General features: G+C 42.4%; 10 protein-coding genes, 1 long non-coding RNA gene, 2 other non-coding genes and 1 pseudogene across 33 annotated transcripts in view; 7 read left to right on the top strand and 7 right to left on the bottom strand.

Annotated features, from left to right (window-relative positions):
• The window catches only part of pnp4b (purine nucleoside phosphorylase 4b), a 12,471-nt gene extending 5,377 nt beyond the window's left edge, over positions 1-7,094 (top strand). The window contains 5 exon segments of the mRNA XM_048260531.1: positions 1-23; positions 4,943-5,118; positions 5,541-5,731; positions 6,732-6,829; positions 6,831-7,094. The exon segment at positions 1-23 is cut by the window's left edge and continues 81 nt beyond it. Coding sequence (XP_048116488.1) covers positions 1-23; positions 4,943-5,118; positions 5,541-5,731; positions 6,732-6,829; positions 6,831-6,971 — 629 coding nt within the window. The 3' untranslated portion in view covers positions 6,972-7,094.
• Positions 7,095-19,235: 12,141 nt separating this feature from the next.
• On the top strand, positions 19,236-33,080 carry calb1 (calbindin 1). Its single transcript, XM_048260533.1, has 11 exons — positions 19,236-19,880; positions 20,305-20,381; positions 24,483-24,557; positions 26,624-26,704; positions 26,912-26,968; positions 28,086-28,163; positions 28,790-28,845; positions 28,951-28,990; positions 29,092-29,145; positions 31,312-31,383; positions 32,061-33,080. The coding sequence occupies exons 1-11, from the start codon at positions 19,802-19,804 to the stop codon at positions 32,172-32,174; spliced, it is 783 nt and encodes a 260-aa protein (XP_048116490.1). The 5' UTR covers positions 19,236-19,801; the 3' UTR covers positions 32,175-33,080.
• A 1,384-nt stretch (positions 33,081-34,464) lies between these two features.
• On the bottom strand, positions 34,465-42,748 carry decr1 (2,4-dienoyl CoA reductase 1, mitochondrial). Of its 2 annotated transcripts, XM_048260524.1 has the most exons (11): positions 42,428-42,748; positions 41,772-41,974; positions 41,424-41,481; positions 41,001-41,087; positions 40,466-40,613; positions 38,191-38,290; positions 36,405-36,477; positions 35,466-35,612; positions 34,960-35,022; positions 34,792-34,861; positions 34,465-34,726 (listed from the first exon to the last, which is right to left on the bottom strand). In XM_048260524.1, the coding sequence occupies exons 1-10, from the start codon at positions 42,509-42,511 to the stop codon at positions 34,802-34,804; spliced, it is 1,023 nt and encodes a 340-aa protein (XP_048116481.1). In that variant the 5' UTR covers positions 42,512-42,748; the 3' UTR covers positions 34,465-34,726; positions 34,792-34,801. The 2 variants fall into 2 exon arrangements, with proteins under 2 accessions (XP_048116481.1, XP_048116480.1); XM_048260523.1 differs by having other exon boundaries at positions 34,465-34,861; positions 42,428-42,747.
• A 606-nt stretch (positions 42,749-43,354) lies between these two features.
• On the top strand, positions 43,355-46,038 carry pmvk (phosphomevalonate kinase). The gene is made up of 5 exons (XM_048260538.1): positions 43,355-43,504; positions 43,822-43,885; positions 44,271-44,423; positions 44,783-44,912; positions 45,772-46,038. The coding sequence occupies exons 1-5, from the start codon at positions 43,416-43,418 to the stop codon at positions 45,939-45,941; spliced, it is 606 nt and encodes a 201-aa protein (XP_048116495.1). The 5' UTR covers positions 43,355-43,415; the 3' UTR covers positions 45,942-46,038.
• A 617-nt stretch (positions 46,039-46,655) lies between these two features.
• On the bottom strand, positions 46,656-74,518 carry LOC125305625 (tropomyosin alpha-3 chain-like). Of its 12 annotated transcripts, none has more exons than XM_048260497.1 (10): positions 74,245-74,518; positions 73,211-73,336; positions 65,788-65,921; positions 63,846-63,963; positions 63,241-63,311; positions 62,775-62,850; positions 58,200-58,262; positions 58,022-58,091; positions 57,776-57,854; positions 46,656-48,374 (listed from the first exon to the last, which is right to left on the bottom strand). In XM_048260497.1, the coding sequence occupies exons 1-10, from the start codon at positions 74,356-74,358 to the stop codon at positions 47,933-47,935; spliced, it is 1,293 nt and encodes a 430-aa protein (XP_048116454.1). In that variant the 5' UTR covers positions 74,359-74,518; the 3' UTR covers positions 46,656-47,932. The 12 variants fall into 12 exon arrangements, with proteins under 12 accessions (XP_048116454.1, XP_048116453.1, XP_048116456.1 ...); XM_048260496.1 differs by lacking the exon at positions 62,775-62,850 and adding an exon at positions 60,325-60,400 and having other exon boundaries at positions 74,245-74,516; XM_048260499.1 differs by lacking the exons at positions 73,211-73,336; positions 74,245-74,518 and adding exons at positions 69,136-69,344; positions 69,748-69,947.
• Positions 74,519-75,203: 685 nt separating this feature from the next.
• Positions 75,204-78,629, bottom strand: LOC125305654. The gene is made up of 3 exons (XR_007195453.1): positions 78,444-78,629; positions 76,815-76,899; positions 75,204-76,039 (listed from the first exon to the last, which is right to left on the bottom strand). It is a non-coding gene; the product is annotated as an uncharacterized LOC125305654 (long non-coding RNA).
• Positions 78,630-79,770: 1,141 nt separating this feature from the next.
• Positions 79,771-84,804, bottom strand: LOC125305635 (annexin A2-like). 3 transcript variants are annotated; one of them, XM_048260527.1, is made up of 13 exons: positions 84,674-84,804; positions 83,942-83,993; positions 83,719-83,815; positions 83,501-83,607; positions 83,243-83,356; positions 82,425-82,515; positions 82,095-82,174; positions 81,935-81,994; positions 81,727-81,817; positions 81,499-81,594; positions 81,312-81,370; positions 81,094-81,204; positions 79,771-79,916 (listed from the first exon to the last, which is right to left on the bottom strand). In XM_048260527.1, exons 2-13 carry the CDS (start codon positions 83,966-83,968, stop codon positions 79,854-79,856), a joined length of 996 nt encoding a protein of 331 aa, XP_048116484.1. In that variant the 5' UTR covers positions 83,969-83,993; positions 84,674-84,804; the 3' UTR covers positions 79,771-79,853. The 3 variants fall into 3 exon arrangements, with proteins under 3 accessions (XP_048116484.1, XP_048116486.1, XP_048116487.1); XM_048260529.1 differs by having other exon boundaries at positions 83,501-83,589; positions 84,674-84,802; XM_048260530.1 differs by lacking the exon at positions 83,942-83,993.
• Positions 84,805-85,120: 316 nt separating this feature from the next.
• On the bottom strand, positions 85,121-138,582 carry LOC125305613 (rho guanine nucleotide exchange factor 2-like). The gene is given in 29 exon segments (XM_048260464.1): positions 85,121-86,565; positions 87,489-87,660; positions 87,971-88,366; positions 88,766-88,816; positions 89,086-89,133; positions 89,250-89,305; positions 89,422-89,520; positions 90,069-90,257; positions 90,748-90,815; positions 91,104-91,276; positions 91,388-91,464; positions 92,094-92,274; positions 92,276-92,343; positions 92,923-93,040; positions 93,426-93,551; positions 94,034-94,281; positions 94,498-94,641; positions 95,124-95,233; positions 95,446-95,581; positions 96,175-96,238; positions 96,520-96,587; positions 106,383-106,545; positions 128,845-128,998; positions 129,433-129,472; positions 131,192-131,285; positions 132,055-132,226; positions 135,181-135,410; positions 135,883-135,996; positions 138,371-138,582. Coding segments are annotated over 28 exon segments (3,564 nt in total). The 5' UTR covers positions 135,919-135,996; positions 138,371-138,582; the 3' UTR covers positions 85,121-86,482.
• Positions 138,583-139,457: 875 nt separating this feature from the next.
• On the bottom strand, positions 139,458-154,736 carry LOC125305629 (death-associated protein kinase 2-like). 5 transcript variants are annotated; one of them, XM_048260513.1, is made up of 13 exons: positions 154,598-154,736; positions 153,996-154,089; positions 151,881-151,981; positions 150,809-151,030; positions 149,113-149,251; positions 148,374-148,503; positions 147,667-147,715; positions 147,142-147,168; positions 146,888-147,040; positions 143,458-143,503; positions 143,229-143,318; positions 142,843-142,929; positions 139,458-140,480 (listed from the first exon to the last, which is right to left on the bottom strand). In XM_048260513.1, exons 3-13 carry the CDS (start codon positions 151,940-151,942, stop codon positions 140,400-140,402), a joined length of 1,086 nt encoding a protein of 361 aa, XP_048116470.1. In that variant the 5' UTR covers positions 151,943-151,981; positions 153,996-154,089; positions 154,598-154,736; the 3' UTR covers positions 139,458-140,399. The 5 variants fall into 5 exon arrangements, with proteins under 5 accessions (XP_048116470.1, XP_048116469.1, XP_048116471.1 ...); XM_048260512.1 differs by having other exon boundaries at positions 154,603-154,736; XM_048260514.1 differs by lacking the exon at positions 154,598-154,736 and adding an exon at positions 154,452-154,591.
• A 14,026-nt stretch (positions 154,737-168,762) lies between these two features.
• On the top strand, positions 168,763-173,237 carry tmem79b (transmembrane protein 79b). Of its 3 annotated transcripts, none has more exons than XM_048260057.1 (5): positions 168,763-168,846; positions 169,598-170,434; positions 170,720-170,914; positions 171,156-171,378; positions 172,543-173,237. In XM_048260057.1, exons 2-5 carry the CDS (start codon positions 169,762-169,764, stop codon positions 172,742-172,744), a joined length of 1,293 nt encoding a protein of 430 aa, XP_048116014.1. In that variant the 5' UTR covers positions 168,763-168,846; positions 169,598-169,761; the 3' UTR covers positions 172,745-173,237. The 3 variants fall into 3 exon arrangements, with proteins under 3 accessions (XP_048116014.1, XP_048116016.1, XP_048116015.1); XM_048260059.1 differs by lacking the exon at positions 168,763-168,846 and adding an exon at positions 168,851-168,926; XM_048260058.1 differs by lacking the exon at positions 168,763-168,846 and adding an exon at positions 168,946-169,183.
• A 6,691-nt stretch (positions 173,238-179,928) lies between these two features.
• Positions 179,929-188,122, bottom strand: LOC125306571 (T-complex protein 1 subunit gamma). The gene is made up of 14 exons (XM_048262002.1): positions 188,007-188,122; positions 187,065-187,126; positions 186,903-186,953; positions 186,734-186,796; positions 186,302-186,398; positions 185,944-186,061; positions 185,499-185,685; positions 185,167-185,316; positions 184,437-184,569; positions 184,112-184,193; positions 183,599-183,779; positions 182,129-182,374; positions 181,452-181,583; positions 179,929-180,298 (listed from the first exon to the last, which is right to left on the bottom strand). The coding sequence occupies exons 1-14, from the start codon at positions 188,032-188,034 to the stop codon at positions 180,212-180,214; spliced, it is 1,617 nt and encodes a 538-aa protein (XP_048117959.1). The 5' UTR covers positions 188,035-188,122; the 3' UTR covers positions 179,929-180,211.
• Positions 188,123-197,374: 9,252 nt separating this feature from the next.
• Positions 197,375-197,538, top strand: LOC125306653. The gene has a single exon (XR_007195584.1). It is a non-coding gene; the product is annotated as a U1 spliceosomal RNA (small nuclear RNA).
• Positions 197,539-199,255: 1,717 nt separating this feature from the next.
• On the top strand, positions 199,256-199,446 carry LOC125306656. The gene has a single exon (XR_007195586.1). It is a non-coding gene; the product is annotated as a U2 spliceosomal RNA (small nuclear RNA).
• A 16,721-nt stretch (positions 199,447-216,167) lies between these two features.
• Positions 216,168-216,343, top strand: LOC125306654 (annotated as a pseudogene).
• Positions 216,344-255,000: the final 38,657 nt, after the last annotated feature.

Raw genomic sequence — 255,000 nt, 5'->3', positions numbered from 1 at the left:
ACGAGGGCTACTCGTTGTGTAAGGTGAGTCCAAACTACCACTGCAAGGGATGGACTGTTCTCTAGGTCGGCTGGAGTTCATTACCCAGAGTGCCTCACTTCTGAAATACTGTCAATGTTATCATATTACTGTTTAGAATACTCCCCAATCTGTGCAGATTTACCACACACACACACACAGACACACACACACACACACACACACACACACACACACACAGTCAAATATGTAAGTTTACTTTTCCTCCCCTTTCCTCCCCCTACCCTTCCTCCCAGTCACACACACACACACACACACACACACACACAGAGAGAGACAATATGTACGGTGTATTTACTTTTCCTCAACAATATGTTTTTAAATCAAGTCATTTATTCAGTGTACCATCAGTATATGGATGGATTACACTTCATCAGCCGGCTATATTCACTCAAGGCTCCGCTAATAACGTTTCCATCCCTTCCTGCAACTAGCACTATATCAACATGGCGCAGGCATCGAGTCGTACAGTGTGACACTCATTTAAAATCCTTAGACACGCAACGGAGTCTGGATGTTTGAGAAATTCACCTGGAGAGCTCACTTCACTTACAAAAGCAATCAGCAATTTACAGATAACAAAAAGCTGTATTCGGTAACAGTGAATAGTGCCACACCGTTGAAGCTTGCTTTCCCTTCTAGTCTCTCGCCCTCCTTTCTTTTGCTACAAGGACACGGGAAGTGGTGTGAAACGGCTCCTTTTTGTAAAGCAGAGAGGACCTGGATGCTCCGACATGCACCATTAGCCTGATCCATCACAGTTCAGGAGGGGAAAAAAGATGAAAGACAAAAAAAAAAACACACACACACACACACACACACACACACACACACACACACACACACACACACACACACACACACACACACACACAGGGACACATGCATAGGGACACATGCAGAGAGGGAAAGGGATCAGTGTTTCAACTTCTTCCCAGCCCATGGGGAAATCAAGTCCTTGCCCACTCTGCGGGCTTTGTGTTTCCAATTTGGAACAGCGCTTTGAGCAGACATATGCCAAATGAATGTTCATTCCCTGTGTTTGGCAGCATGGGGGCCACCATATACACAGTTTACAAGGAGTCCATCATGTGGGGCAACACCACAGCGCAATACAGAGTAAATAAAATGGTGCTTAGTGGACCACTGCATAAATTCATTCATAAACGACATTTAAGTTTCCAAAGCCTTACAGGACTTGTCAGTCAGAGTCCATAAATCCTGCTGTCGGCTGAAAGCTCTCGGTGGCATTTAGATGCGCCGCTCATCCACTCTCGTCTACCCTCTCAGCCCCTCAGCTGCCAGCGCTGTGGTGAAGACAGCATAAATTCCGGCTGCTCTTGGCCCACGTCACCCCTGCGGTCTGAGAGGTGGCGAGAACTCAAATTTACACGCCTCTGCCCCCAGGGGAATATTTATCTGCCACGCACTGTGCCAAGGATCCACTTTCTCCCAAATTGCTGAGGAATCTATATCTTCCCGTCGTGGCACTATCTCCCTCACTCACTCACTCACTCACTCACTCTTTCTCTCTGTGTTTGGGGTGGGGGGAGAGCAGCTGTCAGGGTAATCGTCACGCTGACAACATGACACAGCACATTACGGTCAGACGTTGCGGGCCTGACATCAGCACTAATGATGTCTCAGGGTGGAGGGGGTGTTGTTTTGAAGGGTGGAGGAGGTGGTGGTGGCGGAGGTATAAGTTTGCTAAAGATATTCCAGCTCTTTTGTCTCTGAGTTTTATCCTCAGACCCTTCATTCACCCACCCATTCATCCTTACTCCACCTGATCTTATCATTGCCAGAACAGACCTTGCGCATCGAGCATCCATAAATTAGACACCCACCTCAGGCCTCCAGAATCGCTCTGGGATCGCCTGGAATGACCTCAAAAGAACAGGGATAGCAAGGCCTGCTTTCTGCCTGAGTGTTTCGTTGTGTTATAGTAATATGAGACACTGGGGTTGTTAGGATACAGCAGCACTTAGGATCTCTCACTACTTGGCAAGGTCATGGAGCCATATTGGAGCATTGGTTTGGTCCAGATATAGAAGAAATGTGCTGAGGAAAAGGTCAGATGCTTTCACACTGATCATAACCTTGATGGGGCCAAAAGCATCGCTACCTTCTTCCCAGTGCAAACATCAAAGAACTCAAATCAATATGCAATAAATATGTCCTTGTGTGTTTGTAAGTCGATATAAGTTTAGGGCCTCGCTCCTCTTCTCTCTCTGTCTCTTTCCCTCAGACACAATCACAGACACACACACACACACACACACACACTCTCACTCACTCTCTCTCTCTCTCTCTCTCTCTCTCTCTCACACACACACACACACACACACACACAACACACACACACACAAACTTACTCATGCTGACATTTTAGTCCATGGCAGTATTGTTATGCCAGATAATTTGATTCATAAAATGCACCCCAACCTGCCATTCCTCAAAGGTTCACCCTTCATAATTCTTTTACGGCCCACCCAGTGAAGCAGAGCTGTGTAGAGCACTATGCGGCTCACTTCTCATTTCTAAGGGCTGCACAGATGTGCATGAACGAACCCTATCAGGCCACAATGTCATCTTCTCTCTTGGCGGTCACGCAGTAACACACGGCATATCTAGCCGCGGCGGCTGCTTTTGTGTGTGAGCGGTAGCTCATTTGTTATGAATGTTTTGTTAACATGGGGAGCGATATAGAGGTTAATTAGACAGTTTGCTTAGCTGGCCCCTATGTGACCTATGCTTTTGGTTATCCCTCCTCCATTTCTCATTTTCTCTCTTTTTTTCTCTACTCTCACTCTCTCTCTCTCTCTATCTATCTTGCTCTCTGTCTCTCTTCTCCTGTTTGAATGCAAAGCCAGGCATCCTAGCCAGGTGGGTCTTTATCAGACTGTTGGGTTCAATCTGATAGTCACCACAGCGCTAAAGAAAGAATTGCATCACAGCTTGGTTGCTCTCTCTCTCTCTCTCTCTCTCTCTCTCTGTCTCCTCCTACTCCATGGATAGAAGTGGTTGAGGGTACAGGAGGTGGGGGGTGGGGTTTGGGCGGAGTAGTGGCTAATGGAGGAGAGCTATAGGTCATGCTTGCCTGATTGCATTTTTAGGCTGGGCAGGTTTTCACCCACACTCCTCTCAGGACTTTGAGTTTGCTCCAGGTGCTTGTGTCACTCGCGCCTTCACAGGGTAAAAAAGCTGCTGCTGTGTGCCTGCCCTGCCGCTAAAGGGGCTGGCAATAAAAACTGAACTGCTTGACACAGGCCAGGTGCGAGCGAGAGGAGAGAGGCAGAGAGATGAGGGTGATCACTGAAGTGTGGATCAGCTCTTGTATTTTCAGAATCATGACCCTCCGTGTGCAATAAAGCCGCCAGGCCGAGGCATAAATCTTGGTCCCTCGGGTCACCTCACCAGCTTATGGAAGAAATTGATCACACGATGGATCCAGTAAAACAAAGCCCAGTTCATGAATTCAGTGATATGATTTTCCTCCTTGTGATATGCATCGGTGCACTGGGTTTCTCTTCACTGACACGCGTATTGCTGCCTTTAACAAACGCATGGCTGGCGACGAGGCTATCGTTTAGGTCAACAGTGGGACATACACTCCAAGAGGCATACTACTCCAAGGACTCGATTCCCTCCGACCTCCCCTACTCCTAGCTAGGGTCTACTGCCCTGCAAAAATGTCATATGGGGATTCGCCTCAAAACCAATTCTGCTTTTTATTTTTCAAGTCTTTTCTTTCTTCCACCATCCTTTTCCTGTTCGGAGCTGTGACCGCAGGTTGCGCTGGTGGCACCAACCATGGCAGAGGCTTTGCTGCCTTCTTCTCGGGTCCGTCAGAGAGAGCAAGGGAGCGATGAAGAGAGAGAGAGAGAGAGAAGGATTGAACGAGCACGTCTGACAGACTGTGACATCCCTATTGAGCTGTGCTATACTGAGCCTGCTAGTTCATTACTCATCTCCCCCTTCAGGGTGACACGGGCAGTAATGGGGCTTCTGTGCAATCCTATATTTATCTCATTTACAGAGCGCCGGACCACTCCATCACCTGCCCACAGCCACAGCTGCTCACCAGCAACACCAGCACAGGCCGAAAGAGCGGCACACGGCTGTGTCTGTGTGTGTGTGTGTGTGTGTGTGGCAATTGGAGGTATGGGGAGAAAAAAATTGACGTGTGTGTATGTGTGGGGAGTGGTGTAGGTGCAAGCATTGTATGTCTGTATGTTTAGGATGCTTGTTTCTGTACATGGCAATTTGTTTCTTGTGTGTGTGTCTGTGTGTGTACATAACTGCATTACTGTAGAAAATTGTTTGCGACTCTAGACATTTTCAGTGCTGAGATGTGCATTTTGATTGTTTGTGTGTGTGTGTGTGTGTGCCATCTATAGGCTGTGTATGTGCATTGCCCCTTACAAGCTTCCTGTGTGTGTCACCCTCCCATCAGAACATTACCATCTCATCCCCTCACTGCACACCTGCCTCCATTTCCCATCATGCCGTTGGCCTGCTCACGCTCAATAGCCCAGTCCCCTACTGATCGTCTTCCACTCGTTCCACTCATGTTCTCTCATTCTCTCTCTCTCTCTCTCTCTCCCACCCTCTCTCCTACCCTCCTCTCTCTCTCACCCTCTCTCCTACCCTCCTCTCTCTCTCCTACCCTCCTCTCTCTCTCCCCCCCCCTCTCCTCTCCTACCCTCCTCTCTCTCTCCTACCCTCCTCTCTCTCCTACCGTCTCTCCTACCCTACTCTCTCTCTCTCCTACCCTCCTCTCTCTCTCCTACCCTCTCTCCTACCCTACTCTCTCTCTCTTTCTCTCTCCTGCCCTCCTCTCTCTCTCTTACCCTACTCTCTCTCTCTCTCCTACCCTCCTCTCTCACCCTCTCTGCTGCAGGTCACTTTCCCGGTGCGGATCTTCAAGCTGATGGGAGTGGAGACCATCATTGTGACAAATGCCTCAGGAGGCCTGTGTGAGGACTTCAAAGTGGGAGACATTATGCTCATTAAGGACCACATTAACTTACCTGGCTTTGCTGGACAGCACCCACTGTGTGGCCCCAATGATGAACGGTATGGTGAGGACCAGGGATGAAGAGTGAGAGAAAGAACAGAAGTGTCATATGGAGAGAATGTGTGAGCGTGTGTGTGTGTGTGTGTGTGTGTGTGTGTGTGTGTGTGTGTGTGTGTATACACATGCATGTGTGTGAGCCTTCTGTGCATTGTGTGAGAGACGGAGTAAGGGAGAGAAATGCAAAAATAGTATAATACAAGTATGCTTGAACAAACAAAGAAGAGGATTTCCCAAGCTGGTTAAATGAAATAGAGAACTAGATACAGAATTTACGTAACATGAATTCGTCAGTGTTGAGATTGATTAATAATAGGCTACACTATGTAAAAAATGACAAACACGAGTATATTATGCATGTCTTTCATGGTCTGTAATAAAAACGAAAGTGTCTGGTTTTCTTAATTCCATCCTCATCTTTAAGGTTTGGGATTCGATTCCCATGTATGTCGGATGCCTACAGTAAAGACCTGCGGAAGCTGGCCATGTCGGTGAGTAGTGACCTGGGCTACTCTAACTTCATGCGGGAGGGCGTCTACTGCATGGTAAGCGGGCCCAACTTTGAGACCATCGCAGAGGCCCGCATGCTGCACGTCCTGGGAAGTGACTCAGTCGGTAAGACCCAAAATGGCCGTCAATACCCAAGCTAATTTTAATGCAAATGCCTGTGGTGATCATTACAGTGATGATTACTGGAATTTGTTTGTTTTTGACAACGCAATGGGTGATGTCCCACCTTCACCTGTTCCTCTGTTCTGAGGTGATTAACGATAGCTACTGTACAAACAAGAAGCTCTGTTCCTCGACTGTGTTAAGCAGACACAGTTTCATCTAAAGCAACATTTCTGACAGTCAGTCATAAGAACCCATGGCCTTTGGTGTTGTGAACATGAGCTGAGTAATGACAGAAGTTCAAACAGTCCTCTCTAATGAAGGGATGGATGACAGGGCTCTGGCTGATGTTTGTTCTGTGGTAAATGGCACCCTGACTACTGTTAGCTTAGCTTAGCACGTTGCTATACCTCATTAATAAATCACAGTGTTTCAACAGCATGCTCTGTTAATGAAAGTGACCCGTGCTAATTACAGACACATTAGAATTGCTCGAAGAGAGATTATCTGGTTTAAAACCAATAATTGCTTTAGATTAGATTACACAGAAACTCATTAGATATGAATGCGCAGTTGCCACATCTGAATTGTTTTTGCAACTAGTGGTAATCCAATTCAGAAACTAGAGCACCTTTGTCACTGTGGTGTTAAAAACCTGACAGTTAAACTGCTTGTGCCCATCCACAGCCAATGGGTGTGGTATGTGGGGAACATTGCCAGTCGCTGAGGGTCTGTGGCGTTTTCGTTTGTGCACGTCCACCACTCCCTGTTGGGTGGAGAGCGAGTCCTCCTCATTAAGTATTAACAATGAGAGTGGCAGCAGCAGCGTTCGCTTATTAATGATGCAGCACGGGCTCCTGCCGGCTTTTTCTTCACCACAGAGCTAATTGCCATTTAATTAAGAGCCCGTTTTTTTCTCCTACTCTCTCTTTCTTTCTCTCTATTTTTCTCTTCTCCAACACCCATCTTCTCCTGACAACCCCCACACACACACACACCCCAGGCATGAGCACGGTTCCCGAGGTGACGGTGGCCAAACACTGTGGCCTGCGAGCGCTCGGTATCTCGCTTATCACCAACAAGGTGTCGCTGGACTACAGTCCGCGAGGAGAAGGCCAACCATGAGGAGGTCCTGGAGACCGGGCGCATGCGGGCCGAGATGCTGCAGAAGCTGCTCCAGAACCTCATCACCCGCTACGACCAGCTCGACAGCAACCAGGTGGAGACACTCAATGGCCACTAGGGAAACCTGAGAGTCTCCCAGTCACTAAACCAGTGTTTTTCAACCTTTTTTGTGCAACGTCACACTTTTGACACTTAAATTGTCCCACGGCACACTAACATCCTGTGCGAAGAAAAAAATACACATACCATAGCCTAAAATTTCAAATAATACACAGATTATGGGCCTTATGGCTTCTATGCAAGACCTGCTCAATAAAACAAGCGCCCTCTGTTTCATTTGTACAGTAGGTGACTATATCTAATTTAATTGTTGTTATGAACTGGATATGTGATGATTCTGTGAATACTGGATATGGGGCCCCCGTTGTACATGCCTGCATACCACAAATAGTGCAATCATACAATCAATGAGAGCATGTGGTTATACATTTTTTGATGCAACAGTTGCTTTTCTGGACCAGTGAGTAACATTTGGGTAATTTTCTGCGGCACACCTGATGATCTCTCACGGCACACTAGTGGCCCCGGCACAGTGGTTGAAAAACACTGCACTAAACTCTCAAACAACTCGAGCAAAACAACACAATGTAGTTATCTTCTAAATAATAGCTTCAAACTCATTTTGATGATACACTGACTCTCATATCTGTCAGTACCAATGCATGCCCAGAATGCCTGGTATTGCACTATGTATCTTGTAGCTAGGTAGGAACATGACAATTTTCATCCGTTCTCCACGAATTGGGTACCCCCTCAGTAGGCTACTACATGGGTATCCAGTATGATGAAAATTTAGGAAAAGGGGGATTCCTACATTGTGTTACTTAAGCAATAAGCCCACTGATTTTAGAACAGCTAAGGGCCGTTGTTAGGCACGATGCGCAACCAATATTAGATTTATTTACCAACGATTTATTCATAGATAATCATTCTTCCACCAAGAAATATATTTCCTCTATCTGAATGGTTGCCAAGCAATGTCAAGATGCAGCTACTCTAAAAATGTATGAAAAGAGGAATTCCTACATTGTATTACTCATACTTTCCACCTTTGCTACACATTATAACAGGTGTTCCCAACCTTTTTTTGGCAGGTGACCCTATTTCGATGTGTTTTTTTTATGTTGGCAATCCTAATCATTCACAACATGTTGTGAGAGCATGCATCTCATCTCTGCTGGAACATCCAGTCGAGAGCGGTACTTTGATTTTCAAGCATGATTACATCAATCAAAGATCTCATGCGGGCTGTCTAAGTTTATTTTTTACATAACTAGATTGTAATGAGGAATCCATATTAGTTTCATGAGTTTTTTGATATTTGTTTTATTCAGTGTATATTCTTATGTAATGTACTGGTCAATTTTAAGATACCCAGTATCTCAGCCGACCCCATTTGAATTTCAGGCGACCCCAAGGTTGGGAAACAATGCATTGAAGGGTGTTGCAGAGCGACTTCCAACAAACTGCACTATACACCACTGAGTGAAATGAGATAGCCTCCCCATCTATGGATGTGAAATGAGATAGCCTCCCCATCTATGGATGTGAAAGGTTAATTAGAAGTGAGAATTGCATCACTATATATATATATATATATATACACTGCCAGAGTACACACAGGTAGGGTGTTCAGATACAGGGCTCCATGTTTGTATGTGACATGAAAAAAATGTATGTAAATAAGAAATAAAATCCTTACTCTTCAAATAATGGTTTGTTTGAGGACAAATATTTATTAAAGCTTTAATTAAGTCAAGATGTAAGGATTATAGATTTGACCAAGCTGTAACATACAATTCTGTCTGTGTACACAGCCAGATCCAGTTAGTTACTCACAATAGTGTTTGTGTGTGTGTGTGTGTGTGTGTGAGTCTGTGTTGGGGGGAGTGGTACAAAACAAAGCCTCGAGTACGGAGCCCTGCTTTTCTTTTTACTTCCTGATAGCCATGACCTCCCCTTGGCCCGCCGAGGTGACTACCATCCTTTTGAAACCGACTCTTGTCTGAAGGCTCCCTGCACGTCTTCCCTGGGAATTTTTATGCTGACTGAGTGGCTAATTAAGGGCCGCCTCAGAAGAGTACGCTTTGTCATTGCACCTCTGACCCCACCTCTGGCACCCTGTGGATGCCCCTGACCATTTAAATTGCACTGCACAACGGCGCTGACACGAGAGTGGCAAACTCCGCATACGGTGTTCAATTACTCAGATTCCAGTCTTTCGCCCTTCCCTTTTGCCGTTGTCGTGCCGATTACAATACAGTTCTATTTTAGTCAGTGCCACACAATAAAATCCATTGTTTATCGAATGCATGTCAGTTGACACCGCTGTGCAGGGGAAAGTGACAGAATGTGTTTCACACTCATTACGGTGGTGGTGTGTGTGGGGGCTTTAGGCAAAGCTTTGATCCACACACACACACACACACACACACACACACAGACTTTTTAGCCCACCACAAGTCCCCCTGCATGAGCCCTCAGGATTGAAATATAGCCTATGTGAAAATCAAGGTTTCAGGGACACGAGGAACATTTAAGGACCAAGGACTAACTTCTTCCTTCCTCTGCAAACACATTTCATATTAATCTGTCTGCTCCAGCTTGACATCATCATAATCTTATGTTGGTTTACGCTTTTATCTAATTCTGGTCTTTATTTGTTGCCAGTGATGGATGTTTTGAGTGATGGCTATGAGCCATAGCTGCCTTTCCTTCTTTCTCAGCATTTCCCTCAGTCACACCATCCATGGCTTTGGTGCTCACTCCTTCGCTGTCATTGACCTGCCAAGCCTCCATGCTTTTCTTTGTGACACAGTGTAAAGGAAGAAGGGGTGGTGGTGGAGGTGGTGGTAGTAGTGGTGTGTGTGTGTCTGTGCCTGAGTGATAGAGAGTTTTGTGCATTTGTGTGTGTGTGTGTGTGAGAGAGAGTTTTGTGCATTTGTGTGTGTGTGTGTGAGAGAGAGTTTTGTGCATTTGTGTGTGTGTGTGTGTGTGTGTGTGTGTGTGTGAGAGAGAGAGAGTGTTTGTGTGTGTGTGTGTGTGTGTCTGTGTGAAAAAGCAGCCACCCATCTCGCCATCACCCCACACACCTGCACCTGTTTTATACCACCACATCAATCACTGCTTCACCTGCTGCCTGCCGATTAGACCCATCTTCTGACTAAACTGGACAGTGGACACACACACACACAAACACACATTCAGTCACAGAGGTAGAGCTTTGCCTACTAATATATTTTAACCATATTTTGAGGCCCATATTTACGACCCTGCTTTAAGGGCTTGCTTGATTGATTCGGATTCTATTGAAGGGAACCGCTCGTCAAATTCCAGAGCTACACACTCTTTTTCTCCAAACTTTGATTCAAAAAGAATTCCCAGAGGTACAGTATATTCCTGACCTGATCATAGATATTACAAGCTATTTTCTTACATGAGTAATGTCAGGACACCACCATTTTTTTGATAAGGGAACAGAATGGCTATGAATCTCTGTAACTGTGCACCCTAATCTACACAACGGTGTAGAGAATAAACAGAATATCAACATTCACAAATCCTCACAGATGGAGGAGTCAACCATTTTCCAAACACACATACCCAGGAGGGAGATATATTCACAGTTTAATCAAGATGAGTGAACAGGCATCAATGAGAATATGTAATGACATGATCTCTTGATTAATGGATAATTGAGAGCTGATTGAATCTGATGATTACATAGTACATGGAGTGTCCATATAAAATACAAAGTCATGTGCACTGAAACCTGATTGTTTTCCCCTGACGGTATGGAAATGGAAATGAGAGGGAGGGGAGATGCTGTTTTTTTTTTGCCTGGGCATATCATTCCTGTGATCTATACATCTTCACTTTATGTCTGGGATATGAACACTTCAGGTGTTTTATGCTTTTTATCCAGTGAAATCTCCTACCCCGACCATAGCTGATTGCAAAACATCAAGAATGACGGCCTCAGTGATGAACCAACCGTCTGTTAACATGATGGAATGTTGATTACTTTCTAATTGCATTAATTCATGGTTATCTAAGCATTACACATCTCTCTGTGCTTTCTGACATTTATTTCCATTTCAGCACATTCAAAAAGCATTGCAACACAGACTGATAAGTCAATTACAATTGATCAAAATCATTTAATGGTTGGCAAACAGCTTTTCATTGTACTTTGTTATTGTTCTTCAGCGCATTAAAGCAAGATGGCAATAATTTCAGATTGTATTGTTTCATGGCAACATTAACAAGGATAATTAAAGGAAAAAGGACAATGGCACCCATGATGGGGTTTTAAAGCAGTTGAGAGGATGCTGAAATGAGAGAGTCTGTGAACATCTTTTTCTCAATTTCTTTCATCTATCTTAAAATTTAACTTAAAAGTTTGCCAAATATAACAATTTATGCATGTAAAATATTCATTGTGAAATATTCATACTACCATGAATGGTGGTTCTGTATCCCAATCAGACCATTACACTTCTGCCCTGTCCAATTTCAACACTGTCTATGCATTCATTTAAGGCTAATCACAGATTCAATTAGACAAGCAGAGAACTCTCCACAGTCTGATTTAACCCTCTGATTTTCTTAGACATAGAATGCATAGAACAAGAATACGTAGAATACAAACATAGAATGCCCCCCCCCTGTATAGAATATGCAACGGATGGCATCTTGCAACCTAACAGAGTCAGCATGAAAGAAACTGTCACATTCGGAAGTTCCAAGGACCTCCGGCACCTTCTCTCATCCTCAAAGTAAGACCTACCGTGGGCTAGAATAAATCCTTCATCGAAATGCCATCTGAACTTTGACCCCTTAAGCTGTGACAGCCCTGCTGGGATATATATGCTATAAAGAACCTTCAAAGGCTCCCTGTATCTTTTGTTGGGGTGCAAGCTTCTGAACCGCTGGGAGAAATAGAAAGAGGAATCATCAGCAACTGAGAAACTGTCATGAGTCAGTGTACCCAATCACTGGTTAAACTTCAATATGTCTGGTAAAGGCTGGAAAATGTTTTCTTATAAATGTAAAAGCTTTGTATTTTCACATCCACTGCTCCAACAACAACAAAAGAAAATATGATAAGCACAGTCTGGCAGTGGACAACAAGAGTACTCAAAGATGGTACAAGATAAGTAAACAGGGATCTCAGGTAGGAGATTGATTATGACTTCACTTCCTCTTATTGACAGACCAGTGGTTAAAACCAGTACGCCACTGCTGAATGAAGACTGAGAGTTCTTATCAGCCATGTTGTAAAGTGCAACATTCTGGTGCACTAGTGACTGAAAAAAAACCCATATGCAACAGATTTGTCTTGCATTCTGGAACAAACACACACACACACACACACACACACTGCTCTTGGAAAACTACGACTGCACAATGAGAGAAAGACTAACAGACACCAGTAAGGGTGAACAATTAGCCAGCGATTAAATGCCATAAATCACAAACACATTTTTTGCAGCACAAATATATCAGCCTGTGTTGTGCATTCACATTCAAACCATGTATTTGCTGGTGCCAGGGTGTAGAATTAATGGGGTGTCACTGCCTGATGTTTCTGGAAAATAGAGTCAGATCAGCACAATGCAAAAAAAAAACTTTTTTTTGTTCAAATTTCTGTAAACTAAGCAGAAAGGCCAGAAAGTCCAATGAGTTGTTTAACTCTTTGGGCCTTATATTGGCGATCTAAAACCCAGCGCGTATTCTTATCATGATGCAAAGCATACTGTATTCCTATCTTACACTCAAGTTTTTCGCCATGCCCTTCTCTTTTATTACACGATGCGCCCAGGGGTGTGGCAATTAACGACCTAAGGTGTGGTCTGGCGCATTATCTAAAAATCGCTATATGTTACACCATCTAAAAAGAAAAACTTGGTCTATAGCGAAAGACGCATATGAAGCACAACTGAAGACGCACTGTCTCGAGATGTAAGCAGCAACTCCTCTGCAGGACAAATGTCCTTAGGTTTTTTATTCAGTCACTCGAACATTATTGGGGTTAGTATTGCATTTTTCATGTTTTCAATGGTAACCCATTGTCAGTCAATAGTGAAAGTAATTAACTGTGTATAACTGTTAGTTTCACTTTTCCTATGAGTTCAAATAATAGACAAGTGCAGATGTGTGTAGGCTTTTAGTAAACCTGTTCCATATGGTCTTGCGTGCAAGCAGATTCCTTCAAATGCTCCACTGACTATCAAAATACTGATGCGCTGTTTGAAGTTGCACAGCTTGCTGTTAAAAGGAATGAACGTAGCCCGGTTGAAACCAGACACTTTTGCCGGAAGTACGTCTGGGTTTTCCCCAGGGGAAGTACGTCTGGGTTTTCCCCAGGCTAGATGTTACGCCCAAAACACACCCATGACTGATTAAGAAACATATTTTGCCAAACATTTTGTGCCAGGCGCCCGACTTTTGATAACAAAATCACCCCCAATGTGGACTGGACAAACCCCTACATTTATTTAAGCTATTCGCCAGTGACCATGTGTTTTAGATCGCTAAGATATGGCCCTTAATGTTGTTAATGATGATGTGGAAAAGCTTTCTCGTTCTGTGATTCTGCATGACCTTACACAGACAGATATCAGAAAACACTATTCCATTTGTAAGAATGGTGTCACTTGCGCTCAAGCCTCTTTCGATGCTCACAGTCCAGGACCAAAGGATCAGAGAAACTGGCACAATATTGTGCACCACAATAAAACAAGTTTTAAAGTTCTCTGAGTGCTCCGGTCATTCCTGGGTTTAGTCTCTTTGAAGTAGCCCAGCCAATTTCACTATTCCATTTGTGCTGCAAATTGAGTCTAAGAAGATGTTGATAATACTCGCTAATCCATTTGTTTACAAACACGATGCATCAGTTGTTTTGTTCATAAATGCCCCCAGCATAATGGATGGACCAGTGTGAGCTGATGACTTTACACTGTGGGTGTGTTTCATATTCTCTGACGGCTCTCCCCTTCCCTCCACCTGTGAACTCCACCACTCGTCTGCAGAGACAACAGGCTGTCACACTTGTTCACACCCTCAGTGTCAACCCTGTTTGTTTATCATCACTACAGAGGGGTCGGCTACAAAGGATCAGTGCCACACATACACAGTAAACAGGACACATAAGAGTCATACAGTACCCTCCAGAATTATTGCCACCTCTGCTAAAGTTGAATAAAAACAGGTATGAAAAATAATCTGTTGGTGATTTATTCTAATCTCACAATAAAAACAATGAGGAAAAATCTAACCATGAAGGGAAACACAATTATTTTAAGAAAAAGGAAAATCTCATAAAAAAATATATATATATTTTTAACAAAAACATGTCGCTCACAATTACTGACACCCCTGCTTGTAGGAATTTCAGACCATTCGTCTTTACAAAATCTTCCCAGATCGTCCAGATTGCTAGGTCCACACTTGTGCTTCTCCTCTTTCACCCACCCCACTGTTATTCTATGGAGTTTAGATCAGGAGACTGAGATGGCATAGGCTGAAGATTGATTTTGTGTTCATTAAACCATTTTTGCTTTGATCTGGACGTTTGTTTTGGTTCATTGATCTGATGAATGATCAAATCATGACCCACTTTTAGGTGTCTTGGCAGAGATTGACAGATTTGAAAATGTTCAGGTGTATCTTGGGGTTCATAATACCATGCACCTTAATAAGGTTCCCAAGGCCTTAATAAATAATAATAATAATAAGAAGAAGAATAAAACAGCTCCACAATATCACAGCTCTTCCACCATAATTCTCATTAGGCATGGGGTTCATTTTAGTATAGTCATTCTTCTATACTTGCATTCTTCTATCCTTGTATACGACAAACCCACCTAAAGTGTTTCTTGCCAAAGAGCTTCATTTTCATTTAATCTGACAATAGACCACATTTCCAGACAAAGTTACTGTATCATTCAGTAACTCCTGACATTTACATTTGTAATTAAATGACTGGAAAGGCTTTTACCTGACATGGCCTCTAAATAATCTGTTAGCGGTGAGGTCACTTTTGAAGATTTTTTGGGGGACTTGGTGACATCAAGATGATACCTTTTTCTGTAACTCTCCAACACTGGTTCTTATGGAATGTTTTTGCCTATCTTGCCATCCTCCATACTCTGTGTGGGGGCAAGATAACCATGGGTCTTTGTCAATGCATGTTTGTCACATTTCCAGTTGATTAGAACCTTTTAATTTTTGTTTTAACTGTAAATATAGGCATTTTCAAAAATTACCTAATTACAAATGTCAACACAGTTTCTTTTTATTTCAATTATTCAATTTAGTGCATTCTCTTGTCTTTCCGATGTTTCAAAATTACTTGGGGATTTAGCCTCTGTGTCACTTTGTTTTCATACATTAGTGAAAAAGGAAGTCATGAACTACTTCTGAAAGTTCACAAACTCTCTGATTAACTTAAAGAAGTTGAAATTAGATAGGAAAATGCTATGCTTATTTATTTATTATAACCACCACAACCAAAAAAGATTGTCTGCAAAGAATTGTTTTCTTGTCAATAGAGTTGTCTTGCACATATTTTGACTGCAACAATAATAATCTTTGCAGTCCAGACAAAAGTGTTAAAAATATAATCTACAAAAAGTGAAATCCACTCCAAAAACAATGTGAATAAGCATTTGGGTAATTCCATGGAAAATTGACTTTTTGTCACATCCATAACACCAGTGAAATGCCTTGGCATTTGTATGATGTGAATGATAACATTCGTTTTTCTCATGTATATTCTTCAGCCAAAAATAGCAAATGCTCAAATTTCATGTAATCATTCACATCATACCATACCATCACATTTTATTGGTGTTATGGATGTTACAAAAAAAGTAATTTTCCATGGAATTGCCCATTTACATTCCGCAGAGAAAATTTGATAGTCCATTTATCAAGCTGTCTTATGGCTACCTGATAAACTTCAAAGGCACATACTGAATGATTTAGCAGAAGAATGCTTATGCAGTGTTCCACAGCTTGTTAAGTAATGCATCTTTTATCAGCAATTCTGTTGAATAATTGCTAAAGTTACATATTACTCATAGTGGGACAAGCTTTGGCACAGGTCTCCAGTAACTGAAAATTATATTTATAACAAAACATTTCTGCAAAGAACATGTCCATAATGATTTCACTTTTGATTACTCAACATATCTGCATGTATATGGAAGTCCAGAACTAAAATTACAAACAAACAAAATGAAACTGGAAAACCAATAATCATTAATCCCATACTGCAGAGTGTCTGCCAGGATGTGCTATGTGTCATTCACAAACTGTCTAGACTTCAAAGGATTAAATAAACAAACAAACAACAAACAAACGACAAACAACAAAATACTTGCTATGAATCTTGGCAAAGGCACAGGTGTAAAGAGCCTGGACTGTACTGGGCGCTGTGATGATGGCAGACAGGCTCTAATGACATCACAGTAGCTGGCGGACTGGTGGCCGTCTGCCTGCCAGCCAGTTTACCTGTGGGGTGAGAGGGTGAGAGGCAGTGACACAGCCAAGCTCCATTTGTCATAGACAGATGATCATTAAAAACATATGGTCTGCCATCACCACCCAGACAAAACAACAACTTAGCGGTAGACAGCTACATGAGCCCGCAAGTCAAAATAAGTGGATGAAAAGACAACAAACTCATATTAAGATGACATAAAACAGCCTAACATAAACAGCTCACTTAAAAAATACATCTAAATTCACACAGTGAACCTATCATATTGTCTTGTATGACAGTGGATAGTGGAAGTGGAACTGGGATTGGTTGAACTCAAGCGTGCTTATAGTGGTCTTCTTTCATTTACATCACATTCTGCGCTTTTCTTCCCCGTCCTTTGTTTGTGGAAGCCTGAAGCAGAGTTCTTGTCACTCTATTACTCACAAGCCCCATCCGTAATGGGTTACCTGCATGGTGCCATAGGCCCCATTGAGTGATTCGTGGAGCCTCTTGTATGAAACATGCCCTTCGTGAAACGTCTGATTGCTTGATGGCTCTACTGCCAGTAGGCTCTTTTCCCCGACAGCCTTATAGAAGAGGTGATTCGGCCAAGACACATCTCCCAAGACAGGTTTGAGTCAAATCTTCATTTCTCAAGAAGACAAGAGAGAGAAAAGCCATGCTCTCATAGGCAGGGTCATCAACAAGAGAAACACTCTACCTCTCACATTCTCTTTTTGCAGAAAAAAAATACCTTTACAATAAAGGTAAGAAAAAGCATGATTCATGCTTAAGTATCCATGAGACCCTGCTTATCATACTGGATCCAATGTGACTAGCACTGCTCGCTATGTAGGAACTACAAAACACTGTGGACATGATCCATATTTGTGTTAGATGAAGGGAATAGCCTTACATAGCACTGCCACTGTTTTCACAGCAAAATATATTCTGTCTAATCTGAAATTAGGCTGAAAGCTTTGGGGTTTGGGCAGGAGTTCACAAGGTGACATAGAGGAAGTGACATAATATGTGATGCTAAGTGATGCTGAAGTAACAGCTATAGCTGCACTGAGAAGATCAGCATTGTAGTCATTAGGTGGACACATTTGCTGAAATCGGAACATGAAAGGGCATTGAATGCTAGTCTTGGAGGAAACGATTTTGTGTCTCCTCTAAGGTGTAATATGTCAACTGCCTATACGCTGTCACTGCCAGCCTAAATCTTGCAAACTCCGTTTTCCCTACAAGACCTTACATGACAAGCTGACTAAATCCATCTCCAGTGTAATTCTGGAGGAAGACTGTTATTGATGCCCCTGACCAAACCTTAGCGATTGGCTCCAGCACATCATAAAGAGGACATCATAAAGATTTGTGGAATTGCAAGGCCAGTGTGACCAGTCCAACCTTACTGTCATCCCTAAGATAATTCATTCTTGTAAATGGTTATGTCCACCAGCTTAATTACGGAATATTCTTTGTATGCTCAGCAATGTTGTGAGTATCCTCACTATCTTATTATCCTTATACAGTCACTGCAGAATACCACGCTTTTGTACTTATAGTGCAGCATACTTTTCCTAATACATTTTGACTCCAACTCATTGGCAGAGAATATATTCATTGTATTTTTTTGGGATAAATGTGAAAGAGATAAACCATCTTCTGCATAAATTTACCTGAAAAGGAGAGTGGTGACTCTACAGTATTGATTTATGTGTCTGCACAGGAACCAAAATTAAGTTTATTGAGTAGACGTCCGTTTCTTTTAAATTTATCTGCACACTTATTTTATCCTCTACAGACTGTCTGTGATGTCCATGTTGACAGGATAGAACAATTACCACGTCACCCAGCTTTCTGAGATTCAAGTGAAGGGGATTCAATGGGACACATAATGGTAAATGTAGCTACCAAAGTGTGTTTCAGAAACTCTAAATATGACTGATTCTCTTTGGGTCTAACAAACTTTGCAGAGACCTGAAAAACAACCACTAGAGGGTTCGACTGATTAGCTTTTAACCTTCTCATTTGGTCCACCCTTGAAAGTTTGACAAAGTTTCCCTTTTACATTCCAAGATTTTTTTAATCCACTTATGAGTTTTAGCTCTGAGAAGCTCCCGAGGGCCACAAATCTTCAGTGGTGAGGCTGTGAGTGGAGAGAGAGAGACGGAGAGGGAGAGAGAGAGAGAGAGAGAGAGAGAGAGAGAGAGAGACAGAGACAGAGACAGAGACAGAGACAGAGACAGAGACAGAGATATATATATATATATATATATATATATATATATATATATATATATATATATATATATATATAGAGAGAGAGAGAGAGAGAGAGAGAGAGAGAGAGAGAGAGAGAGTGAAAGAGAGAGAGAGAAAGAAAGAAAGAGAGAGAGACGGAGATAGAGTGGTGAGGCTGTGAGTGGAGAGAGAGAGAGAGACAGAGAGACGGAGACGGAGATATATATAGAGAGAGAGAGAGTGAAAGAGAAAGAAAGAAAGAAAGAAAGAAGGAGAGAGTGAGTGAGAGAGAGAGGGACTACATGAGAGCTTTTACTGGTACTGTAATGGGCATAAAGGGATTTCATTTAAAATCTGGAGAAAAATCACATAGCCTTATAACCTTGGTGTCAGTGTTGTTCTCAGGATGGAGGGAAAATATATGATTGCTTGAATGGCACACATTTAAACCTCTTCACCCCCTCCGTGTGTGTGTGTGTAAAGACAGAGAAAGTGAGAGAGATCTTATACTGCTTGAATTTAATATGATTGATTGATTTAAGGATACACACTGAATCGTCTCTCTCTCTCTCTCTCTCTCTCTCTCTGTGTGTGTGTGTGTGAAGAGAGAGACCTTACCAGTGCTTGAACAAACTTGAATGATATGATTGATTGAATGGTGCACACTGAATTAATATCTTACAGTTTAGCTCTGACAGTAGCAAATGTCTCTGGATGATTTGGCAGTTTTAGTACAACTCGTTCCTGAATACCTCATTCTTTAGGTTACAGTGAATGTCAAGATATGGTCCTGTTTTAGGTTTTAATATGCATAGAGAAAGAAAAAGGTTTCAAGTGAAATTTTGTTTTCTTGTCTTTGTTGACTAAATTTGGTCCCTTGAGACCTTGAGCTCATTCAAATGCCTGTCACGTCCCTGTGCACCCCAGCGAGTATTTACGTGAGCATGCACTACCTGCGGCACAAGGCGACGGAGGTAAGCTGCGCTCTTGGCTCCGCTTCCTTACACTAGGGAAGGGCGGTGCTGGGAGATCAGACCGATAGTGCACGGTTAAATACAGAGACCAACAGATCAAAGCGACTCAGTCACAACAGAACATCATCAAGTGCAGCTTCCAGCGACTACTTGCCTGTCAGTACGCACGTTGCTAACATGGCAAACGCATACCTGCAGGGAGTTGAGATCTCCGCTTCACAGTTCCTGGATATCTTTCATCATTATGACAACGACGGTAATTTTTTCCCATGTTGTTTTGGAGTTTCTCAAAAAGTGGAGATGAATGTTTGAAAAGGCTGTGAGGCTGATGAGGCTGATGTTCCCTCATCACCTGATGAGGGAACATGTTATTCCACCCGATCAGACCGATCCTAAAGTTTGTAAAGCAGCTGATAAATTATGTTTATCGTTTTTGTTAACATTCACTCGGCAATAGATGTCAAGTCCTACAAACAGTGACCCTTGAAGAAATCACAGAGTGAGCAGCGAAAGACACGGGGAAACGATGTAGAGAGCATCTGGACCAGTAATGGATTGATTGATGTTCCTGAAAATGACCCAGGCTAAATGAAGTTACCAGAGCCCACCTGTCTAAATTTAATCTAAAAAGAAATTATTATTACCTCCTGTGATTAATTTGGCGATTTACGTCTTTACAGGTAATGGATATATCGAAGGAAAGGAGTTGCAGAACTTTATTAAAGAACTTCAGCAAGCCCGGAAACAAGCGGGACTGGTAAGTAAAAGCATCCAGTTGTCTTCATATGATCTCATAGATTGTATTTAGCGTAATCTACATATTTATTGCAAAAATGCAGCCGTTTTGTCACTTGTGGTCTTGTGTAAATTTCTTTTTTGATTATCGACTGTCGCTCTGAATGAATTGTATGACCGTGCGTAATGGTATTTTCCATGTGGCCAGTAGAGTAATGCATATTCGCAGTATAATTCTATTGTTTGCACTTGAACAACGAAACGACAGACTTTCTTTGGAAGTTTGTCAAAGACTATGAGCTGCTGAAGTATGATCAGGATTTGATTACCTGAAATATGATAGATATGTTCATATCACTCTGTGGTGGTTGAAGGTCAGATCCTCTCGCGGGTAAAAGCATCCTGCAGACTGTGAACAATGTTTTACAATAGCTTTACACTTCAACATATGGTCACTGCTGGGGGAGAGAATTGCGCATTTTCCGGTCAGTGATTTCATATGCGCATTTATTTGATGAAATTTACGAGGGTTTTTGGCTAATGATGACTGATGATTCACCAAGGACCTGCGCTAAACGATTATTGTGGTCTTCTAGCCTACTGTTGATGTATGAATGACAGTAATTTGCAATAATTTCTATTTTCATTATCATTACATAACAGATGTGGCAATTGACGGCGAATGGAAAATCTAAAAAATCAACCATCTGAAACCAAGCCAGGATTAATTTGCATTGCATTATGATTGATACATTATGATTGATTAATGATATAATTAATACAAGACTGTGTGCATGCAAAATCTTGCAAAATGTCCTTTGGTTTAAAAGATAATTAATCTCCTACTGCATATCGAAACTCCCGACTGCATATCGACAGAGAATGGGAGATAGGTCAGGGAGGACGATACTTTCATCCTTTGCCATTTTATAATTTGGAAGCTGCACATTCTTTTCATCTCTGGCATTCTAGAGGCCGGTGTCCAGTTCACATCATTGCCGTCTGTCGTTCAAAACAGATGCTAACGAGAGCATTACCATTTTGTATTTGCCAAAGGTTAAATACTCGTTTGGTGCTTTGTGTAAAAGCAATTAACAAGGTTTTCTGAAGTTTGGCAGTAACGCTGTAATCTATAAACAGCACAAATGGAGAGTAATAGCACATCTGTCAAACTAAGATGAAAAAGACCCCCTAATTAACCTGATGTGGAGAAAACATATTGATATAATTGGAGAAAAGTGGGGTGTAGCCATTGATTAATAGCTACTGCTGCTTTAGTATTCAATATACAAACATCCCTACTCTTATGATGGGCTAAACCAGATGAACATCAATCTTTACGTGTATGCCAGTTTAACTCTTAGTGGTCAGGTAGGCTATACCACAAATCAGCTTTGGGGAGTTCTATAACATCTATGGCACAATAACTCAAACAGCTTTGTGTCTCATACAAAAGTGTCATTTTGCTCATCAATCAAGAGCCATTTAGGACAAAAGCCTCATTTCATTCCTCGCTGAACAATTCAGTGCCTCCCCAAGATATCGGTCGCATGACTTTCAGCTATTTTCTAAGAACTCATTTCAAAGGTTGTACATTTGTTCAAAGGCATCTGGTAAGCCAAGCTATTTAGCAGATACTAATGAAATTAAACAGTGCAGTGAACATTGCATTTTGTGAACACAATAACCACATTTCATAAAACATATCACACAAAGACAGTTTTAATAGGCAAAACTAGCAGTTAAACCAGTGGTCAGGATTTTGGCATCTGGATTGAAAGATGGTAGCCCTACGAAAATATTTGGAACCTATTCACCAAAACAAAAATGAAACTCCCTTTGGAGATTAACACAATAACATAATAATCTATTTCATAAAGAAAACAGAATGGGCAACTAGTTAATTCAGGGTAGAACAAATAGATACTGACCATTTGATTTTAGGTAAAGAAAGGGTAAAGGATTGTATATTAGCTGAGGCCCAGGCTACTTCACACTTGTTCACCCAACCTCTACAAAGCTTGTTCATAAGCTTTGCATTCATGCATCTGATCATGGGGATCTTGAGAGTTTTGGAGGCAAGGCTATCCATCAGCTTATAGGGATGGGGGGCTGGTTGCTGGCAGAATTGACACACAGGAGTAGGCTTGCTCCATACTTAGGTGCAGATGTAACTTCATCGTAAAACCTTTTTTCCCAAATCAACATTAAGCACATGCTTTATCTACAGCTTCCTGAAATGTCCTGTTTAATAGCCACTTGAATATCTACAGTTTATCCCAAAGCATTAAGACGTAATTGTCATTGTACACCAAACATATGCAGCTTAGTCCTCCTCACTCAGCCAGAGGAGAGTCAGGTGTCAAACTCCAGTGTAAACAATTGCATTGTTCCAGAGGAATGTCATGACCTAAGCAGAATCTGTCTATGTACATTATGATAATGTGTGAATTTGCTTATCTAAATCAAAATAAACAGGTGTTCAGTCTTGAGCTGATTTTAGATGGAAGGGTGTAATGAATGGATAATCCAAAGCCCATATATAAGGTACTGTACTATTATAATTAAGAAATAATTTTGACCTGTTGCAAATAAGCAACTTCATCAGCAGGGCCTCTGGATACTTGCAGGTGAAGGATTGGGTTTCCTGGAACACACCAGTAACTGATGGTGTCTTGTCACAGCTTGCGTTTATATAAAAAAAACTTTACTTGTCATTACAAACGGTTTCCCTTATTGTGGAAATGGTTGGAAATTAATTCTGGCATAACGGAGAGTCTTTCATGAGCCAGCACCCAGCCCAGCCTCTGAAAGATGGGCCAGGAGCTGCAGAGCAGCTGTGAGGCTGCTTCTGATGCGAACATTAATCAGCCTTAGGGCCGGCCCCACAGTGACTCAGCATACACAGACTCACGTGATCTCGATATACACAGCCGTATAGGGATGGTAACTAACTAAACATTACATATGCATTATACGATACATTATACAACAGTAACTAACTATACTACCAGACAGAAGTATTAGGTTTGATGCAAGAGGACAAGTGAAAGTCATAAAATGGTTTCTGTTAAAATGTTTTATGTAATTCTTAGTTTTGAGAGGGAAATTCAATTCATTTAGTCTGACATGACTGTCAGTGTTTGGTTCATATTGTCCATCCTGCTGTTCTCAAAAAACAAAGCAAGCTTCTCTGAACTGGACATACAGCTGTCCAGAACTACACAGGGAGTTGCAATAATCTTCTCCTCTGTACTGTTTGACAACACTGATAACTTCTTAATCAGCAACATGTCTGCACATGGCATATCTGTATAAGTTCACATCTCTTACTGTGATGTATTTGAGCACTCTTGACGTGCTGAGTGGCAGCATTAGTCCAGCATGTAGTATTTCTACATGTGACAAGGCATGACCGGTCAGAAGAGTGTCACAGTGCTTTACCCCACAGCGTCACAGATCCACTTTACATCACCTGTCACTTGACAGCCCTGCACGCATGCAGGATCCCATGTTGCCATCCATACACTCTTAAAACAAATGTGTTGAAACAACACAACTTGCGTTGTTTTTTTAACACATCTCTGTGTCCAGATAGGGACGACACGTTCGTTTTTAGTGTGTAGGCTACACATTTAGTGGTGATACAGACCGATTGGTCATCATTCAACGATGCATTTACCAAAAGCAGACACGATAACATGAGGAAAGTATTACAATTACAGTCTCTATCGCTACAATGGTAAGCTAGTTGCACAACAAATACCAACTTGTACAATTTGTAATGAGCAATGTTGTGTAGATGATTACTGCACACACAGGTTTCTAATTTGAATCAAACAACAGTTTTGTATTTTTACAGCTGGAATTTCAATTAGGGCTTATTTCAACGGTGCAGATGAAGAATTTCTCACCTTCATCGTCCACTTGTCTGTAATCTCAGAGTTTCCCCGCGGCTGTAATTGAGAGAAGCATCCGATAAATAGCAGCAAACTCTCAGGTGGCCAACGAGCCAAAGAATGCCTTTCAGACAACTTTCAAAACAGACTGCCGCAACTGGCCTGATAAGCCAGAGAATGGCTCTGCTTTGAGGAGTTATCTCTCGTCTGCTCTGCTTACACAGGAACTAACAGACCAGATGAAGGCTTTTGTGGAGGAGTATGAGAAAAACACTGATGGGAAGATAGGCATTGTTGAGGTAAGTGTTTTTCATTTACACTTCATACACAAACTCTTACCAAACATCTCAGCACACTTTCTTCAAGCAACGGTGACCAGCTGATTCTTCCATTTTGCATCCTATGACAGGATATAGAGATAGAGTCTGAGATGGGAGTTTGTTTTACTTTTGGAGTTACTTTTACAGCCTTGTTTTCATGATGTGTCTTTAAATGGGACCACAAAACAGCCTGTTGCATCTCTTTTCTGACATGGAGAGCTTGTTCTTGAGTTTGCTCACTGAGAATATAAAAATTGGTCCCAATGGTCCCAAATTCCCCCATTTAAAATTGCTTGTAGTAATTTGTAAGACAGCAGTTATGACAACTATCTAGTCTACAGTACATAACAAGGTCTTTGGAAAAGTAAAAAATGGCACCATATTAGTTATGAGAAGTTTAGTAACCATTTTGCGACAGGACACAAAAATATGTAAACTGTCAGATAAAAAAAAATGGTTCAAAAGTGACAAATGACTTTCCAAAGTCTGTGAAAACAAGTGTAATCCTTCTCAGTGCCATCACCACAACTCATTTGGGGTGCTGTTGGGGTGCTTAACATTTCCCACGTTCAAAAACATCAGCAAGAAAAAGCCGCCACATAATGACAGATTAGACCTACCTCCACAGGCGATCCATAACATGAATATGATAATGGCTGTTCAGCGCTGGCTTGGTTTTTAATCCTGATGCTGGAGAAACTGGCTTACATTTCACTCTGGCGGTGCTCCGGGCCTGCTGATTGAATGCCTTTGGGTTGAAAAATCAATTACTGCAGCTGTCGGGTGAGGGAGGCAGGGCAAGCCAGTCATCTCAGAACCTTAGAGATCTGCCATGTCAGAGAGGACATTTTGATATCCAATCTGGTTAAAACATTGCCTGACATTTCAAATGACAACCTTCATGCATTTTTTTATTATTATTATTATTATTATTATTATTTTGCCGAGATGGGTTTGAGAAGAGTAGTTTAAGGAAGTTGTTTCCTTAAACTGCCGAAGCTGTGCTTTACTCGTACAAAATTAGGACAGGCTAAATTGTCAGCTCTCTGTGTAGCTTATATTTATATATATATATATATATATATATATATATATATATATTTAAAAACCGTCCAGCTCATTATTTAGCCGAGATGGGTTTGACAAGAGTGGTTTTTAAGTGACATAAAATTATCCATAAATGGTTGCATTTTGGAAGAGGAGGGAGACTTTTATGACACTAGAAACACATCACAAGACATCCAAGTGACCTGTTGGATTACCTCATAGCTTGAGAAAGGCATGGATTTTGAGACTTAGGAAATGTAATCTACATTAAGAAATAACTTGAGGTGCCAAGAACGATAAAAATGGTGGAAGTTGTTTCCTTAAACTGCCGAAGCTGTGCTATACTTGTACGAAATTAGGACAGGCTAAATTGTCGACTGTTTTTTTAAACATCTCAAATACTGTGGATTTAAAGGGTGATGTTAAATATGCTTGTTAGCATGTGTGCATGTATGATGTATTTACAAACCTAAAGTAGAACTCTGCCTAAGCCAAAGCAAAATCAGATCACCTTTTCAGATTTAGTGAATGACTTCCTGTGCAAAAGTAAAATGAGTAAAATGAGTGCAACTCAAAAAAAAAATTGTCCTGAATCACTGGCCATGGAGGACGGACAGTAGACCAGCCCATGCATGTGTGAAATAATTAAAATTATTTACAAGATGTTGATGACTAGAGGGAATAGAATGCTGGTACATTAACTCCCAGTAATTGCAATGTCTTACGATGGCTGCCTCTGAATCCTTTCAGTGTAACAGCGGAGGAGATTACTCTGTAGCCTACGTTGCTATGACAAATTGTTTTGTTTACGGTAGAGGATCAGGAAAAAAAATTCATAGCAAATAGTAGTAATAACCCATGTCTTTGCAGGAATTTGCACAAGGGGACACAAAATTGCTTGAAACTAAGTATTTCATGGATAATTTGTGATCCTAAATGATTATTCCATCCCATATAATTGTTTTATTGCTTGTATTGTTTCCCTGTCTTTGCCACAGCTAGTTCAAATATTGCCCACAGAGGAGAACTTTTTACTATTTTTCCGGCAGCAGTTGAGATCCTGTACAGAATTTATGCAGGTATTTTCTTCTTATTGAATAAAAAATACTCTATTTCTGTGTGTACCCAAGTGTTGGGTATTCGGCCTATTGTGTTGGCAGTTAACTGAGGAAATGAATCATATTGTTGTGTTGGGCTGGACATAAACTTGATGATTGCACACTATATTATGTGGGGGATACAGCTCACCACAAATTGTAACATGATGTCCATTGTGTGACCCCCAGGCCTGGAGAAATTACGATGCTGACCACAGTGGCTATATCGAGGCTGATGAACTCAAGGTGGGCTAGATTTGTTCCACAACTCGCCTGGACGAGCAAAAACCTGGTGGCTTTTAGATGACTCATCATCAGCGAGTGGTTCTCAGAGTCCTTTGGTGTCCGCCGGTCGATTAGACTGTGGAGCAAAATTACATTTTCTCATATTGAAGTGTTGCTGCTGGAATAGTCATTTATGAGGGCAAAATATAAACGCAAACCTTTCTCTTGCCGTCACACTCCTCTGCTAGGTGTGTCACTTGTAACGTTTCTGAAGTGGGTATTGAGCGAGAGGAAAGAAATTAAGGTTGGAGTGCAAAGCCCCATGGGTAATTCAGGGGCTGGCCAAGGAAGAAGGCTTAACCATGATGTTCATGGGGCTAGACCAACTCCATCTCACTGCTGTAAAGGATTCAGTATGCCAGCTGGTTTGGAAATTATGTTTTTGTTAGTTTCCACCGAACTTTAAGTGCAGCAGGTAGTAAAAGTGGCCCTGAAGCCAGAGCAGTTGCTCCAGCACAATGACAGACATATGCACGCCTCACAGGGGCCAAAGGAAACACTGAGTAAGGAGACTAAAAATAACGCTGGCAATTTAAATTAACGACTCAAAATGAAGCTTTTGAGCAGCTGTCCGATTTTCACTCAGTGATTTGATAATGAAGGCAATCTGTCACAACCGGGCTTCCTCCTTGCATGAAGGACTGCACTGATGGGCTGTTTAAAAAGGTCACCAGCAAGTCGACCAAACAACCATTACAAGGGAGGAGACATGATTCGCTGCAGTGGCTCTATGAAGAATTTGGTCACGGTCACAATTGTTTGTAGTCACGGTCAGAGTTGCTTCAGTGTCACTCAAAATTGCTAAAAGAGTCTCTGAATAATATCAGGATCGCTTTTACCTGTAGGGCCACTGAATGTATGTTAGCAACTGGTAATGAATGGAAATACAAATTATGCTTTGATTTGATTGCAGAAAGTTTTGATAAGTTTCCTTTTGACTGTTAGGCTACTACACTCTAGTGAGTGACATGACCTGCATGAGCCTCATCACAAATCCCAACATAATCTCTTCAGTAACGATATGTATTTATGTGTGTGTGTGTGTGTGTGTGTGTGTGTGTGTGTCTTTTCTCTGTAGAACTTTTTAAAAGACCTGCTTCAGCGAGCTAAGAAGCCATATGATGAGAAGAAACTGGACGAGTACACAATAACCACAGTAAGGACGCGGCCCAGCTCAGCTCCCCAGGTCACTCTTTATATCCACCAACACGGCCCGATCAATTCCCCTCAATCCTCCGTCTGTCTGTCGCAGAGCTGCTACAGCTCACCGACGTGACAGACTGAGTGATTTCAAAGACCCATCATCAGAGCTACCTAAAGGCAGCCAGACAGGCCAACAAAAAGCCCTTTTCCATCACTGCTCTTGCTGGGGCTGGACAGCGCAGGGCACCGGCACCTCACACGCATGTGCTTCTCTTGTGTATTCAGGACACGGTTGTGGGCTGAAATTATTACAACAGACAGCCCTCAGGACTGAAAATACAGTTACAGGCTGTGCAGCTTCAAGGTTATCAGCCAAGCCGTTATTGCTGACTTGTCAGTTTGCTCCAAAATTAGGATTTGATGACAAAGTAAAAAGAGTGCATGCCTCTGTAATTTTACAGTTGTTAAATAGAACCTAAATGTTGACTTATCACACAACCCACACTACAGGCCTGTGGAATATGTGCTAAGTACATTTTTCATATAGGTCTTAAAAATGAAGGATCATTTGTATGATCACATGGTTTGCACCAGGTTTGACCGACAGAGATACTGTTTTTACTATGTTTGATATTTTAGCTGAAAATATTTGACTCCAACAACGATGGGAAGTTATGTCTCGCTGAAATGGCAAGGTTGGTCTGCAGTTTTGAAGCCTATTTCAGTAACCCATCTATATGTGAGAGCTTAGGCTCCACCAGCAGATAAATACTCATGGTGATTCTCTCATTTTGCAACAGACTGCTGCCAGATCAAGAGAACTTCTTACTCAAGTTTCAGGTAATTGAAGTGGCCGAAAAAACACTTCTGTCAATACACAAACAAGAAATGACCTTGACTGTTCAGCCTGCTGAAGATTCCGGTTTCTCTCGCCCCTACAGAACGTGAAGATGGACAGAAAAGAGTTCAACAAGATTTTCGAGTTATACGATAAGGTAATGTCTCGTTCCTCTTTTCCAGCCCTATTCAGACACACCAGAAGTTCAGCTCTCTTGCTTTTCACAGTACCTACCAATACATTTTGAAACCCTATCGATTGTAGCCTCTCTCAGAAGCCATAAACCAGACACTGAACCTTTAGAGATTTGTGAGGTGATTGCCCCCTCAACATCTCTATTTACCAAATGCTCAGGAGACTCAGACCCTCATTGGTATGCAGAGAGGACGCACCATCAATCGAGATATTACTGCGGCTGTACTGGAGCTTGTGGGGTTGCGGCTTGGCTGTAATATATCGGCGTGTCTATGACTGAGGGCAATTTCTTTGCCTCTAATAACAACGGCCCCTGATGCGTGCAAACAGGCAAGGGTTTGGGTCGCACAAACGTGAGCCTGGCGTGAGTGTCTCTGGCCTTCTATCAGGATATTCAGAGAGGCAATTTGCCAAGAGACAGAGTGATATGCTCATTAGCACAGCTAGAATGCAACGCAGGGAGGGAGTGAAATGGGCGACTGCCTAGTGCCTGATTTAACATGCATCTGGTTTTCTTTTGTGGTTGTTTTTTTCCAGTGGTGTTCACTGAAAGACCGGGGTACACGAAACTTGGTGGGCATGTAACCCCACATGGATAGCATGGAACCATCGTTTTTTGTTTTGATCTGTAGCCCCCCCGCTGTACTGGACCCCCCGAAAGGAGGGTAGGGCAGACACAGTTTTCTGAATATCTTGAGAACCGTAGGGCCCTAGGATGACCAATTTTTCCCGTATGTTTGCCTCCAGGGGTCATGTTAACCCATCCCATGTGCACACATGTGCATAAACTGATACACACGCACACACATACATTTACAGTAATCATACGTATGACACATACTCGCACAGTAGACATATGTACGCATGCATGCACAAACACACATACGCAGGCAAACACACAAGCACGCTCACACACACACACACACACACACACACACACACACACACACACACACAAACATAAACGCAGTACACATGCATGCACATGCATTCAAGAATTTCTCAGAATTATGAACAGGCAAGATGGGGGTGGGGTTGTATAAAATGAATTTTACATGTGAAATCTATGAACTAATCATGTTTTGGTACTTGTTGTCTAGCAGATACCAGTGAGAATTTAGTGTGGATAATGCATAAGACAGTTAGAATCATATAGGCCTTTCAGCGTGATTTATTTTTGTGGAAAAAATGTGCTGGACTGGGCAGCGGTCATATTTTGTACCGCTCTGCGGTACATCTAGTTTGTTTGAGTGGTTGTAGGCAAAAATAGCTGCAAATTACTTCTATCCCCTCTTACTGTGCTGTTTATGTGACAATCTATAGGTCAACCTATTAAGTCCACAATGAATCTGTAGAGCTCATCTGGACATTTTGTGATCATTTTGCATTGTGATCTGCTGACGTATAACGCTGGCAGGATGCATTTGTGGTTTGATTGGCTACTTGCGTTACAAATGAGCACCCTGAAATTCAGCATGTCATTGCTTTGACTCTGCATGCAGAACTGATCGTCAGGGCCTCTCTGCTTTGTCAAAACCCATAGAGAATGTCCCATTTCCAACAGGAGATTAGGGGAAAACAATTATGAAATAGAATATCATCTGGTTTCCTGTTTGTTTGACACACATCTGTGCTGTTAGCATACTGGTGGCTCACAATTGTCCCTTGATTTTTCAAGCTTTTGTTTTTTGATTCATTGAGTAAAGCATGTTATTCTCTGCACCAGCTAGGTTGTTTATGCAAGGCTTACAAAGATATCACAAGCAAAAAACTTGAGGAAAAACTTACAGAAATGGAATAAACTAAATCCTTGGGTAGGCATTTCCAATTTTCTTCAGATGCACTAGGAAAAGTTTTCACAGATGCACTCACTGAGCAGTGAGTGGCAAGAATTGGCTTCAGAAACAGAGACTCAAAGAAGGCTAGCACACAGCATGTGATACCCTGAGGGTCTGACTGAAGCAACCAAAGTAAGACTACAAGAGGCCAAGTGTAAAGTTACTGTGAGTAAACAAACATCAATGTCCAATTGAGATTTGCAGAACGGCTGTGCTCAGTGTTAGAGATCAGTCGAGAACATCAGATAGTCAGTACTAACTCCTTACCCTTTGAATTCTGCTGTTTCCAGGACAGAAATGGCTACATGGATGAAAATGAGCTTGACGCCTTGCTAAAAGACCTGTGTGAAAAAAATAAAAGGGTAAGTGTGGACCCCTACCCCCAAACAGGGAAAGAACTTGCCCACTTTAAACCCCCTACCCTCAAACGGGGAAATAACTTGCCCACTTTTAATCCATAACTCTTGAGCAAACAAATGGCACTGAATCATCACAGAAATGCCATGCAGTCCGAGTTAATGGGGTGGAAAACAAACATTAATTTCTCTGGAAGAAGCATGTGAACATCAGCCAGTCATCTAATATCTCCCCCACCCCACCCCCATCACACACTCGGATACACAGTATATATGGCCTACAGGTTTTACGTAAGCCTTTTGAAGACCAAAATCTGCCTAGTTCATTGGCAGTAGCATGCTTGTGAAGGCCATCTTTATGGGTCAAACTACAATGCAACAAAAAGAGTAAACATTTTTGTAAAATTTTGTAAAACAAAATTTATGTGAAAGTGTAATCAGTGAATCTATGTTTGTAACTGATATAACCAGATATATGTATGGATATTGACGTGATCATGCTGCATATAGTTGTGTAACTGAAGATCCAAATCATTTGTTGGTTTCCTTCTGAAAGCCTGAACAATCACTGCACCCATGTAATGACAAAGTCAAGTGTCCATTTGAAAAAGCAATATAACAGCTGTGGCTGTGATGGCACAGGGAAAAACAACAAGAAAAAAAATCTCTTCTCTGTCTGACAGGTGCTCGAAGTTAGCAAAATCCCCACGTATAAGACAGCCATCATGGCCCTGTCCGACGGAGGCAAGCTGTACAGAGAGGAGCTGGCGCTTGTCCTGTGCGCTGAAGAGGTCTGAGGCAGAGTCCCCGCCCCCTCCTACCCTACGCCCACCCCCACCATACCTCTCCGCAGCAAGCCCCCCCTCCATCTGCAGACCCCCCATACTACCCTCCCCGTTCCAGGCACCCCGCCGCCCCCCCACTCCGTTCACTCGTGATGTGCGTGACGGTAGCTACAGCTCTAAGGTGTTTATTTATTTTTGTTGTCTTTTATTTTCAAGGAAAACTGATGTAAATTTTACTGAGGCAAAGTGTACTGTACGTAGAGAGGCATCTGTTCAAAGACCGGTAGCAAAACTTTTCAACCTGTCGTTTCTATACTGTTTGTACAGCTTTTGTAATAAGATTGATACATTAAATCAAGGACCTACACCCTGCATTGCCACCCTGTAAACTCCACAACATGGGGTCACGGCACCCTGCTGAACTCGCCTGCGACAAACCAACTACCAAGCAGAACAACAACGACGATAACGATTACAGTAACAATGATAACGTTCCTACTGTAGCCAAAGCAATAACGTGTATTTGAGCGGATGAGCTTTGTTGAACGAACCTGTCAAGAACTAAATCAACTGGAATTCTTTAAGAGAAGATAATTATGTTTCTTTTGCAGTGCATATTGGTTGCTGCTGTTAAAAAGTCCATTAAGGTACTGGTGAAACTACAGTATAAGCACACGTCTATGACACGCATTTATCCCCCGTCCCCTTTAACCTGTTAGCCAAACCATGTCAGATCAAACTCTTTTGCACTGTAAAGAATGACATGCTCCTCTATGCTAAACACCTGACACTGTGTAAGAGGTCATTAAACGAAAAGGAAACACTACCTAGAGAAAAAACAAACAGTGGTGTATAGTTGTGTGTTTCTGTCTCCGTTCGACCTTACAAGTCACAACTAAATTAAATGCCTTCTCTGAACACCCTGGCTTGTGTTAATTGTTTTGGGTAACGGTCACATTCCTCACCATATCTACAGGAGATCACCACAGATCTCACACAGCTTTAATTGATAGCACCAAACAAGGCATTACGAAAACACCACTCGAGTTCAAATAAACCAATTTTGAAACTGTGGATGTCGGTTTAGTGCTACTTTGCCAGTGGCAGACAAACAGAGTTGAAAATGGAGCTGGGCTCTGCCAGACGAAGTGTTGTCAATGCAGCACGGATAGAGAGAGCACCACGATCTTTATCATATAATTGAGCAGCTGTAGACCCTAAAGTTTTAAAGCAACAGTTCAGCCTTATCTGGGACTCTCCAGGGCGGTGCATACTGCATGGAATTAGCTCTCAGTGTGTGTGTGTGTATGACAGAGAGAGAGAGAGAGAGAGAGAGAGAGAGAGAGAGAGAGGTGTGTGTATGAGAGAGAGAGAGAGAGAGAGAGAGAGAGAGAGAATAGGTGTGAATGCTGCATCTGCCGCATCTGACAAGAGAACACAACTCTTAGACATCACCCTTTAAATTATTGTGGAGGATGCACACTAATCCTGACACCTAAAACACACACAAAAAATAAAAAGGACTGCAGACAAGGTCAAAGTCAAGGCAGCAGCATTAGCCTGTCAGTTAGTCAACAGCTCTCTGTGTGGTTATTACACCCATGCAAAAAGCACTTGTGAAGGGGTATGTCGTATTCAACACACAAAGATGCTGCATAAATCAAAGCGGCTGCATTAGCCCGTCAGTTAGTCTACAGCTCTCTGTGTGGTTGTTATTGTATTGATGCAAACAGCACTTGTGAAGGAGGTATGTCGTATTCAACACACAAAGATGCAGCACAACTGGCCCAGTGAGTGAGTGCAACACAGATAGGTCACTGAACCAACACCAAGTCAGGAGGCTTTGTGTAGAGGTCAAAAGGATGCCTCCCCATCCTCCTCTTCCTTCTCCACCCTCGACAAAAGGCAGCACATCAATGGGACCTGCCGTCACACACACCATCAAGTGGCCCATGTTCAAAGGTGGTGGATGAAAAAACAGACAGGCTGAAGTGGATGGACAAGGCGATGGAGTGGAACAGCCCGAGGGACATCTCTCTGGGGTGATGAGAGAGCAGTGGGCCGAAAGGAGAAGAGGACGAGGCCAAAGAAAAGAGTACTTATGGATTTGGAAGAAAGAAAGTTAGAGAGAGGGTAAGTGTAAGGTCCAACACTGACGTACTGTAACAGGTCATGCACAAAGCACTACATATTTCTGTAAGAATGGATTCAGGGCAGTCACTAGAAGCCTTGACCATTGCACAATACATTAGAGAAATATTGTTACTTATTTCTGAATTCAAATATGGGGAATAGAATGGTATATTGCTGCAGAAAAGGTTTATTCTGTTTCAAGATATGAGGCAAATAATGTTTGTCATTTTTGTACAAAACATTAGTGACCACAGGCACTATCGTGCTTAGATTTAATCCCTACAAAGGTCACTATATTACAGTATGTTATGGCGTTGGGAATGATCTAAAGGCCACAGGCACTTAGCAAGGCAATCTCAGAAATACATGCAAATCTTACACACTGAGGTGGCATGTCTATTCTGATCATCAATTAGGGGATTCATAAAAAAAAATGAATAGAATAAAAACATCAACAAAAGGCTGTGATCACAAAGAGACAATACTGCCATTAACAGTCAAAGTCCTTAGGAGCCTTTTGTGCTTCGGATCATGGTCTCGAGCATAGACCACTGTTCCTGGGTGACCTGCAGGACAAGAAACAGTGCTGTAACACGTGTTGTGCCAAGCCATCCAATTTCACAACAAGAGCTGGTTGAAAAAAAGAAGCATGTCTAGTTCTTACCCTTCGGAGTTCATTGAACTCTCCGGCCATGGACACATATTCTCCTCCATCCATCCGAATGACCTGTGCAGTGAATGCATGAATAAGGACAAGTTAAGGTGGATGACAAAAGAGTGATATGAAATGCTCTGTTTGTAAGGCTGCCGTTGAGGAAATGTCCACACAACACTCAGCCCTGCACACGCCATTCGACGGGTCCATGGGTCATTCCACGTCAAATCAGATTATTTGCATGACCTAACCTATGTGCTAACATTAAATCATCAGAGGGCAAGAATGTTCAGCTGCTGGAGAGGAGAGGAGAGATGAGGAGAGGAGAGGAGAGGGGAAGCAGCACAGTCCTTGCACTCCCCTCCCTCTGAAACCGGAGCGCTCCTCTGGGGCAGCCACAGGGCCCTGGTCCCTGTGCCTACTCTCCCTGCCCTGGAGCAGAGCCCCACCGCTCCCAAGGTCAACACACACACACACACACACACACACACACACACACACACACAAAGACTCACCGCTCCTGAAATCCAGCTGGCATAGTCGCTGCAGAGGTAGGCGGCGAGGTTCGCAATCTCTCCTGGCGTTCCCAGACGGCCAGTCGGAATCCTGCCAATCATTGACTTCTCGAACATCCCGGTGGGATCCAAACGACTGAATGCACCCTTCAAAAGGACAGTCCACAGTTACGTGTCAGTGACAGAACACTGTTGTACACCCAAAGACTAAATGTAAGGATTGTATCTGCTAATGTCAACCTTTGATATATTTTATCCAGTGCAGTTTGTCAATAACAACAAAAACACTAACGTCCAAAAAGAAACATGCAGTGAATGACTGACTGCCAGCAACTGAATTATTAAATCTTAAATCATTATAATCATTAATTAAGCCTAGATTCTTGACAATATGACCTTCAAAATGAGTTCTTCTACAGTCCTTAAAAAAGGCTTAACAAAGGCAGGGGACCTAATGTTATGTCCTGGCATAGTATAGGACTGAGGAGGAAGAACAGCACATTGTTAATGGGAAACCAGACTGAAAACGATCCATACAGACTAACTGTTTCATGCCAAGACTATAGAGCCAAAAACACTCCCATATTTTAGCTCCTGCCATGGAGTGAGTCATCTAATTGCACCTCAAAGGTGGAATAAATACTTAAGTCCTCAATGCACATACTTCCTGTGCAATCTACACACTTCTGAGCAGTACAATCCGCCAATGCTGAGATTTGGGTCAAGAAATGTAAAAATGTAAGAAATGTAAAAAAGAGCTACAGTATATAATTCCTATGGTTTAGGACATAATGTTACATCACAAGAAGCAGATTTGTTTGTGTCACCAAAACCATTCGCAACCCCCCCCTCCTCCCACCCCAACACAGCATCAGTCCTCATTTGCCACAGAGGGGGAAGAGACAGGAGGAAGCAGGATGCTCTGGTGTGATGCGCTACCTTGGTCCTGATTGGTCCGGGTTGAATCACGTTGAACCTCATGCCGTAGCGTCCCCACTCGGCGGCCAGGGACCTGTGGTACAAACACACGCATCCTTCCTCAGACTGTGATAGCGAGCGACCGGATAAGCGGGCAGGCCGGCCAACGGGCAGCCCTGCGGCGAGCCCCGCTCGCCTCTTTCTCATTAAACTCTCCTGATGGGGTTAACGCTCAGGCTGCGGGTACAATTATCTCCAAGAGAGCGCCAGTGTTCTGGCCACTTGTTTTCATGCTGTTTATTCCAACAACACAAATAAAACCGAAAGCTGAACACAGAGAGGAAAGGAGGGAATAGCTGTGTGTGTCTGTGTGTGTCTGTGTGTGTCTGTGTGTGTCTGTGTGTGTCTGTGTGTGTCTGTGTGTGTCTGTGTGTGTCTGTGTGTGTCTCTTTCTTAGGGTCAATCCAAATCACTCAAAGAAAAAGATCAGTGGAAAGGCTTGGGTAGGGAGGGGGGACTGCAGATTGATTTGTTCCTAGTCAGCATCAAGGATCTAATGCATACTGAATGAGCAAAATATAGGTCCAAAAATAGACCTTGCCCAGAGAATTGGTGTGAGATTAAAAAAAAAAAAAAAAAAAATGGGGGTTTGGGGGTTTTGCTGCCTAGCCCCGATTTAGATGTAGCATTAACAGAGAGAACAGTGGGGTCAATGTTTCAGGTGAACAACCACACAGAAAAGAGTTCTATCAGTTGCAAATGAATAGAGGCAGATAGTGACCCCCTGACAAAAAGGTGTCTTGCACATAGAATACAAATGGACTAGTCAGTTTTACCTCAGCAAATATCTACTCTTCTTAAGGCACACAGTTATGAGGGTTAACCCTTTCTTTATACTGTACATGCACGTAACCCTTTCTTTATACATAGCTGATCTCATTTTCAAATCGGGTAACAACCACACGTGACCCCATGCCCCACATGCAATTTCGAGGTGGTCTCAGTGTGGTTTATGTCAGTGTCCGTGTCTGTATGTGTGTCTGTGTGTCTTTCTGAGTGTGTGTACGTTTCGCTAGCCCGGTTCTTTCCCCTCGTTAACCATCTGTCTGAGGGAAGAGGTAGGAGCACAATGACCCATTCATCACAGTAATGCCCTTTTCAGTGTGCCTGTAAAAAGGGAAATGGGGAGATGTGTCTTACAAGGGGAGAGGGAGCGAGCCACACCAGCGCACAGGGCAGTGTACTCATCACTGTTTTAACACATTTCATGCCATAGAAGACAACTGGACTGGCCCCTGCTATCCCATTTATGTATTTCAGGCCAAGGCCATAATATTGGAGGCCTGAGGCTGATATACTGTACATTAGATATTAATCTGATTTATCTGGTGAGCTAACGACGCCAATGAGAGTATATTTGCTGCAACATGTATACAGACATCTCTGAGGTATATTTGATTTGCTTTCTGAGTGAATGTTTCAGTGGGAATTCATGTTTTCTAATGAGTGGCCTGTCTACATCAAGGGAAAGGGGAAACTGCCCTGTCCACTGATGTATTCCTGCAGTTTCGATCCATCTTCATTGCGGGCAACTTTCCCAGGGAGATCAGGACGGGGGCTCCACATTTAGGATGTAAATTAAAAGTGCTGTCACACTCATTAATGCTAATAAATGCACCCCTTTAAAAATACATTAAGGTGGCGTGCCGATGGGTGGGACTTTTTCCCCCAAACGTTTACAAATGGGGGGGCTGCACAGAAGCAACTACCATTTGCGTGTTTCTATGAAGTGGTATGCTAGACGTACTTGCACATAGCTTCCACACCAGCCTTGGCAGAGGCACTGGGGACCACAAAGCCAGAGCCACTCTCTGCATAGATGGTGGTAATGGCCAAGAACGCAGCCCCTGGAAAAACAAATAAGCAGAGAAATCAATCAATAACTAATCAAAGCAAAGTGTGGGCCCAGCTCCTGGCTTCACTTGACCTGAGAAAAGAGACAACTCCTTCAGCCACTCAAAAATCAGTTTCAGTCTAAAGCTCAAGCGAATGAATGACAAACATACTCGCAATTAGGACTGCACCGGTCCACCTCCAAGCATGGGAATTAAAGGACATCATTAATTTAAACGCAGCGAGCTTCATAAAGTGCTGCCACCAATGGCTAGCGACGCAGCACAATCAATGAAACAAACATTAAAGAAAGGGTAGACTCTCTATGGAAGCCTCTTAATTGCTCAACGGTGTAAATGGCAAATTAGAGACATCGTCTCTGCGTTGTGACTGCGACGTTCCCTCACAATGGCCTGATTGCAATTTCATTAATAACTGTTTTCGGAGGAGGAGGGAAAAGGTCAGTACAATCAAAGGATGGGCAAGCCCTCCACAAGATCAACACAGACTGAGGAGGACAACGTTAGTGTTGGGGCATCAAGCAAAATCGTATGGTGGGTGGTCTTTAGGCATCCAGCTCTACAGTATGGTTCTGTGTAGGGCCCATGCCCTTTGAGTATGCATGGCTAGAGTAGGATGCAGCACACAACCCAAAGAGGACCTCAGGCACTGGACAGTAAGGACTGCATTACTACATGCAGTGTCTGCGCTGCCTTACGGTTGATGGGACAGTTAAAGGATGAATGATGTGTCAACTGAAAGGATAAACAATGTGCATATTTCTATAAGGCCGGGTGCACTTTAAGTAAAAAGTAGTGACTGATATTTAATAGAAAATCGTATCCAAAGTGACGCGGACTTACAATGCTGGGTTCAGGAATCATATCCAGGCCAACCAATTGTCAGGCAGCGACCCCACTGCTGCTCCGCCAAACCTTCTGTATAACTTCTATATGACTGGTAGGGATATGACTCCATTGCTTTGATGGCAATTTAATTTTCGTATGTAATTAGTTATTCCAACCAAAATCTCAGCCCAACACATCGTTGTAATTAGTGTAATGCTAATGTTTCCATCACATCACATACATTTAATAACACAGATGAACACAAATATTTACTTAATTAGTAATTACTGGGTACAACAGAGAATGTATCAAGGGCCGCCTGACAACTGGTCAACCTAGGCTCGATTCCCGAACCCACCTTTACGAGACCATATCACTTTGGATAAAAGTGTATGTTATACATCATTCAACTTTAAAACGAGTGAAAGGATTACAAGGTTAAATGGTGCAGCAGCATGCTTTGGGGAGCAGTTTTCAGTGGAATCGATTGACCAATAGGTATTACCCTCAGCAATGGAGGGGTGTGTCTGCCACCCTGTGGTCTTAGCAGAGCAATACAACCGAGTTTCCATTTGGAATCTGAAATGACTCTCAGTGCTCATTGGATAAAAAACAAGAAAACACTAAGTGGGCCAGTGGTAGTCTTAAAAGAGACAGTATGGGACAGTTTGATCATTTTGAACCCTGTTTTTATATGCAACTAGTAATCGCATCATTGTAAAATTTATTTTCATGGTATAGACCCTTTCAAGAGAGTTCCATTATCAGCATCATAGTTGGCCCCACAAGGCTTCCGTTTTAACATTCCATATGTTATCTTAATGCAGAGGAAGTAGATTGGGGCCCAAATAGAACGTTCAAGCATTGTTTTTGTTTTTATTGTTGGAAGGGTCCATATTGGCATGTGAGGTATACATGAACAAACCTGTTGTTCCAACTAGCTGCTTATTCTATGCGTGGTGCTATCCTTTTTCCACTGACTACAAAATATGCATTTTATATGTGCCGATATAACACCATGGGTCCGAGTTCGAAAGTGAAGTTGAATAAACCAATCACACACACAACCAGTGTTAAATTCTGATCTATCTATCTTTTATTAATTAACTACGGCCTGACGCTGCCCATGTTGTGCGTCTGACATCGCTCTGGCCACAGTGTGCATGTACTGTTGGCAAAATATTTTAGAATGAACCTATGATACCCACAGAAAACCTGCCAGCTGAATATGAAACACTTGGTTAAGATTGCAAAGTACCGTAAACATGGTTTAGATGGAAACATCAGGCAAGTCTATTCTTTGAATGTGGGATAGAGACAATGCATGCAAAATGTGCAAACCTTTTTCAGCTTTAATGAGGCGCTTCCCAATTTCCAGTGTTACAAAGGCCGTGCCGTTCAGCACAATGTCTGTGATGGTCCTCCAGGCATTCGCAGACAGCTTCTCTGAGGGGGAGACGAAATTACCTGCAGCATTGTTGATTACCACCTGTGGAATGGAAAAACCATCAGACAGACAGCTCGTCCCGGCCTTAGGAGGAATAATTATGCTGTTCTCCCAGCATGAACATATGTGGGGTTTCAGTGAAAAAATTAGCTGAAGTTCATGTTGATCAGATTTCTATTCTTTCCTAGTGCCTTAGAGTAAAGTAGTTCAACACTGATGTGCCAACTCAAAGCAATGCTGATGTTCTCCATATCAATACGCTATATAGCAACGGTTATTTGCACAAATGCACTTGTCATTCTCTCTATAGAAAGAAACATCTGCCAGACAACATGGCAGGCAAAAGAAACCTAAGAAAACAAGGTGAAGTGACAGATCTGTGATGAGGCCTTCACAGTGCAGGCAGTGTAGCGCAGAGTTTGTACCTACATCAGGGAGACCCACGTCACTGATCAGCTTCGTCACAGCAGCCTCTATAGACGCTGGGTCCCGCACATCACACTTCAAAGCATGGACCTGTTGGAGGAATACTGCCCGAGTGATTCAAAGGCTCAAAACACACCAAATATAGATTTCGGGACACCATTACGACACCTTGGGAAGCATAAGGTACAGGTGATCAGTCTCTACAGCAGGAGAAATGATGTGTTCCAGTAAAGTAAGCAACCACTAACAAAGTATTAAAATTAGGATCACTTACACATCATAAAGACATTTATTAAATATAACTTGCTATAAGTTGCTAATTTAACAAGTAAAAAGTGAATTGTAGGTGTCTGATGCAATCTTATGTTGACAGGCAATCACACAATCACATCCCCTACACAATCTCAGATACATATAGATTATTACCTTGTTTCCAGTCTGTTCTGAAATTTCTGCAGCAGTCTTTTCCAGAACATCAAGCTTTCTTAAAACAAAATAAGCATCTTAGCATTTGCCGCAAGATGTTCTTCTCCTACAATGAACTTGATATATTCTCCAGAATTGTTTGAGAATATTGCAAATGCAAACCCAAAGGAAATGTCTGTGATATTTCAGATTGAGATAGAGAACATTCAACTGAGCAAACAACTTGGTTTCTCTCTTATTCGTTGTGACTGTAATGATAACTACAATCAAGAAGTTATCTATGTGAATCACTACCTCAATGAAACAAAATGATAATTCACCATAAGCGATGAAAGCACTGATGCTGACCTGCTTGCAATGACGCACTCGGCACCTAAGCTTGACAGGGTAGTTGTCATTCCTCGGCCTAAACCAGTTCCCCCTCCTGTGATGAAAGCCACTTTATTTTTGAACGTCCCCGGGACCAGCATTGGCACTTCGGAAGGGGGAAAGAACACAGCTTGTGGAGGCGGAGAGTCCTTGCGCAGTGCATTAGTCCCATTACTGAAGGCCTGAAAGAACAAACGGAAGTTAAAACTCTTGCAATTAATATGAAATATGATTCTAGTGTCACAGATTACATAGTTAACCAGAGCAATAAAAAGACTGGAGTGAAAAATAAATGAATACAGATACGGCGAGTAGGTGAAAGGTTAGGTCAGCTTCCTACATGGACACACCTACCTTACCCTTTTCGTCTTTTTCGTTGCTGCGATCATGTACATTGAAATAATCACACAGAATAGTTAATCCACAAAACGGTGTGTTTGCAAATTATGCTAATAACGCTAACTAGCTGTATGGCATTTTCCCATGACCTCAATAATTCCAAGTGGCTAACAAGCTTCTCACAACTCTCAGTAACCACCAACACATGATGTTAAGGTGACATTACCAGTGACTGGTAGTCAACTTGTTCTTACTTAAACAAGAGTACTAAACTTTCAGATGCAAAGCAATCTTACCCGTAAAAGTGTGAATGTTTTGACTGGTAGACTTAGATCACGTTTGTACGCAGCTACTGCGTGCCCCAACAATGAACTTGCCATGTTTTCAAAGCTGAGCTGAGTGACCTTTCACCCAGTAAATTAAGAAACCTTAAACAAGGCAGACGAGTGGAACTACTGGACCATGATAATACAAAACATCAGAGACTAAATGAACATGTCACACTATTACTCTGCAACAGCACTGGACACAGCTAGTTCAATAGCAAAAGTTTCACCAAACATTAGGCTCATTCGACTTCATGCAACCCTGCGCGGACCTGGCCGAACGTGACATGCTGGACTTTTGCACGATAACTAGTTCATTTCGTTGAGCATGCATCACGTTCAACCATATCTGCGCAGCGCTGCATGAAATCGAATGAGCCTAATTGTTGCCACTGCGGCTTTAAAACGCCGCAACTATTACAAGATATGTACGGGGGAACATGGTTCGTAGGATTCATTATCCAACATATTTGTTTTAGTTTTATCAACTTGTACACTTCTTTTGATATCAGCCATTAATATACCATTCTAAAGAATTACTTGATCCTGGTTTATATGTGATTGCAGCAAAGTTGATTTTTTAGCACACTATCAACCACCCCCGTTTCATCAATCTGTGATCACGCACGCCGTGGTCCGACGCTCAGGCGATGATACCGTAAAAACATATATGCAAGGAACTCAAGATAATATTCAACGATTATCCGGGAGTTTCATACATTTATATAATCATCTGCTGCGAAAATGTTATGCTGAATTAAATATTCTATCAGTGTTAGAACAGATAGTGATGTAAATGAATCCCTTACTTTAAAAAGTGCGTAGTTTTACATATTTTGTTTTGCGCGGTCTTTTCGTAATTTAAGGTAAACATGACAGTGGTGTCATTCATCGTAGGCTGTGTCAGTGAACATGCGGAAAAATAGTGCAACGAACTCTGACTACCAAGCAAGTAGTGATGTCCACTACAAACCCCCCAATAATACTGATATTTAGTGGTAAACGCAAATCAGGGAAGGATTATGTAACCGACTTAATTCATAAAAGGTGAGTTCAGTTCTTATTTGTCCCCTAGCCTTGCTTGATCTTGTCAACCTGTCAGCTCAAATGACATTTTTCTGGACTAACGTTAACCATAGCTTTATTCTGCCAGAACAGTAAGATAATGTAATGTCTCAAATTGTTTCAAACGTTGTATGTTGAAGAAATGTAAAGTACAAATGCACTATATTTGAAACTAGGTAACGACAGACATTCATTCACAGCAGTTGAAGTTTCAGAAATCAACGGTTGTTGGCTTAAGCGTTTTGAGAACTACACAAGTTATTTCAAAGCTACGTTTAACTTAATTTCCTTTGAAACAGGCTGGGAGATGATACATGCTGCATCCTGCGTCTGTCTGGGCCCCTGAAAGAACAGTATGCAAAGGTGAGTTAAAAGATCACCTAATACAAGCCAAATTACTAGTTTCATCATTGAACAATGTTTATGTGAATTAAGGGGTGGCCATGATTCTGCTGTTGGTTCAAGTATTGTAGTCTTATTTTATGTTTGAAATGTTTTCATAACTGACCCTTTCAATGTGAAATGAAAATGACCCATTATGAATGTGGAGATTGGGAAGTAGGACATTGTATGTAAATGGGCATATAGCACAGATTGTCAGTCAGAGTATGTTCTAAAAAACACACTAGGAATTAGATCTAGTACACGAAGATAGTGCTCTATGGTTAGAAAAGTAGTAGTTCCTGGAGATTCCTGAGTCATGTAATTTTAGCTATTTGAGCCACTCTTTTGATTGTTCGTGTATTAGGAGCATGGTCTTGACTTCAGTAAGTTGCTGGGAGCGGGCCAGTATAAGGAGCGATACAGAGCAGACATGATCCAGTGGGGAGAGAGGATGAGGGAGCAGGATCCTGGGTTCTTCTGCCGGCTGGCCATCAGAGAGGCAAAACAGCCAGTTTGGGTAAAACGAGGAAGATGATTTTGTCTTTTCCTTCATCCCTACATGTACAGTATGATCTCATTTTTGTTGTTGGCAAAAATGTTCTCTACTTATGTTCAGTGTTTGTGAACCTCAATACTGCACTACTAATAAAACAACATAAATTATATAATGAGGCCTTGTTTTGTTATTAGAAGGGGCTTTAAGGTTGGTTTATTGTAGCTGAAAGTTGCTGTAAAACTTCAGTAACAGTGGGATTAAGAGAGTAATGTGAAACCTCTTTATGTTGTTGTGTTAAGACAATACTTTAGAAAAGAAAAAACATTCAAGAGATACTTGAAGAGTCTACCTTAATCACACCTGTCTGCTCCGCTCTCCAGATCATCAGTGATGCTCGGCGCATGTCGGACCTGCAGTGGTTCTGGAGGGAGTTTCCTCAGCAGTGTTGCTGTGTGCGCGTAGAGGCCTCGGAGCAGATCAGATTACAGAGAGGATGGAAGTTCACTCCAGGTGATCTAATCCCAACCAAGTGCATTTGAGATATCAATGGATATTGTTTCTTATATTGTATCTAAAGGGAGCGGTGGTGGTTCAGGCGGTAGAGGAGTCTTTCAGTAATTGGAAGGTTGCTGGTTTGAGCCCCACCTCTCCTGACCCTGTTGAGGTATATATACTCTTGATCCCGTGAGGGAAATTTGGTCTCTGCATTTATCCCAATCCGTGAATTAGTGAAACACACTCAGCACACAGTGAACACACAGTGAGGTGAATCACACACTGATCCCGGCGCAGTGAGCTGCCTGCAACAACAGCGGCGCTCGGGGAGCAGTGAGGGTTTAGGTGCCTTGCTCAAGGGCACTTCAGCCGTGCCTACTGGTTGGCGCTAACCAGTAGGCCACGACTGCCCCAAGGTGTCCTTGAGCAAGACACTGAACTCACAGAACTCACAGACTGCTCTGGATGTACTTGTTGGCACCTTGCATGGCAGCCTCTGCCATCGGTGTATGAATGTGTGAGTGGATGGGTGATGCATTGTCATTTAACAGACTAATGTGATGTATTAGGTGCCAGTCCTATTTCTAGCATGCACATGTTTACAACGTGGCTTGAGCCGCGCCTGAGACGTGCGTATCACACAGGCTGTGTGCACGCTCTAACCTGTTAACATGGGCACAGAAATGAAAATGGACAGGTAATACAGCTGACACACAGCTGTCATGCTTGCGATCTGAATAAGCCCTTACTAATGTCAGTCCATTTTTAAGTCAATATGGATAAAAATGCCAGCTGCCAGCACCAATGTGAATGTAATTTTTTTTGTTTAGCAACAGCACTGACCCCCCCACAATTATCCATTTTCTTTCCACAGGTATTGATGACGCAGAGTCAGAATGTGGTCTCGATCAGGGAGTGCAGTTTGACTGGATAATTAACAATAATGGAGATGCTGTACTTTTGGAAGAACAGCTGAAAGAACTGTTTGTGCTGGCGAAGGAAAAATCTGCACACAATAATGGACAACAAAGTATTAACAGTTAACCACAAATTCTTGAGTTTTACCATTTTGTTAACGGTCTAACATTGTAAATACCCCCAAAAAGTGTATTTGTACTAATAGAAAATGCAGTGAAATGTCTTTTAATCTTGATTTACTTAAAGCTTAATGTGCATAGTACAACTTAAGTCTTCTCAACTTCTTTACATTGCCCCCATTTATCGCAGCAAGATGGTCATGGAGACAGTGGATTGCCTGTCTTAAACTGCTTTTGCTGTAAATAAGGGAAGTTACAATTCCATGCTGCTAATTTATTAGTGACTGATGCAACTACAGTTGGAGGGAGGGATGTGTGGTCCAAATAAAACTACAACCAGGACTTCAAAGCCCCAATTATAGCATCCTCTCTTGACAACCTGCTGCTACTTCAGTCCACCATTGCACCATAGCGTACCTGTAATTACAGAAGAGTCCACTAGGTGTCCACTCAACCACCAGCTCTGGGCCCTTCATGTGGGATCTATTTGCGATATCAGGTTAAGGTTATCACACAGAAGGACCTTGTATAATCCATTACAAGGACAAAGAGCCACTTGTACTATTCTACAGAACAGGAGCAGCAGTTAACTTTGAGCAAAATGGGTTAAGGTGACATCAGACCGGCTTTGTCATGTCAGTATGTTAATGTTTCTATGACGTCACAGCAGTCCAAACTTGAAGCCTCAAGACACCTTAACACAAGAGGACAAGACTACTAGTCAAATTCAATCATGGTCCTTTATTTAAAAAAAAAAAAAAAAAAAAATTGTGTCCATGTTTTGAGTCATGATTGTTACAATGAAATACCGTTGATAACAAAATGTTTACATCTTGAAACCCCAGGATAAGTTCCAGTTAAAACATTGCTGATAAAGTTTATTTATTTCTCATTTAATTCATCTTAAAGGTTTGCAGTTCTGTTGACTTGCAAAGACACACACAAAAAACAAGAGTGGCATCATGAGATGTTTAGGTCGCCCTCTAAGTTTGTTCATCTTCCCGTTCCCACCAAGGTGGCATCACGGCTTCCATTTTGGCAGTGGAATGGGATTTGCTGATCACCCCTTATCTCCCACCCTCAAGTTATTTCACCCAAAAAAAACAAAAAAAAAAACATTTTAACAACTGAACCAATACAGCGGATGCTGAAGGCTGGTAAACGGAACACTGCAATTTACCACTCCTTGACCTCGCCAGATATAATGATATATATTTTCCAAAAATTAAGACTACAATGGAACCATGCACATTCTCCTGATCTTCCAAGCAGTTTGGAGACTATGATGAAACCGTTCGATGCGGCTTAGACGCTGCATAAGTGACCCTTGGTGGGACATTGCCCAATACTTAACAAAAGTTTAAACCCAAATAAGACTTCTCCCTTATACAAGAAATGATATATACCACCTCCAGTTCTATTTAAACACAACATTTAACTAAAGTAATACAATTATGGTCCCATTGTAATTGGCACAGTTAAGAAAATATTGGTAATAAAATGGTGCTCCTTTAAGTAGGGGTACATTAAATGTTTCTTTTTTTTTTTTTTAAAGGACAACAGGTGCAGGAACTTAAAGCAAAAGGAAAGTCAACGACAGGTTGCGTAATGAGATGATAAAGTGGAATGGGGGTGGGGGACAATATGGGTTGTGTTCCAAGATCCCAAAAGGTCCCGCTGAATAGCCTGTGTGGAGACCAGATAAGAGAAATGGGTCACTCACTTTCAGTTCACTCCTCGCTGCCTGCTCTGCAAGTCTCCCTTCCCAAAGGACTTGCTCTCTGTTCCAATTTTAGACTCAGACGCAGAAAAAGCCTCCAAACGCAATCTAAGACTAGGAAAAAAAAAAAAAAAAAAGAAGCCGTGGCTCTGGCAATATGAGAGATGATCCACTGTGTAACACCATAATCCTGATAGAATGCAAATTGCACGCTTCGGCTGGAATGTATCAAACTCAGAAATCTCACTGTTGTGACAGATGTTTAAGACACTGGTGCTTCAAGACATACGAATATATTGCCCTTTTTGGAAAGGGGAGAAGATGGGTATATTAATATGCAAGCGCACACATAAATATAAAGCTAGAGGCAACACAAAGCAAAAGAAAACTTCACATGCCTGAGGACTGTATCGAGATCTTAGAACACAAAAACATGTGGGCCCAGGTGAAGGGCCAGAGCAAGTGCTACTGCCACCAAAATACGATACCAGCCAGTTCTTGCAAACTCTAACGCAAGTCACCCAGGACAGAGAGAGATAGAGGGAGGGGAGAAGGGAGTTGTAGAGAGAAGGGCAAAGGTCATAAGCTCCAGTGGCGGCACCAAGGGTCAGAGGCTCCAGTGGCGGCACCAAGGGGCTTAGCAGCTGTTTAGGTCCTGCAGGGTCTGATCCAGGGTGGCATGGATCTTGACATTCTCCTCTTTGGCAGTGGCCAGCCGCTCTAAAAAAATAAAAATAAAAAAAGTCAGGACACAGATAAGACATTATTTCCATTTCAAAGGAACACAAAATAGAAAGGAAAAGAAACAAAAATAAAAAAACTTGTCAGAATAGAGCACCCACACAAAAAAAATATCAATGTATTCCAGTAAAAAACATAACTCTGCCACAAACTAACCAATCACAAGGATTTAAGCTCAGGGGAAGTTGAAAAATACCTCCCCAAAAATGAAAAAAAAAAAAAAAAAAAAAAAAAAAAAAAAAAAAAAAAAAAAAAAAAAAAAACACATTCTAAACATGGAAGCCACTTTTACTCCATGTTGCACTCCAGTGGTCAGATACTATACCAGGTATGTTTAAAGCTGCTGCATTTAATTTTCAAATCAACAGATAATAATAATAATAATAATAATAATAATAATATTATAAACAAATAAACAATCAAAAAATCCCACTTTGTATCAAGAGACAAGCCTGGTCATCCTGTAATTCACATCGAGCCCATTAACTGATGGAGGTTTGAGTGAGACAGGAATATGTATTTACAACTAAATAGCACATAGAGAAACAGAGATGCACAATATTGCATGTGCTGACATTTTCAAACTCATTTTGGCCCATTGCTGATGCCAATAGAAACACACTTGTATTTCCTTTAAAGCAACAAAACAGTTCCGTTTCATTAAAATATCAGGTTCAAATTAAATTAGATGCTACAATTACTTTTAAAATCTCTCATTGCCAATGTGTGCCCGAAACGCTTAATATCACACTATGGAATGTTGTTGATCGGGTAGGATGACCAGTGGGGTGTACTACGAATCTCGATTAGTGGGTTAGCGAGGTATGTTGCCCTCAAAGCTAGGGTATGCTGTGACACGAAAGTGGATTTGTTTTAGTGTCGCTATATCACCATGGCATCTTATGCTGTCAACCAAACCTGGTCGGGAGGTGGTTATGTGCTAAGTTATAGCTCAAATCGTGTAATCTACCGCACACTGACCAATCAATTGTCTTAAAAATGAAGTTCTCACGTGTAGGATTCGGTCATATATCTTACAGGTGGAGCTCCGCCTCTACTAACATTTTGGATCTCGAATGCGCTTTAGTAGTGTTTAATAGTGCTGTGCGTGCAAATATCCCACTATGGACGTGCATACCATACAACAACTGATGGCAATTGATTTATTTGATGTTCTAGGTTAGACACAAAAAATGACCGCAGTGTAGATAAAGCTATCGCTCATGAATGCGGAAGTAATTGTTTTTAAATACAGGCGGTCTTGTGCATCTCCACGTTACACGATTTTGCCAAAGTCATCAACACCTAGAACGCGCACAGATCTGAGCGGAAAGCCTAGTTTGACAAATATATCACATAACTGCTATCGTAGTATCACTTAACGTATACCCCGGAGTCAAGGCTTTGTCAAGCCTCGTGCTTCGTAGTATACCCCACTGATCAGGTAGGCATTACCTTTTATGCTACGTTTACACATGGCCAGCTATTTCACCGGCCGGACATCTCACCCGCTCTGTTTTCAAAAACAACATTGTGCACACCTGTCAGTTTTCAGAAAAGTTTTCCTTTACACTAACCCGGGTATATATGCCTTCAAGAGTATGCCAAACCTGTACATGGCAGTGTAAGGAGAAGCTCAATCCCATGTTAGCCAATCAGAATCCCGAAAATACCAACAGCAACAAATCACTTCCTCTTTTGAACTGACTAAAAATCTCTGCCTCGTCACATACATCTCGTTTGTACCTCTTTAGACGCAAACGAACAAACGGAGATTTCCCAAAAAACCGATCAACCCAGAGTTTTTAAAAACTCCGTTTGCGGGGGGATAAAACCTACGTCTAAATGACAGGGTCAAATGCAGAAAAACATCACCGGTTGAATCATCTTCGTTGTCGTCTAAACGGGGCCTTAGTTTTTGGTGAACTAGGTACCACACTAAATGACGTTGAATATTGACGCCAAGGGGCATAAATATCAATTCTTCCATGGTGTTGCTTTAAGGATCTGTCCTGCTCCTGTAGTAGTACTGTAACAGTCTTTATAATACCTTTTTTTACACTTAAAAGTTAAAATAAACAGACCTGTGAAGTTGGCCAACAAAAAGGACCCAAAAGCTGCCATCTTTGTCCACATAAGTACATTTGGGTACCATCTTTGCCCATATAAGTAGACTCGGGTATGGGCAAACATGGCAGCTTTGGATCCTTTTTGTAGGTGAACTTCAGAGATTCATTGGGGACCTTCTCCACAGCATCACAGAAGTGTAATGATATTTTGAGCCTAGTTAAATCACTGCATCTCAAATGATATACTTCTGTATGAAAACACCTAATTTGAGTGCATTCACACTGAATTTCAACGATGAGACCAAGTATCCAGATGGTGCGCAGTCAAAAACTTGTGGAACGATGGGCACTTTTTGCCCTCAATGGACAGCATCTGGGCCACATAGCAAAAGGAGAGGGAGCATTTTTAAACTTGTGATAATCGTGGTTGAGGAAGCTGGAGCTGGAGCAGCAGCAGCAGAACACACACTTTACTTTGATGTACAAGCAAGTTAAAATGTTCATGTATTGACCTCATACAACCATATCACTGTCAAATAGACTAGAGGACACAAGTAACATTATATTTACATGTTGCGATCATCATTTCCATTAAGTGCAAGGAGCTGATGTTGGATTTCAGATGACACCATCCTGTTGAAATACACTACGCATACAGTGCAATCACACAGTCTGACGGAAGTACGCCAATTGAGACGGAGCGAATGGCTTAAAAGAGTGATTTACTTTGACGTTGTGAAGGGCCCACAAATGTTTGCTATATGCCATTTAGTTGTAAATGTATATTCCGGTCTCACTGAAAATTGCACTGATTAACATGGTTTCTCTCTCGTCATCATCCAACAATACACCCCAGACTGTTGTTAGACCAGAGTTTCCCTTTAACAAATAACAATCACATGAAAGCTGCCACTACAGTCTGCATGGGGGTGGGTCTCCAGAGAGAGGGTTGTGCATTCATTCAGGCCTGCAGGCCACAATGGCATTTAGGACAAAGGAATTTATGACCAACTCTGCTACATTGTCAAGGCTGCCTCGAGTTCTACAAGGGCCTTAATCATTGACAGTCGCTATGAGCTGTTCTACAAATCCATGGATAGTACATTTAGAAGGCATGGATAAGAATCCATCAATGTACTTTGGTAAGTTTGTGGTTCATGACTTAAGTAGAACTGAATCTCTGCTGTATGAAAACATTGTGTTGATCTGTGCAAAGCAACCAGACTTTATGCTGGCCTTATATGCTTCCAAGAAGGAATCCAATAAAGGGTTAAAGAGTTACAGCAACCTTAATGTGGTCAATCTAATTTACATAATAAGATTCCAATGACTGATTTCCCTTTCAGAAACCTTGCTAGTGGTTTCTTGCAGTAAACAACCGCCAATCAAAATTCTTGTCTGAAAATAGACAGACAACCATGAATGGGCTATGTGCCATACAAATACCAGGACACTAAATACAACTGTCTAAAACCCAAGAACCCCAAAAAAAAAAAAATTTTATATATATATATATATATATATATATATATATATATATATATATATATATATATATATATATATATATATATATATATATATATATATATAGAAAAGACATGGCAACATTGTAGCATTTGACAGAGGTGGCTTTTAGCTAGATGGATGACAGCAGGCCAAGTAAAATGGCGATGTTTCAAAGCTAAAGCTCATCGGAATCTTGGGATACACCTGCTTGACAACGGGAGAGATAGAACTAACGACTGGCCTTTGGCCGTAGTAACCATTCATTTAGAACTAGTAACGGCAGTTTGTCCTGCAAGTTGAGAAATTAGTTGATGTGTTGAAAGAAAGTAGTTCTACAAAACAAGACAAGTTTTAACGATTAAAACGTTTCAATTCTAACGGGAAATGAGCACAACGCAAGTGGCAACAGTGGAATAAGCGGGATAATGGATTCCACGGTGGTCTGTTCACAGGAGTTATGCACTTATGAGGTTTAAACGGCCCTCCGCTTCACGTCGGGGCCGTTTTACAACCTCAACCGTGCATTAACTTCTGTGAACAGACCACCGTGTCGTCCATTATCCCTTACTTATTAAGGTTTTGCACCTACGTCAATGTCATGTGACCGTTTGTTTACAACTAGAGTGGTAGGCAAGAATGGTAGGCAAGGCACTGCAGAGAGTGGTAGGCAAGCCTACAACAGTCGGGTTGCATAGGCTACACATAGTTACAAATCTATGTTATCAAATTTTGACTGGGATGCCGACCACTTGTGTATGCCCTAACAGTTGGTTTTACAATAAGAAGCAAAAAGGCGACGAACGACCGTTTAGCCTACCTATCCTCGTGGTTGTGGAGGATGATCATTAGCAGTTGTGAAGTCTTTTATTCTCAAGATGGCCTAATGGTGTAACCTACTGTCTACGAAGACGTAGGCTAAAATACAACTATCTAGTCATCCAAAAATGAATTGCCAGAGATAGGCTATGAAGGGAAAAAGTGCAGCATTTTAAACATGGCAAGATTTTTTTTTTACAGTTTGTTCCAATTTGTCTCGTGAAATTCATGCTTGTGGACATCAAATCACCTATCTCCTGTCCTATTTCACGTTATCATGAGTGTCATTTGATTATATAAATCACAACAAATGCTAATAAATGAAAACAGAATAGGCTTATGTGCTATAGCCTACAGGTCAGTTAGGCCAACTCCCGTCTGTCAAAATAAACTGATTTGATCCTATGTTTAGCGATCACACAAAACTTAAACACAGCAACCTCAAACACCACTGTTGAACCTAGGCTACTGCTTCAGTCATGTAAGAAATAAGCAGTTTATGAATTCTCTTTACCTTTATCTTTATTATCTTTTATCGCTGTTATGTTATAATATGTTACAGGATTCATGACTTTAACAACATAATGTTACATGATGCTGACTGACGCTGCATGGCTATGTAGGCTACCGTTTTAACGTCTGCCGAGTCTACTGCCTACCAAAACCTGTCGCTGTTCAGTTCAAGTTAAATTATCAAATATTGTTTGATTTTGTGTCAAATTTCAGGAGGGAAGACATGTTCCTTTCTGGCCAAATTTCACAGCTTCTAAGAAAGTCTATCGTCTTCGTGTAAAGAGTTTTGAACAGAGAAAAAAAGTTAGGCTACCATAGGCTACATGCAGGTTCTCCCATAACGTTATCGATACAGATCAATGCACCAAATCAGGGCGATTTTAGCGAAATAACGTTCCTGACAGGCTAGCAAATATTGAACAATGGGATAACGTTTCATCATCACCTTTATTGATGCCTGAAATGTTGACATTGCTGAAATACAGAGATGTAGCCTACTGAGAGGCAGCTGCAGACAACGATGTTCAATGGGTTCAACTTGTCCCTTGCCTACCAGCTGGATGTAAACAAAGCTATAGAACCTAGAATACGTCACATGAAAAACGTTAATATGGCTGCTACAGAAAATTCCATTTACACGAATTGGCCTTCCCAACGTTTGGAGGTCTTCTGTTAAATCTGTATAATGACTGCTGCAAAACATATAATGGCCGCTGTCAATGTCAAAAGGTTTTGTGCTTCTGATTCACGCCTTTCACACCATTCCACCAGTAGTTGGTTCGCTTATCACAATGCAACTCCATTGAAAGTGAAAGTCAGCAAGGAATAAGTCACGTAACACCTGAAACTTTCAAGTTCAATGTGTGGCAAACACTTTGTTTTCCCTGTAGAAGCCACCAAATGGCCATTTTGGCAAGTAGCCGTATAATAAGGGGGATAATGTACTGTCTGCCGGTCATTATCGGAAAATCGCTTTGGGGTCCTGTTTGCCCTGTCGGGATTTATTTTCCGATAAGGTCCGGCAGACAATACATTGTCCCTTATATACACGAACGAGTGTTCAAGTGTGTATTGATTCTATTCTTACCCAAGTACAAATCCCAAAAAATAACCTATTTGTTGCGTGTGAATCTTTGCAGGTTTTAATAACAATTTCTTTATGATGAGTTGGTAAATGAGGACTCATATCTGCTGCTTTCTACTTAACTGAGAGTATTGTAAAACATTGGCCCTTAATATGCAAGTTACTTGCATTGCTAACAGTTGTACAAGTAATCACGCAAGCACTTGCAGATGATCGTCAAAGCAGGGACACTGATCGAAATCAAATTCATTCAAATTCTGATCAGCAGGAAAAGCCTTCATATTGCAGGAGTATGCAAGATAAGAGGTTGTTGAAAATTCAGTTACCTCTTCTCGTTAAAGGTATGCATATGCCAACATCTGACAGTGGCTGGAATAAGACTCAACAGCTTTCAACCAACCAATCAGCAACCCCGAATTTAATGTTCTTTCCTCTAGAATTTTGCAATCTTCACTTGCTAAACCGAAGTCATTTTCTAAATATTATGTCACTAAGAGAAACTTCTGTGGAGATTTAAAAAAAAAAAAAAAAAAAAAAAAAAAAAAAGGTAATGTACAACTCCTATATAGATTCTTATACTCCATCCTCTTATAGGTTATGTGAAATCAGTCTGGCAGTCTCCATGGCAACACTGTATGTAGAATGCATCTTCCAGTCAAAGTAGTGTCGACTACTTATGACACCCAACTGTAAGGCACTCCCCTGCCTCTGAAAGAACACCACATGCAACACAAGTAGGCCAATACAGGAATGTATGTTATGTGCTTGGAATGCTTGTGTTTCATAATATTCTGGTCAATCGTCAGACATATCAACTGAAAGAGCCCCACGCTTCCGAACACCTCATTCTGGTCAAGTTCAGGAGGACCCGTCAATTTGCATAGGTAGTTATGAAGACTACTGGCAGAATGCACACTACAATTTCCTCAACACCCATACAGGTCTTGGATCATGTATGGGTTCTGTCTATGTAGCGCTAGCCTTGACAAGTAAATATTGCAGAAGAGATCAAATTCTTCATGCAACATAAATAGCTATATGTAAGGTGAGGTTTAGGAGGACCTGAAGTTTGAATGACTCAAGTCATCTCTGCAGAGATCACAGGGCCATAGACATGAGGAGTTGCAATGCTGGTCCTCATACTTCATATAGTGAAAATAGCACTAACAGATACATTACTAGGCAGCCTTAAGGACACCATACCAAATGAAACATGATCTTTTTTTTCCCTGACCGATTGTTTCCAGACAGTTCATGTGAATTGTAAGGTTAAGTCAGATAAACTCGCTGGATTAGGACTTGTGCAGCATACCCAGGTGAATGAACTTGTGAACAGCAGGATGTAGCAATGGAGAGTGAACAGTGCGAGTGAATAATTGACACAATGTGAAGTGGAATGAGATGTTTTTGAAGAAAGGAAGACAAATGAGACAGTGAACACAATGACACAGCCCAAGCCTTCTTTCCCGTGCCCTTCATTAGATGATTCAGAGAGGCAGTCGTGGTTACACATCGTATGGAGTGGGGGGGCAGTGCAGAGCAACAACACAGACACAGGCAGCACAGACTAAAACGGGACAATGACAAGACGGTGACCCAGAAACTCCGCCAACCGGCTACCTCTGTGGCAGAGGTAGCTGATCAACAAGAGAGAGGGAGGGAGAGGGAGATGGAGACTGACTGATGAGAGAAAGTGGTTTGAAGAGATTCCATGAAGGTGAGGTGATAAGCAATGGTGATGAGGGGGCGGTGGAGAATTATTCTTCCTCTCTAGACATTTTGTTCAAGAATGAGGCGCTAACGAAAAAGAAACAATGAAAAAAAAAAAAAACAGGGAGCGAGGACAAGAACAGAGGGAGAGAAATTGAGGGCAAGATAATGAGCGAGAGGGAAAGAGAGAGCGAGAGAGGGACAGAAACTGCAGCAGAAGTGCAGGCCGTTCAAAATGGAAGTTTCATAGCCACAGCGCATACAGGGTTCCAAACACTTAAGTGCCAATTTATCTGAAATAGAGAAATAGAGATGCAGAACTCTTAGCATCAACATTAACATCCTATTGAAAATAATAATAGGATCACTATAATCATTATTAGCTTGCACATCCATACAAAACCAAAACCTGACATGCAGTTATAAGTTTCTGGTTAATGATGGACTAGTCAATTTGCTTTAACCCATGGAGCTGTCTTTTCAACAGGAAAAAACAAAAACATTTGTTTAATTTCACAGGTAATCAACCTTATGAGAGCTTTTCAAGAACTTGCAGTGGTTCTCAGCACATGCCTCTAGTCTTCATTTAAAGGCATGAATTCTGATTGAGGTTTCCCCTCAGGCTAGCTTCTTGAAAATATACATGGTACATCATCAATTTCTGCTTTCAGTGAAATACTCCCATACATTCTTCCACATTAAACCATCTATGGGGGTATGGGTTCTAAACAATTGACCTAACATTACGTAGAAATATAAGTGACCTCCTTGAATAAGTGGCATCCTTGCTAAATGCCTTTTCTAAATTAAATCAACCTGCTGCGCTTATTAATATGCCGACTGGGAGACATTTCAGATGCACATAAAATGCAGCACAAGCTGCCAGATTGACAGTTGATGTTGCCAATAAGGTTAACTGAGAACTTTTCACCTTGAAAAAAATGCCTCCACATCAAATCAACCTGCGTAATTTTTCAGCCTAAAAGGTAATGCAGGTTACCAGACTGCACAGGAGATAGAAAAGTAGCACATAACAACCATACAAATCACCATGGATATACTCCAGGATAGACAAAAAAATTGGTGTGTGGGAGTGCAGTGAACACTATTTTCACACACATGGAAAAAAGGAGGCAGAGTGGCTCCTCATGAGTTGTCGTGAGGGGCTGAGTGGGTGTGTACACGCACACAGCCTTCACTGAACGTGGACCCGTGTTACACGTTTGGTTGGCTCTCAGCGATCGTATCTGTGGCCAGTGCGCTCGTGTTGTTATGCACACGTTATGGAGTTGCCATGCCAACAGCCTGCCACCAACTTCTTTTCTTTTTTGCAGAAGTGTGCATGAAGATAACCCACTAGATATGGAGAACAGATAATCTGACACCATAAAACGTGTTACCCTTCTAATTAACATTTAAAGGACATGTAGTAATGTAAAAAGGAGTAGGAAATTATGACACACGCATGCAAACAAACCCACAACTTCAGGTGAATTAGAATGACAATACTACACCATGCAAAGGATCTGGGATGGTTTTGACTTTTTCAAACTATAAACAAACACTCAGTCATGGCTCAAAATTAATTAGGCCATCTCAAACCACAAGATTCAACCAAAACACTGCAATGTTCAGCACTGCACTACACACAAGAGATCACACTCCACTGGGGTATTTACATGGAGGTCATGTCATTCAGAGCATGGTCCAGCTCCTCGCTAACAGCCTTGTACTTCAGTTTCTGGGCATAGAGCTCGTCTGCAGGTGTACAAAGCATTAAGATCAGGAAGGAATGCACAGTGGGGTGGGGTAGGCAAGAGATGGATGGTGGGGAGAGGTCATCGACAACAGCTGATCTACCGTGACATCCCAATGAATGAGAGCGAGGGGAAAACACCTGGTTCAGGGGACAGAGAGGAACCTACCTTCCAGATCATCAATGGTCTTCTCCAGCTTGGCCACTGATCTTTCAGCAAACTCAGCACGAGTCTCAGCCTGTGCATGAAGGGCAGAGGGGGCGTTAGTGGAACAATTGGACACAGGTGGCGAAACAGGCAAGGGGGGGGGGGGGTTTGGGGAAAGGAGTGATTTGAGTATCCTCACCTCCTTAAGTTTGTCCGTCAGGATCTTAATCTCCTCCTCATACTTGTCCTCTTTCTGGGAGTACTGTTGGTGGGATTAGAAAGATACAGGCAAATTAGAGAAAGGCATGTTTCAATGCAAGCAGCAGCAACGACAGAACAAAAACATGTACAAGACAAGTCTAAAATATTGGTGTGAAATGGTGCAGTACTGTGGTAGCAGAAACCTGCAGGAGATTAGAGAAAGCTGGTCATTCGGCTGGTCTCTGGCTCGCGCCCACAGCTGGTTTGCAAGGCCCCAAACAGCCAGAACATTTTCCTCTTTATTCAATAACTGTGGGCCCAGCCCCTGCCACACACACCATGATTAACAGCACATGTGTGCCCAAAATGAGGAACAGAAACCCAGTCACAACAAGAGCGGACATGGGGAAGAGAGGGATGCAAAAAAAAATGAGGAAGGGCTAGCACTGTTCAAATACACAGCACTATGACCCAACAACCAGTTCCTGCTGATTCAAATAAGGATGAATGTGGTTCTAACAAAATCAAATAGTTGTGCAGGCTCCAACCAACCCACAGTCTGCCTGTACTTGGCATGTTTTTCCATGCATAAAGGAATGTGCGCAGTGATCTTTGGAAATAAAAAAGCCGAAGCTCCCTACACTTGCTGCGACCAAATGGTATGCACTAGTAAACAAGGCAGTAAATCGTAATCGGTTGGCTGTCAGAGATGCTGCCTGTTCTCCAGTGGGGAGTGGGGACGGCAGGGGGAAGAGGGGAGCTTCAGAATGCAAGAGGCTGGTGCTAGAGGGCCTGGGTGACATCAGTCGGCAGGCCTGAACGGGCCTCTTTCTCTCCGTGAGCAGAGAGGAGGGGAGCTGAGACGCACGCTGGGGCTGACGTCACTCGGGGCCTGCGCTCCCCTACAGCTGTGGAAAAGAATTCCCCTCACACACACACAGAACGAATAGAGACACCCGTTCCCCAGCTCACTCATAAGCGTATAACATTCTAGTGTGCGCACACACACACACGCTTGCGCTGAGCAGGCCATGCTACCGCACCCAAATGGGACAGGAGATAAGGCAGGGCCTTTTTGGGGAAGAGGGTGGGGCTCAGAGCGGAGCTCGCCCAAGCATGTTTTTCACGTGCCCCGAATTTGACTATACACAAAAAAGAAAAGAAAAAAAGGTTTCCATCACTGCCAGGTTGTCTGTTTAATATCCCCCACTACCCCAAAACACATGGAAGGTCAACTTCAGTTTAACAGTAGACTTTTGATCTGACCCCTATCAACACCTTCTCTTAAAACAGATGTTTTGTTTTTTTTTTGGGGCAGATGGGGACAGTCCAGGCACACTGTAAGAATGTTCCGGCATCAGGTGCAAATTCTGGTGCATGTTTTGACATTTAGCTCCATAAAAGGCAGTCAGAAGCTGCTGGGAGCCCTTCAAAGCATCAGAATGCCAATGGCTCGAGAGAATGGCATCTGAATATTGTGACACCACAGGGAGGCATTCCCAAGGCGGGCTACAGCAATACTTCACAGCTCCATTCATCAATCAGATTAGTTTTTTGTTTGCTCGGTCATTGTTGATTATTTTGTGGAACAAAAACTGTTTCCACCACTGCAGACTCTGCTGTCGCCAATTTAGAGGGCTTGAGGCAGTCAGTCATTCAACAGCTCCTATGGAAACAATCACACAGAGCAACAGAGACCAACTTCCCCTGAGCCTGTCTGGGGCCTACAGCAACCACGGATAAACATTTCCACAGAAAGGACACCATCAACACTTCAATAACAACTTGCATGCATATGAAGATAAAACTTAATTCAGTTCTTACCATTCAAGAGAGCATGCATTGACTCAAACACAGGATATACGGAACTACATCATACAAAATTCAGAGAGATTCTGGTAATCTAGAATGGCCAGTTCTAGGGAGACACAGGTCTGGGGTCATAGGTCATGTGACATACCACCAGGAGTTACCAAATGACTCAAAATCCACAGCATCACCATGTGCGGTTGAACAAGCTCCATATATAGCAGACATCCACCTGTGACTCCTTAGAACTGGCTGAAGCAGTCCTGAACCAAGCCCTCTACCAAAGGCATGCAGTTCACACCCCCCGGCGTTACCTTCTCAGCCTGGGCCTCCAGGGACTTTAAGTTATTGGTGACACTTCTCAGCTCCTCCTCCAACTCTGCACATTTGCTGTATTTGATTTTTTGCATTTTTTTTTTTTAATCATTTTTTGTTGTTATTTCAGCAGGATGGATGGGAAGGGGATTGATCATGGTAGTAGAGAAATGACGAGGGAAATTAAGAAAGCAATGGATAGAAAAGAAAGTGAGAGGAGAGTGGTGTGAAGTCAGATGTTGGTGTGTGTGTGGAAACAGGATCAGGGTAGAAAAGGGACAGGAGATATATGATTGAATTGAGGGGTGGGGAGAGTGGGGAAGGTGTGGAGGGGTTGGGGGTCAGGGAGGGAGACAAAAGAGACAGAAATTTACAATGAGAAAAACCAGGAGAGAAAGGCATAACCTTTGACCCTGTGCATTGTTGGAAAATGCTGGAAACCATCCACATTGGACACGAACATCAACATAAACACATAACGACTCAAATAAATATATAGAGATGCACCAATATGGAATTTTAGGGCCGATAACGATAACCGATATTTATTGGTTTGTTGTGGCCGATACCGATACGATAACCGATAATATTACTCTTGAAAAAAAAATTGTGAAAAGTGATTTGGGGAAAGCATTTAATAAGCATAATTTTATTGCAGTAATTTTACCTACCACCAAATGATGGACAGAACATATAATATTGATGGACAATAGTCCTCAATAGTACAGCAGTCAACATAACAGTAGCCTAGCCCTACAGTATGTGTGGCTCCTTTAAGTGAACCTGACGCCAGTGAATTGCGAGTGAGTGGCTAGAGAGTATGAATCGTTTTCATTTAGGACTAAACACTCATAAATGGCTCAGCTGGGAATAAGCTACAGTATAGCGACCAAATCAGAGTTTGTGAGGGAAACTTAGGTTTAGTTTCAACTGCGGGTAACTGAATAAAGTTCCAACTCCTCAGACTGCATCTTATGTCAGTCTACTCTGTTGCGCACAACCTGCTGCAGCAAAGGAGTTAGCCCCGAAGGTTTTAATAACTTATTATGATGACCTGTCTGGAACTGAAGCACGAATGGTTAGCATATTTCTAGGTAATAATACAAAACCCAAGCTAGAGTAATGCAAATATAATACTAAAACACAACTTAGAACTAGGCCAACTTATGTACTCGTCCCACTAACGAGTTTGTTTATTTGTTTCCCCGACCAGCGCGGTAAAGTGCAAACACACCAGCACAAGACTGCTCTAGGGCTGAGCTCCGCTCTGTTAAGGTTAAATGGCTCATTCACTAGAGGATTTTGAGATGCAGATTCCCAAATGAACGCATATCCACAGATTTTGTTAGTGGTGAAATATTCACACCGCTGACATTATATTGAGGAAAAAGTATAGCCAACCAAGCTCAAGTAGCTCAGTGTAGCCAGACGGACCTTACATAGGCCTAAATTAGGACTTTAAAAAATATCGGCGCAAATTATCGGCCAGAATTCTGTTATCGGACCGATAATAATATTTTCATTTTTTCACTTATCGGCTAATAATATATCGGCTGCCGATATATCGTGCATCCCTATAAATATATGACTCAAATCAAAATAGGTTGTTTGGAATGATTGACTGTATGAAAGTGATGAGAATTAAATTAGCAATATGTCTTCTCTTGAAAAAGCCAAATGAATATGAAAAAACATGCTAAATGGATGGTTAGGAAGTCAGAGCGAGATTCAAGTTATGGAGCAGGAGGGTGGGTTAGGGGACAGGGAAAGGAGGGCCAAAGCAAAATGTATATGCAGCCAGCCAAACAGCCCTAAGTGGTGGTAAGCCATCCAAACAGCCAGATAGCCCCAAGTGGTGGTGGAACTGACACAGCCTCCCTAACGTATCGAAGCTTTCGTTTCTTGGTGCAAACCTGAGTCACATGCATTGCAAGAGCAGAGGGGGGAGGGTCTACATGCCTAGAACCCTCCAACCAAAGAGCAAGAAAAAAAGAGCAATTCTCAGACATCTGATCAGATCCAGGTTGAATGATTGTAACAGAGAAAGGCCAAGTCAGAATGACCATAGTACTCCCCAAGGCTTTGGAAATACAGAGCCCAGACTTGGCCCTCAGTAAATCTGCTCACGTCAACAACACAGCTCCTCCAGCCCAATGGGACAAGAGGGCCTCTCCTCATGGTGCGCCATCTAGCACCAGCTTTCTCTAGCCCAATGTTCTCAGTCCAGCTCCTTGGAACCCACAGCACTGCATGACTCAAGACTCTACCAGCTCCAACATCACCTGAACACAAACTCCTGGTTGAGGAGCTGAATCAGGCATGCCGGGATGGCCAACCAAGGCCGGGCTTAAGCCGCGAGGAACACAGTGCTTTGGGTTTCGGGGGGAGCCGGATTCACCAGACCCTGCGGGCCTGCTGCAGCCCTGGGCGTTTGTCTGGGGGAGGGTACCTTGTCCTCTGCGGCCTGTAGACTCTTCAGCGCCTGGTCATAACTCCTCAGTTGCTCCTCCAGCCTCCTTCTCGTGCTGTTAGTGGTGGAGGAGGAGGGGTTGTCGGAGGAAGGAAGTAGGTCATGTGACAGAAGCGCATGCAGATAGAGGGATGGGACTGAAGGTCAGGGGTGATTCAGACATGCACATACAACAGCCACTGCAGACCAAGAGCTGCCCTACAGCCTCACTGTGCTTTGCTTTTTTAAGCGCGGTTAAAATAATGGCGGTGCAAACTGTTAATTACAAGGTCCCTAGCAGATATGTACATGCTTTAGGGGAAAAATAGACTGTAGTGCATGTGCGAAAAACCAGATACCAAAAATAAGGTACACATTTTTAAAGGGTAAATTTCTTTTACATAGTCAGAGTTCTCATGAAGGTGACTTTGGTGTGGGTGCGTGTGTGATATGGAAGCTGACTCACGCTTCAGCCAGCTCTGCTCTCTCCTCTGTGCGCTCCAGGTCGCCCTCAATGATCACCAGCTTACGAGCCATCTGTACACAAACACACAGTAAGGTGGTGAGAAAGGAGTTATGCGTGTTGGATTGAGAGCTCTGATCAAGGAGGTAAACAGCAGTGTCTGAAAGAGTGGTTGGGGTGTGTGTGTGTGTGTGTGTGTGTGTGTGTGTGAAGGAGAATGCTGTGTGTGGAGAATGTTGTGTGTATGTGTGTGAAGGAGAATGCTGTGTGTATGTGTGTGAAGGAGAATGCTGTGTGTATGTGTGTGAAGGAGAATGTTGTGTGTGTGTGTGTGAAGGAGAATGTTGTGTGTATGTGTGTACAGGAGAGTATGCTGCGTGTAAAGGAGAGAGTGTTGAGTATTTTGTGTGTATGAGGGGGAGTACATGAAACAGAAGGAGAGGCAGAGGGAGTGAGAGAGAAAGGGGGCAGTTAAGTGAGCCAGCCGAGGTACAAGCTTAGCTGTGGCCAAAACAACCCATCTCCCATCTGCCCCAGGGCTGGCAGCCAGGGGCAGGGACAGATCAGCAGCACCAGGTGGGGTGGGGGTGGGGTTGGGAGGAACTCACCTCCTCGTACTTGCGGTCGGCCTCCTCAGCAATGTGCTTGGCCTCCTTCAGCTGGATCTCCTGCAGCTCCATCTTCTCCTCATCCTTCAGGGCTCTGTTCTCAATCACCTTCATGCCTCTGGGGGAGGAGGGGAGCACAGTTTGAGCAAAAGTCACAACAACTCAGTCAAGGGAACACTGAGGCTTCAGAACAGCACCATCCATCTTCAACTTCTCACGTGTGAAAAAAAGCAACTCTGCTGGGCGCTTTATTCTAATGAAGTTTGTACTAAGTGTAGAGGTTGAATACAGGGCCCTTGACTTACTTTTCAGACCCTATAAGCAAAACCCCTCTGTCAGTGTAAAGTGTATGTATACACCTGGCCATCACGCTACTATTAAACATAAGATAGGAATTGGAACTTAAATGATCTTTATATTCATAAGAGGTTTAGGTCCTGATGTTTCTGTTATGTGTTCTTCCACATGAGATGACTTATTTCATTCCGTTTCTGTACCGTATCTGTTTAAAGATGAGGGAATATTAGGATTTTGCAGCGTTTCACTGTCCGTCACGGCTACGTCAGTAACTATCTGCTCCGGATTCTGATTCAGTGTAGTCCACGTAAGATGGGATGACCAATGCCATCTCCCGTCAGCCTGGAAGGATACTTAAACCCTAACTATTTCCTTGTCTAGTGAGAGCAGCTGGTGGATCTTTAGGTGAAGTCATGCTGTCTCTCCTTTGATGCGCTTCATTGTAAATTGGTATAAAAATTACCATCAAATCTTAGTGAAACGTAAAATTAAACCTTCGACATGCCTGATCAAGCGTTGTAAATGTTGACTTCATGGTCAGGGGTAGACAGCAAAAAGGACCTTTTGCTTTTGCAAAAGGAGGCCAACCTACAGAGGGCACTTGTAAGCAAGTCATGATGCGACAGTGATGTGACTCCTACTGTCGCCAGAGGAATCTGACAACAGCTTTCCTCTTTGTAAGTGGTAAGCACTCTCTCCCTGTTGACCCAACAAAGGAACCCAACCAGACACACACCTGCCAGGACTGTCCAGTCTCCCAGTGGTCTGATGAAGCTTCACTGTGCTTAAAGCCCCGAGATCAACCCATCAAACCATGGCACATTAACAGCCAAGTGAACTCACACCGTCTCCTGTGCCACAGGGGCCGATCTCAATACGACGCATGAGGTGGAGAGGTATGCAGTCTTGGAGTGACAGAGCAAGAGACAAATAGACTTTCTGTCACTCAACACACATGGTTCTATGTTTTTATTTTTCCTTTTATAGCCATCAATTCTTGATATAGGAATCTGTAACTAGACCACAGCTAAGATTAACTAAAAAAACATTTAAATGAAACAAGGGTAAGTTCTTGGTGACGGCAGAGCATCTTGAATCAGTGAGGAACACAAATCATTAGGCCACATTTTTGTGATTCTACCAGCAGATTTAACAACTGGCAAAGATTGGGCCTTTAGAACTCAAGCTCTGCTTCTTCTGTAACCGAATCACTGCTTACGTCAGAGCCCCTAATGAGATCCAGATTTTGTGTTTGTATTGGGGGTTCTACTTCTCAATCATAGATCCAGTCCAGGGCTAGATACTAGTGCAACGTCTTGCAATATCACCCTAACTAGAGCAAATACACACCATGAGGAAGGCTGCACAGATTAAGGGCAGGATATGTTCCCACAGAGCTAAAAAAGCACCCACTGCAAACCTGAGCGCACTCATTTGTCACAGATCTGGTCTAGATACACATCAGCTACATTTCTGAACTAGACCCTGTGTTTCAAGAGTGAATGGCGGAGAACACCATTTGGTTGTGGTTGAATCTCAGGAAGTGGGTGGGCCACCCTTGTTCAGAAGAATACATGAGTGGGTTTGGCTGTAAGCCAGCATGTCTAGGCGAGAGGTGTGTGTGTGTGTGTGTGTGTGTGCTCACCTCTCGCTCTCATCTGCAGCCTTCTCTGCCTCCTCAAGCTTTTGCAGAGCAGTGGCCAGCCTCTCCTGGGCTCTGTCCAACTCCTCCTCAACCAGCTGGATACGCCTGTTCAAAGAGGCCACCTCCGCCTCAGCCTGCGCAGGGGAAAGAGGGAGGGAGGGAGCATGAACCAGGCAGAGGAAGAGAGGGGGGCACAAAGATGGTACAGGAAGGAAAGACAGGGAGAAACAGCAGGAGCAGTAGAGATGGAGGGGGAGAGAGCATGAGCCAGGCAGAGAAAGAAAGAAAGAAAGAAAGAAAGAAAGAAAGAAAGAAAGAAAGAAAAAAGAAAGAAAAGAAAAAAAAACAAAGTGAAGTGAGACAGTGAACCAGGAGGGCGGGGGTTAGGGAGAGAATAAATGAGCAAGAGAAAGAAAGATAGGAGATTGTGTGTGAGGGCTAAATCGAAAGAAAGCACTGCAAAGTCCTGGTGTAACCAACACCAGTCACAACTCATCCATGTCAAAGCCAGCTTCACAGAGGGTGAATCCCCACCGACTGACATGCCAGCAACCTCTCGCAGCCTGATTGGCACAAATTGAGGACACTTCAGCTTTGTGTGTGTTTTTCTGCGCTGACATATCTGAGCAAATCAGATTCCTCAGTGCGTGGATAACCAGGGGAAGGGAGCAGAGGGAGGGGCCTAAACAACTAAACGTTTTTGCGTGGTGGAATCTTCGCTTTTCCCATAGGCCTCCGGACGAGGGGGAAAGTGTGTCAGTGGGGGAGAGAAGAGAGAGGAAGAGGGGAAGAGAGGAAGGAAGAATGAAAGACAGAATGTGGGTGACTAAGGGAGCCTGAGCAATGTACTAACACTAGGTTTTGACAATGCCCTAGCAATTATGGCCAGATGGATGTGGGAGAGTTAGTTTGGAGGGAGTACTGGTGCAAGAAGCAGATGGACCAAATCGCTGTGCTCATTATGTAGGTCAACAAAACAGAAAAATGGATGTGGGCACGTACGAACAAGTGTTGGTGTGGTAATCCGAGGATATCGCCATAAACACAGCAAAGTGTAACAGGTCTAACACAAGGCTAACCAGAATCCTGAGGCTACAGAGATGTTGGGGGAGACGCCATTGCCGCGCCAGTGACCTGAGAGGAGGGGTCAACCATCCTCTGGATGGAAAGCCACAGAGCGAGCGGTGCAATGGTGGGTTCCATCACCATAGAGATATGCAAATGCTCACCCCCACAGTGAGGCAGCACCAGATTGCTGGCGCTCTCGAAATATCACACATAGCATGACTGTTAGTCATTTCCACATTTCCGGTCCTCTCTTCGGCCTTTCACAAACCCAGTGTTGGACAACCGCTTCCCCCTACCCGCCAAAAACTTCGAAGCGATCCATCAGTTGATCGGACATTTTGACATTTCTTTAAGTATCTGCCCGGATTTATAGACATGCATATTACAATTCAACCATTGTGGTACAACTATTTCTGTAGAAGGTGCAAAAGGTTTAAGATATATAGACAATGCATTCCTTCCTTCTAACATCCTTATTGGCTACATCTGCTAAACGGAATTTAATCGTTGCCAGGACAAGTTGCATCACATTCTGAGCACCAGAAGACAATTAGGACTTCTTTAGAAAGAGAATCTATCATCCTATGAAACACCATGGAATTCAAAAATATCCCACTATCCCTCTATGAATATCTGCAACATATTACTAGCTTTATGTCCCTTTCTTAAACTCTCTCCAGGATGAACTGAGTGCTCACAATCAGTTGACATGCACACTTCCTGGATCAGCAGAACATGACCCTGAAGGGACAAGGGGACACGTCACTGTGCACTCCAAACACCCCCAACCCCTCTTTTGCGCACAACTCCGCAGGTGGACTCAAGAGCTCCAATGACCATCACTTCACAAACAATAGTCTATTGAAACATCCCCTCAGTCAAAGCAAAACAGATCTTTTTTAACATCCTTGAGACAAAAGAGAATCGTGTATTCACTGATGGCACCACATAAGCTAATCTTTTCAGGGTTTCAGACCCAGTAAACCAGCAAGTTCTGAATTTGTTACACCGCAAAAAAAAAAAAAAAAAAAAAGTGTCATTAACCACCTAGAGAAATCAAAATAAATAAAAACATGCTACTTTAGGTTTCAAAATCATGAAAAAGCGACAGCTATAATGGTCTCTGAAACACTATGGACAGGTTGGCTGACTGTTGAAGCCACGCCCAATTGAGGCAAAGGTGCTGCCCCTCTCAACTGTCCAACCACAGTTCCATCCATTCTCTAAACCAACTGAAGCTCATTAGCTCAACTCTTCAGCCAGTACATCAGCTAATGTCGATATCACCAGTGCCAAGTGCATGGCAGCAGAAATTACTTTCTGGGGTTTGTCCATCTGCTCTGAACTCTTCAGGGGAGGGGCTGATGCTAAGTGAGGAAACCATCACATCAATACCCTTTTTTAGGTCTGCCCCAATAAACCAAGAACAAAAAATATTATGTCCCCATAGGACTGCAACAATGAACTAATAAGTTGTCAACTACTAAATGATCGCTAACTACATTGGTAATCGGTTAGTAAACCAAACATCTTTGGTTTAAGGGCATAATCATGGGTGTCAACCAAACAACTAATCGATTAATCCAGAAAACAACCAATGAAAATAATAGTTAGGAGCAGCCCTATTTAATGGACTAACTCCACAATTCAGTTTTTCCGCAGGAATAGTTTTCCAACCAAATTTTGGATTTTGGTGTACAGGGTCTTAGAAGTGTAAAACCCTCATTTCCATTGAAGCCACATCCACAAACAAGGCTGTAGCCATTCAAGGCCAACTTGGTACAAGTGGACACCTGCAATGAACTGCTAGTAGTTCGACCAGTTGTGCTAGGGGAAAACAGCAAATTCTGAATGGAATTTATGGGGCCACAGAAAAGTTATGCAGAGCTCTTAAACCATTGATCATTTTCAACGGTTACATCATGGGTGAGCATTTCGCTTGCCATATATCATGGCCCCCTCAACCAGACATATCCTACAAAACCAACATTACCGGCATACCGCTAAGCCTGATGTGAAAAGATAATGTAACTAGGAAAGCTAACACAATCAAAAATGTTCACTATGCACGCGTTTGTTACTCTAACGTAACCAATTAACAAAAACAATGCTAGTTTGGAAGCAGTGTGAAAAGAAAGTTCAAGAAAATTAGCTAAAACAATGATCCGGGTGGGTTAAATTAACAAGCCAGCTGACACATGACAAAAAGACGCAGTTTTCTGCGTTTTCGAGGGCGATAGTTCTATAATTAGGTTACGTCACCGTGTAGTTTTTAATTACCTGTTCTCTTGATCGTTTCTCTTCTTCGACCTGTCTTTGCAAGACCTCAGCTCTCTCTTCGGCCTCATCCGCCTGTTGCTGCAAAACTTTAATCTTGCGCTTCACCGCCTCGACGCTGTTCATTCCGGCCATTTTACTTTTTTTTTTTAATTCAACAATTCCAAGGAATGGACGATGGTGTATCTTTCTTGGCGCTCTTCAGTGCGGATCTACACCGGTAAAATTCAGGCAGATTAATAAGGTCGTTAAGATAGACAGCTAATGTAATTGTTCAGGCTTGCTAAACTCAAACTAGAAATCAGGCTGGGTCTTTGAGTCAATCTCTGCATTAGCTAGCTAACATGCCGAGTACTAATGTTACAAGTCAAGCATAATAACTACAAACTACCTTCACCTGGAGAGGCGGTTAATTATTTTTCCATCAACTACGTGCCGTAAATTAGGACCACACATTAATGAACGCCAGGCAAAACAATCAGCTAACAGTTAGGCAAACTAGCATTCTCTCTGAACTTGTTCAGGTAGCTACTCTAACTAGCGGGCGATGACTTAGCTTTCTGGCTATGCTAATGGTAGCTAGTACGCAAACAGAGTTGAAACTATAAACCTTACTACTTGCTATGTTGCAGGTTGGAATATCCGACGAATCTTCTGTAAAAAATGACTCTGGCAAACTTTGTCAAAATCCTTGGACTGGAATGAGAGCAAACTGAAGGCAAGCGGTATGAGAACGGCGTTTCTGTCCCCCTGTCTCTCTCTCTTTCCCTCTCGCGTCTCTCTCGCCTTGCCCTCTTGTCTTCCTCATTCAACCCACTTCCGGTCTACTCCGCCCAGTTTTAAACAGGAAAGGACGTATACTCCCGCCACACGAAGATGATGTCAAATTTTAATTTGTGTTTTTTTCTTCTTGATAGGCCTACTTTAAGACTTAAATCATTAGGCCTACCTATAATTACTTATATTTTCTCTGATAGTCTCATCACCTGCTGATTTTCATGTCATGTTGATTCAGTATGTTGGTGAACAAAGATTATAGATAGGCGGAGCTGCACAGTTAACCTGTTGCATCATTGTAGTAGCAGTAGGCCTAAAATATCACTGAGCAAGGGCGAGTTGTGTTTTTGTCAGATGTGCGTATCCTAACCTAGCTAGATTGTCATTGCTCTTGCATGTCCAGAAGCTTTACAGCTTCAAATTGATCAGATCCTCACTGTGCCATTAGGGCAGCCGTGGCCTACTGGTTAGCGCTTCGGATTTGAAACCGGAGGATTGCCGACTGAACAAGGCACCTAACCCCTCACTGCTCCCCGAGCGCCGCTGTTGCAGGGAGCTCACTGCGCCGGGATTAGTGTGTGCTGAGTGTGTTTCACTAATTGTGCAGAAATTTGAAAAAGAGTATACTTATACTTACTTAACATCTGTCCTGCGTAGCTTAAACAGCAGGATAGGACACCATTGCGCACTAGGCTAGGCACTTGATTGAAGCGAATGCAGATTAAATCTCGAGCGCACAAGAGCAACAAAATAAAAAATATAGGCTACATTTTGATTAAAAATTGTATGTTTCTGAGCCTACTAACTAGATGAATTCTGACTTGATTCTGAAAGCACTAAATTAATCATTTGATTTGGTGCGTCACCCATCGCCATTGTAACCTACATTGTAAGCCTATAATGGGACCCTATTTATGATGTAGCCTGCCTATTACAACTAGGCCTATATGCCTACATTAAATTGTAATGCCATTTAAATTGATAATTGGCCTGGCTTGTATTGTGATATGGAGGTAGGTCTATCACCCGATGTCATGTGTTTTTAATAGTGGGAAAAGTATAGGGCACAATTACACATCTTCTCAGGCCCTGTGTTAGAAGAAGTGGCTCACCAATTGTTCAAGTATATAGCCTAGCCAACAAATCGAATTTTTAAAGAAAAGAAGACAATATGAAAATGTAAAATTTTGTAGGAAACTATTGAAATGGTAGAACATACCATATTCACTTACAGAGTATAGGACAAAATAAAACACTGGTGACATCTACTGTTCACATTTGGGAGTTGCAATGTGTGTTACTGGGGCAAGTATAGGCTAGTACAGTAACTTCACTGCAATGTAAAAAATATATTTAAGAGATTATTGTTTTTTAATCACTGCTTCACACAGAGTCTGTCCCTTTACCTATTGCCTTGGTGTATAACATTTCACTCAAACCACTGTTGGCAATAGAGTACATTACAAAAATGGCAGTGGAAAAAGTCACACTTCTGTGACAACAGCAACAATAGCCGTCATGACATATCCACTAATAGCCCTCAATCTCAAGTACTGCACATAGCCATCCAGATTCAGTACTGCACGTAGATTCAGTACTGCACATAGGCATCCAGATTCAGTACTGCACGTAGATTCAGTACTGCACATAGGCATCCAGATTCAGTACTGCACATAGCCATCCAGATTCAGTACTGCACATAACCATACAGATTCAGTACAACACATAGCCATCCAGGCATCCAGATTTAGTACAACATATAGGCATCCAGTTACAGCTGGCTCTTTAGACTGGCTTACTGTTCACATCAGAGCAGAACTCTTTCTGTCTCTGGTGTGTCACTAGACTGCCTGGATGCAACTTGGCGGTGTAAGGGTGGACACTCCTGGAACAAAAGTTAAAAAAAGGAAATATGTCTTCCATACCTCAAGAGGTTTTAGATCCAAATGTCTTGATTGAGGTGTCATTTATAATTTGCAAGATGGAATTGATGCAAACTTTATCTGTATGGTGGTGTCTCCCATAATTGCATTCTAAAAGATAACCTCACCAGTTACCAGTGACCAGTGATAAATACCCTGGTAGCAGGACTTTTACTTTCTACACTTCGCCCTTCCACCTCTGCATACCATAGGCATAAAACTGGTGCTAAAGTTGTCACTTTTGATATTTTAACCAAAGCGAGCCCTAAGGCTGTGACATGTTCCTGCGTCTGTGTTCTATGCACGGACGAACACACCGTTTGATTTATTCCCTGCACAGTTTTATGATTGTATGAACTAAACATTGAACTAAACACTTCTTGCCTCTAAAGTCTCCAAATGGAGACAAACTAACTTCAGTCCTTGGACAGATATGGAACACAGCCTTAAACTGCCCTCATTCCCATCGCTCATCAGTGAACATCACATTACAGTCTCTGACGCCACTGTTTCACTCTCTTGGTCAAAACGTCCCAGGCATTTTGGCATGGGGAAACTCTGCATGACTTCTCCATAACAAGGCAAACTATTATGGTAACAGGTGTGGCTGCTATATCCAGCCAGCACAGTTCAGACAAAAATCATTTAATCATTGTCATGGAAAGACATGGGAAGGGGGTCGTAAGGGAGCGAGTCACAGTCCATGATGCGGTATTGTCTCCGTCTGACTTGCCATCCTCAAAAGAAGGCTCTGGGTTTCACATCTCGCAAAGGAGGACTCAGTACAAAGTCTCTCTGGAAAGTTGTCAATTAATGACTAAAGTGGTTGACCATCTTTGTATGTGAAACCTAATTAGCAAATAATGTAAAAATTACTTCTCCGTGTGGAGAGAAATGTGTTTGTGTGATGATATTAAAGATAATAGAAGTGTTATTTCATTGTTCTACGACCTTGAATGTCTTATACATAATACCTAATGGAAAAAGCTTTCCACTCCACAATGGGTCATTTGTTATTAAAAGATTCATTACATTTATTCATTTAGCAGACTTTTTTTATCCAAAGCGACTTATGTCAAATATATTACAAGGGCCATTCTCCCCAGAGCAATTTGGGGTTAAGTGCCTTGCTCAAGGGCACAATGGTGAAAGCCAGTTCAAGTTGGTTTATGTTAAAGGTTTATGTTGGAAAATCAATACAGTATGTCCTGTGTGTGGAGGTGCATTCAGTGCAGCTGTTACATGTGAGTGCTATTTCAGTTGTCTTGATAATTGTATTACTTGTCAGTTGAGTGTGGAATCTCTGGACCTATGTGTATGTACTGGTATGACAGAGAGAGAGAGGGAGAGGGGAAATATGATGACAATAAGCTACTCACATCTGCAGCCTTCTTCTCTGCCAGCTCCAGCTTCTCAGTTGCATCCTTCAGGGCCTCAGAGTACTTGTCTAGCTCGTCCTCTGTGCCTTTCAGCTTCTTCTGATGCTGAATGATCTCATCCTCATGCTGCGGAAAAGAAGAGCAAAGGACGGGACACAGAAAACATTCACAGAGGTAAAAAGGGAAAGAGTGGAAGAATGAGAGAACGATGAAATTCGGGACGAGAAATAAATAATGGTATTGGAAGAAAAGTTACACTGTGGTCTATCTAACTTTTAGATACATGGTTTCATCTTATGAAACCACACCACATTTACTTATAAACCAATTAGTTTGTGCTTGTGTAAGCGACCAGTTAAACACACATGGTCTGATTTAAACTAGTAAGACCAATTTTGGTGACACAGAGCACCTGCACAGAAGAGACATGACAGTACTCTGTGTCATCACCAGATGGGTATAAATACCCTGCTAACCTAGCACTGCCCAAGGCCCTGCTGAAGTAATTCATAGCCTTTGTGTCTGACGGTTTTACCACTGATGCGACCACAACCTGCGGACAGCTGACTTTGTATAGGGTCTATGCTTGGTCTTATAATAGATTTACAGGGCATGCTCTAGGAGAGTTCCATGCCACTGTGAAATACCGCCTCAGGTTCACTGAGCTCTTCTATCTGGTGTAAATAAAAATATTCAGCCAGCCTTTAAAGAAAACAATTTGGTATTGGTTATGCATCAGTTCGGTTATGAATGTAAGAAACGGCATCCCCTTGATTAATGCCCACTAAGTCTATGATTATGTTTTAATCCGCCTTTAAGCTGCCAGTAATCCTGTAATAATTGGCACTGGTCATAGTACTATATGCTTACCTCGCCAATAATGAAATCCACACCTGTCAAGTTGCCATAAATTTAACATGGAACATCTACCACAGCAAAATATACTTTTTTTCTCTTACAAAATATATGTGAATAGCTATACAACAGAACCCCCTTTACCATACACCTACAGGTGCCCTAGTGCACCAACTCACCTGCTTTGTCCTCCCCTCTGCAGATCTCTTCTCCACATCTGCCTGCTCAGCTTGTACTAAGGCATTCTCCTTATCAAGCTTGAGCATTAACATCTTCTTCTTGATGGCCTCCATTTTGGCTTCTTAGGGTTGGTCTTTCTGGAGCGAAAAGAAGAGAGGGCACCACTACACAAGGCAGCACACTGGTCCCACAGAGGGAGAGAGAGAGGAAAGAAGGGGAGAGACGGACAGAGACGAATGGACAGGGAGAGAGTCCAAACTCAGACTAGCATGCCACAGAAGTTTTTATATTTGACAGGGGCGCTTGGCCACTCCCAGAGCCTCTTTGGTGTCTGATCTCATTGTCCACTGGTCTGTTTCCTGTGCCATGTCAATCATCTCCTAATGGTTGTGAACATTATACTTAGATATGTTGTTTGGAGGTGCCATCAGCAATTCTAATCCAATATGCCTTATGTCTAATCCGACAAATTGCTCCTCACCGCTTGGGAGCGGTTTTGTTCTCTGTGTGTGTTTGTTCTGAGTGTGTGGTGTTTGTCAACCATCCTGGCTCTGCAAATGGGAAACATAGAGGTTCCATCGAGCCATCAAACATTTAACTTGCTGCTTCAGAAGCAACAAAAGGAGGGTAATGGTGAGCTCTTGAATAACTCTAAAACATTATCAGAAAACAAATCTTTATCACTGGTAAGTATTTTTGTAGAAAGAAACATATAATGCTATTTAAACAATTCAATTATGTTTCATCTCAAAAAACGTAAGCAAGATGCCACTGAAGAATCTTACCACATACACTGGTATGTTGTAATGTACAGGAATAGGGTATAAATATGATTTGTCATATTTGACAAAACACATAGTGAACAGAACAATTTGTTTTATGTACACAATTGCTTCATTATGAGATATTAGAGATTTAAGAGTAATTGAATTATGCATTTATGTATTGAATCACCGATGCATAATGCTTATTAAAAAATAGTATACAGTATCCAGAATGTCAGTTGCAAGTTGTACAATTTGATATACCACCAAAGATTGAATAATACAGAGAATGACACATAAAAAGCAGGAAGTCACAAGTAAAGTAAAGTAAATGAATGCCAGTCCTTAAAGAGCTTAAAACATTTAACATAGGACAGGTAGATTTTACCATCAAAAAAATCTACTGTAACATACTTCAACATCACTCCCCAATATTCATAAGTCAATAATATATTAAACAAAATGGTAAAAAAGTATTAACCAGTGGACTACTACACAAGCTCCCATGGTGCACCTGGAACATGATCCATCTTTGGACCATTGTCCATGAGTGGCTATCTTTATATAACCTTCATACTGAGTATGAGAGTAATGTTATTCTTTGGGCTTGGCATTGTCAAGGCCAAACCACTGGCATGTCTGACTAGTTGGGGGGTACGGGGAAGAGCGGGTAGCAGGTGGGAGGGGTAGACCCCCTGAATGCCACCTGGGGGTATTAATACTTGTCTCTTGGCTGACATTGTCCTGGGAATAAGAGTAGCAGCAGTGGCGAGAGAAATCCATTGTGTGTATGTGTGTGTGTGTGCCTTGTATTTAGAGATCAAAGAAATGGTTTGGCCTGACGGGTGCAGCATAGAACATGACAAATGTAAACATAGCAAACAATTGTAGGGATTGAGAACATGAGAATTGAGAACATGACAATTGAGAATTGAGAACATGACAATTGCCGCTGACACAGGAGCGGGGATCTCACGTCATCAGCAGTGGCCGGCTGGTCGTTTCTCTGATCCCAGATTAATTACAATGGCTGCGAAAAGGGAACACACAGATAAAACATAATTAGTGCTATTTACAACACTTACATTTAAATATTTTAATTGAGTGGTAGCTATTGCCAAAAATACTTGTAACAAAGTCAATGCTATTGGCCACTTTCTCTTCCAGTTTATGGCTGGATCTTCCCCCTATATTTGTATGATTTTAGAGTTGTTTGACCTGTTTGACTGTAATGGTATCATTTCCATATATGGGGGTCTCTAACAGGGGTGGACAGTAACTAAGTACATTTACTTGTTGTAGGCTACTTTTTTTGAGTATCTGTACTGTACTGTACTGAGTATTAATATTTTTGGAAACTTGTGACTTTTACTCCACTATATTTGAAAGACAAATGCTGTACTTTTGACTTCACTACATTTCAAATATAAGCATTAAGTACTCACTACTTTTAAGCACATAGACAGACCATCTTGAAGTTAATTTTTTCAAAGAAAATTATTCAAGTAATATTTGACAAGGTGCATCTACTTTCACTTAAGTAAAGGAATTGTGTACTTCGTCCATCTCTAGTCTCTAGTGGGCATTGCAGATTACTGATACATGTTGGCTGGGAGAAAATAGATCAACTGGACATAATTCAGTGTCTTATTATCCACATTCTACAATGCCTCTTAGATGCGTTTACATTCGGCTTGCTGAGAGTCAAACAAATACACTCAATAGACATAAAAAACAAAGTGGTTTCCAAAATGTGAGGGTGGTTCAACCAATTAAACCTCTGAATCTGATTGTGAGTTACATACTTGGCTATTGTATTGGCAGTGCAGAGGACAGCTTTGCTTTTGTCAAGTTCAGTTCCTTCTCTGCCTGCTCCAGTTGTGACTCAGCCTGGAAACAGATAGAGGTATCACAAGGGGGCATTCTGTAAGCAGATTCTGTTCTCTATACTTCAGATTGAAAATAATCTGTTGGCAAATAGGGACAGAAGTATTACAGAACGCCTGTATCACAAGATAGGTTGACTGCAATACATGCAACAGACAGTTCTTTTAGGCCCCTTCCCCAATTCATATATTTTCTTATCAAAGGAACACAGAAATGCTTTTGTTGAAACACTTTTGTTGCTTCAAATAGTTCTAAACCTAAAAATGTCCAGTTTTCAAGTTTTAGTCTACTTTTCAAAATGTCATGTATCTCTCAAATAAAATATTTTCACATCCCTGAAGTGAATTCATTGACTTCTTTTTCTGTTTCTGCTCTGAGCAGTCAGATGTAGAAGTCCAATGCTTCCAAAATATCTCAGATCTTTTGTATTCTGTTAGTCGTGCATAATAAAGTGGTGCAGGTTTCATCATGCTAAGGAAAAGTTAGACTCAGTTTGAGGTAATTTTGGGAGACTTGTCATGCTGTTATTTTGACAATACAAAGGTGCTAACATGCCAGAGATTGGGTAAAGTAGATGGTACACAGTTGGTGCTTTTTATACCCTGACAGGGACTGCACATATTTCTTTGCCGAAAGAGGGACCCCAGAGCATCCTCAGAGCCAAGAAAAAGATCATCACATTCGTCAGAGCTGGGGAGAAGCCAACCACAGCTCCTCCGGTCTGCTGGCAACAGTACAACAGAAACTGCTGCTACAACAACACTCTGATCTCTGATGCCTCGAAGCTGATCATCCTCTTAGAACTCACTGTTCCATGGGAGGACCACATCGAGGAGGCCAATGAGAAAAAAGGGGCCTAAATATATGCTAGGTATCATAGGGGCCAGTAAATGACAGTGGGTGGGTTAATGCTATCTGGACACAAGCTGGTACACCCAAGAAACATCACTTGTGGTGTATATGTGTGTGTGTGGTGTATATGAAGACTTGCTTTACTAAAACGTGATTATCTAATCTATTAATTACATTATGTAGTTTAATCTGAAACGCTCACCTAATACCCGAAAGCTGCCTGGCCAATTAATTACAAAAGTTAACCATTTTGGCCTGGGTTTTGTAGGCTTAACAACTGTCACAGTAAATAATGGTAGGGTAATTAACACATAAACTCTCAACAAAAAAAAAAAAAACATTGGCTGCATAAAATGCTTAGTCGAATTATTTCTATTTGTCTTTATTCTACCCATGACTGTTTTATAGAATGACTGATTTGTTATATGGGACAATGTGGAATGGGATCAATGAAATCACTGAAGAAACTGAAAACTGCTAATCATTGGTCAGTGGTAGTCAACGATTTACTAGATTACACCCTCCAGCATCCAGAAATACATCCTACCCTCCTGCGATAGAGCCATTCATTCAACACAGGTTTTTTGGAACTGTTGATAGCGAAATATTTCGTAGTGCACAATGCAATGAGTGAAATGCATTTAATATTTCAAGAGGGAGCCCAAGACCAAGCCCAAGCTGATGTTTCTTCTCACCCTTTCACGCAATTGTTTTTCTTCCTCGAACTTCCCCTTCCATCAGCTTGCTTCTCGGATGTGGCCAACTTCTCCTGTAAATCTTTCATCTTCGCTTTCAGTGTACCAAGATCATTCATGATAGATGTGTGTGTTTAATTGATATAATGTTTTCACACTGGTCCAAAACTTCACTTTACTTTTTTGAAGGGCTGTAGAGAAACGGCGACACGCCCATTATGTGCGTAATGATGTCTTGGTTGGCTGGTTGGTTGGTTTTCGTGCTCCACCACAAACAGCTGGTGGCAGTAGGCCTAATGCACTAAAACTGAATACCAACGGCCAATAAATTAACAGAAGAACAAGATGAGGAGGTTGAAGAAGTGCAGTCCATGAAGTCATTCGCGAGTCATTTTTCACAGTGCCTATCTATTGCCTACCCATTTCAATTTAATATTGGCTACCTCACCTGAAAGATCCTGATGCACTTTAGATAAATTATATTTTAAAGGAAAGCATAATGTGTAATGGTATGATGATGAGTCCACAGTAGTACAGGGATTCCCAAACATTTCAGCCCGCGACCCCCCAAAATAATGGTGCCAGGTGTAAGAAAACCAAAAGGCTTTTATTTAAAATGTAACTACTATTTTTAAAAATCTTTTTTTAAATGATGTCTAAAATATGCTATTTCTAATAGGCTTACGTTTTTTTTTTTTCCTGAAAATCACCTGGCTACCCCCACTTTGAGAACCACTGCCCTATAACATGAATATTGAGCAGAGTTCATTGGTATGAGATGTATGCAATGTAATCTTTGACAAATTATGTAGGCTCCTCTTGGCATGATAGCCTTCAGGGTACTGACTGATTGATATGGTATTGAATAGGGGTTTACACATATTTTTACCGAACCGTTGTGTATCGAATGTACCAAATGCGGTCTTTAACAGTATTTAAAAGTAAACCTTTAACAGGTTTTATTTTTTGCTTGCGGACCATGTTTCAAGTTTGAGTTCCCACACATAACATAATTAAGTGGCTGGACCATATGTCAGTTTGGTTAAAAAAAAACATTTGACACCTTTTGAAAATACTATTCCCGTTGTACAACAGTGAATTTTAGGTTAGCAGTACAGGTACTGTAGCCAAGCCTACTGAAAATGAACCGAACTGTGACTTCAAAATCAAGGTACACACCTGTATTCTGTACCATTACACCACTAGTATTGGCTATTAATATGATGGAGAAAAGTCACAATCTCAATGTCAGTTACTTCTTTCTTCACTGTCAAACGATTTTAACTCACTGCTCTCGACCAAAGATTAAGATACACTGGAGACAAAGACTCAAAATGTACATTTATTTGTGGAGAATACATGTACAAAATAAATATGCTAAACAGGATTCTCATATTCCTCTCTCCTCCTCTACAGGTCCTCTGATCGACACAGTGCCAACAGAGCTTTTTGCAGATCCCCTTTAAACTCTTTCTGCAAAGCAAAGCAGAAATCAAATCAATAATGGTCAGTGTAACAAAAACATTCAAGTGAATGTCTCTATATTGACATTTTCTGAAGTGGGTTTCACACCGTGTTTACAGTTTTTCTGTTGCTTTGGTTCATTTCTCGAATCATCATTAACATTCGCACAACAGTTGGTGCATTTCTCAAAACAATTACAGCAAACTGCACCGCATAGTGCATTACCTGCAAAAGCAGGTATCTGGCTCAAAATGCTTTGTTTATGCCTCAAAAGCAAATATTTATACCAATGAAACTGAGAGTGCAATGAAAATGACAAGTCCTGACGCCATTGTTTAGGTCAAGATAGTCAAACTGTTTTGTCTTGTCAATGTGACAGTTTACTCTGTAAATATTTTGTAATGAACAATGCACAAGGCAACAGTATTTTCTAATTTATGTAACAGAGTTACACATTAATGTGTGTGGAGGGGGTTGATTGCAAGACAGTGGATGTGTTTCAAAGCTTTTTTCTGTTGACACACATTGTGACAATATGTTAAAAAAAGGCTTTTACAGCATTGTGCAAATGAAAAAAATGGCCAATATACAGTAAAACACCCCTTGGTCAGAGCTGTGCACCACTGTACATCTTTCTATACATCCTGACGTTCCTGTCTGTCAGGTCACATATATTTATATATGCTAGATAGACTTTGACAACTATAGTTATGACAACTAGTTCAACACATTTGCATGTAATGACACAAACAATGAAATAAGGCCAATATATTTATGGGGTAGGACTATTCAGCAGGGAACCAATAGTGTATTTTGACCAACATGACATTAGCCATTGAAAATTAAAAAAAACAGCAGACATTTGTACAAAATCAGTTGCATGGATGTACGAAAACATTGCTATTTGTTCAAAATGGGGAGAAACTGCTTCAATGATGTGCACAAGTGATAAGATGATATGGAGTTTGAACAAATGGTTTTGAGAATCTGATCTGAGAAATGTGCCAAAGCAACTGAGAAAAACTGTAATATAGAGCCCATGTTGCTCGAAGTCAGCGAGTACTGTCAGTAGGGGAAAAAAGAATAAAATCAGTCCTACCGAGAGTCCTCCCTACTCGGTGACCTCAAAATGGGTGCACCACTGAAAATGGATGATCGAGAGAAACAGAAGGAGAGACCCACACACCTCAATTGTGGAGTACAGAGAAGTGTTGGCAAGCTTTTTGAACTCTCTCCTCACACAAAGTAAGTCATCTTCACTGCGGCCCACCATTATTCCTCGCACTATGTTGCTTTTCTGTAAAAACAAAGTGAAACAAACCCACACCAGGTTCAGACCACTATGATTTTTTGGCAATTAACAGATGAGCTCGATCAGCGTTTCCTTTATCAAGTTAAACTGACCTTCATGGAACCATGCAGACGCTGGGCCAGATAAAGTGGAGTGTTCTGGATGCATTGCACTGGTGAAACACAACAGAATGAGGAGGGATTCAATTAAATTAAACACACACACACACACACACACACACACACACACACACACACACACACACACACACACACACACACAGCTGTTTGATAGACATACCTAGTATGCGCAGACCAAGTTTCAAGTCTCCTGAGAAGTTATTCTGGACCATTTTCTCTATGGTCTCTCCTTTTAAAATGTGTAGTCTTTGAAACACTGAGTGAAATGACACAAGCAGAATAATTACAGAGAGAGTCAGAGAAGCACAGTACATGGGCAGTTCTAGATATGTAAACATGAACACAAATGGGAAAAGGCTTATGCAGTAAGGTTGGCCAGGCAGCGTACCTCTATTGAGATGGTCTAGGTCTCGTGATGTTAATATCTGTATCCATGGGGTCGTGTCAGTTTTCTTACCAGTTGTTGCTGCAGCGAGAGCCTTCAACAAACCACACACACACACACACACACACACACACACACACACACACAAATATAATTGTTCTGCCTTTTTGTCAGAAAAGAAGAATAATAGGTTTGAGGAAGTCAAGCATACCTTTACATCCTCACCAATCAGATGATAGTCGATCAGTCCTTTTGGGTTTCTTTCCTCTTTCTACATGAGAGAAAATAGGAAACACCTGTAAGGTACAATCTAAAACCAAAGAAAGTACACTGACTTATGAAATGTTGGCAAACATAAAGCAATACACTACCATCACAAGGGCCAGGACAAGCTTGGTAAAATCTTTGCTGGTCTCACTCTCCAAGTCTTTCTCCAGATAGCGTCCAAATGCTAAACGAGTCAGTTATAGGCAATAAACAAATCATTATCTCACAATTTTTTCTGCTCAGTTTGCTCTACAGGGATGATTCTAATCTCTGTCATTGTGATGTTTTGAAGTGAACTTACCTTGACACCCCATTTCTATCTCCTACTACAATATTATTCACTAATACATTCACCAATGTATCTTTACATTTGACCGTAATCCTAAATGGTGTGCTGCTCACCCAGACATCCATCCCCATCTCCCTTCTCTCACCTTGCTTGTAAGATACCATGGTGTCCTTTAACTGTGGCCCTGTCCGGGAGCATAAGACCTCCAATAACCCCTCCTCATCAGTGCCCATACCCTGCAAGAAATCAAAGAAACAAAATGAGCAACATACAATATGCAAATAAATGATCATTTAAAAAAATTTTTAAAATCATGTCATCATCTTGGTTGCAGAATCTCTGTTTGCGTCATGCACCGTTGAGCAAAGTATTGATCTCCTGACCACACCCATTCATCATAAAGAAAACAAGATGAACACAAATAACAAGATGAACACAAATCAATCTCTATTACCATGCTTATTTCTTGCATATGATACATTTATTCATACAAAAACATTAGGCCTTTAGCTTCTTTCATTAGTTATCGTGGTTAGAGAAAGATTAGCTAACTAAACTAACTATTAGCTTGTTTCAAAGGTTCCTTTTTTCAAAAGAATACATTATAGCTGTGATATGCTGCTCTCAAGCAAAACATGTAGGGATTTGTGCTAGTCTAGATATTACAAAGATAACAATGAATGACTAATGAAAAATGGTATTAGTGACAAGGAGATGTGTATAATTTCCAGTTATCTTCTTTACTTTAGCCTAAGTTAGAAGTTAGACTGGCATATTGACAGATCTGTGAATGTTTTGCCTCCAGGGAAGATTGTTTTTACTAAAACGTTGATAAGTGCTAGGGCGCTTTTTGAATACTGAATATCCATCCATCCATCCATCCATCATTGAAACACAGGGGCACAGACAACGAAGTTGAGGAGGATTCTGCATAAGTTCAGTTGAATTCTGGTGTGCCCCTACCTCCATTGCCTGACGCAGGCGGTGGGCATCAAACTGAGCTGGGGTCATCATCAGAGCCAGCATTAGCTCTTCCAAGGGTCCTGAGAGAGTTTTTTTCAGAGCTGGACTCAGGTCCTGATAGGGGGTTACTGGTTTACTCCAGGGTGTGATTAGAATATTGTAGATTTAACGTGCTGTTAATTATCAAAAATATGAAATGAGGGTATGTGGAGGAACTGCTCTCTTTGAGAGGGAGCTCAAAGAGGGCACTTTTAGTACCTTCTGGGAGACTTGGTGGAAGGCCTCTGCAACTTTTTGTCTCTGGGCATTATTTCGATTGGTCAGAATTCCCACCAAAGCGCCCACATCTGTTGGAAAGGCATTTGTTTTACATAAAAAATAAATAAATAAAAATACAGTTTCAATGGCCAAAACCCTGTATTCCCACAAAAATCATTTACCACCTAATATGAGGACAGTGTGTTGCATAAAAGTACCTTTTTTATCCAAGGCTGTTTGAATATCACAGGCATCAACCTCAGGGCTAAAGCCAGGAAAAGGTCGGATTGTACCCAGAGTCCCCCACCACATTTCCTGCCATCACAGAGGAAACATCAAAGTACTGTTCGAATAGACAAAGGCTGGGCAGCAGATGACAGTGATGCAGTGAACGGATGGATTCTAATGAATAAAGTAGGCCTACATGATGGTTTTACTTACATTCCCTTTAATGCTTTTAATGTCCATTCTTTTCAGCTTGCTTTGTGTTTTTCTGGGTTATAAAGGAGGACAGCAAGGTCACCAATACAAATATCTCTTATTAAGAAAACCTTAAGAGTTTTCTTTCAGAGATAATCTTTGAGAGTTAGCAAGGCTACTAAATCCAGAAATTTTAAAAATACTTGGAACATTTTTTCATCAGTAAACACAGGGCCTGAGTATGGAATGTGGAAATAGCCGCATGTTGCTGCCCCCTACCGTCTACAGTGACCTACAACAATATTACTAGCCTAAAGCAAAGAAATGCCCCCGTCCCTGAAAACACTGTTACTGTAACATATTGTAGCTTAGGCTACCATAGCTTTTGTGTCTCAGAGTTTTGTGGAAACAAGTCTTGTGAAGTTTAGATTCGTTCTTGGAATATCTGGTGTCAGACGTCTGACATCTGCTTACTCCTCTAGGTCCTTTATAATAGTCTATTGCTCTCAGCGTACATATTTTAAAACAATGAATTTCAAAGCGTTTGGCGTTAGGCCTACTTTTTGTGCGGCAACAATAATTGGAAATGCAATTTTTTTACATTAGGGAGCAGCCTAGGCTAAGATCGACAGTGCATTATAAGACATCGCATATTTCATATTTCAACGGCATACACCTCAGTGGGAAAGAGTCCGCAATGTCCAAACCAAAAACTTCAAATTTTTTTCTTGAACATAGTTTTCCTCGACTCACCCCGGTTTCCAGCTCCTGTTAAACAAGCAGGTAGGCAAGACCTCCGTCACGCTGAACAGTTACAACAGACTCCAGGCATAAGGGCGTGTTATGGATTCCTGTCGTTAAATATCCCAACAGGCCTATCCCTGTGGACTTATGTCAACCACAGGATGGACTGAACACACTCACACACCCCTCCCCTCATCGACTTCCCTGCTTGCTCAATACCTTTATCTAGATCAAAGACCAAAGAAGGACAAACGAAATTCCATGCATGGCCACATTGAAGAGTTGAATTCTATTTTCTTTATTGATTTTTTAATCGAAGAGTGAGTCATCGTTTAGGTAGTCTTGTTATTTTGACAAATACCCCTTTGAATAAAAGTTTTGATATTTCAACATAAAAGTACTTTAAGACTGACTTGGTGCAATGGTGCATGCAAGGGAAATGCCAGACAAGACAAATAATTTAAGCAATATTTATGAACAAGACATAAGAGCAAAGTTATTAAGTCAGATAAAAAAACAAAAATAAAAACAATAAAATTACATCACAGTTTAAAAAGTCCACAAAATCTTTTTTTCCCCATGACAATTCAAATGTTTATACAGACAAAGACGTATATATAATATAATATAGAGTGGGAAACACTACTGTAGTTTCTCATTTTTTTTGTGTGTTTGTGCCGTAATAGGAAGGAACTCACAAATAAACTACTATTGTATAATTTCTAAGCTAGAAATTTCCAGTATAACAATGTCAACAATATTTGACAGAACATTTAATTAGGGACATTCTGTTTATCCTCTGACAAATTTGGTCTGGTTTTAAGACGGAGGACAGCAGACTGGTTTCTCTAGTAGAAGAGACCAGATTCTCACATCAAAAATGAACAGTATAATTAAAAATACGGTTTAAAAAAATGCCAACTTGCTACATTGATTCAACACTATTTTCCACTATGTAGAGGTTTGATAACAGTGCTGCAGTTCTACTGTGCACTGGGTTCAGTCAAGTTGGTCATATCAAGTTTTCCTTGTGAAATGACTCCATTGCTTTTTTTTCCGCTGTTGAAAACATGGCAATTGACTTTGGTTTGTCTTTAGCAAGTCTTTCCTTCAGTGAAAACCAAAAGTCATTGTCCCTTCAATGACCCTCTCTTCAGATAAAAAATAACTGAAATATTTTGGTCACTGAAAAAGCACAGGAATTGTTTTCAAGTGTTTGTGGTTAAGAGAAGCTGGTGCCAGAAGAGGCCCACACATGATATCAGCATTTAAATACAGACCGCTGCAGCATAAACCTTTACTCCTGTCCACCGCTTACAGGTCAAAGCCCACCCTGGAAGAGGTGTTGCCTGTTCACATTAAAACACTATAATGCTGACATAAAGAGGACCTTAAAGTCATGATGTTTTCTTTTTGATATGTAAGGTATACATTTTCATCAGATAGAGGTGGATGGGAAAATTTTCCCAAACTCTTCCCCAAAGTAAAATATACCCCTCTTTACTAAGGGAGAATCATAGACTGTATATATAGAACTATATATACAGTCTATGGGGAGAATGATGAAAGAGATAACCTCATGGAATACAACGGAAGTCTGCTTTTAGACAACTAGAAATAAAGTGTTAATTAATTACAAACCAAAACACATGTTGACTAAATTATTCAATATCATAGTAAGATATATAACATACATGGTTCCAGAATGCATAAAGCCATTGCTACACTGACAAGAGTCCTTTAGATATTTCATATGGCGGTTGAGACTAGGTCCAGCCCTTGCATCACCTCCACGGCTTTGAGGATCTGGGGCGAACGTTAACTCTGAGGGTCCTCAGGATTTTCTTCTGATTCCCGCGCCTCTAGACCACATTCGCTCTCCTCGGGAATATCTTGAAGATCTGTAAAGTCACACAGGAGAATGCTTTAATCAAACACATGTTAGCACAGGCAAGCCTATTCCACCCTTGCTATTGTATCTCAGAGCTGCTTTAGTGTCTCAAGATGTAGTGCTGTCTACACTATGTACAACTAGCTGTAGCGTGTCTTGTGATTTCTTTGTTTTCTATGGACTATCTAACAAAAAGAAACAGAAACAGGGTTAAACATTGGCGAGTGATGTTGCCCAGCCCACCACCTTATCACAGTTACAGAGGGGACAGTTACAGTGATCCTGAAGATTTACTGCTATGACACACCTAAGCTACAATCAGTGGTATGTGGTAGAAAGGTATAAAGGTCAAAAGAGGAGAATGAAGGTGGTTTGAAATGCAGCGGTGCTTACACAAGCTGGCTTGTGGGTAGCCTGGCTAGCGGCACCACTTCTCAATGAGACGTGGTCTGGGAACCAAACGTTCATTTTCTCGTATTTGAAAAAAATGTCCAGATCCGTTTATTGGGTGCCACGTGTCTATCAAATGCGTCTGTGCATAGCTCATCATCGTCTTGCTTTCCCCCCTGTTCTGTGATTGGTTCCCTATCTCAGGCGAAAATTTGCTCCATGGTCTCCAGGCTGCCTTAGCAGCGTGAATCAAATCACGCGCAAGGCAGCATGGGAACACCCAGGCTAGCTTGTGGGGTGGTGGATAAGAACATTCAGAATGCAAACCAAGAAAGGAATGTGGAAATGGGTTTTCTGGGAATTGTATTGTTTCACTTAAGTCAAAGTACCATATATTGCCTCATGATGTGTGGGCATAATTATGATGCATAAGCCCTTTCCTTCTTGGACAGAATATAGTAGATGTAGTTTGGGTTCAACTGAAGAAGAGTTACAGTGTAGCGTTAAGCACAGTGAGATGAGATGTCCACATTTTTTGCTGACCTCTGGGACTGTCGGACCGGGACGTGATCTGTATCTCCTCCTCCTCATCATCTGAGTTCTCATCTTCCTCACTGCCCTCCTGAACGCCGTCTAGCTGGTCAATAGGTTCCTGGGAGGCAAGCGGAGCAAGGGGGGCAGCGTCTCCATTGCTGCCTCTCCTCTGGGCAGGAACCTTGAAGGACACAAGGTCAAAAAGGTTACCAATGTTGATTGATGCAGTTATCTAAACCATTGCACCCAGATATGCCTAAAGGTGGTGATTATTGATTAATTATGCTTAATCAAGCAATCTTTAGGACTTAATTAAATGGATTGAAACCATGCAATTGGAAATTGACCCAAATGGTTCTGATTACCGTCCTTGACACACAGAAACAATCACATACTGACAAATACACGCACACACACACACACACACACACACACACACACACACACACACACACACACACAGTGGCACTCCTGTATTCCCCATGCCTCACCAGTTGTGGTGTTGCGGTCTCCGTCTCCTGCTGTCCCGTGACCGCGGCGTCCCCACTCCCTCCCTGCGAGTCGCGCAGCTTCTGCTCCAGCTCGGAGCGGGCCTTCTCGCTGTCCTTCAGCCTGGCTTCAGTCGAGCGTAGCCTGCCCAACTCCTCCTGCAGCAGGCTGTTCTGCCTCTGGAGTAGGGCGAAGTCGGCGCCAGATCCGCCACCGCTGCTGGAGCCTGACACGGACCCGGGGCTGCCCGCGTCCATGCCTGTGTCGCGAGACATGGAGCGGCTGAGCCGCGAGGGCGGGCCGCCGGGCAGGGGCACCGGGGTGGTCGGGGTGGAGCCGGGCATGGAGCCTTCACGAGAGCAGAGCTCCAAGATGGAGTCCTGTCGGACGACTGCAGCCTGAGGGGGCGGGGATGGGAAGGGAGAGGTGTGAGAAGGACCAGGAAGGTGAAATAAATTATTTGGAAATGAATCGTAGCCTAATGTTTACTTTTCAAGCATTTATAGAAAGATATCACTAATATATTATTATATTATATTACTAATATATTATTGTTGAGTAATTGTAATGGTTGGATAATAGGCATATCTACAGTTAGACGATCGGAAATGTAAAACATGTATTATGGATTACTATTACTGTACATAGGACATTGCGATTGTTGTTATGTACAGGCAGATGTATTACATTACATTTAGCAGACACTTCTTGACCGAAGTGACATTTTATTACAAGGGATCACATTGTTGTTAAGTGTACCGAGGCAGATGTATGAGAAGTGGACAAAAGTCTCTTACCTGTAGTGCATGGAGCTGAGTGCTTAAGTTTACCAGTCTTTGGCATACCTCCTGAAACCCAGACACAGTTAAGTTAGAGTGAACCTGAACTGAAATCTGCTTTGTAATGCATACAGGTGTTGATACCCCTGAAATTAGTCACTAATAAAGTCACAGATTATCTGAACTCTGCTGTTCCCTTACTTGACATTTCACTGTACTTTTATTTTTTACGGTATTTAACTCTGAGACAACATAGGTGTGCAGCTCCACCAGGTGATTCAAATAGTCATCCAGTGATACAAATTTGGCTCCACATGCTTGACATCAGGTAGGCTTACCTCATTGGGTGTCCTGTTGTGCAGCTGGTTTCCATTTCTGTCCTGCTGCTATCAACAGACAAAGGCAATGTTAAAACCCCATAGGCAATGTTTATCAATGTACTGTTTACTCAGTACAGAAGGAGTCTCTGAATGAAGTGCAAACTCTATGGTCATGGTCATACCTTCAATGGTGCGCTGTTCACATCATGTGTGCCATTGACTGAAATTGTATCTCCATCTGAATAATAGAATAAGGGAGAGGTGTGTTAATAAAATACCACATTTCTTCATTTACCTATATGAACATCCACTTTACTTGGTTACATTCATACAGAGGCAAGGCCGGAGACTTACTGCTCACTGGTGCCCCCGTGTAGTTCTGGTCACCATTGGAACTGCTTGAGTGAGGGAGCTCAATGGTAGAGCCTAGCAGCAACTCACTCAATCTATCGACTGATAAGGAAACAGCGAGTGGGTAAGAGAGAAAAGAGAAAAGGGGTGTCAAGAAAATTCCACTTAATACACAACCTACATATTACTACACCAGCATTCAATGAGATCAAACAGGTTGGATTTTGTTTTTTTCACTTCATATAACAGCTTTAATCTTCACCTGAACATGAATTGAACTTAACATTAATCTTAGACTCAAGGGACAACTATGTTTGTGGATATTGTGGATAAGTGAGTTATTTGCACACAAACAGGCTCGCCCATGTTAAGTTTGATGTGAGCCTAAAACAAATAGAAAAAAAAACTACTACAGTTTGCTCAGACCAATAGCCATCTGTATTGAAAATTGTCAAATATTTACTTTAACCAGGATATTAAAAAGAAGCTGTTAATATCTATGTAACCAAGGTACCCTCAGTTGCACAGGGATATTGTCACACTAGCTTTGATAGGTAGATCTCAACCCTTTTGTACTTGTTCTCTTCTCTATCTCTCTCTCTCTCCATCTCTCTCATTCCTTTTTATCACTCTCTTTTCCAGTCTCTCACCTTCGGCGATGGCTTCGGTGAGGATTTTTTCAGCCTGCGGTGCGTGGGGCGTGTCCGCCCTGAAGAGATTCCTGCTGTTGTTGGGGAGCGTGACCTCTTGGCTGCTGGTGACCTCAGCCAGGTCAGAGAACAGGGTCACCCGCTCCTGCAGAAGCTCCAGGACCTCACGGTCCTTCTGCTGGATGTCAGCTGTAACAGAAAAGAGAGAGAGAGAGGGAGGGAGAGAGGGAGGGAAATTCAGCACAAGTATAAAAAGAAGTAAGAGGAACACAAGCTCTATTAAAATTGAATCTATTTTAACTGTTCCCCATTCAGTATCATTCAGAGACATATAATAAGCAAGAAAGAACATGTCTTCAGTATCGGGTGGAAATCATGCTACATCTGAATATAACACTACTGAGGTAGCATGCTCTCACTCACTTTCATTTATTTCTGGTTTGATAAAGAACCCCCAGTGAATGAGTTTTTGCCAGCATTCTGTTTACATTAGCAAAAAATAGTGAGTGCTGCATCTCAATGCAACAAACCGGTTATGGTGTTTGAGTGTGAGTCTGAGAATTATAAACTCAAAATGAGGAAGAAAAAAACAGAAATAGAACTGAGAGAGACAGAAAGAGAAAATTAAGTTGAGGGGATAAAAACAGCACATGGTACAAGTAGTTCCCAGGGCACTAACCTCTAAGCCGGCGGAGTAAGGCCTTGTCCTCCGTCTCAATGAGGGGGAAGTCCTCTCTGGATGGACAGCTGAGAGAGAGAGAGAGAGAGAAAATACATGAGTTACACTGGGATAGAGGGGCTTTGGGACTTTATGTGGACAGTCTGAGTTTAAATTTGGGTTTTTGATTGTGTATGATTTCAGGTGTAGTGTGTGTGAGTGGTGATGTTGGGAGATAGGACTCATGCCTGTCATATGAGGTACATTCAGAAGCTGTTTCTTTTGAGGCCATTGTTTGTCTGTCGACATGCACAGATATGCAAGCATCCGTGCCTGCATGTGGGGGTGTGAGAGAGGGAGAGAGCACATTGACTCACCAGCTGACGGTCTGCTGGATGACACGCATCCAGTTGTTCCTGTCATCTTTGGAGGCAGCGTGCAGTTCGTACATGTCTGGGGGCGTGGAGTCGCTGATGAGAAACATGCCTCGCTCCTGATTGGCTATGTCCCTCACGATCAGATTTTGCAGTGACAGCACCGCAGGCTTATCCTGAGGACACACAGGTTTTTTTTTGTCATTATATCCGAGTTAATTTTATCGTTGTTATTTACTGTAACAAAATAGATGGAGAGAGAAAGAGAGGGATGGGGGGTGACTCACCAGACCGGGGAAGAAGTACTTCTGGTCTTTTTCTTGCATGAACACCAGGATGTCCGTCATCAACAGGACCTGAACGTCTACCAACACAACAACAACAGGTTTATTAATACACTCATGTTATTAATGTCAATATATATAGTGAAGGCACTCATGCTTTTCCTCTCCAAATATGATGTTTGCCAAATGCTCAAGCCAGGAGACACACACACACCCAACAACAGACACTTCCCCTTCCTGATCGCATTTGCTAAAGCATTTCACCGTGGGCTGACACCTTTAACCACTTCAGATAAGGTAGCACAAGTGGCTGGTTGTTATAAGTGTGAATATGTGCTACTACCTCCTTTAACTGCATTCTGCGTGTTTCAGGACATATCTATACATCCCTGTGCCCCCTCCTTACTGATAACACTTATTGTGTCCATACTACCATCTCTTCATCCCCTGGGCTCATCCGCCAGCATTTCCTTTTAGACTTCGGTTGTTGATAAGTATTATTGAAATCTCTGTGATAGTGTCCCCACACGAGTCTGTTTCTTTGAGGCGTGTTACCTTATCTACATTTACAATTACATTTAGTCATTTAGCTGACACTTTTATCCAAAGCGAGAGAAAAGGGAACAATCAAGGTACAATTTGACAAGGACAAGTTAGTGCATAGAACCGAATGGCAGTTTTAGTGGAGTTAAGTCAAGGGAAGCAATACCTTTGAGGCGCGAGTTGGCAGTCTTCCACAGCAACGTGCCCTCGTGCACGAGCCTGCGTCGGAGCAGCTCGCCGCCACGGAACACGCCACCGCCGCGCACCTCGGCCTCGGCGCGCGGGTCTAGCCGGGCGCGGATCTCCTGCAGCCGCTGCGTGTGCTCCAGCTCCTGCACCTGATGGTCCAACCGAGCTCAGCAGCTCCCGCAGCAGGGTCAGCGCCTGGGCCATAGACTCGGCCTCCTCCTCACTGCCTGGAGACGGACAACGCAGGAGTTACTTTCTCTTTACTCAGAAATATGGTAACATGATTCAGATTCATCTTTACATGATTCAGTCTTCTCTTCACTAACTGTAGAGGCAGGGGGACACGAGACAACTTAGGGGTTAGTTACTGTTTACTAAGAAATATTGTTTATTGTTTGTTATGGATGTTACGTGACATACTTTTCAGTAAACCAGTGTGGGGACAAGGGACAGCACATGAGTCTCAGTCTTCAGTTTACTGAGTACAACTGCTTTTTTATGTTTATTATTACGGTGATGTGTTTTTCAGAGTTTTTCATTAGGAGTAACCTTCACTTTACTACACAGACATAGATACTGTAGGTGTCAAGGTAAGGTAAAGGAAAGAGAGAGTGGAGAGACTGAACGCCTTGGGAGTACTAACACAAGCACAAAGTGAAATGTCAAATTACCCAGCCTGTAGGAGGTACAGAAGGCATTTAATCTTGCAATACATTTACATTAACTCAAGAAGCACTTGAGGTATTTAAATGCACAATCTGTCATGCTTCTTAAACTGCTAAGAGCGCAGCAAGACCTTTATTTACCTTTCGTGTTGTCTAGGATACGCTGAATGAGGACTGGGTACTTGGTGATGCGCTGTGTGACCAGCAGGGTACATTCTTGGACACCATGGCGACGCAACAGGGGTCCCCTGCTCACCCGCTGTCGAAGAAAGGGAACACAGTGGACCAGCCATGAGCAATGATGTCATAAGTTTCCCCCATACACACATTCACTGACTTCTTTAGCTTCAAGCAAAAATCATAAAGTTTCCTTGTTTGTCTCTACACATAACAGTGTAGAATGTTGTGAATTTCATAAATGCAACTACTGACTGGGTCAATGTTTGCAGAAGTAAGCACACATCAGACACCATCTCTGGATGGACCATGGATGGATGGACCATGAGTGGAGGTTTGGCTCTGGCCTCTACTCTGTCAAAAAAACTCCTGACACTGCTGTTTCACTCCTTCATCTCTCTCTCTCTCTCTCTCTCTCTCTCTCTCTCTCTCTCTTTCTCTCTCTCTCGCTCTGCTGTTCCTCTCACCCGTATGAACTGCTGGAACCTCTTGTCTCTGGCCAGGAGCTCCTTGTAGAGCTTGACGGCCTTTAAGTGGCGGCTGCAGAACTCTGCGTAGCACTTCCTCATTTCATCAGCATACTGGCCTGAGAACTGTGACACACAGGAAAACAGAAACAAGAGTGAATGAGTGTGTGAAAGAGTGTGTGTGTCCAGTGTTTATGACTGTGAGTAATGTCATATGTGCCAGCTCCTCCCTGTTTGAACTATTTAGTAGCATTCCTAGGTGTGTGTGTGTGTGTGTGTGTGTGTGTGTTTAGTGGTAATAATCTATGTCTTCTTGTTCCACCCATACAACTCCCACCTTATTAATAGTGGCACACGTGTGTGTGCAGGTGAGTGTGTGCGACTGTGTGTGTGTGTAGGCACAGAGATGCCATCGCTGAAATGAATACACACTCTGAGTGAACATGCACACAGCCATGCCCATCCACCAAAATATCTCCCCCCATCCCCTACCTAATTAATGATGTTTTTGTTTCTTTGTATGACTGTTTGAGTATGCATGTGTGTGTGTGTGTGTGTGTCTCCATGTGTGTGTGTGTGTGTGTGTGCTGATTCTCCCCCCTCTGTACCTGTTCCACCAGCACGTCGCCCAGCTGGTGGATGGTGAAGTTGGTGCTGCTGCCGGGCGCCAGGCTGTGGTTCTTCCTCATGAGCAGCTGGCCGAGGAAGCGCGCGTGCAGCTCCAGCAGCCGGTCCAGGCAGGGGAAGATGGCGTGCGCCACGCCCGGCTCCACCATCAGCTCCTCCAGCATGCCCCGCCGGAACACCTCCATGATCCGCAACGTCCGCACGTGGTGCAGCTCCGTCTGGATCAGCTCTGAGAGGAGAGAGAGAGATGAGGAAGATAAAGAGAGAGAGAGAAAAAGGAAGAGAGACAGAGCGAGAGAGCGATAAAGAGATAAATATGGCTCAATATCCCATAACTATCCCCCGTTGCCCTAAATGACCAGGGTCATGTGTAAAAGCAGATGGGTAAGATTAAGATAGATAGACACAGGGGAAAGAGAGGTCAGTGGTCGTAGGCAGGACTAACCATAGATGACGTCCTGCCGCTTGATGACGTCTTTGCGGTGTGTCTGCAGGTAGGAGGAGTCGACGGCCATGCTCCAGGAGTCCGCCTCGAAGTCCTTTCCATCCTTCTCCAGCTCCTCCAGCACAGAGGCGTAGTACGTCTCACCTGGAGGAGGACAGAAAGAGAAAGAGAGAGAGAGAAAGAAATAGAGGGTTAGAAGAGGGGAGGAAGGAGCAGGGATCAGCTTTAAAACTGCCTACATCGTTATCTTTTACATCATGCTGTCTTCAGCTTCTTTCAATGTGCCTGTTTCTCTTTCACATTTCCCATTCTGTTTCCCTCTTCACATTTCGCTACCTCACAGACTTTACATTTCTCTTTCACTAAACAACGTTACCTCTCTTTCAACTCAACTCTGTCTTCTACGAGATGTTTATCTTTTGGTCTCGGTGTTTATCTCACTCTATTTTTTCCACTCTTACTCATGTGTTCTATGATTTGAATGCTGAGTCATCTTCGCCTCTCTGTGTCTGTGTGTGTCTTACCCTCATCATTCAAAGACTCCATGGGCATGATTTTATGCTGAGTCATCCTCCCCACTTTCTGTCTATGTGTGTATTACCCTTATCTGTCTGTGTGTGTCTTACCCTCATCATTTAAGGACTCCATGGACATGGCTCTGTTCCTGAAGTTCAGAGAGTCTGTGGACTGAGACAGGATCCGCCGCAAACCCAGAGGGGAGTCATCGTTCAAGTTCCTATACACACACACACACACACACACACACAAACACACACGCACACACACACACACACACACACGCACACACAAACATTAAATCCAACATGATCAGAGTATGCTGACACACATGTAGTCATAGCAACACTCCACTCCTTACTGTATTCTACTTTATTCATTACTGATTCATTACTACTTTATTCACATCTGCAGTGTGTCTAGTGGACTCACCCTGCAATATTATTGGTGGAGACGCTCTTGGAGAGTCCAGAGAGTCCGGAGCGGACCCGCCGTGCTCCCAGCAGCGACTGCCTCAGGCTGTCTGAGGGGTAGATGGCCGAGTTGGGCCTCTCCTTCATCATGGGTGCTGCAGAGGGACAAACAGAACAGAGACCTTACAACCAACATAGATCAATCAAGCAGCTAGTATTCAGCAGCTGTTGCACTGAATGTCTCATTTTGTACAGACACGGGTAGTATTCTCAGTGTAGTAGTGGATGTACTAGTGGATAATTGTAACTGTCTGACAGGGCCAGTAGCGTTTGCTGATGATACATTTAGATAAGCATGGAAGGCCGTGTGGCAATAAAGACTAATTTGTTTAGCAGGTAGTACAGCCAACACCGGCTTTTCCTGTTCCCAGATGCAGTGGAGCTGGAGGACAAACCCCTCCTCTGTCTGCCACCACGTCTTTGTAACATGAGCTATCCCCACCAGTTGCACAGAACAATGACAACCACATGAAACACTACAAATAGTGACATTTGCTCTGTACAAATACTGTAAAAGTGACCGACACTGGCTTACTGCAATGGGCTTTTCTAACCCACAGGTGGCAGTGTAGAGACTCAATGGCATGTACACTGAACTCCGTAAACCTCTTGGGAGAATGAGAAAAAAAAGAGTGGAGGGATTGGACATAAGTGTCCACTTCCGAGGGAGTGAAGGAGGAATACTCACTTTTAGAGCGCATGGCGACGTTCTGGAGGGCTGAGCTGTTGCGCACCAGGGCCAACTTCTGTTGCTGTAAGTCACAGGAGGAGAGACAGCAGCTATTGTCAGTTTCAGTCACAAAATTGATACAAAAACTTTAACCTGTTCACAGAGATAGTGATATCCCAATTCAAAAAACATTTTGAACAGCTTTTCAGCTTCAAAACATATTTAGACTTCATTTTAGATAGTGTAACATATATTCAATCAAACACATCCATCTTTTATTGTAAAGATATTTCAGCTTTATTGATATTAAGAGATGTTGGACTCAGGCCCATGTATACTGTGTAGCCATGACACTTGGATTACCTTTTGTTTCATTTTGGCACAGTTGGGCAGTGTGTCTCGGCAGCGGTTGTGGATGGTGACATTGCAGGCTGCAGAAAGACAAAAGCACAGGACAGGGCCAGTTAGTTTGCAGGCCTTGGTTCCCAAAAACAGCCCGGCCCAAACACACACAAATGTATGCAAATAGGTCCACGCTGGTTAACAGGGAAAGGAGCCGAGCTAATGTAAGCCCTGTGCACTTTTCACTCAAAGAGGAAATTAATTCAACATCCTCCCTGTTGGATTAAATGTTGAGCACAAAAACATATTTATTTGAGACCTTAGACATACAAAAAGGGACATTCCTTGGACTAATAGGATAGTCATCTCAGTCCAGGGTTGTTTTAACAGAACAAGCAGGAGTGGGGAAAATACATGCTGATAAATACATGTATATACTGTTCTGTTCTACTATGGTAACTAATTCACTATGCAAATGATATGACCCATGTGCATACAGACAGCTGCATCTTATCCAGAGCAATACATTAGAGCAGAATTGCATCAAAGAAAAGGCAAATGCACTCCTCCACCATCCCACAATTCCCCATTCAAAATCCCCAATCCTCACCAGTATGGTCTCAAATACAGGCAATTAGCATGAACTGCATGGAATGAATGACAGCGGATACCCCACACGGCTGCTAGTGGGTTGAGTGGGGGCCTGTGGTAATTTCCTGCCTCTATGAGTTCTTATGAGTTCCTAGTTGGGCTAATTCTCCTGTAAGTGGCTGTGCCAGTGTCCTCCCAACAATCTGCACTAACGAGCCCCCCCTTCATGAACACACCCCAGGCATGAGCGCACACATCCCCCCTGATCCCCCCATATCCCAAACACCCCCATGGTGTTGTTGTCATCCCTCTTTCAGAGACAGCCTTCCTTTTCTGTCTGTCTGTCTGTCTCCATCTCCACCCCCAACCTCATCCACCCGCTCCTCTCGGCTGTCAGACCCCCCCTCCCCATCCTCTCAGACCCCCCACTCTCATTTCTGCTCATTGTTAGACGGGCTCCCACTTCCTGAGAACTGTTTGGGAGGCAGGAAGTCCTCTTTAAACAGGGCAAAGGGGAGGCAGGAGGTAAGTATATGTGCATATGTAGGGTGGTGGGGGAGAGGTGGGTAGCAAGGCTACGTTTGATGCCTGCTGGAACTGAGGGATGGGGTCAGGGTAGGCGATCTGGGGGAGATGAAGATGGGTGTGTGGAGGGGATTGACCTTGTCTTTCATCGCGGCTGTATATACAATAACAGCATATCGCTCAGGATATTGTTTTCTATTTGTGGGTTGTAAAGACTTTCCTGTCTGCTTGCCTTTTCTATATCTAATGACAATAATTACAACAATAAATACTACTATATGGAGGGGATACCTTAGGTAACAAATACTACAATAATAAATATTATTACCAGAGGATAGGAGTGCAGAAGTTAAAGTACCCCACTAGTCAAGTGTATCGGAGATGGTGGTAGAAGGAGGAGATTGAGGTAGGCAAGTGTATGGTAAGTGCATGTTAGGTGTATAAGTATATATACTCTTTTGATGACATTTATCCCAATCCGTGAATTAGTGAAACACACTCAGCACACAGTGAAGTGAAGCACACACTAATCCCGGCGCAGTTACAGGTTACAGGTCCGGAGTGCTAACCAGTGGGCCACGGTGTGTTGGAGTTTTAAAAGTGTTAGGAGAGGAGGTACTCTCGAGTTCGGTCTTCAAGCACTTCTTAAAGATAGAGCAGGACATCTCTGCTCTGCTAGCACTTGGTAGGTTGTTTAACCATTGACGAACTACAAATGAAAATAGTCTGGATTGGCTTGTGTATACGGTCAGCCGTCCCAGACGACGCTCCTTGGAGGAACATTACTTAACAATAAGTCACACAATGATTTCTCAATGCAAGACTTTCAATACCAGCGGACCATCACCACTAAGACTGGTTGTGAGCAGAGTCATCAGTAAGAAAATAAACATGATCTATTTGTCGAGCTCAGTTTCTGCGGAACAGCCTGATGCAATGATAACACAATGACGTCAAATCACAGGAAGCACATAAACAACTTTCGACTTGCCTCAATTAGAGTACCAACAATGATTCAAGGATTGGGCTGATACAACTCAGTCCCTTTGCCATAACAAGGCTTTATATCTTGGTACTGCTACAGTCCATGGGGAGTCTGATGTGTTTGTGATGTCTGACTGCTTCAGGTTAATTCACAAAAGCTGTAATTTGACAGCAGAGACAATGTCAAACCTAGTCGATGCTCATGTGGATGTTGTGATGAGAGGCTATGTGCAGAGTCTGTGTGTGTGTGTGTTTGTGTGTATTTGAGTGTAAGTGTGAACCAGTCCACAACTTTACTCAACACAGGGGTGTCTTTGTTTCTCTCCACAGCAGCCTCGGGCCAGCACTTGTGAGCTCATGTGCATGCTGACACACACACACACACACACACACACACACACAGAGACAGAGGGAGAGACATTTTTGCTGTTTTAAAAGTCCAACACCACAGCTATTTGAACTAAATTACATGCATGCTTCCAACTCAAGCTATAAGTGGACAAACAAGCCTGCAGTACACCATTGGCGGTGCTTATTTCCTCCTAAAGATAGAATTTCCACTGTACTTAAGAGGGAACACCCAGCTGAAATGAACGCATGTGTGCTTTTAGGCCAGCTTTCATTAAAACCTCAGAGAACTCTGTCCACATCAGGAACAAAGAGGCTTCATCAGCGCTTTCTCCAGAACACATAATGAGAGACACACTGGGGACCTATTCTTGGCCCCAGACTCAAACATGTAGAGAGAGAGAGAGAGAGAGAGAGAAAGAGAGAGAGGGAGGGGGAGAGAAATGCAAAGATATAACACAAGTACACACATACAGACAGTGAGAGAAATGCAAAGATGGAACACAAACACACTCACAGACAGAAAAAGAGAAAGAGAGAGGGAAAGAGAGAGGGAGAGTGACGTGTAAGGAAGAAAGAGAAGCACACTCACACACACATAGAGAGAGAGTCTTTCACACACACATAGAGAGAGAGTCTTTCACACACACATAGAGAGAGAGTCTTTCACACACACACATAGAGAGAGAGTCTTTCCGATGCAGAGGAGACACAGAGAGAGTGGGAGAGAGAGAGGTGGAGAAAACACCTCCAGCACTAAAAAAAACAGGCCTTGCCCTGAATCACTAAACCAACACAACTGAGCCAGAGCTCAAACAATCCCTGCCTTCACTCTGAGTCTGCTGTCCACTCGGACACAACACAGAAACCAGAGGCCACTAACACCCCCTTTCTTCTGGACCTCATTAACCCCCAGCTCATTTCAGATAAGGACTCTGCTCTCCAAACCAGGACCAGATCCCCACAACGCAACTTCAAGGCGCATCAACACCATTCACTTGGATGAAAGACGGGACTTCTCAATTTATTAGCCACCACTGCAGCTTCGCTGAATCACGTTGAGGGTGGTGTGATGACGCAGGTGGCTCTGGCAGTCCACTCCACAGCACAAGAGAGAGGCTGGAGCAGCCTACCTAGAGCCCTTTGCCGTGTACTGAGCCAGAGTGACTCATATGGTTAATGAGACAGAATTAAGACGTGCCATTCAGAGCTGCAGCCATCACCAAAGCTCGGGGGACTCCTTTCCTCAAAAGCCACTCTTTTCAATCTCTCCCTCAAGACTCAGCCAGGAAATTGACTTGCACTTGCTCTTCATGGCACATATGGCACCATACCCGTTTGTGTTTTATAACTTTGATGTTTTTTCACGATTGCTGGTTACATGCATTGCTTATTGTGATGTTCTGCATGCAATCAATCAAATGGCAAATAATACTAGGCTAGGCTAGACTTGGATGATTCTGCTATTGCTATCAGCCAGTGGTATTCATACGAGTGCATCAACAGCTTTTTAATCATGAGTGCACATTCAATGGGTCATTGTTCTTACACAATACTTCAGTAGACCTCTATGTGTCCAAGTAAAAAAAAAAAACACTTAAAAGTATATGACAGCAAAAAAAAAACTGTCAGTATCTATAAATCACATTCATTTAACACCATCAACATATATCCGTAGTGTCCAAACTCAACAACAGCTCATCTAGTGCTTTGGACTTATTTACACTTCACTGCTATATGAGGTTATGGTGGAATTGCATAGGATATCCTGCATAATCGGCATGTTAATATGAAGCTAAAACCTCAGATTAGGTCAGAGGGGGGGTAAACAGTGGAAATAATCTGTGTTAATCACAGTCTGGGAGATAATCTCACATGTACTGACACAGCACAGTCGATCCGGCCGTGCTTCACACACATAGATGTACACGTCCATATATGCATGGACACGCACATATATGCATATACACACACATATGCATGCTCACATGTGCAATACTTGTGTGTATGCACCATCTTGCACGATTAGCACTATTTGTGAATGTTAAAAATGCTCCTGTCCACCACATCTATGTTAGCCTCAACATGTGTAACTTCAAACATATATAGTCATATACAACACACACATACACCCTCACCCCCACACACACACACACACACACACACACACACAGACATACACACACAAACACACACAAAGACAGAGAGATGGAGAGAGAGGTCTTAACACCTCTAAATCAATACATCTTTATCATGGTCTAACACCGCTTGCCCAGGGGCTATGTGCTGCTGGTGTCAAACACTTACTTGTTCTCATTCACATGGGCCCTTGGTCCTCCAGGGCCTGCTATGATCTGATTGATCTTGAGCAGGAACATGCACAACATCTCCCATCTACAGATCACACAGCCGCTAGCTGGTGTTGGAGACGCTAATCCTCAGATCTACGTCCAGTGATGGATGAAGGTGTCGCATCACATTAAGGCCAATCAGTGTCCCTCCCTACATGAGGTCTCACCAGGGCTAATGCATGTTTATTATTCACCTCGGAGAGCTGTCAGTCTAATGAAGAGCAGACTCGATGGGATTAAGTATCGTGCTGCTCACCATAACACTAATGTTAGTCAGATTGAGTGTCTGAGTGAGGTCTTGAGGTCAAGTTTTGAAATAATTTAATCATATGAGAATAACAATAGCCTTCCAACAATTACACATGCTGGACTGATGTTTTGAGGTTTTAAAGAAATTATGCAGTAGATATGATCACAAAAAACAGCTGAGAAGTATGAGAAATGCAATTCAAGTAAGTAAATCTTGTGTTCTACCGCATAAGCAGTGTAGTATTAAACTTGCTATCTTAAGTCATTATCCATCATGCATTATGCATTATCCATCATGGATCGTATTTTATGGGAATTCACCCAGGTTCAGCACAGGGCCCTGAACTTCCATTAAAACACCTCAGTGTCAGCTGCCCACACAGATGGCCCTTTGCTTTTAACCATGCATGTGTATGTGTGTGTGTGTGTGTGTGTGTGTGTGTGTGTTAGTGGGCCCCAGGATATAGTGTTGGTTTGTGTATGTAGTTAAGAGTCTGTACTATATTCTCTATGTGTGTGTGTGTGTGTGGTGTGTGTGTGTGTGTGTGTGTGTGTGTGTACACACTGTACATTAGTATGGGCCCCCAGGATATAGAGTAAGTTGGTTTGTGTATGTAGTTAACGTCTGTACTATATTCTTTGTGTGTGTGTGTGTGTGTGTGTGTGTGTGTGTGTGTGTGTGTGTGTGTGTGTGTGTGTGTGTGTGTGTGTGTGTGTGTGTGTGTGTGTGTGTGTGTGTGTGTGTGTGTGTGTGTGTGCGTACATGGTCAGTGTATTTGCCTGGAGCGTGTGTGAGAGACAGACTGCTTGTTAATCTCTCACACTCGCATCTCTATCCCCAGATGCACTAATTCCAGATTACAGTTGGAGGTTTGGGGGTGGTGTGTGTGTGTGTGGGGGTTCTGGAGAATGGATGGCTGAGTGGATGGGGGGCATGTGGGGGTGTGGGGTGGGGGGACAGACAGCAGCTGTGGGGTGGGCACAGGAGGTCTTCATGGATAGTGCAAACAAAGGGGCCACATGCCAACCTAAGACTGCAGCCTTTAGCCCAAACTCAAGCTTAATCCATGTGTGTTAGCAGTCTGTGCTCAGTAAGCAGTTTCCAAGGGATTTCATCCTCAATTAATATCAAACTGATACTGGAAAGGAAATTTCAAAATGGAGACGCATGCAGAAGAAGAAAAATGGGCACAGGCCAGTCGGATGGTCCATGGAACACCAAAGATCAAAAGACTGGCGTGTACGTAGAGCTGAGAGAGACAGGGAACAAAGAAAGGGTTTGCGTTCAACCTTTGTCCAGTACAGTATAGAATTAAAGACAGGATTCGCTTGTTCCTTTTTCTCCATCCTGACAATCCCCTCTCTTTTCCCCTCTCTATCACCCTTTCCATTCCACCAGCACTATCCAGCCCTCCCTCTCTCCCTCTCTGTCTCTTTCTCTCTCACCTCCAGTGCCATCATCAATGATAATGTATTCATGCCCCATGTCGGTCTCAATGCCTCTGTTGCTATTTAATTACCCCCTCCATTCTGAATCAATACCCTCTCGCCCGTGCCCCAGGCTTCAGCTGTTCTTCCAAACAGTCCCACTGCAGCAGAGTCAGTGCCACACTTACTCTCTCTTTCCCTTTCTCTCTTTCTGTTCTGAATTGCGGGGTACCCCCGATCAGCTCATGGTTGGATGGGACCCCCAACCCTCTGGCAACAGACATGTACGATTTAGAGGCCAATGCCGAATCCCTCCCCCAACCCTCTCTTCTCCTATCCCCCTCTCTCTCTCCCCTCTTCTCTTTTCCTCTCCTCTCATCAATTCCTCCACCTCCTCTCTCTCTCTCTCTCTATGCTGGCGCTCCTGGCTGGCTCGCCCGTTTGAAAGCTGCACTTCAAAAGCACTGCAGGTCAAGGTCACCGGGTCAAGGTGAAAGCCTTACGGCTAGTACACTAGTACAAATCCACGAATCCTTCCAATCCATTGTATGTGATGATGCCACAATAAAATAAAAAATCCAAGGGCTTATCTGCTATTTTCCCCCTACTTTGTGTCAAATTAGCTAATTTGTTCAAGGGATGAAGGGCTCCCTGTCTGCGATGCATAGCTGGTGGCGCCTTGTGTTTGCCTCCTCCCTCACTGTACTCTTTCTTTCTCTCTCTCTCTCTTGCCATGTCTCTCATTAGCTGAAGTGGCATGTGCTTGACAATGCAGAGGTGTTGAGTGTGGTGGGAGGACGCTCTTCAGTAGAGGGGGAGGACAGTGAGGGCACAGATCCATCCATCTCTCCCTTTTTCATTCCTTTCTCTTCTTCCAATACCTCATACATCTTCATCTCCATTCTTGCTCTCACTCTCTCACACATCTCCTCTTCACTCCATCATCACCCTCTCATACTCCTCCTCCACGTTCTCCTGATTGCATATTAATTAAAGCTATCACCCTGTACTGTTCACACTCTTTATAAATCTTTTACTCTTATACTCCTATCTCAACCTTTGTACTATTTTGCTGTTTGCTTTGTACCTTTTAACTGTTTTTTTCTCTTTCTTTCCTTTCTCTTCGTTTACACACTCATCCTTCTGCTATCGTTCACACCTCCACCACACCAGCATTCTTATCTTCCAAACTCATTCCATCTCTTTTCCGTCCATCCATCTCTGCGCCTGTTATTTATTTTTCTCCCTCCTTCTCCTACCTCTGCCCTCCCTCTATGCCCCCTCCCCTCAGCTGTTTTGCCTGCTGCCCCATGGAGGGAGAGAGAGAGAAAGAGAGAGGGGCTCAGATCTATCCTCCCCACACACTGCCACTATTGTCTGGGCGGAGGGTGGGGGTGGAGCTGAAAGTCAGCAGCTGATTGATTTTCAAAGGTGGAGGGGGGGTCATGGGGGTTACCGCCGCAGTGTGCGGCTGCGGGAGAAATCCTTCCCTCCTGTTCGCTCCCCTCTCCTACGTGCTCTCTTTTGATTCTCCTTCTATCTCTCTTTCTCTCTCTCTCTTTCTCTCTCTTTATCTCTCTCTCTGTATTTCTCACTACCTCTCTCCTGCCCCCTCTTTCTTTCCACTCCCTTGTTTCCCCTAACAACATCAAACCTACCTAATCTTCCAAGGTTGAATCCTCAACACATACTCTCTCTCTCTCTCTCTCTCTCTCTCATGCACTTTCTTTCTCTCATTCTTTCATACCAGGCCCCCCTCCTTCCTTCACACATTGATCGAGCACTTCCTCAGGGAGCCAAAGCTGCTTTGCTGGGTAGAGTTGGACGATGACAAATTGCTCTAGCTTGCTGGCGCGGCGAGTTCCCATATGCGCCGTAAATTCCCCCAGTGCCGCCAGTAGCCACACGTTGCCAGATATTAAGCCACCCGCTCCACACGTTGCCAGATATTAAGCCACAAGCCCTGCCGCACTACATCTGAGTAAGACGAGTGATCTGCACCAGTGCAGCGCTTTTCTGTGGAGTATTTTGAGGACAAAGCAGAACGCTGAATGAGCAGTCATTCACTTCTTTAAAGGGTGTACAATGAAAAAGCAATTTACCAAGATGGATGCCAATACACACCCAGTCTGTGTTGACTCTGAAAATACTACAATGAGACGACAAGCCGTGTCTGTAACAGCAGTATAAAGCATGCTAGACTGTGTGTGTTGGGTGTCCTACACAGACATTTTTAGAACTGCAATGAAAGAGCACCGTGAGGTGTGGCATGCACTCTTTTGGGGCTCCTTCACCACAGCTGTTCCGAAAGACTTGGGCTTGCAGTTCAGGAAACTCTAGCTATACTGCAGTGGAGGACTACAGAGGACAAACAGGAGGGCGTACATTGTAAATGGACTGTGATGTGTGCTGACTAGGGGTGTCACGATTCTCCAAATCCTCGATTCGATTTAATTTTCTATTTTAAAGTCACGTATGAATATTACTATTAATGTATTCCTTATATGTTATTGACTTTTTTTGGCCTTTTCCTTTTCTGTTTCGGGGGGCTTTTATTTTGAAACCGCTTTTTATTTTGAAACCGTTCCAACCGTGAGGTTGTAATGTAAACAGGGCTAAAAAGAGATGTGAACATAGTGAAATGAAACAACACAGAATGATAATTTGATTGTTTCAGCACACTCCGAAGAGCTCCAAGGTTAGTGTTCATGGAATATGTACTTATCAATGTGCATTTTAAGCCTTAAAGTAATTTTGGATTGTAACTAGATCATCTGTTCACTTGCTAAGTTGAGTAGGCTCCGTTAGTGTTAATTGACGTGAATGAACGACAAAATACTTCCACACCTATGATTTCAGAGTGGATTCAGGTAGATTTCAGGTTGATGTGTATATTTTAACTGGCTGCATCCTGAAATTAGAGGAGTGTTGACGCTGCAGTTCAGCACGTGCGTGTGCGTTTGTGCATCTTAGCATAGATGTTGGACGTGACATTGGGGGTGTGGCTGTGTCGTCGATTCTACTTTTGAGTTCGAAGTTCGAGAATGAGATGTAATTTTGATCGATTTCGATATAAAATCGAAATCGTGACACCCCTAGTACTGACAGGGCCCTTTGGAATTAATGACACTTTAACTATGAATATGGAAAAGGACCCATGTACACATAAAGTCAATTCTATATGCCTTTTTGCGATGTTCAAAATATTATCAATCTAGTCTAAATGTGGTATAGGCCTTTGCGTAGGCCTATAGGTGGTGTCCATATACTGTACCGTCATGCCACAAAGTGTACAGAAATGTTTTAGAGAGATCTCACAATCTCGCTCTGTGGTTGTGTGTGTGTGTGTGTGTGTGTGTGTGTGTGTGTGTGTGTGTGTGTGTGTGAGTGTGTGTGTGTTAAACTCACTGGGACAGCTGAGTGCCTCCTTGGCGGTGATGCTCTTGTTGCAGGCGGAGCAGAGTGTGGTGGCCGACACGGTGAGGGAGGTGAAGAGGTGGCCATTGCTGTAGCGCGCCTCCCTCTCGCGCGCCTCCTTCTCGCGCTCCTTCATGCGCTCCTTCTCTTTGTTCTGAGGAGAGGGAGCAAAGAGATGAAAAGGTCAGGGTTCATGTCTCATGGAGAGAGAGAGGTGACTTCCTACACGGCTTGAGTTCCTTCACGTTGGTCAGCTCCAGGAAGCGGTTCACGCCCAATTCGCACTGATTTCAAACAATGGGATGACCTCACCAAAAGTACATTATGCCGGAGAAGACAGATTAACATTAACAGAGAGAAATGTAAAGCCAACTGTTAACAGTTGTAATATTTGCTCTTAACATGGAAATACTAAAGGAAATTTCAACATGGTGGAGGTTTATAATGAGTTGAATTGAACACTGCATAATTATGAGCTTTCGTGATAGGTCTTGATTGGCATATTGCCAGTGGTGCTTTTTGAGATAACACTAATTAGCCACCATAACCATATCAGGAATGCATGGATATCCGATGCAATCTTCTTTAAAAGAGGTTAAATTGGTTAATCATGGCATGGGCATAGATTCCAACTGTCGAGAGGGAAATCAGCCATGCAATTTTGGCAGCCGTTGGCTCTTTGTTGGAAAAACACCTGGCGCACCGTCTCCCAATCCAACCTCAGCTAATAACACAAAAATGCACATAATGGTGAAAACAGAACACTGTAAAAGAAAGTGTGACACCCTGCAGCACATTTCATACACAGTGACTATTGACTGTATAAAGACCACTGACTGACAGGCTCAATATTGTGTGATTGTGTCTTTTTCCGCTGTCAATCTGAGACGAGTCTTATCTGGCTGCCTCCAGCAAGGCTGGCGCTACAATCTGATTTGATTTGACTGTGCTGGCTTTACAACTGCCTTCATAAAGTCATTCTCATTTGTTTCGCCTTGTCTTCTCATACCAATGTACTGCTAAATAAGCTAAAAAACGCTAAAGCGCACGCCTTGCTGATGGTGGTGTTTCAACAGCAGAATCATCTGGATCTGAATTTGGGCCGCTATCTCCAAAAAAACGCACACATGCTCCAACTGTGGGATCCAGCAGTTCGCCTGGCGGGAACCCATATCTCATCTGTGACATTTTTACAATCAGTTTGGGGGAGAGCAAAAAAAAGAAAAAACAGTGTCAACTTGGAGTGTAGGGTCTCATGCTGAGTCAGTCTGAAAAGCTGCTGGGGCTTAAAGCTGCTTTGTTCGAATTCTCTCCTTCTAGGAACAAAGAAAAACAGAAATGTCGAGGTTTCTGTCTTTTTTTTTGTTTCTCTGAGGGAGTGTTCCAAATGAGGTTGCATAATCATTACTCAACTACTGCAGCCATTTGAATTCCGTTCTTTCTTTTCTTGAAAGCTGCCAATGGGGTGAAAACGTATACAGGGCTGTCAAGGACCTCTGTGAGAGAGAGAGAGGGGTTTTAAGCTGTGCTTGACTGCCCTACATTTATGAACATGCTGGAATAAACTGTCCGCCCCCAATCCCTTTTGGGAGCTGTGTTTAAAGAAGACACAGATCCGCGTTGTCACTTTAGCACTGACATGGACAAGCGGGAGGACCCTCCCTGGAGAGGGAGGGCACAGGGTTCAGGTCCCATGGGAATGTCCTACTACAGTACATGATACACAACCTGCCATTACCTTTAAGAAGGAAAACAAACGGTGTATTTGTGTATGTGTGTGTGTGCGTGTGCGCGCTTTGGGGGATTGTCCTTTCAGAAAACCCTCAACAAAACCATCCTGGCCTATTGTTTAAGTGCCACTTTTGGTGAATGTCTTGTGTATGATGTTTCAAAAGCCAAATGAAATCCACCCCCACACACACACACACACACACACACACACACACACACACACTACCATCTAACCACCATCCAACTGCCCCCTGCGGGCCCTCTGCTCATGGAGCTGAAGGGGTGAAGCGGATCCATCCTTCCCATTAGATAAGGGAACAAAAGGCAGAGTGAACAGGGGGATTTCCTTGAACAGCACAGCGTGGAGATGAGAGTGACAGGAGAGAACACTCAGAGATAACGACATAAGACCCTCAACCTCTGTGAGGCCCCCAGTTACCAACACACACACACACACACACACACACACACACACACACAAAAAGACTGCAGAAAGACCTTAGCGTTTGAGCGTCAATCTACTAACGAGACACCTCTGCTGAGTTGGTTGCCGTGGCACCCTTGCAGTCTCCACAGCTGTGTGATGAAAATAGATGAGGGGGGAAAGCCTCGTCTGATTCAGGCATTTTAAATGGCCTGCTCGTGAGCTTTGCTACTATGCTGACACACACAACTCCACATGTTTCTCTTCAGTCATTCACTCATTCTTGCTCTCCTTTTGCTTCTAATTGTCTCTTCTCTTGCTCTCTCTCTCTTAGTCCACTTATCTATCTATACTAGATTAAGAGGCAGGATTAGAGTCATCTGACTTGGGTAATAAGGGGATGAGTGTGGGGAGAAGGGCAGGAATGCACCAGTCCTGCTTCTGCTCACAGCCAACTACTAAAGACTCATCCTGGGATCGGCAGGGCAGGGTGCAAGCCCCAAACTTGGCACCGGTGACAAATTACAAACACATGGGCAGTAATGACTGCTTTAATGACAAGACTTGGGTGCCCAGTGGGGGATACAGAGGGGTAAAGCTGCTATTACATGTCAGGGATTAAGTAAATACTATTACTGCATGGGTCACGCTTGGGGTTTTTAACCAGAGAACCTGGCACTCTGAATGCGCCATGCTGGTGGTTATGTTCTTCGGTGTGGGGGATGGCGGCACAAGACAACAGGATAGAGAGACAGAGAGGAGAAGGCACGGTCCTGTCATCTTGTCATCTCTTGTCTTTGACTGGAAGGCATGTGGCATTCAGTGTACCGCTCACACAGACAGGGAAAAAAATCTGTCATCGAGCTGTTTATTAAATGGGCAGTCCACGCTGCTGGCTATGTTGTGAGTCGGCTGAGCTGGGTGACCTCATAATCATCCATTAATCACGCTGAAGGAGGGCAATGCCACTTGTTATCAGCACTGAGGTCCTACTGCAGTAAGAGACGAGCCTGGTCAAACCCTCACGTTCGCACACATGTGTATATCACGCTCCTCTATCATTCCGTCTTCAATAACACTCATATAATTGGGTCACAAACACCCACACACATTTATGCATAACGCACACACAACACACAAAAAAACACACAAACACACAAAGATAACCACCGATTGTGGGTGAGGGCATTTCTTATCTTCCTTATTTGATCCTCCTCTTTCCTACAAATCATAAACAAGATAAAGATCTCATACTGCAGTTAGTTGTAGACTATGTCCAGTCTATAGCCAGACAGGTGTTAGTAATCTTCCAGGAAAGACAACAAACAGGATCAAAGTCCATCTTTCATCAACTTCAACCTGCCACAGAAACAAATGGCCCATACACTTTTGTGCAGTCATGCCAGCGAGGTCACGGTGAACAGGGGTGTAGCAGGAAGGTGGTTAAGGAGGGTACAGAGAAAAAATGGAGGCGTGTAATTATTATTTTTCAGAGTGCAGTGTTCAGGAAGTTTCGGTTCCTTCTGCAGACTCCAAAATCAGCTGTTCTTTGAATGCTGGCTCCTGACTTCATTTGCATGTGAACATGGTTAACACGAAAGTTACATGAACCCTGAAATACTTCTCTTTCTCCCCTCTCCCTTTATCAAAGGGCATGACTGGTTTATTTCCTAATTTACATTTACAGTTCAAAAATAAGCACAGTACTATAAAGGGTTTATGGATCCAGTCTGTTTGTTGTTAGTAACTGGTAATTCTGGTTTTCACAATAAACTTGCTTTGATTTGAGTGGGAAAGCTCTGTAAAATGCTTTCTTCCACGATATTGTTTAGTCTGTTGGCTGATATTTTGTCCATTTTCATTGTTGATATGCAACACAGGAAGTCCACAAAAATCACTTCCTTCACTGGCCTGAGAAGGTGGAGCCTGCAGTAAACAAGGGGGAACAAAAGAGTGCATTGCAACACAAGCCATAGAGCCAAAAGACGCCAAGGCGAAAGTTGCTCAAATTCAGTTCTGCCAAGTCAATTCCCTGAAGTGGCAATGCCTTTGTGAGTGTCGTAAGTCAAATATTAGAGTTCCTGAGTCAAACGTTCACTTTTAACCCGTCACGCTCCATTCCAACAATAACTAATTAGCTATGGCAACTACAACTGTTGACAAAGGGACAAGCTTGACTGACTTTAATTCCAGTTGAGTGGATTGCATTAACCCTGGTGTGTCTGCTGTCCTTCAGAGGGCCTGAGCAGACATCTGTGAGAAGGCACACATGGGACGGAGGGGGGGGCAAATCACATGGTTTTACTCAGTTCACTGAACTGGAATCACCAGGGTTACTAGCTAGACTGTCTCATTTCACAATTAACCCCACTGAGCCTCATAAAATAGATGAAACACTTAGACTGTGCTTGTAACTGTGTTAACATAACTACAGACATCTGGGCACCTAAGCAATAAAGCAACACTGACACCAACAACACCTTTATGGATGTTGACTCATCATGGAGAAGTATGAAACACAACAAATATAGCAAAGGGCAAAAAGCAGAAAAGCACAAAATGTCTCTCTGCTAGTATTTATAAAGCACAGCTAGCGTCCACACACTCCAACACCATGGCTAAATCCCGGCCAGAGAACCAGAGCACCAGTGAGCAAGCAAACCCTTCCAACCTTGTTAAAAGCTGAAACCCTCATTAAGGCATCAGCCTTGATTACTGAGCACTGCCCTGTCACTAAGCCAAGCAGAAGGCATGACAGAGGGGGGAAGGTTGCACATGCAGACTCAAAGGGGGGTGGGAGGATGAGGATAATATAGTCTACTGGGATTTAAATGTCTGTCTGAATACCATCCAGTCAGGTTGCTCTCTCTCTCTCTCTCTTCCCTTCTGTATGGGTCTGTAAGTCATAAAGAGCAGCAGAGTTACTGCCCCTCTCTGCTGTGACCCTGGGTGTCCACCTGACTGGACTAATCTCTCTTAGGCCTAGTCCACAAGTACCAAACCGATCTTTTTTTCCTCCGTCTTCCCTGGAACCGTATCAAGAATATTTGCGTCCAAACGGATCCATCTCAACACAACTCAACACGTTACTTCATACCCCAGGCCTATAGGTGGCACTGTTTCTTTACAGAAATTGACCAAAACTTGCGCTTTACAAACAGACAAAATAGGCTACGACGAAATGGCTAGTGCAAGGAAACCAGAATTGTTTGTGTGGACTGATGGTGAACTGTCAACTGTAGTCAACTGTAAAACTAATAAACTTTATTTTACGGTTTGTGAAGGGTGCAGTCCGTCCCTTTTATTTGGCTAACGCAGGTAGGCCTACTAATCACCTTTTATTTCTTTGGTTGTAGGATAGTCCGTGATTCACATTAGTTTTGGCTATCACCGCAATTAGGCTACTAAACGCAAGGCTTACCCAAGTTCTAGGCTATTCTGTCGCCACATTTATAATATTGCTATAAAACCTTTGTTAGTCAATACGTTTGCCTGCATCAAATCGCGTATTTGCATTCAGTGTGCTACCATCGGCTTAACGTGAGTTCTAAGCGCCTTTGTATGCTTATATCTGATTTCACTTTCGACTGTGAATGCATGTATATATGTTGTAAGACATGTAAAATAAATGAATGACACTGGCACTATGCACAAATTAATGTAGCCTAAACTTACACTGCACTTTCCTAATAACTTAAGTTCTCTCAGCGCCACTGACAGTAGCTAGAATGCATAAAAACACCGGAAAAACAGTGTTCAGTCCACCAAGTCATAAGCTATCGGCCATGCGCGCACCAGTTGTGATATTTATCTTACGGAGTGTAATCGTAGGTAATGTCATGTATGAAAACTAGTATTGTTAGGCAATACTATAAGTGCAAGTCCAGGGCAGCTGAGGTGTGGCGATGACATCATCGATACATAAGCAGGATGTGCAGTTTTCGCTGTCTAAACGAATTCAAATGGGCTACGGTTTCAGATTTTTCCACTCTGGGACCAGGTTTCAGAAAAGTGCGGTTTCGGGCAGTGCGTTTACAGGATTCGTTTGGATGCTCGGCCAAGACGAAGCAAAACCTCTACGTTTAACCTAAAAAGCGTCTCCGTGTGGACAGGCCCTTAGAAGCCAATCTGTTTTTTCCAGGTTCCCAGCAGCACACATGAAAATGTGAGGAGGAGCCCAGGCGGCCGGTAAACCCTTAAAAACACCCTGCTGAGCACTAGATGCGTTCACACAGCTCTGGGTTGATTCATTTGGATTAAAAGCATTCAGCAAATAACAACTACCCAAACAAGGGTGAATAATGATAATGATGATGTGTGTGACTATATCTCAGTACAGGCTGGAACAGGCTGGAATTTCCCAAATATGTTTATTTTTAGAGATGAGACGTGACTGTATTAACGTCTAAAACTGTAAACATATGGGAGCATTTATTTAGGCTGGGCTCGTTTTGATTGTTTTGTTTGGGTCTGAGGTCGAGTCCAGTCAGACGAGATTAGGAGCAGGAAGTGTTTTACGTGATGCCAAGTGAAGTCATCACCAGTGACGGCAACAAACAGGACCCTCCTATTTATCTATTGAAAGGCAGAAAAAAAAACTATCGCAATAAACTAGAGAGCTTTCAGGTGAAAAAAAAAGACAGGCTTGTGAGAGATCAGGGGACTGATTATTTTCCAGGTTGGCCTTTTAAGAGAGGAAAGAAAGAGAGAAAGGAGAGAGGGAGAGAGAGAGGTGGGGAGAAAAGAAAAGGGGTTGAAAGGGGCCTATAGCCACAGGAGGAAGGGGGGAGCAGACAGATGGAGAAAAAACGGGCAAAAAGAGGAAACCCCAGAGAGTGGCTATGGAGAAGAGACAAAAGCATGAAGAGAGAGAGAGATAGAGAGAGAGAATGAAAGGGAGGATACCTGACAAATGATAGTGGAGATGAGCGGAGCTGAGCAGGCAACCTGACTTCAGTGGAGAACAAAGGAGAGGGAGAGGCAGAGCAAAAACAGGAAGACTATGGAAAGGGAACTCGAGCAGGGGGAAACTCAGGAGACAATGGCCTGTGTGTGGAGCACAACCTTCCACAACTGCATTCACTAATATAACCCTTTACACACAAAGCACACAACATAACATGCCATAAAGCTGCTGTAACAGTAGCTTCCATAAAGATAGTCCGATCACTGCTTATTAAATGAGTTAATGATTTGTCTGACTGATCACATTCTGCTTGCACGTATTCAGCAGAGCTGCCTGTGCCTGTTTGTTTTGTTCTGCGTTCACTGTACGCTGCTGAATGCATACTACTGTACTTAATGTGTGGTCTGCAATGTGTCCATTGTAATCATGCTGCTGATTGCCAACATGTAGATAATCCTCAAGCTGATGAAGGCCTGAGGAGACCCATGAGTCATGAAATAATTTGGTTGGCAGTAAAATGTTATTCAGAATATTTAAACAGTAGATAAAGCAACAGAAAGAGGTTTTGAAAATGCCTTGGCACCCAACTTGAATGTGTGTCAGTTTATGCTCCTTAGCTTTCTGAAGGTGGGGTGTGTGTGTGTGTGTGTGTGTGTGTGTGTGTGTGTGTGTGTGTGTGTGTGTGTTTGTTTTTTGTGTAAATTTATGTATGAGTGACAGTGTGTGTGTGTGTGTGTGAATCGCATCATCGTGTTTGTGTGGTCATGTGTACATTTATGGAGCACTCCCACACACATGTATGTGTGAATGTGGGGCTGCAAGCGTGCAGTCTGGGACAGATGGTGGGGGCGACGTGAAGTTCAGCGACCTTTGACCTTGAGTGGCGGAGGCTTCCCCAACAGACGGGCCGCCAGCACTAGCTGACAATGCGCCACTCGTTAGCACTCCCACGGAAATACAGCGTGCCAGAGAGAAACCCCCTCTCACACAAACACACAACCCACACACACACACAAATACAGTACACATACGCTTAGACTACGGCTGGCCAATTAATCAAAACTCTACCGATATTCTGACCCCTGACTGACCAAAAACATCATAATGAAATTAGGTATATCAGGTTGTTTAAAATATATACAAAATAGAAATTCCGTTATTATAGTTATATTCATAATCATTTTGAATACTGTATCCTTTAAACAAATCATCATCAGATGCTTACTGTACCAAAGGTACTTTATTTCAAAGCAGTATTTTGAAATTTGTTAATGAAAAAATTATCATGGATTTATCATCAATGAGATTAATCTGAGAAATCGCTATTTTATTTATGCCCAGACCTGGCTTACACACACACACACACACACAGACATTCACACACTGTACTAATCAATACGCCAGAAAGGATGCCAAAAAGCATGACATATTTGGGTATTTAGCACCCAAATCACACAGGCAAGCGCACATGTGAACACACAAGCATAGCCAAAAAGATGGGGATGTCTCACCAAGAAACATGCACGAATGAGCAAAAGCACAAACTGAGAAAATGGGTGGGTGGGTGGCTTTTAGCACAGACTTATCCACCCACACATAAATACATCCAGCATATGCTGCCTCTCCCCAAGGACACCCATGTGTAACAAATTGATTAATAAATAAATAATACCAAGCCCAAGCATGCCAATTTGTACCACAATTAGACGCTCACATTCTGCCTCCACCACCGTCCGGTGTTTGTATCAGCACTTGGCCTTCAGAGGCAGAGCTGAGGGATTTCTTGCTGACACAGATCTAACACTGGCAGAAACGTCCTCTGCTCACTGAGGGCCTACTGTCCTGATGCATACCCCCACCCCACACACACACACACACACACACACACACACACACACACTTCTTGTGGTAAAACAGTGACCATCTCCATGACAAAAAAGCAGTCTTAGCAAACCACTGATGGAGATAGTGGTATGTGTTGCTAGGTTAAAGCTAAAACAGTCTTCACCACAGAAGAAGAGGTGATTGCAGAACAGAAATAAAAGAGGATGTCACATCCTCTTCCTGTCAGCATATATACTGTAATATATACGTGCCACTTCAGACTAAATGACCTTAACAGACCTCCAGCCCAGGCAGCCCAGGAATGAGGTCTGTGAAAGTCATTAATGTTTGGATGGGAAACGTAGCAGTCAAAGAAACATTTTTCAACATGTCATTTGATAATATTGAGAAATAGTGTACAAGAAATAGTACATTGTGGACTTCATACCTAAGGATACACTGTTTATCAAACAAACCAACAAGATGTCATCAGTTATAAGATTTGAGTGTTGGTTTTCACTGACTGCATTCATATACTCATACATTAGGTGTCATTTCTGAAAGACTGATACATTACAGTAGGGGTACACACATCCATGATTGCCCCATTTCATCACTGTCACCTCTTAATTTCCGTTCACCTTCACGCTCTCTATTATCGCCCCTTCTCCTCCCACCCTTCCATTCAGTCTGTTCAGCTGCTGTGCCCCTCCACCTCGTCCATCACTGATAATGCTTCTCAAAGCTGTTTAACGGCATAGGTGTTTGCACAGGTGCATGGAGGGGCTAACTCACATATAAGCACTGCTGGTTTGTGCCCTGTTATGCCGTCCCTGTGGTGCTGACCAGCAGGGATCCTTTACGGGGAGCTTTAGCGTGTGTGTGTGTGTGTGTGTGTGTGTGTGTGTGTGAGTGAGACTGTGTGTGTTTCAGTGTGTGTCTGAGACTGAGACTGTGTGTGTGTGTGTGTGTGTGTGTGTGTGTGTGTGTGTGTGTGTGTGTGTGTGTGTGTGTGTGTGTGTGTGTGTGTGTATGTGTGTGTGTGTGTGTGTGTGAGTCTGGATGACTCTCAGTCTGGCTTTCTAGCATGCTGTGTGGGATTAATCCGGCCTGTCTTCTCGGTCTGTCAGTCAGACCTTTTATCCGTTCCTAGAGGGGCCCATGGGTGAGGTGTTCTCCATGGCCCCCACCGACCTGACCCCCCCCCATCCCCACCCCCCTCCTTCTGTCTGTGTGTCTCTGGCTCATACACACCTTTCTCCTGACCTCCTTTCACGACTCTCAGGTTACAGCACTGAAAAAGGCTCACCAGGGACTTTTTATTGTTTAGTGAGAGAAACATTTGAGACAGAGAGAACAAACAGGATGAGAGGAAAGAAAGAGAAAGAAAGAGAGAGAGAGAGCAGCAAGAAAAGGAACAGAGGAGTGAAGTGTGAGAGAGGGTGAGAAAACTGAAATGATTCAGCATCAGTGAGGTAAAGGAACAAGAACCCTCACTGAAACCCTTACATCGGATGCACCAAAAATACCTGCCTTGGTTACCAATACACTAGTTATTGTACACAAAGAACTGAACTAATGGTGGTTACTGGACTCATGATAACTCTCAGAAAGTAACTGGCTCTTACTTTACTTATCTATCAATACAAAGGGCAGAGAAGATTCATTAACTTTGTCTTAAAAGCTATATGTCACAATTACCTATAGCTATGTCAGTGGAAACTAAAGATATTTCATACCTTACAGACAAAAATAAACTTAAATGAACTTATAACAATGTTATACTGTTACATATAAATGGTATGTAGTAAGTAAGGTAGTTCTTGTGTGAACCCTTTCCCCCTTCTTTTAACATAACACAGCACACTACTGTGCCAACCAAAATAGTGCCAGCTAGTGGAGAGAGATAGGGCTACAGACCCATATTTGGGCACTTGGCTACTTCTGACCATTTCTGTCTCTGAGACAAAGAATTAACAGTATTCCGTTCTGTTGCGCTTACAACATTGTTACCAAGCTCACACGTTGCCAAGGGTTCCACATTCCGTGTTCTACATCTAAGAGAACACCTGCAAGTCAGCTGGGGACCACTTGTCCCACCTCCCTCCGCCCCCAGTTCATGGCTGTGTGTGACACTGCATTTGTTTGTACAGGTCAAAGTGCATGGGGCAGCTGCGGCAGCCAAATAGACCACTACTGCGAGCCTTACGTGGATGAAATGCCTGTTGCTGTGTTTTGTCTCCTTTGGTATTTATGGCTGCTGCGTTGAGCTGCTTGTGTTTTGGGGACTGTGGTCCCCATGAAACGCTTTGCACCCGTATGTCTGGCAGAGGAACACGTCGCCAGAGGTCCGTGTCTAGCACGTGTTAATGGTGCGCGCAGGCAGCACTCAGACTTTGTGCCATTGTTCTGGATGGTTCCAGCCATCCAAGCACATAATGGAAACACAAAAGGCTGATTAAACACGCACACACTCACTCACAGACACACACAGACAAGACACACATGCACACTGACACATGTACACAGTGGATTCTGTCTGTCTTATTCACCCACATGCGCATCAATGCTCCTCGACACATAAACACAAACACACACACACACACACACACACACACACACACACACATAGGGGTATTTTGACTCGACTGGCAAAAAGTACATCCCTATTCTTAAAGCCAGAAATGTAACCACTGAAAGTGTCTGAGTCAAAGCAGACTCCTCAGACACCTACTCAAATGACACTGCACAGACATAATATTACGTCAACATACATGTGTGTCAAAAGGTTAAAATAGTGACACACTCTTCACAAACACTATTTTAAGACAGTGACTTACAGATAACGCCACTACAAAATAAAACATGATGGATAAACTATAGCTGAATGCTAGAGCTGAAGGATGCTCTTTTCTTTGAAAGCACCAGTAATCGAGAGAGGAGGCAACAGAGAGAGGGAGAGAGAGAAGGGGATGGAGGGAGAAAGAGAAAGAGAGAGAGAGAAAGAGAGAAGGACAGAAAGACAGAGAAAGTGAGAGACCTTCAGAAAGGGCATAAAGAGGGGCCTGTTCGATGGTGCTCTCGGACGGATCCTGCATCTCCAGTCCCATGCCTGGCCCCTCAGGCCCTGTACACAATCCTCTCTCTGTCCATCCCACTGTGCCTGTGGAGGACCTATTGTACACTGTGCCCTTAGGTAGGCTAAATAGTGCCTGCCCAAGAAAACCCCAAACGCACAAAAAAGAATGGGATGGCCTCCTTGTCTGGGACGAGGGAGGATGACTGAAGAATGAAGGCTCTCTATGCCATTGAGGAGACCATGTGTGGCTTAACTCATTGTGGCAAATGGGCACAAAACAGGATGGCGGTTTTGTTCAGTGTTGGAGGTTACAAGTCAGTTAACAGTCTCTCATTAACTGTGTATGTGGCTTACAACAAGTCATGCACTGATATAGAAATTCCTAGCTGCTTATCAATTACCGCTTATTCAGAAAAGCTGTCTACAGATTGCTGGGTGATATACTGGGTAATCCGATATACTTCACATTTCCACAGAATTATATATTTGTTCTACTCTGGTAATTAGCTAATCACTACATGCCTATAACATACGTGTGTCGGTACTGACTGGCATAAGCAAAGACAGAAATATCCTGCATTAAACTGCACCCATGACACAGCGATAAAACAAGGGATGCATGAAAATAAAATGGCGGAATGGTACAGAGAGCTGATTCTGCAATTTTATGTTCTGCTGATCCTGACTGTTCTAACACCATCTACATCTATATTCCACAGTCCACACACACACACACACACACAGCATCGTGAAAAGTAGAGCTAAGAGTACATTCAAGTTAAGAGCAATTCTTGAAAACCAGGAAGTTTAGACCAAATGCCCCAATTTAGCTGTTTCAGTAATGTGCTCCTTATACGATCATTAGAGACATGACAAATCAGCCTTGTCAATGAATGCTTCATCTAGAACTCTGGGTGTGTGCTACATGCCATGTAAAAGAGAATACATGGCATTACACTCTTTCACCTACATAGATAACCCATATATGTTGGTATCTGTGTGTGTGTGTGTGTGAGAGAGAGAGAGAGAGAATAGAGTGAGTGTGCCAAAAGATTATATTATGCATGTGTATAGCATGTTCATTCACGTCTGTCTGTCTGTCTGTTTGTCTGTAGGTGTGTGAGTGTGTGTGTGTGTGTGTGTGTGTGTGTGTGTGTGTGTGTGTGTGTGTGAGAGAGAGAGAGAGAGAGAGAGAGAGAGAGAGAGAGAGAGAGTTTGTACAGCTCTGCATTGGTTCTGCATGTTCTGGGGTTTACTGCCCAGGAATGTGCCATTAGCTTTGTAAAACAAAACACTAGTGGATCCCAGACAGCCTCTTAGTCACTTCACATTACCCACAGCACTTCCTCTGGCTCGGTCAACTCGCCCCCCTGAGTGACCAATGGTCCAGTCATATATACTAATACTTACACACACACTGCCCTCAAACAGTCAAGTTCATCCTCACAGTGTAGAAAACGGTGAATTTGGATGATCTTCCAGCAACCACATTTAAATTTATCAGCTGCAAGCAAGATCGGCTCATATCAAGCTCTCCCTCTCCCTTGCAAATGCATATGCCTAGGCCTTCGACCACTCCACTATGAGAGAAAATGTAGCCTATATCACATTTGACGCATCTGATTAATTAGTGAACTAGCACCAAAGCCAAATAGGCTTAGGCTAAGCTATTCCCATTTCAAAACAACAGTCCGATGGTGTAATGCAAACTCTGATTATGGTCTGTTGTGTTACCATAGAGACTATCACCTACACTTCCTCCGTACAGCTCCTACCAAAAATATAACTTCCCCACACAGAAAACACACAAACATATCTTGATACACTATCAGAGTACACACAAGGTTTAAGTCACAATCACAATGCCCCAAATATTTGTTGAACAAATCCAAATGTAGCCTGCAACACAAAGAAATAACGTAGCCAGGGAAACGACGTTAGACAACTCACAAGTCGTCGCTATGAAGCAGAGATGCATAGGCCTATGGCCATAATTAAATAGAATCTTTGTGCACCTGCCAAACCAGTCCACACAAAACCCTACTCGCATCTACTCATGCAAGCTCTCGCACACGGTAAATTACCCTACGAAATGAGAGTAGAATCGACCACTGCGTTTGCGATAAAGTTTCTGAGAATGAAAACAATGTAAAAACTGAAACATTGCAACATGCAACATTGTAGCTTACTTTACAACGAATGCCGGTTCGAGCATGGAATATGAAACAGCCAAAGAAAGCTTAATCAAATAAATGGTATAGCCTAAGAAATGCAAATTATATCACAAACGTAAGCATCTGACCTTTCTAAAAGCCTTGTTGTACAAAGAGGACATAGGCTACAACTCCTTCCCCCTACCAATTTCCTTCAAATCCCCTGGACAACGTGGTCGGCTTCAGAGAGCGGTTTCTGCAGCTACTGTGTCACACAATGAGAAGACCCCCTCTCCCCCTCCCCCTTTTCCACGCCACGCTGTTCAGTCGCTATACTGTAATCCACTATGGCATATGTAATGAGGGTTGTACCAGTGAATATAGGGGAGCAACTATTCTAATATATACAAAAAACAACAGATGTTCCAAACCGTATGGTGATGGAGTTATAGTGACTATAACAAAGTCAAAGAGGGACAGGAGGTAACGGTGGTAGCCCACACATAGGCAAACAGCGACCGATCGTCTACTCACAAAGATTATTTTACGGGTGTGGGGGACATCCCTCACCTTAACATTTACTGTTAGGCTATTCTCTTTTAAGTGAAAACCCCTAAAGTAAAGATGTAGGCTAATGTTTGTTTATTTAACATAAGAGGGATGATAAACAAACATCACATAAATTGAACTTTATTAAGACTATTTAGGCTAGACGTAGGCTACTTCTTATTTAAAAAAAAAATGACTTTATAGCTGGACTTACCCGCAGATTTATTTCTTTCATTCTCTCTTGTCGCGTTTTTGGTAGAGGGTCCGTAACACGGGACATTCCGAAAACTGGATCAATAAAAAGTGATCCAGATGGTAATCCTTAGAAAAAACTCTGCCTTTCCACGTAGGTATATTTTCTATCACATGAAAAGTTCGAAAATCAACACCCGTCCTTGGTAACAATTTAAAATTAAAAATCATGAATCAGTCAACTTTTCCCCCTTTATTGTCACTGATCCATTTGCCGCTACAGGAATCGCTTGACTTTTTCAAACAGGAAACTCTAAGTAGATAGTTATTCTCCAGTGCCGCTTGATGTTAGGCCGCACCCCTAGGGACCTTTTTCGTCAGTGTAATACTAACCTTCTTTCAGACTTGACCAATAACGTTCAAGTATCTCTCATTGTTGTCCGCCCAGTGGGCTGCTGTCTACTAATCTTATGTCCAATCATATTTAATTCCCATCGCCTCGTTTTCATAACCCCGCCTACAGTTATACAGGCTGCAGTGTGTTCCACGTCCACGACTGGAGAGAAGGAGGAACACCCATTTCCTCAGCACCGCATACAGACCCTTCTTAGAGAGGCGCACACATACCAAGTCTTTCGGCAAGGGGGATTCGAGCTGACTGTGGGATCATGATTTATGATCCTACAGTCAGCTATATGATTATATGATAATGTGATGTGGAATTCAGCCTTATACTGACCTCACCGTAATTTATATGGATGGAATGAAAATATCATTGTAGGAAATGAAAATAGGACGATGTAATTAACCTATTCTTATCACATTTGCTGTGGCCCACTGGGCCAAACCAGGACATAACATGAAAAAAATATGCTGTAGTAAGAGAATGAATGGTATGATCCATACCAAAAGGTATGAAGGTCTTTGTGGAATCATGAAAAAAAAGACTAGATGCACAGCATAGCGGTAGGCTACATGACCACCGCAAAAAGTGCTGCATGTTGCTTACTATCTGAAGAAAACAAATCACATTTATTCTCCATTTTCCACCATCCCTTACATCTGCAAGTCCCTGTTCACTACAAGTCTTACATGCTCTCCCCTTAGTTGCTCAATGCTCAGTGATTATTGAAACTCTGTTTTTTGCTAATATAAATATTCATTCTGAATACACATAGCACAGGCACACTTCTACAAATATATGGTGGTCAAAATGCATCACTGTGTGTGTGTGTGTGTGTGTGTTTGTGTGCTGGCTCAAATGGCGACTGTATTTCTGTGTGCGTCTTTACAAACTTGTATGAACTGCCATGTCTCTTTTTGTGTGTGTGTGTGTGTGTGTGTGTGTGTGTGTGTGTGTGTGTGTGTGTGTGTGTGTGTGTGTGTGTTGTTGTATGCATGTGTTTGTCGGGGCGGTGCCCTTGAGCAAGGCACTTAACCCCAAGTTGCTCCGGGGACAATGTGATCCCTTGTAATATAGCTGACATGTAAGTCACTTTGGTCAAGAAGTGTCTGCTAAATGTAATGTAATGTAGTGTGTGTGTGTGTGTGTGTGTGTGTGTGTGTGTGTGTGCGCGCGTGTGATGGTGATTCAGAGCTCTGTCTTAAACTAGGTGTGTACTGTATGTGTGAGTCAGTGTGTCCTCTCTGTCTTTCAGAAGGTAACATGGTACGTATAAAAATAAGTAAAAGCAGTCTCTGTTTGCACTCCATTTTCCATCCACCATAACAGCTCTGCTCCACGTCATACTGAACCACCACATACATGGCAATTTCTTCACTGTTTCCTCACTTTTTGCTTGCAGGTTTCTCTGCAGAGCTCCCCCTACAGCTTCAGAGTATATATTTTACGACACTCCTCAATCGTCGGTCTGCCGTTTCCGCTTTCCCCGTTTCTTCCGACAACAGTTTACTCGCTTTCTGTTTCTTTTCGCTGGCTTTGCAATGACAAATGTCTGAGAAACTCCATCGCTACCTTGTTCTAGCCGGTGCCTGGTGTGTATGTGTGTAGTGCAGTAAAGCAATTTGTTACATCGCGAGGCTGCGAGACTCCTTGTTCTGTCAACCACCCATTATTCACATCCATCCATCATTTACCATGGAGTACAGCAATTGCTGCCCTTGGAATTTAAATACATTCAGCCTACCGTCTCAATTTGTTTGCTAAATGTAAGGTCGCTAGCACCGTACCCCAAATTAACCTCTGGCTTGGTTATATCCATAATAATGACTGGTGAACTGTGCTCGTTGTTTTGCACTCACATCCCGTGAGTGGATGTTAGTGTTGCTCTCTGGTGTTTGCCCCCTACGGCAGCTGTAAAATTATTTCCTGCTGTGTCGTCCATTCCCTCAGTTTCCCACCCTACTGGAGACAGCTACAGCAAACACTTTGACCCTAAAAGCAATGTGATATCTCTATATATCTACACACTTACTGGAGGTGCGGTTTCAGTACACTTTATTGATCCAAACTGATCTAAATGGCTTGTTTTTGCCAATTTCATACAATACAGAAGTTCATAATTGTTTTTCTATTACAGTCTGCTAAAATGCTAATTTCACTGTGACTTCATGTGCTTATTTCACAACTAAAAAAAGCACAACATGTATCAAAATAAATAAAGTATCAATGGGTAATCTTCCCTGATTCGCTGGAAATTACAAATTGGATCTCTATGGCTGATGTGTGTGTACACAACGGCACACTTCAACACAATTCTCATACGCTGTATTTCTACAGTGGGAGAAATAAAGATTCCCATGTGGTGCCATGTGCCTGAGCAGCCATTTTGTAGAAATACACCCACAAAAACAATCACACGCAACCCCCTCAGACTCACCCACACACTTCACTAATGAGTTACTGTGCAGCTGGCCCCTTTCTTCTGCACATCATGTAAACACACACACACACACAGAGATGCAGATAAAAACAGATGCAGGTGTGGAGAGGCTAAGTGTGTGGGCCTGAGTACTCCCTTACTGAAATCTGAGGCCCTGCAAAGGCAGAGCCTCTGCCACCCGTTTTCCATTCACATTGTCTAGCAGACCCTGTCCAAGGTCAAGGGCACCATTCCTCCCTTCAAGAGGTTCCTGACAACAGTTGAGGACTAAGGGCATGGCATTCAGGTCATGTCGAGGAACCTGGAAGTTGTCAACATGGAGAACTCTATTCTAGTGAGGGTGAAAACTGAAACACTGCAAATGTTAGTAAATAAACACACACTCCTGGCCAAAAGGAGACAGCAGCAAGTCTGCTGTAAGAACATCATTGCTTCTTATAAAACATTTGAAAAAAAATCTAGAAAACATGAAAGGTGTCAAATGATGGACACAATGATCTAGACCAGAGGATTTGGTGAGTCTTTTCCAAAAGCATCTCACTATGAGGGACAGTAATATACTGTGTATTGGCACATATAATTTCATAATGACAGAGGCACTGTATTGCTAATGTGAAGATGGCTTCCACAAAAGACAGCTATTTATGCTCACAGCCCATTTACATGCCTGGCTTTTAAGTGTTTTCACAACACAGACATTTATGAGGCAGACAGAACCGTTGCTAAGGGGCAACTACAAAGCTGTAACTGTTAATTCAAGTTTGTGGGGTGGTGCAGTGAGTTTGAATGGTGTGCAGATTTTATCCAAATGCATCAGAGGTGTGAAAATGGTCCCCGTGGGTTCATGAACTGTAAAAGCAGCCTGAGTAGAATGTGTTGGGCGTGTAAAAGCCGTTGTTAGTTCTAATGCGCACGGCGTCTGGTCTGGAATGGGGTGATATTAGATAATGCACAGGTGTTAAGTGAGGCACAGGCCAGCTATTCAGCGCTGTCACCAAGCAGTGCGATCCCAATACAGTGAAGCTACTTTTGTGAGGGGCCATTGTGAAGGAAACAGTGTCTGACACTGAAATGTGTGTGTGTGTGTGTGTGTGTGTGTGTGTGTGTGTGTGTGTGTGTGTGTGTGTGTGTGCGTATCTGTGTATCAGTGAGAGAGACCCACACACAATGACAAGCAAAGAAAAGAGAGAACAAGAACAGGCAGAGAAGTAGAGACAGAGAGAGGACAAGCGAATAAATGAAAGGAATAGTTCTTTATGGACGAGAGGCAGAAGTGAAACGACAAGCCATTTTGATGAACTGGTACCAGCTGTGATGAGGGGCAGTGGTGGTAGATGTCAGAAACTATTACCATCACATAGACTGCCGCTCTGGTATGTTAGTAATGAGATAAGCAGGAGAGCAGAGAAAGAGAGAGGAAAAGAGAGATAGAAAGAGGGAGAGAGAGAGGGGGGAGAGAGAGAGATAGAGAGAGAAAGAACACAAGAGGGCGACACAAGAGGTTCACTTTAAAGGCACCTTTAACAGTTTTTTGACCTTAAGAGAACTTTCCCAAACCCCCCCCCCCGAAATCAAAACGCAAAAGAGCTGCTATGCTAAAGGAATTCGGAGATCTTTTTCTACAGATTGCTGTCAGTGCATTCCCTCTATATTATATCTGAGTTATGTTCATAGGCTACTTTGTTGCAAAAATGCATATTTAGTTTATTTATTATTGCGCTTCTCAACCAGAGGGGGATGCTGAGAACTACCATGATTAATGTGAACGCAGATGAGGCGGAAAAGATTATATAAAGTTGAGCAAATTTGCTAAGTTAACATTAGACAGGCATCCTATTGGGAGGCAGACATTTATGAGTTTTCATATCCACTGCTGTTAGTAGCTGCCTCTGTTTGTCCCGGGCACTGTAGGGTAAGAGCATACTTCAGTCTACCTCCAGATGGCTTCTGGGTGGAAAACCGGGGAGGGGTGAGAGAGAGAGAGAGAGAGGTGGAGGGAGCGGGAGGCCCCGCTGATGCAATCCTGCCATCAGTCGGAGAAACTACCCAGCTGGGCCAGGGAAGAGTGCTGGGGTGGGGAAGGAGGAGGAGGAGGAGCTGGGAGGAGCGGGGCGGGAAAGGCTGGGGGTGGAGTAGGCTAGGATGGAGGTCTACAGGAACTAAACTTCGACCAGAAGCTTTTAGCTTTGGGTGGATTGGGTGGAACAAACCAAATAATGTAGCGTTCACACACCAGACAAGAGAACATGCTCTTTCTCTCTCTCTCTCTCTCTCTCTCTCTGCGCACACACACACAAAAGACATATACAATCTATCTTCTTTTGCACAACACAGATGTCCACAGATACCGCTGACAGTAAATCATACATCTCTGTACACAACATTACTTGAGAAAACTTTATCTATACTACATCAAAATCAAAGACTACACTCATAAAACGAATGTGTTGTCCATATCTGGACACAGAGGTGTGTTAAAAAAACAACGCAAGTTGTGTTGTTTTCAACACATTTGTTTTAAGAGTGTACAGAGCATACACCGGTACAGAGCTACACCGGTACAGAGCATACACCGGTACAGAGCATACACCAGTACAGAGCATACACCGGTACAGAGCATACACCGGTACAGAGCTACACCGGTTCCGCAACTGAAGCACTCCGTTCACAGAGCTTCTTCTTGCAACAATAAGCTGCCACTGTAATCAGTGCAACTGGCTACACCAGACGTAACAGTGGCGCATATGTTCAAAAAAATCTAAAACTATTTTTTACGCTCTGCAAACAGAGTGCTTCAGATGCGGACCCGGGGTAGCTTCCCTATGAGCATCCTTCGCTCAACATTTATTTTTGACTGAGTGACTTCATTATTTTCAGCTGACTGTGGCTTTCTGGCAAGAAGGATTTTTTAGTTTGTTGCATGGAGGCCAGTCTGTTCATATATTCTTTCCTTTTCTAGTCACTTAACTAAACTCTCTTCTCTTGCTTGTTCTCTTAAGCTAACACACAAGCATATGCCAAAACATACACACTCCAGAGAAAAATGGGGCGTCTATAGCAGAGTAGTTCAGTACAGTTGTTTAGTTTGGTCCATTGCACCTCAAAACCCACAGACAGGGTGTGGATCTGAGCAAACGTGGCAAGAACACATCATGTGAAACACACACACACAAACACACACAAAGAGAGAGAGAGAGAGAGAGAGAGAGAGAGAGAGAGAGAAAAATTAACTTGAATGCACATGCATCAGACAATGCACCTTGCATACATCTGGAAACACAACAAACACTCAAACACACACACACACACACACACACACACACACACACACACACACACACACAGACAGGCACCGGATGGATGCTGTCATTCACCCAAAAATAGACACATGAGGCGGGCAATTTTGCAGGCCAAGCCGTTGGGTGATGATGTCACCGCACAAACAAACTGTTGCCCTTCAGCGACACGGCGACTGAGTGAGCCGACAGAGGAGACCTTAGAGGCTCTGGCCCTCAGAAGGGCAGCTGCTACCATCTGGCAGGGCCCTGATAAGACACAGCCACCCCCTTCCTCATCGGACAACAGATAGCATTAAAGAAATCCCTTAATTCAGAGGGAATAATTAACAGCTTTGACCTTTAGCTGAGGACAAGGGGAAGCTGGTCACTCTTTTCCACCCTCAGGTCTTGCTGCTTGCCAAGACTCCCCTCAAAATGGAGAAATAGACTGCTCTCCACCCCAGAGGGTGGCTGATCTTGTCATTCGATGGGGCTACTTGATAACGGATCATGGGAAAGGGAACTGGCCTGTCTTTGGGGCATTTGTCTGAATGCTGTTTTTACTAGGAATGTGTGCAGAATGGGTCCAGATGTGAATGGGCACAGTGCTGTGCCTCTTGTTATGCTGAGCAGATAAGTGGTTCAGTAACAGTGCCAGGAGCCCATCTCAATACACCGCTGCCCCCATCTGGCCAGTCTGTGCCATTACGAGTGCAAAAAAACAGTAGGTCTCATAATAATTCACAATGCCCATTGCCCATCAGACCTGTTTACACTGCAGTAATTTAATAATTGAATTATGTTGTCAAATATAACTTTGCTATTATTCACCCCACTCCAGACACCCACCCCAGAGTTACAAAAATGTGTGAACACCACCCAAAGACATCTCACTTGTGAAATGACACACTCATCAAAAAGAGACCAGTCAGATATGAGACCAGTACAACCTGTAGAAGACGATATGTGTACACACAGCACACATATCACCCATGGCGATGATATCTGTATTATCCGTTTCTATCTTCATACACTACTACATGTTACAATAAACTGATCAGTGATGAAGACACTGCATATAAATGCGGAACCAGATAAGACCATAAAAAGATGAGTTAAAATTGATGTAGAGACATTTTCTCATAAGATACTGCTTCCTGTTCAACACACCCATGGGTAGCACAGAAGAGGAAGTGATCATACCTCCCACCCATATCTCAGACTTACTCGAATCCTCAGTTTCACTCTGACATTCTTTTCTCACAATCATACAGACAGACATACACACACACACACACACACACACACAAACACACACACACACACACACACACACACACACACACACACACACACACATTTGGCTCTCAATTACATTTAAATTCACTCCACACTTCTCCTCTCTCCACTCTCTCTCAACCACATTTTTCTACTCCACACTTCTCCACTCTCCTTCTCTCTATTCTGCGCTTACCTTGCGATTCCCGGCCATCTTGCGCAGGAAGCTGAGTGTTCGGCCCAGGGGGCTCCCGGTCTTGTCCCCCCTCTCCTCCCTGAGCCCGTCTTGGCCCTCCGTTCTCCCCTCTCTCCCCCACAACACAGAACCCAGCTCACTGTCTGCATCCACACTGGACACAAACACAAACACACAAACACACAAATACGTAATGTACATGAGCACAAATACAGACAAGCACATTTACCTTAGCCAGCCAGGTAAATGTATACAATGTAAATGTATGCTCCCATTCTCAAACTACTTCCCGTTCCATGTACTGTAATTACTACATTAACAGCTGATGAACTAAAGCAAGTTGAAATACATCTTGATATATTACCCAGCTGACCTATATTATTTTCCAGCCCCTTGTTATACGGCTGAATGACAGTATTTGTGCAAGAATCAAAAACTTAATTTGCACCACAGTTGCCAAAACAACACATAATCTATAGTATATATAAAAACATTAGACTCTTGCCGTGCTTAATAGCAAAGTCAGTGGCATATTACTTAGCAGTTGTCATGCAAGGAAGGTTTAAGGAGAGAAAAGTGGTGACCTACCTCTGTGTAGACCCTCCAAACGCCGATCGGAGAGAGGAGCCTGTGGGGAAAACAGATAGACCAACACTGAGGCTGTGGCTTCCAGGACAGGCAGAGCTGAACACTCACTCACATCAGGCCCCGTAAATCTCTCCCACAGGCTATCACAGGCAACACAGGCTATCAAGGCATCCTCTCAGTTTGTATAGCTCAAACTCAGTCAGGCCAGGCCAATAGAGACTCTCTTCTCACCGAATCATTAGTTCCAACGAGTACAAACGTTGTGAAATGAAAGAAAATGGTATGAATAAATGTGGAAAAAAAGGTAAAATAAAATAAAGTCAGATAGATAAGAGAAACAGCTCCAGAGCGCAGGCTAGCTCTCCTTTTCCCTGTTCTTTTGTGCACTAACGACAGGCGCAGTCACAGAGAGAACAAACACAGGAAGAGCGCTTCCGCATAACTGCGCACACACCAAGAGCCGCACGCCAAGACACTCTCGCACACATCCTCAGATGTGTTACACACTCGGGCACACACCGAAATGTGGCCCGCTTTGACAAACACCTCACTAACCCATGCTGTGAACTACATCTACCTTGAAACACACACACACACACACACACACACACATATACACATGCACACACACACACACACACTCAGACAGACATACATATGCACACACCCTTGCACGCATATATACCTAATACACTGTACTGACAAAAACCACAGATTCGTGGCATGAAGATGCGCACAAACCTTGGACACAAACCAATACACAAAAACACACAAACACACTGCTTTTTTGCACTTCTGCTTAGACACAAACAGCATTTTGTTGTCTCTGTATTTGTATTTGTATTGTTTAATCTAATCTAATCTAAATTTGCACACATTTGCATGCAACAACCTTTTTCATATAGACCCACATAGACACTTTCACCATGACAACAAACATCGTTGTACACAGGACACTGAAGCAAGCACATGCACAAAAGCAGTGCTAACTTGAATGAAATGGAGTTGTTTGTCTCAACACATCCTAAACATCAGCCAAATTCCTCACAGCCTGATGTCCTAGTGTTCACAAGGTCCACAAATCAGCTTGTGACACATTTAATTCCAGCTTCCAACCACTAATGTGATTAAAAAAAGAGACTGCACAAAGATAGAGATAGATGGAGAAAGATGGATAGAGTGGTGATACTAAAAGGAGGATCGTACATCTGTAAACCCGTACACAGACATACTGAACACAGGAGAACACTCTGTGTTGTGTGCTGTACAAAACACACACACACACACACACACACACACACACACACACACACACCTGGACTGTCTAGTCTGACCAATTATTCATAAAACACATACACCAGCAAAGTGGTTGTGACTTCAGTGCTGTTTCTTTTGTCTCTGTTAGTCTTTTTGGCTGCAGTATTACAGGGGGGCGTTTGATTTCCATGTCATTTGGTGGAGGGGTGTAGCATGGGCCTAAGAGGAACCCATTAAATGTTGGAGCGGATCTGAATCACCAGGGAATTCCAATTATTCTTCAGTTTTGTTAAGACGGTGATAGAGCATTTGGCCTCTGAATGCACCTTGAGTTATCACTGTTATGCCTGTAATGTTCTGGACTGCTATGGTAGTGCTAGTGGGATGTAGTGATTGTACCATAAACTATTCATTTTAATATTAATGGTTATTGGTGTCTTTGTAAGTATGCTAAATACCATAAACGTAAACATAAACATCAACATAAACATGTAATGGGTACCTGACACATGGTATTGAGGAGGCATCTGCTTGCTGGGAGACACACAGAGGGCAGGGGCCGATGCACTGCAACTCTGCATCTGAGACGCCTGCTCCTGAAACACACACAACACAGCACCTATGAAATAATTACAACACACACACACACACATACACACACACACACACACACACATACACACACACGCACACACACACTCTCTCTCACACACACACACACTCACAAACACACACATCAGAGCCTGAAACACATGCAACACAGCGGTATAATTACGTATACGTGTTACGTATAAACACAGTCCTAAAAAGTACTAAAATCTGAGATCCCACTCCTGAAACACTCATCAATGCATCTCTGTCTAGACACACCCTATCCATGTTTGTCTTAACACACACATACACACAAACCTGAGATGCATCATCTTGATTGAATACAAAATCAATAAGCTTAACTTGATCCAACCATCGTTATCCTATATTCACAATCTCTCAAGTATCATCACACCCATAGGATACTCTCTCAATCGCAAGAATGGACACAGTAAAATTAACTGCTACTTACAATCTATCACGCTCTCCCAACCCGCAACAACTTCTGTTCAGAGTGAGAGTTAAATTTAACACCTGAGGTGTCACTATCAGTTGCTGAAGGTGTCAAACAGTCACCACAAATTGAATTGACGCACGCACATACACAACCTGAAATGCTCACACCCATATGAATGCAAATATTGCTCACACTTGACTGGACTACACCATTCAAATCTTTTATGCTATCTACCTATGACTCTCTCCTTATCAGGAAACTCATTGGGGGCACACCTCCTACTCCCTACCACATTTAACCTTTGACCTTTATCTCACCTCCAATAGAGGGAAGATCTGTGGCTGTGAGCCTGCCTCCTCCTCAGTGAGTGACAAGAGGGACTCGACCTGGGTGTAGTGGGTGATAGGGGCCCGACGGGGGTCCCGCCCCCCCAGAGCCCCAAACAACAGCCTTTCCATGTCCACGGGGTCCAGATTCTCCATACTCAGGCTACACCACGGGAGAGTACAGGGAGAAAAGAGGAGGAGATGAGGAAGAGAGAAAGACAAGGAGATGGACAGAATGAAAAGACATGATTGCAGAAGAAAAGATGCAAAGAGAGGGGGAAAAAAAAGAACAGTTAAACCGTGGAGCACTCACAGAGAATTGACAATAAATTAACAAGCGTGTATGGAAAGAAATCTGTGCCTTACCAACCTGGAACCTGTTTGACAAGATCTGGCTTAACCCTACTAGATAGTCCTTGACTCACCTGCAGTGATTACACTGATAACAACTGTTTGACGCTTGCGTAAAGGTATGACCACTCCAAACACAACAATCAGCGTGATGGCTATAGCCAAAATCCCCAACATCCCAATGGTCACAAATGGCAGTAAAGCGAGGATAAACATGAAAAAAAATCCCAGAGCATATCCTCCAATCACAGCTAAAACCACCAGTATTGCGTACAAAACAACACATCTTAGATTCAGTTCCATTGTGATAATTCAAGGCTGCACTTTTGGTCGAGCACTAACAACCCAAAAGAGATTCACTTCGGGAGATGCACAATGACGACATAGACTGACAGCTGGGACATGGGATTGGCTAGAGAGACGACAGTACAATGGTAGCACACAGCCACCCGTCACAATGAGCCTCAATGTTGCAATGACAGTGTGTGTAGACTCTGAAATGAGTACACAATAGGCACCCACATCTCCCCCTCTATCTCTCAGTAATACACATAGACACGCGAAGGAAACCACAGAAAAAGCCAGAGGCCTTGATTCAGTATGTCTTTTCTCTCTTATTGTTTAACACACACACACACACACACACACACACACACACACACACACACACACACACACACACACACACACACGTTTTTCTCTGTCTTTCATGCTCTGTGTTCCTCTGTATTTAACTCTATTTTACTTTGATATCATTCTTCCATACTTAAAGTCATACTTCTATTACTTCATCTTGTTTTCATATACTCAACTCAATCCAAACAACAAAGTTGACATAATAAGCAGATACAAATTCAACATTAATAAGACCATAGTTACACTTAACAATAAAGCCATAAGTAAACATTTAGCGGCCGGAACAGTACATGATGAACCAGCAGTAGATTCCATTTCTGAACATCCAACACCGAAACTAGAACTTGAGCATGTGCAATCGACGATAAAGACTTAACTTGAACATACATTTCTCAAACCTGTACTTCACCCAAGCTCTCTGCACCAGGCCACAGTCTCTCCTTGTCTCGTCAGCAAGCATGTCTTACAGTCAGCAAGCATGTCTTAGTCCCTCATAATTCACTCAGTCGAGTGTCTGCCACTCAGAGAGAGAGTAAAAAAGTGAAAAAGAGACCCACTCATACCCGAGAGGGGAACTGTGATACAGGAAGTAGTGATGACTCTAGGTGACAGAGAGAGAGAGAGAGGAAGAGAGAGAGAGAGAGAGAGAGAGAGAGAGGCCTGTAAGCATGAGGGTGAGAGCCAGATATAGGGAGAGAACAAAAGTGATTAGACAATCAGGGAAAACAGAGGTCTTCCCAGGCCACCTAAAACAGCACTGATAAGAACAAAGGCATGGCAGCTCTGGTGATAAAGAGCTCGGACTGTTGCTGGGAGCACACCACAGATAAAGCCCTATGAAAATATGCTCAGAGAGACAGAGAAAGAGAGAGGGACACAGGGGGAGAGAGAGCAAGCTGGTGAGTTCAACACCATTCTCCCACAGCAGAGCAGAAGGATGCAAGCATATGTACAGTATATATCTGCGACAGGAACCTGGTGACAAGCAAGGAAACATCTGAAGAGAATCAAACAGAGGAGACTAAAGCAGGTCTCACACACCAGAAGAAAGGTATGAGCTCCTTCTATGTACCACGTACATTATGTACTCCATAATTCTGTCTCTGAGACCATGACAAGAACTTTAAGTAGAGCTAAAATATTACTAAGAGTCAAAAGGAGACCTTTTTAGACAGCTCTGTGTCATTAAACTTATGTGTTAGCATCGCTATTACCAGACTGAGGACAAACTGTTGTGAATGCTAAATACTTAACCTCAGTGTTAGATCTAAGCTATGTAAAACCCCTTGAGACAATTTTAATTGCTTTGACACTATGTAAATAAAACTGAATTTAAAATACTGTGGCGCAAACAGGATTTCACTGTCAAGGCCGCAAATACCGCTCTTAATCCCTTTGAGTAAATAGAGCCATCAGTTTCAGCTTTGTTATCACTATTCCTCTTTCATAATTAGCATTTAGTGACACAGCTCTCTACAGTTTGCCAGAAACCTACATTCAAAAAGTGCTTAACACCCTGAGGGAACTAGATCAATGACTTAATGTAGTTAATGACAACTACCAGGCACAACTTAAGGGTCTGATTCTGATACGTAGGCAACTTTTCAAGCAATGTTGCTGGGCAACCACATAACCGGTTCCATTTATTCTGATTGGATGATCATTTGCCTACTGATGATTAAAGTTTACCAGGAAAGATATTGTTGCCCAATATCAATGGGAACATGCCAGAACCACAAAAACAAGGAACATTGCCCAGCAACATTGCTCAAAAAGTTGCCCCATGTATCATCAGCTTAACACAGTACACTGTTGGTCAAATTCAGTGAACTGCCCCTCACTGTCCTCTAGCTGTCTATTCTGTGTGTTTGTGTTTGTGTGTGTGTGTGTGTGTGTGTGTGTGTGTGTGTGTGTGTGTATGTGTGTGTGTGTGTGTGTGTGTGTGTGTGTGAGCCAATCAACATATTCCTTAGGCATTCCTTTAATAATAATTTAATAAATTAATAATAATATCAAAAATATTTTTGCCAGACCAGATCAGTCAAGAACTAATGTTTGAGTAGCCTCCAGTCCTCAGGTCATTGATTTCCACCTTGATGTCCCACTCCTAACTCCTGCTGTCTAATTTACCTGCGCTGATCCCATGGCATATTGGCCAGCAACACAGCTCCAGGTTGCCAACTATGTCTGCGTAGGGTGTCCATCTGCCCTGGAGACAACGTTGGGGGCCTCCTGAATTTCACCCCACCATCGGGAGGAGGAGGAGATGGGCAGGGAGAGCAGGGTGGAGGAGCTGGGCAGGGCACACAGCGACCCACTGGCATGGGGGACCCTGGTATACTGGGAGGTGTGGCGATCATCTGTGAAGAGATAATGGCAGGGGTTTTGGGAGAAAATTAAAAACCAAATCATGGTAACGCTAGCACTGGGATTACAATTAGTCTTGGCGACTTTTATGATGATCATATACCTTTATCTTTGTCTGTACTCACATGCTTTATCGTGTTAGTTATACCTTAAATTATGGATGTTACATTGAAACAGTTCAACATGACTACACAGTGTGTGGATGGTAGGCCTAGCCTTGCATCAATGTGTACTTGGAAACTTATTTTCAAAAGATTTATCTCAGTGCTCCATTGGAAGTCAGTCTGAACCTGAAACTGTGTCATCAGATACATTAGATACAGCCTACATTAAAGGTCATCTACAGTAGCTTACATCAAGGTATTTGTGTCAGTGCAAACAAAGACATTCTCAAGAAGTAAAGTCCCTTGCAGAAAGCGATAAAATCTGTTTTGGTTATCAACAATCACTCCAGAGAAATGTCACCATGTGCATCAGAGCTGGATCGTTCTCAGGTCCCATTGGATGTTATGCTGGTCACTCCCCCTAGTGGCACGAAGTCATTGCCACCATTTCTTTTGAAGGGTCTTGCAGGGTTTCCTGATAAAGACAAAAGACCTGTTTCTTATCTCTGCCACAGGATGCTTTTGGATTACAGAGGCATTCATTATTCTCTGTATAAGCTTCCTTGTTCAGCTTGACAGATTTTGTTTAATAAATGGCCGCTATTCAGGTGGGTTCCGTGACAATGAAGAGAGGTTACAATTCATCCACAGGTCTTCCACAGAAAAGAAAAACAGACATAAGAATAGCCTCCAGCTATGACTGTATACAAGAAAGAAAGGGGGAGAGGTACCTGTAGACATACATAATGGAGACAAATAGACAGTGAAAGAAAGCGAAGAAATGAGGAGAGGAAAGAAATCATATGTCTCCATGAGATAAAGAACCACACTCCAAACCAGAGTACACTGTAGTAAGTACCCCACACCCAGCTGTACCCAGCACTATATGTTACGCCGCCTGTGAGAGGCCCATTAGGATTGGAGAACTCAGATAAGGCAGAGAGTTCCTCCAGCTCCGGATGGCACCAGCGTCCAGAGAGAGGCCCTGCACTGACAGCAGACACATGGTCTCCATCACAGAGAATGCACAGAGAGTGAGAGAGAGGAGGGAGTAAACACCTCCATGGACATAGAATTTTTCTCCTGTGTGCATACATGTACGCGTGTATGGGGCTGGGACGTATGAGATGCATGTCAGTGGGTGGGTCTACACGTGTGTACGTGTGTGTGTGTGTGGGAGGGGGATTTATGTTGGGAGTGCATGCCTTAGCCTGCATGTCTATTCGTGTGTGCGTGCCTGTGTGTGTGTGTGTGTGTGTGTGTGTGTGTGTGTGTGTGTGTGTGTGTGTGTGTGTGTGTGTGGGGAGGGGTGTAGACATGAGCTGGGTGTGTATGTGATTATGTAGACACTAGGAAAACAATATCAAAGTGAAGAAAGAGAGAAAAGCAATGAATAGATAAAGAACGAAAGAAAAGTATATGTGACAATCTTCAAGGTGGATCTGATCACAGATAAATGCTAAAATATACATGTGCCATTAGGATCATGTGCATGATGGAATGTCATCAGACCACCACATTCAGAATCCTCCCTGTGGTACAAGTTCAGGATATCACTTTGCATCTCACTTTGCACAATCAACCATATGGCATCCCTCTATTCATTTATTTACATAATACTGACTTTGCCCTCTTCAGTAGGCCTATCTTCCTTTCAAAACACATAGGGACATGGTTTACATTCCTTGCCATAAACGTTTTATTCAACTCTCAAAGAAGGGAATTAAACACTGGTTATTCAAGACAAAAAGGTAAACAAAGAGTTTGTGCGCAAGCTGGAAACTGGGTGTTGGACACCAAGTAAGCACTAGTAAGCAAACAACTAATTTCTTGTGGGCAGGCTTAAATTTAGACCAGACCAGAGGCATGAATTGTCCTTCCCTCCTCCCCCGCATTTTCACTTTGGGGTCACAGGCAACAAACCAGAAAGGAATGTAAACAACATGAGACAAACAGGTAGGGCCGAAGGAGTAACATGGGCTAGTGCATGACCTCACACCCTACCATGTCACTTCTCCGAAAAGTGCATTATCAACTTACTTACAATACTTCTAGGTATTTAATTCTTACAGTTGGCATAGACCAATACCTGACCTAGGCAATGTGTTAAACTAAACATCACAGCAAACAAACTGGCATTCCAGGGTTTCTTATCATTATGGCTCTTGCAGGCAGTTCCAAACAAGTAGTGTTCCGGGAAATACCCATGTAGACCATTAACTGACATAATCCAAACAGTTGGTCTACAACTGACGTTGTAGCAAAACATCAAATGTTTGTCATTCAAATCCATGTGTGATATTTCCCGGTGACTGTGTGACTGGGGTGGACTACTGAAAGAATTAATCAACCTTTTTTAAAAATAATGTGAAGAGTCACCAAGGCTGTGTTAGAGGTTTGATGCCTTTGTTAAGACATTAAATATGAATCGCTCTTATCATTATAGCTCTTGCAGACACGGTTCCAGACAAGTTAGTGTCATTACCTAACAGGTTTCGGCAATTAATCTACCCATGTAAACTATTAACTAACATAATCAAAGCAAAATTCAAATACTTAAAACTGTTATTGTGGCAAATCCTTATAGTCTACCCATATCAATTGTTAGTGACTGGGATAACCTACTAGGCTACAGAAGTAATTCTTCATCAACGGTTTTTTAGACATAGGCCTAATATGAAAAGTCACAAACACTATAGGCCTGGGGATTAGGAGAAATATGATGTCTATGTTAAAAAGGACCATATAAACTTCATTGTTAGCTAAATCTTTTTTAATCTCTAAATCCCCCTACTAGGTCAAGTGACTCAAGTCAAGATATCAGTTGCTCTAACAATAGACCAACTCACCTGTTCTGTGGTATTACTGCTCCCAGATGCTGCCAAAAGCCACTGGCAAAAATGTAAAATAGCCTAGTCCGACTTTGAATACAAATTAGAAGCGTCGTTTAGTCAAAATAGGACTCATCCAGGTCTTTCCACTAAGGACCTTCACTCGTGAAGCTCGGACCTGAAACCGTTCCACAGGTGAGTCGTTCGTCATTTGATCTGGAGCCTAGTGTGTGTTAAAGCTACACTACAACCACTCCCACAACTTGCTTTTTCAAGTATCTTACCTGACCGCCTCTGTACCATATCCTGTTTCCTTACCAGTTTCGTTACAATGTCTTCGCCGGTGGATAATTGACTCGCTTGTCTGTGGGTTTGTGCGTGCCTGCCTGTGTGAGTCGCGCGCCTCAGTGCTCGCGTCAGTGCCAATTATATTACATAGGCTATAGCCCACTTTCTGATGTTTGACAGCCAGCGACAACGTGCAAGTATAAATCACACACATATCTCGTTGACAGGTTAATTTTTAAATTATGAGATCATACTCACATTTAGCCTATCAAAGACCCCTTTTTTGTGCTTGGTTGCGTCTGTTGTGAATCGCTCTATGGCAACGGCCTTCCTCCCGCGACTGAACAGATCTGATGACTGACTGCCTTTGGCGACTGAGAGAGGTCCGAGGCGGGTCGTCTGCTAGAGCACTCGCATGGGCAGCGTTAGGAATTTAGAGAGTGAGAGAGCATTATTATTTCCCTTGCCTCCCTCTCTCCCTCAAAGAATGCTGACTCCTTGGATACTTGGATGCCCTCGCTTGCCATGCCATTCCAAACCACCATGTCACACCTCTATCTCTCCTCCCTCGGAGGATCTTGTGCCAATGTCCTTGTGCGAGCTCAGTGAACATCCAGCCTACACCCAGCGATCTGAAACCTAACCCAACCTTTTCCACTGGAGAACATATTCATTGAAAAATGTGTAAATCCAGGAGGTGGCAAGTAGGCTACACATAACCTAAATGTGGAAAATTAATATGTATGTATTTAGAGATTTTGGTAGGAACAACTGAGAATAAAACACACAGCTCCAGATTTTGATGCTGGGAAAAAACATTTAATCAGTTATTCAGTATTAAACTAGGTAACTTAAACTACACAGCAATACAAATATAAAATGCTAATGATAAACATGTCTTCAAAACACATCACCTCACATGTTGAAACGTTTCAAATGTTTGTTGTTTGTTTGTTTTAAAAATAATAAAATAATATATTTTTGCAAACAAAATTTGAAATGTTACCAAGATACAGCTTAATAAGTACTTTCATTTAGGCCCTTGTAAAGCAGTCATATTTGTTGCAAAGGGCAAACATGCTGCATTGTATAAAAAACCTCTCAGAACTCTCAGCTTTGGTTTGATGCATTAGGCTGTCATTTAACCGAGGTAGAGAGTATGAGAAAAAACAAAAACTATGTAAACAGCTTTCACTTAAAACCCCATGCTGTTGCCAAGGGTGTACTTCTCTGTTTGTACAAAATACATTTATCAAGAGGAATAACTTCAAGTAACTCCTAAAATAGTTTGCACAGTCTGTGTGTGTGTGTGCGTGCATGCGTGTGTGCGTGGGTGCCTGCATGCATGCGTGTGTGTGAGTGTGTGTGTATGTCAGAGAGAGAGAGATAGAAACAGTGAGTGGCAGAACAAGAGCCTGCAAACTATCAGAAATACTGCTATGGTTGATTTACAGAGTGACATTCCTCAACTCAATAACTTATCTCTGTGCTCCAAAATACAGCGCAGAAATTAAAAGCACAACAATGGAACCTCCTTCTTATCTCACAACTGAACTCAACATTTACACGGTTACCATAACTTCACTGTGAACTAGAGTGCTATGCTCTATTGGAAAACAGAGTTATCACTGACAAAATGTACTTGTTTAACACAGCCAGTGAGCTTGCCACAGTGAACACAGACATCCCATTCAGACATCTAGTCTCTGTTAGACAAGATTAGTCTGTAAGGCCATGTGGCTCCCTCTAGTGGTCATCCTTAGGAGTTGCTGCTCAGGCGACGGCGGATTAGCGATGCTGGCTTGGTCTCTGTATCCTCCTGGTCACTCTCACACCCCCTCTGTTCGGTAGAGAGAAATAATAAAACTCTGTAAGCCTTTTGTTCTCTTTGACTTCTGAATTGTTTGTTGTTGTCTTTTACTTATTTTAACACATATAAATATCTTGCTACATTTTTTAAGCTGACAATATTAATGGAAATATAATATAATATCATATAATAATGTAATTACGTATTATTACATTATAATGAAATTCTATGAAACTCATCAGAAATGTCGGGAGTATTTTTTTAGAAAGACAAAATGATTAAGAATATATAAATATGATGCAAAATTCTTAACCATAAGATCACTGAAATTAAATCGAAACTAGGTTTTGTCTTTCTTTAAAATCAAATATTTGTTAATCAGCCGATCTGAGCAAATAGGGTTATAGGCTACTTTAACTGTTGGTTAAAATGGCTGAAAAGCTAAGCTGTGATGGCAAGCTAAGGAAGCGAAAATGATTGTTCAGAAATGTTGGAATCGTGGCTCGAAATGGGAGTAGTGCGGTGAACAGCAGCAAAGCAGAAAGTGGACAGCTGTGGCTGTGAATGGTAGTCAATAATACATAATATTCATATTAGGAATGAAAATAGGTGTTCCTCATAATGAAAAGTTTGAGAGCCACGGTTCTAGAGAGCATCTCTGTGCTAATGAGCTTGGGAATGTCCTGTGACTGTAGCCAGTCTGATGTTGTGCAACAATTACTCTATGGTTTGGGTCAGCCCAAAACACAACCAATCATATCTAAATATTAATATTAATCAGAAAATGTCATGGCTGGGGTCTGCTGTGGAGTTGTTTAGATGTAGATGCAGTTCTGCATTCAACACCATAATACCACAACAACTCATCTGCAAACTTGACAAACTGGGACTCAGTACCTACCTCTGCAACTGGCTACTGGACTTCCTCTGTCAGAGGCCCCCTGGTAGTACGTGTTGGCAACAATACCTCAAGCAGCATCACACTGAGCACAGGGGCCCCCAAGCCTGCGTGCTCAGTCCATGCTCTTCACCCTGCTGGCCTTGATGACTGCACTGCAACCTACAGCAACAATCACATAGTGAAATTTGCTGGCGACACAACTCTGGTGGGTCTCATCACCAAGGGCTTACGAGACTCAATACAGGTTGGAGTCGACCATCTGACCACGTGGTGCAGGGACAACAACCTCCTGCTGAGCGTCAGCAAGACCAAAGAGATTGTTGTTGACTTCCGGAGAGGTCACACCCAACACCTGCCACTGACCATCGGCGGTGCTGTGGTGGAGAGGAGCGAGCAGCACCAAATTCCTGGGGGTGCACATCAGTGAAGACCTCTCCTGGACCACCAACACTGCATCACTGGCGAAGAGCTCAGCGCCGCCTGTACTTCCTCTTAAAAACTCAGGCGAGCAAGTGCTCCACCAGCCATCATGACCACATTCTACCGAGGCACCATTGAGAGCATCCTCTCCAGCTGTATGTCGCTGTGTGGGGCGGAAGCTGCACTGAATACAACAGGAAAGCCCTGCAGCGCATAGTGAACACAGCTGGAAGGATCGATGGTGCTTCACTCCCCTCCCTGAAGGACATTTACACCACCCACCTCACCCGCCGGCGACCAAAATTGTGAGTGATGCAAGTCACCCGCTCACAATCTGTTTGATCTACTGCCCTCTGGGAAGAGGTACAGAAGCCTCGCGGCTCGCACTACCAGACTCACTAACAGCTTCGCCACACCAAGCTGTAAGGATGCTGAACTCTCTCCCTCCTCTCCCCCTCCACCCTCAGCTACATAACATCCTGGACATTGGACCCACAATGGCCGCCTGCACTACTCCACCTGCACACTTGAACACTTGCACACTTGTACACTTTACAACTTGGTGTTGTTGTCCTGAAAACACAACACTTCTGCTGCTCTTACATAACTTGCACCACTATGCCACTTTCTTTATTACTTAGGTCAAACAGTATTTTTATAGTATTTTACAGTATTTGCACTAGTATTTTATTGACTGTCTATGCACAATGTCAACAAAATTTTGCTGCTCTTATTTTTTTCATTATTATTATATGTGCCCTCTTATTTACTTATTTACTTACTTTTTTGTTTACTTGAATGTTATGTTTGTCTGTGGACTTAAAATTGGTCAAATATGTCTTGTCTTCACCGTGGGATAGTGAGAAACGTAATTTCGATCTCTTTGTATGTCTGGAACATGTGAAGAAATTGACAATAAAGCTGACTTTGACTTTGACTTTGACTTTGATGTAGTATATAGCCGTAGTCATGCTTTTCCCAATTGGCTTCTTCAGCCCTTCTCCGAGCTGCAGAACACTAAACTTCACTAAGCATTAAACAGTTCAGGCAACCTTGAACCGGTTTTCTTACCAACTCTTCATCAACTTTGGCCCTTGACTTGCACAGTAACTGCAAGCGACAAAGTCTATTGCAAGCCCACACCATGTTATATGACATCTGTGGAGGAAAAGAACAGAGTTAGAGATACCGCACCACCGCAAAACAGGAGATTTTAATCCTGCCAAGATCATGAAAACTGGATTAACATTAAAACAGGGACTGAACCCATCTGAGATGCCAAAAATGTTTAATGTAATCTCTGCAATAGATACTATTAGCATTTCATAGTATAGGATTATACATGGCGCAACAAAGAGCTCTTGTGCAATACCACATTTGCTCAGCAGATGTCAGGCTTATCTCATGGTCAACTCAAAAGAAGACCCCTTACAACACCCAAACAAGTGGAACCTCACCCTCCATTTCCGCCTAGCATTGAACTTCTTGAAGTTTTTCATGTTGATGGAGGAACGACTCCTATTGGCTGCCTGCTTCCTTGTCAGAGGCTGAGAGAGAGGAAGTACATATATTTGTCCAGTCCCAGTCATTGTAATAAGCAATAACTAGCACGAGTTCTAACACGCAAGTGAAGAAAAAGTTCTAGCATTTCTCTCTACAGCAACCAACATATAAGATCCTCCTCACCTTGATCCAGGGGTGGAGTAGACATTCATCTGCTGTCATTCTCTCACTGTAGAAAAATGTGCATACATTAATCACATTTATTATTAAGCAAAAGTCACTATGAAAGACTCATGTTACATGTTGTTTTTGCTGTCAAAAACATTTAGCCTATAATGATCGGGAACCTGTAAGTTTGAACTCAGAGTACTCTGACTCTTTGCATTGAGAATTAGTATGCTTTAGCTGCATTTATCAGGGCCTGGAAAATTGAACAAATGCAACAAAATATGTATAAAACTAGATGTACCGCATAGCGGTACAAAATATGACCGCCGCTCAGTCCTGTACATCCGTTCCGCGAAAATAAATCACACTTCAATTTGTCTCCATATTTTACTCCATCCCCCACTCTTGAAACTTTTGTGTATGCTTGTTTGGCATGCCTGAGTGTGTGTGTGCGGCTGCACAGAAAGTAGCCTACTGGTGCTGAAAAGGTGAATAGATTGTAGAATAGCCAAAGAAGATGTAGCATTGTTATAAAACCTTTAAAATCTCTAAACAATCACAAGTAGGGCAGTTCATCACAGTTCATCCATTGCAACTGGATTGATGAAAGGTCACTTACACCTGTAGGCTACATTGTATTTGGGAAAAGCAAAAGGTATCAGCATAATGTTATTTTTTTTTTTATTTTTTTTTATGTATTTATAAACAAAAACATCTCTGTCAGTTCCATGCCGTTTTCAACAGCTATCAAAACAAAGGTCTTTTTTGGATGGATGGATTTTTGTGAATGTTTCTTCTTCTACATAAGATTTTAGTCATCTTTAGTTCATGTAATACTTTATTGTCAATGCACAAATTAAGTAACAGTAGTCTGAAGCGTTATTGTTAATGCACAAATTAAGTAACAGTAGCCTAGTCTGAAACGAAATGCTGTTTTACATCTAACCAGTGGTGCAAATAACTGACATGTCCAAATGGGCCTTGATGAAATGCGTCGCTAGACTGTTCATACACATTTTAACGGGCCAAAGTTGAAGAGCTTTTGTCCGTTATTGTTCGTGCAAATATAGGCTGATTCATGTTACCTTGCATTGTTTAACTGAGGTCCATGGCTAGTCTGGCTTTCATCAGACCAAGCTCAATCTTTTAAGAAATCAAAAAATAAATAGCGGGCAGATCACGCTGGGTTCACCCAGCCTAGTCCATAGGCACCCGATATTGTTTAATTTTCCGATTGAGATATACACGCTCTGGCTATTCTAAATGCAAAAATGCATCAGGGAGTTATGACAAAACGGTAACTAACAAACTAGATCCTAATAGAAAGCTACAGGTAGGATTATAAGGTAGACCTATTTACAACATAAATTGTCAATAGGCTATGCTGGCGACACAAATAAAATCTCCTTTGGAAACCAATGGCTTACGCCTTAACAGTATCAAGCGGACTTAAACTGTCATATCGTGGGCGAAAAGTTGTAATAACATTCACGCAGCTCCATGAGTCAAGGAAAGCTTGCGAATGAAGTAGCCACTTCTAAATGGGACCCACTACACAGTAGCTTAAGGTGTTTTGCTAAAGCAGCCATAATGAAATGAAGGTGTCATTGTTTGGATACTTCACACACCGCGTGCTTTTTAATTTCACAGACTACAACTACCAAGCTGTAATCAAAGCACATCGATTCCCCTCTCACACCCTGCAGGCACTTAAAACAAAATAAACAGGCTTCTCAGTCTCACGCATGTATAGGCAAAACTGTATCAGACCCGGTTATAGCGTTGGTAAATCTTCCATTGCACAGAATGATTTTTGTAGCACGTGCAATAAATGACAGTCGAAGATACAAACAGTGCTGCTATACATTTGCTTGGTATAACCGCATTTATAGTTTTCTACAAATGCAATCAATCAAATGCCTCCATCACTCAACCAACGCTAACGGTAACATTACCTAGGTCCTTATTGATATTACAAGATTAATGTACCTGCAGTAAAACCAAGCATGTCCGATAAACATCCTCAGATTTATTTCGCTTCAAGAAGAAATGGGAATTACACTTCATGTGAACATCGTCCTATCCTTATTAGATGTTCGCTGCGGTAAATTACAGTCCTTGTAGGAAGCATCCATTGTTTTTTCCAACCCACTTTTAACTTCCAACAAAATTACGTCTCACTGCAACGATGCGCCATCTAGTGGACAAACGACTACTTCTCGCCAATACTGAAAATGCAGCCATGATGATGATGATGAATATTTATTTTGGGTTTCTTTTAATCCTACTGAATTTGTAATTATGTATCGGCCGTTCTAATACCGATAGTATGTGGGTGCCTGTGTGTGTGCATGTGTATATGTGTGCACTGCCATTTACAGGCCAATGAGTGTACAGTCACTAAATGTACACATAACCTAATTTTTTTAGACCCCCCCATGGATGAAATTCTACGAAACTTGGCATACCCCCAGAGAATGCCAGGTCAATCATACACATAAAATTTGGTGCAGTTCTGAACATCTTAACTGAAGATAGGGGCGATTAAAGCAGAATAATATTGCATTTTCATTTTTTACCGGGTGGGGGGTGCAAATCACAAATGAGTGATTATGAGCCAGGTTGATGTGGGCCCTTGAGACCAACATACCATAAAAGATTCTTCATCCTCAGTGCCACGGTTCAGGTAGTTATTTAGGAAAAACTGTTTTTTTGTTTTTGCGGTTTAGGGGCCCAGCACGGGGTGGTCCCGGGGGCCTAAATGAAATTTTTCCGTAAAAGTCTAGTGGGGCTACATACCCACCAAATTTCATGTACCCCGGTGGTTCGGTGTCCCGGGTATCAATGACCAAAAATTCAGGGAGTAGATGACGGGAAAAAAAATATACCTGCATCTCTATATATAATATATATATAGACAAAAAACCATATCGGTCGACCTCTAGTAGGTAGCATTCATGTAGGACACCTACACACTAATACACAATCAATTAAGGTTTTTCAAGGTCTGTTTGAAAGGGGTAATGGCCTGTGCAGATTACATTAGATTTTGCCACGATTTTGTCGTAGCCAACAAATTTCCAGGGTTGTGCCCGAATATGATAGGAATGATGGCGAAGGAGGAATGTGTCTTGTAATGTGACATATTCAACAACCAGCGATTTATTGTGTGCGATGTTCCACGACTCCATGACCAAAAGTGTAGCATGTCAGACTTTTTTTGGGATTCTCCTACGACTCCCGTGACGTGCACCATAGGCTGCATGATCTTGTAATGTGGCCAATTTCCCGACCAAGACACAACAAGAATTTGCGGTTCTCTGATCGCATAGTCTGACATGGTCAATCGTAAAAGACCATTGTGAAAGACAAAAAAATTGAGTAATATGCACAGGCCATAAAAGAGGACAATGACAGGTACACAGAGGGGTACAAATGAAAATACCTTGGGTCCCTGACCAGCAACTTCTCAATAAAGTCTTTGGCCATGGCACTAGTCTCACTGAAGTACTGTTCTTCAAACTCATAGTTCATCGCCACTATGTTTCTTAGTGTCTCCTCGTCAGTATCCCCTTGGAAAGGCGACATGCCACTCAGTCTGTGGAAAAAAATCACACAGAAGATGGTAGAGCTGCACAAGTATGTTGATATGTATTTCAATGATTGGCCACATGGCAGCTCAAGTGTGTGGATACTTACAAAATGTATGTTACCACTCCAAGGCTCCTGAAAAATAAGAATAAGATTAGATTCAACTTTATTGCCATTTAGCAGAGTACAGGTACAGAGCCAATGAAATGCAGTTGACATCCAAAAGAAGCATTAAATACCAAGTGCAGGTAGAGTATGGTTGTGTATACAATAGAGATTAATAATGTTCAGTGTATAGTTGGATAAATACAGGTTTATATATATATAGGTATATATACATGTAATATATATATACCTATATATATATATATATATAAACCTATACATAAATTACATGTATATATACCTATAATATATAGGTATATACATGTAATATATATGTACAGTATATGACACCTTTATACTTCCCATTTTACAGTTTTTTAAGTCTAGGGTATCCTGTGGTTAAAGCAGAGAGCTCAAAAGTAAGTAAAATGTGAAGTGTGTACTGTAGTACTGGGAGAGGGGAATTAGACAATAGAGAAGTGTGGGGTGTTTCTATAGTGTGTTTTGTACACGGCCGCAGAACCTTACCACATATCCGCTGCTGTGCTCAAGGGCTCAAAGTTGATCACCTCGGGTCCTGTTGGAGGAAGTGAAGACACACACAGTTCCTCCAAATCACTTATATAACAAGACAAACCCAAAGCAGAAGCTAGGACAGAGGTCAGCCGAGAGCTCAAATACACAACTTTTCAGTCAGACAGAGTGAAATATATGGCTCCCATATGGTACATTTGTCATACCTATTTGTTACCTTGCAGCCGCATTGTGATGGGAATCTTTATATCAGCATCAGTGCTGTATCATGAGAGTGTTTTTTGGCTTATCATGTTTGGACAGCGATAGAACGCTACACGCCTGTCCATGCTAACCTCTCTCAAGCCCTAGACCACATCCTGCTCAGAGCTAGACCACACACATCTCTATGGCAACCTGCAATGGTTTCACAAACTAAAGTGAGTGTCACAAAAAAACGTCTGCATACACAAAAATGCACAGAGACGTGCATCTGGAAATAGCCAACTGGGTTACACACACATATTTTCTGTTCCACTCCCCCACAGAATAAGCCACACATACCAAAATCACTCCCCAGATCTCAGACCCATGCACACACGCTTACTCTTTCCAGCCCAAAACACACACACACACACCACACATACAGACAAAGACAAACAGATAGAGACAGAGAGAGAGAGAGAGAGAAGCGAAACCTGCTCTTTGCTCTATATAATTACCTATATATTGTGGAGTTCCACAGAGACTCTTGTACTCCTCCCCTGGGGTGAATCGATGGGCAAGGCCAAAATCTATGATTTTGATGTGAGGGTGTTCCTGCTCCTTCTCTGACAGCATGATGTTCTCTGGCTACATACAGCATGCACAACAAATAGAACAGTGCAAAGTTTTGAGTCAGTCTAATTCTGACAGGCAGTATAACAACATGCAACTCCCTTGGCATTCATGTTGAACATCCGATGCATAGCAAGGACCTCTCTAGGGGCTAAATAGTGACAAAGAATAAATTATTTTGTTTACAGAGATGTAATATGAATCATACCATCTTACAACAGACAATGTGGCAAAAAATAGAAAGCATTTGGGGTAGTGCTAGTTATAACTAACTGCAGGGATCAGTTGGTAATGTGACACAGATGTGTTTAAATGTCTGAAGGCATATTTTGAATGTTAGCAATGGTATGACTTCATGCTCTCACCACTCTCAACAATATGATACTGTGACAGTTACACCAGTGACAGACAAGGTACAGACAGGGTACAGTCTACCAGCTCTTCAATTTGCAACAAAGGCGGGAGGCGAATCACAAAAACAAGACCTTTGGTGTTGTATATTTCTTTAGATGCTTCTTTTTGTCTTGAAATAAAAAACTAAACATCTCGAATGGTTTTCATATGTGATTCTATCTTAGTTTCCGATGACTACCGAAAACAAATACAAGTTGCACATCCTCTCACCTTGAGGTCAAAATGGGCAATGTGTTTACTATGCATGAAGCCTACACCCTTTAGAATCTGCTTCATAAACTCGATCGCCTCGTTCTCGGAAAGGTTCTCCTTCTCAGCGATGAAATCAAACAGCTCGCCCCCGTTGATCCTGCACAGGGGGATGAGAGAAGCCAGGCAGACAAGCATGAAGAAACACAAAGACCAGGGGTCAACAGGGGAGGGACAGGAGAGATTAAGAGAGAGAGAGAGAGAGAGAGAGAGAGAGAGGAAGATATAGATAGAGAGAGCGAGGGAGAGAGAAAGAGAGGGAGAGAGAGAGGAAGATATAGATAGAGAGAGCGAGGGAGAGAGGGAGAGAGATAAAAAGGGCTGTGAGAAAGCAAAGCTAGTGGCTTAGTGTCAAGTACACTATGTCCCACCATTGTATGGGGGAGGTATTACATTTCTGAAGACATGATGGCTGATGTGTCATAAACTGCACTGTATCTGCACTGAGAGAAACGATAGGACCATTTCAAAGATTTGTATCTCACAGTTATTTTAAATCTCTGGTTTCAGATTATTTACTGCAACATTTCCAGTGGAATGCTTGTTAGTTCTCAGCAGCTGTATGTAGTTTAGCCGACATTACAGGAGGGAAGAAGAAGAAAAAAGAGAAAGGACAGAGCAGTAAATTACGCTAAAGGAAAGACAGCAAGAAATGGATAATACTTTAGAGAAAATGTTTCAAACAGCCAACTAGTTATCCAATATGTTTAGGTTTATAGCATTTATTGATGATTTTTTCCAAATCGGCTTAAAAAAGAAACGGCTTATAATACAGTATATGCACTAGTTTATACACATGACAGATGACACATTTTTCAAACTATTTCCAGACCTCAAGAGAAATGTAATGCATTAAAGATGAGTATCTCAAAAGAGACACATTTACATTCTATGATGTCATGTTATTAAATAAAACAGTAAATAAAACTGCTGCAGACCTCAGATTAGAAGGAGGAATCCAAAACAAGTCTTGTCTAGGATTGCAGGTTTAGATAAATAAAACCTAATAGTTTTTCACTAGAAAAATTGTAGTAGTAGAACGAGAGAACAAATATGAGTGAACTGAAGCCACTTCGGATCTTCGGATTCATTTAATCTCTGAGCATGTAACAAGCATGCACCCCCACACACACAGGAGGCAGTCAAAAGAGATGCTCAGACAAAGGGAGGCTGTGGTCAAGACCTGAACTTTGAAATAGTCCGCCTGTCTTTCTCTGGTTACATAGCTTGTGTGTATCACGCCTGCAGCCCATAGCTTCCCCAGTGGAAAATGCCACCTCCATCCAGGCTGTTTACCGGCCAACACTGTGACTCACAGACAGTACAATTGGCCATGTAATCCCCTCAATCAACTTCAGTGCTAATCTAATAGTTCAGGTCACATGGTGGCTGGCCTTGTAGGAGCTTGGGCCCTATAAATATAGAGGTGCAGAATGCAGTATTGCAAACAGACGACATCTAATTCTCTATTGACTGACCAGTCAGTGCAGCATGTGACAACTCTTTTATTTACACAAAAACACACACACATATACACACACACTACACTGGTCACTTAAGATGTGCAAGCAAAGCACAACTCTGAAACATACATATATACAGACAGACAGACAGACAGACAAACACAGTAAACAAATCTGTTCAGGTGCCCACTCACAGTTCCACGATGAGCACCACCTCGGCCTTGCTCTCAAAGACGTCGCGGAGGGCCATGATGTTAGAGTGCTGCAACGCCTGCAGGATCTCCACTTCCTGCTCCACGCTCTTCCTCTCAAGGCCAAGCCGGCTGCTCACGCTCCGCCGCAGCTTCAGGAACTTACCCGCCCAGCGAGTGCCCGTCGACCGCTCGTGCACCACCCGCACCTGCCCATAGTGCCCACTGATGGACCAACGCAGAGAGAGAGCGAGAGAGAGAGAGAAAAGATGAGAGGAAGGCTTCAGTTTACTCTTGCATTTGCTTGTTTGCTGAACAACAAGTTGGTCTGTGTTTCACATATTACATTTGATGACTTAACTATAGACCCTTTCAACAATAAAAACAAAAACAATGCTTGAAAATTCTATTTGGTTCCCAATCTACTTCCAAAGATCCTTGATTACTAGCTCCGCTTTAACCCTCTCTGCTACTTCCTTTGCATTAAGATAACATGGGAACAAGACTTCCTTTTTAACATTCCATATGTTATCTTAATGCAGAGGAAGTAGATTGGGGCCCAAATAGAACGTTCAAGCATTGTTTTTGTTTACCTTGTTGAAAGGGTCCATATGTTCAGTTAAACACAGTGGTAGAGAAGGAGACTGGGCTTTATATTCATTTGTTCAGCTGCAGTTGTTAGATTTTCAGTGTTTATTTTACACTAGCATTAGCCTATACTACAATTAGCCAGGGAGATTGAGCAGCTCTCTGCTCTCAATATCTTCAGTAAAAGGTTTTAAAGCCACAAATATTTCAAATACATTTGCTTAAGAATGAATAGCCTACAGATGCAACATATATTTGGCTAAAACACATCTGTGGTTAAACTGCACAATGGTCCTGTGATTGTTGGTGTGCAAACTTAATTGTGTCTGACATCAAAACAAAGTTCTCAGAGGAGGTATGGTTTGTGTCCTCTTAATCTGATCAGAATCTCTCTGTGAATTTTGTTCATATATGACAACCGTTCATTTAGAAGTTATCCTAATAGGTATTTGAAAATCTGAATGTTCTGTTCTGTTTTGCGACTGACCTGCCCAACATATCTCCAATTTCATAAAAGTCCTCCACATTCTGAAGTTTAATCAGAGCCATGGCAGACTGCTCCTGCTATCTCCACTCCAGCCACATGGACTGCAAAACATCAATGTGCATAACATTATTTACAACAGTAATTAAAACATGCATACACATGCATAAACAGTAGCCCAGTTGCAAACATCCACATGCTTTTCAGTCCTGTTCAGAACAAACATTTATTCAGTGGTGCCTTCGGAATTCAATCTGATGATAAAAGCAGATTGGACCTAAATACACTCTGCTGGGCGATTCTATTGTAACTCAAACAACAGGTCATTGTTGGACCCCGCCTAACCCCCACTGAGGTGAGCATGCAGGAAGACAGCAAGTTCACGCCTAATTCACCACCATTTTTATCCTGATTTCCACATATCTGTCAACTCCCGAGATCCTAACATTAAAAACATCCCATGTATTGGTTATTCCACCTTTTCTGATCGTCATTGCAGGCACCATCTCATGAATTCATGAATAGTTTCATGAATTCCCCTAAACAGCTCAGGAGAAACTGCATGCCCTGACCAGCCTGTGTGAAATACAAGAGTAGGTCAACAACCATACAAGGGAAATGAAAAGCAAAACAATGGACACTAATAGTTCAAAAGGGTCACCATGACATCAGCGGCAAGAGCAGGTGTGTTTGGGAGCCAGAAAGCACAAAAGACAAACTCAGTCCCTTTGCTTGTCTGAATGTGTATACATATATGTGTGTGTGTGTGTGTGTGTGTGTGTGTGGTGGGGGGGATTTACGTGTACATGGAAAAAGAATGTGTCATTATGTGAGAGTGATGTGTTGCGTAAAGAGTAAGCAGAGATGTATGTGGCCCTGTAAATGTGTGTGCATGTGCATAATGTGTGTGTGTGTGTGTGTGTGTGTGTGTGTGTGTGAACGTGTACATTAGGCCTCTCCATCCCCTCCCACCAGGCATCCAGCAGAGAAAGAGCAGAATCTGTATCAGTAAATATTTACTCAGGCCATTGGGAGAGCAGGAAGAGTCCCCGTTTATCAGCAAACACCCTGACACGGTTGTCAGCGTAGCAGGGAGTAACGGCGCGCACACACACACACACACACACACACAAAAGATGCCGAACACTAACATCACAGACAACCGAATGTCCCAGAGAAAACAGTTGAGGGGGGAGAGAGGGAGAGAGAGATAGAGGGAGGGAGGGATGGGAAGAGTAAGCAGGGCTTATTAGTAGGCAGTGGTGAGCATCCTTACTGTAGAACGTCTAGAAAAAATATATTTTTAATGGGGGGTTGAGATAAATTGGGGGAGAAATTCAAGGATTCTTGTCAAGTGACACAGAGTTTCATCGAAACTACGATCAGTAAACTGTAGCCTACAGACGCTTGCCACATCATTGGACTGTGTACATTTGTCATTGTCATGTAGATAGATAGATAGATAGATAGATAGATAGATAGATAGATAGATTTATTGATCCCCAAGGGAAAATTCAAGAAAGTCATAACCACACTAAATGGATATCAATAAAAGTAGAATTTCAGAACTTTCTCTCCCTCTGTCTCTCTCTCTCTCTTTCTGTGTGTGTGTGTGTGTTTGTACAAGATCATTTTAGCATGCCTTGTGGCAAAGTAGTGGCAAAGTTTGCCTTGTGGTGAAGTAGGCACAAATGCCATTTGTGTCAAGGACAATATGACAAATGGGATAGTATGTCATGCAACAGATTCACAGTGGAGAAGTGCTGGTGACAGACAATGATGGCAATTGAGAGAGTGCAGAGAGTGGGATGGCTGAAAAACAGTGACCACCTGAGTAACCAGTCAAACTGTTCACTGATTCAAAAGTGACATAGCCTACGATTTCTGCAAAAAAAAATAAGTTCCTTAAAGGGTTTGTGTGTTAAACAATAAAGATCAAATTAGGCTATATAGGCTACTTTACTTTATGGCTAATCCTTTAAATATGCATAATCAGTAGCCTAATCTACAGAATCTGCTATTTCTGAGTGTGAAAATGAACTGAACAAAACTTTTAGAAACTGTAGGTTTGACATAGCCTATAGCCTAAAACAACTCACCCACCGTAATTCACTTAACTGTTTGATGCAGTAAATGTATCCGTTGTTTGATGCAGCTCCTTCATGGATCGGATTCCATAATCATTCAATTTCCTGTTAATCCTTGATGAAATCTAAACGCAAGAAGAAATCATGTTCGTTTCCCACCCATTTCCCTGTTTCCTTGCAGTTACAGGACCGGTCTAACCTCTCTCGTCTCAGACTGCGCAGTCGAAGCATCTACAGGGGGCTTGTAGCCTACAAATTCCACAACAGAGGACACACACCCTTTGAACGCCAGTCTTCGTGTCATGGGAATGTATGCGGGGCGATGTCCTTTTAGAAATAGTAGCCTATCTTACTAATCTCATGGGCTAGTGGCTCACACAGTGTCAATGGAGTTGATGTGTTTCAGGTCTTCATGTCACTTGAATGGTATATATCTATAACATTAACAAAATTAGCCTATTCCACAAGTTAAAGGTATGAAACCAACTTTTGCTGTTTCTTCATTAGCAACCAGGAAGCGCTTATTTCAGCACCACGTAGTTCCATTAGAAAACGAAAACATAGTGAGGTTTGACACAATCTGTGAAATGTCCGTTAAAGAAACTATGCTGCAGTTGGTGTAGGTTAGCCTACCTCACCTCTGAGGTTGCTGAGCTGGGAAATCTCCATGGCAGCTGATCCAAGAACGGTAAAATTGATGACGCGCAGACCTATGGCGTTTGTCATCGATCCGGTGGCACTGTTATCGCATGTCAGCAGGTGCTGCTCTGGACTTGAGAATAGGTGTGTGTTTTCTCGTTATAACAGTTTGTCACTGGTAACTTTAATGCAACTTTGCGAACCCCGGTGGTCGTACAAGGTCACTGCAGTGTAGGCCGAGCCGGAATCAAGAATTTTGGCATTTGCGTAATTTCTTAAAATGGCCACTAGTAGCCTACATTGTTTAAATTGCTTTTGTTAATAATAGTAAGCTATCTTACCCCTTGTAATCTTTATTGTAAGCCTACCTCACCTGCTTGCATGAGATGGGGAACTTAATAAAGAGAGGCCTATTGATTTGTGGCTGTGGGAGAGCAGCGATGGAATACCTTACGCTCGCAGTACAAACAGTATGAGGCTTCCCAGAAAACAGACATCAGCCAGCATGTTGCCTTGTATAGTATTCTTTTTCCACAGCACAAGAGGTGGGCTTCCAGACTGATTTTGCAGTGTAGGCTAGTCATGTTCAAAAGGTGTTTGGCGTTTGTCCAAAGCGACATACGACAATCAGGACCTCTGAATACCTACATTTATGCGTTTTGCATTGCCAAGTAAACATTTAGAACTAGGGCTAATAAGGGCCCATTTCCAGAGGACCGTACAAAGTGCACCAGCAATTGGAAAGCTGCAATTTTCCTGTTTTAATAGGGTGTGTCTAGGGCATGGAAATCAGATAAAGCAACATGCAACAAATTGGCACATTTGAGTGTTTGTGAGCCATTAAGGCCACTTTTGGTATAATCTTCCTTAAATGGCCATATGATGGAATGGCCTTTTGGCCTAAGCTAGCATTCAATGGGAAAATCAAATGGAAATGCAAAAACAATATGTCAACAGAGATAACAGTTTAATCTTTGTGTCAACTTGGCTGTTTAGTGATTACTTACCGTTTTTCCATACATAGCCTATTTTAAACCAAAACTCAATAATGCTTCTTGACAGTGCCAAATAATTGCAATTAAATTTTAAAAGTAGCGTATTTGTCTCAATAATATTTGTATGCGCAGAGGGGGATCCACAAATATTTCTTGATTTGCATGTGTGTTTTGATATCTACAAATAAAAAAATCATATTTGTAACTCGTATATTGATTTTTACAAATATAGATTTGCATTTGTAAACAAAATGAAATTTGAGAAACTGAAAATTGCCTTTGTGAAATCTAATTTTGCATTTGTGGATCACCAGCACACGCAGTTTTCATTTTCGCATTTGTGGATTCAGTACATGTGTTTTTGAGACAATCTTTGCGGCAGAGGAGCCACTTAGATCTTTTTTATTTATTTATTTTATTTTTATTTTATTGGTAATTCAAGTACATTACATTACATTACATTACATTACATTTGGCTGACGCTTTTTAACCAAAGCGACTAACAACATGGTAAACAGTAAGTTTTTAGAACAATTCTCACAATTTTAGGACAGTTTAAAAAAAAACATTAGAGTACAGTAAGAATAAGTGCGTCGGTGAGTGCTGTTTTTAACAGTTACTTGTCAGTTTAAAACGGCTGGAGAGTGCTAGGATCAGTAAGACTTGTTGTAAGTGTCGCTATGAGAGTAGGTGTTCTCTAAAGAGCTGGGTCTTCAGGAGTTTTTTGAAAGTGGAAAAGGATGTCCCTGCCCTTACAAGTACAATAAACGAAAGAAGAAATCATGTTCGTTTCCCACCCATTTCCCTGTTTCCTTGCAGTTACAGGACCGGTCTAACCTCTCTCGTCTCAGACTGCGCAGTCGAAGCATCTACAGGCCCTTCTTGCCCTTACATGTCCCTGCCCTTACAAGTACAATAAACATGGGTCAAAACAATCCATGAGAAATCCATCTATGTACAGGATCAGACATAATTTAAAAGGAGGAAGCAAAGAGAAAAAATAATAATAATAATAATCAAAAAAAAAAAACACAACAGAAAAAAAACATATAACTAGGGCTTAGTCATTAAATCATATTCTGTAACACTGTTTAAAAGTTGTACTGCTTTCTTAGACTTCATAGCTTTAAGGGATTTTGTAAAGGAAATCATTGTAAAACCCACTAAAAGTGGGCTTAACCTTTGAGTATTTACATTTATGTATAAAAAATGTACAGAGAATAACAATCACATTGACTAAGAGATCATCTTTATCATTCACAGTAAAGAGTCCATATATAATGTCCTTTAAGTCAAAGTTATCTAACATAAAATATTTAGGACTGAGCCAGTTATGAAGGTCAAGCCACAAGGTTTTAACATAAACACATTCGACAAACAGATGCTCAGCGGTTTCCAGCCCATTACAAAATACACAATTATCAGTTTCAATCCCAAAGCGCCTTTTGATTAATTCGTTGGAGGGGTATATTCCATTCAAAGTTTTGAAATGTAGCTTATTGGCTTTAGGCATTATGGGATATCTCATGTGTTTAGTTTGCAAAAGATGTATACGATTCTTTGAAAATACTTTAAAAATTTCATTTCTATATGTTAATAAGGGGTAAGACAGGTTGATAAATAGGTTTCTAAGACATTTGTTGGAGAATCTAAAACTCTTAAAGGCACAACCTTCAACAAAGAGCTGTGGTAGGGAAGGACAAATATTGGGATCTGAATTTTTCCTCTTTAGGCCTAAAATGGAGTCAGGTATGGCATCAAATACAGAACTAGATGTACCGCATAGCGGTACAAAATAAGACCGTCGAAAAGAAGCTTGTTTGGCATGCCTGAGTGTGTGTGTGCGGCTGCACAGAAAGTAGCCTACTGGTGCTGAAAGGTGAATAGATTGTAGAATAGCCAAAGAAGATGTAGCATTGTTATAAAACCTTTAAAATCTCTAAACAATCACAAGTAGGGCAGTTCATCACAGTTCATCCATTGCAACTGGATTGATGAAAGGTCACTTACACCTGTAGGCTACATTGTATTTGGGAAAAGCAAAAGGTATCAGCATAATGTTATTTATTTATTTATTTATTTATTTATAAACAAAAACATCTCTGTCAGTTCCAAAAACAAAGGTCATTTTTGGATGGATGGATTTTTTTGTGAATGTTTCTTCTTCTACATAAGATTTTAGTCATCTTTAGTTCATGTGATACTTTATTGTCAATGCACAAATTAAGTAACAGTAGTCTGAAACGTTATTGTTAATGCACAAATTAAGTAACAGTAGTCTGAAACGAAATGCTGTTTTACATCTAACCAGTGGTGCAAATAACTGACATGTCCAAATGAACATCTTAACTGAAGATAGGGGCGATTAAAGCAGAATAATATTGCATTTTCATTTTTTACCGGGGGGGTGCAAATCACAAATGAGTGATTATGGGCCAGGTTGATGTGGGCCCTTGAGACCTACATACCATAAAAGATTCTTCATCCTCAGTGCCACGGTTCAGGTAGTTATTTAGGAAAAACTGCTTTTTTTGCGGTTCGGGGGGCCCAGCACAGGGGGGGGAGTGGCCCCCGGGGACGAAACTAAATTTTTCCGTAAAAGTCTAGTGGGGCTACATACCCACCAAATTTCATGTGCCCCGGTGGTTCGGTGTCCCGGGTATCGTTGACCAAAAATTCAGGAAGTAGATGACGGGGGAAAAAAAAAAAAAAAAACTTTGACAATCCCTAAATGACCGCTTCGCTAGCGGCGGTCATAATGATATGTATCAATGTTGCAGGTTAACTCATACTTCAAACAAAAGCTTGGATATGTTAAAAGACATCCATTAGAATCAATTAAATGCAGGACTGACCAGATGCCCTTCTCTAGCCAGTCTTTGATAAACAAGGATGACTTCTTTATAGTAATGTATCCTTTGTTCCAGATAGGTGTGTTGTGATTGGTAAAATTATGATTGTACAGAATCTTCCAGTATAGAGCAACCTGCTGATGGAAGAGAGATAATTTGATGGGCAGATTCTGAATACAGAAGTCACATTTAAGGAAAAAATCTATACCATCTATTTCTTGAATTTTTCATGGGGGATATGGTACCAGAAGCTGGTACTGTTGTTTAAGAATGATTTCAGCCACTTGATATTTAATGTTCTGTTTATGGAGTCAATATCAATGGCCTCTAACCCTCCATCTCTGATGTCTTTTATGATTTCTGATCTTTTAACATAGTGAACCCTTTTCTTCCATATGTAGTCAAAGTTTGTTTGATTGATTTTTTTAATGGCACTCTTGGAAATAGCCATTGAATAAGCGGGATACACCTTGAGATACTCTCCATTTTTGTTAGAAAGACTCTACCCAGTAAGCTAATGTCTTTCAGTAACCATGAATTAAGTTTAGCCTGACAATTGGTTATCCTTGACACATTCATGTTCTCCCTTTCTGTTGGATCACTAGAAATATGTATACCTAAGTATTTAACTGTAGATTTTAGGGAATGTTATAAGCTTTGGTTAGATTGCACTGGTGGATAGGCATTAACTCACACTTATTTGAATTCAATTTCAGGCCAGAGGCTTTATAGAAAGACTCGATCGTCTTCAAAACTTTTGGTGTCTCGGCCAGATGCTTCATAAAAATAGTTGTGTCATCTGCCAGCTGGCTAATTACAACTGGCAATCCTAAAACGTCAAGTGGGGCAATATTTGAGTTTTTTATAAGAACAGAGAGCATTTCTGTGGCTATTATGAAAAGAAGGGGAGAAATAGGACAGCCTTGTTTGATTCCACGTCCGATATTAGAACGGGGTGAAGTGCCCCCTGGTAAGGAGATGGAGCTGTTAGTATTGTTATATAGGGAAGTTATACTATTTCTGAATTTATCACCAAAACCTAATAGTTTTTAACATTGAAAAATAAAAGAATGCTCAATAGAGTCAAAGGCCTTGTAAAAATCAAGAAATAACAAGAAGCCCTCACCAAGCGAATGTTATTGTGGATAGATCTACCCTTCATAAAACCAGATTGGGAATCACTTATAATGGTGTGGATTTTCTTTTTTAATCTGTTAGCATAAACAAGAGTTATAATTTTATAGTCATTATTTAATAAAGTAATTGGTCTCCAACTATCTATTCTTGATTTTGCTTACAAACTGAGGGTTTTATACGTTCATTAAACAAAGATTATGGAAATTAAACACCACTTTTCCATCAAAAAGCTTGTTGTAAAAGGCATAACTTATTAGATTTACTGTAAGAACTAGGTTCGCTAGCTCTGTGTGTTATGAGTCCCATAGAACACTGCCATCTACTGGATTAGAAAGTCTGTCAGCAGGCGAATTAGAGGTAGTAATACAGTACGCTGTGTTTGGAAAATAGGGTCCCGCTGGATTTTCATGTAAAAATTGAATTTTGTTTTGCATATTTTGCTAATATAGAGTCTAAGGAACAAGAATTTTTTTGTCTTCAAATTTTCACGATCCATCTTTAGTGTTTTTTTCTGTATGTTTTAAAATAAGCGATTATATCTAGTCCGAAAAGTGATTTTCACATTTTCTTCTAATGTTTTGACAATTAATTCCACTTTTTGCACACAAAATCCCCAGAGGTTGTTGGTTCTAAAACAATATCCATAGTTTTCAAACTTTGAGTGTCTGAAAAGTGTAAAAACACCTCCACCCTTGTTGCCTATGTCAAAAACGATTTCTTAATCTTTGCTTTTCTTGATGCTTTCCTTGACCTGCCATGTCATTCTATTGTCTACCTTAAGATAAATTTGTCTTGGAAATAATCTATAATAGTACAGGCAACACCAACACAGTACACCACTAGGTGTCATAGGCATGGGAAGTTGAGTAACAGTAGGCAAAATTAAGAAACAAAAGAATACTAGAAATTCAGAGGAATTACAGTCTGCTGGTTGGGGTGTTGGTGGGGCGGTTGAGCTTGCTGCTAGCTGGTTGGTAGGGTAATTGTGATACCTGCAAAGGTGCTTTTGGAGTAACCAAATTTGAATCTTGTGTGACATGGCATTCTTGAGATATCATACTCAAGGTGTTTTTGACCTTGACATTTGACCTTCAACCTCCAACTTCAACTCACTTCATCTTTGAGTCCATGAAAATACTCGTACCAAATTTGAAGCATGTACGTCAAGCTGTTTTGGAGATATAATGCTGAATGCATGAGATATGGCTGGGACTTTTATTTTGACACACAGAAAACACTTTAACAGGATGTGTAGTTCAGGTAGAGCTAGATTGTATGCTTAGAAGTGGAGACAGTTGAATTCCTCACAGGTGACACCTGTGCCAGTGTTCTGATTAGCCTGGGAACTGCTCTGAGAACTACTTAACGAGCGCAGCTGGCTCTATTATGACATCACAGCCCCCATTCAAGCCTATGGGGGAAAAATACACTTTTAATTACAAATATCTCAAAAAGTATAAACTTCTCAAAAATGAAAAACAGATAGGACAGTAAAGCCTCGGAAGATCTACGGAACGGTGCTTCAACCAAATTTGTACATTAAGCGGTTTGGGCTGAATAGCGCGCACAAAAAGGTAAAAAGGAAAAAAATAATAACTAGAAAATGTAATTTCGAGGAAATTACCAGTGCATGAAAATATAAACATACTGTATATTAACATAAAATGCAAAACAAACTTTTATTTGATAACAGTTGGCAGAAGTCATAGTTGATAACAACTGACAGTTGAAATGGCTGAACAGTTAAATAGTTGAGTAGTTTAAATAGTTAAATTATTTAATAGTGAATTATTGTAGTGAGTACATTTATTTTGAAACAGTTGTGGGCAGAGGAAATAGTTGAACAGGATCTGTAGAGCCAGATTGTATGGGGAGTTGGAAGGGGTTTGAATGCTGTCCGGCAGGATTATGAGTGGAACGTCTTAAGGGGGCCCTCTTTCCCATACAGCCTGATCTTATAGTGGGTGCCAATTCTATCAAGACACTCCACAATTTCATACTTGGTAGACACCCATGTATTCTGGATTTTGTGGAGACCGTGAAAATGGTTCTTGCAAGAGTTTACATGTACATTATATTTAGCAGACACTTCTTGACCAAAGTCACTTACATACTGTATGTCAGCTATATTACAAGGGATCACATTGTCCCTGGAGCAACTTGGGGTTAAGTGCCTTGCTCAAGGGCATAATAGTGAGAGCCGGGAATTGAACCGATAACTTTCAGGCTACTGCACGCTAGCCCAGCTCCTTAACCACTACACTACCACTGCCCACTTGAAAGACTAGAGTGCCAGGTGGTAATATGGGTACAGTGTCAGGACCGCACACTACAATCTCCCAGAAGAACTACATTTATTGAGTTAAAAACATAAATGATGATGACCCTGGTGGGTCGAAACGTTGCGTTATGTGTTATGATTGCAGAGTGCGGACAACTACTCTTCTTTCCTTGATAAGCTTTTTTGTCCTGCGCCTGGCCTCAGTGAGGTGGGATGTGCATACAACCACTTTGAAGAGGACTACAGTGTTAGGACCACCATGCCTAAGATATGCCGCAGCCTGTTCTAAGTGTCTCCTAGCACTAGCATAGACAGAAGTCAGGTACTCTTGATGTTGCACCACCCAATCAGTCGGTGGAATGTCCCTGTGGTCACCTCCAGTATTTCCAAGTAGATGGTCGACTGGTAACTGGCTTCTGACCGAACATCAGCTCGTATGGGGAGTGCTGTGTGGACTGGTACACGGTGGTATTATAGGCAAACAGGAGCTGAGGGAGCAACTGGGGCAATTTACACTTCTTTTCAGGGGGTAAGGTCCTGACCAAGTCATGAAGTGTTGATCCTGTTGAAACGTTCACATTGACCATTCCCCTCTGGATGATAAGTGGTGGTTCTAGTCTTTGTTATGATGTAGGTGTCACACAGGTGCTTCAACAGCTCCCCCTCAGAGCTGCGCCCCTGATCAGAGTGGATTCTCCTTGGCACACCACACACATAGAACCATCTCTCAGTTAGAATCTTAGCTACGGTGGAAGCTCTCTGATCAGGGGTGGGAAAGGCCTGGGTAAACTTTGAGAAAACATTTGTGACTACCAGAACATTCTCTTGTCCTATGCTAGCCCAATCCAAGAGAGTAAAGTCAATGGAGATTATCTACAAAGGCTTAGTGGCTAACATATTTCCCAAGAAGGATCTGGCTTGGGTTGTCCTGCTTTAGCAAGCACAGTGCTCACACTCAGAACACCACTTTTGCACCTCATGCCACATCTGGGGCCAGTAGCACCTCTGTCATATCAAATCTGTGGTCCTGTCCACCCCCAGATGGCCGTGGTTGTTGTGTAGGCTAGTGAGCCCTTCGACTCGCAATACCTTTGGCAGTAAAAGCTGCAGCACTGGATCCCTAGAAGGAGGAGCCTGGATCGCTCGGTACAAGGTCCCATCCACTTCCTGTATCTGGGACCACTGCTTTATCAACTGCGGACTTCCCTTGGTTCACTCCACTTGTCTTAACAGGTATGTGGTCGTCCCTGTCACCAAAACCACAGATATCTGGAAATACAGAGATCAGTCCCTTGCAGGACTTTCAGGTCTCTTTTGGTTCGACCAGGGATGGTGTCCACCATACAAGATTCTGTCATCCAAAAGTCTTGGATAGGTACACTCCAGGCTTGCATGTTGCCTATGGCAAGCGGCAGGGGAACGTCCAGGCCGTGTGACACAGATCGCAAAGTGTTAGTGGGGCTTGTGGGAAGCCTAGAAGCAGGACGATATTTGATGTTGTAATAAAGAGGGCAAGCTGAGAAACCCAGCAATGTTCCAGAGCGCCCAGTTTTGCTGACTGCAGGTATTGGAGGGGATTGTTGTCAGTGTACACGGTGAACGTGTTGCCCAGGAGATACTTGCCATTTTTTTCTGTGATTGCCCACTTGACTGCAAGGAGTTTGAGTTTCATGGCACTATAATTTGACATGTTCCTCTCACTTGGCCGCAAGCCCCGGCTAGCAAAGGGCTATTGGTCGCTGTAACCCATCCTTCTCCTGTGACAGAACTGCCCCCAATCCTGCATGGCATGCATCCGTCTCTAAGATAAAGGGATGACTGAAATCGGCATAACCTAGGACTGGTGCTTGAACAAGCCATTCTTTTAAGGCTCTGAATCCAGAAAAAGTTCTGAAGGCAAACCTGAACGTCACTACATTCAATGTTAACTATCCAATATTCAGATGTCTGTAATTGTCTGTAATTGAAATGTATGCAAATTAGCGCATACTTAATGAGATATTGTTAAATTACATGCATAAACATATATTTTCAGAAAACTTGTAATGCAAAAAATATTGTCTCTACATAAATGCCACTGACTCGCTCTGCTCCACACTGACCTCGTGTCTAGACGAGCTGTGCCCTCTTACCACAAGGCCAGCTCGATCCAAACATTCTCATCCATGGCTAAATGATACCCTCCGATCGCAGCGCACCAAACTCAGAGCCGCGGAGAGGAAATGGCACAAATCCAAACTAGCTGACGACCTCAAAAATTACCAGACACTCCTGACCTCCTTCTCAGCCAGCATCACTGCTGCTAAGACTGCTTTCTACCATGACAAAATCAACAGCGCTACAGACACTCGAAAACTTTTCTCAACCTTCAAATCGCTACTCAACCCTCAGCTGCCTCCTCCTCCATCCAGCCTTACTGCAGATACCCTCGCCTCATTTTTTTTTACAAACAAAGTGGCGGCAATCAGCAGTCAATTCTCTACATGCCCACTCAACGATCTGACTCAGATACCGCACTCCTACAACCTCTAGGGACTACTGGAACATCTTTTTCAGCATTCCGCCTCTCTCCGAGTGAAGTGTCCAGACTCCTGACATGCAGCCGTCCTACCACATGCTTTCGCTGGACCCTATACCCTCTGAGCCTACTTCAGTCCATCAGCCCGACCATCGCTCCAGCTATCACACATGTGATCAATGCCTCGCTAACCTCCGGCACATTTCCAACAGCGTTCAAAATGGCCGGGTAACACCGTTATTTAAGAAAGCTTCTCTCAACCCTGCTCAAGTCGAGAACTACCGCCCTGTCTCACTACTGCCTTTCCTATCCAAAGGCATTGAACGAGCAGTCTCCAAACAGGTCTCTGACTTCCTTTCACAGAACAACCTTCTGGATCCAAATCAGTCTGGGTTCAAAAGCGGCCACTCTACCTAAACGGCTCTGCTGTCTGTAACAGAAGCCTTAAAAGAAGCCAGGGGCGACCGCTTCGGTCATTAGTACTCATTCTGCTTGACTTATCGGCTGCCTTTGACACGGTTAATCACCGTATCCTTCTCACTATACTTCGCTGACATGGGAATCTCGGTTCTGCTCTCTCCTGGTTTGAATCCTACCTCACAGGGCGCCGTTTAGCGTTATCATGGCTTGGTCAGCTATCCGCACCTCACCATCTAACCACAGGGGTCCCCAGGGCTCAGTGCTGGGCCCCCTCCTCTTTGCTATCTACACCACCTCCTTGGGACAGATTATCCGTTAAGCGACGGGCTTCTCATACCACTGCTATGCAGGCGACACACAGCTCTATCTGTCCTTTCCACCTGACGACCCCCTGGTTTCAGCACGGATCTCGGATTGCCTTTCAGACATAGCTACATGGATGAAGGCACACCACCTCCAGCTGAACCTCTCAAAGACTGAACTGCTGGTCATCCCAGCTAAACCTACCATACACCCACGACATCAACATCAAATTTGACTCCCTGTCTGTTTCACCGACCAGGACTGCAAGAAATCTAGGAGTTGTTCTTGACAACCAACTAAACTTCTCGGATCATGTTGCCTCAGTTGCCGGGCATGCCGTTTTGCACTCTACAACATCACGGAAAAATCAGGACTTACTTGACTCAAGATGCTACCCAACTTCTGGTTCAGGCAATAGTCATCTCACGACTCGACTACTGCAATGCCCTCCTGACAGGTCTCCCAGCCTGCGCGGTGAAACCACTTCAGATGATCCAGAACGCGGCGGGCGTCTACTGGTCTACAACCAACCCAAAAGGCACATGTTACCCGCTGCTCATCCAGCTACACTGGCTACCTATGGCGGCCCGCATCAAATTCAAGTCTCTAACGCTTGCCTACAAAGTAGTCTCGGTTCTGCTCCCACCTACTTGAATGCCCACATACAGACTTACACTACCTCCAGACCGCTCTGCGCTCCTCTGATCTAACGGCGCTAGCTCTACCACCCGGCACGCTCAAGCCAATCCAAACTTTTCTCATCTGTTGTTCCTCGTTGGTGGAACACACTGCCAGTTCCTACAAGGGCAGGGACATCCTTTTCCACTTTCAAAAAACTCCTGAAGACCCAGCTCTTTAAAGAACATCTACTCTCATAGCAACACTTACAACAAGTCTTACTGATCCTAGCACTCACCAGCCGTTTTAAACTGACAAGTAACTGTTAAAAACAGCACTCACCGACGCACTTATTCTTACTGTACTCTAATGTTTTTTTTTAAACTGTCCTAAAATTGTGAGAATTGTTCTAAAAACTTACTGTTTACCATGTTGTTAGTCGCTTTGGTTAAAAAGCGTCAGCCAAATGTAATGTAATGTAATGTAATAAATAATCAACTAGTAAAGTTTCATAAGAATATCAAAGAGTTACATTTTTTACCCTATTCACCCATTCTATGTTGCCTATGGAGGCCAGTTTTAGGCCGCAAATGCTAATTAGCAGGTTTAAAACAAAAAAATCAGCTAAGTAAATATGATATTTAGAATCAGCACCCAAAAATTAGGCAGAATACCCTCTTTACCAGTGTTTTCTCACATTTGACCCCCAAGTGATAGTAGTCCCAGTCTTAATTATGCATTATATAAATGATGATGTCATCTAAGTGTGAAAATGGATCGTGAAAATTTGAAGACAAAAAAAAATCTTGTTCCTTAGACTCTATACTAGCAAAATATGCAAAAAAATCAATTTTTACAAGAAAATCCAGCGGAATTACACAAGACACCGTACTATAGGCTATTTGTGGATCTGGGTGTCTCCGCTGCCGCAAAGATTGTCTCAAAAACATGTGTACTGAATCCACAGTTTGGATTTGTGTGACGAAGAACGTCTCAAAAACACGTAACTTTGGAAAGCGAAGAATGCGTGTGCTGGTGATCCTCAAATGCAGAATCACATTTCACAAATGAAATTTTCGGTTTTACAAATGGCATTTTGTTTACAAAATGCACATTTATATTTGTAAAAATCAATATACAAGTTACAAATATGTTTTTTTTTTTTATTTGTAGATATCAAAACACACATGCAAATCAAGAAATATTTGTGGATTCCCCTCTGCGCATATACAAATATTATTGGGACAATTTTAGCTCTATATAAACCCAGTGTAAATTTGCTTAAGTAGGCCTAGTTCAAGTAGGATACCCCTTAGAGGGAGAGCAGATAGCTAACAAACGTTCAGAAAAAGTCCTGTTGGCAAATTTGAGGAAAAGTCGGTAAAGGGGCTATTTCACACAATTTGAGGGTGCTGAATTCAAATATTTTGTTTACCAAGCTCAATTTTGAGTTTTAAGCTTGCTAATTAGCATAATTAGCATTATTCACATACTTTTTGGTTTTGCCATCAGATATTATAGGAATTGCAAAAAATAAGGCATTAATATACTCGTTATGTATCAGATATGTTGTAGGACAGGACAATAATTACCCCAATGACCCTCAAGTAGCAAGTGAAAATAAGCTAAAATTAAAATATAAATTGAAATAATAGATAAAAGTCAGTGTGACGTTTAGAAACAAAATAGATTCCTTGATAATAAATTGATAGAATAGTACTGTAGGTGACTGTTCATTTTTCTGTAGAAAGTCCTTTGTCACTAACTATTATGAACAGTTGTCAGTCTTTACAGAGGATTTACACGGTATTTTCTTTTTACTGTAAAGGCGACTGTGCTTGCCTAGTTAAAACATCTCACTGCAGAAAAATGGAAGAATGTGCATGTTTGAGGAGTGCTGAAGAATGCTATGGAGATTGCATTATTTGCAAAGAATTTAGACAAGATATCCTTTATAGTGCAACAAAAAGAAACATTCTCCAGTACATCATTACTGCATACGATGCTGAAAGGAAAGTGGACCTAGGACAAATCCTCAGCTATGAACTGATTAATGTTCCTGTAGTTATTGCAGATAGTGATGGTTATTTGTGAAGTGGAAATAAGTCTATCCTCACAGGTGCTGTCTAGCAATGTGGAATGTCCAGTAGTGATCACTGCAAAAACTGCTCATTCAACACTGGTAATAGATGCTCAAGATCTAGTTACAGTATGTCTTTAGGACACCCATCTGACTACAGCACATTTAAGGGTATGCAGGAAAGTTTGTGAGAAACTTTCGTATTGTTATTTGGTATTTGTTATGTGGTAGCAAATGATAGCAAAACAGATAATGGTGTATAGGCCTATCTGATTAAGACCTGAGTGGTTGAAACATACTTATTAAATTACACTGGGAGCAAAGAAGACTATCTTCACTTTTTTCCCCATTGCAAGTGTCAAAGAAATCCCATAAACACGGGAAGGCCTAGGATAGCTTACATCAGATGGCCTAAAGATTAGCAGCATTAAGTGATTTGCATGCAGTAATTTGAACACTGACCTTGATCTAGCCTACTTTGGCTATTTAAAGGTAATTTATTGCCAAAACACCACACAATATAAATGAGTTCCCATCAAAATCATGTTCCCATTAAATATGTTAATAAACTATAGTATGGCTTCTTTAATGCTCAAACATGTATTTAGAGAACACTTTTATTTGGTTTTAGTGATTACTTTTGAAATCAACCCAATTTAGGTAAAAATAAGCAAAAGAAAATCGCTATTTTATGTTAAAATGCTGATTATGCAGCTTAGATCTCAGAATTGAGCTTGGTAAACAAAATATTCAGAATCAGCACCCTCAAATTAGGTAAGAAGGGTGGTTTACCAACTTTTCCTCAAATTTGCCGTCAGAAGTTCTCTTCTGTGAAGCTGCTCTCCCTCTCTACCTGGCCTTTCAACTAGTTAATGGGAGTCCATAATGGATGCCCCTAGTGGGCAATAGATGGCAATGCACAGAAACCATCCCCTTTAAGAACGTAGCCCTTTAACAATGATTTACCTGGCCACACCTGTCTTGTCCACCCACAGGCTGTAAACAACAGCGTCAAACGCGGCGTTGTGAGTACAATTTGGTAAGAAACTTTTACGATGTCTAGGCCTACGTTCTTATAAAGTTCTATGTAAATAGTGTATTACGGGTGATTTTCAACAGGTAGGCTAATTTTTACACTTAGTCAAAATGTCAGATATTTCACTTCCGTGCTACCAAAGTTTCGGGTAACAGAGGCCGAAGGCGAAGGCTAGGAATTCCGTAAAACAAAGTTTGACTACATGCCGACATGAAATGGCAGCATTTCAAGGCTTCATTTGCCATTGTCGAAAAGATAGAAAACGTGAGAAACAACTTCAGATTAGAGGAAGAACACCGTATTCAGGGAGCTTACCAGAAATGTTTGCTATTGGAGTCAGGTAGGCTAATCAATATGGTTGTCTATTTAAAAGCACTGTTCATTTAACCATTGGATTGTTTTATTTGTAGCTGCTAGGCCTAAGTTTGGACAAAAGCATCTATCAAATCCTATTACCATAACCATAAAATAGCCTATATAACAAGTAATTTTGATTCGACGGGGGTTCATCAAGTTCTAGGCTATTAATTAGGCTACAGGAAATGTTCAGTTTAGGACACAGGCTAAACTATGTGATCATAGGTGGCAGTCTTGGTTTATCGTGGACGTTTTGAAAGGAGGTTGGACTATGATATGATGTTTCATCCCAATTAACAGTAGATCTCTCTCTCTCTCTCTCTCTCTCTCTCACACACTCTATCGATTTCTCTCTATCTATCAATCTATCTATCTATCCATCATTATATCTTTCCAGGTACTCAAAGATTCTCATCTACTAATAACAACAAATAGCAGCCACAATCAAGGAGATCTAAATGTAATCAGAAATGGCATCTGTTAGGCACACAATATAGAGTATGCTACTGAGGTTTCAATTAATTAATTTGTCTGATACTTCAACTGCCTGAATTACTGGATATGACAGATGTCCTACAAACAAATCTGGGGCTGGCTGAGAAAGAGTCCCCAGAAGCAACAGCAGTGCCCCAAACGCCAGGATTCCCAGCAGAAGGAAATGAGAAGCTGAAGGAGGCCGAGAAAGGCCTGGAGACGTCTCCCGAAGGAGAAGTCATGAGTTTTGCAAGCATGGAGCCCAGTACCTTACAGTGGCCTGCAGAGAAGGATGCTCTCAACAAGGCTGGGAGGCCATTGTCTCAGGAGAGCCAGCGTGTGAGCGGAGAAGGGAAGGAGATGGACGACGAGCGAGCCAGCATACAGTCCGAGTGCCTGTCGCTCAGGGGAGGGGAGAGCACAACGGAGAGCGAGCGGGAGCTCAGGATGCGGGAGAAGATAAAGTCCGCGGACGGATGGCTGGAGAAGAAGAACGAGAGGGAGGCAGAATTGGAGTTTAGGGCAGAATTGGAGTTGAGGGCACAACAAAAAGGATGTCACATGGAGATCGAGATGGACGAGGTCAACTCCATGCCAGAAGAGGCAGCACGGGTTTTTAGACCAAACATGCACCACTCTTCTATTGTACCCGAGTCCCCCAGAGATTGGGATGATGAGGATAAGAGCCCTTTCATAGGATCTCATGGTGGTCCAGTGAATGAATATTACAATGACTGGGAACCACAAGAATCACCAAAATGTAAAGAATAACATATAAAACCTCATGTATTTTTGTAAAGAAGCATCTAATATTACATCTTGAAAGATTAAGTCATTAATTTGGCACTAAAATGGTCCAAAGACTTATAACTCTGATTTCATATTTGTCATGCAAACAGCCTTCCTAAATGACTGATTTACTTCAAACTTAATGTGTAAAAGATTCATTTTAGAGGCTTGAAAATGTTTTTAACATAATATACTGCAACTAACCCTATTTCAGTGTAAAAGCCCATTGTAAGTGAAATGTTGGTATCCTCCACAGTGGGATGTGTTGGCAGCGGTCGTGATGTACTGAAAGCCGCCATCTCCATGTTCTCGGGTGCTGTGATCTTCCCTTTTCTGGTTTGGGGGGGATACGTCTTCCTTCCATTCGATGCCCCTTTCCTTGAAACTGCACCCTTGCGGCTGGTCTACACACTGCGATGCTCTGTGTTTGGTGTGGTGCCCATTGTGCTGGGTGAGCAGCTTTAGATTACTGGTTCAACCAGATCATTCACTAGAGTGTTTTTTTTTTTTTTTTCCCTTGGATTCCAGATGGTCTGGGATGGATAGATTACTTAGGACAATGTTTCTTTATGTTTCTGAATTCAGCTTAGCTGCAATACGCACAAAAGTAATAAAAATTACACTTCCTCCCCGCCCCTACTCTTCTGCTCGCCCTCTCCCTCATTCACTCTCTCTCACTCCCTCTCTTTCAGGACTGTTTGTGTTAGGGATATCCCGTATACGTTTTGGTGCCTTACGTCCCCAGTTTGAGAGTCAGACAGAAGTGAAGGAAGTGGCCGTTCACCGCCGTTTTGTGGATGAATCTGTCTCCTTGTTCCTGCTGTACTTCGTTCAGCTGGCTGTGTTGGCTGCTTATCTGAACCACGACTTACTTAAGCTAGTGCCTCTGTTGACCATCCTTTTTGCCATTGGCAGGTAATCTCACTTGTTTCATGACTTCACCCACAACTATTATAAGACCAAGACCATTATAAGACCAAGAGTGTGTATGGCAACAGACATATTTTACTAGTTGAAGCATGCACTGTGTTGACTCAGTCACGAGACAAATTACACAATTTTAATGACTAATTATGTAGAGCTGCTCTTGAATGTAACTGTAGTTGTATTAATGTGTAATTATTCTGTAATAGTGTTATGAAAGGATGCTTTGCTCGTTAGGATATTTAGTCTATTCTATTACACTCTCCCACCTCCCTCACTCGCTTCCTGTCAGTCTTTTCACTGTCCTATCCCCCCCAAAAAAGAAAAGTTTGTATTGTATTACTCTCTGATGTGAATTTTCATCAACAAAATATCTGGATATATTTGTCTGCTACATCAACTGCTTCTGTTTTGCGTGTAATGTTCCCCTTGATCTTGTAACTCTGAATGTTTTTTTCTCTCTATTCATTGTGTCTTTTGTCAAGAGGAGCACTCCCACACAGAAGAAAGTGTAGCGCTTATCCTTAGGTATGAGCTACACCAGGCGCGTAACTGAAGCGTTCCGTTCGCAACGCGTAAAATCCATTTCAGAAGACTGGTCTATTTTTTTTCGTACATACACGCCACTATCACGTCTGGTGTAGCTACTTCCATTGATTATAGTGGCAGCTAATTGTTGCAGCAGACGCTACGCAAACAGAAAGCTTCAGTTACGCGCCTGGTGTAGCTCATACCTTAGACTCCGTTGTGAATGGCAACAATGCCAAGGTTATGGGTTTGTACCTGGCAGCAAAAGAGAAACAAACCCGAAACTCTAGGCTATTCTCAGTTTGGCTTTGCACAGGATTCCCTGAAGTAAAAGTTGTTTGATTATTAAGCTCTTGAAAGTTTAGAAAATGTAGAATCTCTTCCTTTAAAGAGTGTGTTTTACATTACTGTATGCCTGATCAATGTTATTTACAGGGCTTGAAGTTCTCAGGCACTGTGCCTGAATTTAGGTGTGGGCCAGGCCATTTAAGATTACAAAATAGATAATGTAACAGATTAAAAAGTTTCTGATAAACTCAGGCACAGAAAGTTGCCCTACTTTATGTGCCTGTATTAAGTTTGTAGCAAGTTTGCTCATGTTTCTCTGTTCTTTCCCCCATTTTACAGGCTTTGCTACTGGGTTGCCGCAACCATGGGCAGTAGCCTTAGAGGGTTTGGCTTCACCCTGTCTTTCCTGCCCATGGTCACTATGATGGTGGCGAACATGTACTTCATCTTTGTGCTTGATGCTGAAGGGAACCTGTTTGCCCAAGAGGCCCGTTCTTCCCATGACTCCCCTTCCACCTATCGGCAGAGATTCTGGGGTTGATCTGTTACTCCAGGCCTAGGTTGCCAAATTGGGGTCCTTTTCATTCATTTTAATTTAGATTACAATGATCAAGGTTTTTCTGTGGGAGGCATTGAGAGTGTGTTTAATAAATGAGTCACTGACTTACTGGGTGATTGCTGTCAGTGAAGTATGGCACTGAAAATGTACATTACATGATGAACAAGGCAAAATAAATAAACATGATTTACATGATGTTTTAATGACTTGTTAGATGAACTTTTAGTAAAGAATGGTATTATCTTCCAGAGATTATTTAATAGTCGGGGTTATTTGCATTCTTATGGAGGTAACGATTAGTATTTAAGCACTTTTTATGTAAAAACTGAATTCCCTGTAGTCTAAGTCCAGTTTCTGCAGTAACTTGTAGATTTGTTTACTTTCCTCAATAGACAGTAGGGCACAAAGATATGTTGATTTTTGTCTAACCTACATTGATAATGTTTACATTTACATTAAATGCACAGTCATAACTCTTCCTTTTCTGAGTTTTATTTCTGTGGTAGTGTAAACATTCATACAAATTTACAGATGCCTAATCATCTCTACCAGTTATGTATTATTTTGATTAATGTAAAACTCTGCTACTTCCCTGTGCAATGTAAAGTCGATCTTTTTAAAATAAATGTCTTTTCATACACTCTATAACAAATGTAGTGTCATACTGTTATTATTCTAAGATGGGGGTGTCAAAGATACAGCCCAAGGGCTAAATCTGGCCTGCCAGCTGATTTCATATGGCCCCCCAAATGTTTTGGGTAGGAAGGAAAAATTTAAAAATAAATAAAATAGATATTCATATTCTGTTGTCAAAAGAAATCTCTATAGAAAAAAAATAATTAAACCTAGCACTACAAACCATTTTCAGAAAGGAAGATGCAGAGGATAAATGCTGCACTGACAATTTGACAATTACATTATGTTGGTGTAGTCATATACTCTATGCTGGTAAAAAAGAAAGACTGGCATGTAAGGTATATTTAAAGCAGTACACGATAAACCTTCATTGCCTTTTTTGCTCTGAAGTGGTTTAGTATAGGAGTAAATCACCAAACAACAATCTGATATCCATGCAGACAAATTATAATGACGACCCCATGTGGTCTCATTACAACAAATCCGGCCTTTCAAGAGAGTTCGATTATCAGCATCATAGTTGGCCCCACAAGGCTTCCTTTTTAACATTCCATGTGTTATCTTAATGCAGAGGAAGTAGATTGGGGCCCAAATAGAACGTTCAAGCATTGTTTTTGTTTTTATTGTTGAAAGGGTCTATGAGTCTGTCTGCCACCCCTGTCAAGACCTTGATGGGCATTGCATCTCTATTCTGCTATGAAAAATGTCGTCCTAATCATGTGCTCCCTCAAAAGACCCCTAAAAGCCTCACAATCAGTTCGATCAAACACGTTCGGCAACATAAATCCAAACCTCACCAGTGTTGAATAAATGAAGAAGTAGGAGTGGAACCTGACACCTCAATTCAGACAAGACAAACCTGTTTCAACCCTTCAACCTATCGGAGGGGACAAAATCGCGCGAGCCACCTGCGTGACGCATAACATCAGCGGGCCTTGCGTGCTTGCTGCAAGACGATTGTGGGCGCAAAGGCCGTAGTAGGCAACAGACGACGGCGGCCAGCCAGGAATTACACATTTGTTGGACTATTTTGACTACAGAATGTCGACTAGTACACAGGGCAGACGGAAACACAATGCATGTTTGTTTCGACTACGCGAAAACTGCCCCCTTCGAAGATTAAGGAAGAATAAAAGTCACGGTGAGTTGAGTTAAACTGTTTGTAGACGTAGACTGACAGATGGTTACTAACTTGGTCCATGGATTTGAACACATAATTAGGATATGAATTGCAAACCTGTACTGAGCCTGTATGGCTTCACATTTGCTTGAAGTGCTTTAAGGACAGTCTATCCCATATTAAAGGAGTCAGTTGTTTTGTTTCATTTCTGACAGCTTATGGCTGGGATAATAGTTCGAAAAGTATTTCCTGTGCGTTCTGTAACTATACCTTGTTTGTTGTAGTGTTATGCATTTGTTGGCAACGTTTGCGGGCTTGGACACATGCACAAATAGAAATGGGCTGAGACAGAGAAAATATATTCGTGAAAGTCCATTAATGTAAAAAGTGCAGTGATGTTTTGTAACACTGTTTATTTGTAGTCTGCCTTTTCCTTAAATGTCTTCCTGCATTGTGGTTTAAATCGAAAGGTAGCCTGGCGCATTTACATGTCTGATTTCTGTGAAAAGGGTAAGAGGCAGTGGTATCTTCTTGTTATGCTTATGAAAAAAAGAGAGGGGAAAGCATAGGTTGTGAATTGTGCAACCTAGGCCTATATAAACACTGTCATAACAAGTGAAGTGACGTGGGAATACTTACAGACATACAACTGTTTGCATACTGATCTGTGTATTTAGTCACTCCCCTTCCATTTAGTCATCCTACACATTTTCTTGTGCTGTGGTTGAGCAGAGCAGCCTCACACAAGCAGTTAACAATGAATATAAAAGTGGCTGTTCAATGGTCATGGCTACAATCACTTGATTTCACAGATGAACACACCCACCTCCCAACTCCTATTGGGAGACATTGGACTGGACAACCCAGTGTTTTGCCAACAAATGATGGCACAATCAGTGTTATCTGTGAACAACAGCTATCGACGGCTCATTCTAGTTGTGGGACTCACAGGCAGGAGGGGAACTTGGGTGAGCTCAAAGATTTTTTTATTTGTCACAAACATAGATATAGGCTATACTGTCGTAAAACATGTAGTGAAATGGCAGTTAGCTTCTCAACTTTCCTGAACAGAGGTGTAAAGGATAAAGACAGAAATATTTAGAAAGAATTGAATAAATAGATAGAATAGAATGTAAAAAGTGTAGTATGGCAAATCCATGTGCAAATACCATTTGTATTTAATTAGGCCTATTCATAATGACACACAGTGGTGTAATGTATCATCTCGAGGCAGTGTTTCTCATTCACCCTTTTCTCTGAATGCTAAAGATTCCATGGACACAGACCCTGTGGGCCAGGCTGGACCTAGCTTCCTTGGTCCTCCTGCAGACCCATGCTCTGCCATGGGCCACGCTGCAGTCAGTAACGCTTGTGACTGCCTGCGCAACCCTTCAGAGGGCTCTTCTGATGTCAGCATGGGTAAGTCATTTAGGTTGTACAAATTCCCTCTGAGAATGCAAGAGGAAATTTTGCATGTTGTGCAACACATGCATGTTGTAATAGTATCGCATGGCTTCTCATACCACTGCTACTGTATGCAGACGACACACAGCTCTATCTGTCCTTTCCACCTGATGACCCCTTGGTTTCAGCACGGATCTCGGATTGCCTCTCAGACATAGCTACATGGATGAAGGCACACCACCTCCAGCTGAACCTCTCAAAGACTGAACTGCTGGTCCTCCCAGCTAAACCTACCATACACCACAACATCAACATCAAATTTGACTCCCTGTCTGTTTCACCTACTAGGACTGCAAGAAATCTAGGAGTTGTTCTCGACAACCAACTAACCTTCTTAGATCATGCTGCCTTGGTCGCCCGGTCATGCCGTTTCGCACTCTACAACATACGGAAAATCAGGACTTACTTGACTCAAGATGCTACCCAACTTCTGGTTCAGGCAATAGTCATCTCACGACTCAACTACTGCAACGCCCTCCTGACAGGTCTACTGCCTGGTCTACAACCAACCCAAAAGGGCACATATTACCGCGCTGCTCATCCGGCTTCACTGGCTACCTATGGCGGCGGCCCGCCTCAAATTCAAAGCTCTAACGCTTGCCTACAAGTAGTCTCCGGTTCTGCTCCCACCTACTTGAATGCCCTCATACAGACATACGCTACCTCTAGACCGCTGCGCTCCTCAGACAAATGACGTCTAGCTCTACCACCGGTACGCTCAGGCCAATCCAAACTTTCTCATCTGTTGTTCCTCGTTGGTGGAACACACTGCCAGTTCCTACAAGGGTAGGGACATCCCTCTCCAAAAAACTCCTGAAGACCCAGCTCTTTAAAGAACATCTCCTCTCATAGCACCACTTACAAGAAGTCTTGCTGATCCAAGCACTTACCAGCTGTCTTAAACTGACACGTAACTGTTAAAAACAGCACTCACTGATGCACTTATTCTTACTGTACTCTACCGGTTTTAAATTGTCCTAAAATTGTTGAGAATTGCTTTAAAACCTAAACTGTTTACCATGTTGTTAGTCGCTTTGGTTAAAAATGCGTCAACCAAATGTAATGTAATGTAATGTAAAGTATCTCATATTGTAGGCTAATGGAAGCCGTGCCCATTTTACATGTTACAATAATGAAATCACCCATTTCTCCTCTCATGTACAGAACTTGACAGTGGTGTGGATCCTGAGACGGGGGAAAGGGCTATGGGATGACCAAAGCTGTCAGGTGCATCTGGAAGATCTCCACAAATGGACCTTGTAGCCAGATGTTTATGTTCCAATGCACATCAGTCAAGTACTGTACTTTTTTAATATGTGGAGTGTTTGTGTACATAGATGGCATGTTTGCTATTGGTTGAAGACACAAGGCAGCTGAGATGTAACCTTGAGACCTATTTACAATATGGGAAGCTGGCATAGCTTAACGCAAATGTGGGGGTCATCAAATCTGTAAATCTGTTCTTAGATTTTAAGTGTAGTGTCCTCTTAGAATTGCAATGGAATGGGGGAGCTACCATGATCGGGTCCGGCCCAGGTAATTTCTCGGTCCCCGTCTCTCTCTCCCGCTTGCTTCCTGTCACTCTCATCGCTGTCTTTTCTGACAGCCCTCAAGGACTTTGCAATATGATTTAAATGTCCCAGACTGACGCAAAGTAGTCCACAGAAATGTGAGGATTGTTCCTGGAAGTTGCATCAAGTTTATTGTACAATACAATACAAGTATAATTTTTACAATTGGATCTTTTGAAATGGTTGGTATTTTAATATTGTAATAAATGTGGTTTTTGAATACATTCAGGATGTTTAGGGCTTTTTTTTGGTTCAAGAATTTATTTCTTTTTTGGGGTATCTGCTTATAGTAGACCTTATCAAATTAAATTTCTGTTTATTAAGGAATATTAAAACATGCTTTGTCCCTTGTCCCTCACCATTTACTTTCATGTTTAATAATTGTATCAAAGTGGCAAATATTTAGATCAGTCACGAGATGATTATTGACTACACCTTAAGTCTTCCTTGTAAGTTAAATTACCAGAGGTATGGTGAATTCCTGTTCTCCCTGTCACTATGGGGAAGTGTTCTACTCACTGGGTATCTTAAGTCTGAAACCATCTATCGTGAGATTTTAATCTCCATATCATGGTTGTTTTATTCAGACACCATATTACTGACGTGGTTAGACAGGTAACCATGGGAACATGCTTAGGCATGGGAGCCGAACCCATAAATAACTCCAAAAACACTGATATAACCCAAGATACATGTAGATATGTTAAAGTACAAATCTAGTGGGCGACCACACAAACAGAAACTGAGTATTCAGGTTCTGCAAGATGGTACACAATGGACATGAAGTATTCCTTATGAAGATGAAATATGTTCCCCACAAATGCAGTAGCCTATCTGCAAGTCAGTACAAGCATTATTATTTTAGCTTTGGAAATAGTGATTGCACTTGTTAAAGTAAATTTCCTTAGCTCACTTCAGTCGTGTTACAGATTTATCACATCACAGCCTTCCCCCTTTCAATAACTGCACAAATCAGATAAATATTCATGCAAATTCCCATCCTAATCCAAACTGCTAACTATAAAACATATTTGAAAAAAAAATAGTAAAAAATAATAAAACATATTTGCATACAACACCAGTCAAAAGTTTGGACACCCCAACTCATTTATGTTTTTTTTCTGTATCTTTAGTTTTGCAGAGTAGGTGGTTAAGATTATGAAATTACACACATGGATTTATGCAAATGTGTAATTACATTTTCGATATTTTAATTCTTCAAAGTACAGACCTTTTGCTCACTCTCAACCAACTTCACATAGGTATTTTCCATATGGATTTCCCATACATTTTGGCTGCTTGAAGCTGGTTTTAATGTCAATTGTGTGCAATGTTGTCATGAAGAATTTGGAATGAATAAATTTGGATGGAATGTAAATAATATATTTGTAGAGACCTTTGTCCTCTGTCATACTTTGGATGTTATAGGGCATTGTACAATGTAGTAAAAAAGGAATCAAAGAAAAAAACCACACAATGTGTCCAAACATTTGACGGGTACTGTATGTAAGTGGTGAAAAGCTGGCTAAATGAAATCACACCTTTTTCTCAACCTTTTTGCTCCCAAGACCCTCGTGTCCAAGAAGATTCCCGGAGGCCCCCATAGAAAACATGACCCGTCTTCCTGTCATGATGACTCCAGCTGTACACACTCCAAAAGTTCCAATACTTTGTTTTAAGATTTTGTGGTTGAATTAAGTTCCATTAAAAAAAAAAAACTAATATAGGCCCTATACATACATACATACATACATATATATATATATATATATATATATATATTTCTTGACTCATTCCAATCTAATTGTAAATATAATGGGTTTGAGTGTATATATATATATATATATAAAAAAAAAAAACTCCACATTTTTGTGCATTTCAATTAATAAACAAGGCTCATTGTTAAAAAATAAATTTCCAATCATATTAATGCTGCCTTTGCACCTCAGAGGTCACCTTTGGGGTCTCAGCCCCCTTAATACAAAACTACTGCCTTAAAGAAAGTACCCAAAATTGTTGTTCTAGGAGTTGCATTACACTGAGGATCTAGAATACAGACCTAGTCACAGAACATTTGGGATGGCATCTGAGGAAGATTGTAGATTTATTCTGGAGGTTTATAGGTCGAGCTTTTGGCCCAATAAACTACCTGATAATCATTTGAGAAGAACAGTAAACTCATTTTGTGTACACGTTTAAGGATAGAGGATACATTACCCTACATGTTGTTAAACTGCAACTAGAAACTTTTATTTCACCATCCTATAGTGCATATATGAGGAAAGAATGCCAGAAAACATTTGTTTTTGTTCATGAAACTTTATCGCTGGTAGCAAATAAAAGCAACAGTGCCATTAACCAGCCATGGAATGAAGTCAGGGTGAATATGACAGGCATGTTTATTCACAAAGTCCAAGCCAAAGGTCCGGAGAGTCACCAACAGCCTTCTAACCACGTCAGGCATAAATGACAAAGACTAACTCAGGATGACACTGATAGGTTTATCAAAAGAAAGCAAAAAAAAACGAGGAACCAACACGCAAATGAGACGACGACATCTTTTTTTTACACGCCAATTCACCCACTATTCCCGGTCTTCTTGGCCCAATCCTCCTATCCCAACCACAGCTTTGCGTAACCCTTGTACCCCCTGTTCCTCTATTCTGGGCCTCTCATATCATCCCCGTCCTTCTTCTTCTTGTGCCCTGACACAATGTCATCGATGCGCAGCAACAAGATGGCCGTCTGAAACAAAGGCAGAGAAATGTATGGTCATATCAGGGTGACTTCGGGTGTAGCTCCACTCAAGATCACTTTCAGTAAAGTTCAAGATCAGATTACAGTAAAGCAAGAAAACAAATTTGTCAGTGCAACAAGAACAGACCATTCCACCAATGTTGTTTTCCTGATGCCTGCTCAAAAATGACACCAACAGGAACTGAGTCTAGCAGCATAGCTCCAGGGCTTAAAGCCCTCAGGCACAGTGCCTAAATTCGGATGTAGGCCAGGCCATTCAAGATTTGAAAATAGATACTTAGATATTTTCCTTGCTTTAAGCCCTGTAACTCGTGCCTGCAACACAACATTTTTAGCCTAAGTGCTGTCAATTTCAGCCCATGAGCTGCCAACTATTACATTGATTGCTTTAGGTCTCAAGTTGATGACCCACGTCCCATTCTCTTCAGGGAGCCTACACTAAGCACGTAACTTGGCAGCCGTGCCCTACTGGTTAGCGCTTCGGACTTACCGGAGGGTTGCCGGTTCGAACCCCGACCAGTAGGCACGGCTGAAGCGCCCTTGAGCAAGGCACCTAACCCCTCACTGCTCCCCGAGCACCGCTGTTGTTGCAGGCAGCTCACTGTGCCGGGATTAGTGTGTGCTTCACCTCACTGTGTGTTCACTGTATGCTGAGTGTGTTTCACTTATTCACGGATTGGGATAAATGCAGAGATCAAAAGAGTATATATACTTATACTATACTTAATTGAAACGTTCCATTTGTGGAGCATAAAAATGGTTCTATGTGCACGCCCAATCACATCTGGTGTAGCAAGTTCAATTAATTACAATGGAAGCTAATTGTTGGAGCAGATGCTCCGTGAACAGAACGCTTCAGTTACATGCCTGGTGTAGCCTGCCTGTTAGTGCCACGAGTAGTGTTGTGGACACCGGCGCCGACACTTTTGACATTCGATTACTATATTGTTCTCAATACAACCCCACATACCAGCGCCGAACTCTGCCGCCACCTGCGCTGGTGTGTGGGGTTGTATTGAGAACAATGTTACCTCAGTAATCAAATGTCGAAAGTGGAGTACGCCGCACACTTGTCGGCGCTCGTGTCCGAAACGCTGAAGGATTTCTCATTTCAGTGTGGCTATACAGACAGTGGGCTCACCTCCACAGCGGTCTTGTAGACTTGAGCCTTCACTGCCAGTGGTTCCAAGATTCCCAGCTCGTTCATGTCGGTGAGGATGCCCGTCTCACCATTCACTCCCCATGATACACAGCCCTCCTGGGTGTGCTTCGCCTGTGGGGCACAAATGAACAGTTGGACTCAAACGGTCACCCAAAACCCATTATGTAAAGTACTCCATACCCGCATGTCAAAAACAGTGTGCAGACAGCCAAATAAAGCTATCCGCTGAGGGGCTTTTTAAATTGAGTTTTAAAAGGCATATTTAAAAAGGCAGCTGCATTCAAGCATTTACCGCTCAATTTAAAAATTATAAAAATGGAAGTAAAAACAAAAAATGACAAGTGGTACGGGACAGAGTGAAATCACTTAAACAGGTTTTACACCGTTATAAGTCAAGGTCAGATTTAAGCAGAGCGGCCTTCCAACAGTGCCAAAGAGCACAAGTGATTCTTAAGACTAGCAAGGTTGACTGGCACAAGACCTTACACATTGTGCACTCAACAGCATTCTGTCAAATACAGTAAAATGAGAATACACCACACACAACTTCGCCATCATAGAAGACTGAATGGAACTGAAATCCTATGTTGTTTAAACCTGATACATGAATGGGTTTCATAGGTTGAGAGACTCATGACTGCTGGGCCCCTTCTTACCCTGAGTGAGGTGAGCACTCTGATGGTGCTGGCTCCGCAGTTCTGGATGAGTGTGCGGGGAATGACCTCCAGGGCCTGGGCCACAGCACGGTAAGGCCACTGCTCTATCCCGGTCATGGCCCGAGAGCGCTCCGTCAGTCGCTTGGACACGGCCATCTCCACAGCTCCACCGCCCGGCAGCAGGTAGGGCTCCAGCAGCACATTCCTGCACACCTGCATGGCATCCTGCAGGTTCCGTTCCACTTCCTGAACGCGGAAGTCACAGACAGCAGTCCGTCAGTCGAGAACTCGTATTTGGCATCAACACATTTAGTTCAACTGTGCCACTCTCTACCTTGTAAGCTCAGCCAAGATTGGAATTTTAAAAACTAGGTATTGTCAATTTCATATTGTGAGAACAAAAGCGTCTCGATAATCGCTGTGACGAGCGATAGGTCTTCCGTAAAAACTGTAGTTTTGTTTCAGCTGCTGTGGAGCAGAACAGCCTCAACAGATCTCGCACAGCGAAAATGGTAGATGCCGGTGTTGGCGAGGCAATACATGGATGCCAGGGTTTCGAGTTACAAGTGACCGTGACACACTTGAAATTGATAGATCTCACACGACCTCATATGCCTTTTCTCATGCCAACTTTTCGTCTGCACTTCCTCCGATGTATAATTGATTAGACCTGTTCAATAAGAGTTGAGCTGACAACGGGATCTGTCCATTTTCAACATGTACAGGCCACACACACGCATCTTACAATATGCATAGCCTTTCTACATGCACCAATGCACAGCATCCAAACAAGTTTGAATTCACAGTGATGTTTTATTTATCAACTGAGCGACTACACTAATCTATGAACACAGCATTAGGCTACTTTCTGTCTGACGTAGGCTATTGGTGCCTATTACATAGCCTATTGAGAAAATCAGAGATGGACTGAAACAAAGTAGTCCAACAAAGGTAGTACTGCAGTGGAAATATTAACTTGCATTAAAATTGACTTCAAATAAATATATTGACTATTTCACTGTGAGAAACTGAACTTTATCGTTCTCACTACCTCATTCGCATTGCCCTGCAAGCACAGACACGAGAGAAAGAGACTCATTTGTTCGCACACACACGCACAACCTTTGATACTGTTAACTCCATAAAAAATAACTTTTAAACTCTACAGACATACAGACAGATTCAAAAACATTGGTTGACAAAATCAACAGTCTAACCATGCAATTAACTGGCATGCTCAACCTAACTAACATTAACAGCATGAATGTGGGGAATGTTAAAAAACTGATTTCCCTGCACTAGTCTCAACCTGATCAAGCTCACAACTTTAGCTTTTAGATAATGACCAACTTTCAAAAAGACACCCAATATTTTAAGTGGCAGACTTCTCAGAACTACTCATCAATACAATTGCATGACAAAAGAAGTCAGTCATTCTACCATTATTTTATAACCCAGACAACAGCTTACCGCAAGGATTTCCTTACTGGCTCCTCTGAGCAGGATGGTACAGGCTTTGGGGTCTTTGCACTCAGTGACGAAGGTGAAGTACTCATCTCCGATCTTCTTCACCTCAAAGAGCCCAGCTCCCGTTCCCACATCCTCCTCACGGATTTCATCTGTCCGGCTGGCAATGCGAGCTCCACACGCTCTAAGGATGAGGAGACAGGCACTTTGTTTCATACTTGGAGTTTTTTTCCTACACTGTCTGAGTCACAATTAATTAATAACATGCAAATATCAACTCGGTACTATATATGGTCTATACATCATCATTACCCTGAAAGGAAGAAGTCGCACATATCTCCATTAGACCTTCTCTCCTTGTTGCTCCAATTAGGCAAAACTATGCTCTAGTCTAAAGGGTAGGCTACATAGCATTCTACCCAGTCTTGCTGTGATGCATTATGTCCATATTGCAAGCTGTGCTTTCTCATAAATGTATAACTCTTGTTGGGAGGACAAATGCATGATGCTGCTCACCTGGCAATACGGTGGTTGTCGGTCTTCCTCACACGGCGGATAGCTGTGATGTTGGCCTTCACCAGGTAGTGCTGAGCCAGGTCTAATGGGGAGAGGAGAATGAGAAAGCTAAGATGAATGGCAAGAGATTGATTTTAATTATAAAATGGATCTAGGATGATTATCAAATAGAAATATTTTGCACACATCAAGTACTGTGAGACTTTACAGTGTAGAAATATACCACTCAGTATAAAAAAACAGTGCTACACAACAAATGAGAAAGTTGGTAACCGATGGAACACAGAGTCCTGTAAAGAGTTTTTTTTGGGAAAAAAAGCCCTACCAGAAATGCCCTTTTCTGTGAAGATCAGGTCGGGTTTAAGACGAATGATTTCTTCACAGATCTGCTGGATGTACTCTTCCTCCATCTGCAGAATGCGGGCAAAGTCCTCCTCACGTGTGATTTCAATATCAGTCTGGGTGGACAGGTGGGATAAGAGAGCATTAAGGATGCTATACATTCAAGGAGTTTATCAATTAGGACTGTTGGAATGCCTTTTACAATTTACTCCACTTAATAGGCTGCTGTAAGCTACAATCTGCATTTTTTGTATACCCATGTCCCAATGATAATAACATGTAATTTCAGAGTTTGTCTTACATTTGCATTATTGATATAACCATCCACCATTTCTTGGCGAAGACATGAATTCCATATTGAACATTCTCTAACCATCACTATTTCAATTGGTGCAGTTTTCAGCACAAAAACTCCTTGTAATCTTTTCATGGAGAGCAGTCCTATATGCTGTTCTATGGTGCTTTTTGCCCCAGAGTTACACTTGCATGTTTTCGCGACGTTGCATAGAAATCCATGTATAAATAGTCATGATGGGAGGTCTTCAACTCAAGTAAAATATTTCATTCATAACAAGAGTTTGACAATATGATCTTTATGTTCTTTTTTTCTATATATCACATTCTCTCTTGATTCAATCATGAATTTGGCATCCTTAGCAGCACCTACTGGCCAAATCCATTTATACATTTCCTTCCAGAAGGGATTCACTCACCTGGCTCTCTCCCTTTTTGTACTCCAAAGAACAGTCGAGAAGAAGGATGCGGGGGTTTTTGATGAGGCGACGCATGCGAGGGTGCGTGACGTCCTTATTCACCATCACTCCTCTCAGCACACAGGATTCCTCGATGAATCCCCCTGGGACCTGGTAACATAACACATTGCAAGTTTCAGGGAGGATAAAGAAAGAAACATTCATCCAAACCGGCAACCCTGCATAAAACAGTTAAAACCAATTATACAAGTAAACCTAGTACAATTATACAAGTAAAGCCAATGTAGCATCCCAATGTTGAAAACTTGCATATAGCATGTAATAAGTCACACCTTCTCCACTTTGGCATACTTCTTGATGTCAATTTCTTTGCGGCCCCCATCCTCCAGCTCAACAGTGCGTACGGCGTCCAAGGCAATGTTGCAGGCCATATCAGACCAGCGGCTCAGTGCTTTTGTGTTGATGGCAGAGTTGATGATCTTCAGCATCATTTCCCGGTTGTTCACATCCACTGGTGTGCTGTTTCAGACAATACAGAGAGACTATAACCTCACATCCCTAAAAAAAAAAAACATCCTAGCAATCCATGACTAAGCATGAGGCTACACCAGCCAGACAGCCTAAGAAACATCTGATGAAAACACAGATGGAAAAAAAGAGTGCACGCAAGGTTTATTAAGTCAGACAGATAAACAAAGACACTGTCAGACTGACAAAACTGGACAGACAAACATATAACTTTATTCTTCCTGAAGGACATTTATGACAATGTGATACCTGAGGTCTTTGAGCATGTTGAGCATATCATCCAGGGCTTGTCTATAGGCACTGATTACTATTGTGGGATGCATCTGCTGCTCCAGGAAATGCTCGGCAACAGAGAGCATCTCACCAGCTACAATAGCAGAAGACACACATCATTCAGATCATCAACGAAAAAAAACAGGAGCCAAGATGCAGTGTTCAGTGAGTGTTCGATGACAGATTCTTCGAGAAAGTATTGCCACACCCAACAACACACAAAATCACAGTGAAAACAGATCTCTCAGAGGTTTGAAGTCTGTCGTTTAAAGCAGTCAATACACTGGATGATGTGCCATGAAGAACAGCTGACTGGAAGCCCTGGGAAACTTACCAAGAATGATTACAGAGGTAGTACCATCTCCCACCTCCTCATCCTGGGTACGACTGATCTCAATCATAGACTTGGCTGCCGGGTGCTGTACTTGAATCTAGATGGAAGAAATGTAGGCCTACATCTGAATCTCTTTCTAACATCAGCAATAACCATGAATTCATGTTTATCAATACCATAGCTGACAGGCAAACACACACAACTTCACAATTGAATCTTGAGATGGTTTTTCCTGCATCTAAGAACTATCTTCACATTATTCCACTACTTACAACTAGCCTTGCTAATTCTAGCACTTATCACAAGACTAGAACTGACACCTGACTGTATAAAAACCGCACTCACTGATGCACTTACTTGCTCTTATTGTACTCTACATTATGGCCAAATGTAATGTAACAGAAGAGAAACTTAATTTAAAAGATTGCATACCTCTCTGAGAATAGCATTACCATCATTGGTCATGACTATGCCACCCATGGGATCCAAAAGCATCTGCCAAAACATGGAATAAAATAAGAGACTACACACTAAATATCCAAATACATGATGACAGTTTTATCTTAAAAGTGCTGGCAATACAGATCAACTCGACACAAACCTTCATCATAGCTCTTGGACCCAAACACGTCCTGATGACGTCAGCTATTGTCTGAACATAAGCACAATGATATGTTATAATACAAAATATAACTTAGAACACACAATATATCAACACAGGTGCCATAACTAGACCTCGCACGATAGAGGACTACAATGTTACCTTAGCTGCGTTGATGTTTCCTGCCTGGACTTTCCGTCCAGACTCTCGCTTCATATTTTGACCTGTACAGAATAATGAATAACTTAAGTGCTGGATACATTTATTATTATAGTTGCCAATGCTAACGTTGTAAGACAATCCATTCATAAACAGAAGTCCAATGTCAAACCTCTCAAACACAGCCCAGTGGACTTTATCTAACTTTTCGCCACACAATCACTGACTTTGACTTATTTATTGATAGCTCCGTCAACTCCTAGAACTGAATGCATTTTAGTCAATCAAGAGTCGCTGTGGGTGAAAACTTTAATATTCAAAAAGACAATAACTTCCAACAGCCATAATCTGCATCTTCAGTCAATCATGCAGGTTACAGATAGCATCGGCTACCTATTTAAGCTTGTTAGCTTACGAGCTTAGCGTCAGGGTACTTAATAGCAAGCTAAGAAAACGGCCCACTTGCAAATTGGCTGTCAAACCACTTGTTATTACTCCAAGGAGGCCAGAAACGATATCGCTAGCTACTTCACTCAAACCAACAGACAGCTTTCTTCTGACTTCTTCTCACTGGAATAAGTTGGCTTGCAATTAACTTTTAAATTTAACGTTACTTAAATGCTCATTTTGAACGTTCACATTAACGAAAAGCCATCATCTCGCACAACCACTGTATCCCAGAGCTGCTAGGATGACACAAGACAATTTTTTCCATCTTTGCCTTCAGCGTAGGGACTCATGCTGATAACTAGCTTACGTTAGCTTTCCTGGCTAGCTTTTGTGACTGCGTGTTGGGATGCTAGGGAGGCAGCTAGCAAGTTAGCTGATGTTCCGCGTGCAAAGTACGACACACACAAGGCAGAGGAGATAATTTCACATAAATACACTAAAACTTCATAGACAACTAAGGGGGTTATCTGTAAATAGAACATCATTGGTACTCACTTAACACGAGAACCGGTCGTCCCATCATTTTTGCAGTGATCAAACTAACCGGCAACCAAAATCTACCACGGGGAAAGAAGAACCAGCAGGGTCTGCACGATTGTCTAGAAACTAGGCAGTGCCTAAAGGGATGTACCAATTAGAGCACATGGACCAATTAGAGCACATGGAATTTTGACGTACAGCAAAGCAAGCCAATCCCAAAGAGGAAACTGTCACGTTAGCCACGCCCCCAGGCGTGACACAGCACGAGCGCACAAATGAATGAGACATTCTCGTCGTTTCCTCAGTTTCAGCAGCTTCAGTCTGCTAACACACCGTCAACCATCTGTCCCAGTAGGTTACAGCATAGTTTATGTTAGTGGTTAAATCGTTAAGGATGCAAAACGTGGCTTTTCAAAGTAGGTAAGCGAAATCCTTGGCTGATAAGAGTTGCACATAAGAGATGTGTCAGTTAATTCTTTTGGATTCAAACTAGGCTATATTTCCAAATTTGGACAAGGCCTGCTGCATCTGAGCTGTAGGACTTCCAACTTCATGGGGCAGACAGTGAGAGTAAGACAACTGCTGAGATTGACCTTTCTGGAATTCAAGGCTCAGGGTTGCACTCCCTTTTGTCCAGTAGCCACAGGTGCTCCTCAAGGCCCTCTGTAGACATCATGTCTGACAATACCTGACAACACCTCCCTCATCCAGAAGCCATAATATGGACAATGAAAGTGTTTTTGCTTGTGAGTGTGTGTGTGTGTGTGTGTGTGTGTGTGTGTGTGTGTGTGTGTGTGTGGGGGGGGGGGCCTGGAGTGCCTGCTTGCCTGCATGAGTGTGTTTTTATTTGTGCGTGTGTGCATGCGTGTGTGAGTGTGTGCATACCTGTGTGAGTGTGTGCATACGTGTGTGTGTTTATGCATTTGTGTGTTTATGTGCATGCGTGCGTGTGTGTGTTTATGCATATATGTGTGTGCATACCTGTGTGTGTGCCTGCATGTGTGTGCATGTATCTTTATGTGTGTGTTTGTGTGTGTTCATGAGTGTGTATGTGTGCATGCATAGTGTACAGTCACTAAATGTACACATATATTAATTTATATATGGTCCCCCATGAACGGAATTTCACGAAACTTGGCATGCATCATTCAGAGGGTATCAGAATGATCCTACACCTCCAATAATGTGCAGTTTTGACCCTGTCAGCCAGAGATACCTGCAACTGCAACACCTAATTTTTGCTTTTTCATTTTAAACTAGGTGGCACTATACATGAAAGTGGTCATGGGATGGGTTGACATGGCCCCTTGAGACCAACATACTAAAAGAAATGTCTTCCTAGGCCCTACGGTTCTGGAGATAGAATACTGTGTCTGCCCTACCCTTCTTTCGGGGGTCCAGCTCAGTGTGTGGGGAGCGACGGATCAAATCGAAAAACAATGGTTCCGCCACTTTGCTGCGCGGCGGTCATAATAATCAGAGACAGTCATCCCAAGCCTGTTCTCTGTGCTACGGTCTTGGAAATGTTACCGCTGCCTAAAAGCCAGTACTGTCAATTGTGTATGTCAAGCCAGCAGCACCTCAATAGGCGTAAGACCTGACTCACCTTTACTGCAAGGATAAACAGTGTAGTCGAGTTGGATATTTTCCCCTTTTATTGCTTTTATAAATGCTTTGATAAACCTATCCACACAGACACCATGCTTTAATTGTGGCCAAAGGTGCATACAAATGCTGACTTGAAGGGGGTGAATATTTTTGCATCCACTTATTCTACATTATATATTTTTAATTAATTAACATTACTTTGTAGAAATCTGCTTACATCCACATGTAAAAGCAGTAAGGGAAAATATCTGAGGGAGGTGATTACTTTTTATAGGCACTGTATACATGTGAGTTTAGATATGTTGTGTCCCTGAATGTGCCTCATTCCGGGCTGTAGTGGAGGCTAAATGCAAGTGAATGCAGTTTATCCACCTCTGAAATTTCAGAAAATAGAGTTTATCCACCTCTTATTAGAGTTTATTCACCTCTCAAAAGAGTTTATTCACCAATTGCAACATTTAACATTCAAAAATCACACTGTATTATCCACACTCACAATACACTCATTAACACTCGAGGAACCATTTAATACCACTGGTATTGTTATAAAAACTGGATAATAACCTCCACCCTCATCAAACATCCGATACCGCATGGTGCAGTCCACCTTACCATGATCACAGAATTCACAATTTATCCACCTCTTATTTTACCACTACACCCCTGGCCTCATTATAATTTTTAATTGAGCAGTGCTGGTGGCACGGGGTGTTTATTGAGTCAACTCTCTCACTGACCTCAGTGCAATCCATCATCTCTTCTTTATGGATATTAAGCAAACATTAATTAGCAATGTTGATATACAAAGTAAAAAACAAACATTACTTACCATGGTCTCCAGAGCTGGTGAGAATAACACTGTCTGTGTATTGAATGGGGGCCTCTCAATTTCAATTTAATTTTACTTATAGAGCGCCAAAACATTACACGTCTCATGGCGCTTTACAGAATGTTAGACAATCAGAGAAAAAAAAAGAAGAGAAGAGAAGGGGTAACAGGGGCGAGGAAAAACTCCCTAGAATTGTGGATACATATAGTAAGAAACCTCGAGCAGATCCACGACTCAAGGGCCTGACCCATCTGCCTAGAGTCAGTTACAGAACAATAAGGTCTGTATACATGATAAATGCATAAGTTAGTTAGATGTAGAGAACATGGCGTTTAAAGCCACCTGAGGTGTATGTTACAAGAGGTGGGATGGTTACATATCCAGTATGATAATGCATGAATCATACATTGCATGAGTCAGAAAGTTCAAACAGTCCAGTGTAGGAGATGGAATTGTCCAAGGGGATTAGGAGTGGTCATAAGTAAGTGATTAGGTTTGGGGCAGCCGTGGCCTACTGGTTAGCACTTCGGACTCGTAACCGAAAGGGTTGCCAGTTCGAACCCCGACCAGTAGGAAAGCGGCTGAAGTGCCCTTGAGCAAGGCACCTAACCCCTCACTGCTCCCCGAGCGCCGCTGTAGCAGGCAGCTCACTGCATTGGGATTAGTGTGCGTTTCACCTCACTGTGTGTTCACTGTGTGCAAAGTATGTTTCACTAATTCACGGATTGGGATAAATGCAGAGACCAAATTTCCCTCACAGGATCAAAAGAGTATATGTACTTAGTCATAGGGCAAGTAGTGGCTCGCTAGGCTGCACAGGCCAGGAATCCGGGCAGGGTACAGCAATAGGCAATGATAGGGCAGTTGTAGGGATGGGACTTCAGGTGAGATGAGTGAGCCAAAAGGGCCTAACACAAGGATGGCTGATGACTGGTAATGGTATACCTAGTGAGGTAAAGGGGAAGAGAGAGATATAGAGTAGGTTAGTATTACTATAAATCAAAATGGGTAATATCAATAAGTACAGTGCAACCGGAAAGTTTTCAGACCCTCTTAAGTTTTCCACATTTTGTTTTGTTTCAGACTCATTTTAAAATGGATTCATTTTTTTTCCCTCATCAATCTACACACAATACTCCAACACTCCACAAAACAGCAGGTGTTTGGAGTGTTTTGTAAATTTATAAAAAATAAAAGACTGAAATATTCCATTTACATAAGTATTCAGACCCTTGGTTATGACGCTTTGCAATTAATAATATAATAATAATAATACGCTTTATTTGTATAGCACCTTTCATACACAGAATGCAGCTCAAAGTGCTTTACATTTGGAGCATGTAACACAATAATAGAGTCAGTCAGTGATTATCCATCACTTTCACTTTTCTTCATTGCTGTGACTGTTTATGATCCAATCAGCAACATATCAGAAATATAGAAAATAACATGTAACACAGTTATAGAGAAGAGTCAGTCATTCCCCTTTGTTGCTGTGGCCGTTTAGGATCCAATCAGCAACATATCAGAAATACTATTAGATATATAAAGGCTTTGCTAACAAATGCCTAGACTAACAAATGCTTAGGCCTCGTTGATGCGGACTCCAAGCAGCCAGCCTTAGCATGTTCTTAGCATATGTCGCAATTATTTGACTTTATACAGACATTCAAGACTGGCAGCCTTAACCCTTTACCCCCCACAAGCACGCCACATGGCAACTGTGGCAAGGAAAAACTCCCATATTCCAGGAAGAAACCTTGAGCAGAACCTGAGGGGGAGCCCATCTGCTTCTGGCTGGCTGCGCCCTCCAATTGCAGCAGATGTAGAATAATCTAAAAAAGTAGTCTACAGGATGAGATGAGTTAACTAAAGGCTTTCTTATACAGGTATGTTTTCAGATCTTTTTAAAAAATATTTACTGAACTTGCCTGCTTGATGTACAGAGGCAGGGTGTTCCATAGTTTTGGGGCATAATGGATAAAAGCAGCTTCTCCACTTTGCTTGTGGAGCACTTTGGGTACAATTAAAAGATTAGAATTTGATGATCTAAGTTTCCTTTGTGGTTGATAAGATATTAAAAGCTCAGAGATATATGGTGCTATGCCATTCAGAGCTTTGTAAGTAAATAACATAACCTTAAAATCAATTCTATAGGAAACAGGGAGCCAGTGCAGTTCAACCAACACAGGGGTGCTGTGTTCTCTCTTCATACTTGGTAACGTCTTGCTTGCTATTTTTTTTTTTAACAAAAATAATTACCTTTGTGTTTAACAAAAGTAAAGTAGTTCACGCCAGCCAGCCAAACATGTTGGTAGATTAACTGCTATTCATATAATGGCTTAAAGGCATCTTTAGAGACTATTACACTATTGCAAAGACAATGAAGCAATTTATTTGTGTGTGTGCATATGTGAGAGTGCTTGTTTGCGGATTTTGCAGATGATGCACGCCTGGGATGTGTCTCAATCATGTGATAACATCGCCAATGAGGATATGGCTATACAGGCGGAACTTGACAGATATGATCCCTCCTGTTGCTGCTGGCTAGCGTTTCACTTTCCGGAGGTGCACCTAACTACTGTCGGTAACGTTAACTTTACTGGATCTGAAGAAACATCAACGGGATCAAAAATCGGATTATCATGAGGTTGTCAGAGTGGATATTGCCTTCAAGGGAGCAGGTAGGCTAAAATGTTTGCTAGTGGCTAACATTACCTACAGTAACGTAACTTAATTTAGTGATAACAATGAAGTAATAAAGCGGTCATTTGCCAGGTTTGGTGTTGTTTTCTCTGGAAAATTGCGATTTTAAACAAATTTGACCAAATACATAACGTTAGCTAATGCTACTGCTGTTATGGCATAGAACTAGCTTACATTAAAGTTACAGCACCTGTTATAACATTAACGTTAGCTCACTTAAATAAAGTTTATAAAAACCCTTTCCCACTTTTATGACACCATTACCTCTGGATCTTTGGGGAATCTATGAAATGCTAGTTGATTAGTTGTACACTGGTAGTTGTACCAGTTGATGGCAGAACACTTTTCTTTTTTCCAATTATTTCCAGGCATAGTTCTAGTGCTAGTGCTAATGTTAATGTTGTGCTAACCAAAGATTCTAGAGCGGAGGTTGAAGCACGTGGCCACAAAGTAAGGGACTTTCAGTCAGCAATTAATATACTGGTACCAAAGGTTGTCACACAAAAATATCATTAACTAACCACTTATAACTCCTGAGTTAATCATGAATTACAGTATTAGGAAGTGGTTTATAAAATATGTATCCTCAACCTAGCTAATCATTAGTGCATGTGTATGTAACAACTGTCAAGTAATGGAAATATTACTTCATCCAAAACATATTATTGCATCATTTATTAAGTATTAATAATCATGTATAAACATATACATGAATTTCTATGCAACTTCACGAAAACATGCGTGCGCAACTAAGAGGCAGAAAGCACCATAGAACAGCATAGAGCAATTTATAGACTTTATAAAATAGGGTTTAAATCTACCTCAGACGGTTACGATTTTATGGCTTATAATCCAGTTCTCAAAGGAGAATGTGAATTAGATTGTGACTTCCGGAACCTGAGTGGGCAGTGCCTGTTAAGCTCTTGGTATGGACGGCTCCCTGCAAATTTCCCCTGTTATACACATAGCATAACACGTTTGAGTATGTACAGGCTTTATTTTGCCGGCATTTTGGTATGTCAAAAAAAAGAGCCAGTACACAAATACTGACAAATGGCCATGGTCTCTCATTTAATAACTTTGTGTGTACTTCTGTGTTTTTATATACACTTGGCAGAAGAAAAGGTTTAAGCACCTGTCAACAGCAAAAGCCAGTAAATTCAGAACATCCAATGAGATGTCATCTCCATACTACATAGTAGAATTTGATTAAAAAAAATATATATATGAAATCCATTTTAAATACTGTATATAAAAATAGTATTATGATCAAGGAAAGCAATGATTTATCAGTTAAATGTATCAAATCAGAAATTAAACCTTATTAGGGCAACGTATCCCAGGAGATAAACTCATAAAATCCAAAATATCTAAAATATAAAAAAAATGAGTGGAAATGATTTCCTTGGGTGCAAATGAGACAGAATGTAACATAAAATAATTGTTTACTAGGCCAGTGTTTTTCAACCTTTTTTGTGCCACGGCACACTTTTGACACTTAAAATGTCCCAAGGCACACTAACATCCTGTGTGAAGAAAAAATAAACATACCATAGCCTAACATTTCAAATAATACACAGATATGGCCTTATTATGGCTTCTATGCTAGACCTGCTCAATAAAACAAGCGCCCTCTGTTTCATTTGTAGGTGACTATAGGCCTATCTAATTTAATTGTTGTTATGAACTGGATATGTGATGATTCTGTGAATACTGGATATGGGGCCCCGTTGTACAATGCCTGCATACCACAAATAGTGCAATCATACAATCAATGAGAGCATGTGGTTATAAATTCTTTGATGAGACAGTTGCTTTTCTGGACCAGTGAGTGACATTTGGGTAATTTTCTGCTGCACACCTGATGACCTCTCACGGCACACTAGTGTGCCCCGGCACAGTGGTTGAAAAACACTGTACTAGGCTACTATTTTTTCACTCTTGCTTGTTTAAGGGTTAAATGAATTATGTAACTCCAGCGAAAATTGAACCAGACTGTAAAAAATACAGTGTGCAAGGATTCGTTGTACTGTCAAGTTTGGGTAATCTTATTCGTGCTGGGGTTGGAGGAGCTGCAGGGGGTCAATTGGTAAGTGTTCTTCACAGTTTTCTGTAATAACTACGTTGTTGGTGCTTCGTTTTATGTGAAGGGGCCCTGAGCAAGCTACTGACGATGTTTGGTGCTGTTTTGAAAAATATTACTGGTTTAAAAAAAAAATGCAATTTGGGAAGCGTTTCGCTGGCCCTTAGCTAATTCACTGGGATAGCGTATACCGGAGCAAGCTCTGAAGTGGTTTATCAACGAAAATACTGTCTCCACAGCTTATTTGATGTGTTTAAAATGCAGAAAAATACCCTGGTGTCAATTTTCGCTGGAGTTACAAGATTTGATCCTTGTTGGCAATCCTAAGAGCTTTTATGTGACGTGCGGAACCAGTGCACGTGCGCTTCAGGTGACTAGCTGGATCCTGTGTGGAATTTACATAGTAAAATGATTGCATAATATTTATATAATACCAGGAATGCCTTAAGGTAAGGCCTGTAATATTCCTTACAATGCTTTGAGACCTACATTAAGTTGTCAAATTACACGCTAGGCCTACAGTTTTTTTCCGAATGGGCCCAACTTCGGCTACGTTAGACTAGGCTTATGTCCTCTTGCAAAACAGTCTGAAAGTACCTGACAGTGCTAATCGTGACATTTCTGACTTTATTGGTTGCTTGATTTCTAATACCATTAGCACGTGGTATTCAATAGCCTAATGTAGGCATATCCAACTTTATTCTACTAGGATGGTTGCGGTGGCCAAACAGCTTGGTGGCCTGCAAAGGGTTGGGTTTTTCTTTGCAGTTCTTTGAGTGATTCATTTAAGTTTGTTCGTTGAGCATCGTTTTAGGTGTGATTTTTAAATCAGTCGTATTTGACGGTTTAGCCTACACGACCTTTTAATTATTTTGGAAAAGCAAATTCAATCAAATGAAAAAGCAGGCCTACATCTACGCTATTAACGTGTAATTAATTTAGAAATTTCGCTGCAAAATAAAATCGCCATCGAAATAAATGAATAATACAAAGTGTTTAGACCTGCCGCATGCCTAGTTAGAAAATACTTTTCTCCTCCCTGTGGGGGAAAATTGTATCGCATCAGACAGCGAGACTCTTCTGAATTCTTGAGACCCATAATGTCCGCCCAGATGTGGTCTGAAATATAACTGCATTATAATTCAATTGTAGTCCTATGTCGGCTACTCGGACCACTGTCATTTCAGAGAATTGACAAGCCTGTTGTCTTATTCTATCTGCCTACTCCTCGACGTCCAGATTTTGGACTAGCCTACACAACTGCAGTGAGTTCAGTTAATCAACTGTTTGTAAAAAACGCAGGTCTAAGATTATGTGTTGCATTATATAATCTAAAACTTTAAAAAAGAGACCGACAAATAAAAATATAAGACAACAAATGAGCGGATGATTTTCTGTATTGGTAACGTTTCTGTATTGTCAAATTCAGTTATAACGTAGGCTACTTGTGCGTGTCGGAACCAATGTTAAACTGGTTGCTAAGGCTTGTCGGAACGTTTAAGAGCTGGACTACACCATTTCCGGTTGTAATAGTTTGGAAAAGTATATTATATTTCATTATGTAGAAATATGTGTATATATTCACCTGTTGCACAATGTAAACGTTTAAAGTCATATTATTATTAGAAGTGCCCCATCCTTTCATAGGCTGATCTATTATGACAATAACAGAATGTCTGAATATAAACAATAGGCTATGCATGCTGCTAGCTTGACAGCTATCTGACCCATAAAATTCAGTGATATGATTCTCCTGACTACTTAAAAAAACAAAAAAAAACATAATAATGGTGGAATGTGTGTGCTGGTAGTGTGCTAGTGGTGCCTTGCATTGTATAAAGGTGTATACCTATTGTATACTGTAGTTCAGGACAATTTACTTTTTCTGCTATTTCATCAAGATGATCACATGGGTTGCTTTGCGTAGGCGATGGACTACGTCATGGTAACTGGTGCATCATGGTATAGCCAGAATAGAATTTGTTTTCTGCTTTATTTCAAACACTGCATACTTTTTGTTTGATACAGTCACCAGGCATAACGTGTCTATGAATGTGTTATTGTCCTATGTGTTTTATAGTAACCACATCTATAGTACGACATATATGTGAAATGTATGTCACTTAGTCTAGTACCCTCGCTTGCCAGTAGCAACTCATACTTACCTGGCAGGGGAGATACCATGATCAAGAAGGTGGTTCACCCAGGGCGAGGCTCAGCCATTGCACTCCGGTTGTGCTGACCCCTGCGAATTCCCCAAATGTGGGAATCTCGACTGCATAATTTCTGGTAGTGGGGGACTGCGTTCGCGCTCTCCCCTGATATGATGTTAAAAAATAATGTGTCTGCAGCAGAAGTAGTGGTCGTACTTTCAGCAGTTGAGGGATGTACATGTGGCAACATTTTGGGTTGACGTGCTCAAGATGGTAGTGGTATTAGAATTTTATTGATAAGCATGCCATCTTTAGTCTCTAAAAATACGAGCTCCATTCCACAAGCATAAGGGGGAAGTTGCTATAATGCTAAAGTTAATGTACCACCATTGTGATCCAGATTCAACGAGATTTGTCACATACAGTTATAACAGTGTACAACTAGTAATTGAATGTAAACCTGGTTAACTTCATGACTGCACAATGGAAACGAATATGAATGAAATGGATAAAAGAATGAAAGTAGTTAATAATTACTAAAGTAAATAATAAAATAAGATGAGATTAAATAAGTATAAGATTATAAAAAATATATTGAGCCCCCGAAGGACCATGGTGGGAATTCTTTTTAGAGGTAAGAATTTATTTTTAGAGCCCCTTTTGCATTCCCTCATAATACTTTTGACTTCGATCAATTTAAAATCATGCAAACATGTCGAACCTCTTCTCACTCCTCTTCTCCTATCCTCTTTTGAAGGCCCTTCTCTGGAATTTGAAAAATAATCTGTTGATATGACGCACATTGACTTTAATGTAGTTTTATTAAACATGTGTTTTAGAGAATTAATAGTACTATTTACAGAGAAGTTTGTAATTCTAAGCCAAAATAGTTCCTGACAATTTCCTCCGTTTTCCTCATGGTGTTTGTAGTGTATTCATCACAAACAAACAAAAATAATATTGTGCTTGTATGTAGTCCGGGTTTTTTAAATAGAAAATGGATCATGTTGCTTAGAGCAGCAGGGATGGCAGGGATGTAATTTCATTGGCTATTGAGTTTAAATGTCAACTTTCACCAGAACTGCAAACTACTACCACATTAAAATCCAGCAAGGTCCCTGTGCGTTGTCACAGCAATGCATAGTAGTTTGCTGTGGTTAATATACTAATGTTGCCGTGCATGCAAGAAGTGCATGCCGAAATACAGATTTTAGGATATACAATACCTTACCATATGTATTTTGCCATGTAGACCTAGTAAGGCTTTTGGTTTTGAGTGTCAGTAGTTTTAATTAAATATCCATGTATCATGCTTGTATCAAGGAAAATATCCACGTATCATGCTTATTCAGTGGTTCAATCAGTGTATTTAATTAGAATTTTGGTATATGTTCAGCATTTTCTAGTTCTAACGCTGTATGACAGTCTAAAGTCTGACCAGCGCTGTATTTACATTGTTGTATCACATTTATCCACTAGGTGGAGGGATCCCCATTTTTATACGACGATTAAACGTTAAAATAGGAACCACAGCTATTTCTTGCAACCCACCTATGTGATGAGTGTTTCAGATGCTTTAATTCATACACCCTATCCGTACACTTTCCCTTAAATCGTATTCATATTATTTGTACATCTTATGTTCTATGTACTCGTTTGTGATTGGTTGAGTGGTTGCCTCGCCTAAGGCATTATTCAAAACATCTATTTCAAAGCCAGAAATATAAAGTGATTAAATTATTTTAAAACGTTTAGTAGGTAATGTCACGTGAAGGCGCAACTATCCTGGCGTCCTGGTAAAGAAATATGTACCGGTTACAATGAACACTGCAATCGTGAAGATTACGACGAGGAATGAAGTCCTTTACATGTCGATCTTCTCGGTATCGCTTCTCGGCCTTTTGGCTAAGATCAAGTGTAGTATCTGTTCTTATCAGTTTAATATCTGATACGTCCCCTACCCGGGGACCATATATTAAATTGATTTTTGGAACAGGGAGATGGAATAGGGGCTTGCTCCGTCCACTCCACGCATCGACCTGGTATTGCAGTACCTCCAGGAACGGTGCACCCCCCTCTCAATGTGAAATATTATTTTTAAACTAGATGGTTGTGGTTTCTAACTATATGTTCATTGTATTATGAAGAATACAACATTCGTGTACGTTTCAAACATTAGTGAAACCTTCAATTGCTAGTAAATGTTAAAGCAAAGATCCTTGATTAACCCTCTCTGGTTAAAGGTTATGCGCCTTGCGAGGCTAGCTCTAGTTCTAGTGAATCTAGGAGCGTTGTTTTACGTGTAGCGGACCAACTTATTTTTGCTTAAATGTTTATCGTGATCTTGGTGGGATGACATGTGTACCAAAAGTGAAGATCCTGCAAAGCTCTAAGTAGTTGGTAAAACTATATTTTGCATCAGTACGTTCTCCTCGTTGCTTACACTATGGCTTACATTGTAGACGGAACATCTGTGCAAACGTGCTCCCTTTTTCCTTCGCCGGACGTTTATAAATGGTACACAGTGGCGCGCGGTTACGTTACGTTAGTGATTTGTTATGAACTTTGGAAAGTAGAAATGAGACTCGTGCATCTAACCTCAATCTTAAGGAACTGTCGCACAAATATCTATTTTCCTCATGCCGTTGACTGCAAATAATCCACATAACTTCGATGCCGGTCATAACTCGCAGCTGTTGATTGCTTGACGTTCGCTACCGAAGAGATCATCTGCTGTGTAGTATGCTAATAACACTATGATAATAACAGAACTCCGACGCTGCATTTGGCTTTGCCATTTTGTTTGTAGTTACAGTAATGCCATGTTTAGTTTTAGCTTTGGTCTATATTCAACGTATTGCAGCACTTTGTTGTCCATGCTTAGATGAAACGTTAGAGATGCTGCTTGAACTATTCAGTAGCCGTGAGCAAACATGTTAGACAACTGAGGGATGAGATGCCACACACATAAAATGTAGTCAAACAGAACGCACAAACATCAATGGGAATCCACCAAACACTGCAGGGAACCATTGTTATTGTCAATCAGCACTCTGCCACGCTAAATCGGACCCTTTTTATGTTTGAGACACTAGATGACGTATCCGCAGAACTGATATTTGTAGATATGATGCAGGACTTGTTAAGAGAGATTGGCAGCTCAGTCTCCCTCATACCTAGTCCCTATGGTGAACGATGTATAGTACTGCTGCTTCTGATGTGCAAGACAAGACAGGGTATTCATAATGTGACAGCATGTATTTATCATTATGTTACAACCTCTGCACAACTACTATTGATGTTAAAAGAACAAAACAATACATCTTCAAATGTTCATTGCTTAATACATGTGTTATAAAAACAGAATCCTTGTCTGCTTTCTGTGTTTTTGCATGCACCTTTCAACAGGGGTGTAAAGACAGATTTGTTCACCGTGCACTTAATTAGGCTGTTCTGAGTAATTGTTTGTATGTTATAGTATTTGTTGATTTCCATTTATTGTTGCCCATTGATATTGCATTCACAATATTGTTGATTACCAATAATGGTATACCAAAGATGGTATTGCTATTCTCCTTATTAATATAGTGTCACCAACATTTAAAATAATATCAACTGACATTGTTATTCATAGCCATATTTATTCTGCTCTTATAAGGGAACTGCTAATACAGTGCACATATTTATATTTAATTTATACTACTCTAAACCACCTTCTGAAAATCAATTGTATAGTAGTCTCACTGCACCATATTTCTTGACCTGTCTCACCACCTGCCTATACGCAAACTGCATTTTGTTGTCTTTGTACTTGTACTCTGCACAATGACAATAAAGTTGAATGTAATTAAAAAAATAAAAACATCAAAATTGGCCATTGTGTTTGGAGGAATATCTTCCAGGTGAATGGGCAACAAGAAATCCATCATAGATTTCCCCCTAACACTTCAAAAATAGTCAATAATTGTTGGGCTTGCCACTTTTATGAAAGGCTATGTGTGCTGTGTGTAAATGAGACATTATCTCATGAAATATGCAGTTATATATTTGAAGTACAGAAACCTTAACAATGGATGAAGTTAGGTTGAAAATTATTCATTTTTCTGGATTTTGGACATATTAGAGTGAAATGTTGGGGAAGTTGGGGCGGGAGTTGGGGAAATGATGGTGATATAACTTACACGACTACACGAATCGTTCAATTTGCCTTTGCAAAGCCGTGAGCTTCTCCATCATCAAATTGCGGTTGATATCCATGAGGTTACACATATTGCGGTTAATAGTCTCAGTCTGAGGGTTGACCGCTCTGCCCCACAGCTGCTCACACACACTAATGTAACACAAGATGGTGTCCTGTTAGTGCCTTTCAGTTTTACAAATCAAATTGTATCTCTACTTCTGGGCTATTGATGACACCATGCAGAATGCTTCTGACATAATCTTCTGAGGAATCCCAAAGGTAGCACTACACGTGGCCAGAAGACCACAACACAGATAACAAGTCAAAAAGTGCATGAAATAGGAGAACACTGCACAACTCAGCAAAAGGTGCCAAAGCAACGGGCATTTGTAAGACCAGCACGTACATGAATCAGTTGTGCTGTGGGCTGATGTCTTGCTGGGCCGGCGCGTACCTCCTGGCCATCTTCACCTAATGGATCAGGGCAGCGTCACCAAGGTCATCCCTCTTGGTCCTGCAGTAGAGGGTGTTGCCCCAGTGGGTCCTGTACAGCTGGTGGTGCTGCTGCGGCTGTTTGTTATGCTCCAGGCGTCGAGGATGGCGTTGCTGCGGCACACCTCCGCCCAGCGCTTACGGTCAGTGCTCCCAAGCTGCACCAGTGTAGCGCAGAAAGCCTCCAGCTCCTGAAACCCAGGGAGGGAATTGGCACTGCAGATGTCCTCCTGTAAAACAGCGAAACAGCAGTAGAGGGTGTTGCCCCAGTGAGTCCTGTACAGCTGGTGGTGCTGCTGCGGCTGTTTGTTATGCTCCAGGCGTCGAGGATGGCGTTGCTGCGGCACACCGCCGCCCAGCGCTTACGGTCAGTGCTCCCAAGCTGCACCAGTGTAGCGCAGAAGGCCTCCAGCTCCTGAAACCCAGGGAGGGAATTGGCACTGCAGATGTCCTCCTGCAAAACAGCGAGAGGGAGAGAGAGAGAGACAGAGAGTCACTTCAAATGTATACAATGTTCTTTATAAAATAAATGTCTAATATGAATGTCTATATATAAATAGTCTATAAATGTGTATTTAAAAATGTCTTTGTGGTTCAGCAGCATGTCAGCATGTTGGAGACGGGTAAGCATTTTGGAGACGGGTATGTTGGAGACTCACAAAGGCTGGCGGATGGTGGGGCCTTGAAGTTCCTCTCCACCGTCTCACCAAACAGCTGCTGGCAGCGGGAGTTGAGGCGGTCAATGAGCGGCGCATAGTAGACTCGGTGGTGCCGGCCCCCGCCCCCAAACACGGCATCCGAGCTGATGAGGTAGATCTGGCTGCACAGGGGACCTGAACATCACAACAACAGGTATTATCAGAATGATACAATGTGATAAAATTGTGTTGTCTTTTTTTTTGCTGTTAAACAAGTAATTTTCTCCCTTAGATTACCTGGAATCATATGCGGCAACGATTTGTTTAACCCCTCCAGGCCGTTGCTCCCACACAGGCCCTTGTAATACGTGCATGAAATGGGAGTGCAACAAGTGCGAAACATAGGACCAAATAGGATCAAAGTGTAGAGAGCAAAATGTGTCAAACACAACAGTTGTTAAATAAAATATAAAATAAATTAGTAATCAAAGTCCATAGGTGTCCCTGTGCACAAACCTTCAGCTGAAAACCAAGGAAATGTCTCAAAAATTCATAGAACGAGGATATAACCAGGCAGTGATTAATCAGGCAATTGAAAAGGCAGGCCAGAAAAATAGGAATGAACTGTTGAATCCTACTCCTAAGAAATCAGAGAGTAAAGTAACTTTTGTAACCGAATATTCCACAAATTCCACACAGGTGAAAAGAATAATCAACAAACATTGGAAACTCCTTGAATGCGACCCGAGTCTGAGCCACTTACCAACTAAACCACGACATTGCTTCAAACGGGGCAAGAATATCAAAGATTTAGTAGTCAGTTCTATGTACCAAGAACCTCCAGTTACAAATTGGCTGACTAAACAAGTTTATGTTAATTATAGGTGTGGCCAGTGTGCACACTGCTCAAATACTGTTGACACCAAAACATTCACCCATCCACACTCAGGTGAAAAGTATGGCATCAAACAGTTTATCAATTGTCTCTCTACACATGTAGTGTACATGTTAAAATGCCTTGTGGCTTGATGTATATAGGCCAAACAAAAATAAATTTGAAGTTAAGAATTGCTGAACACAAAGCTTCTATTAGAAACAACAATATGGATTACGCTATCGCTAGACATTACAAGGACAGAAATCATGGTTCAGCCACTACATTGAGATTCATTGGCATTGAGAGGGTTGAACCTAATGTAAGAGGTGGTGATTTGATAAAACCATTGCTTAAAAGGGAGGCTTACTGGATTCACAAATTGAATACAGTCGAACCATATGGACTTAATGAAAAACAAGACTTGAGTGTTTTTTGTGAACAGAATAACTGGCTTGTAAAAATAATTTTGTATATTCAAACTAATAAGGTACTGTCTTATGCACATCTTGATGTTGTGGAATTAATTAAATGTTAGAGGTGTTGATAAACTGATGAACTGTTGATGATGATGAACTGTTGAATTTATGAACAGGTGGATAGGTGGATTTTATAAATAAAATTATACTGATCACTGAATTACTGATGTTATTTGATTGATGCTGTTAATGAACTTATGTACTAAATGATTAGGTGTTTATGAATTACTGGTGTCACCTATGAACTAATTCTTAGGTGTTTTATGAATTTATTAACTACTGATGTTGTATGTGAACTTATTAATTCTGTGTTGATTAAGAAGTATATTGATGTTGTTAATGAAATTATGAACTAATTAATCTCCCACAGGGCTCTACACTAACTTTTTGAACCAGGAGCACTGGTGCCCCTAAATAAAAATAATTAGGAGCACAGACAAATATTTGGGAGCACAGTCATTTTTGTTGTATAAGTTTATTATTATTGTTATTAACAATAACACATTACAATACTTGTTGTAAGGTTAAGAACATCAGACCAAAACTGTCAAACAAAACGTCATGTAGATTTTATTGTATATTTATTATTGTATGTAGGCCCTATGCATGTTTCACATTTCATCTGAAATGAAGATCATGTCTGAGTCACTTGGCCAAGCTTTGTAGCCTGGTCGCCTTGACCTCTTTCCAGCAGACAGCCAATTTTCAGCACATTTTGTAGGATCAAAACGTTCCAGGGAGGGTCCCTCTGTGCTGATCCGAATCAGGTCCTCAGTAGTAGATACATGCAAACTACTTCTTAAAGAGCTCTTGCTCTTGATGCGCTTTTGTGCTGAGAAACCGCGCTCACACTGCGCAGCAGAAATGGGCAGAATCAATAGGATCTCAACTAGGTGCAGGAGGTTCTGTAAAACAATGAAGTCATTTAAATAGGAATTTATACTGATTGATTAAACAAATAATTTTGTTTAGTGAGCTAGCTCTCTGTTTTGTTTGAACATCAACAGAAGTGACATATCCCCGCTATCGCTGATAGAACTTTTAAGTGTTTTTGGTGTTGTTGAACTTTGTGTATATTATTACCTTGTAGTCTGTTTTATATGGCTCTTTAGTCAAAAGCATTTGCCATAAGCTGCTGTAGGACTTGTCCTGAAATGTGTGGCTTATGAGTGTCTTAACACTCTGCCATTCCTCTTGTATAGCTTCAAGCTGGCATCCAAAGCTAAAGAGAGAATAAAGTTACTGATCTATCTCATACAATGATAAACTGTTCAAACCGTATATGATCACAACTTGCCTAGTAAGCACATCACTAAAGTGTTCCACGAGGGCTTCCACCTTGTCAGATCCATAGTTGAGGAGCTCATCACTATTTTCAGGCCATGTGTCATGGTTGAAAATTGTGAAACAATTTACCACAGAGTAGTCTTGGGTTTCCGCATTGATCAGACTACCAAAGCGAGTATTCAGGGCTTCCACAGTGATGGCAATCACAGCAGTCATGTTTTTTTTAGTTTCTGATTGCCTAAGTTACCCGTCACATCACCAGAGAGTGGCACACCCTGATAGGAGCAAAGAATGAAGAGAGAGAATGTAAGAGACATTGCTTGTGTACTGTGGTGCTGTAGAATACAACTTTATGGTTGTAAATCACTGTTTAGCAAAATGCAGTCTCAGCTACGCTAATGTATTGAGATGTATGCTATCCTCTGTACCCCTAACAAACCTGAAATGTGACTTCTTCCATTTGCGGTCCTGGAAGAGAAGCCAAAAACTGGCATAGCATGCCACCTCTCTTAGGGGTTCCCTGCATAGCCTGCAGTACCATGACTGTCTTCCTAATTTCTGAAACTGCTTGAGGTAGAATGAGATCATTCCTCTGAAGGATGCAGCTGAGTGAGGCCAGCTCATGAAAAACATCAGCCAGGAAATGGCTAAATGCACAGAAGTTAACTTCATGCATTTCCTTCCTAATCTAAAAAAGGACAGGAGTTCAAGGGAAAAAAACATTTTTAAAATGTTTATTCATATCAAGTCACCCTCAAAGCAGTGTGTACTGAACAGTTTTACAAAACTCACCTTTTTAGCACGACCTTGTATGTCTGCATTGGCTGCAGATGAGGCAAGGTGTTCCATGTGGTGGTGAATGGCGGCATACTGACCACTGTCAGTTGCCAGATTCCCACCTCTTCCAGCACAAAGGAGCACATTAAGTGCTCTGTGGACATGAGGAATCCACCTTGTTCCTTTTACACTTGAAGGAGTGCAGATCCCCACTCCAAGCTCCTCCCCAATTGTATTCAGCTCACGCCTGGATTTAGGGCTGAAGTGGTTGGTCTTCCACACAAGATGGAGAAGGTCGTATACTTTTGTGACCATTGCATCCTTGCGCTGTAAATTCAGAATGGCCAACTCCAACCTAGCCATTGAAAACAAAAAAGCTCAAATGTGCTAATGTCAGACATACACTCATGAGCCCATATTAAATTGTTAAAGATATTGAGAATACTGACCTGTGTGGCATGCAGTGGATAGGGATAACATGGTTTCCCACATCCCTCTTGAGTAAGGCAATTACTCCCCTATGGACACCCATGTTAACTGCTGCACCATCTGCCCCAAATGCAACACACTTGGTTTTCCAGTCAACTGTGCCAAGTGCATCAAAAGCAGCACTGGTTCCATCCAGAATACCTAAAATGACATTAAAGTTAAGTTTCACAAAAGGCAATAAACAACATCAACACAGAAAGACAGTACATTATTGCATGATTAAATCAAATATAACTTAAATAACTTCATGTTCTCCAATTGTGTTTAAGCTTTCATTATGCATGACCTACTCTTTCTGATAGAAGCAGACATGCCTTAGCCCTGGTTTCGTTTTATTTATTTATGTATTTATATTGCATCTTGACCATTGGAAATGTTAAATATATTTTTTATTATTATTACTACTGATTTGTTCAGATAGATTTCTTAACTTTCCAAAATATCAAGTATTATTGGGTAGAATTAAAACTGCAAAACACTTACCTTGTGCATGGGCGTGTTCTATACTCTGTTGACCAATGAGGCGGGTCACGGGTCTCCCATCCTCCAGGAAACGGCGATAGACAGTCTCACATTCGTGTTTGAGATGTCAGTGTAAGCCAGTCAGTCAGGACTGGTAACGGCTCGCTTGGATCTGGTCAGCCAGAGCGTCCCTTATGTCTTCAGCTATTTGCCCAATCATTTCCGCACACCTCACATCGTTATCATATGTAGGATTAATGTCAACTCCGTTTTTGTGGTGAAGTGCGATCATTGGTCCGAATTTGGTAAATGGTACTTCTTCTTTGGCAATTAGATAGGCGATGTTGAATTTAATTTTTAGCTGACGAATAGCTTCTTGGTTACTTAATGCTACCTGCCTGCTAACAGCGGTTTCAACCGTACGTGGATTGCTGGGCTTTGATTTGTTGATGAATACATCCCTGCAGCGAGAGTGCCGAGTGGATGTCGAGTGTTTCACCACAGCATCCCTCTTCAGATTCGGATTACCGGAGATAAAAAGTGAGGAACCTGCGAGTGACAGCGGGGCTTGTTTGCAAAACTTGCAGAACATTAGCTTCGTCGATGCCTGGTACTCTAGCCACTCGAAATCCTTTAGCCAATCCTGGTTGAATTTGTAGATTTTTTCATCCGTTTTAGCCTTCTTTTTGACACTTTCTTCCTCGTGTTTTTGTTTTTTTCCTGTCCATTGGGTGGTTTAAAAAAGGCACTTATGCTCTGCATTTTGTCAAAGTTCTCCAAGCTAGACTAGCCTACTAACGTTAACGTTAACTAGGCTTACTTGTTGATATGATATCAGAGGATGTTTTAAGAAAGAAATGAATTTGTGCTGTTTTGAAATAGTTAGTGTGTGGGCAATGTAGTTTTTTTTATGATTCTCACTCCCCGCGACCCGTAACATTAACAACTACATTCAGGATAGTAGACTACAGACTAGATAAGATTTGAATAACTGATCTCCCCGTAATATAGTGTCCTACTTTCCTCATGATGTATTTGCAACTGTTTCTATAGAAAATATATACGTGTAAAATGCTGTGAAAAGTCACTCGCACGAGTGCGCCTAAATATTTTTTCACGTTCGCACGGCGAAATATTTAGTCGCATATGCGAGTGAAATGGGCGCACTGTAGAGCCCTGTCCCAACAAGGTCATGTGACATTACCTGATTTATTCACCTGTGGAAAGGAAGGGGGGATGGTACAGAGCGAACCTGATGAAGCGCTAGGCGAAATGCGTTGTTCGTTCTACAATAAATATTAAGTTACAGTGATCAGTGTGCGGTGATTTTTGATCTTTTACTCTTGGATAAAATAAATTAGATTTGTATCAAGATACCCATTTTGACCTTACAAAAAAGCAGGGTTAGGGGCCAAAGGCCTCAGTGCTTAGATGTGCTTTTTTCAGCACAGAAGGGTCTCTGTTCCAAAGGTCCAGAATCTGGTAGTTGTCAGAGGGGTGCAAGTTTGTGGAGGAGAGGAAGAGGAGGATTGGTGACCTGTGTACAGCTCAACCTGTCGACAAGTGCCAAGTTTAAGCAAACCACAAATAACATAATGCAATAAAGTGCTTGAAATGGGAGGGCAATACACAGCACCACAGTGTAGTCTGCAAATAACACGACAGTCATGGAACATTATGAACGCAGAACAGCCAAACTATATACAAGCTGTTTGTGCTTGAATATAGTTAGAACACAGCACCACAGTGTAGTTAATAAATAACACAGGGGAACACAACAACTGTAGAACATGAACAGCAATATTGAACAGCAAAATGAATATAGAACAAAATAAAGAACTATTTACAACCCATCCCCTTTGTCACTCAAGGGCCCAAAACAAGGTCCACTGCCTCTTGAAAGTCTTCAAATGTGTTAAAAGTTTTCCCTTCAAGTCCTTTTGAGGGGGATGACTTTGTGCTCTCACAATAGGTTTTTTTTTTGTACTTTTTGTGACCTTTCGGCTGGAGTCCGGCAGCAACGGTGTGTGGCAGAGTGGATAAAAACGGTTATGGAAGAATGGAGGAAAATGGTTGTGGCTGAGCTGGCAGAGTGGAGGAAAGTGGCGGTGGCTGAGTGGAGGGTGGAGGCAAACTACGAGCGACTCTGTTTTAGTCTCCTGGTTCCTGCAGAGACAGAGTGACCTCATACTGCACTTGAGGCCGGCTGGTGTGGGGCCGTTCATCTGGGAGCTCCAGTGCTGGGGGTTTGCTGGTGCCAGAAAGAGACTGCTGACGGCGTAGGATGGATAGGCCTTGATCGATGACATTTTTGGTGGACAAGGCCTCCTGTCTCCTGATGAACTCAGCAACGCTTTTGGTGTTAATTTTCAGGATGGGAATCCCGAGCTTGCTGAGTACAGGGTCATCAACAGTCACCCTTTGCTGGACACGCTGGTACAGCCTGGTGACCTTTTGTTTCTGCGGCGACGCACGAGTCTTCGCTCCACAGTTTGGGTGAAGCCACAGCTGTTTAATGAGGCAGTACATAAGGCGGTTCTTCCTAGAGTCCAGCAGGTGGGCAATGGAAGAGTCTGCTGGATCTCCATTTGTGCGGCTGAAGAGCGCATTGCCCCAGCGTGCTGAGTAGAGACTGTCAAACTGCTGGATGTTACGGTCGTGGAGGTCAAGTTTGCTCCAGGCACTGATGACCTTCTGCCTTGTAGGGTCACTGAGAGCAAGCTTTCCCTCCTTCAGCGCAATCTCAACAAGTATGTTGCTCAGCTCCTCAACATTCTGGTACCCAGGGAGGTGATTCGGGCCACACTAATCGTCCACACAGGGATCTAGCTCTGCAGCCACAACCTGGTCAGTGAGGCACAGATCTCTCCTGAGTGGAGCCAAACTGTCGCTCTCACCGTCAGAGGTGTAGCCCACATCGTCCTCCTCCGGGGACTCGACTAGCTGGTCGGCAGAAGCTTCATCCTCCTCTTCATCCTCATCGACACGCAGCATCTCTCTGGTGTGAGCGTAATGGTCAGGAGCACTGAGTCTGACGACTGGGCAAACAGATCAAGTCCAATACGCTCATCACCAGGGGGAACAGGCAGCCTGTAGTTTACCTCCTCCACAGTCCCAAAAAGCTCCTGGCACCTCTGGTTGAGCCGATGGACCAGCAGTGACACGTAGACCTGGTGCTGCCTCCCCTTTTGGCCTTTGACTGCCGCGGACTCCCGATCGCTGTTCCAGCGCACGATCCCAGCCAGCAGATACACCTGGAAGGGGACAGCAGCACAGTGGGGTCCAGGGATCATGCTGGGCAGAAAGCAGTGAAAGCCTTAGAGGCTGTTGCTGCCTCGCACTGCTGTGTACCGTGGAAGGTGCACACCGTTACGCGTGATGTACTTGTTAACGGTGTACATATTCCTCCCTGGTGGGTCCTGGAGGCACTCCAGGTGTTTCTGCTGGTTCTGCCAGACATGATTCACCGTTGCTGGGTCCTTGAACAGATGTACCTGGTTCTCGTCCATCCCTGCTGCTCCCTTCAAGACATCGATGGGCCGCTGGACTTGCATAAACGTCTCCTGGGTCCCCACCGTGATCCTCATCACAGATCAGCTGGCCATCAGTCAGGGAGTGGTAATGCGTGGAGTCTCCTGCAAATCGGTGTATCCAGTGAAAAATGTCTAGCCGTACCAGCATACCAGCCTCTGTAATTGCTGAACAGCTGCTCCAAAGAGGAGACCCAATGGACACGACAGCAGCCACGGTCCACGTACATGAGTTCAGGAGACGCCTCTCCTGCTCTCGTGTACCAGTCCATGAGGCCTTCAGCCATTGGCCGCAGCTTCTCCAGGGACTCCTCACACGTCAAGACCGACATGAGGATCTGCCCATGTTCATTGGTCACGGTGCACCATTCCGCCGTGCCTTTCCCATCCCCAGACAGTTTCTTGCAGATCTGATAACAGATTAACATTGATAAAAATGTTTTGGTACACTGTTGACCTTTGTGTTTTAGTGAGGTGTTATTAATATTAATTTACCTTTTTGGTAAAGTCGTACTTGAGCACTTTTCCAAAGGTGGACATTATTTGAGTGCGGTAGTCCTCGATGTTGTCCGTCTCCGCAATGAGGAAGGCCTTCCATAGCAGTTTGGGAGACGGCAGCTCTGCCCTTGGTGGAGGTAGCTGAAAGGACATGCTCAAATTCCCTGAAAGCAGAGAAAATATACACAGATACAGACCTTATTAGTGATGGATCAACTCATTTTCAGAATTGGCAGTAGCATTAGAGCTTATGTACTCTATTACAATGAAGACTTTCTGTTGTGTTTGTCTGCAATCTGCACTGTTTCACTGTCTCACTATTTTAGTCTTTCCTTCAACACTAAAGGATCTGGCCTGGACTGTTGAATTTGTGCCACCCTGGTGGCCATTTTGTGTATTGTCCTGTGTTTGTTTTTGCCTGTTCCCCATAGACCTCTCCAGAATAATTCCCGCCTCCGTAACTTCCGTATCCATCCAACTTCCGGGCGTCGATTGTCTATGGGAAATAACATGGCATTTCGAAATATCATACCGGTAAAACATCTGTAGGTAGTGAAGTAGAAAAAGCTGGTGGGCAGATTGGCCTACACACTTCTGCCATCTAGTTTCCACTGGATTTTTTGATTGTCGGTGCCGTTTAAGTAGTATACTACTTAAAGGGACACCAGGCAACGTTTTTGTTTTAATTACTCATCTTTGTAAGTCGGTATATGGTTAAATGACTCATTACAGGGCGAATGAAGACTCTCTCCCACAGCCCTACTGCCTGTAGGAAGAATATCCCGCTTGCAAGTTCAGTGTATCGTACCCGCCGACCGAAGCAGGATCAGTTTACATCCTGCATCCACAGCACAGAGACAGGCTAATGAAACGCTAGCGATTATTGCAAACGTGTGTATAATGGCAGAGCCGGCGAAGAAGCAGCGAAAATCCTTGATGGAAGATGCAAAGAAAAGGAAAAGAGCGAGGGGGAGTTTCGTAGAGAAAAAGCATCAGGCTTGCCTGGTGTCCCTTTAAACGGCACCGACAATCAAAAAATCCAGTGGAAACTAGATGGCAGAAGTGTGTAGGCCAATCTGCCCAGCAGCTTTTTCTACTTTGTCACCTACAGAGTTTGACAGGTACGATCTTTCAAAACGCCATGTTATTTCCCATTTGACGACCGAAGGTTGGATGGATACGGAAGTTAGGAGGCAAGACTTATTCTGGAGAGGTCTATGTGCTTTGTGTTATCTGCCTGTCACCTGTCTTTGTCTCCGCCCCATCTCCTTATTTGGTCTGTGCATCCTGTCTTGTTAGTTTTCCCTCCATTTCTGCCTCCTCACCTGTTCCCTGTTATTGTCTCGTTGGTTTCGTCCAGTCCTCTGTCTTTCTGTTAATTGGTATGTGTATTTCTACCCTCCTGTTTCTCTGTTTCTTGTCGGATTGTCTCTCTGTTTACCCAGTAAGTTCTGTCGGTTAGAAGTTTGTCAGTCAATAAAGTGTGTTTTTTGAAGTTCTGCCTGAAGGAGTCTTGCACTTGGGTCCGCCTGCACAACCTTGACACTGAAAGAAAAACAAAATCTGACTTACTTGTGATTGTTCCAGGTGCGGTGTACTGGCTGAGGAGGGTGGTGTAGAGGTCTTTCCTCTGCAGGTATTCCTCGCAGTGGCTCTCCAGCACCTGTCTCCACACCTTGGACATGGTGTTGCCCTTGTCAGGCGGATCACCTGCTTGTCCACACCACCCTTGAAATAAGAGCACAATCATTTAATGCCCTTGAATCTTCATGTATTGCAATGATTTACAATTCAAATAGCTGTGAAATGATGCAGACTCACTCACTGTAATGTTAGCACAGCAGGGAACATAGCCTTGTGAGCTGGGCTGAGCTGATCCATGATGCCTGCCTCCCATGACAGGAAACGCCAATGGAATGCTCCTCCGACTCCTTGGCAGCTTTCCTGCATGCATTGCAGGCCAGCGCCTCCGTAAGCATGGAGTACCAGCCAGACATGCTGCAGATCTGTCTGACCATGTGGGAGTACCACAACGGTACAGAAAAGCAGTCTTATTGCCACTTGCTGGGCACTCCGGCCTGGGACAGCGAAGACTGTACCGCCACACCCCTACTGGTCTCCAAAAAAAAAAACACTGCTGTGAAAAAAGGAGTCTGCCAAGGGGACTGTCTGTCCCACCACTCCAGGGAATTCCGGGGGATGAAACCACATCCGGTCATCCTTGAGGACTTTCCTCCACTTCGTACGCCCATGTTTGTCCTGGTACGATGTTGCCCTCTGGAACAGCCCCCTTTACGTCGTCCTCCTACAGCCACTTTAAATCTGCTTGTGGCAGCCCATGTGGAACAGACTCCCACATTTTGTGCCAGCCCTCAAATGTAAGACAAAACCATATCTAACAACCACCCAGTACTCATAACTGAACAGTATTCTTGCATTAACTTATATGCATTACCTCAGGTACCGCCAGCGGAGCAGCAGGAGCCGGAGCAGATGCAGGAGCCTAAAAAAAAAAAAAAGTGTATGTGATAATGTATACTATGTGAGTGTAAACTTTTATGGTGATGCGCTATGTGGTGGCTTGCGCCACTTTCCAGGTAGGTAGAGAATGGAGAGTCAGGTGTATAAGATGTGACCTTACAGCTGCTGGTGCGATAGTGCGTAGCTTCTTAGTGCTGGGCTTCTGAGTGCCTGGCTGACCCTCTTCAAGTCCTCTTTGTCTGCCCTCTGCATCCCCTGTGAAATGAGAACGAACACTTAGGTAGGCGGGGCGGAGGAGAAGGAAGAGTGGTGCTCCCTTATTTAATACAGATACTGCATTAATACAGGGTTTGTGCTGTAATATACCTTGTCTTTCAAAGGTAGCAAGTGCTTCAACCGGGAGGGACCACGTCCTGTCGAGGTGTCTGTAAAATACAGGTGAATTTCAGCTTTGTGTAATGCCCAATTCAAACTTTAGTGGTTGTTACTAAAGTCATCTTAACCTACCTTTCTCGCAGGAAAGCGCTGTTTGCTGGAGGTGGCAGTGCTGGAGGCGGTGGCAGTCGCTGCGTGTGGTGTGCCGGAGGTGGAGGTGGCAGTGCTGGAGGTGGCAGTTGCTGCAGGAAGGGCTATGAATGTACTGCCTGAAGCGCTTCAGGGACTTGGTGGTGATGTCATCCTCCTTCATGACAAGTCACTGTCTGATAGAGCAGTAAGCCTCCTGAGCCATCTCGTGGTCACTCCCAGCTTGAGGGTCAGCTTGCAGGCGCTTGTGCAGACTGTACCACTGCCACATCTCTTGAAAGGTAAAAGACCTGAAGCGGCCTTGCCCGTAAATGGCCCTGTCTACGTACATTTCAAGATGGCAGGAGACTGGAGAGAACAGCTCCACATATTTAAGAAGGTAATCCTTTACCCACTCGTCGTCGTTAGTGGCTCTTCTCCCAGGTTGGCGGCTGTCTTTGACGTGGCGATCAAGGATACTAAAATATGACAAAGAAAGCATAATTCATTTATGACAAACATATACATCAAAATAGTTTGATTCTGTTTAGTGCAACATGCTTACTATTTAATGTATCCGACATCATTTTCCACCAGCCATTTGAAAGTTTTGCCGTTGTATTTGCCAAATGTGAGGATCAGCTGCCCCAGACACTGCACCTCAGTTGGCGTTGATGTGAACAACACGCATCTCATTGTAGCTGAAGACAGAAATTGTTAGGCCTTTTGATAGATAGCACGCAAGCACAGAAGCTCTAGTGCACAACAGTAGGTTATCATGACTTGACTGCGGTGGAAAAAACATCTATGACCCTAATGCCAAGGTACTACCTTTCTTATAAGCCGCCTTCTCATCCCTCAGCTCACGGTCATCTGTAGTGGATGGTTTGTATGCCTTGGCCTCCTTCGTTGCCTTAAGAATGCATTGTTGCCCATCCTTGGGAACACTTGTGTCCAGAATGCACAACGTGGGCATCAATGGATCCATCTCTGGTCGATTATAAATAAATGAATAAATAAAAATCAGTAAACATGTTACAACAAACTATATACCTGGCTTACCATACCACACTGTAGTACGGTGGTTAAGCCGAGGTGCCGTACTCAAGCGTTTCTTTGAAATACGAGAGGAAATTGGACAGTTCTTGTAGAAAAAAGGCAGACTAGAGGCATTTAAATGCCCAGAATGGGTGCGGGATCTGGCCTTTATGGTGGATATTACACAGCACCTAGCCTACTCGTATCAGTTGATCATATTGCTCATGCACTGCTATCTTTTGTTTGTTAAATTAATTTTATTTTTCATACATTTGCACATTTATATTTTTAAGGCAGGATGTTTACTTTCTTCATAGCTCCCACTTGAGTTTAGTGTGGCGAGTTGGTTCAGGTGGTAAGATGTAAAAATGTATCCACTCAACTGTATAAAAATAAACCAGTTGTTTAAGAGAGTGAAATGCATTTTATTTCAATTCCATTGGCCTCTCTGAATAAATGTGTAATAATCTAATATATCCCTTATGATCAGTGATTATGTAGGCTACAAATGTAGGCTGAAGGGTAAAGCATAGCCTACTGAAAAAACAAAGCTGGAGATTTGGAGTTGTCAAAGGATATTTTGCAATTATTTCACTGGTCCGGCCCACTTGAGATCCGATGGGCTGTATGTGGCCCCTGAACCGTATGTGACCCCTGGCCCCTGAAATGAGTTTGACACCCCTGCTTAATCAACCATAGCAGTTCAAGCAACTTTAGATTGTGTACAGTTTATGTACAGTCTAAAGTCCTACTACTGTACTTGTTATCGATGAAATAACGTTATTATCGTTGGTTTTATTTACTGTTAAGCTTGTGTGAGCTTGCATAATGTTTGAGAATGCACACTTCCCGTTAGGTGATGTATTTTCTGTACTTAGCGACATAAGTTTGCGTCATTTGCACAAGGTAATTTGTGGAAATTGGGCCATAGTGTCAACACAGTTATAATTATGAAATAAGTAATACAATCGAAGACTACATCATCGAATGAATGGTTAAGTATAGTCACGCATCACGTCAAGATTGTATTATGTCGAAGTACAATCATATTTATCTGTTTTTTACGCGATAGTTAGTAGCGAGTTAAACTGTAGACTCTGGGCCAATGAGAGGCCACAACTGTCTACAGTCTACACTTGGCAATGCACGTCGCCCGCGACGACCTCTGTGAACGACTCCCCAAATGTGGGAATCTCGACTGCATAATTTCTGGTAGTGGGGGACTGCATTCGCGCTCTCCCCTGAAATTATGGTAAAAAATAATTGCTGTGTCTGCAGCAGAATGAAAAGAAGGCATAACAGAGACACATTACTCAAGTAAACTTTTACTTAATACATCCCATGTTATATAGCATGATATCTAACTACTGTCATATGGCGCAATACCAGGCATTCTGTGTGCGCACTGGCAGTGATAGAGCCAGTCCCCCTATTAACAGTCACTATGTCAAAGAATTAAGTTGAGTCTGCTCACTACTACATAATGTTGCTTTCAACATGTGACAATGAGTGTTATGTAAACTCCACTAATGGTACTAACCTTTCTGGAAAATCCATCGATTCCACCAAACAGTACCACACCATCTGCAAAATATAACAATATTATTAATAGCAATTCATATCTTAACATGTTCACAAGTTTGGGACGTGTACTGTCTACTCATCCTCTGAACTATCCCAAGATCATCAACCCGGTGCATAGAGTTCCACACCCTGGTCCACTGAACCCTGTGGCCTAAAGCCTTCAAATGGAACCTATAGGACGATAAAGGTGAAAATACCATCACAAGATTTGTTATTAGAGGAATAATGTGGGGGAAAGGCAGGTGAAATGTTTTCAAACAATAAACTACAACAATCACTGTAGTGACAAAGCAAATGTTACTTTGAAGTTACTGCTATGGTTCAATATGCTTGATAGCAAGGACAAGGTATGCATTAAATAACCAGCTGCTGTAAAAAGTATCAACCCAAATTTGGTGAGGACTAATTCCTGAGATCAGGTGGTCAATCGTCGGACATGGTACTGTATCTGTCCCTTTTGCAGATACCCCACTGCCTCATCCTACGCTTAACTGTCTTCACTGAAACACCAAGCAGTTTGGCTATGCAGGGAACAGACAGGTCCACTTCTATAAATTCCAGCAGGTGGCCTTAGGAAATATTCAACTTTGGATGGCCTTGCTCTCCTGTTGTCTGCTTCACCACCACAACAGCTGTTATTATGACCGCCCGGCGCCCTTGTTTAGTTAGATTTTTTTTTTTTTTTTTTTTTTTCCGCGATGCCCAAATTTCTGTCAATGATTCCGGGACACTGAAAGACCGGGGTACCGCGAAACTTGGTGGGCATGTAACCCCACATGGATAGCATGGAACCATCGTTTTTTCGTTTTGATCTGTAGCCCCCCCGCTGGACTGTTTTCTGTGAATATCTCGAAAACCGTAGGGTTTAGGAGGACCATTTTTTTTTTGTATGTTGATCTCAAGGGGCCATGTCAACCCATTCCATAACCACTCATTGCATGTATAGCGCCACCTAGTTAAACACAAAAAAGTAAAAATGAGGTGTTGTAATTGAAGGTATCTGTGACCTAACATAGTCAAAACTGCACGAAATTGGAAGTGTAGGATCATTATGACACCCTCTGTATGCACGCCAAGTTTTGTGGAATTCCGTTCATGGGGGCCACACAATAAATTAATTTATGTTACTATACACCAACTGGCCTGTAGGTGGCCGGAGACAGTTTTCTGTGAATATCTCGACAACCGTAGGGCCTAGGAGGTCCACCTTTTTTATGTATGTTGGTCTTAAGGGGCATGTCAACCCATCCCATTACCACTTATTTCATGTATAGCGCCACCTAGTTAAAAAATTAAAAAAACAAAAAATTAGGTGTTTTCATCACAATGTCTCTGGCTGACAAGGTCAAAACTGCACGAAATTAAAAGTGTAGGATCATTATGACACCCTCCGAATGCATGCCAAGTTTTGTGTACTTTCGTTCATGGGGGGCCTTACAATAAAATAATTTATGTGTACATTTAGTGACGACACACCAACAAGGATTCCCGGGACACTGAAAGACCGGGGTACACAAAACTTGGTGGGCATGTACCCCCACATGGATAGCATGGAACTGTCATTCTTCGTTTTGATCTGTAGCCCCCGCTGGACTGGACCCCCGAAGGAGGGTAGGGCGAACACAGTTCTCTGTGAATATCTTGAGAACTGTAGGGCCTAGGATGACCAATTTTTTTTCCGTTATGTTTTCCTCCAGGGGTCATGTTAACCCATTCCATGTGCACACATGTGCATAAACAGATACACACGCACACACATACATTTACAGTAATCATCGTATGACACACTCACACAGTAGACATATGTACGCATGCATGCACATGCACAAACACACATCACGCAGGCAAACACACAAGCACGCATACACACACCCACACACATAAACATAAATTTGTACACGCACACATTTCAAGAATTTTTCCGTCATCTACTCCCTGAATTTTTGGTCATTGATACCGGGACACCAACCACCGGGGGTACATGAAATTTGGTGGGTATGTAGCCCCACTAGACTTTTACGGAAAAATTTCATTTCGTCCCCGGGGACCACCACCAACCGTGCTGGGGCCCCTGAACCGCAAAAAAAAAACAGTTTTTCCTAAATAACTACCTGAACCGTGGCACTGAGGATGAAGAATCTTTTTATGGTATGTTGGTCTCAAGGGCCCACATCAACCTGGCTCATAATCACTCATTTGTGATTTGCACCCCCACCCCCCGGTAAAAAATGAAAATGCAATATTATTCTGCTTTAATCGTCCCTATCTTCAGTTAAGATGTTCAGAACTGCACCAAATTGTATGTGTATGATTGACCTGGCATTCTCTGGGGGTATGCCAAGTTTAAGTAGAATTTCATCCATGGGGGTCTAAAAATTAGGTTATGTGTACATTTAGTGACTGTACACTCATTGGCCTGTAAATGGCGGTGCACATATATACACATGCACACACACAGGCACCCACATACTATCGGTATTAGAACGGCCCGATACATAATTACAAATTCTGTAGGATTAAAAAGAAAGCCAAAATAAATATTCATCATCATCATCATGGCTGCATTTTCAGTATTGGCGAGAAGTAGTCGTTTGTCCACTAGATGGCGATCGTTGCAGTGAGGCGTAATTTTTTGTTGGAAGTTAAAAGTGGGTTGGAAAAAAACAATGGGCGCTTCCTACAAGGACTGTAATTTACCGCAGCGAACATCTAATAAGGATAGGACGATGTTCACATGAAGTGTAATTCCCATTTCTTCTTGAAGCGAAATAAATCTGAGGATGTTTATCGGACATGCTTGGTTTTACTGCAGGTACGTTAATCTTGTAATATCAATAAGGACCTAGGTAATGTTACCGTTAGCGTTGGTTGAGTGATGGAGGCATTTGATTGATTGCATTTGTAGAAAACTATAAATGCGGTTATACCAAGCAAATGTATAGCAGCACTGTTTGTATCTTTCGACTGTCATTTATTGCACGTGCTACAAAATCATTCTGTGCAATGGAAGATTTACCAACGTTACACCGGTCTGATACAGTTTTGCCTATACATGCGCGTGAGACTGAGAAGCCTGTTTATTTTGTTTTAAGTGCGTGCAGGGTGTGAGAGGGGAATCGATGTGCTTTGATTACAGCTTGGTAGTTGTAGTCTGTGAAATTAAAAAGCACGTGTGTGTGAAGTATCCAAACAATGACACCTTCATTTCATTATGGCTGCTTTAGCAAAACACCTTAAGCTACTGTGTAGTGGGTCCCATTTAGAAGTGGCTACTTCATTCAGCTTTCCTTGACTCATGGAGCTGCGTGAATGTTATTACAACTTTTCGCCACGATATGACCGTTTAAGTCCACTTGATACTGTAAAGCCCATTGGTTTCAAAGGAGATTTTTATTTGTGTCGCCAGCATAGCCTATTGACAATTTATGTTGTAAATAGGCCTACCTTATAATCCTACCTGTAGCTTAGGGAAGCTAACAGCTTTCTATTAGGATCTAGTTTGTTAGTTACCGTTTTGTCATAACTCCCTGATGCATTTTTGCATTTACAATAGCCAGAGCGTGTATATCTCAATCGGAAAATTAAACAACATCGGTGCCTATGGACTAGGCTGGGTGAACCCAGCCTGATCTGCCCGCTATTTATTTTTTTGATTTCTTAAAAGATTGAGCTTGGTCTGATGAAAGCCAGACTAGCCATGGACCTCAGTTAAACAATGCAAGGGAACATGAATCAGCCTATATTTGCAACGAACAATAACGGACAAAAGCTCTTCAACTTTGGCCCGTTAAAATGTGTATGAACAGTCTAGCGGCGCATTTCATCAAGGCCCATTTGGACATGTCAGTTATTTGCACCACTGGTTAGATGTAAAACAGCATTTTTGTTTCAGACTAGGCTACTGTTACTTAATTTGTGCATTAACAATAACGTTTCAGACTACTGTTACTTAATTTGTGCATTGACAATAAAGTATTACATGAACTAAAGATGACACAAATCTTATGTAGAAGAAGAAACATTCACAAAAATCCATCCATCCAAAATGACCTTTGTTTTGATAGCTGTTGAAAACGGCATGGAACTGACAGAGATGTTTTTGTTTATAAATACATAAAAAAAATAAAAATAATAAATAACATTATGCTGATACCTTTTGCTTTTCCCAAATACAATGTAGCCTACAGGTGTAAGTGACCTTTCATCAATCCAGTTGCAATGGATGAACTGTGATGAACTGCCCTACTTGTGATTGTTTAGAGACTTTAAAGGTTTTATAACAATGCTATATCTTCTTTGGCTATTCTACAATCTATTCACCTTTTCAGCACCAGTAGGCTACTTTCTGTGCAGCCGCACACACACACTCAGGCATGCCAAACAAGCATACACAAAAGTTTCAAGAGTGGGGGATGGAGTAAAATATGGAGACAAATTGAAGTGTGATTTATTTTCGTGGAACGGATGTACAGGACTGAGCGGCGGTCATATTTTGTACCGCTATGCGGTACATCTTGTTCTCTGATCAATTTGATCATTTAAGAGTGTGACCAGCTGGAGAAGACCTTCACGTACCTAAATGACCACATAGGTGTGTAAAAGTATTGCTCTTTTTCTTTTTTTAAATATAATTATTTTTATTATTTCCATCAAGAAGTAATACATATACCAGCATATACTCTGTAATTTCATACCACAATCAGAATACAAGTCCTGCTAGTAACAGTACTCCTCTATTCCACAGGATCTTAAACCACACTCATGCATGCTCATAGAGTTACATACTGTACACACCTCCCCAGCCATACACATACAGTGCTCCCCATACTATCACTCATCCACATACCATTTATCCACATTCCACTCATCCACATGTAACATTTATTCCCACTCATCCAAATTTGACATTCATTCCCACTCATCCACATATATCTTTCCCATTTTTAACATACAAGCCCAGCCACACCCACCCACACACGTTTGGTTTCCCGCTCTCAGTTGGCATACCTAGTCCTTATTTTTCAGCCACTTAATTTACAAGGCTTCATATATGTTCTGCCACACCTTGTTGAATTGTTGTCTTTTGTTCCGGTCTTCAAACATTGATTTTTCTATACTTAAATAGTATTTCATTAGTCCCTTCCATTGCTGTAACGATGGGGCCTCTGTATCTTTCCAATAGCAGCTACTTTAAAATATTTTTTTTTGTATACCAAAGAGGAGAAAAGGACCATCCAACCAATGGGGTATTTTAGCTTGGCTGTGTTTTGGAAAATACTGTTCAAGATTGTAAATTCAATTTTGATTTTACAAGTGTTGGTCATCCATTTTTGGATCTCTAACCAACCCTTATAAACCTTCTCATATTCCCACAAAGCATGTATATTGTCTCATTGTGTATGCCACATTTTACACAAACGGGGGAGAAGGAAGCATCAAATTTATTTATTTTTGATTTAGTGTAGTATATTCTTGTCATGAGTTTGTACTGTATGAGATACAGATTTTCATTGGTGGTAATGGTGTTGGTTGTATGCGCCGCACATGCTCCCCCCAGTATTGCTCTTATTTCATACTTCAGGAATGACGTTTATGTTTTGCGTATCTGTGACATCAAATAGTGTGAATCTGTGTGTGTGGGTGCAAGAGTGAGCTAGCCTACAAATAAGAATAAAGAGTTAAAGATCAAAGAACAAATTTACCTCCTCTGGAAAATGTATGTGGGCAGACAGGGAAGCTATCAGGTACATGTCACTTCTGCAGATGAACTCCACATAGTCCATGTCCAAAGGCTGTCTTTGCCAGGCCTGCTCCAACCTGGACTGTAGTCGATTAAGAATACACCTTCCCACCATTGCCTGACAAAGGAATAAGATCGTCATCAAAAGGGTTTCACCATAGAATAAGCAATATATATTAGAGAGAGAAAGGCAATTAAATTATGACAGACATAATGTAAAAAATTAAATTTGCATTTATATTGTGGAATTTTATAACCAACATACAATTGTACCAACATACAAAAAAACAAGTAACCTACAAACATGGGGCAATGCACAAAAAAAATCAACCATGAAATATTATATTATTACCATCAATTACTTCAACTAAGGCTTGAAAAAAAACTGCCAGCGGTAGCCATGGTCAGCCTAAAATGTGCAACTCCCGAACTCTGAAGTCATGAACTCCGCTCCCATTAATTTCAATGGCCCATAACAACAAAACATTAATTTACAATATGCAGATATTTGCAAATTAACGTGGCAGACAATTTTGGCCAATAAATGAGCAAAACAAAAATCTAAATTATCCGACCAACGTCTCGCCCCCCTTCAAAGAAGTGCAACGCACTCATCAAACAAAAGAGATGAACTATTGCAGTGACAAATGTCAGCAAAACTTATGTTAATACGGCTCCAATGACCATAGACTAGCCTGTAGAAAGGCACAGAAAAACATACGTCGCACACACACAAGCATCAACAAAGCCGACAAAATAAACTTCCTTGCAAAATGACAATCAAGCCAATGCAAGCAAATAAACAAGCTTCACATTTCCAAAATGGTACTCAAACCCTATTATGCGAAAGACCAAAGGCCCAAAACTCGGACTAGGCTGGCACTATGCATGGGTTTCACCACGTCCCTTTCCGCAGGTGTATAAAATTAAGCACCTAGATTATGAATGCAGACGGCATGTTGCTTGATTAATACACCTGTGGAAAGGGACCTAATGAAACCCATGAACACTATACCGGATGACTATGCGAGCAGTAGCCCAAACAAATCATTCCTGCCGGCCTGCACCAAAGCAGACACCATGCTACGACTGCTAAACAAATTATTGAACCTACCGGTGCCAAAGGACAGATTGTGGGATTTCCAGCGCTAGCATACCTGACGCTCTGCACCTGAGCAGACACATCCAGGCGATCCCAACACTTTACTCCCACACCAAAAGGAATACATGCCAATTGTCCAACAAATGTGTGCTATACCCACCAAATTAACTACTCTCCTGCACCTGAGCAAGGCAAGGCATGTGACAAACAAAAGACAATTGCAGGCAAACCTAAAGGGAGCAAACACTTGGGGACAATTGCTCTGTCGCTAGCTTGGCCACTTTTTAGAGTTTAACACGGTTTTAAACTCGCCGGTGACGCAAGAAGTCACCATTGCTGCGTCATATGTACTTGTGGTTTAACCTGCTGCTGTGTTTTACCTTGATCTCCATTGCTGCGTCATATGTACCTGTGGTTTAACCTGCTGCTGTGTTCTACCTTGATCTCCATTGCTGCGTCATATGTACCTGTGGTTTAACCTGCTGCTGTGTTCTACCTTGATCTCCATTGCTGCGTCATATGTACCTGTGGTTTAACCTGCTGCTGTGTTTTACCTTGATCTCCATTGCTGCGTCATATGTACCTGTGGTTTAACCTGCTGCTGTGTTTTACCTTGATCTCCATTGCTGCGTCATATGTACCTGTGGTTTAACCTGCTGCTGTGTTCTACCTTGATCTCCATTTCTGCGTCATATGTACCTGTGGTTTAACCTGCTGCTGTGTTTTACCTTGATCTCCATTGCTGCGTCATATGTACCTGTGGTTTAACCTGCTGCTGTGTTTTACCTTGATCTCAATTGCTGTGTCTTCAAGGAAATTCACGTCACACACTAGAGGTACGGTGTACATTTTAGGACATCCTCAGCTGTCAGACTCAGGTGTCAGACATCAGATGAAAAGGCATCAGGTCTCAAGAAAACCGCTGTCAAGTTTATGGAATTACGCAGTCATGTCTCAGACATCAGATGAAAAGCAGTCAGGTCTCAGGAAAACCGCTGTCAGCGAAGCTGAGTCTGATAACTTTTCATCTGAGAACTTTTCATCTGTCAGGTTTCAGACATCAGATGAAAATAAGTCAGGTCTCAACTATATAGCCATAGCAAAATCAAAGTACTTCCGGTTTCCAAGCAGTGTAACCCAAGTTTAACTAGGAATCAGCTGATCCCAGGTGAGTTGTTACAGAGCAATAACGTTCAACTTCATGCTCAGCTGCATGTTAAACTCCCAAAATCTTGGTTTTAAGGAATTCACTTTTAAATTGCAGCGCAGCTAGCACAATGCTAACTGACAGAGCAATTGGCCTATAACGAAGACGAAAAAACAAATGTGCGACTAGAATGTAAACTAACAGAAAAAAAAGTTTGTTTAGACGAACCCCCATGTAAGGGTAAGGCCACAACAAAAGAGGGAGTCGAGGTTGGATTTGGAACTAATATATGGATTTATTAACCAAAACAAGTTCGTTCGTTCATTCATTCATTCAACCTTTATTTATTCTCGGAGGGTCATTGAGGGAAGCCCTCATTTTCAATGAAGCCGAGATTACAGAAACAATGAAGTAGCCTACCAAGATGTAAAAAGAGAGAGAGAAAAGTATAGGTATAGGCCTATAAATAAAATAAAACAAAGTAAAATAAATAAATAAATAATAAGATAACATACATTACATTATATAGGAGGAAGGGGAAAAACACAAAATCGCGCTCCACAAACAAGACACATAACAAAAAGACAAAAGATGCCGTACGGAGCGGCGTAGTCACCAGCGTTCCCGCGACATCAAAACAAAAACAAATTTACAACATAACAATTGACACACAAGACAAAAGATGCCTGATGGAGCGGCGTAATCGCCAGCATACCCGAGACACCTAACGGTAGACATGCACGACAGACTACAAACAAAAAAACAACAAGTAATTAAATAAATAAGAAATTAAAATAAAGAAAAGTCCGTGTTAACTTAGTCCAACTCAGTCCAATGGCAATGACATGGCGCACAGCTGCGTCTTCAGGCCAACCCGGAGGATCCAACGTTAACATAGGCCTTCTGTAAGTGACGTTATAGGCCTACTTCAGTCTAGAGATCACTGGAAGCATAGAAGCTAACCGTCTGAAGTCATTGGTGATCCCGCAGATCAGCAACTCGGGGGACCCCCGACAGCGACAGCCTGATGCTCCGACTCCGAGAGACTGCAGAGCTCCCCAACGTCAACGGTAGTTTTGAACGTTAGTAGCTGCTAGCTAGAAGCTAGTCTGCTAAATCCAGACTCGGTTAACGGTAGTCTCCACCAAAAACTTTGGTCTGCACAGTCCAGACTCCAGGCAAGGCAGAGGGCAGCTCGCAGGTCAGCAGCAGCTTGGCAGCCACGGCAGATCCCTCGCAGAGTAGGCCCAGGTCCAGCTGTCCCGATAAAGCTCCTCGACCAGACAGTGAACATAAGCCAAACTGTTTATTAGTAAACCGAATATGGCCTTTTTTGGTTTATTTCAATCAGAATAAGTTTACAAGACACGCATATTCAGTTTATTCCCAATAAACTGATTCAAAACCGTTTATTGGCTGCATGAAAATGTGATTACTGTTTCAAAAGCCTCACTCAGCACATCCCTAGAAGCAGCCCTTTTAACTGGAAACACCCACAGGTGCAGATCATCAGCTCGTTAGTAGACAAAGAAAACGAGCAGCAGGCCTAACAGTATCACTGTTTCTCAAAGTCGAGGATTTGTGCTTGGTAGAACGAGCCCTGCCGAGTCAAATCCTTCAAAGACAAGGCAAGGCGGCTTCTTAGCATTTGAAAACACACAATGGAACAGACCAGTGAGTATGCAAGAAGCTGCATGTGTGCGCTATTAAAAATCATGCCTCCTGCCCGCTTCTTTTTGAAAAACAATCAATGCACCACACCAGTCATTCTCCCACGTGTATAAATTAAATTATACATGTTTGATTAATTTGCCCATATAAACAGAGTAGCAACTATTAAGCAAAATCGTAAAGAGAAAAGTGTAATATTTAGCTCGCAATAGCTCTCATTAGAAAATGTTTAAATACCCTTCCTAAATGCCTTATTTACACAATTACGGTGTGGGAGTTCAAAGTTGTCAAAATGATTTGAGCCCATATTTAATTTAGGTTACTTTACATAGTGACAATAACACAATGTTTACATTTAAATTAGTGCTGTCAGTTAAACATGTTATTAACAGCGTTATCAAAACCCATTTGCATTTTTTTTTACATGCTGTTTCTTTTTTTGCAATCAAACTTTGCATTTTTTTTTTACATGCTGTTGCAACAAGTAAGGTTAGAAGAACTACAACACACCGGATCTAGCTAGACCGGAAACAAAACAACAGGCAAGCCAGCCGCACACACTTGTTAGGGCTTGCAAGCCGGCCAAAGAGTAGTAGGGTTACGTTATGTTTTGAGTGGATGGCAAGCATCGTACTTTGCCACCGTGTAAATCACGATTCACTTCTATTTTGTTGGCGCTGCTCCATAAAATCCACTGTTCATCCAGTGTTTGCCAGTTAAAAACTTAAGCGCTGATATGTGTGGCAAGTGACAGTGCACCATAGACTGTATAAAATAGCAGTGCACTCATGTCGGCGCCGGTGTCGGCTTAGTCAACATGGAATTAAAATATCACCAAAGCACTTCAAGTTTAAGCTTTAATATCTAGCCTACAAGCTAAACATTGTTACATGTGAACTGAACATGGAGATATGGACTAGGCTAGGCTATTTCTGCTATTCATGTTTAATGAAGTAACTTGCTTTGCTTTCATTTGAATCCCAATCAAGATACAGGTAATAATTGCTTTATATTGTTAATATGGACTTCTGGAAAGTTCAGAAATGCGAATTTGAATCATAAATTACACTTTTTTTTTTGACAGCCCTAATTTAAATACATAGCGAACTGCCTTGTTTAGTACAGATTTTAAATCTTCCATAAATGTGGGCACAGGATTGTGGGTGCATCCTCGAAAATTCTCAGAACTTGACAGAATTTTAAAGCACCCTTGACATTGGAACAGTGCTTGGCGAGATTCGATGGCATAACATACTTGAAAAAGCAGTCTTGAAGGATCCATCCTTGACTTTGAGGAACAACCCATGTGTGCTCCTAGTGTGCTCACTGCTCTGAGGGTGTGTGTGTGTGTGTGTGTTTGAATGGGTGGACACTGTGTGGGTGTGTTGTACACTACCCCCGGATGGGTAAAATGCAGAGCACAAATTCCTTGTATATGCAAGTATACTTGGCCAATAAACCTGATTTACAATCACCTCCAATGTAGACAGTTCGGCTCTCCGGTTTGATCGAAGTCTACGCGGACTTCTGTCAGCCCGCTTCAGTTTGATTGGTAGTCTACGTTGGCCACCGCGAACGTAGACAGTTTGGCTCTCTGATTGGTCCAGAGTCTACAGTGAAGGCTGGCGGATGGATAGTGGCCATCTCGTTGCTGGTCAGCGTGATGCGGGCAGCATCTACGTGTTCCGCCAAGTCCTCGTCTCTTTGGTAAATTACGTCTGCCTTGGCGCCGGGGTCATCCTCGCCACGCTGATACACCTCCTCCTCCGGTGTCAGGCCGTCATTGACAAGACCGTTGAGGGAGAAAGCCTTGGACTCCCCTGTGCTCTGACGAAATAGGTATTCCAGCCTGAGCAGCTCGTCGGATTGGCCGGGGCCGGAAGTTTTTTTCAACGGCCTCCCCGAAAAGCAGCTGGCAGCGAGTGTTGAGGCGGTCCATGAGCGGCGCCAAGTAGACTCTGGACCTCTGCCCCCGAACACAGCCGCTGAGCTCCTGTCGACACGATGCCGCTGATCAAGTAGACCTGGCAGGGCTGCGCCGCATAGTGGGGACCTGCAGGCACATCACAACAACAGGTATGGTATGAGAGGGAGAGTTGATACAAGGAGTTGTGTGTTTTGTTTTTGAATGTGTGTTGTGTTTTGTTTTTGAGTTCAAGTATTTGTTGTGTTTTCTAACCACCTGGAATCATGTGGGGAAGCGACTGTGGTCAAAATCTCCAGACACACTCTGGTGTGAGAAATCACTGCAGGTTTATTCACGATACTGGGAGCAAAGTCACTGGCAACAACACGTTCCAGTAACACTACTCAAAGTTCTCTAGGGCGAGGGCCCCATCTTATACACGTTAGTTACATTAGTAATACAAATCACATGAGTACAATGTTTTTTTCCATAACTCCCCATACATGCAGAAATACAACAATACATGTACACTTCTTGGACCCATACGCCATCTGCAAGTCATGTGGTTACTCCAAGTAAGTCAGATAATTGGTCAATACAATACATATGTATCCTTCAGCATTTTCTTGCCATAGTCCATTTCCTGTGAGGATATTCCTAATATTACTGCCTCAAGCAGAATACCCTTAACTCGGGGTTGCATGACCTTTATTAGAAAGTCGTGACATGGAGAGAGCAAATGACAGACAAAGCTAAATTGATGCATAGTATCGAATGTATAGAAAAGCATACACATAATATATGAAAAATTATTATTAAATCACCTCTATGCAGGGTTCCTACGCAGTATGGAAAACCTGGAAAAGTATGGAATTTGATTTTAGTAATTTCCAGGTCTGGATAAGTATGGAAAAAAGAAACCAGGGTATGGAGAAATATTTCTGTTTCCAGACTATTGCATCTACAGTACTAATCACTTCACTAAGGTCATAATAAACCATTCCTACTGTTGTGTAGCTTAAGACGTCAGTCCACATCATCAAGATACAATTGAATGGGGATCCTCAGAAAAAAATCTTTCCCACAAGGGGACCCTGGTACCAAAACCAAATTGAAAACCCCAGTTCTATGCACGTGCCCTATATATTTTCGGCTAAAACACTGTAGACTTTTTTGATTTTGTAAAAGTTACCAAGACATGGATACTGCATTATCTGATAAACTGTTATTGTAAACAAATAATACTGTTTACGGTGATTTCTGAGGCCTCTGCCAGCAGTGCACTAGTCTCCAACATATGCAGTATGTTGTATCAAATGTGAGTGCACTTTCCAACACAGCACTTCCCCATCGAAAAGTATCCAACAATGGGCAAGTGTTTTCTGAGGGCTAACAAGTTAATAATAAACATTATTATACAGATTTTCACAATGCTAGTAGAACACTCCATTGACAATATCTAGAATACGGTCAGAAAAATCTACCGAGAAGTTTTAACATTTGAGTATGGAAAAAGTATGTAATTTTGAAATGGAAAATGTGTAGGAACCCCATCTATGTAATAAGATTTGTTTAGTAATCCAAAATTTCTCCCACACGAGCGGTGGAACCCCTCCAAGCTGTTGCTCCCACGCAGACACCATTGATGGTGGTGGTGCGAGCCACCTGATACATATTAATGCCTGGTGGGTCCTGAATGCATTCCAGGTGTTGCTGCTGGCTGGCCCACATCTCATTGATGGCAGCTGTAAGCAGCCATCAATGCACATATTTGAGCATGTGTGTGCGTGGGTATGTGTGTTTTGTCGTACCAGTGGACTTGAAGAGGCTGACGCCACTCTCATCGAGCCCTGCCGGACCCGTCAGCTCCTCGACCAGGTGAATGAGACGAAACGACTCCGAGGGTGACCCGTCGGACATGGTGCTTCAGCTGTTCTCGCGAGATGTAGCATCAGAACACATCCTCGTCCAACACAGCCTCCATGACGGACGGGTCTCTGGCCCTTGACGGCCTGGATGAGCAATTCCAGGTCCTGTAGTTGTAGGCTAGCACCGCCCTGGTCAGCGCCGACTTGAAGGTGGCGTACTTAGTGAGCCTCGGTCCGCAGAGCCACGTCGAATCGATGGAGCCAGTAGAAGATGTCCAGCTTCACCACGATCCCATTGTCCACCTAAGGCTGGAAGAGCGTCTTCTTCCCTGTAGGCCATCTTCGGCTCCCGCAACAGCTTGCCCACACTGGCTTTTTCCCTGCACAGCCCTGGCCTCTTTCTTGAGGCCCGTAGTAGGCATTGTTGCCCCTCTTGAGGCCCGTAGTAGGCATTGTGGCCCCTCTGCTGGCACACTAGTGTCCAGGATCTCTAGTACTGGCAGCAGTGGATCCATATCTGATATGACATTGGCAACAGACAATGGTCAATAGCAAAATCATCTTCACATTAAAATCATTATGCTTTACTTTACACTAGTCAACATGGGAAATGAATACTTCTCATATTAACGTTTTGACCAAACAGGCTATAACTTGCCCAGTTGTGCGGACTCAGCTAGCCTGTCTGACTTCCGTTTTTGGACATTTTCTGTGAAAAATGGGCATCTTTCGCTCACGGTCACTCCCAGCTTGAGGGTCAGCTTGAAGGCGCTTGTGCAGACTTTAACCACTGCCACATCTCTTGAAATGTGAAAGACCTGAAGCGGCCTTGTCTGTAAATGGCCTTGTCTACGTACATTTCAAGATGGCAGGAGGGAACAGCTGCACATATTTTAGGAGGTAATCCTTTACCCACTCGTCATTGATGGCTCTTCTCTCTGGTTGGCGGCTCTCTGACGTGGCGATCAAGGACACGGACAAGGAAACAGAAACTGTTAGGCCTTTGATAACATGCAAGCACAGAAGCTCTAGTGCACAACAGTAGGTCATCATGACTGTGGTGGAAATATAAGGTGTAAAAAACATCTAAGACTAAGGTATTACTGTTGTTATAAGCCTTATTCTCGTTCCTCAGCTCACTGTCATCTGTGGTTTGGGACGGTTTATATGCCTTGGCCTCCTTTGTCGTCTTAAGAAGGCAATGTTGCCTATCCTGTGGCATCCTTGTGCATCTCGATTGTCTAAAAATAAATAAATGAATAAATAAAAAACAGTCAACAACAGTAATGTTCTGTAAGCACAATAAAATATGCTCTCCTATAAATCCCTCCATGCCCACCCGGTCAATGAGCGGCGCCGAGTAGACTCGGTGGTGCCGGCCTCCGCCCCCAAACACGGCGTCCAAGCTGCGGTGCGAGTTCCACCTGGCGATTCCACTGATGAGGTAGACCTGGTAAGGCCGTGCCACACAGTGGAGACCTGAACATCACAACAGGTATTATCAAAATGATACAAAAGGGACATGTGTTGTCTTTTTTTGCTGTTAAACAAGTATTTTTCCTCCTCAGATTACCTGGAATCATATGGGGCAGTGACTTGTGGAACCCTTCCAGGCTGTTGCTCCAACGCAGGCCCTTGTAATACGGCAGGTCCAAACCGTTGATGGTTGTGGTGCGGGCAACCCGGTATATGCCGGGTGGGTCCTGGATGCATTCCAGGTGTCGCTGCTGGCTGGCCCACATCTCCTCAATGGCTGCTGTAAACACAAAAACATGCATGGTGAGCTGTTGTCATTCTGCACATATTGACATTGTGTGTGTGTGTGTGTGTGTGTGCGTGCGCATGTGTGTATGCGTATGTATGTGCGTGCATGCAAGGTGTTTCTTCTTACCAGGGGACTTGAAGAGGCCGACACCGCTCTCGTCGAGCCCTGCTGGAGGACTTTAGAGCACTTCAATGACCAGGTAGACAAGACAAAATGTCTCCTGGGCACCAAGGGTGAGATGCTGGACATGATGTTGGAGCTGGCCCCGGGAGATGTAACGCCGGATCACATCCTTGTCCGTCACCACCTCCATTGTGGCCGGGACTCTGGCCCTGACAGCCGTGATGAGGAGCTGGAGGTTCTCGCGGTTATAGGCCAGCACTGCCCCGACCAGCGCAGACTTGAAGGCAGCGTATTTCGAGTGGGCCTTGGTCCACAGAGCATCGAAGCGATGGAGCCAGTGGAAAATGTCCAGCCTCACCACCATCCTGTCGTCCAGCCTCACCACCAGCCAGAACCGCTCCACGACGCCAGGGCACATGGGCCCCAGCTTCTCCACACACTCTCACAGGTGAGCTGGGAGAGCTCGTTGCCGATGCTGGTGAACCATTTGTCTGAGCCCTTGCCCTCCCCAGACAATTTCTTCACCACCTACAACGAAACAAACTTGTAAGTAAGACAGTCAAGTTTAGTTTTCAGGCATGAAAACTCCTCACCTTTCGGCGAAATTTGCCGTTTTTAAATCCAAAATTGGGGACTTACGTGGTTCGCGCATCCGATGTGAAAATATTTGGGGGGAGGCGGGGGGGTATGGGGTTACTGAGTTTACAAATCACGCGCAGACACGAACGCATCTTGTCAGAGCCCCATTAAAAACGTATCTGATCCAGCAACGAATATGTGAATGCAGCCCCTATGCATTTATTAAACAGTGGAAGCAAATTGTTGCTGCAGACGCAACGCGAACAGAACACTTCTGGAATAGGCGCTGGAATAGCCTCCCTGTCTGTGTGACTGCAGATAGATGCGTCTGAAATGTCAGTGGAATTGAGCCCGGCGAGGAGATGCTTATTAATGTCACAGGTGGGCTAGTTGAAACTTTCAACTTCTGTTAGAAAAAGACGTTGAGATTGATGTAGCAACATAGCATAGGCTGTTAAAGTTAACGATATTGTACAGAAATATAGACATAACGAGTTCATTTGATGAAGAATACGTGTAGTTTGAGTCATCTAGACCGACAAAAGGTGAAGCAAATAGGCATACTTTATCATTAGGCCTATATCAAAGGCAAATGTGAATAACTAAATAGTTGAATTAAATGCTCCTAAACTGGGCTGGTGCGTTTTGTCGAGTTCAGAGACAAAAGCAGTGTTTGACATGGTAATGCTGTCTTAAGAAACGTTCAGTGGCCTGATCAGTAGGCTAGTCTGTGTCTACAGGGTACAGTTTAACATGTAGCCTAATGTGAACACTGTTCACACAACTTTATTGGTTGGTTAAACACACTAGCACAATGCCACAATCTGTAAGTAGCCTAGGCTGTAAAGCCTAGTCTATCCTATTATATAATAATGTTAGTCTGAAATAGCTAGCGTGTGTCTCAAGCAAGTTTATTTATTACCTGGTTTGGTCCAATAAATATTCAGACTTATCTTATTCAGACTTAGGCCTATTCTAATAGTCTAGGCTACTATGAAGTGTCCATTAGGCCTATGAAATCTTCAGAAATGTCTGAACTTCAGGCACAGAGAAAGAAAGAAAGATAACTCATGTAGATTAGGCTACTGAGGAGGAGAGGAGGGCCAGGCTGAAGCATGTTGTCAGACAGCGCGAGCGGGCCCCTTCACACTTTGGCCTAAGCCAAAAAGAAGAAATAAAGGTATTTTGTAAAAATGAGTCACTTTGTAGTTTGTTTTCTTTCTAAATGTCTGGTTTTAGGCAACTTCATACTCCGTGGAAGCTATGCACTATTGGCAGCAACGTCACTCACTTGCTATGAAACGGCCATTTCCCTCTTTGCGCACCCTTCTCACCTTTTTCACCCCTGACCCGTTTTCATGCCTGGAGTTTTGCATAATGTGATGGTTTCCCTGTGAGTACTTGTATGTCAACCCACTTTTATCTTGCCTTCTTTGTGGAGTCCATTTTCAGGACGGTGCCAAACGTGGAGAGTATCTAGCTCCGGTAGTTCTGAACGTTGTTTGCCACGCACAGGGTATCTCTCTGGGATAAGGTGGTGCCTGGAACTCCCCGTGGCCCGACACAGAGACGATGCCTCTGGGTTCCACCAAGGCCATGAGGAGCGTGGTGTAGAGGTCCGTCTGATGGTAGTCCTCCAGGTGGTTCTCCTGCACCTGCCGCCACACCTTAATCATGGTGTAGCCCTCTGTGCGCACACGCAGGAGGGGATTTATAGTTTTGTCCACCCCACACTTTGCGGTCAGCACGGCTGGAAACCTAGCCCGATGAGCCTCGCTCAGCTGCGGCAGAATGGCGTCGTCCCAGGCCAGCCACCGACCCACTCTCTCCACCCCTGGCAGCCTTGAGGCACGGACCGCAGGACACCACCTTTGCCACCATGGTGTACCAACCGGACACGTCGCAGATGCGACATACCTAAAACAGAGAGAGAGAGAGAGAGAGATCACAGATCAGCATTCATATGTGAAGTAGTCAATACTGATGCACTCTAAACACAGTTGTGAAGAGACTGAGCCTTACCCGGGTTTGGTAACCTGACTTGGAGAGGTGTGTGTTGCCTCCAGCCCCAGTGCACTTATTACCACGCGGACACTTCAGAGAGCACCGCCACACTCCTATGGGGCTGCCAGAAGAAAACACGGCCGCGGAAAAAAGCCTGTGGAGTGGGGATGCCACCGCTAACAAAGCCAGGTGGCTCGGGGGGGTAAAACCACATCCACAACTGAGTTAGTCGCTCAGTCCTCCAAGCCGTCTACGACTGCGACAAAGTGTTCAAAGTTCCTGTAAACTCTGTTATCAAGACCCTTGGAGGGCGACATGTCTTTCACAGGGCAATATGTCTTTTTTTGTATTTTTTATGTCCCTGTATTGGCTGGACACACACCTTGCAGTTAGGGATGTGCTGAACCCTGAAGAGTTTTGCCCCAACCTGGGTCGGTTGGTCTGCCGTTAGCTTTCGCTTGCAGTGGGTCGATCTGGACCAGGAAGCTGCAGGGCTTTGGCTGGGGGAAGGCCAAGCGGGGGCAGGTGAGGCAGGATGGGCACAGGCCGATGGAGGCCGGGATTGGGCACAGCAGTCAGGGCGGTCTGTGTGGAGGAGGGGCCCGGGGTACGGGTTGATTGGCAAGCCAGAACCGCTCCACGACGCCAGGGCACATGGGCCCCAGCTTCTCCACACACTCTCACAGGTGAGCTGGGAGAACTCGTTGCCGATGCTGGTGAACCATTTGTCTGAGCCCTTGCCCTCCCCAGACAGTTTCTTCACCACCTAAAACAAAAACAAGCAAACAACAGAAAACAGTTTAGCTTGGCATAATGTGTCGTGTCCTCTGAACAGTAGCATGCCGTGTGCGTTGGTTAGCTAACCTTTTTTGTCAAGTCCGTTTTCAGGACCGTGCCAAACGTGGAGAGAATTTGGCTCCGGTAATCCTGGATGTTGTTGGCCTCCGCCAGGAAAAATGCAGGAGCCGCTCACAAGGTAGCTCCCTGGGAGGAGGAGGCCCCCTCAAACACTCCGTGACCAAGCGTGGTGGTGGTGATGCTGCCCGGTTGCACCAAGGCCATGAGGAGCGTGGTGTAAAGGTTCCGCAGCACAGCACTTCGGTCAACATGGAGTACCACCAGGACACATCGCAGATGTGCCGCACCTGCAGCGCACACAGAGGGGGACAGAGAGAGAGAGAAAATGTAACAATCACAGATCAGCATGGGCCAGACATGTTTGTAGCACTCAAATGTGAAAGGAACAAAGCTTACCCGAACGTTACCCAACATTTTTTTTCTTTCCAAAGTACTTGCAATAGCATAAGCATAACATTTAAAATGATCAGTTTTTAGTCAAATCAAATAGCCTATAAATACCAATATAATTAAGAAACTAAAAAGAATATCATAAGTCACAGTTTGTATGTGTTTATTGTTATTAAGAAAGAAGGAATTCACTCGAATTCCTTCGACACAACGAAGAGCATCACAGGCAGGCTACACCAGGCACTTGACTGAAGCGTTCCGTTTGTAGAGCGTGTGCTACAACAATAAGCTTTTTCGGTAATCACTGAATCATTGTTTTGTTTGAGTTTAGTAGAAAGGAAATTAATGAAACAGAATCTCTGTTTTTGATATTCTGTAGGCAGTCGTTCAGTGAAACACATTGCAAGTACAAGTGTGAAGTCAAACTGGATTTAGAATACAGTTCGGGATTAATGGGAAGAAAGCTGCGTGTGTAACGGAGTAAAAAGAGTTGCTAGTTAAATTATATTAAAATTGATGCAATTACGCCATCTAGAGGCAGGTTGATTTAGTGTGACAGTGGGATTCATAAGTTGCATTTACCCAGACTGGAGATTACGAGATACTGGGTAAGTCACTAATTTGGGAGGTCTGGGATAAACAATGTTTTCTTGTAATTCTAAGTACATATGTCTCTGTATTTTGTCATGTAATGTACTTATAATGATTTCAGTTAACTATTTTGAGTTCAGTTGATGATTTATGTGTCTTGTAAAGTCATGTTTAAGAGACTTGCAACGAAGCATATTTTCATGTGAATTAGCGTGCTAATTGTCACTTGCTTTACATGTTATTTAGATTGTTGTCCCCGAGATCTATTTGCTGAACCCACAATTCCACACTGTCATACTTTGTTCCAGGTAACTATTCTTATGTTGTGTAAATGGTTTCATCGTCATGTTATTCTCATTGTGCAAGCTGCCTTATACATTAGCTTTATATGGATAAGCAGCTTTGGCTTAGCTTAGCTATATTGTAGACCAGCGTGGTAGTTTGGAGATTAGCCACATGTGCTCGAGTGCTGCGCTTTGCAATGATAAACATGTTCCTTATTTTGTTATTTCAATATAATGTAAAATGGATCAAGTAGTTTCACTATTGTAATGTTGAAATGTACTGTATGTATGTTGGGTAATTCAAGGCTTATATCAGATATTCTAAAACTTAGCTACTATACGATCACACACAGTTTTATTTTGTTTCATAGATATATCATTTACATTTGCAACTAGCACAAATATATTCAGGTATTTGTATTTGTATTTACCCAGACTGGAGATACTGGATTGTTGTCGAGATCTATTTGCTGAACCCACAATTCCACACTGTCATACTTTTGTTCCAGCAATAAAAGAAACCTGATCCAAGTGGTTGTCCGTGGTGATGTGTAGAAGCAACAGTAGAATGGAGTGACCCGTCACATTGGTGCCGTGACTCATCGATTTGAAGTTGGATCTTCACCTCGACCGGGACCATTCTACTGGATCTGCTTCACACACTGTCAGGTGGACAGCGTATCGCTTCACACAATAGTGTAGGCCTCAGTTGTTTTTATTTACTTTTTCTTTGCTAGCCCTTTTTTCTGACTATATTTCATGCAGTTGTTACTGATTGACTGATACTGTGTTACTGATTGTTTGATATTGCATGATACTCCAATATGAGCTACAGGCGAGGGTATATCAGCCTTTTTGGTGAAAGCATTGGTAGAGGGAGGGGGATTCCAATAGTTTTGGATTTTGATAGTCCTGTTCAGGAGGTGACGTTCATGTGGTGGGGGATAGTCAGATTGCCTTGCGGCCCCTATAGCTAGTGGGGTCGGGTTTCTTCCCAGAATCACCACACTGAGCATGCACCAAACACACAGGTTGTTGATACGTTACCCCAATCACTACTCCCCTGTTACCTGACATAGTGAGTCAAAATGAGTGACATAATTAGGAATGTTGGTCAGCAGCTGGCGGATAGCGTTATTGCGCGCCTCAGCCCAACACAAGCAGTGCCCACGCCTAGCACAGCACACATGCTCAGCACACCCACTAACACATCCACACAGAGTCTGGACCTGTCTCAAGTTCAACTGGTGCCTCACAGGAAGGTGAAGGAGCCTCCAACCTTCAGAGGGATAGCACAGACACGGTGAATGTTAGGTGAGTGGGAAGACTTAATGAGGAGTTACGTAAAAGAAAACAAATATCAAAGCAGAGCAACAAGCAGAAGAAATACTCCGCATCTCAGAGGCAAAGCAAAAGATGTTGTAAAGTTTGGGATTGAACAGTGGCATTAAAGTAATTGAGAACCCGGAAGCCATCTATGGTCTTCACGTAAACATTTTGCTGCCGTCCCTGTTCACCCCTCCCCTAGCAGACTTTTACACTACACTGCCAAAGAGTGATGAGGGTGCATATGACTACTGGCTGAGGCTCCATCAGGCTGCAGATGTTGCCACTGTCCGGCTTAAAGAACAAGGTAAAACACTAGACTGCCCCGCTCTTGAAGTGACGTATGTTTATCAAGAATTGTCCATCTAGAGAGCTTGCCATGACGTTCAGGTCAAAGACAATAGATAAGTGGTCTGTTGAAGAGGTCCAAGATGTGCTAGATGAATATCACAATGAGATTAAAGCTCTAAAGGTACTGTATCTGTGAATAGGAAACTCAATGAGAATGTGCACGCGTGAACAAGGTTGAAATGCAGTGCTGCTGGTGCGTCTTTACCTGACAAACAGGACCTTCATGCAGCCAAGTCGACTGAGTCCCCTGCTCTTAACGTGTCATCACGATGTTAGAAAAAATTCTACTTCAGAGAGCTACTCCTGCTCAGGCCATGTCAAACAGGGCGTCTACGCCTAGACTTCCCAGGATTGAGGGTCTGAATAGCATGCCATGTGCTGTATGTAGTGATGCTAAACACTCTGCCTTGACTCACTGTCGTGACAAGAAACTCTGCTTTCTGTGCCATTCACCTGACCACTCCAGACGCAGCTGCCCGGCACAAGAGAAATCCGCTCAGTCGGGAAACTGATGGGTCTGCATCAAGAGGAGGACAGTGCAGACCCTGTTTGTGAGCCTCCCACTGACGACACAGAGGATTTTGAGTCACTATACAAGTCATTCAGTTCCAAAGTACCCTCAAACAAAACCGTTGTATTTCAAGGCCTACATAAAATACAGAAGTCTGATAGTTTGTTCTATACCACTATCTCGGCGGCAAACATTACTCTGAAAGCAATGATAGATAGTGGTTCCATGGCATGCACACTGAGCGAAGCAGCAGAAGCACGCCTCTTGCAGCATAACTCAGGCCTGAGAAAATATTCTGCTGATGGGGTCATCATTGTCGGTTGTGGCGGTCATCAAGTCACACCTAAGGCTATATATGATGTGGATGTGGTGGTGTATGATTGCAAGATGGTCATTCCAATGCTTGTGGTGCCTGGCCAGACTGATGAAGTGATATTGGGTAGCAATGCTATTAAGAAGATTCTTCATTTCATGAGAAAGACTGACAGCTATTGGCGGTTGATGTCCGAACCCAGTGGTGGCAGTGATGAGGATTGTCATCACTTCTTCTCTGTTCTTTCAAATATGGAGAAGTGGAGAGGTGAGACAGTGCCTGTCAAGGTTGGTACGCTGAAGTTGCAGCAGTGTGTGACTCTACAACCAGAGAGTGAGCATCTTGTGTGGGGCAAACTGCCTGCATCTGCGCCTATATCAGCAGGCAGCACAGTGGTTGTAGAACCAACTCAATCAAGATGCAGGCCAAGGAAAGTTTTGGTCGGCAGGATTGTTGCACCGATGTGGGGCGACAGATGGCTGCCAGTAAAGATCATAAACCCCACCACTGAGCCGGTAGTGTTAAAGAGAAACACAAAATTAGCAGATGTGTCTCCCTGCATCGCTGCCGAAGACTTATCTCAGCCTGACAGCATTCAAGCTTTCTCCCAGACTGTGACTGGTGCTTCTACGACAAGGTCCAGAGGAGATATCAAGAGAGCATTGGATGAGCTTGGTCTACATGACCTGGATCTGGATGCCTGTGAAGTCTCTGACCTGTGGACAGACAGGCTTTTGCAGATCATTGAGAGATATGAGACGATCTTTTCAGCGACACAAGTTGGACTGTGGAGAGGCATCTGACTTTGTGCACAAGATACATTTGGTGGATGAAAAGCCGTTCCGCCTGCCTTACCGCAGAGTGCCACCAAACCACTATGAAAAACTAAGAACAGCTCTCAATGATATGGAAGAAAGAAGCATTATTCGTAAATCCAGCAGTGAGTATGCATCGCCACTTGTTCTTGTATGGAAGAAAAATGGAGATCTGCGCATCTGTACGGACTTCAGATGGCTTAATGCAAGAACGGTTAAGGACGCACACCCACTGCCTCATCAGGCCGATGCTCTCGCTGCACTTGGTGGAAATGTCTACTTTTCCACCATGGACCTGACCTCTGGGTTCTATAATGTACCTTTACATGAAGACCATAAGAAGTACACTGCTTTCTCTTCCCCCTTTGGTCTGCATGAGTACAACAGGATGCCTCAAGGTCTGTCTAACAGCCCAGCTACATTCATGCGAATGATGCTTTCCATTTTTGGAGATGAGAACTTCACCAGTCTCCTATGTTACCTGGATGACCTCATGGTATTTGCTCCGACTGAACAGCTAGCTCTTGAGCGTCTGGAGATGGTTTTCTCTCGCTTGAAGAACAACAACCTCAAGTTGGCTCCGAAAAAGTGCTACTTTCTGCGGAGAACAGTTAGGTTTCTTGGCCATGTCATCACTGAGTCGGGAGTGCAGACAGACCCTGGAAAGGTTGAAGCCATTGGCCAAGTACAGATGTCTGATCTGATGGACAGTGATGGTGTCTCTCCTTCACAGAAGAAAATTCGGTCCTTTCTAGGCATGGTGCTATACTATCAACATTTCATTTCAGGGTGTTCAGCTAAGGCCAGACCCCTTTTCAAGCTTCTTTCAGAACAAAACAATGGGGGAAAAGCTCAGAGAGGAAGGAAGCCAAAGAAAAAGTCTTGCAGTCCTGTGAAGCTCAAGCCAGAAGACTGGACCCCCGAGTGTCAGGATTCCTTTGACACTTTGAAGCACGATCTATTACACACTGTGACGTTAGCCCACCCTGACTTCGGGAAGCCGTTCATCCTGGCGGTAGACGCTTCGTTTGATGGGATTGGCGCTGTCATCTCCCAGCTCCAGCCTGGAGAAGAGGTTGCAAGGCCAGTGGCCTTTGCTAGCAAAACACTGTCCTTGTTCCTTGCTTTGAAGTGGGCTGTATGTGATAAGTTCTCCCACTGGCTGAAAGGGGTGCACTTCACTGCATGGTCTGACAACAACCCCTTGACCTACATCCTAACGAAACCCAGGTTGGATGCATGTGAACAAAGATGGGTGGCGAAACTAGCGGCATATGACTTCGATCTGAAGTATGTCCCAGGACCGAAGAATACCGTCGCTGATGCCCTAAGCCGTGAACCTTTTGTCCAGTCCTGTGTAAGCCATCGCCTGATGAAACAGCCTTACTTGTCTTTGTTGGATGAAGTCAATGGAGTTGTCACCGGCACAGTGCAAGATGCTTTTCGAATGACCACCAACTGTCAAGCCGTTCAGACCACCGATGACCATGGTGATGAAGCCCTGAGTCCCGAACCAGATCCCCATTTGTCTTTTGGAGGTGCTATCAGTGCTGAGGAGGTGTCAGCAGTCATGGATGCCCATCGCACTGGAGGGGTCTCTAGGTTGTCTTGCACAAGCCCAGAGTCACTGCAGCTGCCTGGGGAAGATCCATCCATTGCTATTCCACTCAGCCAATTGCACAATCTACAACAGCAAGATGCTGTAGTGAACAGAGTACTGTTTTATGTGCAGCGGCATAGGAGGCCAAGCGCTGGCGAGAGAGCAGCCGAGTCGAGCCCTGTGCTCAGGCTGTTGAAACACTGGAAGAAGTTGAGGGTGCGTAATGGACTCCTCTACAGAGTGAGGAGGGACCGCCACATGGACAGGAAGATCTTTCAGTTTGTCACCCCAGAAGCTCTGAAACAGCAAGTCCTTCATGGAGTTCATGATATAGCTGGTCACCAGGGCCGCTCAAGAACACTCTCTCTGGCCAGTGAACGATTTTTTTGGACAGGCATGCAGAGAGATATCGTGAGTTATTTGAAGCACTGTCAGAGATGTATCTTAGGGAAGACTCCTGAACCAGATGCCCGAGCTCCTCTCGAGAATATTCGCACCTCAGCTCCCATGGAACTAGTTTGCATCGATTTTTGGACAGCGGAATTGGGTGACAAGAAGACCACTGATGTTCTTGTTGTCACAGACCATTTCTCGAAGCTAGCTCTCGCTTTCCCCTGTCGGAACCAGTCTGCAAAGCAAGTTGCCCGATGTCTTTGGGATAAATTTTTCTGCATCTATGGGTTCCCAAAAAGAATCCATTCGGATCAAGGAGCTAACTTTGAGAGCCGGCTTCTTAAAGATCTACTGGAGATGGCAGGTGTGCATAAATCCCATACGACTCCGTATCATCCCATGGGCAATGGCATTACAGAAAGGTTCAACAGAACTCTTGGAGGCATGATAAGAGCTCTTCCTCCGAAGTGCAAGTCCAGGTGGCCACAGATGCTCCAAATGCTGACCTTCTGTTATAATTGCACGGTGCATGAGACAACAGGCTTTGCACCATTTTTCCTGATGTTTGGGCGGATCCCACGCTTGCCTGTCGATATCATGTTTCACCATGTTCTGGAGGACACCAACGTCGTCAGTCATCATGAGTTTGTGCACCACCTAAAGAGGGACCTATCAGAAGCAGCGCGGCTTGCCCAAAACAATGCAACCGGAGAACAAGACCGTCATGCCAAAGTCTACAACCGAAAGGTCCGAGGAATGCCATTGTCTGTGGGTGACCGCGTGTTGCTGGCTAATCGTGGTGAGAGAGGAAAGAGAAAAGTCGCGGACAGGTGGGACTCAACTCCTTTCGATGTGGTGTCTGTGAGGTCTGCAGTTAATGTGTACCGAATCAGAGACGCTGTCACAGGGAAGGAAAAAGTCGTACACAGAAACATGCTGCTCCCTGTTGACTTCCTAACATTCCCTGGACAGGATGGGAATCTGGCATCTCTTGAGGAGTCACAGTCTAATAATTTGTGTGCTCAGAGTTCTATTGCAGCGGCTGATAAGGAGGACTCTCAGACGCGCACCATGAACTGGCTCATGCAGTCGCCGGTCCAGGCGGAAGTGGAGAGTGAGAGTGTTCCTGAGGAAGACGGCGTTGAGAAGGCCTTATCTGTAGATGCCTCCGGAGATTACCAGTCAGATGAACTGCAGGACAGTGTTCTTGATGTCTCTGTAACTGACCAAATCACTCATGCACACACTGACAAGTCACCAGATCCAGTACACGACATCACACACTTACCTGTTGATGGATCTGTTGCCCTTAGTGACACTCCACATCTAGATGACGTTAGACCAGAACAAGTTGTTTGTGCGCATCCTCCTAACACACAAGCCCCTTCAGTTGTCACAAGATGTGGGAGAAGTGTGAGGAATCCTAATAGGCTTATTTGTGAGATGTCAGGCCAAAGATTGTTGGGGAATGCTGAACCTATCATAGGGTCTGCATTTAGTTTCATTGCAGTGTCTATGGGAGTTTAGTATGTTCAATTAAACTGTTTTTTTTTTTTTTCTCATTGCCAACCTGATCTGTGATCTATTTCAGAACATTCTCTATACTATAAGGGCAAAGTTATGTACAACACTGTGAGATGTAGAGGGCATCTCTGTTTCTCTGTGATAAGTATGGGTTTTGGTACCACCCTGTATTTACGCACTTCTTATAGAAGACTTTATGATATTGAGATTTTGGTACATCAGTGCTCGAGATACACTTTTTTTTTTCTTTCTTTCTCTTCTTTTCTTTCTGTCTGTCAGATTTTCATGCACGTTGCCTCATTTTAGCATAATTTAAGGGGGGTGTATGTAACGGAGTAAAAAGAGTTGCTAGTTAAATTATATTAAAATTGATGCAATTACGCCATCTAGAGGCAGGTTGATTTAGTGTGACAGTGGGATTCGCGTTGCATTTACCCAGACTGGAGATTACGAGATACTGGGTAAGTCACGCAATTTGGGAGGGATGGGATAAACAATGTTTTCTTGTAATTCTAAGTACATATGTCTCGTATTTTGTCATGTAATGTACTTATAATGATTTCAGTTAACTATTTTGAGTTCAGTTGATGATTTATGTGTCTTGTAAAGTCATGTTTAAGAGACTTGCAACGAAGCATATTTTCATGTGAATTAGCGTGCTAATTGTCACTTGCTTTACATGTTATTTAGATTGTTGTCTCGAGATCTATTTGCTGAACCCACAATTCCACACTGTCATACTTTGTTCCAGGGAACTATTCTTATGTTGTGTAAATGGTTTCATCGTCATGTTATTCTCATTGTGCAAGCTGCCTTATACATTAGCTTTATATGGATAAGCAGCTTGCGCTAGCTTAGCTATATTGTAGACCAGCGTGGTAGTTTGGAGATTAGCCACATGTGCTCGAGTGCTGCGTTTGCAATGATAAACATGTTCCTTATTTTGTTATTTCAATATAATGTAAAATGGATCAAGTAGTTTCACTATTGTAATGTTGAAATGTACTGTATGTATGTTGGGTAATTCAAGGCTTATATCAGATATTCTAAAACTTAGCTACTATACGATCACACACAGTTTTATTTTGTTTCATAGATATATCATTTACATTTGCAACTAGCACAAATATATTCAAGTATTTGTAGGCTATAGTATTTACCCAGACTGGAGATTACGAGATACTGGATTGTTGTCCCGAGATCTATTTGCTGAACCCACAATTCCACACTGTCATACTTTGTTCCAGCAATAAAGAAACCTGATCCAAGTGGTTGTCCGTGGTGATGTGTAGAAGCAACAGTAGAATGGAGTGACCCGTCACACGTGGAAAAAAGAAAAAACACTTTCAGTCGGGTTAGCAGCTGAAGCAAGCAATCAATCAATCTCCATTGCATTCACATGAGCGACGCACCTCCAAGACACAGGTGGCTAATTAAATACTAATAGTGAGTGAGTAGTGGAGACGACAGCAAACGCTATAGCAGATGCTAAAGCAAACATGGGACACGAAGTTCTGTGCAACCAAGGACATCTAAACGCTGGAGAGACGGCCGGTAAGAGATTGAACTAATTGTGATTAGGCTACATGCTTTGCGATTTAAACAGTGTTTGCTCAACTGGCTGTATTGTGTAGCAGGGTGCTAATGGGCCTGTGCATTTTTAAACTACAATTGCCCCTTTTAAATGTTTGCTTCATTAGTTAATGGGGAATTCTACAATGTTGGTGGACTTGAGTATTGCTGCTTGTCTTTTTATATTGATGTTGATTTCTCTGTAAGAGCATTCTTTGCCTATTTAAATGTCTACTGTTGGATGTATCTTCTCATCTTTATTTTTTGTTCTCCATTTTTGTCTGTCTTTTTAAAGGTTTTTCACCTGGTAGAAATGACTGATAACTGCTAAAGTGATTGCATATGCCTGCCTCTGAATTCAAAGAAAAAAGGAGGAAAACAAAAGCACCTTTTATTGTCAAGTCATTGAGTGGAATCCAGCATTCTTAAATCTCCATAGATGCCCTTCTGTTTTCAAGTTGAGGAAATTTGCACTATAGGCACAACTTGACAACAAGTGATTCAATAGCTTATGTGAAAATGTGTAATGTCCCGTCTTCAGCAGAAGATGTGTTCTTGTTCATCTGATTGAGCTACTGGTCTGACTTTGGGCCTGTATCAGAGCTCTACAAGGCAACTCAAGTGGAAGTTTAAGACAGTTCTACATTTCTGTAAAATTTGAAAGAAAAAAAAAAAAGTATTATTTATATGAGCTTAAACACAAAACATCATGACAATTATTTGTCCACATGATCTGCACTGTGTTTGTAGTGTCTTGAGAACAAACAAACACATTTTGTGCTTGTATGCAGTCCTGTGGGGTATACTATGAATCTCGATTAGTGGGTTAGCGAGGTATGTTGCGCTCAAAGCCAGGGTATGCTGTGACACGAAAGTGGATCTGTTTTAGCGTCGCTATATCACCATGGTATCTTATGCTCGCAACTAAACCTGGTCGGGAGGAGGTTATGTGCTATAGCTCAAATCGTGTAATTTACTGCCCACTGACCAATCAATTGTCTTGAAAAACGAAGTTCTCACGTGTAGGATTCTGTCATATCTTGGTGGAGCTCCGCCTCTACAAACATTTTGGATCTCGAATGCACTTTAATAGTGTTGTGCTTGCAAATATGCCACTATGGATGTCCATACCATACAACATCTGATGACAATCGATATATTTGATGTTCTAGGCTAGATACTAAAAATGACCACAGTGTAGATTACACTATCGCTCATAAATGCGGAAGTACCGTATTTTCCGGACTATAAGTCACACTTTTTTTCATAGTTTGGCTGGTCCTGCGACTCAGGACATGTATATATTTATGTTTTTTTCCTCTTCATGACACGTTTTTTGACTGGTGCGACTTATAGTCCGGAAAATACGGTAATTGTTTTTTTTAATATAGGCAGTCTTGTGCGTCTCACGATTGGCCAACGTCATCCCAACACCAAGAACGCGCACAGATCTGAGCTGAAAGCCTAGTTTGACAAATATATCACATAACTGCTATCGTAGTATCACTTAACGTCAGTGTTGGGAACGTTACTTCAAAAAAGTAATTAGTTATAGTTACTCACTACTTGTTCCAAAAAGTAACTGAGTTAGTAACTGAATTACTCTATGATAAGAGTAACTCGTTACCAGGGAAAGTAACCATTTGCGTTACTGTTAAAAAAAAGTTGCTATATGTCAAAGAATTTGGATTTTTTGAGCAGCCAGTTGAAATGAGTAGAACAGACAGGTGTTTGTAGGCTACATAACTTTCAATATTTATTAGATAGACAGATAGATAGATACCTTATTGATCCCCAAGGGGAAATTCAAGATATTGCACATCAACAGACCTACGGTTTTTGTTGTGAGGCAGAAAGATCTAGATTTTGCTGCTTGGAGGACTTTGCTCCGAGTCCTTCTTAGCTCGCCATCCACTAGCAATCATCTGTGGTGGAGGTATTGGTGTTTTTGGCCACTAGCTTTAGATGCGTGTGTGAGATGCTTCATTAAATTAGAGTTGCTTACAACGGATTTTGACAGTCTTCGCTCCTGGACATAATGTACACATTACATGCACGTTCTTGCCTTTGACCACAATGAATTTGAAGTAGTGCTTATATTTCCACCTTGAAAATGCCAATTTTTTCATCGGATTGCTCCAGACCTCTGCTGTTTCATCGAATCTCTATTTTAGCTGTTGTGTGTGTGGCGCGTGTGCTGGCAGGTGTGTAAAAACCATGGTGGTATTATATATATATAACTGGAGAGAGTGACTAAGTCCCACCCTCCATACAAATGGTGGAGGCTAGGCTAGTAAATCCGCCAATTCATAGTCAACGCCATCTTGAACACTGGGGTTCGGATCCAGCGCCAGTCGGCTCTGACCATGCGCCAAGTTACAAAGCTGGAAATGACGCATGGACCAACGTCCGATTTTTTTATTGGATATTCTGTAAAAAGAGAGTCGTCCTCCAGTAAGAGGGTGGCGATAATGCACATAAAGTCCTTGCCTCATAACAAGAAGAAGAAAAAAATGCTCGGGAACGCGCATGGAGTCCGAGTGAAGTCGCCCTGAAGCACAACTTAATTTCATTGGATAACAGCGGCTCTAACTAAGAGCGGTCTGCCTGCGGTCCTGCTGCAAATATGCATTCGAACATGACGTGAAATATAAATAAACTATTTGGTTTTTAGTGCCAAGTGTAGCGCATTTTTACAGTCTATGATTGGTTTGTTTTTTATTTTAATTTTTTTTGCCATCTCATAGCGGGTGCTCTAAATGTATTCTAGCGTTGGCCCATGACCAAATCAAGCCAATAATAGCCAGTAGCCACAATAATGACTGGAGCCAGAGCCCTCAATAGCCACCCTGTTTTGAAAATAATATTGAAGATATTCAATATTATTAAAAATAGTATTGAAGATAACGCACAGAACGGTCAGCCTGAGCGGACCATTACGTCCCCAACTCATCTAAAATGTGGTGTCTTTACTTTGAGTTGTACACCGCAGATGGTGAAGTAACCGTTAAAACAGAATGTTGTTCGGACTCAGCAAAAAAACAGTTTACTTTATGCATCCACGACATCCAATCTTCGGCCACCTGTGGAGTTACCATCCAAATGAGGCAGCGGTGTCAGATGCACAGTAGATGGCCAGAGCATCGCCAGGCGTCCAACATCGTATGATGGCATAATGCCCGTAAATCCAAAATTATGTCCGGGCGCCTGCTATTTACTTAGGCTGTGCAATTAAGCACAGGTATTTATTTGAGGTAGGCTTATTCGAGGCAGACCTTTTCTACGTTATTGTGAGACATGCGTTTTGTTTGGAGCGGCATACCAGGCTATCAAACGCAGACGATTTTCGGTTTTGGTATGAGATTTAATTTACTTTTTGACTTTTATTATATAGTTAAATGTTGAGACTGATGGGCATTTAGATCTAGAGGGTATTTGATGATCACTGTCTCGTGTAGTTGAAAAAGTGTTGGAATTTCCAGCTGTTTATTATGAGACAAGGCCTTTCCTTCATTCATTAAACATGCGCTGTGCTCTAATGGAAACCTTATTGCATAGCGAAGTAGCCTAAATTGAGTTTTTTTTTTTTATTATGCATGGTTTACTTTTTATTAAATTCGTAGGCTGGAATGCCTCGTGGCAATAATTGTGTTTAAATGTAGTAGCCTAGTGCTTCAGCCTCTGGCGAGCTCCAAAGGGGGCGGCTATAGATTGAGAGCAACGTGTTGGAGACCCATGGTTTAACAAGACAAGGTCTTGTTGTGTAATTTATTGTCTTTAATCATGTTTAGGTTATGTTTGTTGGGGACAAACAACCATGAAACAAGATCAATACAATTTTCTTTATTTGCCAAATGATGGATAAACAACCACAATATGCACGTCTTCTCATAGGCTTCTCAAGAAATACGCACTGAATGACGTTTGGCGTTGTAGACCTAAATATGTCTAACATGCTTCTTAGTATACCACACTGGTTCTGTAAATAGGAAATCGATGATGTTGCTCAGAACAGCATGTATGGTAGGGATGTCATTTCATTGGCAATGTCAACTTTTCCACCCCAGAACTGGAGACTATTACAAATTAAAAACCAACAATGTTCATCACAGAATTAACAACACGATCTGATTAAGGTCACTACAAAACTTTTCTCAATTGATTCTATAGTACTTTTTCGCGTAGAATCCATTTCTGCTTGGGACATTTTTATATCACGCATAGTTAATGAGAATTTGCATATTTGAATATATTAGCGAATATAAATGCATAATAAAGAAATGTATTGATAATATGGCTGTAAGTTAATGACTTTAGGCTCAAATAATATTCAAATTGTATCAAATATAACAAATGATCATACCAAAATATGTTTTTAGATGAGATGCAGCAATTCCTTTCTCAACCTGTAGAAAATGCTGTGAACATCTGATTATGCATGGGGAAAAAAATACCGTCATATACCGTGAAACCATTTTGAAAAATACCGTGATATACATTTTTGGTCGCAATACTGGAGGACATTTGAGCACTGAAAATGGGTTGCAAGAGCCATGTATTAAGTACTCTTATGACTTGAAGAATAAATTACAAGATCGATTTGGAGAAGGAATTTCATTTTACAAAGCTGGGAAACATTTGATTGTCCATACAACATCAGTGAATCCTTGCATGTATGCTGTTGCAACTCTGAAAGGTGTTGGCCTTCGCGATGATGACCTCACAAAAGCTTTTGCAAACATAAGGCGAAAGTTGAAGAAAGAATCCTGTAAAGAGTGGCCAATAACTGCTGATTGTAAGGCTTAACACCAGTGGACCCATGACATACCTTTTATAATGCTATTGCTTGGACTGTTAACCCCCAGTCTGCACAGAATAACAAAGGTCATTGTGCAGACTGGGGGTTAATGTGCTAACTAGTGGTACATCTTTGGCTCAAAAGGTATGGTCTGTTGCCAGTGACTGGGAGTCTTTGCTTACACATCAGAGGTCTGTGAAAAGCACTGCTTTGAGCCTAACTGTGCATTGAATGACTGGCTCAAAAGAAATAACTACGCTTCTGAACAAATGTGGTCATGGAATGTCCTATTCTGATGTCCGTCTGCTGAATAACACTTGGGCAAATCAAGTGACAAATCAGTCCAGACGTAAGATTCCACCTGGATTTGTGAAAGGAAGATCTGTGCATGTCACAATAGATAATTTAGATGGAAGACAACAGACCGTGACCAGTTCACACACACACAACACATCACACAAATGGGACCTTGTTTCAAAATAGATTGAAATCTGAAGATGGAAATGTGCTTGATGAATGTCAACAGAGAAAGAGAAAACCTTGCAGTTGTGGATTCTGAATCAATGGAATTGGATTATGGAACATACAGAATAGAGAAAAAGAAGGATCCCCCCTCCTGTACCAGAGTACAAAGATTCCAAAGAACATGACTTGCTGGACTGGTGTCTGAAACGTGATGTTGCATGTCATTGTTGGTGCACTTGGAGACCAAGGGATAAGTCAAGATATAGAAAGCAATATGCCACCTATTGGGTCTTGGACCACCTTCATGAAGGCCGTGACAACCCCAGTGACAAGCAAATCATTGGTTGAATACATGGAAGTTGTGCCGCTACCACCAAATGATACCTGGATCTCATGATGGAAATGGCAGAAGACTTTGGACTGCAGTGTATATTTTCACACTCAGATGAAGCCATATATTGTAAGATGGTAGTCTTGCAGTGGCTTAATGAGGGAAAGTATGACAGTACTGAATCTCCTTGGAGGCTTTCATACCATCATGGTTAAACTCAAAATTATGTACAAAAAGTATGGGGCACTGGGTTTCAGAGATTGGTGGGTAGATGCAGGAGCGATTGCAGAGGGATCAAGTGTACAGGCTGTAGAAGGTAGTCACTACTTCCGAGCAATTCGACTGCACAAGCAATCATTCGAGGCACTGCTAAGATGCAGAATCAAGAAGATGGGAGATGTATCAGTGTTTGGTGAAGCTTTCAGATACTTACTGGAAGAACTGAGATGTAACCCCTCTCCAGTGGAACTTGATATCTTTGTGTCAAACCTAGAATTTGAGAGATTATGTGTTGAGCTAATGTCAAGCAGCAGTGATAGAGTCTGAAATGATTGAATATCTGAAAGATGTTTCAGCAATGCTTGCACTAATTAGTTCAGTACGAGAATCACATTGCGAGACCCTTACAAGCAGAACGAGCACTATTACCTCAACTATTCGCCTTTGGACATGTCAATTATGCAAGGTACCTTACATACCAACATGTCATGCTTGCACGTTTGCACCAGACAAATCCTGCAGCATGGAAAGAACTGAAAGAGAATGGGTTTGGAGGGACTCTTACTGGAGATTCATTCTCCACAGTTCATGGGGACTTCATAACTGAGGTTACTGTGAACAGAGAGGTTACTGTGAACAGAGAGGTTAAAGTCAGGGGTGGTCCAATGCAAGGAGGCTTTAGTACATCACTCAAAGCAGAAGATGCCTTCATCAAAACCAGTCATCTCCTGGCCAAAGTAAGAGCAACACTGAATGATAAATTCAACATAATGACAACTTCAACGCACAAAGAAATCACTCAAGGTGCTAAAAAAACAACATGAGAAAACGGTACAGGCTCTGGTTGATCAGATGTTCAAGTACATTGATCCATTTTCAACAGGTCTAGCAAGACATTTCAAGACTGGCAAAGCCATACATGAAGTTGTGAAAGACTTGTTGCAATCAACTGAAACAGGAGAGACTTTGCTGTTAAAGTTCATAGATGAGAGGCTGAAAAGAAAAGGGAAAGAACGTGTTAGTTTCTTTAAACCCATTCAGAATCCAAAGATAAAAACTGGGTTAGAAAAAACAAAGAAGGCACCAAAAGAAGTTAACATTCTGAAAGAGGAGACAGGCATTTGGCTGTCTTATAGGCAAGGCTACCAGTGCAAGAGAAGCTCACTCGTACCCTTTGACCTCTGTACCATTAGCCCTTTCTACAGAAAATAACGACCTGAGGCAAGGATCAAAAGCAGTACTTCGGAACCATATGATTAGAGACTGAAACAGTGGGTGAAATGGCTCCAATAAGGGCAGAGTGGATAATTGATGGCATGGCTGCTGTTCAGTCTGTTTCTCCAAAGGAGACATGGGAGAAATATGCTGATAGTTTATTTAGATTTTGCATGCCACCAAAGACGTTGAATCCAGAAAAAATAGTGATAGTCATGGATACCAATGGGGAATCCAGTATCAAAGACTTGACACAAAAGAGAAGGGGCCAAGGTGGAAGAAGGATTCTGATTACAGAAAAGAGTCAATCTATGCCACAGAGCAAAGACTGGACTACCTCTCTGCATAGTCGTGAAAACAAGACTGAACTTATTAACTTCCTTGCAAATTACTACAAGAGTGACTCAGTCAGATCAAGGCTTGACATCCCTCTAGTACAGACATGTCAAAGTCAAGGCCCGAATGAATTATCTACGGCCCCCGGGATGATATTTGATTAGTATTAGAACCGGCCCGCAGGCCACAGCCGCCGGCTGCTGTTTTGCACGCACCAATACTCTATTCCCCACAATGCAACGGTAGCCCACAAACTCACTGCGGCGCCGCAAGTGGGCCTCGACTTCATTATTCATCAGTATTCAGTCAGGGCAAATGTCAACTTTCAGCTACCCCCTCCCCAGTGTTGTGCCTGAGCTGTTCATTGAACGAAAGTTCATGAACTCGCTCATATTTTGAGCTTAACGTGGAACTGAACGTATTGTATTACTACTGCCTGATGAACGCTACTGTGAACTCGTTCATTCTGGTGTCTGTGAACAGCACACTCTTTCAGTTTAACTTTGTTGAATAGGGTGCTAGATTTCTACAGAGCCTTCCACGCTAAACCCGGCTAAAACGCACCGTAAAAAGGCCTTAATATGGCAGCATGCAGGTCACCATTTGTCAAACTATGGGCCGCGGTCCGCAATGTGGACAATGGTCTGCAGAGTGAAATGATTCCCGGGCCATCCTCAGATAATTTGCTGCGCAATTGGTCAAGGAGCCGCGGACAGAAAAAGAAAACAAACATTTCTGCAATTAGTAGGAAATACTTGTTAATTTGGTGTCATCAAACATAGAGGCATAGAATTAAGTCGTGGTATGAGCGTTTATTCAATGCATGCGTGTGCACTTTGGTAGCAAAGCTAAGCTTCAACCTATTGGAAGACTATTTAATTATGAAACAACATTTTAATAGAACGACATGGATTTATGTAACTTCCATAAAAACAGCACAGACTATATAAAACACTGTTTGGCATTAAGTATCAAAGTCAGCCAAAAGCTATTAATTAGTCTTAGTTAAAGATCTCCAGATCAGTGATTTACGCATGATCTGATCTGCCATTTACCATTCACAAAAGCTGGTATTGTGTTTCCTGAATCCTTACATTCAGGCATTCAAATTAAATGTAATTAAATAGCATATAAATATTCTATCAGTGTATGATGCTTGCATGAGGGAAAAGGGTTTTATGACGAGGTCGGTGAGGATGGAAAAAATCATACATTTCTGTGCAAACTTTGCCCGCACTTGTCAGTCATTAATCATTTAATCATAAAAAAAAAATACAGTACATTAGTACATTTTAATGTTTTAATAAACATTGAACCAGTCCGGCCCTCGGCTTGTAGCAAATTTGTTTTTTTGGCCCTCTAATGTATTTGACTTTGACATCCCTGCTCTAGTATTTACAGAAACAAACAATGCTTGGTTGATCACATGTGGTGATTTACTTCTTTTAGAGACGTGCAACCACCACGAAGCAGATACAAGAGTCATTAGGCATGCATCATTGTCAGACAGACCTGTTGTGGTTGTTGCCGCAGATACTGACATTTGTTTTGCTTGTGTATGCCTTTAGCAAACTAGATCCTGCTGATAAATGGTACATGAAGATTGACCAAAGCAGATATGTGGACATGGGTCATGTTTGTAAAATGTAGTGCTGGGCGGTATGACCAAAAATGTATATCATGGTAGTAGATAGACTAATAGTCAATTACATACATATACACACACACACACACACACACACACACACACAAGGGGAAATTCAAGTGATATTGACTAACTCCACACTAGTGGGAATGCAGGTTTGCATGGCCCAAGGAAATGATTCTAATGAAGTGAGGAATCAGAATGCTAAGACAATTGCAGTCAAAATACAGAACTTTTACTGTGTAAATTTATCAAACATCTTGTATAAAACCAATAGCCTACAAAAAGTAGTGCAACTTGCAATAATTATACTTGTTTGAAAATTATACAATTGAAAATAAAACCTCTGGTAATATGCTTACTCTGTCAAATAGGCCTATCAGAAACATGCCATATTGTTATTGTGTGGTTTACATGACGTTAGTGGTATGTGGATGTCTTGTTAGCCTGCCATGAGCTTCGAGGTTCGGTTCGCTAGGCAAAACATTAACAGAAAAGTTTGTTTTGGTGCACTGATGACCGTCAGGATCATTTCTAACTAGCCAGCTAGTATTGTTCAGTTCATGTCTATAACATGCTTTACTTGCTACCTGGATAATTTCAGCTAATATTCTTAAGGTGAGATGAAAGAACATTAAACTAACGACATCGCCTACTAGCCAGCTAGTTACAACTGTTGAACAATCTCAATAGAATTCTTGTGACTGTAAATCCCTTTCAATGCAGCAGTATCCCTTAACGTTTTTCCTTAACTAAAGAAACAATTTAAGGTATTCTGTGCAACACCCTTAAATAAACCCCGTACCTAAGGAGAAATTAAGCCTTAAGGGTCCTACTTCAGGGAAAACTAATGGTGTTTTGTGTTTACCCTCACT

Source organism: Alosa alosa, chromosome 13 (assembly GCF_017589495.1).
Source record: "Alosa alosa isolate M-15738 ecotype Scorff River chromosome 13, AALO_Geno_1.1, whole genome shotgun sequence".
In the NCBI taxonomy this organism is placed as follows: Eukaryota; Metazoa; Chordata; class Actinopteri; order Clupeiformes; family Clupeidae; genus Alosa; species Alosa alosa.
Note: the sequence above shows the minus strand (reverse complement) of the source record. Positions and strands in the feature narration are given on the sequence as shown.

Coding starts and splice junctions, on each gene's coding strand:
- decr1 (XM_048260524.1), bottom strand. CDS start 42,511: ATGGCAAGTTCATTGTTGGGGCACGCAGTAGCTGCGTACAAACGTGAT. Junction 41,975..42,427: donor AAACATTCACACTTTTACGG/GTAAGATTGCTT, acceptor TTGTTCTTTCAG/GCCTTCAGTAATGGGACTAA. Junction 38,291..40,465: donor CCTCATTAAAGCTGAAAAAG/GTTTGCACATTT, acceptor TTGTTTTTCCAG/GGGCTGCGTTCTTGGCCATT.
- LOC125305625 (XM_048260497.1), bottom strand. CDS start 74,358: ATGGAGGCCATCAAGAAGAAGATGTTAATGCTCAAGCTTGATAAGGAG. Junction 63,964..65,787: donor GCTGCAGATGAGAGCGAGAG/GTGAGCACACAC, acceptor CTCCTCCCCCAG/AGGCATGAAGGTGATTGAGA. Junction 63,312..63,845: donor CCGACCGCAAGTACGAGGAG/GTGAGTTCCTCC, acceptor GTTTGTGTACAG/ATGGCTCGTAAGCTGGTGAT.
- LOC125305635 (XM_048260527.1), bottom strand. CDS start 83,968: ATGGACATTAAAAGCATTAAAGGGAAT. Junction 81,371..81,498: donor ACTTGGTCTGCGCATACTAG/GTATGTCTATCA, acceptor GTGTTTCACCAG/TGCAATGCATCCAGAACACT. Junction 79,917..81,093: donor CTCTGTACTCCACAATTGAG/GTGTGTGGGTCT, acceptor TTTGCTTTGCAG/AAAGAGTTTAAAGGGGATCT.
- LOC125305629 (XM_048260513.1), bottom strand. CDS start 151,942: ATGGCTCTGATTAAACTTCAGAATGTGGAGGACTTTTATGAAATTGGA. Junction 148,504..149,112: donor TTGCCCATTTTGACCTCAAG/GTGAGAGGATGT, acceptor TGCTGTATGTAG/CCAGAGAACATCATGCTGTC. Junction 147,169..147,666: donor AGCACAGCAGCGGATATGTG/GTAAGGTTCTGC, acceptor CTTATTTTTCAG/GAGCCTTGGAGTGGTAACAT.
- LOC125306571 (XM_048262002.1), bottom strand. CDS start 188,034: ATGATGGGACGACCGGTTCTCGTGTTAA. Junction 187,127..188,006: donor ACGACCGGTTCTCGTGTTAA/GTGAGTACCAAT, acceptor TATTCTGTACAG/GTCAAAATATGAAGCGAGAG. Junction 185,686..185,943: donor AACATGCTCAAAGACCTCAG/GTATCACATTGT, acceptor TGTCTGAAACAG/CACACCAGTGGATGTGAACA.
- tmem79b (XM_048260057.1), top strand. CDS start 169,762: ATGACAGATGTCCTACAAACAAATCTGGGGCTGGCTGAGAAAGAGTCC. Junction 170,435..170,719: donor ACCACAAGAATCACCAAAAT/GTAAAGAATAAC, acceptor TATCCTCCACAG/TGGGATGTGTTGGCAGCGGT. Junction 170,915..171,155: donor TGTGGTGCCCATTGTGCTGG/GTGAGCAGCTTT, acceptor CCTCTCTTTCAG/GACTGTTTGTGTTAGGGATA.
- pmvk (XM_048260538.1), top strand. CDS start 43,416: ATGTCCACTACAAACCCCCCAATAATACTGATATTTAGTGGTAAACGC. Junction 43,886..44,270: donor TGAAAGAACAGTATGCAAAG/GTGAGTTAAAAG, acceptor TTCGTGTATTAG/GAGCATGGTCTTGACTTCAG. Junction 44,913..45,771: donor AGGATGGAAGTTCACTCCAG/GTGATCTAATCC, acceptor TTCTTTCCACAG/GTATTGATGACGCAGAGTCA.
- calb1 (XM_048260533.1), top strand. CDS start 19,802: ATGGCAAACGCATACCTGCAGGGAGTTGAGATCTCCGCTTCACAGTTC. Junction 24,558..26,623: donor GGAAGATAGGCATTGTTGAG/GTAAGTGTTTTT, acceptor TCTTTGCCACAG/CTAGTTCAAATATTGCCCAC. Junction 31,384..32,060: donor TGTGTGAAAAAAATAAAAGG/GTAAGTGTGGAC, acceptor TCTGTCTGACAG/GTGCTCGAAGTTAGCAAAAT.